This window comes from Phodopus roborovskii, unplaced genomic scaffold (assembly GCF_943737965.1).
Source record: "Phodopus roborovskii unplaced genomic scaffold, PHOROB, whole genome shotgun sequence".
Classification (NCBI taxonomy): domain Eukaryota; kingdom Metazoa; phylum Chordata; class Mammalia; order Rodentia; family Cricetidae; genus Phodopus; species Phodopus roborovskii.
The window spans coordinates 27,429,963-27,667,988 of record NW_026126434.1 but is presented as its reverse complement, the minus strand read 5'-3'; the positions used below and the strand labels follow the sequence as shown (position 1 = coordinate 27,667,988).

At 48.2% G+C, this 238,026-nt stretch overlaps 6 protein-coding genes across 7 annotated transcripts; 3 read left to right on the top strand and 3 right to left on the bottom strand.

The window, feature by feature from the left end:
- Nucleotides 1–3,529: 3,529 nt before the first annotated feature.
- On the top strand, nucleotides 3,530–65,485 carry Ppard (peroxisome proliferator activated receptor delta). Its single transcript, XM_051187118.1, has 8 exons — nucleotides 3,530–3,662; nucleotides 7,760–7,843; nucleotides 52,282–52,488; nucleotides 59,611–59,765; nucleotides 60,500–60,638; nucleotides 62,239–62,441; nucleotides 62,547–62,997; nucleotides 63,625–65,485. The coding sequence occupies exons 3-8, from the start codon at nucleotides 52,362–52,364 to the stop codon at nucleotides 63,870–63,872; spliced, it is 1,323 nt and encodes a 440-aa protein (XP_051043075.1). The 5' UTR covers nucleotides 3,530–3,662; nucleotides 7,760–7,843; nucleotides 52,282–52,361; the 3' UTR covers nucleotides 63,873–65,485.
- Nucleotides 65,486–69,646: 4,161 nt separating this feature from the next.
- Fance (FA complementation group E) lies at nucleotides 69,647–88,037 on the top strand. Its single transcript, XM_051186594.1, has 12 exons — nucleotides 69,647–69,774; nucleotides 75,631–75,692; nucleotides 76,859–77,183; nucleotides 78,673–79,276; nucleotides 80,008–80,052; nucleotides 80,303–80,371; nucleotides 80,589–80,732; nucleotides 80,940–81,063; nucleotides 81,242–81,320; nucleotides 82,305–82,371; nucleotides 85,502–85,627; nucleotides 87,753–88,037. The coding sequence occupies exons 1-12, from the start codon at nucleotides 69,647–69,649 to the stop codon at nucleotides 87,852–87,854; spliced, it is 1,875 nt and encodes a 624-aa protein (XP_051042551.1). The 3' UTR covers nucleotides 87,855–88,037.
- A 2,313-nt stretch (nucleotides 88,038–90,350) lies between these two features.
- Rpl10a (ribosomal protein L10a) lies at nucleotides 90,351–92,858 on the top strand. The gene is made up of 6 exons (XM_051187129.1): nucleotides 90,351–90,441; nucleotides 90,650–90,724; nucleotides 90,818–90,898; nucleotides 91,245–91,393; nucleotides 92,320–92,492; nucleotides 92,656–92,858. Exons 1-6 carry the CDS (start codon nucleotides 90,437–90,439, stop codon nucleotides 92,824–92,826), a joined length of 654 nt encoding a protein of 217 aa, XP_051043086.1. The 5' UTR covers nucleotides 90,351–90,436; the 3' UTR covers nucleotides 92,827–92,858.
- Nucleotides 92,859–93,739: 881 nt separating this feature from the next.
- Tead3 (TEA domain transcription factor 3) lies at nucleotides 93,740–111,201 on the bottom strand. Its single transcript, XM_051186593.1, has 14 exons — nucleotides 111,183–111,201; nucleotides 110,817–111,041; nucleotides 101,762–102,013; nucleotides 100,562–100,626; nucleotides 98,180–98,242; nucleotides 97,255–97,266; nucleotides 96,780–96,917; nucleotides 96,651–96,700; nucleotides 96,206–96,267; nucleotides 95,783–95,925; nucleotides 95,499–95,672; nucleotides 95,171–95,311; nucleotides 94,938–95,090; nucleotides 93,740–94,831 (listed from the first exon to the last, which is right to left on the bottom strand). The coding sequence occupies exons 1-14, from the start codon at nucleotides 111,199–111,201 to the stop codon at nucleotides 94,718–94,720; spliced, it is 1,611 nt and encodes a 536-aa protein (XP_051042550.1). The 3' UTR covers nucleotides 93,740–94,717.
- Nucleotides 111,202–112,018: 817 nt separating this feature from the next.
- Nucleotides 112,019–123,500, bottom strand: Tulp1 (TUB like protein 1). The gene is made up of 15 exons (XM_051187115.1): nucleotides 123,398–123,500; nucleotides 123,233–123,284; nucleotides 122,812–122,893; nucleotides 122,554–122,710; nucleotides 122,113–122,258; nucleotides 121,208–121,303; nucleotides 120,997–121,122; nucleotides 120,633–120,751; nucleotides 117,676–117,681; nucleotides 117,420–117,590; nucleotides 117,165–117,277; nucleotides 115,236–115,347; nucleotides 115,059–115,157; nucleotides 114,145–114,316; nucleotides 112,019–112,153 (listed from the first exon to the last, which is right to left on the bottom strand). Exons 1-15 carry the CDS (start codon nucleotides 123,442–123,444, stop codon nucleotides 112,020–112,022), a joined length of 1,632 nt encoding a protein of 543 aa, XP_051043072.1. The 5' UTR covers nucleotides 123,445–123,500; the 3' UTR covers nucleotide 112,019.
- A 31,011-nt stretch (nucleotides 123,501–154,511) lies between these two features.
- Nucleotides 154,512–234,539, bottom strand: Fkbp5 (FKBP prolyl isomerase 5). 2 transcript variants are annotated; one of them, XM_051187116.1, is made up of 11 exons: nucleotides 234,373–234,538; nucleotides 198,919–199,044; nucleotides 196,033–196,177; nucleotides 185,109–185,251; nucleotides 184,207–184,321; nucleotides 172,265–172,421; nucleotides 167,308–167,398; nucleotides 163,998–164,081; nucleotides 159,458–159,643; nucleotides 155,549–155,788; nucleotides 154,512–154,791 (listed from the first exon to the last, which is right to left on the bottom strand). In XM_051187116.1, exons 2-11 carry the CDS (start codon nucleotides 199,021–199,023, stop codon nucleotides 154,687–154,689), a joined length of 1,371 nt encoding a protein of 456 aa, XP_051043073.1. In that variant the 5' UTR covers nucleotides 199,024–199,044; nucleotides 234,373–234,538; the 3' UTR covers nucleotides 154,512–154,686. The 2 variants fall into 2 exon arrangements, with proteins under 2 accessions (XP_051043073.1, XP_051043074.1); XM_051187117.1 differs by lacking the exon at nucleotides 163,998–164,081 and having other exon boundaries at nucleotides 234,373–234,539.
- Nucleotides 234,540–238,026: the final 3,487 nt, after the last annotated feature.

The following is a 238,026-nucleotide window of genomic DNA, read 5'->3' as shown; positions in this document are numbered from 1 at the left end:
CACACACACGCATGCACACACACGATCTAGCTATTGGAGGGGTAGGATTGATGGGTTAATGTCCTTCTAATTGGAGAAGGGAATCTATAGAGTGGAAAGAGTTGGAAGGAAATCAGTTTGTCAAGTGCTGTCTAATGAAACTGTCTCCCTGTTCTCAATCTCCCTGCCTTCTCTGCTTTCAAAAAGAAGATTGGCCATTACTTCACCCAATAATTCTCTTTCAAGAGTGGACTACCCAGGAGAATCAGGAGTTCAAAGTCCCTGGAAGCTGTCCCCTGACCTCATGCTCTTTATAGTACATGTACATTTGCACGTATGCACACTCACACGTGCATACACACACTAATGATAAATAAACTGGTAGAAGCAAGAGGATCAGAAGTTCAATGTCATCCTTGGCTACATATAGGGGAAGTTTGAGACCATCCTGGAATATGTGAAACCCTGTCAATCCCAAACAATAATGAGACAACAAAGCAAACAAAAACAGAAAAAGTGGGAGGGGGGAGAAAAAGGAAAAGAGATGATAAAAATCAAATAACCTCTGGGCAAGGTGGTGCATACCTTTATTTTTAGCACTTGGGAGGCAGAGGCAGGCAGATCTCTGTGAGTTCCAGGGCAGCCTTGTCTGCAGAGTGAATTCTAGGAAAGCCAGGAACATAGTAAGACACCCCCTACACACACACACACACACACACACACACACACACACACACACACACGCGCGCGCGGCGCGCATGCACATACATGGAGCGGGAAGAAAGGAAAGATGAAGGAAGGCCTGCCTGATTAAGAGTTTCCTGAAAACCAGACAGAGCTAATTGTGAATTGATTGTTTGATTTCCAAATCTTTATTGTGATTTTTTTTTTTTTTTTTTTTTTTGAGACAAGATTGTAACGTGAGGTTTTTGGCTGGTAGGGCCTCACTGTCACTTCAGCCCCAAATGAACATGCAGATGCTGTATTAGTTATAAAGCTGTTGGCCGTTGGCTAAGGTTTCTTATTGGCTAGCTCTGCCTTAATATTTAACCCATTTCTATTAATCCATGTATTTCCACGTGCTCTTATTTTACCGGGGAATGCTGGACATGTAACTTCTTTGCCTGCTACATGACTGCTCAGTGTCTCAAGTGATTTCCTGTTTGTCCCTGCTTATATTCTGATTCTGCCCAGCTTCATCACTCCGTCTGGCCAATCAGCCAATCAGTGTTTTATTCATTAACCAATAAGATAAACATATACAGAACAACATTCCCCATCACAAGATCTATACCCAGGCTTGTTAGGAGCTTGAGATCTCAATCTGCCCCAGCCTTCCCAGAGCTGGGATTACAGGCATGCACCAACCACCATGACTGACAAATCATCAACCGTATGTCAGATACAGTTTGTTGTTTTGGGGTTGTTTATTAAGCCAGGGTCTCATATATTCCAAAATGACCTGGAACTCACTGTGTAGCTGAGGCTGTCCTCGAACTTCTGCTCCTACCTCTCAAGTGTTCCGTTGTAGGTGTGCATACATTATATGTGGCTAAGGCCAGTTTGTATTCTTGCCATGCTGCGATCAAATGGGGCTTTCCTACTTTCCCAGCCCTGTGCAGAATTTAGACTCAAGATCACCAACTATCCCCTGTGCCTTTTTCCTCAGTGGTAAGTGAAGTGTATTCTGGGCTCTCCAGTGTCCTGTGGCAAGGCATAGGGTTTTACTAATGTAGAGAACATCATACTGACATATGACGAGACAAGGATGATCGTATGGGCTCTGGTTTTGAGCAGCATGGGAAGCTGTCTGTCATCTTTGGGAACAGAAATTATTTCCTAGTTTTTTTAGTCCCAAGATTAGAAACTAACTCCTGCTGGGTGACAGTGGTGGTGCACACCTTTAATCCCAGCACTCGGGAGGCAGAGGCAGGTGGATCTCTGTGAGTTCTAGGCCAGCCAGCCTGGTCTACAGAGTGAGTTCCAGAACAGCCAGAGCTACACAGAGAAACCCTGTCTCTTGAAAAAAGGAACAATGTGGAAATCTATCCTTGGAGGACACTCAACACTCTTCTCTGTCTTCCAAGCTAGAACATAAACACACACACACACACACACACACACACACACACACACACACACACACAGAAAGAGAGAGAGAGAGAGATACAGAAACAAAATAAGTGGTGTGGGAATATCTAATCTAGAGCACTGTGCTGCAGATGTGGTATAAGGAGTGCCTGAAGAGGGCAGAGGTAACCTTCAGTGGAGGTGTTGAGGAGGGAGGTACAGCTGACTATTCCTGCCCGTCAAGTCTTGTTTATTCCAAGACAATGAAATCAGTTCCTGCCAGATTCCCTTCTGGCTACACACCCTCTTAGTGTACATGGTAAGGGGCAAATTGGGATGAGAGATCCCACTTCTAGATGTTCAGAATTTCCTCTACCAGGGAAGCCAACTACTGACTTAGATGGACAAAAGGCACCCGACCTTGAGTTTCCAGTGACAGAGATCTTTTTGAACTTGTTTTTCTGTTGGGGCAGGGTTTCACATGACCCAGGCTGGCCTAGAACTGCTTTTTATGCTGAAGATGACCTTTAATCTTTCTTCATCCACCTCCCAAGCGCTGAAGTTACAATGTCATCATACCTCCCAGTTCTTCCTTTTTAATATTATTACATTTTTTATGCACGTGAGTGTATGTGTGTGTGTGTTGTGTACAGGTCAGAGGATAACCTTCAGGAGGTAGTTATCATCTTCCATTATGTGTGTCCCAGCGACTGAACTCGTCATCTTGAAGGCAAAGCATGGCTACCTGCTAAATCATCGAATTAGCCACTAGTTTTCTTGTCAAATTAAAAACAAAAACTGGAGGACTGGAGAGATGTTTTAGTGGTGAAGCGCACTTAACGCTCTTGCAGAGGACTCCTGTTCAATTCCCAGCATCTACATGGATGCACGGAAGCTCTCCATTGGCTGTAACTCCACTTCCAGGGAATCCAACTCCTTCTGGCTTCAGCGGGCACTGCACGCACGTAGCGGGCACAGACACGCAGACAAAACACTCAGACATATATACATAGACACATACTTTAAAAATGCATGTGTCTGTGTATGTATTTTCACCCCCAGGTCTTCCCCCATGTGCTATCCTCGAACTCTTTTGAAAATTACAGTTTGTCCTTGGCCTGCCGCCCTTAGCTTTGCTTCTTCCAAGCCACACAAATCTGTGCCTCGTTTCTTCTCTGGGAGAGCGAGGAGGGTGTACTAGATGACCTCCACCTTCTTGTCTGGCTTTAAATTTCCTTTTGTGATACTTGCTGGACTCGTTTTACTCGCCATAACTTCTCCCCAGCGCCTTCCTCAGGGACTGCTCCCACAACTTACTCCAGAGGGCGCTGCTGACGCGCCAGGGGCAGCAGCTCGGTGGGCGGAGCGATGGCTCCGGCAGCGCGGCGATTGGTTGCTGCTCTAGAGGAAGAGGGCGTGGCGAGTGCCTGGAGGGGGCGGGGCGATCGGCGCGGTGACGTCAGCGAGACGGGGGCGGGGGCGGGGCTCGGAGCGTGTGACGCCACGGCCGCGGCGGAGCCGGGGATTAATGGGAAAAGTTTTGGCAGGAGCTGGGGGATTTTGCGGAGCCTGCGGGACGGCTGCGGCCGCGGTGCGGGAGACGGCCGGGACAGGTCCGAGCGGGTCGGGAGAGGCCAGCGCGGCCCGGGCCGAGGTGGACGGTGGGGTCGGGGCTCCGGAGGCTGCGTTCCGCGCGGCTGCAGCTCTTCCATGCTCGGCCTGTGCGCTGAGGCGCCACCGCCGGGGTCCACTGGATGGAGACCCCTGTGGCTGCTGCAAACCCGCATCCCTGCCTCCTCCCACCCACCCTGCTCCGCTCTGGGGCCCCGTGGCCTCATCTCCTTCCGATTCCACGAGAACCCCGTCTCCACCTCCCTCTGACCTCTTCCTGAGTGCCTCTCTGGTGCTACTCTACCCAGCCGTCTTTGGAGATCTGCCTCTCTCGACAGCTTCCCGTCCTTGCACTGTCGGTCGTTGCTCTCTCTCCCCATCTCTGTCCCCTGCTTTTTCGATTGCTTGATCTCTCCCAATCTTCCCTAGGATATTGTGAGCCGGTCCGGTTTATGGAAGCCTCTTCTATCCTGGCTACAGGCAGAGGCCCTGATTTCCTTGGTAGCAATCTTGTCCTTTTCACCTCTTGTCACCCGACCGCTTCGCTTCTACGTTCTTTGCCTCTGCCTCGGGGAGAACCCAGAGGTACATGATAGGCTTCTGTTTCACCTTCGGTTGAGATGGGAGGGCGGTAGAATGGGGTGTTGACCATTCTTGACCAGGTTTTTTCGGGTGGGAGGGTTCACTGGGTGTTGCACTGGGAGGGATGTCCAGTGTTAGGCCCTTCTAATCTCAGCTTTACAATACTTCCCCTTTATGGGTCTGTTGACTTCCAGGAACCCTTGGGGAGAGTCGACTCCGAGTTGGGTGTGCGCCAGCGGTAGCCGGAGGCCTCATATAACTCCTTCTCCCCTTCCAGGAAACAGGATTCATTTGGGTTATTATGGAACACATTTAAACCATGATACTTTAAGCCATCTGTACCCTCACTCCTTCCTTCCATGCACTGCCCTATCCCAGAAAGCTAAGAGAAGTCTCCGGAAGCCGTGCCCAGGGGTGACTGTGGTCTTTATCTTGGGTTTTCTTTCCCGTACTGGCTCTAGAATGCTGTTGTTGTTGTTTAAAAGTTACATTTATTTATTTATGTGGGGTGTGGATGTGGGGTGTAGGTGTGTTTAGATCAGAGAACAACTTCCCGGTGTTGAGAGTTGGTTGTCTTATTCTCTCCTGTGCTTGTTGGCAAGCACCTTTGCTGAGCCCCTTCACCAGCCCCAGAATACATTTCCCCTCTCCCTGTTTGAGTTTTCAAATGGATAATTGGCCTGCTAGCCCTGGGGCTGTTGGACATTTATACCCTTTAGTCACGATGTCTTGAATAAGGACTACTGAATTTCTGTCCTGTCACTGACGGAATGTGCCTTGAATGTTGGTCACTGGATGTGGTCCCTTGGTGCCTTTTCTCCTTCCCTTTCCTGGACAGCTTCATTTCCTGTGGCTGGGAGAGGCAGCTGAAGTTCCTTTTGCCACCCAGGTGTGGTCTGGGGTGTATTGCTTTGGCATCTGCCTGGGCAGGCTGTGGGATTGCAGCAGGGAGCCCTTGTGGCGGAACTTGAGCTGTCTACTTCCAAGCACATGGATCATTTATTGTCTCAGATGTGTCTGGACCCCTGGGGACATCCTCAGGAAGGAATGTAAATCCTTTTTTACCCCACCTGATCTTGGTGGATTCTAGAAGTGTGCCCTACATTCACATTAGAAGGGGGAGCCCAAGCCCATGGTTACGCTGGTACCCAGTTTTGAGGATCACATTTTCTGTAAGCCAGAATTGGCCACAGAACAGAATTGGCCCTGTAGCCGCAACAGGGAGGCAACTGAACCAGCTCGACCAGACCTTACAGTTTTGTAATCTTGGTGTACACTGACCCTTTTCCATGAAAGCATGGGTTGTGGCTGGCCTGTGGTTGAGCCAGTCTCCTCTCCACAGGTCCCCAACCCTCCTCTATGCAGCACTGGATTTGGGGTAGTGGAGTAGATTAGAAGAAATCTTTTATTCCTATGAAGAAGGAAGGCTTTATTTTTTAAAATACCTTTTACGTTTATTTATTTATTTTTGTGAGTGTGCAAGACAAATTTTGGGAGTCAGTTTTCTCTGTTGTATGGGTCCCAGGTATTGAGCTGAGGTCAGCAGGCTGGGTGGCAAGTGCCTTTACCCACTGAGCCACACACCTCCCCCATTTAAATTTGAGGCAGTATCACTCACTCTATAACCCAGGCTGGCCTTGAGCTCACTTGGTAGGTCAGGTTAGCCTCCTAACTGGCGGCAATCTTCCTGCTTCTGGCAATCTTCCTGCTTCTGTCTTCTGAGTGCTGGTATTCCTGGGATAACCCACCTGGGTCATTTTTGAGGGGTGCAGTTTAGTGCTTGGCCATGGTTAGTCCAGTCTCTGGCTCCACACAGACTCTTGGTGCTTATGTCTGTGTACCACATGTGTACTTGGTGCTGTGTGCCCTCAGAGGTTAGAAGAGGGCATTGGATCTGCTGGACCAGGGATTACAGATGGTTGTGAACCATTGTGTGGGTGCTGGGAATCGACCCTGGGTCTTCTGCAAAAGTAAAAGTGCTCTTAGCCTCTGAGCTGTCTCTCTAGTCCCCTACCTAACACCCTTGAGCAGTCTGCTGCTGTACTGTCAGCAGTGCTCTGTGGCGAGGTACAGAGCTGGCCGGTTAGCCTCCTGGGATGCATCCATTCTGCAGCCTTCAAGGGGATAGTTGCTTTCCTATTTATTTTTATTTTATTTTTCGAGGCAGGGTTTCTCTCTATTGCTTTGGAACCTGTCCTGGAACTCACTCTGTAGACCAGGCTGCTGGACTTGAACTCACAGAGATTCACCTGCCTCTGCTTCTGCCTCTTGAGTTCTGGGATCAAAGGCATGCGCCACCAACACCCAGCTTAGTTGCTTTCCATTTGGTGACTTTTGCAGATTGTGGGCCAATACCTGTTTTCAAGGTGTGGGTGGATAGGCCCTTGCATTGCTGTTACCTATCATCTCCATGGTTTACTGAACTGACAACCCCCCCTGCCCTCGCCCCCTACTCCTGTTCTTTTTGCCCGTTCTCTGCTGCACTTCTGTGTGCTTCAAGCCACCCAGGGAAAGCAGCCCCACCCATGGCCCCTTACTGTCCTCCTCAAAGGCCTAGTAGGATGGTCAGTGTGGAGACTAGCCTGAGAAGCCAGTAGGCCTCTATTTTGGATTGAACACAGCTGCTGGGCTGTTGTGCAAGCTGTCCCCAGGGCTTGAGCCTGGCATGTCCTGGTACAGTGAGGCTCATCTCTTCAGGAGGCTTCCATCAGCTTCTGCTGAGGCCTATCCTGAGGCCCACTTCCACAGGGTGCTGCTGTCTGCATGTTTGGGGGGGCAGTATATACTCTACTGCCTCTGGGGGTCCTGGCAATGCCAGCATTCCTCCCTTCCCAGTGTTCACACAGGCTTGTCTGTCCTGCCAGGCTCTGGCTTGTATTATGTCCAAAGCCCTGTGCCCAGTGCCCTTGTCTGTGCCATGTCGTCCCAGATTGCCCTGAGGCTGTTTCTTGGAGATGATTTGATGATGATTTGATGTCACTGAGCATGTTTGTGTGCCCTTAGAGCCAGGGGAGGAGTGGCTTGCTGTAGCAGCGGGATTCCAGGGTGTCAGAGGAGAGTTGGGTGCTTATCTGGAGCCTGGCAGGGCCTTCAGCATCAGGTTTCAGGCATGCAGGTCTTCTCCCATGGCCTTCATACCTCGGAGCTGGTGACTGGGGTGTGACTCCAGTCTCTCTGTGTGTTCCCCTCAGGAATCTTGTATGACTCAGAGCCTCTCCTTTTATGAGCTAGTGGGGTGGGTATTGGGCACCTCTTCCTTACCTTGCCATCTCCTTCCGCCCCACCCAGGTAAGATCCGCAGAGCTGGTGTCTGCTTGCTTGGAAGTGCAGACTCCTTCCAGGATTGGGAAATATTTGCTGACTCAGCCTGAGCTCAACAGCCTCCCAGGATGTGTGTGTGTGTATGTCTGTGTGTGAGGTCACATGGGACCACTGGGTTTTGAGTACCAGTGTTCAGTGCTTTTTTTGGACCCTGGCACCACTCCATTATGACCCTTGGTTCCTTTCTGTCTTACAGTGCTGCGCAGTGGTGTGGGTATGCACGTGACACTCACTCAGTGGCTCCTGCTCACCGACAGATGAAGATGAACACACAGTAAAGGTAAAGCCCACTTCACTGACTCGGGTGTCTGGGTGACAGCCACGTTCTGCATAGGAGCCTGCCCTTGCTGGATTCTGCAGGCTGAGTCCGTAATCACAGGTGACTGTCATATCGTCTGCGCCCATCACTTAATCCATAGTGGACACTCATTAAGAAACCATCAGATGTGTGTGGTGTATGTAGGTCTTTAGGAGTGTGGAGATTCTCATCTTTGTGCTTCCTCCTGTGTCTGAGGGACTGTGCTGCAGAGGGTAGTCAGTGTTTGTTGAGTGACTAAATGAACACTCTTCTCTACCATGTGTATGCAATGGGTCACCAAGATGCCGTCCATCATTTTCTTCCATTTACGCCGTAAATGTGTTGCTGTTTGGTTTCTTGGAGACAGAACTGAGATAGGTAGCCAGGCTGGTCTGGAACTCCAGATCCTTTTCTTCTCCATCCCAAGTGCTGGAACTGGAGGTGTGTGCCATCACATTTGCTCAGGGACAGGGGTTCTTCCTTCTCTGCTGGGCTTTGGAGCCCTCAGCAGAATTTAACAATGCTTTGGGCTTCTCATGCTGTTTCTCTGTTCTCAGGATGCCTGGCAGGTTCTAGAAACCCTCAGAAGGGGCACACCAGGGAGTTTGATGGTCATTGTCTTGACTGTTTGGCATGCTGGGTTATGGCGCGGGTCCCTGCGGGGGTGGGGGGGGAGACTGGGGAAACCTGGCTCTATTTTAATCTCTGATGTGCAGCGGGTCCAGGAGCTGTTTGTGGCCTCTGCTTCCCTTCCTCTGCCTCTTACACCCGGCGGATTTTCCTGTTACCAAGCAGGGTGACCAGCCTGGGTCTGTCTGTCCTAGGGATGGGGCTGTTTGTGGATCCTTCTGGAAGGTCTGGAGTAAGAGCCCCTGCAGTTCTCAGACCCACATCCAGCCGCTTTCCTCCGAAGGGAGCCTGAGGTTTCTGAAGGTCCCAAATGGAATGAGGAGGAAGTCTTCCAGGCTGGGAGAGCTGCTGGGCTGCACTGATTTCTGTCTTGTGTGCAGCAACAATGTGTGCTGCAGTTGAGCCTGAGCCTTCATCTTCTCCCACAGAGGCTCAGCCCCGCTTCATCTCATTTTTCTGTGCACATCTCAAGAGTCTGCAGCTGTTGTCTCTTAAGACTTCTGGCCACTTCCTTGGGCCAGGTACTGTGAGAGGTGTCTCAGTCCTCGGCTACTACCTCTCTTCCAGGTGTGAGGAGCCTAGCTGTGGGGAGAAGACATGTGTAGTATAAGCTCTCAGATTTGAGGGAGCTGGCAGATGCCCAGAATGTGACAGTCATTGAGTTTATCTTTAGACAGCATCCTGAGGGCCAAACAAGGCTGCAAAGTAGTAGTTTTAAATCTTTCGACCTCAATACCCACCCCCACCACCCACCCCCTGCAACACTTCTTTTTTGACCCTATGTAGTCCTGGCTGGTGCATGGGCACAATGTGTGTGTTATGTGGAAGTCAGAGATAGCAGATGCTCGTAGCATGATGACAGCTGGACTCTGAGCCCAGACATCCTAGAATGAGAACCCTGAGGAGATGGCAGGTCTTCTCATGACCTCCTCTCTGGGCCAAGTCAGACCAAGGTGTATCCTGGAGAGATGTGGAGAGGGAGCTCAACCACTGCTGTGGGGAGGTCACCTGGCCTGCGCCTGAGTCACTTCGAGAAGGAAAAGTCCTTTCTCATCCTTCTGTTCTGGGACAGACCTGTTAGCAATTCACTGGTCAGTCCATTGAGGACACCGAGTCACAAGGGAAGGTGTTTCCCTGGTAGTTTTTGAGAAGGAGTACTAATATTGCAGAAGGTGGCTAAAATGGGGGAAGAATGGAGGTGGAAGATGTGAGGACCAGGACAGGGATCTCGGGGGAGGAGAGAAGTCCCTTCCCTGCTTTCATCTTCATCCCTGTGGGTACACTGACCCGCGATGGCTTTGGTCTGTCCACCAGTCAGATAACTGCCCAGAGTGCCAAGGGATCTCCAGCCTCATTCAGGGTTATTGATGCATGGGAGAAATTAATTGAAGTGTTTAGACATGTTAGAAAGAAGCTAAATTAAGCTTTATTGTCAAGGCAAAAGCACACAAAAAGCTAAGCATTTTATTAAAAACAAATGAAAAACCAGACAAAGTAGTTGTTAACACCAGTGATTGTTTCAAGTGTACTTAAGTTTCAGGACCATCAAGAGGCAAGTATGGGTACTGGAGGTAGCTGACAACTGTTTGTAACTGTCCATAACTCCAGTTCCAGGGGATCCAGTGTCTAACCTTTGAAGGCACCAGGCATAAAAGTGCCAGACAGGCCTAAATGTAAGCAAAACACACATAAAACTCATAATCATAAAATAAATGAATCTTTAAAAAATGTTTTTAAAAAGCAGGGACAGTAGCCAGGCATTGCTAAAATTTCCTTGAGAGACTGGGGTACTCCCGCCATGGTCCTGCTGACAAACCAAAGCGTAACTTCACCAGCTTCTCTCTGAGAAGCAATGAGTTTATTAGGCTTACTTAACTGAGTGTGGGTGACCTTAAAGCAGCCGCAATAGGTCTGGCTACTCAGGAGAGGGTCCCATGACCCTCCCACTCCCTCCTCCCAAGAGGGAACTTGACAGGATCCTGTGATGATCCTTGGCAAGCAGGCCCTGGCTAACTCCTGAAGATGATGGCAGCAGTGTGGGCTGTAGGACAGTCCTGTATAGTGTAGGCATGCAGGCACAGGCCTGTAACCCAAGTACATGGGGAGTGGAGGCAGGAGGATCAGGAGGTCAGGGAGTTTAAGGCTGGCCTGGGCTTCTTGGGACCAAGCCTTAAAAACAAAAGAAGGGGTGAAAAGAGGCAAGAATGAGGCCACGTTGGGGAGTGGCTACAAGGGTCAGGAAGCAGACTGTAGGAGGGACTGAACGAGGACTGGTCCTGGGCTCATCCCGAAGGTCAGCAACCCTGTTCTAAGCCTGTCATTTGTCTGAAGAGGTTCATGTGGGTTTGGTGCAGGCTGATGGGGAGCTACTCTTAGCTGCTGTGTTGACCATGGCTCATGGTTTAGTGTCCCCAGTGTTTGTCAGCGTCTCTGGAAGGATGGGAAGGGACCACAAGCCTCAGTGTGTCCCATTTTGTGAGCTGGGTTCTGAATGTTGAGGGAGGGAATTTCTCTGAGGCAGCTCCTCTCCCCATTCAAGAGCCAACTTTTAAACAGTGTCTTTACTGCCCGTCACATGGCCTTGGGGCCAGCACAGCACACAACAGTGCCCTTTTCTCTCTCCTTGTCCCATCTTCCGTACCTCGTGCCAGCCCAGCCCCGTGGTCTTTCAGCAGCTGTCCTGGGACTGATACTGAGTTCTCTATAGCTCATGTGGGCACAGGCAGCTTCAAGAGCTGCTGTCCTTGGAGGGCCCCTCAGGGGAAAGCTCACGGAATCAGGGGAGCTGCCTGACCCTGAGCTCTCGCCTCTGTCTGTATGAGACTGCTGCAGCTTTCCTGTGTGATTCTTGGCACTGCAGTGTCCCAGGAGTCCATGACCTTCGAGGCTCCTCTCAGGCTGCACAGGCCAGCCCACTCTCCTAGCTGGCAGCATAGCTGACTGGACCTCTCTCACCTCGCAGGCACTATGCTGGAATTTTGTGGAACCCAGAACTTTACTCATCTCCATTTCCAAGCAAGCGAGGTGTGTCCTTCCTCAGTTTCCCTAAATGCCTAATACATTTCTGGACTTGTGACTAATTGTTTTTCCCCTCTGCCTCTGCTTCAACATTTTTTAGTACAGGCTGGCTCCCTAGGCTTCTGAGTGTATTGGAAGATTTAGTGACCCTTTGTCCTGGGGGAAGGGGGCAGCAATACCCAGCTTCTGCCCACTAGTGGCCAGTGGCACTGCCCCTCTCCAGATGTGGAATCCCAAGAAGGTCTCCAGACAGCTAGGTGTGTCCTTAGTGTCACAGTCAGCCTACTAAGTGTCTCTGGCCAACTGGGCACTCTGGACAAGGAGGACAGAGAGTCCTTGCATGGGAAATCAACCCTTCCCATCACCTGGGCAGCTTTGGGAAGGCAGGAAGTGGTTTACAAAGAGCAGCATGCTCCAGTGATGGCCACACAACAGAGGGCAGTATCCAAGACACGTAAGCATCTCTCAGGCCATGCATCTCTGGCTGTGCCTGCTCCAGTGTCTGCAGAGGCCATGATCCTGGGACAGTTGGTGACATTTGCTGTGCTCATTGCTATGCACTGACCCATCTCTGGTGTCTTCATGGCCAAGGATCTGGCACTCTGACCACGGTGGTCACCTCTCTCTGTCCTCTGCCCTAGGCACTGTGTTACTGAGAGAAACAATCCCCATCATCCTGATCCAGAACGGAGTTGATAGGCCTGGAACATCACCATCATCATTATCACTGTTAATTTTGAAACAGGGTTTCTCTGTGTAGCCCTACCTGTTCTGGAACTCGCTCTGTAGACCAGGCTGGCCCCAAACTCACAGAGATCTTCCTGCCTCTGCCTCAAAGGTGTGTACCGCCACCACCCCAGCCTAACTTGAGCTGAGGAGATTGTTCTGTATTCCTGATGGGTTCTCCATGCCACCAGAAGCAGAGAGATTGGACTCAACACAGGTGTGGGACCTCTGTGCAAAGTGCTATACTTCTAGCTTTGAAGGCAGAAGATGAGGCCATAAAATGTGAGGATTGCAGTTCTGTGTCTGGGAAAGGAAATGAAACGGGTTCAGGGAAGTGCGGCGCTGCCAGCACTCTGGTTCCAGTCCAAGGAAACCAGTTCTGACTTCCTGACCTCCGGATCTCCAGAGTTGTATGTCCTCTCTTGCTACTGCCTCCTTTCTTCCATGTAGAATATTTGTTGCTTTGTACCCAGGAGTATCACCAGGTATACATAACTGGGGAAATAGGTAGCAATGAGAGCCGTTCCACCTGCAGTGTTGGTATGGGGCATGTGCCTAAAGTGGGGTCCCAGCTCAAAGCAGGCAGGCCTGGGTTTCTGAGGTCTTTACCTCCTTCGACTAGAAGCCTGTGGGGGAGAGTCAGCACAAAAAAGGCCCTCTCTTTTCTAAGATGCCTCAGCCCCAGGGCCTTCCCTCCTGGCTAAACAGCTGTCTTCCTTGAGCCTGGCAGCCAGGGTGTATGTATGGCTGCTACCCGGACCTCTTTTGATAGCTGTGCATTCCCAGACTCAGCCTCAGTAGTGACCCCACTTGTGTGCCTGGCCATCTTCCCTGTCTCCAGAAGTAAATGGAACCTGGCACCCACACCTGTAGTAGCTTCCTTCCTGCCTCTGGTCCTTGGTCAAAAGTGGCCAAGCTAAAAAGCCACCTCCCCCCCAGTGCTGACCCCCACTTCTACTTTCATGACAACTTTCCAAAATGCTAGTGTGTCAATAGTCTGTAGTAACCTTCACTGTCTTCTGGGGGCCAGGGAGCAATTGTCTGTCTCTGTCATGCCTTTACCCTGATATTGGACATGTATACTGGACACGTAGTATATAGCTGTTGCTCAGTGTTGCTCTTGCTGATAGTAGGTTTTAATTAGTGTATGTTTACCTTTCCTTTTCCTGGAGTATTCTTGACAATTGTTAAGACAATTGTAGGTGGCTGGTCTGTGGACCTGTAGCAGTGGCCACACCTCTTTGAGTGTGGTTTCAGGCAGATGGAAGCTTTCCTCTGCCCTTGCTTTCTGGTGGGTCAGTGGATCCAGTAGGAAGAGCAGGGAAATGCTCCTGTGTTTCTTTGTATTTTTCTGTGTAATTGTTCCCCAATAAACACCCATTTGTCATTTATCTTGGGTCTAGTGATATAATTACATCCTCTCCTTCAATTGTCTAAATGTATTAAACCCTACTGCTTGTCCCTGGCTTCATATTTTCTAGTAGTGATCCCAAGTTGATTCAGAAAATAGAAATCTTCAGTGGCAAGGCTCTCGTTTGGTCTCCCTCTGGGTGGGCACTCTGAGGAAGGAGGGGGAAAGGTGAGATTTATGGTGGAAACCATTGATAATCGATAAATTGATTGATAACAATTTTCTTTTGAGTCAGAGTTTCTCTGTGTAGTCCTGGCTGTCCTGGAATTCACTCTGTAGACCAGACTGTCCTAGAACTCAGAGATCCATCTGCCCCTGCCTCCTAAGTGCAACACCAATAACAATTTTTATTGTTCAAATGAAAGTTGCTAAGTGAATAAATTAGTGAGCTGGAGGAGGCATCATTCCTGTGCTAAGCATGTTTGTAGCATGTAGTATAATTCACCCCGCCTTAGTACTGTGGTCAGCTGTAGAGTTTTCTCTGTTGTCTGGTTAATCGCCTGACCCTGTTGGCATGTTTATACCTGAGCCAGGACTCACCTGTCTCCTACAAGCGTGGAGTAGGGTTGCCCTCCTGACCCCACCACTGTGAGGGCCACTCATTTCTTTCTTTTATATTCTTCAGTTGAAAAAAATTAGTTATTGATTGAGTGACTGATTATGTATGAATGTGTGCCTGTGTGTGTGTTTGTATGGGTATGCACATGCATAACATGTGCATAGAAATCAGAGGATATCTTGTGGGAGTTGTTTTTTCCTCCTACCATGTGGGGCTGGGGGCTCAAACTCAGGCTGTCGAGGTTAGTGGCAAGTGTCTTGTCAGCCAGCACCTTTTCTTTGCTCACTCCTGTGTGGCCCCTGCCACTCCAGGGAGGTGTAGGTAGATCGGGAGTGCTTTTCCTGAGCTGTTTCCCCTGGGACAGCAGCCTGTGCTTGCCCTCTTTTCCACTGTCCCCTTCACCGAGTGACACACTGCCAGCTCTCAGCCCTGGAGGGATTTCACTGATCACTGTTAGTGATGTCTCCCCAGAAACCAGCTCCTTGATGGAGCCCTCCAGGACCTCCCCACAGAGCTGTTGAGCAAGCCCTGGTCAGGTAGAATATGGCTAAGTGTCACCCCTCTCTGGGAGCATTCAAGGGAGTATAACAAGCCTTCTTCTGTTTCACCAGCTAGCTCCCAAATAATGACACGGAGACTTCTTATTAATTATGAAAGCTCAGCCTACAGCTTAGGCTTGTTCCTGACTAGCTGTTAAAACTTATATTAACCCATTTATGTTAATTTGTGTTTAGCATGTGCTGTTATTGCTTCTTCCATCTTGCACCTCTCTTATCTCTGGGTGGCTACTCTGCCCCTCTTCTTCCCAGAGACCTCTCTGTGCCCAGAAGTCCCACTATACCTCTTGCATAGCTATTGGCTGCCTAGCTCTTTATTAAACCAGTCAGAAGGTGCCTTGGCAAAGATACATCTTCACAGTGTACAGAAAGGTTATTCCACAACAGAGCAGTCATTCACAGAAGGCCTGCCCATGTTTGCGCTTAGTGAGAAGACAGACCTCCGCCTCCCGACCTTGGCGCTCACCTTGGCACCTTCCTCCCTTTTGGGTCTGAGTGAAGCTCCCTTCTCCCACCTCTGGCTGGCACCTCCCGTGGTGTATGATGGTGGATTTGGCTGTTAGATGGTGACTTCAGGAGTCCCCTGGTTTTGAGTCCCCAGAGCTGTTGGTGGCTGCTATAGCTGGGTGTTGAGTCCCCCTGTCCATGGTGAGCCAAGCACTCGGTGCCACTTACACACCTCACCTGTTTGTTTGCATTCTGCCTGGGAGTGAGTGTGAGAGTGTGGTGTGTGTGTGTGTGTGTGTGTGTGTGTGTGTGTGGTATGTGTGAACGTGTGAGGGCATTTGTGTGCTTGCGTGAGTGTTTTTGTTGCCTGTGTGCTTGTGTGTGTGTACGTATGTGTGTGCATGTGCCATTCTTTCTCAGATGAGAAGATGTTGGATGTCACTGATTCTGAAGGTACCAGATGATTAAAGCCAGTGAATGTTTCTTAGGAGCCATGAATCTGATTGGTCAGTTGGAAATCACCTGCTTGACTCACTAGACTGGCATTGGTTTCAGAGAACAGTAGTCCCTTGTTGGTCAGTGAGCAGAAGCAGTGTTTTGGCAGGCCTCCTGCAGGGTCTCATTCCAGGTCAGCAGGCAGAGGAGGCCCAGTGAACAGTGGTCAGTGGCTCCATGGACCCACTCCAACACAGTCCCAGAGAAACACAAGTAACTGTCCAGCCAAACTGTGGGCGAGGCGAGCCTTGTGGGGGATGGGGACAAAACTCAGTGTCTGCTCTGGGTGATAAAGGAAGGGGACAGCAAAGATGACCGATCTGTCTACATATGGGGAGAGAACAGGGAGGACATCGCCCATTGTCACCCCACAGACATGTCCTACCCTTCGCATGCACGCACGCATGCACGCGCGCACGTAGTCCTGTTTTATAGATGAGGTCTGAGATCAGGAAGGCGGAGCTGCACTGTGAACCTTTCAACATCTCTGTTCTTAGTTCAGTGACTGACTGTCCTGATGGTGTGCCCTCAGCCAGGCTCCTTGGGTGTGTGGATACATCTACATTTCCTCATGCTTGTAAGCAGAGGCCAGAAACAGTCATGGCCCTGGGGCCTGTCCTGCTGCATGATATGGACCCTCTCTAGAGTTGCAGCCTGACTCTTCACACAAGCCACAGTATCACGATTTCTTCTTCCTTGCCCCCTCATGCCCACCCCAGATTACCGCATGGAGGTCAGAGGACACCTTGTGGGAGTTAGTTCTCAGCATCCGCCTTGTGGAACCTGGGGATTGAATTTGGGATGCCAGGCTTGCTTGGATACAAGTGCCTCTCCCTCCAGTTTGTATTAGGCACCCTTTCCTACTTCTCTAAAACTTTTAAGGTTTTTATTATCTACTGGGGCAGGGGGCTCATGCCACAGCACCCTTGTGGATATCAGAGGGCAGCCTGCAGGGATGATCCTCTCCTACTGTGTGGGTCCTAGGGATTATACTCAGATTGTCAGGTTTGATGGCTTGGCAGCAGGGCGCCTTTACAGGCTGAGCCATCTCACCAGTCCACCTGGCTTATTTTAGAGACCCTTTTCTGTTTTAGTTTCCATTTCTGGTCCAGAGTAGACAGATATTTGTTCCTCTCTCCTCAGGAAAAGGTAATGCATCAGGGAAGGAGATCACAATGAAACCACCCGAAAGCTAGCCAGGCCAAACTGAAGCCATTGCTCTGGGCCCTGAGGTTATGTTTGTAGGCTCATGGGAACAGAGCCTAGTCCCTGGCTCACTCCAAGGCAGAGGGCAGAGGGCACTGGGCAGCGCGTTGAGGCAGTGATGTTGCAGGGACTTCTTGCTGAAAGCGATAAGCAGGCTGACCAGGAAGAGGCCTAGAGAGCAGGGACCCCAGAGACAGGGAGCTGTCTCTGGGAGATATCTCTGGGAGAGATATCCCTGGGCCTCACCTCTGTCATGGTCCTCCATGGAGGTTCCTTCTTCATCCCTCTGTGCTCTCTCCCACCTGGCAGTGCCCGGGCCTGTGGTGTGGTCAAGTCCAGGACAGCAGGTGACACCTGTGTGGTAGCAGCTACCTTGCCCCTCCTTGCTATCTTCCTGGGCAGTGGGCAAGGATCTGAGTGTAGTCAGGTGTAGGGATGGTCAGCTCCTTAGAGCCACCCCATGGTGAACCCCAAGCCAGGCAGAAAGCTGGGGAGCATCCATGCCTCCCGGATGTAAGAGAGTGAACAAAAACTGTGTCAGGTTTCCTGTGTGCCATGGTGGCCTGGGCACAGTTTGGGCCAGGATTCCACTTAGCATAATCTGTGAGTTCCTGTGAGCCTGCATACATCCCCCAGGCCCAGTGCAATGGCTTCCTGTTCGTCCCCTCCAAGCCCAAGCCTCTCCTTTCCTCCACTCCAGAGCTATAATTAAGTTCCCATGTGACCATATCCCTCAGCTGACACATGGTTGTAACCGCAGCCCTAGTCATTGGGCAGCTCGTCTGGGGTGACTTTAGAGGCCAGCTTCTTGGCTTCCAGATGGTCTTTGGCAGGTCTGAGTAGGTGTCATTCTGCCAGGAAAAGGTGGGTCTGGTTTTGCCCAAGGCTGGGCCAAAGGGAAGGAGGAGGGGAGGGTAGATGGGCAGCTAGAAAGGGCAAGGGGACATAGATGGCGGTGACTGGCAGGCACACTTGCAGGGCTTGGGGGCACTGACAGGAGCACATTTCAGGATGACCCATCACAGCCACCACAGGGCACACCGTGAGCTGTTTTATGTTAGAGTCCCAGGTAGCCTTGTAAGTACTGTAATTGACGATGACCTTGAACTCCTGATTCTGCCCATTCCGTCTCCCCAGTGCCTTCATACCCAACCCATTCTGTTTATATTTCTTAGCATTTAGAATTGAGAATTTTAATATCCAGAATAACTTAAAACTCTACCATCTAATTGCGCAGTATCTGTCTCACCCCCCCAAAACAGACCCACCCTTCTGAGCAGTTAGCCCCAGACTCCCTTCCTCCCTCACCCCAGCAGCCACTGCCTTCACTCTCCCTCATAGGTCTCGATTTTGTACATTCATGTGAAAATCATGCAATCTGTGACCACTTGGGTCTGGCTTCTTCGGAAACACTATTTACATGAGTGTGGAAGTCTAGGCCGGCTTTGCAGGACTTGGCTCTGCCCTCTCACTTTGTTTGAGGCAGGTCCTCTCTTTGTTCCCGTCACCACACTATGTGCTCTGAGCTAAATGGCCCATGTGCTTCCAGCCCATTCTCCTATGTCTGCCTCCCATCTCAATGGGGATCTGGGATTATTGGACCCCACCACATCTGGCCTATTACATAGGTTCCAGGATAGAACTCATCAGGCTCACAGTTGCTTTTAGCTACTGAGCTATCTCCCAGCGCCACGTTTTCACCCAGGCTGTCCTACTCTGGATTGGTGCCTCACCCCCACCCCTCTTGGTTCTCAAAACCCCAGGGTGGCTTCAAACTCCTTACAAGGCTAAGGGTGGCCTTGAACTTAGATCTCCTTGCCTCTACCTCCAGGACTGGGTTTCTAGGCCTGCTGTACCAACCTTTATTCTATGTGGTGCTAGAAGCAATCCCAGGGCTTTGTACCACTGGGCCAGGAGTTCTATTAACCGAGCCACACGCCCCAGCCTGACTTCGTTCCTTTCTTATAGTCTGCTAACATTCCCTTGTGTGTTTATCTAGTCATCTGGAGATGGACATTTGGGACCTTTTCCCCTCAGCCCTCCTGTCATTTTCTTCTCCCCATTTACTGCTGTCAGCTTTCCTGTGTGGGCTTTTGTGTGGATATATACACCCAACAATCTACCATCCTAATAATTGTAAGTACCTTTAACTGTACCCGGTTTCTGCCATCATCACCTCCTTCCACCTCCAGAACTCTTTCATAATTCCAAAAGTGAAATCCTACACATGGTGTATTAACTCCCGTTTCCCCCTCCCCAAGCCCCATCTGTTCCACAATCTACTCTTATACCCTGTCTCTGTAATTCAGCCACAGCACCGCACATGAATGGAATCATGAAATATTTTCTTCTCCCTCCTTCTCACCTTTATTATTATTTTTAACTGTGTGTGTGAGAGAGAATGTGTGTGTGAATTCGTACCTGCCTCTGCCTCTCAGTACTGAAGTCACAAGGGTGCATCACCCCAGACATCTTTTTCTGAGTGGCTTGTTTCACTTAACACAACATGGTCAAGGTTCATCTGTGTTGTGTGTAGCCTTTGTCTGAACTTCCTATAGAATTATTTATATTTATTCTGTGTGTATGAACATTGTGCCTACATGTGTGCATGTGTACCACATGTGTCCCTGGTGCACGGGGATGCCAACAGAAGGCACTAGATCCCCCAGAACAAGAATTATTATGTCTGAAAGCCACCATGTGGGTGCTGGAAATTGAACTTGGGTCCTCTGCAAGAGCAACAAGTGCTCTTAATTGCTGAGCTAGATCTTTCCAGCCTTGAGTTTCCCTTTTAAATTTTTACTTATTTATTTTTGGGACAGGGTCTCATTATGTAGCCCCTCCTGGCCAGGACTTACTGTGGAGACCAGGCTGGCCTCACACTCACAGAGATCCACCTGTCTGTCCTTTCCTAGTGCTGGGATTAAAGTGCACACCCTTGTCTAACCCTGCTCTGACGTTGGTGCCTTTGGGATGGCCCTGCTGTCACTTCACTTAGAATGTCTCAGCCATCCTTGCAGACCAGACAGCATCTCTTTATCCTTTTTTCCACAGTGACCTAACCCTCTGTATGTGCTCTGTCCCTGCTTTCCTATGTGGATGTGCAGGGATCTTTCTGTCTATGAGTGTTTTTGCCTGGATGTATGCCTATTGTGCATGCCTGGTATCCATGGAGTGCCGAAGAAGGTGTAAGTCACATGCTCTAGAACTGGAATTACAGAACATGGAGTGAGCCACCATGTGGGTGTTGGGAACCAAACCCAGGTCCTCTGGAAGAGCAGCCAGTGCTGTTCATCACTGAGCCATGCCTCCAACCCTGATTTCTACTCCTTAGACTTTTAAATTATATTTATTTGTATGTGTTTGGTGCACACACACAAACATACTGCAACACCATGAGTGGAGGTCAAAGGACAACTTGTGGAGTCAGTTCTCTCTTCCCATGTGGGTGGTGCCAGGGATCAAAATCAAATTTAGTTTGTCACTTCTTTACCCACTGAGCCACCCTAGCCACCACCACCCTTTCGGATAGGAGGGGCAAAGTCTCACATACTCCAGGCTGGCCTCAAACTCAGTGTGTAGCTGAGGATGGCAATTAACTGATGTTTTTTTGCCTCTAATATCTGAGCATATGGATCACAGACCTGCACCACCATGTCCCCTTCATGTAGTGCTGGGATCCATACATGCCAGGCCATGCATTCTGCCAGATGAGCCGTGTCCCAGCCCGACTGTCACTCTTTTCTCAGCCAGAGCTCTTAACTGCTGAGCCATCTCTAGTCCACACCAGTGATTTTTTTGGAGACTGGCACCATGACCGGGTTTTCGTGTGGATGGCATGGGCCAGAGCTGATCGTGCTGCAGGATGGAACCATTGTCGGAAACTAATGTGATGTCACCTAGGGCTAGAAATTGATGGCTTTGTGCTGGGATATCAACAGCAAAAGACCTAGCTGAGGGAATTCTAGTGGCTGGGCTGATGGGTTTCTGGCTTGTATTGGCTGTTGAGTTCCTCCCAGTCCTGATTTCAACTTCGCTTCCTCTTCTCGACACAGCCACAGTGGTATCACTGACTGCTAGTGTGCAGCCCACAAACAGCCTCACCTGTGTGTGCTAGCACGGCTGTTACAAGGCCTGCCTGGCTTTGAAGCCATCTCTTTTGGTGGCGAGGGGTATGGAAAGGTGGGGAAGTTGGGGGTGACAGGTCCTGGTCCATCTCAATGCTGGAGGGAGATGGGGGAGGCTGACTTAAAGGTACCTACAACAGAGATGACCCTAGTAGTGAAGAGAGACCAGCTGAACTTTGGTGTGATCGGGATGGTGAGTCATCAGGAAGAGGGGGTGCTTGTTTATAGAACCCTCCCCAGCTGCAGTGTAACTAGTCTCTGTACTTTGGATAGAAGAAGCTTAGCTTCCATAGACAAAATCAGCCTGTCAGGTCCCACAGATGCCCATCAAAGTTAGTGTTCCCGCATGATGATAAGGCCAGGTATAAACCTGACTTGGTGTAAACCTGACTTGCTCCAGGAGAACCTGGGCTCTGATACCGATTATAGCTCAGTGGCCAAATACTTTTCGTGCTGTTTATCGTGTCTCCTGACACTGGGGTTTGCCTGGGTCTGGATACTCCTTCTGCCCCCTGAACTTGCCCAGCTGGAGTGTAGTGACCAAGGTGGTCTCTTTGTTTGGTTTTTACTCCTTTCTGGTCTCCACCCTGACAGGTGGATGCCATGTGGGAGGCCTAGGCTCAGTTGTAGAGCCTTTACCTCAGTAGCCTGCTGTGGAGCAGCCATCACCTCGTCCCTGTTCAAGGATGGGACTCTTCCTCTCAGAGAGGAGAGTGGCAAAGGGCACGTCATCTTCAATACCCACACACCAGCAATGGAGAGCTGGGATTTGAACCCATAACCTGGAGACTCTGCCACAATACTCTGTGCCATGCTGTTTCCCTTTCAGATTCTTGGGGAGCTGTAGAAAGTGTTGGCTCCTGTGTTGCCAGTTTTCCCTCTCAGCCTCTCAGGCGGGAATTGTGCCAGTGCCCATTTGCATGTCAGCAGTCAGAACCCTTCCAAAATAGGTTATGCCCTCAGGATCTGCCAGCTGCCCCCCAGGCATCAGATACCGTGGAATTTCCCTGCGGAGATCCCCTCCTGCAGTGCTGGCCGGGTGGGCCCCTCGACACTGTGCTGCATTGCAGGCATATGTGCAGGCGGGCCAGCCTTCAGCTGTGCCAGATGGTGCTGGACGAGTGTTTCTCATACATGGCAGGGCTGGCTTACTTTCCAGGGAGTTGCATGAAAGCTACCTCCCTGAGCCTTTCTTTCCTCAGCCCACAGAATTAGAACTTCCGTGGCTGTGGTATAGTAGTCTATGTTGTAAAGCCCCTCATTGATTTGTGGGTACACTGACTTGTGGTTAGTGACTCTTCCCACAGTCCCAGGCATTTCAAAAAAGAGGCCGACTCCCTTGGGAAGTGACCTAATTCCCTTGGAGGGAAAACACTAAGAAATGTAAAGGAAAATTTTAAATTATCTAGAAACTTCTCAAAGCTCGCCCTGGGTTAATAGTTCAGTGGCTAATAGTGTTGTCTCACTGATACGTCTCTCTGCCCCCATATGAACACACTCACGCACTTTTATCTTTTTGTCATTTTTTGAGAGAAAATATTGCTATGCAGCCCTAGCTAGCCTCTAATTCGCTCTGTAGCTCAGGCTAGCCTCCCAGTCCTGCCTCTGCCTCCCCAGGGCTAGCTTTCCTGCCATGGGCTACCACCCTAGCTACACACACCCAGACCTCCCTCCTCCCCTTTTGAAAAGCATATTGAAACGACATTGTGATGCTGTTTTTCTGTTTTGTTTTTTGAGGCAGTCTTGTTATGTGGCCTTGAAATTGAGACCCTTCTGCTTCAGTACCCCAAGTGTTAGGACTTCAGGTGTGTTTGGCCACACCTGCCTAGCTTTATGAGATGTAATTCACAGAGTTCACAGGGTGCAGGGTGTCGTTTAATGGCTTTGTATTTACACAGCTGGCCATCTACTCTGAGAACACTTTCATTGCTCCAAACACAAGTCTGTCCACACTAGACTGGGTCTTTCCCATCCCAGCCCCAGGCAACTGCTAAGCTGCTTCTGTCTCCTGGGATTTCTGTTCTGGAGATTTCCTGTAAATGGAATTACAGTACATGATCTTTTGTAAAAGTCTGGCTCCTTTCACTGGATATAAATGGGATACTGTTTTTGAAAACTTCATAAAATGGTTACATTACCAGCAATTTGAGCATAGTTATTAAAAATGTTAAAAACTTTTTTCTGAGTGCAGTACCCTAAGAAGCCAGAAGAGGGCTTTTGATCTCATGGAGCTGGAGTTAACAGATGCTTGAGCCATCCGATGTGGTTGCTGAGAACAGTACTTGGGTCCTCTGCAAGAGCTGTACACTGAGCCAGCTCTCTAGCCCAAGAATATTTTAGGTTTTATTGTTTTGTTTTTATATGCTGCTAGGTGTGGTGGTGATGCTTATAATCTCAGCACTGGCAGGCAGAGGCAGGAAAATCATGAGTGGAAGGTCCGCCTAGGCTACATGAGCCCCCTCCCCCCAAAAAATTGTTAAAATGTATGTGTGTGTGTGTGTCCTCAGAGGCCAGAAGAAGGCTCTGGATCCCCTGGGGCTGGAGTTTCAGGTAGTTTGTGAGCTGCCTGAAGTGAGTGCTAGGAACTGAACGGGGGTCCTTGGAAGACGTTTTAACAGCCCCAAGAGTGGTGCCTGTCTTCAGGAGAGTGTTTGTTCTTCCCTGATTGGTCCTGCTAATACATGCTCAAGCTATTTCTCGCCTTCTGCTTTAATATGTTCCTTTATATACGTTTCATTCTCCATTCTACAGAAGAGTGGACTGTCCCAGGAATAAAAGTTATTTTGTTGCATTATTGTGCTAACTTTCCCATTTCATCATTATTACTGTTGTTAATCAGCCTCTGTGCATGATGCATTGTAAATGGAGAAAATAATGAGTTTAATGATGTCTTTATAAGTTCAGGGCAATTTAGTTTGTTTCATTCACCTCCTCCCCACCTTTCCATCCTCCCTGTTGCTGCTCCTCGTCCTCCCCACAGAGTCCTCCTTTCTGCTCTCATCTCCCCCTCCTCCCCTTTAGATCACTTTCTTCCTGGTTTATACTTTCATTGCAGGCAGGCACACGGACACAGATGGACAGGCAGACAGACAAACACACACACACACACACACACACACACACACACATGTACACACAGGACTCTTCACACTAGAGAAAACTTGCAGGTTTTGTCTGTTTATTTACCTGCTTTTGCATTTTTAAGCTTTATTTATTATGTATATAGTATTCGGCCTGCATTCTAGAAGAAGGCACCAGATCTCATTACAGATGGTTGTGAGCCACCTTGTGGTTGCTGGGAATTGAACTCAGGACCTCTGGAAGAGCAGCCAGTGCTCTTAACCTCTGACAGAAGTGCACATGGCCTCACTGCAGTGGAGGATGGCATTGAACTCCTGATCCCCTTGCTTCCATCACATCTGGCTCCTTATTGCCTATCTCAGTCTGGCTGATATATAATGATTTCCAGTTTTGTCCATTTGTCTGCAAATATCATAATTTCGTCATTTTTCTTTCTGACTGCCCAAAATCCATGAAAACCTGCAACCCTTTATGAATTTGCGTGCTGTCCTATGCAGGAGCCATACTCACCTTTGTATTGTTCAGACTTTAGTGTCTGCGCTGCCCAAGAGGGTACCCTGCACCCAGTTTGTAAATTAAACTATATCATGGTTTTTATGTGTTAGGGGAAGTTCTACACTCGTTATTGGGGCAATCCCTCCACTAGCTCTCTGAGAGCCACCAGAGAGCTTGCTGTGGATGTGGGACAGGGTTCCAGTCTTAGCTGCCCCTCTGAGCATGCTCACACCCGTTGTTGACACAGTGTGTGTGGTGTGCACCTGAGAACTGAGCGCTGTGCTGTACTGCTTACATATGGCAGGCCGTCACCTGTGGGCGGGGCTGCCATGGGCCTCATGGTCCCACTCAGGAGTCCTCTTAGAGTAGTGCTGTCACACCCCCTGCCTGCCTAGCTCCTCATAGCCTTCCCACCCCACCCCACCCCACCCCCAGCTTGTCCTCACCTTGCTAGCTTGTTTTTGGCAGGTGTGCAGTGTAGATTTTTTGTGGGGTTCTTGTGTGTCCCAGACTGGCCTCTAGCGTGCTGTGTCTAGCGTGCTGTGTAGCTGAGGGCGACTTTCTGATACTTGGGCTTCACCTCCTGAGAGTTGGGATGACAGATATGTGCCCACATGCCTGGATAGGTCTGCAACTTTGTGGAGGAGGGGGTGGAGGGAAGAGGGAGGGAGGGTAGGAGAGAGAGATTTTAATATTAGTATGTTTTTGTTTATTTGTTTTTGTTTTGAGATAGTGTCTCACTGTGTAGCCCTGGCTGTCCTGGAACTTAATGTGTAGACCAAGCTGGCCTCAAACTCACAGAGATCTGCCTGCCTCTGCCTATTGAGTGCTGGCAATAAAGGTGTGTGTGCAATACCTCCCTTGACTGACACTGACAAGTTTTTTTTTTAATTATGTTTTATTTATTTTGTGTGTGTGTGTGTGTGTGTGTACTTGCACATACATGTCACAGCACACGTGTGAGGGTCAGAGGATAACTTACAGGAATTAGTTCCTCCTTCTACTGTGTGAGTCTTGAGGATCAAACTCAGTTTTATTGGCTTGACAGCAAGCTTCTTTACCCAAGGAACCATCTCGCCAACTCTTGCTTTGGTAAGCTTTACCAGATTCTATCATGTTACACTAACATATGTGATTGCAGCATTAAAAGAGTTCCTAGCTTGCCAGCCCTCTGAGTTTGGATGAGTTTATAAGAAGTCCTTTTGGATTATGACACCGTCTGACCTGACCTGCTATTGTAATTGGTTCATTTAGAAGCTGATGCTTGTATTCTTCCCCACAGACCACATAAGATGTGTCTGGTCTCCTGGGATTACATCACTTCCTGTTGCCTTTAGGAAGCCCTCTTTCCATGTCCAGTGTCACGCATGGACATGCTATGATGAGGGAGTGGCATCAGGTGGGTAATGTGTGCGTAAGAGATGTTGGCTCCGGATGTGTCTGTCGAAACCCTGTGAAGTCATCTGGAGAGGTGTCACTCTGAAGTTGTGTGCCTTCAGAAATAGCAGTGAGGGCCGCTTCCAGGAAGTCTGATGCAATCTGCACTGTTGCCTTTTAGGGAGGTGGGCCCCCAACACAGCTGTGCATGCTGCCTGAGTCACCCCAGTGGGCCCTGCTATTCTCTACACACTTCCTGTCTAGGAAAACTTGACAGGTATCTCAAGAGTCCTAGAGAGCTTGGGTCTCAGCAGCCTCTCCAAACATGCTCACAACATAGGGGTCTTTTACACATGTGTGGGGTGTGCACCAGGGGACTGAGGAGTCCAGGGCTATGGCCGCTCTTGGGACCTGCTCTTCAAGGGTTAGCTAAGGTCCCAGAGCCTCCCTGGGCAGCTGTCAGATCATCTTGTCATCTTCATTTGGCTCCCTTGTTCTCTGCCTCCGTTCCTTGGTGGTTTGCTTTAAGCCTCCTGGACTAGCTCCAGCCCCTCTGAAGATGCTGCCCCCAGAATGTCCCAGATGACTGCATCAGGGATACCCCTAGCTTCCCTCCCTCCCTCCCTCCCTTCCTCCCTCTCTCCCTTCCTTCCTTTCTGCCTGCCTTTCTTCTTCCTTCCTTGTTTTGTTTTGTTTGGAGAGAGGGTCTCTCTATGTAGTTCTGGCTGTCCTGGAACTCACTTTGCAGACCAGGCTAGCCTTGAACTCACAGAGATCTCTTGCATCTGCCTTCCTCTGCTGGGGTTAGCAACTTACAACACCCACCCACACCTGGCTGTCCTAGCTCTTCTTGGCATCTCAGAGTCTCTGATGCATTTGCTATACCTCAAAAGAGCCCTGTCATTCCTGCACCTGCCCAGTGCCTGGAACCTTGTGACTCTAAACTCCCCCTCCTGGAGGGTAAATGGCTCTGGACTCCTGGGCCTGTTCCCCTTATCCTGCTACTGACTGTGACTGTCTTTTACTCTGCCCTCTCTCTGCTGTTCTTACCTCTCTCTTCCTGTTTACCACTGTTCCCCACGGCGGGGACTCCCCTTCTCTCCAGACCAGACTTCTCACCCCAGACTGTCTCTCTCCTGAGCATCATGTCCCTATATCTGCCTGCCTGCCTGCTGTGCTCACCTTCAAGTCTGCACCTCTGCCTCCTGCTCCTGTTTTTCTAAAATCACAGCATTTCTTGATCTTTCTCTAGACTCCCTCCTCCACCTCTGTTTTTTGTATTCAGGGTTTCTCTGTGTAGCCCTGGCTGTCCTGGAACTCACTCTGTAGACCAGGCTGGCCTCAAACTTACAGAGATCCCTCACCATGCCCGGCTTTGTTTTTTTACTTTGACTGTGTTACCCAGACTGGTCTGTGACGTACGATCCTCCTGCCTCCACACTCCCGAGTTTCAGGATTATAGGGATGTGTTGCCTGGCTCTTCTAGCTCTTTTGGAAGAACACCCATTCATAAGGTCTCCGGACCTTGCCACCTCCCAGGGACCATACTTCCTGACGTTGTTGCCTTGGTGAAAGCATTCAGTATGAACAACTCTCAGACCCTGGCAGCATCTTCTAGGATGGTTGGGAGAGTAAAATGAAAGCACATCCATAAAACATTCACCTGTTCCCAGCTGTGTCAAGAGCTGTGTGTGAAGCCTTAGGAACAATCAGCTATAGAGAATGCATGGCTCCCCAGCCTCTAGGCACACAGCTGCAGGGCAGGATGCATGGTGCCCAGAATTGTCCAGGGGAGTCTGGCAAAGTACATTTCTTTCCTCTGTTTCCTTTTCTGTGTTACTATGACCCTATCCCAAATCCTACAAGGACCATTCCGTTCCTTGGACTCTGTAGCCTGTGGTACTTACTCCTGTGGGGCTTGCCTGAGCCTGTTATGTCACCATTGTATTTACTGCTCTGAGGTCCAGGCTATGGTTATTTATATTGGAGCTTGGTTCTGCCGATGAAAATGGGCAGCTGGCAGGTAGAGATATGGAGCCTGGGCCACTGCTGAGTCTGCTCCCCTGTTGACATAGGTGCAAACCCTGCCTCTCCCCAGAACCAGACTGCTATGTCCTAGTTAGTCCTGGGGCTGGGTTTCAGAGTATGCCTGCATTTTGGCTTTGTTTTAAAAGAAACAAAATCTTTGGATTCTTATCTGTGCTGTGATTCTTTTATTTTAAAAAAATGTCAGGCTGGGCATGGTGACCTATTTTGATTTCTGTTGCCATGACTAAAGTGGCTTAAGGGAGGAAGGGCCCATTTGGCTTATAACTCCCAGGCCACAGCCTGTCATCAAAGGGAGTTGGGACTCAGGAACTCAAGGCAGGAACCATAGAGGAACACGGCTTGCCGGCTCTAGGGCTCATAATCAGGTGCTGTCTTACACAGCCCAGGCCCACAGGCCTAGGGATGCTGCTACCCACAGAGGACGGGCCCTCCCACATCAGTTATCAATCAGGATAGTCTCTCTCAGGCCCATCTGATCTAGGCAGTTCCTCCATCAAGTCTCTTTTCTCAGTAACTCTAGGCCGTGTCAGGTGGACAGTTAACACTAACGAGACACGGGTGTGTGTTTGCAAGATTAGAGCACCGGGGAGGTGGAAGGAGCATTAGTTCAGGGCTACCCTCAGCTACATGGTAGGCTTGAGGGCAGCCTGGGCTACCTACATGAGACCCTGTGTCATAAAGCGAAAGAAAGAGATTAGGGGAACCGTGAAAGTGGGCGCGATGACGTCACATCAACCTCTTTACACACAGGATGCTCGTCTACCAGTAGACTTCGGCTAGTAACCACTTGGAAGCCTGTCTCTTTGTTGTGCTCCGGATTCCGTGTGCCGCTTCCCTCTTGGGAAGCTTTTCTTTCCTTTCTGTGGTGGGGATGGAACCTGGGCTTAGGCTTTGGTCATCATGTCCCCATGTCTCTGTGTATCTGTCTGTCTCCTGTCAGTTCTTGCATCATCTGAACTTCCTTCTCCGATCAGAGGTGTGAGTCTCTGCGTGCTGTGCGCGCGCGCATGTGCGCGCGCATGTGTGCGTGTGTGTGTGTGTGTGTGTGTGTGTGTGTGTGTGTGTGTGTGCGCGCGCGCGCGTGTGTTAGCAGTCTGCACCCTGGCTTCTGAGCTCATCTTCAGGAAGGAGTCTTGGGTACTGGGTTGGGAAAGTGTCCCTCAGGAGCAGTTTATTTGCTTTTGGTGGGGTTGTGTTAGTCAGTTAGTCACCGTGACAGAAGGTCTGGAGTCCCCAGTGCTAGAGCAGCACCCTCAGCTGAGGACAAGACAGAGCCCCTCTCTGCAAGGCCCAAGACAGTGCCCCAGTTCAGTTCCCCACACCTGTGTCAGGCAGGTCACACCACCTGTAACCCTAGCTCCAGGCGATCTGACTCCCTCTTCTGGCTTCCGGGGTACACACACTCATGCCATGAATAAAATACATTTATATATCTTTTAGTTTTTGTTTGTTTCAAGACAGGGTTTCTCAGTGTAGCCCTGGCTGTCCTGGAACTCACTATGTAGACCAGGGTGGCTTTGAACTCACAGAGATCTGTCTGCCTCTGCCTCCTACTGCTGGTATAAAAGGTGTGTGCCACCACCCCTGGCAGTATATATATATCCTGCCACACCCATGCCCATCCCTCCATAGCCTGGGGTGAATGGTCCCATTCCCATGCTCTGTGCTGTGCCTGTGGTGTCAGAGCCCCTGGGTTCTGTACGTCAGCTCCAGTCACTTCATGTCTCTGTTCTCCTCATTCGAGTCCCTGGGATGGATGCTCTTTCCAGTTGGGACGTGCAGCTGAGGTGGGGGACGTCTCCCAGTCATTCAGTCCATGGCTGCTGACAGTCTGAGGCCACACCCTCAACATGGTGTGTGAAGCCCGGCGTGCTCCAGCCTGTCTGCCTTTCCTGGCACACCTAGCTGTTTTACACTTCAGCACATTGAACTGCCTGCATGTCAAGTACCCAGGCTAGAATCCTGTGCGCTTCCGAGTGATGCCTTACCCTCCATGACCCTTGTTGTTTGGCATGCAGAGCCTGGTTGGTGCCTTTGCTCCCTTGTTACCCAGTTCCAGTTTCTGCCTCAGTGAAACAAACAACTGCAGAAGGGCATTGTGGACAGGCCTCAGCGGGGCTGAGCAGGCCCATCCGTGCCTTCTTCACTAGCAGCATCTGAATCCCCTGGAGTGTTGTCAGGAGAGAGAGGATTCAGTCATTGAAAGATCCTCAAAGAGGGCCTGTCTGGAAGCATAGCCGTGGAGCGATGGTCGGAAATGGCAGGGTGCTGTCCCAAGGATGGAATTTCAGGGGTCAGATGGCGCACAAAGATGGCGTGGGTAGATGTCCTTATCCTATGTGGAGGCTCATTACTTCCCCCTGATAGCTCTCAGTTTTTGGCCCTGAATTAAGCATCTGTGTGTGCAGTGTTGTGCTAAGTACCATTGCTGCTGATCCTGAAATACTCTCGGCACAGTTCCTCCCTCAGCAGAGCTGGCTGTGTCCCAGGAGAGAACTCAGGGCCCTCAGGAAGCCAGTGCAGGTCGGTCGTTCTGTGGGATGCCTCTGCGTGTACCTTTGCCATGACAGCCCGTGTATCTGTCACCAGCGTTTTCTCTTTGAGGCTGAAGTGCAGGGTGATGTTTCCTTGGGCGACTTGGAAGCACAGTTACAGACTTGTTAACACCCCCGATCTTGTTAGCCTCTCTCTCTGCATCTCTGAGGTAGTGGGAGGTTGAGGGTCACCGTTGGTCCCTGGGCTTCCAAGTCCAGCTTCCCTTTTTGTAGGAGAGGAGCTCAGAGCACTGCCCCTTGGGTCAGGACCCCAGGATGGGCGGGAGGCGCTGGCTCAGAATCTGCTGCTGAAGATACAAAAAGGATCCATGGATGGGGTGGCAGCAAGTGGGGTGCTCTATGGACCTAAGCAGTGGAGTGAGCACCCTTAAGTCATGCACACCCTGCTGTACCATTTCTAGGATGTAGCTGTGTTTCTCATGGTCCAAAATGGTTGCCATGGTTCCAGCTATCACCCCAGAGGCACTTGGAATGATCTCTCATTAAGGGAACTTGAAGAAACCCATCTCCCACCCCTCCCTGCCACAACTGTGGACTAGGTACTTAGTGTCTCTGAGCTATGGCTACTTATTTGTAAAGTAGCCATGTTATCCTGGCAAAGGCCAGAACACACCGAGCATCTGTGTTGTCACTGATGTCTGTGGTGGCTGCATTTCCTGTCCCTGACCCTGGGGTGGGGGTGGGAGCATCTGAGGCCTCTGCTGTCCCTGGCTCTCGCTGTCCTTTGCTCTAGTGTTTCTCTCCTTCTGCCTGCCTTCCAGCCTCCTCTCTTTTTTCCTCCTCAGTTTCCTGCTGCTGCATCTCCTCCCTTCCACTCTTTCTGTCCTTTCCTTCCTGGCCTCAATCTTCCTCAGTTTCCAGGAAGTGGGAAGTGGCCTCGGGGGACCAACAGCAGCCCCATCACAGATGAGAAGCACTGTAGATCAGTGAGGGGTGAGAAAGCCAGGGTCAGTGGATTTGGGGTTGGTTGATTTGTTGAGACAGGGTCTCTCTTTGTAGTCCTGGCTGTCCTGGAACTTGCTGTGTAGACCAGTCTAGCCTCCACTGCAGGGAAATCTACTTGCCTCTGTCTCGCATGTTAGTAAAGGTGTGGGCCAACACTCCAGGCTCAAGTAATTTGTAAATCAGTTGGGAATCAGTTACTTCACCGGAAATGGCAGTGGCTCCAACCAGTGGACATTAATCATGTGGAAAAAAACCCTGAGCACTTCCCAGCATGTCCCTCCTCTAGCCTTAGCATCCTGTCATTGGCTGTTCTTGATTGCAAAGGAGGGTGGGAAGCTCTTCACTGAGGCATGAGGCTACCTGGAATAGACTTGGCAGTCTGTCACTGAGCAGGAAGAAAGTAGCTGCTGGCACAGTCAGCCGTCATTCATGCAGATTTAATTTAGTGTCTCCTGTCTGCTAGGAACAACCAGAGTGTCCTTGTTCCACAGGACAGGCAGGAACAAGCCAGCAGGCAAGATGAGATGCAGAGAGACGGTGCCAGGAGACCCTAGAGCAGCCTCCAGGTTCATTGCCAGCCTTCTCCCGTGCTCTTCTGTGGTCCTCTCCCTTCTTTCTTCCTTGTCCTTGTTGCTGGGTGTAGCTTTTGTCCCTCCAGTTCTGACATCAGCACCGCCACCTGGCACCAGAGGAAGCCACCAGTTTAGTAGGAGCCCCTGGGAATGAGCCACGTGCTTGAAGAGCCGCACTCCAGCCTTAGACACTCAGAGGTCAGCAGCTGGAAACCATCTTATTCTTGGGCATGCTGGGCCACTTGCAGGAGGCCAGCTCCAGGGATGGGGTGTCAAGAGGGGACACTAGTCCTTAGAACTGCGAGTTCCTATTCAAAGCCCATCGACCAGCAAAGTATAAGTTGATGCTTCTTCCTGGATTCAGAAGATATTTTAGGAATCATTTTGGGGTCTCAGATAATACCTCTCTCTCCCTACTTCCTCCCTTTCCCCACCCCACCCTCCATCCCTGTCCCTGTGTGTTGTGTGGGGTGTGTGTGTGTGTGTGTATGTGTGTGTGTGTGTGCGCGCGCGCGCGCGCCTCTCTGTCTGTCTGTCTCTCTTTCTTGTTGTTTTGAGATAGAGTCTGCCAATGTAGCCCAGGCTGTCCTTGAACTCAGGCTCTTCCCCCAATCAACTGCTTTTAGTCCCAAAAGCTGCTGGAGCGGTTCTCCGGCCCTGGTGTCCCTAGTGCTAGGGTTGCAGGCAGTTAGTTATGTTGTGTCAGGAATGGAGCTCAGGGCTTTGTGCACATGAGGTACACTGTCCTGACCAAGCCACACCCCCAGCCCCTCCTGGTGTTGGTTTCTCATCTGCATCCCAGGTACATCCAGTGCTATTCGGAGAAGTCAGGCAGGGGAGCCTGTTGCAATGGATCTGAGCAAAGGGTGCAAAAGGTGAATCAGGGCCTCCCCTGTGCTTGTCCTGCATTCCTCTGAGCTGTGCCCCAGCCCTGCAAGGACTTCCCCTCCTCCTCTCCTCCCCTTTCTCTTCCTCTCCTTCCTCTTGTTATTTTATGCTTTATTTATTTTTATATTATGTGCATTGATGCTTTATCAGCATGTGTGTCTGTGTGAGGGTGTCAGATCCCCTGGAACTGGAGTTACAGATAGTTGTGAGCTGCCATGTGGGTGCTGGGAATTGAACCCAGGTCCTCTGGAAGAGCAGCCAGTGCTCCTAACCACTAAGCCATCTCTCCAGCCGCCTCCTCTTCTTTCTTCTTCTTCCTCCCTCCTCCCTTCCTTTCTTTTTCCCTCTTTCTTCTTCCTTCTCCTCTTGTAAAGACTTCGTTCCTGGCCTCTCTTACTGCAGGATTTGGAATGTTTCTGGGAAACTGTGTGTGGGAAGGGCCGTTAGTTCTGATGCGACCCTCAGGAGCGTGGACTGTGTGTTCGTGACTCTGGGTGCTCTGCTCAGGTTCCTCCTCTGCCAGCTGTTGATCCCGGCAGCCCCTTCCTCTCAGACTTATTTCAAGGACTTGGGAAGTGTGTCGTTAATGTTAGTAGGTAATGGCTGCACCATATGCAGAGGCCTGTGTGGGATGCCATGATAAAACATGGTGTTTTGTGGGCGGGAACGTAGCAGATGTGTGTGTGGAGTGGCTGGACCAGATAGAGGAATGTTGGGAGGCAGCGCCGGGTGGACAGGTCCTGACCTACGACAGGGGGAGTGACTGAGGACATTGCCAGGCCTGTGTGCCTGGGTTTGTGTCCCCTGACTGCAGGAGCTCCCAGAGTAGAACAGAGAAGGACAAGAGAGGAAAGAGGCCTATGGGGCATGAACATCAGATGCCCGCCAGGTACTGTGCTGGCACCTGCGGCTGGCGTGAGACAGCTGCTGGGAACCCTAAGCTCTCTAAGGCCTCTGTGTGGTGTTGAGACAGTTGGGAGGAGATGGTTCTGGACCAGGGTAGAGATGTGGCTGAGGATGGTTTTACCCAGCATAGAAAAGTGGCCAGGCACAGGGTGACAGGAGCAAGGAGGGTCCCCATCTTGTTAGATAAAAGAGCCAGCTCACACACCGGGGCGGGGGGGGGGGGCATTCTGCTGGGTGTTGCAATGTTTTGTATTTGTGTAGTTGATAATGCTTCTGAACCCTCCACCTCAGTTTTAGCCTCACACCAGCCTGGTGGGTAGGAGGAAGACTGCCCCACTTCAGGCCTTAGAAGCTGAAATGGAGCCTGGTTAGCCTACCCAGCCCTGTGTATAGCCTGGCTTCAGGAGGAAGGAGGAGGCTAGCAGGTAGGGCATGGCCACATCTGAGGTCCAGCCCAGAGCCCTGGACTTGACCTGGGTGTCATAGTTAGGGTTTTCTATTGCTGTGAAAAGACACCATGACATGGCATCTCTTATACAGGAAAACATTTAATTGAGGTGACTACAGTTTCAGAGATTCAGCCCATTATCATCATGGCGGGGAGCATGGTGGTGTGCAGGCAACAGGAAATTGATTGACTGTCACACTGAGGGAAGCTTGAGCAAAAAAAGACCTCAAAGCCTGCCCCCACAATGACACACTTCCTCCCCCCAAGGCCACACCTCCAAATAGTGTCGTTCTCTTTGGGGACCATTTTCTTTCAAGTCACTACACTGGGGGACTCAGAGCAAGGCAGATACTAGGGATGAGACCTCCCTGGGTTGGTCCCTCAGTAGTGTGGGATTGTTCTTACAGCAGGAGGGAAGTAAGGAAATAGAACCAAGCCTACATTCTAGAAAGTTCAGTCTGGCTACAGGCTGGGGCAGGGCAGGGGGTGTGGCTTAGGGGTTGTTGCTGGACCCCAGGCAGAAGACAGTCAGGCCACTGTGCTTGGGCTGTGCTTGGTCTGTGTGATCCTGGGATGGTTTGGACCTTGGGAGGAGGGAATTACTTCTCAGAGTCAAGGTCAGATGGAGCCAAGAGTGGATGCAGACACAAACCAAGATGACAGTAAGAACCCTCTTTGTTATCCACCTGTTCATGGGATGGGGGCTTCAGACTGAGGTGCCCTGTGGGTAGCCGCAGCCTTGCAGAAGGGTACTGCTGCCTTTCCTGCCCTCTGAGGGCCAGATGCTCTGCTCAATGGAAGTTCCTGGGGCTCTGCACAGCTCCCAGGTTGAAGACTGGGCCATTCTACCTTCCCCTTGGGGTTTGCATGTCTGTCCAAGACGGAGAAAACTTTTCCAGAAAAGAGATGAGCTGGGCCACACAGGAGGGTGGGCATCATTGGTACAGATGCCACTGGGCTCCTCATTCCCCTTGGTTTTCTGCTCTGAGCACCCAGCTTTTGGCTATGGAACAGAAGATGGGGTTATCAGTTGTTGGTCCTCACTGGGCCCCAGGGAGCACTCTGGGTGTGTCCACAGGACATCCTCGTCTGTACCTTAAAAATAAATTAAGCCAGGTGGTGACGGTGTTGGTGGTGCACACCTTTAGTCCCAGCACTTGGGAGACAGAGGCAGGTAGATCTATGAGTTTCAGGCTAGCCGGTACAGAGTGAGTTCCAGAACAGCTAGGATACAGAGAAATCCTATCTTGAAGGGAAAATTTTACATAACTACATTTTTTAGTCAGGTCTCCTGTTGTCCATGCTGACCTCAGGCTCACTATGTAGCAAGGTTGACTTTGGATTCCCACTTCTGTCTCTTGAGTGCCAAGTGCCGGGATCTCAGGCTTGTCCACACCCTGCTGCCCCTGCAGCTTGCTCAGAGCCAGCGCCTGCCTACAAGCCTGTGGCAGGATCTGCCTGGTGTCTGGGGCCTGAGCCTAGGTTTCCAGGCATACTTCAGTGTGTCCTCACATGACTTCTGGGCAGGTGGGGAGAACTCTTGAGAGTCCAGATTCAGCCTGCTTGCTTGTCTTAAAGTTAACATGTTTATTGATATAAAAATAGTATGTACACAGATCAGAAAGGGTATGGCCAAAAGGGACAGACTGTCTCCGAACTTGCAGCCCCACCCCCAGAACAAAGGGGAGTGTGACACACACACACACACACACACACACACACACATGCATACTCTCACGTCTTACTCTCTTCCTGCTCCCACACCCTGAGGCTGCAGAGCCTAAGTTGACACCTAGATTGTCTCACTGTGGACTCTTTCTGTATCCGCTACTGCATTCCCTTCAGAGCCTTTTGGGTATCTGTGTGCTGTGTGTATGCTTTGACCAGTGATCCTCAAGCAAGCATTTATGGAAACTGAACACTAAAAAGCCCTAAACTTGGGGCTAGAGAGGTGGCTCAGCAATTAGGAGCACCGGTCACTCTTCCAGAGAGTGGGTTCAGTTCCCAGTACCACATGTCAGCTCACAACTGTCAGCTGTAACTTCGGTCTCTCATGTGGCCTCTGTGGTAGTACACACACAAGGTACAAGATACGTTCAGGTAAACATACGTGTAAAAATAAGTAAAATCTCATTAAAAAGGTGTTTAAAGCCATAGATTTGAGTGAACTGGGTCTTATAAATGGCAGCTCTTCCCAGCTCGGTGTAGACAGCCCAGAAGTGAACATTACAGATCAGGATTCTCTAAACCAGTCATGAGCTTCCGGAACATGGAAATAGCCTTCTAGAGACTGCCGAATGTATCATAGTTCAAGAGGCAAGCTGCAGGCACCACAGAGTTTTATGAGGTGAATATCTTCCCAATGGACATAATGTGAGCCACCTCCTTTTGTGGGGGAGGGAAGGGTGCACACGTTCCAGGACGTCAGATGACAGCTTCAGGTGTGTTTCCTCAGGAGCCGAACGCCTTGTGTTTGGGACTTGGAGCCTTGGAGCTTTCTAGGTGGGCTAAGCCTGCTGGCCAGTGAGCCCAGGGACCCGCCTGTCTCTGCCTCCCCATCTCTGGGCTTACTTGCATATACCACACCCAGCTCTTTTATGTGGCCTCTGGGTACATAAGTCAGATAAGAAAGGGCAGGAAGACTTCACAGACAGGGTGTCCATGCTTTGGCTCTCAGTTCCCTCTGTCACTGTCTTGAACTGGTTTTTAAGTCAGCAAATGCTGACTTGCTTGCTCTGTGCCCAGCCCTTTGGGGTCTACTAGAAAGCAAGAGTACCTGGCACCTGTCCTCCGAGGGCCACACGGATGTGCAGCAGCAGGCAAAGCTTGCTGGTGGTGTCTGGTCAGGAAGGCTGTCACCTTTTCCTGGGGCATTGGGATTAGGGTGTGGGGGTGTGAGGGAGGCTCAGGAACTCCCCAGGGTTCTGGAAGAGGCTGTATGTTGACAGCAGACACTACTGTGCCTGTGCTGTAGCTCCAGGCAGCCAGGTGGATGTCTACTGCATTAGCAAGTGTGGGAGCTCTGGCTGGGGAGCCAGGCTTATCTAGGGAAGTGATATTGAAGCTGATGTTTGAAGGATGAGGAGGCATAGGTCAGATTAAGTGGGGGCTGAGGTGTCCTGGGCGGAGGGACCTACTGTGATGAGGCCTCAGGGTAGGGAGAGCCTACCGGTGAGGTAAGATGTCAGGCCCTCACCTTCTCCAGTTGACATTTCAGACCCCTGGTGGTCTTTCTGCCCCTCCCCTCCCCTTCTCTTCCCCTTTCTCTTGATTGAATTAAAATGGGTGTTTTGCCTGCATCGTGTGTATGTAGTGCCCATGGAGGCGAGAAGAGGGCATCAGATCCCTTGGAACTGCACTTAGAGACAGTTGTGAGCTGCCATTCCAGTGCTGGGAATCCAACTCCTCTGCAAGAGGAGTCAGTGCTCTTACCCCCTGGGCCATCTCTCCAGCCCGCTCTCTCAGAGCACCAGGCCCAGCCTCAGTTAGGTTCACTTATTATAGTTGGGACTACAAGGCCATGTCCTGCCCCTTATCTGTCCTTCAGGGGACTGCATGCCTCTGGGAGGTGCAGCTCACCGTTCCCCAGTGTGCTTTGTGCCTGGCTGGCCTTTCCTACCCTACCTTGGCCTTTCCCACCTTGCAAATATTCTTCCCCAGCAGATCCTGCTTCCTGTGTGGCCTCCTCACACAGACATTTGCCGCTCCACCCTCAAGCACAGGCTGTTGCCTGGGTCAGAGCTTTTACACATGCTCATACCCGCTGATTCAGGAAGTGACACCTTACTTGAGGAGGACTCTGTCCACAGCTGGGAGAGTATGCTCAGGAGCACAGCTATGGCTGGAGGAGGCCAAAACTGACTCCAGGTTCCCAGCACTTACAGGAATCCCTCAAATCATAGGCTATTCTGTATCTTTCACAACACTGTGCGTTTTAGAAAAGGAGCCTTTAAACTGACTTTCCCTCCCTCTTTTCTCTCCAACACTTGCTTTCTTTTTTGATATTTGAGACAAGGAGGGTCCCAAGCCCACATCTCCCTGAATCTCCATCCTAATGATGGGATTACAGGCATGTGATACCACACTCAAAATTATTTTTTCTGTGATGAAGTGTGAAGTCCTGAGGTCAGTTTCCAGAACCCACATTGAAAAGCCGGGTGTGTGTCTGAATCCCACTACTGGAAGGTGGAGAGTTGAATCTTTGCATCTTGCTGGCCAGCCTAGTCTACTTGGCAGCCTCTAGCCAGTGAGAAACCCTATCTCAAAAGCAGTAGACTGCATTCCTTAGGAGCCTGTCACCTGCAGTCTCGTGGCCCAGGAAAGAGGATCACGGGTTCCAGACTAGCCAGGACTGCAGGGTGAAAATGCCAAATAAAAATCAAGTGGAGCCAGGTGTGGTAGCCATGCTTTTAAACCCACACAGGCCGGAAAGGACTGCCCTGCATTTGTGAGCCACCGGCAGCCCTTTGGGAAGCAACTGTCACTCCCATGTCATTAGTGACTGACTGCAGTTAATCATTCTGTGTAGTCATATGAGCCTTCGGAACAGATATTCCTGGGCTTGGGACCAAGCGCCCCAACCGCCTCTTCCTATGATTCTCACAGTACTTTCTCCCTGGACCCGAGCTGGGAGAAGTGGAACAGCTTCCCAGGCTGCTCTGTTAGTGAGCCAAACCCATTTGTGTCTGGCTGGGGACAGCCCTGCCTTGTTCTTGCGCCAGTCCTTCCTCCAGGGTCACTCTGGCACAGGGCTCACAGAACACCAACCGTGTAAGGCAGAGGAGCGTGGGTCTTCCCAGTGTCCTGTGCACCTGGCTGGCTCCCATGTAGGAAGCAGCCCCTCCCTCGGGCTAGCTGGAGGGCTTGTGGATGCTCCCAGCCACTCTTAGAAGGGAGGCTGTATCCAAGGTGTCCTGCAGGCACCTTCGAACATCCACCTACCCCTCAGGGGCATGCATGCTTCAAGGCCCATGCTGTGACCCATGGCACAGTCAGTGCCTATGAGTCCCAAGCTGGCCTGTGAATTCCAGGTAAATAAAGGAAAGGCCCTGCCTCGGTCTAGACTACTGGGGGAGAGAGGAGCAGGAAGTGTTAGTGGGGAAAGGTGCACAAGGCCTTGCCCAGCAGGTTATGGTGGGTGGGGAGATACCACCCACTGGTAGCCCGAGGATTTGGGTGGAGATTCTGGAGGAGGTGGCCAGGAAAGGACGGTTGAGTGCTGAGTAGCCCAGGACTGGGCCTCTTCTGGACTCTGCTTTGGGGACCCACTACCAGCCCACAGACCTGTCTCTTTCCAGTTAGCAGCAGCCCCCAAGGAAGTCACTTCTGAGCCCCTGGTGAGTAGAGAGGACTCTGTCCCTAATACTCCTTGGCATTCTTCTCCAGAGTACTTATCCTTAAGTGGTTAGGGCTGAATCAGGATGTGGCCTTCCTGTTGCCACAGCACCGAGAGTCAGCTCTCCAGGCTTCCAGCTGCCTCTCCCTCACTGTCCACCCTCGATGGGAAGAAACTCTTGAATTGGAGGCTAAGGCCAGAGAGTCCTGATGAGGAGCAGGTTGTATTGTGTGGGCTGGGGAAACCTCAGGGATTTCTTTGCCTGGCTCATGGCCACCCTGAACGCTGAGTTTTAGTACTCCTGAGGGAAGCAGTAGTCACAGATTGTCTGTATTACCAGTGTAACATCTGCTGGACAGAGTATAGTTCCCTGGTGTTCTGTGTTATTGGTGGGGTGGGAAGGAGCCGTGACCTAAGGTGTGGGGCATGAGGCCTGCATTCTCTAAATGTGTTGTGCAGGGGTTTTCATTTCTCTATCATTTAATTTCTCTATCATATCCCACAGACATGGTTTGGCAACACCCCATCCCCCCAGTGAAATTGAAGGTTTTCACTGGCTTGAGGGCTGCCATAGGGGGATCTGGGGGCCACCATCAGATGAGGGAGGTTCTGGGCTTGGATCTCCAGCACGCTTTTCCAGGCCACTGAGAGTCCATCTGCTTCAGTGTCCTTTCACTCACTTCTTTCTTCCTTCCCTCGGGGACCAGGAAGCCCGTGGGGACTTCCTGCTTTCTAGGACTATGTTAAGCAGCCCTTATCTTGAAATAGAAAGCTCCAGGTGTGTGCTTGAAAGCAGACAAATAGGGACTGGTGTGTCCCTCGGCTTCCTACCCTGCCAACACCCTCGTATGTGCCTGTGCCCATTTGGAGGTCAGAGGAAGGCTTGTAGGTAGGAGCCTCTGTCTCCCTCTACAGTGTGGATCCACAGGGTCAGTTTCAAGTCATCAGGCTTGGAGGCAAGCACTGTGTCCTTACCCACTGAGCCGTCTTGTAGGCAGAGCTTTGAGTTTCATTTCCTCACCAGATGTCAGCATGCCCCTATGATGCCAGCAAGCCCCTATGATGCCAAAGCTTGGGAGGCAGAGACAGGAGGATCAGGAGTTCAGTGTTGTCCTTGGTGAATTCAGAGCCAGGCTGAGCTACATAAGACTATGAGACTTTCTTTTTGGTGTTTTGAGATAGGCTCTCACCATGTAACTTTGGCTGACCTGCAACTCTGTTTGAGGCTGGCCTCAAACTCACAGAAATCTGCACAGCCTCCCAAGTGCTGGGATTAAATGTGCACTACCATACCCAGCCAACATGAGACTTTCAAAAAATTAAAATAGGAATGGAGAGATGGCTCCATTAAGATCCCTTTTTTGCAGAGAACCCCAGTTCACACCCACATCACATGGTTACAACCACATGTTACTCTAGCTCCTGGGAATCTGATGCCTTCTTCTGGCCTCTGTGGGCCCCTGCACACATGGGCACATACCCACACACATGTACATAGTAAAAATAACAAAAATGCATCTTTAAAATTATTAAATGTCTTTCCCATCTAATACCCATTCCAAGCTAGGTGGATATTAGTCCTGGCCTTCGGATAGGCAGCCTGAGCCACGGAGAGGCTTGATGGTGCACGGGGTGCTTGGTAAGTCAGAGCTGGGGTGAGCCTGCTACAGAGCCTGGTACTAGTGCTTTCTGCTCTGTCCCACTGGCTCTGGAGGGGAATGGGACATGAAGTTATTAAACTGCCTGAGCTCAGGGTTAACGAGCAAGGTAGAGAGCTGTTGCAGGCTTTTGTGGAGCCCCAAATCATGACCCAGAGACTTACTATTAGTTATGAATACTCACCCTTAGCATACGCTTGTTTCTGGCTGGCTCTTATATCTTAACCTGTTTCCTCTTCATCTGCATTTTGCCTCAGGGCTTTTTACCTTACTTTCATTCTATATATCCTACTTCTCTGCTTTCTCCGTGTCAGTCTGTCTGGCAGTTGTCTGGCTGGCTGGCCCCAGGTGTCTCCCTGTCTTTCTCATTCATTGTCTTTTCTCTTATTCTCTTGAACCTAGATTCCCGTTACTCCTTATTCTCTCTACCCGCCAGCTTTTTATTAGGCCAATCAGGTGCCTTAGTGAAACAGCAACACATCTTTTCATAGTTACATAAATTCAACATAAACAAAAGCAACACATCTTTACTTAGTTAAACAAATGTAGCATAAACAAATGTAACTCATCTTTAAATAGTTAAATATTCTGCAACATAAACCAATGTAACACACCTTTACATAGTTAAGTATATTCCACAACATAAGCAAATGTAACACACCTTTACACATTTAAAATAATATTCAGAAGCATAGACAAATTAACACAGTTAAAGTAGTATTCTACAACAGAGATCAGGCTTGGCATACAGCAGACCGAGGGCTCAATACACAGACCAAAATGACCCTTAAGGACCTTTCCCACAGGAATACTGCCTTCCATCATGCAGGCACAGGGCTGGAGAGGGGCTGGCCTCCTGCTCGGGCAGTGCAGTGATGGCTGTCCACCCCACAGTCCTCCTGGGCCACTGTGGGACATGCTTCCACATACAGGTTTTTGTCTCCCTTATTGGGAACTTTGTGTGTGTGTGCGTGTGTGTGTGCGTGTGTGTGTGTGTGTGTGTGTGTGTGTGTGTGTGCACGTGCGCGTGCAGTGCCCTTGGAGGCCAGAGGAGAGCGTCAGAGCTCCTGGATATGGAGTTACAGGGGTTTCTGACCTGCCTGAGTGGGTGCTGAGAACCCAATTCAGGCTGTCTGGAGGAGCCTAATGGTTTTCCATCTACTGAGAGCTTTTAAAGATAAGTAATTTTTCTTAATCCTTTTTTTAAAATCACATTTTAAAATGTATTTTTTTCATAAGCACACAAAGTACAGGCTTCTTTGTAACATACTCATGTACACTTGGTTTTGGTTGCCTCCTATATCTCAGTTTTCTTCCACTGTCCTCTCCTTTCCACTTCCATACCTCAGTGTTGTTACCTTCCCTACCCATCCTCTTCCCCTCCCCCACAGGCCTCTTCTAGTTTCATGGCCTCTGCTTATTCTTACTTCCATGTAAATGCACATACATAAAAACCAGATCCTAGCCAGGCGGTGGTGTCTCATGCCTTTAATCCCAGCACTTGGGAGGCAGAGGCAGGCAGATCTCCATGAGCTGAAGTGAAGGACAGAAGGAAGGAAGGAAGGAAGGAAGGAAGGAAGGAAGGAAGGAAGGAAGGAAGGAAGGAAGGAAGCAAGCCAGGTCCTCACTGGGTAGTGGTGGTGTACACCTTTAATCCTAGCTCTCAGAAGGCAGAGGCAGGTGGATCTCTGAGTTCCAGGCCAGCCAGGACTATACCTGTCTCGAAAAGCCAAACAATAAAATAAAGTAAAATCAGATCCTGAGATTCTGCATTGAGGGAGAAACATACAGGTATTTGTCTGAGCCTGGGTTATACCATGTAATATTTTCTAGTTATATTCATAATGACTGAATCAAATTCCGTTATGTGACCAGGTGCCAAGCAGGACAGGGCCAAGAATGTCAGAGAGTCCATTTGGTCAGGATGGTTTTGTAGTCTCAGAGTTCAGGCATGGAATGGAAGGGGCAGTTATGGTGTGGCTACAAGCTCCTGTCTTCAGGGTAGACTGATTCTTCATCCCTGCCTGACCCAAGGTCTCTCCCCAGGGCTTCCATTTTCTCATCTGTGAGTGAAGTGGTAGTCAATGCTACCTTTCAAAAGACAAGATTGCCATTTAGAGTTCTGTATTGGCTTTATGAGTTTCGAGTTTGGTGCACTCTAAGGGCTGGGATAGGAAAAATGTTCCCAGAAGCTGTTCCTTCCTAGAAAAGAGCTCACAAAGCACAGCACTCCTTCAGAGTTCCTTTGCTCAGCTGGGTAGTGGTGGATCACACCTGTAATCCCAGCAGTCAGGAGGCAGAGGCAGGTGGGTCTCTGTGTGTTTGGGGCCAGCCTGGTCTACAGAGAGTTTTTTGAACCAGCCAGATCTGATCTGATAGGTACTTGCACGGAGAATGCAAGGTCTTGGCATTGGTCCCAAGCACCGTGTAAGAGCGAACATGGTGTACACCAGCAACCCTGGCAGCTTCAGGTTGTGGCAGGAGGCCCAGATCATGTCTGGCTTCATACTGAGTTTAAAGGCAGCCTTAGGTACATGAGACTCATCTCAAAAAAAAGAAACAACGTTTAGCATTGAATTACTTCAGGTTACTCTATTGTAAAGATTAAAGCAGAGAGGGAGCAGTTCTGTAGTAGAGCGTTACTCAGCAGGTACAAGATCCTGAATTCAAATTCCAGTAACACAAAGGATAATAATTAAATAAACAAAACTGTCTTATGAAGCTAGTAGAGGCTGGGTCATTTGGGAAACTGGACTACTGTCTCGCTCCTGATGACTAGAAAGGCCGGATAGCAGCTTGGGTGGTTTGGGGAGGTGGAGCTTTAGTATAAGTGACTCCATTTTGTTGTCTAGTCTTATATTTTGGAGCCGGGTGGGAGAGCCTAGTCCAAAACATCCGTGGTGGTCAGCACATTGATCATCTGTGGCTAACTCTGACAGAGGGGGGGTCTGACTCTGGCAGAGGGGGGGTGGGCTCTGTATAAGACTGTAGAAAGTAGCCCTGTGAACCTGTCTGTCTGTGACCTGTCCCTGCAGTCTTTTCTCCATGTCTCTGGATTTTCCCCTCCACCTCCCTCTTCTAGGCTGGGGTCCTGTATACCTGGACCACCCTCATGTTGTTCTTCACTAAAAACTGTTCATCCGTGGCTTTATTTTCTTCTCTTAACTCTTTTTTTATGACAAGCACATTTACTCACAGGATTATCCTGGATGGCCCAGCTCTCTTTGGCCTTGAACCTTCTCTGAGGCCTCCAGCAGGCCCCAGGGCCTACCCTGCCCTCCTCCCTCACTGTATGAGCAGGTGCTGGCTTTATCTTCTGTCCTGGGAATCCAAAGCTTCAAGGCACCTGAGGACTTGCCACTGCCTCCCCTGTGTGGCTCCCCCCACCCCAAATGGTACCTGGAGTTTTGCTCAGCCAGTGCATTTAGACCCAGAGGAACATTAGCAACAGTATCCTCACCTTCTGGACCCCGTGTCTCCCCGGTTTCTTGTTATCTAGGCAACCAGGAATCCTCAGGATCTAGACTAGTCTACATCAGCAGTTCTCAAACTGGGGGTCGTATATCAGATATATTCATTGAGATTCATCACAGTAGCAAGATTACAGCTGTGAAGTGGTTATGGTCAGAGGTCACCACAGCATGAAGAACCTTGTTAAAGGAAGGGTGAGAAGAAACAATGCCCCAGGGGGAAGAGTCAAGTGGGCTGGAGAAAACAGGCCCAGGGAGAAACGAATGGTCTGTGAACTGTGTTCGTTCTTTATTATTTTGAAGTGTGTGTGTGTGTGAGAGAGAGAGTGTGTACCTACCTGTATGAGTGCAAGAACCCTCAGAGGCCAGGAGAGGGCATCAGATCAATGGCTCTGAAGTTAGAAGAGGTTGGGAGCCACCCAGCATGAGTGCTGGGAACCAAACTGTCCACATGCTGTCGTCTCTCCAGCCCTGACAGCGTCCCTCCTGACTGGCACACTGGCAGGTGCTGCTTTATTCAGTGGTGTTTATTGAGCCATCACTGTGTGTTGGTTACTTCCCATTCTACAAGTGAGTGATTTGCCTACGTGTATGTTTGTGCACCAAATGCGTGTGGTCCCACAGGGGTCAGAAAAAAGCATCAGCTGCTCTGGACCTGGCGTCAGAGACAGCTGTGAGCAGCTGTGTGGATGCTGGGACCCAAACCCAGATCCTCTGCCTGAGCAGCTGGTGCTCCTAAGTGCCGAGCTGTCTGTCTCTCCTGCCCCTGGACTCACAGTCTTTAGGGAAGAGATAAGTGTAGACTGGACAGGTGAGTCGTGGTGAGCAGATTCCAGAAGGCTGAACAACTCTGGCTGAGGTTGAAGCAGGGAAGCAAGGGAAGCAAGTCCTTGTGGGTGGCTCATTGAACTGGTGACCTTTGCAGGAAGGCCTGAAGGAGGTGAGAGGAGAGACAAGGCCCTGGGAGGGAAGGATGGTCTAGACCAGCAAGGAGGCACATGCGTGTGTCACAGCAGTGATGACTCCAGGAGCTGAGTGAAGGGAAAGTGACGAGGGTCCAGCCCTATGTCACATGCTGCACAGGGACAATACTGTGCCCCCTACACAGAATGAAAAAGCACAGTGATAAAAAGCGTTACCTTGCCCTGTCCATGGGAACCTGCATCCTCTAGTCATTTGCTGAGCATCCAGTGCTTGGTGTAGTTTGTATTCTGGTAAGCATCTTCTTTTAAGAATGTTGAGAAAGCATGTTTTCGGGGGATGGATAATATTCCACTTTTCTGGCTCTGCTGATTTCTTGGCATTGTAAAAATGGAGCCAGCACCTGTGCATTTTCCTGCACAGGGAACTAAAGCATCCATCACAGGGGTTAATATTTATAGGCACAGCTAACTCTGGCAGCCATAGATAGTCCCAGGGCAGATGTATGTAGGTGTCCACAGCAGTTCCCTATGCTCGCCTCTCTGTGTCCATCACCCCATCTCTCCTCGGGGCATTTTCCTGTTCACTCCTTGGCCAGGTTGTCATCTCCTACTCTTGACAGAGGCAGGATTTCCCCAGAGAGGTCACAGTAAAATATTGGGTTGTCAGCGCTCAGCACTGAGTCCTGCCTGCCTGGCTTGGTGGGGGTTAGACGAGATGATGGTGAAGGCTCTTCTGGAATGTAAAAGGCTTCCCTAGTCTTCGTGGCTTAGGAAGAAAAGTGATGGTATCTAGACAGTACCTGGTGGCCATCACCCCCTGGCAGGAATGCTGATCCTTAGCTCTGGAGTCCCTTGAACACCTCACATGGAGCGGTCAGACCCAGGCATGTGGCTGTCCATGTCACAGGCATATGTGTGCTGCACATGCTCACCAGAGCATGGGGAGAGAGGGGGTCCTAGAGACTACTAAACTGTCACTTTGCTCAGTTGAGTATTAGAGTGGGCATCAGAAACGTGGGCCTCCTGTCAGCCACCCTTGGATAACCCAGCCTGGATCTTTCTAGGAATGGGCCTGCGGCTGCTTCCCTGACCATGCCAGACTCTGTAGGTTCTTTCTCCTGCTGCCTCCTTGTCTAGTGTCCTTCACAGCCTTGGTGGGGAAGTTTCAAATGCTGCCCTGTTCCTCCAGAGCCCTCCTGGGCTCCCTGCTTTCCCCAGGTTGATGCCCCTCCCACCCCTTTACTTCCCTGAACCTGGAACCATCCCAGCTGCAGCCACAGGACCCTACTCTGTCCCGTTGCCCCCGCCCTCTCCTCTTTGCATCTGCTGCTGTCACTAAGGAGCCCTGTGTCCTGTGTTTCCATCAGAGGCCTGATGGAAACAAGTCTCCCACCTGCCCTAGACTAGTCCGCTCCAAGATGCCCCACAGTGTCTGGCATCGGTCCTTCCATCAGTCACAGTTCAATATTTGTGTCAGCTCCTTGACTAATGTACTTAGCAAATGTTTGTTGAATGAATGAATGACAGCAGATGGCAGGGACCGAGAGGGAGGGCAGAGGTACAGGGAGGGCCTTGGCAAACATAGCTCCAAGGTCCTGGTAAGAAGGGTTCTGGAGAGGTCCTCTGCCTGGCAGCAGAGCCACTTGGTCAGGAGCTCCCTGAATGCTGAAGGCCTTTGCTTAGAACCATTGTTAGAAGGGTCCCTCATCTTTCCAGACCCTGGCAGGCCTTCCAGGTAGCTCAGCGGTGCCCTCCAACAGATTACTCAGCGTTCTTTAGTCAACACAGCTTTAAAGATGTCTTCCCCTTTTCACACAGCATAAAACTACCCTATGCTCCCCCAAGGAAACTTAAACATAAGAATATAATTAAGAAAATAAGACCAGTGTGGTAGCATACACCTTTTAGCCCTAGCACTTAGGAGGAAGAGGCAAATAGGTCCCTGTGAGTTCAAGGCCAGCCTCTCCCTGCTCCCTGCTGCTGGCAGCTGGGCAGCCCACCCGAGGCCCCTCACTTCCTGTTTCCCAACTCAGTCATGAGCTCCCTTCCCTCTGCTCTTTTCTCCAGAACATTCTCTGGTTACCAGAGCCTTTTTTTTTTTTTTTTTTTTTTTTTTTTTCCATCTAAGCTTTTTCTGGAGACCCAGGTAAGAACTAGAAACACAAGGGGCGGTCCCTGCCCACTGTCTTGTCTGCTCCCTGCTCTCGCTGGTGTTTTTAGGGATTGACCTCAGGTACCCACCAGGGTGAGTCCACCCTGGCCTCTGGGTGCCCTGAAGAGATGGGGTGACCTGAATTGGCAAGTGGGGAACAGTGAATTCTGCGGAGTTGCTGGCCCAAAAAACTGGGTCACTGGGTCAGCACACAGATTACTGATTGATTGGAAGGCTCGAGACACAGCCATCCAGGGCACTTTCCTTCCGTTTTCCCTTTGCATTTCTTTGCAGTATTCGGGGCAGAGCACCCTGCAGGTCTCCTATGGCGTATGGGAGGTAAGTGGGGAGACCTGTGGAGGTCCTGGAGTCCCAGTGCTTGCACACATTTAAACCAGTCACCTCGCTCTGCTGAGTGTCCCTCAGCAGTGATGCTCACAGCAGCCACAGTCCCAGTAGGTGGCCTTGGGCTGCACATCTTCCTCAGCTGTCTCCTGCTTCATGGGTTGGGGGGGGCTGACTTCCACAGGGCAGATACGAATGTCAGAGACATAAGGAAACTGATCCCTTGGCAAGCAAGTGCTGCAGGCCAAGGCTGTCAGTGTGCTTACTCATTCACCAAGTGCCTGTTGAACACTCATTGAAAGGCACTGTGCCAGCCCCCGGCACCCCACCTCAGCAGAGCAGAGGACATTCCTGGGGTATGAGGGTGCGGAGAGCCCAGAGCAGCCAGTGAACCTTGCAGATTGGAGTCAGGATTGAGATAAGTGGAGTGGAGTAGAGTGTATAGCCCAGGAGGGCTTCCTGGAAGGAGCTGTGGGTTAGTCTGGAAGGACAGCCAGTGAGAGCCAGAGAGCCAGTGATCCTCCAGGGAGAGCCAATACTTGAGTGCAAGCCTCAGCCTCTGTGGCCTCAGTGTGATGGTGGCACAAGGGGGACACAGGACATGGCAGGAAGATGGGGCTAAGGAGAGATGCAGGGACCAGCTGCAGCCACCTTCAGCTATGATTTGGTAGTTTTGTGGCTGGAGTAGCCAGGAGGGCTGTGCAGGCTCTTCTGACAGAATAAGCCAAGGGGCTTGCAGCCACACAGGGGTCAGTGGGGAGGGTTTCTGACTCAGATCCCGCCCTAGGCCAAGGAGATACTGGCTTCTGGTGCATTCTTGACCCTGCAGTGCATGGAAGGCACATGGTACAGTGACTAATGCGTGAGCTTACCTGCCCAGACACCACCTGTGTCCCTGTAGTCATTGTGTGCCGCTGACATAGTTCCTCCCCCTCCCCCCTCCTCTCTCTCTTCCCCCTTCCCCCTCCCCCTCCCCTCTCTCTCCTCCCCTTCCCCCTCCCCCTCTCTCCCCCTTCCTCTCCCCTCCCTCTCCCCCTCCCCCCCTTTGCCTCTGTGTGTATGCTCTCCCTGTGTCCTCTTCTGTCTTGGGGTAGTTGTGACAGAGTTAATAAGGTTAGGTACGGTCAGTAAGTGTGGGAGCTGGAGCCATGGTGAAGGGCATAGTGAGAAGCCCATCTAAGATAGGGCTTGAGGAAGGGGCCTGGCAGCCCCTGGCATGTGAGTCACCCCCCCCCCAGCCACCACCATCACGGCAGGGGACCGTCTCTCACATTACTATTAGTTTTGTCTTTTTATTTTATCCTGATTCTATTTATAGAAAAGGTAACTGTGTTACTAGCTTTCTGTCTGTATTTATGACCAAACTATTCAAGAGAACATGTGAAAGGGGGGGTTCCTTATTTTGGCTCACAGTTTCACAGGGTTTGTTCCTTGGTGGTGGGGAGGCACAGTTCACATCTTGGTGGCTAGGAAGTGGGGGTGGGAGGTCAGGATGGATAGCTGTTCGGGCTGGCCTTCCCCTCCCCTTAGCCCATTCTGGCCAGGTCTGTCCCGTGAGTTGTGGATTGTTTTTTATAGTGGATGCTTCCGTGTCAGTCCTTAGCCATTCTGTCTGTGGCTATCAGAGCCCTCTTAACCTGCCCCCACTCAATCAGATCATGGAAGGATAACCTTGTACTAGCATTCCATCACTCCACTTATGGTGGAGTATAACCATAGACACAGCTTACAAGTAGGGCCTCTGGGTCAAATGTATGCACTTGTCCTTATATAATGTGAGGGCCAGTGTCCATGGACTTGGCCAACAAATATTTAATAAGACTTACTTCAAATTTGGCTCAAAAATTATGGTAATGATCTTATTCTTGCCCAGTGGAATTAGTAATAGATGGGTCCAGTTGCCCGCCATGGAGGCCATGCCATATCACCTACTCATGCTCAATAACATTGTCTGCAGCATGCCTTCTGGCCTGGGGGGTGTATTTTTGTTGCTTCTCAGCACCTAGGATCAAGCCCAGCACTTCACATGTGCTGTCCAGTGTCCACCATGAGCCCACACCCACTCATGCTTTTTTGAAAGACATCTCAGGGCCGGGTGTGGTGGTGCACGCCTTTAATTATGTAGCTCTCCTTGCCTTAGAACTCCTATGTAGACAAGGCTACCCTCTTGTGTTGTGGTTAGAGGCATGGCCATCATGCCTGGTTTAGATTACTAGTCTTTACTTAGGAATTGAGCACTTGGATAAAAGTTGAAAGTATTTCTATATTTATTGTCTGATTGATTGATTGATTGATTGATTGATTGAGTTTGGTTTTTAAGGCAGTGTCTCATGTTGCCTAAGCTGGCTTCAAACCATGGAACTTTTGATCCTCTGTCCTCTGCCCCAGAGTACAAGCTGGTCTATGCAGTGCTGAGGACCAAACCAGGACCCTTGAGTGCTCAAGAGGCAATCAAGCTACAAACAGAGCCAGGATTTGCCTTTAATTTGTTTTTCCTTAAATTACCTCTAACTATGTAGAACTTTTATACTTTTATACAATGAAATTTGTTAATCTTTAACCTGTAATCTTGTCACCCACAAGGCTTTTATGGGTTTATTATCAGGGCCTAATCTTACTATGAGATGAGTTTTATGTCAGCACGTTGTTTCTTGTACTTTGTGAGGGTTTTTGTTGTTTTGGCAGGATTTCCTGTAGCCCAGGCTGGCCTTAAACTCTGTAGCTGGGGATAACCGTGCGCTTCTGACCCTCCTATTTCTACCTCCTGAGTGCTAGGATTACAGATGTGCACCACCATCTGCTGAGGATCAAACCCAGAGGCTCCCCACTGAGCTACATCCCCTGCTCTGGTTTGCATATCCTTGCTTTAACTTAACTTTGAGTCTCTGGTGCATTTGTACTTGGTCTTAGTGTAGATGTGGGGCCAACTTCCATGTATGTGCCTTCCCAATTGTTCTCACAACTGACCGAAAACTTCAAAGTTTCCTCTTGATTTGATGTGTGTGTGTGTGTGTGTGTGCATGCTCACACATGTGTGTGAACTTGTGCATGCTGTGATGAGATAGTCACATCCTTCCTGTCACTGTCACTTACTGGGAATCTTCCAGAGCCACAGATTTCCAACTTCTAGCTTCCTACCGCTTAGACTTCCTTCCGGGCTGCATATCCGGCTGCCTGTTTAGCCTCTGAGATGCTGCTGTGTAGTCCAGGCAGGGGAAGACCTCGGGATGATTAGATGGGGCTAAGTGTGAGGAAGGAAGAACATGGGGTATTCAGGTGCTTTGCTGGGCAACACTAGTTGTCAGGCAAACTTGCTTGCACTTCACAGCTACAGGGGTGTGGTGAATGCCGTTAATCCCGTGCTTAGGGGGCAGAGGCAGGCAGATCTTTTTAAATTCTAAACCAGCCTAGTCTACAAAGGGACTATTGTAGATCAGCCAGGGCTACATAAAGATACCTATTTCACAAGACAAATGAATAAATAATGCACACACACATACACAAGTCCAAGCTGCTTCCCACAGTGGCCACAGGCAGGACTGGATGCCCCTCAGAACAGTGGCTCTGGGCAGCCACGTTCTTAGCGACAGTGCTGGGTGGTGGGGGCTGTGATGTGTACTGGTACCTCCAGGAGGCATTGGAGAGCTTTGATCATTCTGCAGCTGCTCAGGCAATTTAGGATTGCTCATGGAGCAGATGAAGATGGTGCAGCAGGGTCACCATATCTAGTTAATGAAAACTACTCTATCCTGCCAACCTGCCCTGAGAGCCAGATGAGCACTGATGGGAGGGTGGAGGACTTGGCAATGTGAGAAGTGTAGACCTCTGGAGGCGGTAGCTCACATCTGTATCCCAGCACTCGAGAGGCGGGCGGAGGGTCATGTTTTGGCTGCATCGCCAATTGAGTCCATCCTGGGCTGCATAAAGCCCTGTCTCCAAAAAAATCAGGAGGTTCTTCAGGGACTGAGCTGTGTGACAGTGCCCACCACCCTCTCCCCTGCAGTAACTGCCTCTCCCCTAACCTCTTCTGTCTCCCCCTGCCTAGGAGATCCATCTGTGCTCAGACCCAGATGGTGCCAGAGCTATGACCAGGCCTGCAGGCGCCACGCCGAGTGGGGGACAGCCATGGAGCGGCCACAGGAGGAGGCCCCTGAGGCCAGGGAAGAGGAGAAAGAGGAAGTGGCCACGACTGAAGGATCCCCAGAGCTCAACGGGGGACCAGAGCACTCGCTTCCTTCCAGCAGCTGCACAGGTGTGGAGGAGGATGAGGGGGGCACATAAGGGTCCGGGTTGGGTTTCTGTGAACAGCCTGCGGTGGGATACTTACAAGTGGAGTAATATAACTAATGGCAGAGTCCTGCCATTGTCAATCACCAACTGGTGAGCCAGGGGTCCCTGGGAAGTCACAGCCTTTCTGGAAATAGATAGAAGATAGGAGGGTGCGTATAGGACATGTAATCATCATCTTGTCACTGCTATCCATCGAGTGGCTCTGACCCCTGTGCACAGCCCTCCCCAGAGCTTCGTATGTGCTTGGCAGGCACTCTACTACCGGCTGCACCAGGAATGTGAGGCGTGCTTAACCCAGGAGACCTGGTACTGAGTCTATGCTTCTCCAGGATTGAACATAAACGCCAAGTGGTTTGAATAGGTGACTGTGACTTGGGTCACTTTTGAGCATCAGGTTTCAGCTGGCTCTTTCCACTTGCTGGGTCATTTCACTGACCCTCTGTTGGTGGCAATGATGATATTCTTCTCTGGTGGTCAGCATAGCCGTGACATCTGCCTCGTCCTTATGACAACGTGTCAAGCCTGCACACTGTGCCCTTGGGCCCTAGCTCTCGCTGCTTGCTCAGGCCCCTCTCCTGTTCCCCCCCCCCCAGTCTCTCCTCTGAGGGCCTTGGGCAGTGCACCCTGCTGATCCCAGGTCCTGCTGTCAGACAGAGAGCCTATCAGTCCGGAGGGATGGGCTTCGTAAGACATGGCTTGCTGCTAGTATCAGCTGGACACACCACTCTGGGTTCTGGTGTCTACAAGTGACAGTTATGCCTGGAGTAACACAGGGCTGCTGTGGGGTAGAACCAGCCCTTGCCTGCTTGCGACCACTAAGGGGTCAAACCCATGAGCCTGTCACCTGAAAGAGACAAAGCAAGGCTTTTTGTCTTTAGAGCTCAGAGTGGTGGTGTGGAAGACACTGTAGTCCTGCTCAACTACCCACATCCTCAGAGTGACCCCACCTGTTGTGGTGTGAGGTGGGGGCCCAGAGTAGCCTGTGTTCTTGTGTGTTAGAGGGAATGGCTGTGATGGCCCTGGAGACCCAAGTGTTCTCAGGAGAGAGGAATGGCTTCCAGGAGTCAGAATTTACTCAGTGCTGTCATCGGCTGCTTTTAAATCAGGAAAGAGCCAGAGGAGGCCCAGGGGTGGTGGTGCATGCTATTAATCCCAGGACTCAGGAGGGAGAGATAGGAGGAGCTGTATGAGTTCAAGGCCGGTTTGACCTACATAGTGAGCTCCAGGCCAATCAGAGGAATATAGACAGACCCTGGAGGGGAATTGGAGAAAGAGACAAAGAGAGAGTATATGCTAGATAAGAAAGTGTCAGAGGGCAGGACACACTGGGGACAGTGTGCCAGATGTCAGGAAGGTGCTGGGGACAAGTTTTGAACAGGGAGGACAGGGGCATGAGGTCTGGCCTGGCTGCCTGCCCTGGCAACTTTGCCCCCATATCTGGATCTAGGTAGGAAGAGCCCTGTCCTGGGATTTCCTACCATAAGCATGACTAGGGTTGTAATGTTCACGTGCCAGCCAAAGTGCAGTGGATGGAGCAGAGTCAGGTGAGGACAGGAACAGGGGTGGTGGGAACATCTGGAGTGACATTGATTATGAGGACTCACAAGGCACCATGTCTGGTCCTGTTTTTTGATAAATGGATAAAGTAGAAGCGGCTGGGTAACTGAATTGATGACAGCTGTCAAAACCACTGACCTTAGAGACAAGCCCTAGCAGAGAAGTCAGAGCAAAGGAAACAGAGGCTAGTGTTTCCCAGGGTGAGCAGTGATCAGACAGTAACTCAAAATGCTGTCATATGTCAGCTTTGTGGGTGGGGCTGTTGGCTGGAGGAAGAGACCTCCAGGTGCCAATGGTGACAGAATAGTGCAGTTTTATGTCCCTTTAGCCCTGTAGTTCGGTTCTGGGAATGTATCTCTGTGCCTGCTCGCTCCATGAGCACAATGGTGACCCAGCCATCTGTTTACCACAGCAGAGCTCATAGAAATGGGATGTCACCCATGCAAAACCTCTTAGGCAAGGCCTGCCAGAGCCTGGGGGAACACTGCAGCCCTCAAACGGGATGAAGTAAGCCAGGCGGTGGTGGCGCATGCCTTTAATTCCAGCACTAGGGAGGCAGAGGCAGGCGGATTTCTGAGTTCAAGGTCAGCCTGGTCTACAGAGAGAGTTCCAGGATGGGCAGGGCCGCTCCCCTCTGTATGTGGCACACATCCCCACACAGATCACATACACTAGTAAGAAGTAATGAAGAGAGAGGTTTCTGTTTTGAGGTTTCTGTGTGGGCTTTTTTTTTTTTTTTTTTTTTTTTTGGAGAGACCAGGCCTTCTACATAGACCAGGCTGGTCTCAAACTCACAGAGATCTATCTGCCTGCCTTTTCCTTCAGAGTGCTGGGATTAAAAGTATACATCACAGTGCTAAATTTTTGTTTTGTTTTGGTTTTTGTTTTTCAAGACAAGTTTCTCTATGTAGCCCTGGCTGTTCTGGAACTCACTCGGTAGACCAAGCTGGCCTCAAAACTCACAGAGCTCCACCTACCTCTGCCTTCAGAGTGCTGGGATTAAAGGCATGTGCCACCACTGCTCAGCACCCTCCAAGGGTAAGGCAGAGCCAGGCTTGGTGGCTCACTTCTGTCATCCCAGCACTTAGGAGTAGGAGAATCATAAGTTCCAGGCCACCCTGTCAACACAAAGCCTGAAAACCTTATTATAATAGAAGATGCCAGACAATGCAAACCAAAGGGCTAAAGGAGTTGATTCAGAATCCTGAATGAGGTGAGGAGTATCCATTTTAACACACAGCCTGCCCTGTGTGTCTTTCTCAGCAACCATGTGTGACTTTTATAACTTAAAAAGCTAAAATAGATAAATTGACCAGGCATGGTGGAGCATGCCTTTAATTCTAGCACAGGGAGGCAGAAGCAGACAGAGCTCTGTGAGCCCAGGCCGGCCTGGTCTGCGTAGTAAGAGCCTGTCAGGAAGGCAGAGAGGCCACCTACAGCAGAGCCGGGACCCAGGTGGCCACTGCAGGCTCACACTCAGGTTCCCTGCTCTGAGCCAGCACCTGTGACCCTCCTGTCCCCATGAGGCAGGCAATACAGGCTTCACACTGGCACACACAACAAGGAAGTACATGGCCAGGGTCCTGCTGGCAGGGGAACTGGCCCCGGAAGCTGGTGCTCACCCACCTCTCCTGCCCAGCCCTCGCACAAGAGGCGCAGGTAGATAAAGCAGCGTCCTCTTGCTGTTCTTCCTTTCCTTGGCACGTGTTCGGGGCCAGGCCTCGTGCCAGAGCAAGCCAGGCAGCGGTGGATGGGGCTGAACACCCAGAGGAGCCCAAAGTCCAGGTAAATGAGACAATAATCAACAAATTGTCCAGGTAGCTGGGTGTGGTGGCACACACCTTTAATCCCACAAGAGACAGGCAGACAGACCCCTGAGTTGGAGGCCAGCCTGGTCTACAGAGCAAGTTCCAGGACAGCCAGAGAAACCCTGTCTCAAAAACAAAACAAAACAACAAATATGAGCAAAAAAATGAGTAAATAAAAGAATGGAAGAGCCCAGTACCTCAGCCTCAGGTTCTCTTAAAACTTGCCCTGATGTGAGAGCTATAATGGGCTCTGGCAGCCCATTGGTTACAGTAAGTAACCAAGCTGGCCCATGTGCCACCTCATGGCTGTGACAACAGCATGCTTCCAGCCCCCAAGGCGAGATGTGCAGGAGAGCCTTCAACCGTATAAGAACACAGGGATAAGTCAGTAGTGTGTGTTTGTTGAGCTTGTACTCAAAGTTGGCCAGAGCTAGTGTTTACAGAGTTCAGACATCCGAGGAATGACTGCCTATCATCCTCAGTGGTAATCTTGCTGTGTTGTTTTTCATGATAATGCTATCATTTGACGTAGGGAACATGACCGTGGGTTGCAGGAGAAATGCACAGCTGCAGCAGTTGCATGATCCTATTCTGATCCTCACATTGTGACTGCCTTAGTCAGGGTTCCCAGAGAGACAGAGCCAATAAAGGTGCTGTTATTTTATTTTGTTTTATTTTATTTTCCTCTCTCCCCCTTCCCCCTTCTCCCTCCCTCTCTTCTCTCTCCTCCCCTCTCTCCTCTTCCCATCTCTCTCCTCTCTCCCTCCCTACTCCCCTCCCCTGTCTCTCTCAAGAGTTGGCTCACACAGTCATAGGTCCCCAGTCCTGATTCTGCAGGCCAGGCTATGTCACCCGGAAGCAGCTCAAGTATGGAGAAAGTGGAGGTGGGGTCCTGTCTTCCAGTCATTCTCTTAAAGCCTTCACATGTAGGATGAGACGAGTAATGCTTTACTCAAAGTTCCTGACTTGTTCTTTTGTTTGTTATTTGAGACAGGGTTTCTCTGTGTAGTCCTGGCTACCCTGGAACTCACTCTATAGACCAGGCTGGCCTCAATCTCACAAAGATCTGCCTGCCTCTGCCTCCTGAGTGCTGGTATTAAAATCTAGACTGGTCTCAGCCAGATCTGCACGGAACACGGTCCCAGCAGCTGTCCTTAACAGTGTCCGCCTCAGTTTTCTTACCTGTAGTATAGGGGCACAAAACCTGACTTGAAGTTTATTTTGAGGTTTTACATGAAATGAAGGGTTATGAGGTGCCTGGTAGCATCCTGGAGCACAAAAAGTGTGCAAGCCACACTCTGCAGGCAGGTGGGTGATCTTTCACCTCTACCAGCTTTGTTATCCTAGGCTGTGAAAGCCACCCCTTGTCTACCTCATCAGCAGTGAAAGGAAGCAAGCCAGGCATGGTGACAGAAGCAGCATCACGAGTTCAAGACTAGTTGGGGCTACTCAGTTAGACCCAATCTCAAACACAGAAACAGTGCAAAAGACCCTTGGCTGCTGGGGCGGGGGGATGCTGGAAATGCCGGCTCTTTCCCTGTTCCTCCTGGGAGGAATAGGCCATTGGGAGTCTCTGGATGGTGGGGATTGGGGCGGCAAGCCTCTGGGCCCAGCACTGATATATCATATCAGGTGAGGAGGGGCACCTCCTGAGGGGAGGGGGAGTATTCACTCTCCTTCATGGTATAACTGACTGGTGGTGCACGCCTTTAATCCCAGCACTCAGGAGGCAGAGGCAGGCCGATCTCTGTGAATTCGAGGCCAGCTTGGTCTACAGAGTGAGTTCCAGGACAGCCAGGGCTACACAGAGAAACCCTGTCACCAAAACACCAGAAAGAGAGTGTGTGGAGAGGAAGAAAAAATAGAGAAATAAACAAGACAAAATCCCAGCAGGTAGGCTGTGCCCATACAACAAGCCCAGCTTTTTGTAGCCTTGGCCTGAGAGACTCAGAGCCTGTGTTCCTTGTGAAGAAAGGTCTGAGAATCAATCACTCCACCCATTCCATCGTCACGGCCGATATGCTGCACCTCTGACCAGAAGGACATGAAAAGATGCAGGTGCCTGAAATGGTGTCATACTTTTTGGGTGATAGGGGACAAATCCTTAAGCCAAGTGGTCAGCCAGGACAAATGGAGCCAATGTTTTTGGAAAAGCCGCCCACACACCATTTCCGTTTGCCCAATACACACGCACTCACGTGATCCTGTCCCGTCTTGCTTCTCTAGCCTTGTGTATTCTCTAGCCTGTGGTTCTGCTAAATAGGTCCTCACCCAGGCCAAGGCATCCCATCATTCACCTGCTGAGCTAGGCCTTCTTTTCTCAGGCGGTAATTCCCCCAGCCCCTCACTCACTCTGGGTACCTCAGGATCTGGTGATCTTGGCAACTTACAGGGTTCTGGAGGTCTTGAGACCCCTTGAGCCAGAGACCATAGTAGGCCCCCTCCAGGCCCCATGTGCAGAGAAGGAACTGGTATGGAGAATTCAGCTACCCTGGGAGCTGTGGAGGTTCGATTGAGCCTGGTACCCACAGCTTCTGGGCTTTGGTGTGCCCTGCCCTCCCAGCCATCACACCTGGTGGGTGATGCCCGCATATGAACGCACAGACCTGCCCCCCCATCAGATGGTGACAGGCTTCTAAGAAGCCCAAAGCCTGCCAGAGAAGATGAGGGGTCCACTCTCCTCAGCTGGAGACCAGAGGGCATTTAGACCTTTGGAGTAACAGTCATTGGGAATTAGGGTACTGGGCCATATATACTCATATGTCATCATTCCAACCTCAGCAGCCCCCCCCCATGATGTCTGTTGCCTGAGTTCTGCTGCTGTGGCCAGGGTGGGGTCCTAGGAGCAGGCCTGCAGAGGAGGGACTTAGCCTGTAAAGAGGGAGGTTGAGGGCTGGGAGAGCAGTATGGGTAGGTCATGTGGCTTGGGTCTTTCTTCTGCTTGAGTGTCGGTCACTGGTCTTGGGGTTTGGCATCTGTCTCTGAAGACAGTCTGCAGTCCCAGCAGAGCCGAAATGTAAAGCAAGCATGGGGGAAGGGGAGAGATGACAGCAGGCATCTGTGGAGCCAGGTGACCAAGGCCCAAGGCAGAGCCTATTCTCTTATCCCTAAGTCTCAAAGCAAATTCAGAAGAGATTCTGACTTCTGGCAGCCGTGTGACAGCACGGTCACCCTGAAACCACAGTCACGGCCTCCCACTCTCCTTGCCAGCTTTAAACCCTCAGCCCAAACCTCTGCATTTGATAACAGGGACAGTCAGTATCACACCTGTACTCTCACTCCAGCAGGCCTTAGGGTGTGGTTTTCAGGTCCTGGGAGATTCCTGATGGCACCCCTGGAGTCCAAGAGACAGTTGGGTAGAGGTCTGCACCCCCACAGAGTCCAACAGACACATTCCACCCCACGGTCACCTTAGATTACTGCTTGTTGACCCCAAAGCCCCACCAGGCCACTCCTCGCCCAGGCCAGGAGGCTGTGAGCAACAGCAACATGCTTGACTGCAGTGGGTCACACTTACAGGAAGATGGCCCATCTCCCCAGCAAAGCCACCCTGGACCCTGTGCTCCAAGTGAAGAAACTAGTGTCTCAAAGCCGCTCCCCGGGTCACACAGCCCTTGGCGGGGGCTGGTCTCTAGCTGCAGCTCTTCCTTCTGCCTGCCTCCCTGCCTCCTAGGCCTGGTAGCTGACTATCCTACTGCCCCTCTGTCCTGAATCCACAGACCTCTCCCAGAATTCCTCTCCTTCCTCCCTGCTGGACCAGCTGCAGATAGGCTGTGATGGGGCCTCAGGTGGCAGCCTCAACATGGAGTGCCGTGTGTGCGGGGACAAGGCCTCAGGCTTCCACTACGGGGTCCATGCCTGCGAGGGGTGCAAGGTACGACTGAGGGGCACGGGATTTGCCTGCCTTGGGTGGGGCCCTGAAAATTCACCTAGAAAAACTTTTCGGTTCCTTACAGGCCTAAGCTCCGGGCCATCCATGAGAAAAGACAACAAGTGTCCAAACAGACATCTGCCTGCTGACCCAGCTACATATTCAGTCTCCCTTGGAGATTGGGCTCCAGAAGGCAGGCAGGGCAGAGTGACCTTGGGCTGTGTCTATTTGTACAGTTGAAGTTGGTTTCCAGTGTCCTTTGTCTTTTTCTTTTTCAGAAACAGGGTTTCTCTGTGTAGTAATGGCTGCCCTGAAACTCACTATGTAGACCAGACTAGCCTCAAACTCACAGTGATCCCCCTGCCTCTGCCTCCTGAGTACTGGGATTAAACTTGTATGCCACTATACCCAGCCCTTTAAAAAAATTTTTTAGGGATACTTTTCCTCCCTTAAAAAAAAAAAAAAAAAAGATCCCCTGGGGCTGGAGAGCTATTTTAGTGGTTAGAGTACTATCTGGTTCCTAGCACCCACATGGTATCTGTGACTCTGGTCTCAGGGTCTGACCCACTGCCTTTCCGGCCTCCACAGGTACCAAACACATGTGGTATACAGACACACATGCAGGCAGAACACCCATAGATATAAATAAAAATTAATTATTAAATTCCCAGATTCAGCCTTGCATGCCACTGGGCCCTCCGCAGCAATGCGGGCTCCTTACGCCCTTGGTCCCACAGGGTTTCTTCCGCCGGACAATCCGCATGAAGCTTGAGTATGAGAAGTGTGATCGGAGCTGCAAGATCCAGAAGAAGAACCGTAACAAGTGCCAGTACTGTCGCTTTCAGAAGTGCCTGGCGCTCGGCATGTCCCACAACGGTGAGAGTGCCCACAAGGCACAGCGGTAGCCACACAACCTAACTTCAGAGTTCTCTATGTTGTCAGAGTGCCCAAGCGCCTGTGCCTGGCATGGACGAGTGTGTGGATGTGTCTGCTGTGTGCTGGTGTAGGCACCAGGTCTGGGAACCACACACCGGGAGACCTGGGTGGTCAGCTGCCCTCTGTGCCTGTGGCTCACCTGCCTTCCACATGTCAGACTGACAGAGCATGCAGGGCTGAGGCCAGGGTGCTGAGGGTATGCAGGACCCAGGACTCAGGTGGGAATTTGCTGGTGGTCAGATACTCCAGGAGACTGAGCCATCCTTACCTCAGGCTTCCAAAGAACCGGGAAGCCTCATGCTCATACCCTGTGCTGGTCTAGCCACTGGAACACACACACACGCACACACACGCACACGCGCACACGCGCACACACACACAGACACACACACAGACACACACACACACAGACACACACACACACAGACACACACAGACACACACACACAGACACACACACACACACAGACACACACACACAGACACACACAGAGACACACACACACACACAGACAGACACACACACACACAGACACACACACACACACAGACACACACACACACACACACACACAGACACACACACACAGACACACACACAGACACACACACACACAGACACACACAGACACACACACACAGACACACACACAGACACACACACACAGACACACACACACAGACACACACACACACACACACACACACACACAGAGCATCTCAGGCCACCTGTGGCTTCTCCTAAGTGTGGGTTCTGGTGGGTCTGAGACTCATCTGCACTTGTACTGGTGCTTTTCCATTGCAGGGGTCCCACAGAGCCCTAAGAAGCCTTGGAGTAAATCAAACCCTTCCTTTATGCTCTCTCTAACAGAAGCCAGGGCCTGCTTCATTATTCAGACTACAAGTGTGTGTGTGTACGCACGTGCATGTGTATGTACCTACCAGTGTACATGCATGTCTATGGAGGCCAGAGAACAGCTCAGATACCATCCACCTCTGTTGTTGAGCTGGTCTCTCATTGGCTGGGAGCTGCTGGGATCCATCTGTTGTCCCCCTCACACCCAGCTCTTTTTCCCATGATATCAATGGCCTGGGGTCCTCAGGCTTGCCACAGAAGCACTTTACCAACTGGGCTATCACTGCAGCCTGTGGTTCTAGGTTCTAACTGCTTGTTGTGAATAGCCCTCATTATCCTAGTGAGTTTTAAGGATCTCCACTTTGCCTGACCCACAAAGAAGGTGAAAGAACAAAGAGTTGAGAGGCGATGACCTGGCGGGGGGGGGGGGGGGGGCTTAGATGCCACACTGGTCACCAAAGACTGTCTTCTTAGCTGCCATGCCAGCCCCCAGGCAGGTCAGCAAAGGTTCTTAGGGAGTTGGGCTCCTAGGCTGCCTCAACACTACTCGCCTGCTGACTATGGGGCCTCTGAGAGCCCCTGGCCCCCAAAGAATGACATCTCTTCACCTGAGAGGAGCAGGGAAGGAGGGGTGCTTGCCCCTGCCTGTAGCTCCTCTGTGACAAGCCCTCAACCCCTGTACAGCCATCCGCTTCGGAAGGATGCCAGAAGCCGAGAAGAGAAAGCTGGTGGCAGGGCTGACGGCCAGTGAGGGGTGCCAGCACAACCCGCAGCTGGCCGACCTAAAGGCCTTCTCCAAGCACATCTACAATGCCTACCTGAAAAACTTCAATATGACCAAAAAGAAGGCCCGTAGTATCCTCACCGGCAAGTCCAGCCACAACGCAGTGAGTGTCACTGGCCAGCCTGGGCTCTGAGGTGGGGTTCAGGGGACACAAGGGCGGGGTCCCTCCCCTTCCCCAGGCCTGGCTTCTGATGGGGCTGGTTTTCAGCCCTTTGTCATCCATGACATCGAGACGCTGTGGCAGGCAGAGAAGGGCCTGGTGTGGAAACAGCTGGTGAACGGGCTGCCGCCCTACAAGGAGATCAGTGTGCACGTCTTCTATCGCTGCCAATGCACCACGGTGGAGACTGTACGGGAGCTCACTGAGTTCGCCAAGAGCATCCCCAACTTCAGCAGCCTCTTCCTCAACGACCAGGTGACCCTCCTCAAGTACGGCGTGCACGAGGCCATCTTTGCCATGCTGGCCTCCATCGTCAACAAAGACGGGCTGCTGGTGGCCAATGGCAGTGGCTTCGTCACCCATGAGTTCTTGCGCAGCCTCCGCAAGCCCTTCAGTGACATCATTGAGCCCAAGTTTGAGTTTGCTGTCAAATTCAATGCACTAGAACTCGACGACAGTGACCTGGCACTTTTCATCGCGGCCATCATTCTGTGTGGAGGTGAGGGGCATCTCGCAGTGTAAGGGACCAAGCCTGACCTCAGACAGTTTAGCACAGGCCACGTGTGCAGAACTAGCTACAGCTCATTAAACAGACAGAGACATAAAGAGATAAGTTGGTCCTGCTGGGGATATAGCTCAGTGGTAGAATGCTTGTCTGGCAGGCAGGAGGCCCAGAGTTCAATCCTCAGGACTGTAGGAAAGAAGAAATACACTGTGTGTTAAAGGCTGTTATTTGTGGACAGTGGGAGCAGTTTCTATTTTACTTTTGCATTTTTCCAGTCTAATATAATACACAGGTAACCCTGCTCACCCACTGGGGCACCAAACTCATTTCAGGCCCAAGCCGTCCTAGTTTGTAACTTATTTGGTCCTCACAGCAACCTGGACGCCCAGAGCCACAGAGACAAGAGAGACAGGATCTGAATCTGGGTACTAGTTGTCCGGAAGCCAGGAAACACAGGGCCCTGCCAGATCAGGAAAAGCAATTGGTTAGAAACAGAGCATGGGTGGGGAACGGGGTCATGGAGTACTCCATCCTGGGCAAAGAGATCCCTGAGATCCCTGAGTGGGCTAGGAGGTTCCTGTGCCCTGCCCTGCCCCCCACTCACACCCTGTGTCCCCACAGACCGTCCAGGCCTCATGAGCGTACCACAGGTGGAGGCCATCCAGGACACCATTCTGCGGGCTCTGGAGGTCCACCTGCAAGTCAACCACCCTGACAGCCCGTACCTCTTCCCCAAGCTGCTGCAGAAGATGGCCGACCTGCGACAGCTGGTCACTGAGCATGCTCAGATGATGCAGTGGCTGAAGAAGACTGAGAGTGAGACCTTGCTGCATCCCCTGCTCCAGGAAATCTACAAGGACATGTACTGAGGCCTCGGCCCAGGCCTCCCTACAGGCTCCCAGCCATGGGACTGACTGTTGTGAGGACCAGCCTGCCCACAAGCACTGGGCACAGCCCGAGCAGCTGGAGCCCATTCACAACACTCCAGACACAAGGCCCAGACTCCCACCCTCCCTGCCTTCTGCCCACTTCTCCCCAGCGCTTCCTGTTGTTGCTGTTTCCCGCCCTGCTCTTCCACCTTGTCATCTGCAGCATCCTCTTCCTCCCAGCCTATCCCCATGTCTGCCTGATTCATGTGAGTGAGGCTGTTGGTATGCTTACCATCAGCCCAGAATAAGGCCTCTACCTTTGCCTATCTTCCCGGGAGCAGTGGGGCCTACCCTGGCCTGGTCCTGCACGCACCTGGCCCTGCCTCACCTCCATCTCCCTCTTCAAATACTTGAGACATCCAAAGAAACACTAAGCTCTGGGCCCAGCTTTCCAAGAAGCTTGGCCTGGACTGACTGCTGTTCCAGCCTGTGGTCACCATCACAGGGTTCCTCCTGCAGAGGAGAGTGGGCAAGGAGCCTGGGCTGAGAGCCAGATTTCTCTCCCAGACTGTCTCCTCAACCCAAGGCACCCCACTCCAACTCTGACACCCTCCATTCTTCCTGCCCTCGTGGGTTCCCACACCCCCTTTGAAGAGGGGGAGGAGGGTAGAAGTTGGCCAGAAGGAACAGCACACTAAGTTCTGATGCCAGGACTGGGGTTTGGGTCCCAGGGTTAGAGAGCAGACAGCACGCGGGGCAGGCTCTCCATCGGTACCCACTGGCCCCCACCCTGTAGCAGCATTCAGACTGGCAGAGCCCAGTGGGGGGGGGAAGGGGGAATCCGACTGTAGCTGCTTTTTCCTCTACCCTGCAGGCACTGGCACATCTGCTTCCCGCAACTGCCTGGGTGTAACCATGGCAGTGGCTCACCTCTTGGTCACCACAGGGCCCCTCCCCAAGGTGGCTGGGGGATAGCTCTTCCTAGGGTTGGTGATGTGTGAGTAGGCAGGGGTGTGTCCTGCCTGCGCTTCTCTGCCCAGTCCCCTCTCACATTCACACATCTCAGCGGCTCCATGGCCTTCTCTTCTTTTGCCTGGCTGGTCACCAGCTCTCAGCTGCTGCTTAGAGTGGCACAGAGCTTGCTGGGTGCTCCCTCACCCAGCCATGCTCTCAGAGAAAAACACTGGAAGCTTGGGCCTCAAGCCCTTATGTCCTGGATCCCATCTGCTTTTTGTCCCCAGGGCCTTAACTGTCAGACCACAGCTCTGGAGGGAAGTGGCTTGGAGAGGGGACAGCCCTGTGAGTGCTCCTGCCAATGCAGTGACCTTCTGTTGCCAGATCATCCCTGCTACAAGCTCCCTGCCCCCACCTCCTCTGATCAGGTCTTGGGGTGTTCCCTGTGGGGCCCAGGCTGTGAATGGGGCGATATTCCCTGACCCACCCTGTCCCTGCGCCCGCCTAGGTCTGGAGCAGAGGGTACAGCTCCTCTCAGGGTCTGAAGTCTCCAAAACTGAAACATATATTTTTGCTAGGAGCCCAGCTTCCTGTGTTTTTAATATAAATAGTGTATACAGACTGACAGAACTTTAAATAAATGGGAATTAAGTATTTAAGAGTTGACTTGACGCCAGCTGAGTTCTTCATGCTATTGTAAGGACTAAGGAACATCTCTTCTGCCATGTCCAGGGCTGTCAGCATAGAGGCCAAAGGAGGCCCCTGGTCCTGGCCTGGGATCTGTTCTGGTCCTCCCTACTCTCCCTCAGTACATGGGTAACATTGTTCCTGCCAAGAGTCAGATCTGAGGGGGGAAGAATCCCTGTGTCCTGAAGGAGCAGTACCAGGGGAGCTGCTGGGGCCGAAGGATCATAGAGGCTGTGAGGCCTGGACCATGAGTGGCATGTATGACTAAAATCAGCTGGCCATGTCCCAAGAGACCAAGACTTCTCTTTCCATCATTTCCTATGCAACAAGGAGGCCATCGAGTTCTACAGGGCGAGGTTCTACAGGTGGTCAGGTTATGTGTCACAGGACAATTTGCTGGAGTCATTCTCTCCTCCCACCAAGTGGATCCTAGGGATTGAACTTAAGTTGTCAGACTTAGTAGCAAATGCCCTTACCCACTGAGCGATCTTGCTGGCCCCCTTTTAATCTTTATTTTATGTATGTCTTAGGGTTTTATTGCTATGAAGAAACACCATGACAGTGACAACTCTTATAAAGGAAACATTTAATTGGGGCTGGTTTAGTCCATTATCGGCATGACATCACACAGGCAGACTTGTTGCCGGAGAGGTAGCTGAGAGTTTTTGATCTGTGGGCAGCAGGAAGTGACTACCACACTGGGCGTGGCTTGAGTTTCTGAAACCTCAAAGCCCACCCCTTAGTGACTCTCCAACAAAGCCACATCCACTCCAAAAAAGCCACACCTCCTGTTAGTGCCACTCTCTGTGTCCGAGCATTCAAACACATGACTCTGGGGGGGGTGGTCATACCTATTCAACCACCACTGTGTATGGTTGTTTTATCTGCATGTGAGCCTGCTCACAATTTGTGTGCCTGATACCCTTCCTTGGAGGCCAGAAGGGGGTGTCAGGTCCCCTGGACCTGGAGTTACAAACAGTTATGAGCCTGACTCCTCTGCAAGAGCAGCTAGAGCCAGGTGTAGTAGCATGTTCCTTCAAGGAGGCAGAGGCAGGTGGGTCTCAGAGAGAGTTCCAGGACTGCCCGAGCTACATAGACCCCATCTCAAAAAGAGAGGGAAGGAAAGCAGAGCCTCAGCTCGTAACCACCACCCTGGCTGTAGCCCCTAGAAATGGATGGGCAAGCATGGTGATGGTGTCTGTAACACCAGCACTTGGGAGATAAGAGGCAGGAAAGTCAGTTCAAAGTTCATCAGGGGCTGCACAGTGTGTTAAGGGTCCAGCCTGGATTACATGAGACTCTCAGAACAAAAGTGGGCTGGAGAGATGGCTCAGCAGTTAAGAGAAATGCTTTTGGTGAAGACCTGGGTTCAATTCCCAGCCCACCACATTAAGGCTCACAGTTGCCTATAACTCCAGTTCTAGAGGATCCCATATCCTCTTCTAGCTTGTATAGACTCCTACACACACGATACACATACATGCAGGTAAAACATTGCATAAGTAACGTATATTCAGATCTCTTAAACTCCAATCCTGCTTCAAACGTTGTTTTAATGTTAAAAAAATAATTTTGACCCAATAAAAGTAAAATTCATATTAAAAGTGCCTAGGACTATTAGCTTCTCACTCAAGCATTTTAGATTTTGTTGTTGTTACTGCTGCTGCTGTTGTTTTTTAAGGTTTATTTACTATGTATAGTGTTCTGCCTGCATGTATCCCTGCAGGCCAGAAGAGGGCACCAGATTACATTACGAATAGTGGTGAGTCACCATGTAGTTGCTCGAAATTGGACTCAGGATCTCTGGAAGGACAGCCAATGCCTTTAACCTCTGAGCCACTTCTCCAGCCCCCCAGTCAAGTGTTTTAACTACTGGAGGGAATGGACAGTTGTTAGATTTCACTGTAAAAATCTTCCTGTCGCTGGATGAGGTGGTGCACACCTTTAATCCCAGCACTCAGGAAGCAGTGACTTTAAGGCCAGCCAGGTCTACAACAGAGTTCTAGGCCAGCCAGGACTATACAGTGAGACCTTTTCTCAACACTAATAGCAATTTTAAAGCTTTCATTTTTACGTGATTGAGTGCTCATTGGTTCTGCTCACTTTTGCCTGTGCATCTCCCGGTCAGCTCACTAAAAACTACACGGAGACGTATTAATTATGAAAGCTCGACGTGTAGCTTAGGCTTATCCCACTAGCTCTTATAACTTAAATTAACCCATTTATATTAATCTGTGTATTTGCCTCGCGCCTTTTTACATCTCTTCCATCTCGTCCCTCCTGTGTTTCTCTCCCATTCTTCTCCCAGAGCTCTGTCTGTCTGGAAGACCCACCTGTACCTCCTGCCTAGCTATTGGCCATTTAGCTTTTTATTAAACCAATCACAGTGACATATAGTTACACAGTATAATCAAGTATCTCACAAAGGTCCAGCCCCACCCATCAGAGTGAGTGTGAGTGCTGGCTTTACTCCAGTGGGGATACAGTCTTACAAGTCAGCTTAGAGGCCATGGACCTTCCTTCCCCGTCCATCTTGGCACTAAGGCCAAGGGCCCAGAAGCACCTTGACCTAGGTCACATCAGGTCTCCTGGCCCCAGGCCTTGGTTCTTCCCCCACTGGGAGCTCACATTCAGCTGCCTGTGCCAAGCATCCTCGGTCATGACCTCACTGCATCCTCTCCAGCATCCGAACCCATCACAGGTTCCCAGATGAAAACAACTTACACAACAGGCTGTTTACCTCAGAGGGAAGTCCCTGACCTCCTCCCAGTCTCCAGGGCCCCCATGGAGGAGGTTCATCACTGTCCCTGTACCCAGCTAGGCTGCTTAGCACCTCCCCAGGGAAGGAGCAGACACCTTAGAACCAACATGCCACCAAGCAGGACCTCATCCAGGACACTTGTTTTTAGGACCTGTTATGAGAATGGGCTCTTTGGGACAGGGGGCCAGTCACTCTGTCCTCTTTTGCTTTGCTGGCGCTTACTGGTATGGCTCAAGGGGTGCTTGCCACATTGGAGGAACAGCATCTACCCTGAGGTCCCTCACCATGGCCACAGAGACCCAGGTTCTCAGTAACTGCCATGCCACGGATGTTTCAACAGGTGTGATGGGGGAGAGGGACACTTGTTCAGGGTCACTCCCTGTTCAGCCCAGATCGAGTGACCTTTCGAACTCTACTGACACAAGAGCTTCCCAAACCAAAGTGTGGACCCACCCCCACCCGTCCACCTCTGACTGTGGCCTTGGCACTGTGACACTGATAATATTGTAATTACTCGTGACCTGTATGGGAGGCCAGGTCCCCAGGACTTCCTGGAGTGGCCCAACGTGAACAGCATGCTTAGCACCACCCTGCTTTTTACACCTCCTTCAGTACAGGCTCTCACAGCCCTTGGTTGTGCATGCCCTCAGTCCTGGGTCCCAAGCCCTCATAACCTAGGTCACCTTGCTTTCCAATATCCTTGGAGTCTTCCAGTATTTACCAAAAGACCCCAAAGGCCTCCTGCCACACATCCTGGAGCACCACACAAGTCCTTGAGGCCCGAGATGGGACAGCAGCTGGCTAGGGCTCCTTCCCTTTTCAGGTCCCACATCCTCCCAGGACTGCAGCTGGAATGGACACTCTAGCCTGCGGGCAGCACTATAGCAGGGGGCATGACCCGTGTAGGTGTGGGTCTGGACCTCAGGGAAGCACTGGAAAAGGGTGACATTATTTTGGGTCCAATCTGTCTATTGGAAGCCAAGTCCCTTAAGAACTTGAAGTGTCTGTGGAAGAAGGGACTTCTTGGCACAGAGGAGACTGAGCCCAGAGGGGGCGGGAACAAGCCACTGGTACCCAGCTGGTGAAGAGCTAGCTCAGGTCTGCTGTGCTTGCCTTCTCTCTCCGGTTTTTTACACCAGGGCACTGCGAGTTCACCACGCTTTCTATCAGACATTTCACATTTTAAAAACAAGTTCTCCCAGGAGAACTGAGGTTTGGGCAGAGGACAACGGATGCCCACAGACTGAAATTTGTGGGTTTTCCAAGCTAGAAAGAAAGCAGGCAGGGAATGAGAGGCTGCACTCAGAGGGATGTTTGCTATGAGCGATTCCTGGTGCTTGCCTCCTGCACAGGGTCAGGAAGGCTCAGGACGATGGCGGAGCAGACTCAGTTTGGGTGCTCCTCTGCCGTCCTCCCTGACCCTCCCTTCGTCACTCCTGGTCCTGATGGCTCCCCCAGCTCCTTCTCGATCTTCCCTCACTGCCGCCTTCCCTGGCCCAGGTCACCTGTGACCTGTGATGCCTCAGTTCCCACCTTTAGCTTTAGAATTTGGGGTCGAGCTTAGTGGTAGAGCAGAGTGTTTGCTTAAGTGTTGAGGCCCTGGCTTTGATCTCCAGCTGCCGGGAAGGGTACAGATAGACAGAAGAGCCAATGGACAAACTGACCTAAAAATCCTCCTATCAGCTTCCCACCCCCAACCTCCCCCAGCCAATCTGGTCAGTAAGAGAATTAGTGGGCTGACTGGGGTCACCATTACAGTCCACAGTCTTGTGGGGAGCGTTGACTTGGTGCAGGGGGTGGCGGGGCAGGGGTCAAAGCACCATGACCCTGGACCTCATGAAAGAGCTTGTTGGGGGCTTACAAACCTGGAGGGTTGGAGTCCATGACCATCATGGTGGGGACATGGCCGCATCAGGCAGGCAGGCAGGCATGGTGCTGGAGCAGTAGCTGAGAGCTCACAGCTGGGCCACAAGCAGGAGGCAGACAGAGAGCTAATTGGGTGTGGTATGGGCTTTTGAAACCTCAAAGCCCACCCCCAGTGGTGTACCTCCTCCAATTGGCCACACTTCCTAATCCTCCAGAAATAGTTCCATCAGCTGGGACAAAGCACTCAAATATATAAGCCTCTGGGAGTCGTTCTCATTCAAACCATTACTTTTTTGTTTATTTACTTAGGTATATGGGTGTTTGCCTGCGTGTTTGTCCGTGTACCATTTGCATGCTTGGTGCTTTCAGAGGCCAGAAGGAGACTGGATCCTCTGGAACTGGAGTCATAGATAGTATGAACCTTCATGTGGGTGCTAGGAATCAAACCCCAGTCCTTGAAAGAGCAGCCAGTGCTCTAACCCTTGTTTTGCATTTTTGAGACATGGTCTGTGCTGGACCTCAAACTTAGACTGTCTGCCTCAGCCTCCTGAGGCATGTACCCGCAAAACCTTCGAAAGGTGGGCTTTGGGGATGGAGATTAATGTATTTATATCTATTTATTTGTGTCTGCATGAGTTTATGAATACCACATGCATGCAGTGTCCATGGAACCAGAAAGGGCTATGGATCCCCTGGAACTGGGGCTACAGATGGTTGTAAACTGCTATGTGGGTGCTAGGACTGAACCCAGGCCTTCTGTAAAGCAGCAAGTGCTCCTAACCACTGGGCTGTCTCTCCAGTCCCACTAGATACCTTTCTTAATGCCTAAAAAAATAATTCACTGTAGTTGGGCATGGAGGCTCATATCTGCAACCCCAGGACTCAGGAGATTGCTGTGAGTTTGGTCTGACTGGGCTGTAAAGACCCTGTCTTGACCACCCACAAAAGTATTTTATGAGCCGGGCAGTAGTGAGGCAAACTTTTAATCCCAGCACTTGGGAGGCAGAGGCATGAGGATCTTTTTGAGTTCGAGGCCAGCCTGGTCTACATAGTGAGTTCCAGGACAGCAAGGGCTACACAGAGAAATCCTGTCTCAAAAAAACAAAACACAGTTTTTATGTATATTGCATTATAATATTATCAATTAATTCTATCAATATAAAATGTTTTAGTCTTTATGTTAAATGTATTTTATGCTCAGAACACCTATACATTTGGACCATTACAGGTGCCTGTAGGTAATGGGTACGGTACCAGAGGGTGCATGGTGGTTATATGAGAGATTCCTAAGTCCTCCCAGGGCAGGTCCTGGGCCACAGCAAAGCCTTGTGTGCAGTTGGCCCTCAGTAGAGGCCATGTGAGTGAGCAGACCGCTTCCTGACGACTGCTGACAGGAACCATAGCCTAGCCGCTCCCAGGAGCCTCCGGCTGAGTCAGACCTCACCAGGAGCTCATGGCCCCTCAGCAGAGCCCGGACTTGAGAAGCAGTAGACCATGAAGTCAGGTGATGGGGCAGATGGCACCCTGGCTCCCTGGGATGCTAAGACCTTGAAGAGGACCAGGGAGCTCAGAATCATTAAATGTCACCTGGGGCTGTATTGGGGCTGTGATTGGGAGAATGACTGAGCCAGCCTGTGGCCACAGTTGAAGAAAGACAGCCAAGATTCTGTATTTGGCATCTGTGTGGATAAAATGTGGCCTTTTGGCATCTTGCCCAACCATAGCCACACCCACTACCTGAGGTACTTGTGCGCATGGCAGAAGAATAGTAGTCTTCACATCATCATGGCACCGGGGCTAGCATCCAGCAGGGGAGGAGAGGCCTGCAGGATGCTGGCTTGCAGGCCCCCATGATCATTCCCAAGGGTACATGAGCCTCTGCAGCCCTGGGCTTGCCTGTGAACCCCAATGCATAGTCAGTGACCAAGGAAAACAAGTGGGGATGGGGTGGTGGCGCTGAAGGGAGAGGGGAAGATGAGGGTGCAGTAGGCAGAGGGAGGTTAAAGTGGGCTGGCCACCAGCCACTGGCATCCCAGCTGGAAGTGCTGGAGGATCTGGCAAGCCCAGCAGTGGAGGACTGAGAGCCTGTGGAGAGGAGGGCTCTCTCACATATTATTGCTGTGTGAGGTAAGGATCCTTATTCTTCTCATGCCATGGAGGACGAACTGAGGTATGGTCAGTGTGGCTTAGGGACCAGGTAGGACATGACCTGCAGTATTCAGGTCTGATCTAGCACCAGCAGGGACAGGGAGGAAAAAGCCAGGAAGAGGAGAAGACCTGGGAGGCTAAATGACTTTTTGGTTTTGGGGGTTTTATTTATTTGTTTGTTTGTTTACTTTGGTTTTTCGAGGCAGAGTTTCTCTGTATTGCTTTGGAGCCCGTCCTGGAACTCACTCTGTAGACCATGCACAGTAGGCCTCAAACTCACAGAGATCCACCTGCTTCTGCCTCCTGAGTGCTGGGATTAAAGATGTGTGCCACCAACACCCGGCTTGTGAAGAACACTTAAGTGTTCCTTCTTTAAAAATCTGTGTGGCAGCTGGGCGGTGGCGGCGCACACCTTTAGTCCCAGAGCTTGAGAGGCAGAGGCAGAGGCAGGTGGATCTCTGTGCCAGCCCACAGAGCTAGTTCCAGGAGAGCCAGGGCTCTTACACAGAGAAACCCTGTCTAGGAAAAAAATAAAAAATAATTTTAAAAAAAAGGAAGGAAAAGAAAGAAAAAAAAAACTATATGGTTCAGTGGTTAAGAGCACTGTCTACTCTTCCAGAGGACCTGGGTTCAGTTCCCAAAATCCACATGGTGGCTTACAACCATCTGTAACTCTAGTGACAAGGATTCTAACACCCTCTTCTGGCCTCTGCAGACACCAGGCCAACAAGAGGCACAGAGGCACATAATTACACATGCAGGCAAAACACATAAAATGAAAAAGGAACTTCAAAAAAAAAAAAAAAAAAAAAAAAAAAAAAAAAAAAAAAAACCCCATGTGTTCAGGGCTAGAGATGTGGCTCAGCTGGCAGAATGCCTGACTAGCTTGCATGAGGCTCTGGGTCCCCTCCCCATGACCACACCCAGTGTGACGGCTGGCACATAGCTGTAACCCCAGCATTCAGGTGGAGGCAGGAGGAGCAGAAGTTCAATGTCATCTTTTGTTGTATAGCAAGTTTGAGGCCAGCCTGAGCTACGTGAAATCCGGTCTCACAAGATTAAACCACAACATTGGAAAAAAGAAAGAAAAATGTGGTGGTGGTAGAGGTACACCTTTATTCCCAGCATTTAGGAAGCAGAGGCAGAAGCAGACAGAGTTTGAGGCCAGCCTGATCTACAAAGGAAGTTCTAGCCAGAGTTATATAATATTCCAGCCTGTCTTAAACCCAACAAACAAACAAAAAGTCACAGTAGGTTCAAACACAGGTGTTGACATGGCTGGCGTCATGTAGGGGCCAGGAAAGGGAAGCTGGAGGGGTTCCTGTGGGGCCACCTCATGGAGCCATCCTGGCAGTAGGTTTTGGAAGAAGTAAAGACAGTTTTGAGGAATTTTTGCTGCACCTGGACGCGCTGAGGGTATGTGGTAAGTGGTATGTCCTGGATTTTAGGAGAGAAGGCTTATGTGACAAAGAAACTCCTCCATGCACTCACTACCCTAGCTGGCCTCCCTGAGGCTGACCACAAGTGTCCAAGGCCCCACTGTGGCATGATTGGTCAACAGTTCTTAGCCCTCAGCTCCCCAGCTAAGGCCACCCATAGCCCAATACACTGTTCTAACTTGGTTACAGAGGCACATCTGAAGGTTATCTGTGACCTCCCCTCTTTGTATGTTACTAGTAAAATAAAATAATAATAATAATAAAAAGAAAAAAGGTTCCCCAGGTGGCTGCCTAGAGACCTAATTCTAGAAGGGCATCTCTTAAGGCACATTACTGCCACCTGCTGGAAAATAGTGGCATGACCATCCCATCAACTACATCAGGATGCTAGAGGGTCCTTTTTTGTACTGTGGAGAACACTATGGTCCAGTCTTGAGCGCCCCTTCCTCCTGGAGGAACATGGCTTGAAGGTGATGCACCATCTCTCTTTTACTGCCTTCCAGTCTGGTTTCAGTTCTCCATTTGGGGAACAGGCCACTGATTTCAAGTCTGACTGAATACGTCAGTTCCTGCCCTAGGCTCTGGCCACTAGCCACTGGTCCCCAGTTGGTGTCACTATTTAGTCTTAGGAAATGTTGGGAAGCCTTACTGAAGAAAGTGTGTTACTGGGGACCAGTGTTGAGGGTATCAAAGCCATGTGCCATTCCCAGTTTGCTCTCTGCTTGCGTTTGAAGTTTAAGCTCAGCTGTCCCTACTCCAGCCTCAAGCCTTCTCTCTGCCTTCATGGGCTCCTAACCCTCCGGAACCATAAGCCAAAAGCAAATCTCTCTTATACAAGCTGCCTTAGTCATGGTGTTTTATCACAGCAATAGAAAGTAACTGATACAATACCCATGAAGGCTGGGCTGGGGGTCAGTAGGTCCGTTGAATGCTTGCATCAGGCACAAGACCCTGGGTTTGCTCCCCATGGGAGTATGGGTACACACCTGTAATCCCAGTAATTGGGAGATGAGTCAGGAGGCTTAGGAGTTCCAGAGCATCCTCAGTGACACACCAAGTTGGCAAGTAGCCTGGGTTACTCGAGAACCCGTTTGGTTTTTTTTTTTTTTTTTTTTAAATATCCATGATAAATACAATGTATTACATGAGCAATGTAGATGATTGCAAACCCTAATGTGACAATGTTGTGCTGTGTCCAACCTCTCCAGCCTCACCTGTGAGTCTGTCCCCAAGGCTGCTGTGGTCAAAACCAAAGGCTTCTGGATTTTTTTTTTTCCTATACTTTATGGTGTTGGGGCCAGCATCATTCTTAGAAACCACCAACCTAAAGAAAGATGTGTTCTTCCCAGACTATACCCTGGCCTTGGGGCTGTGTGGGTGGGGGACCTCAGCTCTTACCTTGGCCTTCTGTAGCCAGGAGCTTTTTGAGAGAGCAAGGGGAAAGGGAGGGGCCTGCTGGGTGGGAAATCCTAGTGCTGGTTGACACTCACTATGGGGCTTTGGTGACAAACCCTTCATCTCCATCCGTGAGCTCCAGTTTCCCAGCTGGGGGTCATGGGTATTGGGATGGGGAGAAATCCCCCCCCATGGAGGGTTCTTACCTGCTCTACAGGCCTTTTTTTTTTTTTTTTTTTTTTTTTTGCTTTTTTTTGTTTTTAATTTTACTGTTTTGTAGAAGGATTTTGGAAGAAAATCAATAAAATATGCCTGAGCTGTCCCAGTGCTATGTGAAGATGAGCTGTCCCAGTGCTATGTGAAGATGGTTGTCCATTTCTAGCCCTGCCCTGTCCTGGGGTGGGGGAGGGGTCATCTCTTGTGCTCGGCTATGCTTGGCCTCTGGAAATCTTTCCTGTACACTCCTCACAGGGTGGGAATGTAACATCTTGACTTCTCTCTTTTCCAGGGTCCTGGAACCAAGTTTAGAACTGGGTCCTAGTTCTGCCCAGATGGTTCAAATGCAGAAAGGTAAGGAATGAGGCCATGGTTGAGGCTTGGGGTTGTGACAGATTCTTGGGCACCCATGGCTGTGGCTGTACTTCTCAGGGTCCACATCCTTCACAGGTTCTCTTTGGAACACCACAAATCTACTCCAGTCTCCTTATCAGAGAGTGTAAGAAAGCAGTTCCTGAAACTCATTCCCTTGAGATAAACAGATAGTTTTGGCTCAAAATTAAAATCAGTTCAAAATACTACCATGACTTCCCATGATAGTCACAGCAAAAAGCCAATGTTGTCTGTGTGACCCCAAGCCTGGTGACCTCTCTGATCCCCTCCGCAGCCACACTGCAGTGATGGCTCATCAGTTAAGAGCCCATATGGCTCTCTTACAGAAGACCCAGGTTTGGAAGTCCACATCCAGGGAATCAAATGCACATGCACATGCCCCCCCCACGTGATTAAAAATAAAATTTAAAAGGGATAAGAGTTGGAGAGAGAACTCACGCGTTAAGAGTGTTCTCATAGAAAACTGGGGTTTGTTTGCCAGCACTAGTGTGCCTTCAACAGCATGGCACTCAAGCTCCAAAGAATCTGATTTTCTCTTCTTATCTTGAAGGACTGCTGCACACATATACATATACACAAGCACATACATACACAGAAAAAAAGAAAACAGGAGACGGGGCTGGAGAGATGGCTCAGCATTTAAGAGCACTGGCCGCTCTTGCAGAGGACCTAGGTTCATCCCCAGCACCCACAACCGTTAGTAACTCCAGTTCCAAGGGATCCGATGCCCTCTCCTGGTCTCTGTGGGCACCAGGCACACACGTAGTGCACTGACACACAGGCAAGCAAAACCCCCATACACATAGAATAATAAAATAAATAAAACGGAAACATTAAAAAAAGACGACGTGGAGAAGGAGTAAGATTAGGAAGCAGTCAAGAACCAGCTCTTTAACCAAGCGCCCACAGGACAGGCACAGGTCGCTGGATCTGGCCCCGCCCCTCGGCGGGCTCCTCTGACCATCGCGTCTGTGTGGCAGGCGGTTCGCCGTTTCCTGACGCTATCGCCCCGCCCCTTCATTGGCCACGCCCCTTCCCCCAGAGTCCGTTTGATACTGGTCCCGACCTTTCCTGTCCCTCCTCAAGCGCAAGGCCCCGCCCTATCAGGCCCTGCTCCGCCTTCCCAGGGTCTCCCGCGCGCGCGGGGAGTTCTGCTCGCGTTTCGGATCCCTCAGACCTCGTGTGTTTTGGCCGTCGCCCGTGTCCCCTCGCGCTGGAGTGGTCGGTGTCGGACACCGTGGCTCCGGCCGGGGCGGAGCCCTGGGCGACCCTGGAGGCGCCCGCCCGCCTCCTGTTGCAGGCACTGCAGGCGGGGCCCGAGGGCGCGGGGCGCGGGCTGGGGGTTCTGCGCGCACTGGGCCGCCGCGCGGAGCACTTCCCCTGGGGTGGCTTCCTCGAGGCGCTGGGCCGCGCTGAGCCCGAGGTGCGGGGCCCGGACGGCCGCCTGGAGCTGTGAGTCCCCGCCCGCCCGTGTCCCCCCCCCCCCGCTTATTTGCATAGTCGAAGCAGGGTTCCATCTAGCCCAGGCTAGCCTCGAACTCCTGCGGCCATCTGAGTGCTAGGATTACAAGCGTGCGCCCCAGACATTGGGCTGAGACACGCCTTTCATCAGGCATAATTCTAAGTGCAGGCAAATTGATTTTGTTTTCGTACTTCATCTCTTTAAAAACAAAAAAGTCAAGAGTTGCCGGCCTGGTGTCCAACGCCTTCTCAGACCCAGTCTCAAAAGAAAAATAAAAACTGGCTTGTGATGGTGCATGTTGGTAATCACAGCACTTGGGAGGCAGAGGCAGGAGGATCCCTTCAAGTTCAATGCCAGCCAGGACTACATAGAAGGACAAGGTCAAAACAACAGGAAAAAAACCAAAGCCTCTAATACAGGCGTACTTATGTCAAATGGACACCTATGTTAAAATACAGATCATACAGTGTGGGGTCTGATTTCAGCAATCAGGAAGCTGAGACAGAATTGCTTTAAGTTGGAAGCCCGCACAGCTGGTGAAACCGTATTTTTTTTTTTTTTTTAAATACATGTTACTTAAAACTGATATGCTAGGTCACTGGCAGAATAAGGCTTGCTCATTGTCAGTATTTCAAAACAGTGTTCACCACTTTCCTGAGGGTAGTAAAGGTAACCCACACCCACACATACACCTCCCATTTAAGTGTTTTTGATAAATTCTAAGTGACTTTGAATTTTAACTTCTTTTTTGTGAGTGACAAGGGATTCCTTCTAGGAGCTTAGGTGTCATTCTGCCACTTTGGTTTTTTTTCGGTGTAAATGTTCTTGTTTGTTTGTTTGGAAGTTATGATGTACATGTTATGATGTACACCCTGGAGGTTAGGAGTTTGCTGGAGTAGCTTCTCTTAGACCACAAATTCATCTTTTTCCCCCCTCACTCTGACACTAGTTTTTCCTTCTGACAGTGTCTGTTTCTCACAAATTTAAAAGCCAGGTATGCCAGTTGCTTGCAGGAGCTGGCCCTTAGGATGCTGTAAAGGGTGTGATGAAGGGTTATTATTACCCTGTTCCTTCTCAGTGTCCATTTGCTCTGGGAAACCCATTCTGGATTCTAGCGCCGCCTCTTGTATGTCAGGTGTTCCTGACTCTGCTGTTCCTTTTCCATCCTCAGCACCTCTTTGTCTTTTGTTTTTGAGACAGGGAGGGCCTCACTATATAGCCCTGGCTGTCCTCAGACTCATAAGAGATCTGTCTGTGTCACAAGTGCTGGGATTTAAGGTGTGTACCACCATACCTGGCTTCCTCTCCTCAGCAGCTCTTCAGGCATCACCTCCCCTTCCCTGTCACAGTATATAACACATGTGTGTAATCAGAGCACCTGGGAGCTAAGGCAGGAGGATTGGGAGGCTAAGGCCAGTGTGGATTACATAATGAGACCCCCCCAGCTCAGAAGACAAAAAAAGCTCTGATTGTTTGTAGGCTCCCACTGTTGCTACGGTTGCCTGGGGTGTGCCGGAAGAACCTGATGTCCCTGCTCATGGCTGTTCGACCCTTGCTACCTGAAAGTGGCCTCCATTCTATGCTTCAGCTTGCCCAGCGAGACACAGCATCTACCCCTGATGCCTGGCTCCATGCCCTCTGGGAGCTGCTAAGAAGGGATGTGGGGATTAGAATCTCTGTGGAAGGAGCTTCTCCACTGTCCACAAGCTGTCAGTCACAGCTCCGAGACCTGTGTGGACGGCTGGGCCAGGGGCATAGGGGGTTGAAATTGGCTCAGGCTTCAGCTCCTGAACAGGGGGAACAGCACTCGCAGCTGTGTGGCAAACGCAAGGAACCAGAGGAAGACCCTGCCAGCCCTGAGTCAGAGAGAGCCCCTAAAAGGTTCCAAGGTTTGGCGGCAGAGGAGGGAAAGGACCAGGAAGAGAGACCCAGGCTGGAGTCATTGCAGTCCCCATCAGATGCAGGAGGCCTGTCACCTGATCCAAAGCAGATTGCTACTGAAGCCAAGATCCCTGAGACTGGCCCAGGTGTGGAGGAGGCCAAGGGTCCAGCTCAGAGTGTGGAGTTGCCCAAAGTTGTCCAGGTACTGTGGCTTGGGCTGGTTTCAGAATGGTCCTTCTGGATGATGGTGAAAGCTGGTTGATACACAATCCCAACAGGGACCTCAGTAGTACATGGAGCAGGGATGAGGGGTGAGTTATGGAGGATGGAAGGAGGGGAGCCTCCCCCCCAAAAAAATGATGGAGATGGGGAAGGAGTTACTATGAGCTGGAAACACCTGTCCTAAGGATATAGGATGTGGGGTTGAAGGACTCTGCTCCTGCTGCTCTACCCGATAGCATGGGTCATGCCAACATCCAGCCAGGCTGCCTGCCTGTACTGGGCCTTATCTATCCCGTTGAGGTTGGATGCAGAAAAGACCAAGCAGTGGGCTGGGTTTCACACAAGCCTTCTCTACACATCTTGTAAGATGGAGGTGCCACATCCCTGCTTCTCTTGAATTGCCTTTGCCCATCAGTTCCCATTGCCCGCCCCTTAAAGGTTTTATTTATTATATGTGTGCCTGCTTGTCTGTGTGTGCACCCCATGTGATGCACATGGAAGCCCGAAGAGGTTGTAGGGTTCCCAGACCCAGTTACAGGTGATTGTGAGCAGCCCAGTGTGAGTGCTGGGAGCTGATCCCAGTTCCTCTGGAAGAAAGGGAAGTGTCTAAACATTGAGCCTTTTTTCCAGCTCTTGCCCAGTGTGTTCTGCAACAGGGGGCCGGCAGGTCCTGCTGCACTACAGAAAAAGTGACTGTTCTGTCCTCCACAGGACCGGGTGCCCGGGCTGCAGCAGCTGCTGAAGGCCTTCCAGGAGGTGACTGGCCCTCCCTGTTCACCACAGCCCTCCTTCTGGCTTCTCTCCACCCTAGCTGTACCCAGGGAAGCCCCCATTATGGAGCTTGGTATGGGGCTGAGCAGGAGGGAGATCTGAGTTCAGCCACCACAGGGCCAAGTTTGGATACACCATCATCCCCCAGGAAATCCTCTGGTGGTGCCTTCTAAGAATGGCCTTTGTGACCTATCACAAGTATTCTGCCACCCTTACTCAGGCTTTGCCTCCCCAGGGTCTGGAGGGGTTGGAACCTGAGCCTCCAGTGGACCTGCAGTTTCTCCACGAATGCAGTCCCAGCCAGGTGAGTCAGGCTTGTCCCTGTGCACCTGCCCGTTTCCCCACCTCCCATGGAGCTCAGCGGCGTACCCTCTGCCTCTTTACTAGGGTCACCCTGAATCCTTTCTTAGCTCTCCCTGCTCCACCCTGCTCCCTCTCCCATCATGCCCTTGCTCTCCCCTCTCTCCTGCCCACTGGGCTTGTATCTCACAGAGCCAACTGAATGGCCTGGTTTCCCCCAGATGGAGTTGCTCTGCAGCCAGCTGCAGCTGCCCCAGCTGCCTGATGGAGGCCTCCTGCAGCTCTGCAGCTGCCTGCTGAGTCTCACACCAGCCCTCAGCATCAGCAGTGCCTGTGTGTTGGCCAGGAGCCTCTTTCTTGACCGGGTGGGTACAGGTGGCACTAGGAGGCCAAGGTTAATGGGGACCCTCAGAGTGCTCCGGAAGGGGGTTTGGGAGGGGCTGAGAGGTCGGCCCCAACTGGGGCTTTTGAGTTTAGGGCTTTTCCTTGGTAGCTTGGGTTGCCCTCTGAAACGTGTGAGATAAACACTTCCTGAAGGGAAGAAGTAACTTTGTCCTCTCTCTGGTGACTAGATCCTGTCACTGCAGGCCTCCGCCTCCAGGCTGCTCAGGGTCGCCCTCATCTCCTTCTGTGTGAAGTACACCTACCCAGTCTGCCAAGCAGTCCTTGTTCCCCTTCTCCAGGACCCAGGGATGGGTAACTGCAGACCCGGATCCAGGCCTAGCCTGGTGCCCATCACACTTCACCCCTTGGGGCCCTGCTGAGTTGGGTTCAGTGAATAAAACTAGTAATTTGTTCTCAGACAGCGGGCATCCTGTCCCTGTCAGCTTTCTGCCTTTCCCCAGCACTTTCTCCTCTCCTGTCTTTGGCCCAGGTCCCATGCAGACAGAGGTGCTGTGCTCCCTCATAAAGGATGAGGCCCTAGAGCCAGACATACATGTCCAGATTCTGGGGTGAGTGTGCAGGCCTTGATGCTGACCCTCCCCCAGGCCAAGCCTGCATGAGGCCCTGGACTGGAGGCCCAGTATGCTAGTGCACGTGCACATATGCACAGGCATACACGCACATGCACACACTCACACATGCACCATGGCATAACACACACTGCTGCCCCTGGGGGCTAACCCTGCCCGGTACCCTTTCCACTGGGCCCATGTCCTTGCTGGCCATCTTCCTCAGCTTTACTGGGGACGTATCGGAGTGCACACAGAAGGCTGTGTCCCTCTCAGAAGGGGCTCAGCTGGGACACACCAACATGGTTAAGAGCATTGGCTCCAGAGTCAGACCTGAGCTCCATCTCCACCTTGTTTATTGACTTAGACAGATGGACTCAAGTTCAAGTGTGCTTTTATTTATTTATTTGGTTTTTTGACACAGGGTTTCTCAGTGTATCTTTAGCTGGCCACGAACTCAGAGGTCTGCCTGCCTCTGGAATGTTAGAACTAAAGGTGTGCACCACCACGCCTAGCTTATGAATCTTTTATTTATTTATTTAATTGCTTTTTTGGTTTTTCAAGACAGGGTTTTTCTGTGTGGCTTTGGAGCCTCTCCTGGAACTCACTTTGTAGACAAGGCTGGCCTTAAATTCACTGAGATCTGCCTGCCTCTGCCTCCTAAATGCTGGGTTTAAAGGCGTGCACCACCAAAGTAAATAAACTGGCTGTCATACAGAGAAACCCTGTCTGGGCGGGGGAGGGAAAAAGAAAAAGGGAGCAGCCTCAAATAGCACCAACTACTGCTCACTGACCACTTAGCTTCAGGTCCCACACAGCATCCACTTTCTGCATAGAAAAACTTCACGAATAGTGCGTGGTCAAATCCAGGGAGGTACTGGAGCCTGGGGTCTGCAGCTGCTGCACATGGGGCTGCTGCCCGCTCTACTGCAGGCCCAGTGGTGGAGGGCAGCCCTTAGTCACCATCATGTGCCCTCTGTGCAGGCAGGTCCTGGAGCTGGGCTGGAGGGAGGAGACATTCCTGGTGTTGCAGGCACTCCTGGAACGGCAGGTGAGTGGGCTGCGTAGGACCCAGGCAAGCAGGGGGCTGCCTTCCAGAGGTGTCCAAAGCCCCTGCAGCTGCTGCAGGTGATGACATGTTGCTGACCCCTGGTTCCCCTAGCTCTGTCTCTTAGTAGCACCTGACTTGGGACTGGCGCCTCCCCTTATCTGTCACATGGCCCAGACTAGCCTGGAACCTGTATGTAGTAGAGGGTGACACTGGGTCAGAGTCATAGCTTTAAAAGTTCAACAAGAGGGGAAGGGAATGTTAATAACCTTCTTCCCAGCTCCCCTGCCTGGTGCTTAGCTGTCACCAGTGCAGAGAAACAGTAGAAATGTACAGCGCTCATGTTTGCTGTTTAGACGGCAGCCCTTTAACTGGCCTCCTCTGCTTCTCATTCACGCTCAAGCTTACCATCCCTGGGGCCCCTGTACTTGCTTTCTTGTGTCCAGCTGGGTTTTGAGCTCGGGTCTCAGTGCCGCTGGGCAGGCACTTTGCTTCAGAGCTGTAGTCCTAGCCCTTGGTTTTGGAGACAGGGCCATGGTCTTACCTGAGTCCCCGGAGTCCTGGATTATAGGTCTGGGCCACTATAGGTGGCTGGCTGTACATTGCTTTTTTACTTTTTTTTTTTTTTTTTTTTTTTTTTTTTGAGATAGGATCTCTTGTAGCCCAGAGTAGCCTTGAACTCACTTTGTAGTACAGGGTGACCTTGAATTCCCAATCTTCCTGCCTCTACCTGGGATTACAGGTATGCATCACCATGCCCTATTTTTTATGATGTAAGGGATTGAACCCAAGACTTCATGCATGCCAGGTAAGAACTCCATCAATGGAGCCATTCCCAGTCCTATTCTCTTTTAGTAGTTAGTATATTTTGACATTTATCTAAATTAGCACCTAAAATTCCCCATCCTTATAGTGTTATTATTACTATTTGTCTTAGGGGTTTCTATTGCTGTAAAGAGACACCATAACCACAGCAACTCTTATAAAAGAAAACATGTAATTGGGGCTGGCTTACAGTTCAGAGGTTCAGCACATTATCATCCTGGTGGACCATGGCAGCGTGCAGGCAGACATGGTGCTGCTGGAGAAGGAGCTGAGAGCCCTACCTCTTGTGTAGGCAACAGGAAGTGAACTAAGATACTGGGAGTGGCTCGAGCATATATGAGACCTCTAGAGTGACACACTTCCTTCATCAAGGCCATGTGTACTCTAACAAAGCCATACTTCCTAATAGTGTCACTTCCTATGAGCTTATGGGGGCCAGTTATGTTCAAACTGTCACACTATCATTTTGAGACAGGGTCTCACCAGGCGCACACCTTTAATCCCAGTACTCTGGAGCAGAGGCAGTTGGATCTCTATGAGTTCGAGGCCAGCCTGGTCTACAGAGCTAGTTCCAGGACAGGCTGCAAAAGCAATACAGAGAAACCCCTGTCTCGAAAAACCAAAAAAAAAAAAAAAAAAAAAAGTTCAGCCTGGCCTTGAATTCTATGTAGAAAGACCTTGACTCCTGCCCATCTTGCCCTGAGTCCTTGGATTATTGTTGTACGCCATTCCTGGCTTCTCTTGTTTTCGCGTTTTAGGCAACTGATTACTTTTCTTGCTGTGGTTTTGGCTCACAGTTGAAGGATACAGTCTGTGTCACTGGGAGAGGCTTGGGCTTGAGCCTAGGGCTTTGTCCACATTCAGAAAGCAAAGAGATGAGTCCTGGGTTCGTTCTGCTAGGGGACCCCAGCCCATGGGATAGTGGTGGCTCCTACATTCACAGACGCTCTTTGGTGCTGGGAGACACCCTTATAGACACACCCAGAAGTATGTTTCCATGGTGATTCTAAGCCCATTCAAGTTGGCTGGTGAAGATGGAACATTACAGTGATTAACCCTGGCTGTTTACGCCCAGCCCTCCTTATGTAAGAGAGAACACTGTAGCAGTACTTTTCTCATCGGGACCTCCATCCCACAAATGATGACACAGAGACTTATTATTACTTATGAAAGCTCAGCCGTAGCTTAGGCTTGTTCCTAACTATCTCTTATACCTTAAAATTACCTGTATTTTTTAAGATCTGTGTTCTTCCACATGGTTCGTTACTTCATCTCCATATTACCCATCCTGTCTCCTCCATGTCTGGCTGGCAACTCTGCCTTTCTTCCTCCCAGAATTCCCTCTCTGCCCAGAAGTCCCACCTATACTTTCCTGCCTAGCTATTGACTGTTCAACTTTTTACTACACCAATCACAACAATACATCTTCACACAGTGTACAGATATTGCACTATAGGAGACCATGTGAACTGCAGTGGGATTTCAACACGATGGGTGAAGTGCAGAGTGCCACCCGATGCTAGTGGTCATTTCTTATTATGAAGAGTTGGCAGTGCCCCTCAGGACCTCACCGCGTCCTGTTGTTAAGGGTTAAAACTGAGGCAGGCTAGAGTCACTAGCTACCCCAGAGTACTGATCAGTGCCTTTGCAAGGGCAGTTACATTTTGTGAGACCATGTCTCTGCTATTTCATTTATCTTTTTCATAGTGTTCAGTGACTTTGAGCCTTGTCGTCCAGTTGTGGGGACTGGGGCTTAACTTGGTATGTTAGCTTTCCCTTACTGTGATAAAATACCTGAGGTAAATAGTAGGAGAAAAGGTTGACCTGATTGCTGGGAGTTGGTGGAATATGCCTTTAATCCCAGCACTCAGGAGGCAGAGGCAAACAGATCTCTGTGAGTTTGAGGCCAGCTTGGTCTAGAGAGCGAGTTCCAGGACAGGCTCCAAAACAATAAATAGAAACCCTGTCTTGAATTTTGGCTTGGCCTGGTCTCACAGTTCCCCGGGCTTGGCTCGGTGCTCCTGTGCCCATATGAGGCACGTTATGGTAGAAGGAGTGTGTGTTGGGGGGTAGGCTGCTCAAGTCATGGTTGCTGAGAAGCAGAAAGAATAGGGATCAGGCTAGCACCATCCCCTTTAGACAGTCCCCCAGTCACCTTTATCCTGGGACAGAGCCTTCAACACATGGGTCTGTGGAGGAATTTCTAGACCATTCTAGAGCACTCTGTTCAGCTACCTGCTACGAGATGGAGAGCTTGGGGGCTGAGCCCAGGACTGGCCTTATGATGCTGTCCCATGTCCCCTTGCAGGTGGAGATGACCTCTGAGGTGTTCAGCGTCTTGGTGCAAAGGCTCTGCAAAGAGGGTCCAGCAGCCACCACCTCCATGGCCTACGCCAAGCTGATGCTGACAGTGATGACCAAGTTCCAGGCGAGTGTGAGTGTCGATGGGGCTCATTGGTCGGGCCAGTATTGCCCAATGTGGCCATTGGGAAGTTAGAACAGCATCATGCTGTCCTTCCCCTTGAGCTGACCCCTCCCCTCAGTTGCCATGCTTGTGAGGACCCATGCAGCATTTGGAGAGAGAGGAGGAGGGCAGCTAAGCCTTATTGGGGATTGGGACTGGGGGTAGTGAGTGTGTGGGGCAGACTGAAGCAGGGAGGATTGCTGTAAGTTCAAGGCCAGTCTGGGCTGCATAGTGAGACAAATACAAAATACAAAAATAAAGATGGGCATAGTGGTATGTGTCTTTAGTCCCAGCACTCAGGAGGTAGAGAGAGGCAGGCAGATCTCTCTGAGTTTGCAGCCAGCCTGGTTTACATAGTGAGTTCAAGGGCAGCCAGAGCTATGTAGAGACCCTGTGCCCCCCCCAAATAATAATGTTTAAAAAGTTGGGGAAGTCCAGGGTGTCATTCAGTTGGCAGAGTGCCTGCCCACCATGCTCAAAACCTTAGGGTCAGTTCCTAATACTTTGTAGACTGGGTGTGACAGCACATGTAATCTGGGTGCCTGGGAGGTGAAGGTCAGGAGATTTGAAGCTCAAGGCCAGCCCAAGCTATGTGAGAGGTTCACTCCCATCCCAAAACAAAAAGCAATGGTGGCCAAGGGCTGGAGTTGGTAGGAGGATGTTCCTGGCAAGGGATACCGTGTGAGCCAGGACTGCCCTTCCCAGGGATCTGCAAGTAGCTCATTACAGTCAGAAGCTAACAGTGTGAGAGCCAGCCAGGCAGTGGTGTTGTATACTTGTTTTAATCCTAGCACTTAGGAGGCAGAGGCAGGTGGGTCTCTGAATTGCAGGCCAGCCTGGGCTATGTGTGAGAGGCCGAGGTGGCTGAGACTGTGGACTTGCTAGCCTGTGCTATGCATCAGCCCTCAGACACTGTTAGCTCCTTTCTGTTGGTTTTGCTTTGAGGTGGTTTGTCCCCTTGGGCTTGTCATCTTGTGGCCTTGATCTGCTATTTGGCTGGAGTTTAATTTGTGCCACAGTGTCTGTGTAGCAGCCCCATTTTACAGACGAGGGGTAGAGGCTAAGAGATTAGCTCACATTACCTGGTAGCATGTTCAGAAGGCCCTGCAGGTCATAAGCCAGAGAGCTTTTTGTTTTGATTTCTTTTTAGACAGGATCTCATGTAGCTCAAGATTTGCTCTGCTTCTGAGTGCTAGGATTGATTATAGGGTACACTGCTATGGCCTGGTTTATGTAGTACTGGGATTGGAATACAGGTCTTCCTGCTTGCTGTACTCTGTAGTTCTGGCTAACCTGAACCCTATATGTTGACCAGGCTGGCCTCAAACTCATAGAGACCCTCCTGCCTCTGCCTCTTGAGTAGTGGGATTAAAGGCCTGGGCCCCTGTGCTGGGCTCAGCCTACTTTTTTATACAGGCCAGGGTAGCACTGCCCTCAGTAGGCTGACCCTCCTACGTTATCTAGCTATCTACAGAAACGGTCCACAGGCCCAAGTGATGGGGGCAGTTCCTCAGTGGAGACTCCCTCTTCACCCAGCTGTATCTGGTGACAGCCAAGGTCGGCCATCACACAGGTGCATCTGTTGATTCCATGATCCCAGGAAAGTGGGGCTCTCAGTCTGTGTGTGCTGTGAGGTTTGGGTGCTGGTCCTCCAGAGACTTCCTAGATCACTGGAGAAGAGCCCCCCCCTCTAAAGGAGAATGGAGCCTGCAGAGACCAAAGCTGGGGAGGGGCTTTGCCTCTGTCTGCTGAGGTGTGGGGATTGGAGCGTGGAGATGAGGAGCCTGAACCTCAAGAGAAGATAGAGAATTCATGGTGGAGTATCCCTGAACCTCTCTGTCACCTGGAGCCTGGGAGGGTTGGGAGGCCTATGTGAGACACACCTGAATCTCCACCTAGCACCAGAGCCTGCTGTGAGCTCTACAGCTGCTAGAATCCAGGTCCTCTTGGTGCTTGCCTCATCTCAAGAAGTAGTAAGGTTCTATTGCTCAGGAGCCTGCCCTTGGCTTCCATTCTCCATCAGCAGGGCCGGCCTATGGGGTGGTAAGCAGACAGGAAACTGGCTGCTGCAGTCCTAGCCTGACTCCCTCTCCAGATCTCAGAACAGCAGAGCCTGGACCTGGCTGTGGCCCTTGAGCCCAACACTACTTTCCTGAAGAAGTCCCTTCAGGCAGCGCTGAGACATCTGGCCCACTGACCACCCACAAGGGCATGGTTCCCTGACTCCTTGCCCAGGAATACACACTAAGCCAGCTCTCAAGTCAACTGTCTCTTGCCCAAAACTCCTGGCTGCTCGGAGCCATCTTGACTTCAGAGAGGAAGCTGTAGGCTCCACGATGCCTGCCATTCCTGATCACAATAAAGGGATGGCAGAGGACCAGCTGGGGATGGGTGGGGTCCTGGGAGAGCCTGGGGTGACTCTTTTTGTGCTCAGGTGTTGTGAACCTCCCTTTTTGTTTGTTTCTGAACTGAATAATTTTGTAATAGTTTTTAATAAAGGAAAAAGCTCTTCCAATCCCAGCACTCGGGAGGATTGAGAATTGAAGGTCATCTTCAACCACACAGTGTTAAGGTCAGTTTAAGCTCCATGAGAAGAGTCTGTGGGTGTGGCTGGGAGATGGTTGAATAGGTAAAGAGCTTGCTGACTGCATTAGGACCTTAATTTGAATCTCCAGAGCCCTTGTAAAGCTGTATCTGTCAACCCTGCTGTTACAGCAAGCTGGGAGGTGAAGGCAGGAGGGCCCCCAAAGCTGGGAGGTGAAGGCAGGAGGCCCCCAAACCTGGGAGGTGAAGGCAGGAGGCCCCCAAAGCTGGGAGGTAAAGGCAGGAGACCCCCAAAGCTCAGCCTGAGACAACACGGAAGGCGAGGACTGTCATCCCAGGTTGCCTTGTGCCCTCCACATTTGTGCAGTGTCATGTTTGTATCCCAGAGTACTAATGACTGCACAACACAAATGTACAAGGAATGGCTACAGATAAACAAAGGCATCTACATTCTTAGAAGCAGTACCTGCTTTCCCAATAGCTCTGGACCCCCGAACCTCCTTCATTCCCTCACCCACACCCACCCCTGTTCAGTGAGAAAGGATGAGGGGATGGCTGTTAAGTGAAATTGTGAAGTCAGTCGGGTCATATGTTACACTCCCGCCACAGCAGGCCTGTCAGAACTACCTGTAGAGTGTCCAGGCCTGTGGCCGCCTGGGTGACTACTTACTGTTGAGGGAGGTCTTGTTTTTGTGTTAATGCTGGCATGGAAACCAGGGTCCGGTGCCTGCTAGGCTAATGTTCTACCACTGAGCTACATCTCCAGCCACAGTTAACATTAGAGCTGGGCTCTGAAGGATGCCTGGGCCTCCATGGACTGAGAAGAGTGCAGAAAAGACAACATGGTGCCTGCTGCAGACCTGTTTGACACCTGTATTCCCACAGCACCCGTGCAGGTACCTGGATCACAAAACATTTAGCACACATTTGAGTCTGGTGGCCCACACCTTTAATCCCAGCACTAAGGAGGTCGAGGCAGGCGACCTCTGAGTTTGAGGCTAGTCTGCTGTAAATAGTGACTTTCAGGACAGCCAGGGCTACACAGAGAAGCCCTGTCTGGGGAAGAAAAAAAAAAAAAAAAAAAAAAACCAAGAACTTAGCACACAGATGTTACTGAATTAGGAATAGTTTGAGACAGCACCCTCCCAGCTTAGCCCTGCGGTAGGTGGGGAACTACTTTCTGGGTGCATCTCAGGCCGCAGTTTCCTCCAAAGTCCTGAGTCCCTGTTTCAGGGACGTGGGAAGTCAGCTTAGAGATGAAGCCTGGATTTGAGAACAAGCTGGTGTTAGGAGTAAGGGGCGCAAAGCACCACTGAGGTCCACTCTAATCCTGTGCAAACTTTCCTTATTGTGCCTGATGTGTCCTGACACAAGATGAACCGTTCTCAGACCTATCCCTGTCAATGGTGGGTGCTGACCAGAGAGCTTGCCTGCCTCCTCAAAGATCCCAGTGAGTCACCCCAGATCTGGAGGCTCCCTGTACGGACCCTTGACCCCACACTCCTCTCTTTTAACTGCAAAGACAGAGGAGGGGGTATCAGGCAAGAAGGACAACTTTGTCTGAAATGCCAACTAATTGAGAAAAGACGGGGGCATTTGTCCAAAGTCCATCTTGCCTGGAGGCTGAATCAAGAGTGGTTTATGCAGCAGGCCATGGCAGACTGGTGGGCGCCTTCTCCCAGGTGGTGGCTTGCGCTTAAATGATGCACATCTGATCCTAATCTAGTCACAAGACCTTCTCAGTTCTGCAGATCTCAACAGGGATCGTTTCCTCGAGCTATTCCCATCATCAGTGCCTCTGCCCACAAGTGGGGCTGGACTCTTGCACAAGCACGGGTTAGTGGGGGCAGCTGCACAGCGGCTCTCCAGGGCTCATCACCAAATTTGGCGATGAAGGAAGACGGTTCTTCCGGTGACTGTGTCAGACATAGGTCAGGCAGAAGATAGGGAGTCGGCAGAAATCCGATCCCATTGCCCAGCTCCAGAGCCAAGCCCTGAGCTAGGAGTCAAATAGCAGCCTAGAACCCACACGGTCCCAAAGCCAGCTGGTCCTAGCGCTCTGCTCGCGATGCAGTCGCGTGATGGCGCCCCCCAGTGGCCGCAAACATCAGCGCTCCTCCGGCGGTATGGCTAAGCGCTGAACGAACGAGCAGTTCTCGCGAGAACAGGATCGCTATTTGAGCGCAAGCGTAGACCTCTCTGCTCTCTTTTCCGGTTCCCGCGGCCTCCGCAGCCATGAGGTAGGTGGCTAGTTGTTGGGGTGCTATCCGCGGCCATCCGCGCACCGGCTGTCCCGCGGGCACCCTGACGCTCGGCGCGCAGGCTGTCCCTGGGGCTGTTCGCGTCGCGAGCTCCCCCGGCGGGCTGTGGGCCTGCCGTCCGCGCGGGGCCCCTGGCCCCCGGGGTCCGTCATGGCAGGCCCTGAGCGCCCCTGTCTCCCCCCTGCAGCAGCAAAGTGTCCCGCGACACCCTGTACGAGGCGGTGCGCGAAGTCCTGCACGGGAACCAGCGCAAGCGCCGAAAGTAAGCACGGGCCAGCACCCCGCTGGTCCCCCGGGCGTGGGGCGGGCGGGCGGGCGGGCGAGCATCCCCGCCGACGTCGCCCCTCTCGCTTAGGTTTCTGGAAACGGTGGAGTTGCAGATCAGCCTGAAGAACTACGACCCCCAGAAGGACAAACGTTTCTCGGGCACCGTCAGGTTGGCACACCGCTCTGACCCCACCCAGCCCCTCAGTGTCCCCGTGTGGCCTGGCGCCCCTGCCGCTCTGGCCGAGCAGGACACGAGGGCACTGACGGGCCAGGGTAGTTCGGGCGTCCTGCTCCGGGCAGGCTGGCTGGAAGGACCCCCACCCTGGGTCTTTAAACAAGAGGGGAGGCGTGGGGAGGCCTCGGCCGAGCCCGCCGGCTAGCCTGAGAAGCCAGGCTAGTGTTGACACCTCCGGGTAAGACACGGTCGGGGCTTGCCGGCGTCCCCGCCGCCTTCCGCCTCCCGGGCAGGCCCTCGGGACTGGTTGTGACCCGTTGTGTCCTTCCCACAAACGCAGGCTGAAGTCCACTCCTCGCCCCAAGTTCTCCGTGTGTGTCCTGGGGGACCAGCAGCACTGCGATGAAGCCAAGGCCGTGGAGATCCCCCACATGGACATCGAGGCGCTCAAGAAGCTCAATAAGAACAAGAAGCTGGTCAAAAAGCTGGGTACGTGCGGCCGGCCCGGTGTTAGGGGGCTCACAAGTGCCGCTGTGGAAGGTGGTACCGCCTGCCCAGGAGTGGTGCCATTCCCAGAGGGCCTCACGGGGGGACGGTCAGGGAGCGCCCCCACGGCCCACCTGATGGAAGCCTCACTCAGTTGAGGCCCTTCCCACGTGTGTCGAGTTGCCTCTACCCAGCCATTGGGCTTTTTGTAGTTGATGCTAACCACCTGGGTGTGTGGGTTAGCTGTGGTGTCAGACATAAGCATTTAAGTAAATGAGGTTACTGTGGGGTGCGTTGACCCTGTTGCAGGCTTCCTTCTCCCCACTGTCATGAACACAGTAGACACTAGACCTTTTACAGATGAATGTAAGGATTTAGGCATTACATGCTGGCCTCCCGTCAGCTGGCAGAGTGTACTCGGGCAGTACTCTGGTCATCCCCAGGGTTCCATGAGTACTAGACTGCAGGCAGGTGTAAAGGACCCCTGCTCTTTTGCTCTCCGGCCATGCTCTCCCACGTGGTACCTTACCTTGGGACCACCACTCAACCCCCTTCTCCAGCTTTGATTCTTACAACTGTCTTAACCCCCACGTACTTTTGCCCAAGCCTTGGAAGTGCTAAGGGTTGTATCCGCTACTGAGCTATATTCAGTCTTCACTGAATCGCCTAGGCTGCACACTATACTGGCAGTCCTGCCTCGCGTTTCTCAGATAGCTAGGGTTATAAAGGCCTGCACCACCAAGTTTAGCTTCAACTGGCTTGTGATCTGTGCTGGGATTACAACAGGTGGCAGCCATCACAGCCCCTCAGTCCTGTTGGTTGGTCATGTGTAGTAATGCAGGGTCTGGAAAGGCAGCTTGGTGGCCATAAAAATATTAGTCCTGCTTTTTCTGGCCTGGATTTAAATAGCCCATGGCTTCTTCTTACAGCCAAGAAGTATGATGCCTTTTTGGCCTCTGAGTCCCTCATCAAGCAGATCCCACGTATTCTGGGCCCAGGCCTGAATAAGGCTGGCAAGTTCCCTTCCCTGCTGACACACAATGAAAACATGGTGGCTAAAGTTGATGAGGTGAAATCTACTATCAAGTTCCAGATGAAGAAGGTCGGTCTGGCTTGTGGGTTTGGGGGGGAGGTTAGCTAAGCTCAAGAACTGAGCACAGCATGGTTGACTAAAAGGTCTGAGTAGCCTTGGTCTAACCCTTTGGGGGCAAGAGGGCCAGGGCTTTCCTGCCACATAGATGTTCACTAGCCTGACTTCCATGCAGGTGTTGTGTCTGGCTGTTGCTGTCGGCCATGTGAAGATGACGGATGATGAGCTTGTTTACAACATCCACTTGGCTGTCAATTTCTTGGTGTCCTTGCTCAAGAAGAACTGGCAGAACGTGCGGGCTCTGTACATCAAGAGTACCATGGGCAAGCCCCAGCGTCTGTACTAGGATGCCCCAATCAATAAACCTCAGTGCTACCATCCCTTGGTCTCTGCCTGCTTGGGTGTGTGAGCTCAGTCAGATACAACCTCAGGACAGAGGAGTTATTTCCTTTGTGCCAAGCAGCTGGTGTCCTTGTGGCCCAGGAAGGACAACTCAAAGCTAATTGAGTGCTATTGAAGGTGAGGTGTGCATTTTCTTTTGTCTGGGCTGTTGAAAGGTCTTCAGGTTTTAGGGGTAGTGATGGGCAAAGGTTGGATTCAAGCACTTAGCTGTAGTTAACCCAGGGCCAAAGTAAAATCCTGTCACCCATGGTGAACACAAGTGAGGCTCTGGGCCCTCTATAGGCAACACCAGCCTTAAGGCCTTCAAGTGATTGGGCCAGCCCCTCTTGGGATCAATGCCCACCTCCACAGCTGATGAGGGGAAGGAGTACACAACCCTCACCTGTGAGCCTGAAGGGTGCATCAGAATGATCTAGAACAGGCTTGCCTGGGAAGGGGCAGTCTAAAGGGAAGGTCCATTTTGAATCCGGGTGTAACAGTAGGTATTTGCAGGGGGTATTTAGGGGTCCCCACTCAGAGCTCACTGCATGATGGTGCTGTATGATGCCCTCACCTGTCTTAGGCTTCCTTCTGTCTCCTCCATGAGGGAGGACCTTAGGGATCAGCTGCTGCTATTGTTCCTAGTAAAGCCTGGGCATCTCTAGGAGTGACTGCTAAAGCCCTTCAGTAGATGGTCCAGCCTGGTAATCTACACATTTGGCAGCAGAAGTTCCCAGGCCTCTGAACCCTGCTGGCTTGACTAGCAGCAACTGTCCAGAGACTAAGGTGATGCTGGAGGGCACAAGGGGCCACAGGTGCTGGGTGTGCATGAGTGAGGTGATGTGCCAGAGTGGAAGGTTGCACATGACACAACTGTCCTGACCCAGAAACAGCTTTTAATTTTTTTAGCAGGAGTCAGGCCTAAAGTCGGGCCCCTGCCTTCTTGAGCCATTTATGACATAGCCCATCACAGCTGGATTTAAAAATACACAAAAATATAATACATGTTATAAAACCTAGGTGGGGTTTGGAGGTGGGCCTGAGCAGTTGTGAACGGTGAAAACCTTCAGGAAAGCTCGGGCGGGCGGGATGAGGAGAGGGGCACAGTACTTCATTTGAAACTCATAAATACCAGGTGACCTGGGAACAGGACAGTTGACCCTGGGGCCTGGATAAAGCAGGGGAGGAGACAAGGGCTCCTCAAGTTCCTGCCTCCTGTCTTTAGGACGTTGAAGGGGTGCCTTCTAGCTGATAGGCTGGGGAGAACAGGGCAGCACCCTGTCCAGCCTCCAGCCCAGCTGTACCACTGGTCAGGATGTTTCCTGTAGCCTGTTGTAGGGAGGTAGCTGAACCTAGGCTCTAGCTCTGCCCAGTTCTGTGGACCTCCATCTTGGCACTTTGTCTGATACAGGAGATCCAGGCTTACTGTGCAAGAGGGCTGGGAAAAGGCTGGTACCCAGGAGGTACAAAGTCTGGGCCCTTCTTAGCTCAGCCCCTACCTTGACTCCTTGTACCAGGGCAGCCTAATTAGCTGCCCCTCTGGCTCCCATTCTACTCCCACATTCCCTCGGGGGCAGAGACCATGCCTGCAGGTGCCCTCCGACCCCCAACTCTTACATCACTTGAGGCCAGGTGGAGCCCAGCCAACTGTGGGGTCAATGACCAGGAAGGCCACATCACCATGGAACCCTCTTCTCTCCAATAAAGCGCTGAACAGTGGCGGGGAGCGTGTGTACTAGGGCCTGGGTTCCAGCCTGAAACCCATGGGTGAGTGAGTCCCCCAACCCACACCCCGGGAGGCCAGGCAGGCAGGTGTGTACAAGTCTGCCTTGCACCCTTGTGGAGTCAAAGGTGTGCTAGTCTTTGACAAGCTTGTAGACATGGTGCTGTGCCCCGTGCTCGCTCGTGGAGACTTCGAAGACAAAAGCGATGACGAGCAGGGTCTCCTGCGAGTCCCGACTTGTGACCACCTGTGGGGGCAAGGAGGAAGAAGAGAAAATGGCAGTGCTGTGCGCATGCGCACCTCTCCCAGCTATCCTGGTTCGGACTGAGCCGAACCACCAGACAGCCTCGCACCTGCAGGATAGTAAAGTTCTCTAGCACGCTGTTCATCATGTACTTCTCAGGTAGATGCTTCAGCTTGTGGATGAAGTTGATCATGTACTCGCACATGGGTGAGCGGTGGATGCGGTACACGAAGCGGCCGTTCTCCAGGCGGGCATACTCGGTCTACAGAGTGCAGTAGCAGCGTCACTGCGCATCACAGACCTGTCTGTGCCCGCCACCCACCTCCTCAGGCCGCCACTCACCTCTACTTTCTCCACCACCTGCTTGCCGAAGGAGCACACCTTGGTAGAGACACTGATGGTCATGCTGTCAGCTGAGCTGTACTGTGAGCTGACCCCATAGAAGGCTCCAGGGCCCTCTTGAATTGTGCTGTTGAGGTCAGCCTGGGGGGGGGGGAGGGTACCAAGTGCTGCAGCGACCAGAGGCTAGCCTCCTCCTTCCCTACCTCCATGCCTCCAGTCCCACCTACCCAGAGGCCTGCAGGTCCCGCCCAGGGGCCCGCTGGTCATGGAGGAGAGCAGAGGCAAGGAGCTGGGCGAGCTGCCCATCTTGGGTTGGGAGAAGCCTCACCCAGAACTTGACAAGGAAGAAGGCGTTTGGGGGCCCCTTCTCGTAGAGTTCCTTCAGCCCCCCCTTCTTCTCAGGGAACTTGTCATAGATCTGTCGTACATCCACCGCCTCCAGCGGTGGGTCTGAGAAGGCAGGGTTTGTCTGGCCGATGTGCACAAACAGGTGTTTGCTGTACTGTGGGGAGGGCCGAACCAGGGTCAGCCTGCAGGGGTTGACCTGCAGGCCCACGGACCCTGATCTGGGTGCTCTTTTACAGGCCAGTCTCCCCACCATCCCCACAGTACCGTGTCAGGATCCCGTTGCACCTCCATGAAGGCAGAGTACTCCAGGAGGCGTAGCCGGGAAGAGGCGATGGTGCGGTCCTGCCACGCAGGCGCAGAGGCAGAAGAGGCAGGGGCTGGGGGCAGTGGGGCCAGGGACTCATAACCTAAAAGGGTAAGACGTAGCTCATCTGTCCATGCTTAGTGGACAGCAGGGTTGGGCTTTACTCTGGGGGGGGGGGGTGTGCAGTGCACAGCCTACACACCAAAACAATGCCACAACCTAGAGTGCAATGCTGTTAAGATTTTGGTGTCTTTCTGTACAGGGAATAGAAACCTATCAAACCCCTATAGCTGCCACCCACCCCAGTACAAATACACACAGGTCCCAAACAGAAGGGCAGATGCTAGAGGTATCAGGTGCTAGATGGCCTGGGGGACACTTACTGTTGAGTGTTGGTGGCAGGGGAGGCTGGATGGGGTAGGCAGGCTGGGCAAAGGGCTTGATGCTGTGGACAGGAATATGGTGGGCTAGAGGTTCAGATACCCTTCACCTGCCCAGTCCCTCTCCTGTATCTCCTCAGCAGATACCTCAAAGTGCATACTCACAGGCTAGCCCACCACCTTTGTTTCCTCCATGATTTAACTCTGATAGCATCCAGCTGCATCCCACAGCTGGTGATACATGCCCCTCCTATCCTTAAAAAGCTATTCACTGTGGCTATCAGTATATTTTCAGAACTGAGATCCCTGAGCTTTCTTTTCTTCACTACCTGGTAGTAACCAGGGATTATCTTAGGTTCTCCAAGAAGGAGACAAATACAGGGAAGGTAATGGTGAGAGACAGGGCTCAGGAAGGACGGAAGAATGCATAGACACAGGCAATACTTACTCCTGAGATGGTCCAGGCTGTTGTCCTAGCAGAGGGGGGCCACTCCAGAACTGTGGACAAAACCAGGGCCTCAGTATTCAGGAACCCTAGCCACACCCCAGCTCAGCCCCCAGCCCAGTGCATCCATACCCTTGAGGAGGTGGAGAAGACAGCCTGGGGTAAAGGGGAGGGTGGGCTGAACTTGTTCTGCAGGACGCTGGCAGAGACAATCTGTGCAGATGACATGGATGCCATGCTTTGGAGTGCTTTGTCCTTGGAGACCTGGTCCTGGGGGATAGTGGTCACATGAGGTCTGAGCCAGGCTCTTCAGGTAGGAATTCTATGTCCCGCTCTGCTATGGATTCAGTAGTGTCTACTCTCTGAGCCCCAATGTCCTGGTGCCTGTGTCCTTTCTGGGCACAGCCCACAGAATGAAATACTACTTTATTCTATGCCACAGTAGGTAGTCCCTCGCAGACCCTGAGGGAACTAGTTCTGGGCGCTCCCTCATACTGAATGCAGCGTGCCTGAAGCATCTGCATAGACACTGAACACTCCTCCTGGATACTCAAATTGTGACTTTTCTATGGTTTTGTTTCAGTCCCAGGGGCACAGGGCCACTTACCAGGTTCATGGCCTGTGAAGGAAAAAGGGACAGAGGATTAGATACACCAGGGCTCTGTGAAGAAGGAACATGGGTTTTTTTTGCAATCCACCCCACCCCATGCACTGGCTGTTAGTTCCCAAGGAAGCCAAGAGGCAGGTGGGTGCCCTTCCCACCCCAAGAGGGAGTGCTTGCCAGCTAGGAGGTACCCTGGCAAGGTAAGGATGAAGAAGAAAAAGATAGGACCATGGGGTCTGTTCTGAGCCACAGACTTTGGAGACTTAGAGGCAGGGAAAACAGGGCAGATTTTGAAGTGCTAACTGAGTCTCAGAACTCTTCCCGCCTCTACTGAGCTACCAGCCAACACCCTTCATATCCTCCCTCAAGTCCCCAAGCCATTAGCAAGCGACAGTCAGGAGGAAAGAGCAAGGTGGACAGAGGAGAGGCAGGCTGCAGTAGCTCTCAGACACCGGCCACCTGCTGTCCAGTCACCAGAGCTGTTGCCTGGGACCCTGACAGCCTGTTTTTGGTTTTGTTGAGGCAAGAGTCTCCCTGTGTAGCTCTGGCTGTCCTGGAACTCAGACCTGCCTGCTTCTGCCTGAGTGCTGGGGTTAAAGTGTTGCCACACCAGACACCTCAGAGCTTTCGGACTTACTGCTGTCACTTGTGTGTCTCAGGCCCTCTCAGTTCCTCAGCCCTGTTCTGGGCAGAGCAAGGCCAAGTGGCAGGGGCCATACCTTCAGCCTGGACTGAACCTCCTGAGACTTCCTCGTGGCTAGAACCTGCAAGTGACTAGAGACCTGTAGGGAAAGAGAGCAAAGGACAGAAGAGAAGGGGGCAAGAGAGCTCAGGCCAGAGAAGAGGTATTGTGGGCTGGAGAGCCGGCCAAGGCAGAGGCCCGCAGTGTGCAGAATGGGCGAGGCACCGGAAGAGGCACCCAACATACCTTGATGCCAACCTGGTATTCCCGGACCTTCTTCCGAGCTAGAACCTGTATGTGGCTAGACACCTAGGGGTGTGTGCCCCGCCACAAAGGAAAACGCAGATGGTGAGGAGGCACAACCAGGATGGCCAGGGCAGAGGGAGCACCCCAGACCTCATCTCTTGGGGAACAAGCTCCAATAGGCCTTGAATTAAGAGTCCACGGTGGCCTCACGGACTACTATGCACCATGGTGTAGGCTATTCACAGAATGGGAACACCAGTCCATGCTCAGGCTGGTGAGGGCTGCACTTGACCCAAAGGAAGTGGGTGGGTCTTTCCCTCCCCCACCTCTGAGGACCATGCAGGCTAGCTATGGCTCCTTGGCTCCTCCTAGCACTAGATGTGCATTGAAGCCACTGCTGCTTTTTTTTTTTTTTTAAACTTTTCCCTCTAGACTTGAGAACCCCAGTAACAACCTCCAGCTGGGCACTCCTCTGGCAGATCACTGCTCTGGAGTCCCAGCAGATGCCCACTCTTGCCATGACAATATTGATGGCCGCCAAACATACATGCTAACATTCCCCAAGTTTCACAGGCCCAGCTCATTTGGTCTCTGCAGCAACTCTGACTTACAGATGACCCAATTACAGCCCAGAGAGGCTCAGCTATGCATCCAGGGTCACACAGACGGGTTGTAAAGCTGACATTCAAACCCAGGCTGTGTGGCCCTCTAGGGACCTTTGGCTTCATCAGCATGCTACTCACAGGACTCTTTTAGACCCTTAAGTGGGGACCACCTCCCCAGGCAGCTCTGACAGCTGGAAGTCACAGGGAGCTTACTCCCAACTTGGAATCTAGCTGTTAATATGGAGGCTTTGTGCCGGCCATGGTGGCACACACCTTTGAGCATGTGGCCCAGTTGGGTTTGACTCAGTCTGAACTTAATAGACCCTCGGCTCCTTCCAGAGGTTCCTGAAAATATGGGTGTGGCCTACCACAGTGGCACTAACAGCAGATGCACTCAACTTCTCTAGGTGTCTGTATGTCAATCAGATTAGTTGCCAAGGAGCTAGGGCTGGGAAGCAAACTTAGCCCAGGCAGGGCAGCCTATGGGAACTGAGGGCTTGACCTCAGATGTGTTGTCTGGGGGCGGGGGGTTGAGACAGAGCCTTATGCCAGAGCCCCAAACTCCTCACACTGAGATCATAGGCATGTGGAGGGTGTGCTCTTATCAGCCCTCCAAGTGCAGGAGCTGGAGCTCAGGGATCAGAGTGCCCACCCCAGCTGTAGAGGACCCAGGGAAAGATTCAGGGGCCCAGAGCAAGCATTACTAAATGGCATGATAGGCAGGGAACCTAGGGCTTCCCCCTCTTCCCAGGATGAGGTTAGGGCAGGAGGGGATTGTCTTGCACCCAGCTCTCTAGGGATGTAGATGCAGTTTAAATCCCAACCCCTGGAAGGGCTGAGGTTGACTTGACCTCTCAAGTACCCTAGATCCAACTCACTATCCTCTGTCTCGTCACCCACAGCTGTCGCCACTCCCCCATCCCTACCACCATGGATGCTGGTCTGCCTCCACCTCCAGGCTGGCCTCCCAGATCCAATGCCCTGGCAGCTGTAGGGCCACATCCCCCACAACTGCCCCCCCCCCAGGCAGGGCTTCTTCCCTTTTCCATTGCACTACCCAGTCCTGGTTCATTCTGTTAGCCAATCTTGATTCCACCTCCTCCTAGCTGAGCGACACCCTTCTCCAGTTTCTTAGTGTTATGTCAATTTGACACAAGCTAGTCATTTGAGAAGAGGGAACCTCAATTGAGAATATGCCCCCACAAGATCGGCTTGTGGACAAGCCTGTGCTACACTTCGTTGGTTGACGTGGGAAGGCCCAGGCCACCCTGGACAATGCCATCCCTAGGAAGGTGGCCCTGGGTAGTCTACGAAAGCAGCAAGCAGCATTCCTCCAAGGTCCTGCCCTGCCTTCCCTCAGTGATGGACGGTGATGGGGAAGTATAAAGTGAAACAACCCTCCCTTTCCCAAGTTGCTTTTGGTCAAGGTCTTTATCATAGCAACAGAGCGGGCTCGGAGTGGGTTATGGTCCTAGTCAGGACGCTATCACTTGGTAATTCTGTGGTGTGGGGTATAATGGTTGCTACCATGTCTGATCTGTTGAACCCCAGCTTGGCAGACTCCCTTTCCTGGTTAACTCCCACATAGTCCAAAGGCAGTTCTGGTGTCCTGCTTCCAGGCCTACCTCAGTGAGACTAGACTACCTGTTTCTACTCTACCCCTCCTGGTACACATTCATCTTCCTGACTGGTGAGCAGGCCCTGTGGGCTAATCTGTGGTCCCTAAACACAAGAAGCCCATGGGTGGAGTGGCAGGGGGCCAGGGCCAGCTCTTTACCTGTTTTCTCGTCCTGGTCTTTCCCGTCCTCAGTTTGATGTAGCGGGCAATCAGCTCATTTCGACCTTGTCAGAGAGAGACAGCCAGTGAGGACTGGGTAGAAGGAGGGTCAGAGCTGAGGCTGGCACCTCACACTCGCCACTCTTCACACTGCCTCCAGGACCTGGGGCAGAGGAAGGCCTACACAAAACGGGGGACCTTGACAGGCGTCCCAGACAGCATGGTCATCACTCTTTTTAACGAGGCTCAGAGGCTGGAGTGTAAGTGGGTCTCAGCCCTTGTCCGTTGTCTGTGAGCAGTTCTATATGGCTTCATCCTGGGCATGGGAGACCTTGAACAAACCCTGTCCCTTCTCTGGTGAAGAAAGCAGGAGGCCTCAAACATGTCTCTTATCTGGTAGCTTGGGTCAAGGTGTGTCAAGGGGTACTTATGCCAATGACCCATATGGTGTTACCCAATCGACTCAGTCTTGAGGTAGGGGCTCTGCTCAGCATCAGAGACCCTCTTAGGGAGTAGGCTATGCAAGGTGGGGGCTGTCTATACATACCATAGGCCGTGTGTCAGCTTCCAGGGTGTGCACTCAGCCCCCCAACCTCTTGTCCTCCCCAGAACTGCCACATTCCCCAAATTCCTCTGTGATGACAGAACAGGCCCCACTGCTCCTCCCTGCCCGCCAACCCATCGTCTAAAAATACCCAGTGGGGCTTCCCTGCCATTGGTGAGGGTGCAATGTGGGCAGGCAGCCCTACCCAGTGGAGGCACCCCAGAACACCCTCCTGTCACAAGAGCGGGGGTTCAGGCACGAAGGACCAGCCTGGGCAGAGGGTGGGACCCCTGTCTACTTCTCCCTATGGTATCCCCTCAGTCCTGTCGGATGTGTCTGGTACTGCCTCACTAGGCCATAGGCTCTCAGAGGCTCCCTGGACTGACCCAGTTTTCCTGGCCCCCTGAGTCACCCCGAAACCTCCAGCCGTCAGGGCTGGGGAGAGGCAGGGAGCATGTGGGCTGCGGCCGGCCTGTTTGCGATGCGAGGTACAGCTGGAGGAGGCCCCAGACACAGGCAGCTCGAGCCCGCCCGGACTCGCCCGTCGGGCAGGCGGCCAGGGCTCCCCCAACCAACCGGTCTGGCAGGGGACAGAGAGCAGGGGGCGGGGCCATCGGGCGGGGCCACGCCCACCTCTGCTTGCCCCATGCACTCACCGTACATCTTGCCCTCATCCGACAGGATGATCTTGCGCCGGCCGCAGGGCGGGTAGATTGCCAGGGCCTCCTGGAAGCTCTGCTCGATGTCCGGGCTCCACACTCCCTCGGCATCGTTGTCCAGCCCCTTGTCCAGGCCTTCGGACCCATCCTCCCGGGCCTCCCCGGGGCTGCTGTTGGCGGTCCAGCTGTTGGACGCTATTGTGCTGGTTGCTCTGGGCTCTGGGCCTGAGCCCCCTGGATGGTGTGAGCCTGGAGGAGCAGATGAGAAGGGTTAGGGCAGGGTTTCCCCACCCCAGCAGCCACACTCCTGTGCTCCCTACACCAAGGGCAGATACTCCAGGATCGATGAAGGCTGACAGAGGTTAAGCCTGTTTAGAGCTGTGTGACCTTGAATGAGTTAGTTTCCCTCTCTGAGCATGGGTCCTATAAAAAGTCAAAATGGGGGACTGGTGAGATGGCTCAGTGGTTAAGAGCATCAGTTGCTCTTCCAGAGGTCATCCTGAGTTCAATTCCCAGCAACCACATGGTGGCTCACAGCCATCTATAATGGGATCTGAAACCCTCTTCTGACATGCAGATGTACATGCAAATACAGAAAATAAATAAAACTTAAAAAGTCAAAATGGTCCCTCGGAGGATTGCAGACAAGAGTGGTGGACCCTGCTTCCATCCCCAGCACCCGAGCTAACAACTGCCTGTCATTCCTTGAGTTATAAGGGTTAAAATGCCAGGCTGCAAACACTAAAAACCAATAGTAGTTGGGTATGGTAGTGTAACACCCAGCACTTGCAGCGGGCAGAAGATCCGTTCAGCCTCCTCTACTACACAGCACTTCTGGGACCAGGGTCAGCCGGGGCTACATGATACCTTGGCCCTTCTTGCCCCTCTTCATGACCCCCGTGTCCCCTCAAAAGAGAATGTGCTAAGCCTGACTTGCATGGTGGCAGGATAGATGGACTCCTGGAAGTTGTTCCCTCTCCTCCACAGGCATGTCTCATTCATTCACACTCACACACACACACACACACACACACACACATACACAGGAAAAATAATAAAGGTAGTAGAGAGGTCTCCCCCACCCCACACACAGAGGAAAAATAACTAATAAAGGTAGAGAGAGGGAGGTCTCACACACACACACACAGAGAGAGAGAGAGGAAAACAACTAATAAAGGTAGAGAGAGGTCTTACACATACACACACACACACACACACACACAGGAAAATAACTAATAAAGGTAGAGGTCTCCCCATCACCATCAACAGGTGCTGCACACCTGTAATCACAAGCACTTGGGAGGCCGAGGCAGGAGGATTGCTAGTTTGAGCCAGGCATGGTGTTTGCCTGTAATCCCAGAATTCAGGAGGCTAAGGCAGGCAAACTGCAAATCTCAAAGGTCAGTCTGAACTACACAGAAAGACCCTGACTCAAAACACAAAAACCTGAGCATGGCGGCATAAGCCAGTAACCAGCGCTGGAAGGGTAGGGCAGATACACACAGCAACTGAGTCCAGCCTGGACCGTGAGAGAGCACCTCACACCTGCATGTCTGCCCAGGCTCTACATAGGCAGGCAGAGGGAATGCAGGGAGGAGCATGAAAGTGGGAGGTCCCCCAGGCACAAGACTGCTGGAAGAACTCTGAAGCAGAGTATCCAGCAAGGACTGGTGTGTCTGCAGCCCTTTTGGGGCAGAGAGGTGAGAGCTCTGCCAGGGCCTTCACTACCCACCCTTCCCAACACCAGGGCAGCTTGGGGCCCCTGCTGTGAGAGAAGACTGTCCTCACCTTCCCCACAGGTAACTGAAGAGAATCCCACTGAGGACCTTAGCACTGGCCAGCTGCTGCTCCGCACATAGCCAGCACAGAGCAGCAGAGACCAGCTAGGAGGTGCAGACAGCAGCCTGGCTCTGCCTGGCCTGTCCAGCCTCCTCCATCACTTCCTGTTCCCATAGCCCCTCACCACCCACAGGCAGGCCTGTCCTGGCTCACACAGCACATGGGCACCTGTGCTCCATACACCCTTCCTGTCCCCAAGAACACAACCCCAGACACATGTCTCCTGCAACCCCAGAATACCAGAATCTGACACCACCCCTTGGTGCAATTTGCTGTGGGTAAGCAAGAATGCAGACTGTCTGCCGGTGCACACCTTTAATGCCAGCACTCAGGAGGCAGAGACAGGCAGACCTCTGGATAGACAGACAGACATACACCCAGCAGTGTCTGACCAAATGTTGATCTTGGAGCTCATTTTACTTATCTGTTGGAGACGGGTCTCACTATATAGCCCAAGCTGGCCATCCATCTGCCTCAGCCTCCCAGGTGGTAGGATATCAGGCATATATACACAACCACACACAGCCCTAGAGTCAGGTTTAGACTTAATATTTCTAACAGTGGCACCTGCCATACGCCAGGTACTATAATTATCACATGAGAAAAGCCAAGGAACAGAGACGTTAATTTCCAAGGACACACAGCAAGTCAGCCACAGAGCTGGGGGATGGGGAGAGGGTACATAGGGAGAGAAGAGAGCCCTGGCTGCCCCCCCCGACAGGAAAAAGGCAGTGAAACCCACCACCTGGATAGGAAAGTGAGGTTCAGGCCACTGAGCCCCCTCAGTTCGTGGCTATAACAACTTCAGGGCCCCACAACACTGCACAAGACCAGTCACCCAGGAGTCTCTCTGTGGTCAGTGGGCAGCTGTCCCTGCCCACAAGAACTGTCTAGGTCTGCAGCCCTTCCATCCATTGTATGGTAGGCATGGACCAAGGTGTGGATGGGAAGGGGCACTGGAGCAGCATTTGGTGGTCTTAGCCTCCCCAGGTATCCATCTGCAGCTGCCATGGAGCTGTCAGACCAGCTGGAAAGGTCAGAGGTCCCATCCTGAGATAAGACCCCTGGGCCCTCAGTCTCAGATGGAACAGCCAGGCCTAGTACAAGGGGGTAACCTGGCAGTCCGACTCGTGAAGAAACTTGCAGGCCTCCCCCAAGTCTCTGGCTGTCTCCCCCTCATCCAGGCCATGCCCCCTTCCTGGGTGATGTCAGCCCTGCCCTGCCCCGCCCCCGCAGGAGCATGTGGCCAAATATGGCTAACAGAGCAGCCAGGGAGCTGGGACAGACTGGGGGGGGGGGCGGGGCAGCCCCTGGCTGGGATCTCAGGCAGCTGGAGAGGGGGAAGGGTATTGAGGGTGAGGGGTGTCAAGGAATAGGGACCCTAACATACACACCCTACACAGCTCCCGGGCACCTGCTGGGCTGACACCGTTCTAAGGACACACCCCTGGAGGGCAGAGTACCCACAGGAGTGGCACCCCCAAAACAGCCTCCCACAAAAACAATTTGTGCAAGGCTCCCCACTGCCCAGCATGGGCAGACGCTGGGGGTAGGAGTATTCTCTGTTGACATCATTCAGAGAAGACACCCCTCGGAAGGCAGAGGAGACTACTGGGGTGACCACTGCTGCCCTCCCAGGATCACTATGATGGATGAAGGCAGTGCCTGGAGCATGGATGCTCACCCCCAAACCTTGGGACCACATGGGAGCCAGGAGGCCGAGCCTCAGGGGCAGGTGGGTGGGAGCAGTGCAGCCCCCAACCTCTATAGGCTGCGTTCTGGGTGGAACAGGGGGCAGAAAATGTTGGGCGAGATGAGCCCAGAGAGATGGAAAGGGCAGGAGGGTCCCAGAAGCGTCACCCAGCAGCCAGCAGTCGCAGGCCAGAGTGAACTGTGGAGAGCACAGAGACCAGCTAGTACCAGACAACCCGTCAGGCTGACAGACTCTCATCAGGAGAGGAGGCAGAAGACCCAGGGATGGGTCCACAGCAGGAGGAAGTCAGGGTCCTTAGAGCAGAGGAAGGACAGAAACCCGGGAGATGGGAGGGAGGGGCGGGACCTGGATTGGCGGCTCCTCCCACAGACCCTCTCCTTCAAGCCCGAGTTTTCTGGATGGCTTTAGCCTTCCCCAGGCTTCCGCACCTCACCCTTAGCCTGCAGAACAGTCACACCTGCCTCCTCCCCTCTCCAGACCCTCAGACTTGGGGTCAGAAGGTGCCTCGGGCCAGTGACGAGGAAGGGGCCAGGAGGCTCAAGGAGATAAGGGGCCCTGGGTGCCCACTCCCAGCCCCGGGGCCAGATCTACGGGCAGAACTGGCCAGACAGCTCTGAATGGAGGCCAGAGTTGGGCGGCTGCAAAGTCCCCGTGGCTCCCTCCGCAGGGATAAGGCCAAGCCTGGGGCGCCGGCTCCCCGAGCGCTGATACCGTGGTATCGGCATAGCAGAGACAAGGCACGTGGTCAAACGGCCCTTCGCTGTTTCCCAGGGCTGGAGCTAGCTGCTACCTGTCCTGCAGAGACCCCTTCCCCCAAGTGCTCTCACTTACAAGAGCCATAACCCAATGCGGGCAATCAGTGCATCCCCTGCGCTCCACCCCAGACTGGGCTGACAAGGAGGCAACGCCGGGCAGGGCCCGCTGGGCCTCCCCACCCCCTAGCCTTTCTTCCCTCCACCCCACCCCCACAGCAGCCAGCTGTTCTCCAGCTGCCAGAGGCTCCCACCCTACAAGTGGCCAAGCTCTGGTTGGGACCAGAATGGGCCAGGGGAGGGGATAGAGATGCTCTATACCTCCCCCACCTCCAGTCTAAGAACCCAGAAGGGACCAGCCAAGTAGCCACACCCTGCCAGGCTGGGGAGGGAGGATCGGCTCCCCTTCTCCACAGGAGGGAGTAATTTACAGGCCCCTGGAGGAGGCGGTGCCTCCCCTCTCCCGCTCAACTAATGTGCTTCCAATTTGAGAATCACCGTTCCCGCCCCTCTCCACTACCCCTAGGAGCCCTAGCCAGGAACAGCCCCCTCCTCAACGCCCCAAACCTCCAGCAAACAGCCCAGAATGCCTCCAAACCACTCCCTGCCGCTTTCCAGGGTCTCTTTGTATACGGAACCTGAGAGATCCAGTGGGGGGGGGGCAGGCTGGGGGGGTAACTGGGGAACTGGGGTCCCACAAAACCAGTTAACATGTGGCTATCCACCAGCACCTCAAGTCACCCACTGGGCTGCCAGCAGTGGGCGATGTCATCGGTGTCCTCCGGACCATCGAAGTCTCGGTGTCCTCCATAAGCAGGTTTCCACCTTGCCCTTCCTCCATCGGAGGACAGCAGCCATCGTACTGTGTTAGCCTGCTGTGTTTCAAATATATATTGCCTTCACATATAGTCATAGTGTTATTTATTCCTCTCTGTGTGTGTTGTTAGTGTGAGCATGCTTACGCCACAGTTCACGTGTGGAGGTCAGAGTCTTTCCATCTTACAGGTACTGAATATCAACCTCAGGTCATTCGGTTTGACAGCAAGCACCTTTTCCCGCTGAGCCATCTCACCCAACCCAGCACTCTTTTGAAAATGGGTCTTTACTCCTGTACCCTAGGTTACCCTCAAACTTGTGGTACTCTCAAGTGTTGGGTTTTACAAGTGTGAGGAAAAATTCAAATTAGGGTTTTGTGTATTAGAACATAAAGTTACCATTTTAACTTTTTTTTTTTTCTTGCTGGGTTTTGATACAAGGTCTTTGTAGCTCTGGCTGGCCTTGAACTCACCACCCCTCACACCTCAGCCTTGCATGTGTTGGGAACCACAAATGTGAACGAAAATGAATACATGCATATCATAGTATCTACTGAGTTAGACGTTTCCATTCCTCTCTCAGCCTCACTGGTACTGGGATCCACTAGGCATACATGCCTTCTCTTTCACAGTATTCTTTTCTTTTTTCTTTTTTTGGAGACAGTCTTTCTATGTAGTGCTGGCTGTCCTCAAACTTAAGAGATCGATCTGCCTGCCTCTACCTCAGAAGGTGTGCACCACCACACCCAGCTTCACAGTATCATTTCAAGGTATTCCAGGTAGATGCCACATGCACTGGGGTCACAGGCCCCCACACCCTGTGTGGCATGGCCCTGAGGATGTCACCCACACAAGATGAGACAGTGACCACCCACGGCGTCAGTCTCAGTCACACCCATTTCTCACACAGAGAGCTGCACACTCTGGCTATCTCTCCCAGGCTGTCTCACTTACATACAGGGCACAAATATTGTGCTCAGCTCCTCCTCACACACTGCGCCCTCAAACACATCGATGGCAGTGGACACTGCTCACGTATAGTGTCATAAACAGTCACACAGACAAACCCAAAGCCACCTCACGCATCATTTCACAACTGGAAACAGAAGTGGCCACACCATGGTATGACAGGTCACATGGGATGCCCCTCACATAGAATCATAGCATCACTGTCCCACACACAGCCAGTGTCACCCACAGACATGCTATTTTCTTCATGATTATCAAAATGTGATGCCCAACAACAGAAAGTCACCTGGGCAGATATACAACACACACACACACAGAGAGAGAGAGAGAAATCCCCACTCCCCAGTCAACTTACACACCAGATTCTCATGGGCTCTCTTCCCACCATGTGGGCCCTGGACATGAACACGGGGTCAGCAAGCTTGACTACAAGCTCTCTTTTACGCTCAGAGCCACCTTGGCAGCTCAAGTTCTCAGTTTCTCTCCTTACCACAGGGATGGAGAGCATCATGGTGGCTCTCACACGCGTCGCCACAGACAGCTTTTCTCTGTACCTACTCTTTCCTACACGTACTCACTGCACAGCAGATCCCACACAGATGACCCCTCTCTCCCCTCTCACATGCTCAAACCCAGCCACACACAGCTGTGTTCTCATTTCCCTCTATCACTTCCTGTCCTTTCAGGACTGGCAGGGAGTCCAGGAAGCAATGAGCATTCGAGGAAACCCCAAGGGCTGAGGCTTTGGAGATCTGGGTCTGGATTCAGGGTCTGGGGACAGGTAGCGCCTGCTCAACTGCTTGCCTGATCCTCTGCTCGGAGCAGCAGTGCTCACAGGGACAGCAGCAACCAGGTGATTCCAGCTCTAACCAGAGAGGCTCAGGCTGGGGTCCCAGGGCTGCTGACAGCTCCTGTAACCCACGGGGTACAAGGCTGGGACCTCTGCGAGCCTCAGAACACCATGGCAGTCAGGCCCTCGGAGCCTCTGGTTGCCTGTGACCCGGTTCCTCAAGCAGGAGTTCACCCTCCAACCCTCAGCTCCTCTAAGGACAGGACTGGTGGCTTCTGTCCCAGTAGGCTCCTACACGGGGCCCTAGGGGCACTGAAAGGTTCTGGGTAGCCTCCAGTGGTCTCTAAACCCCACCTACAAGGCCAAGCACCCCCACTACACAGAGCCTCCCTGCCCTTTCACTCCTGCCTCAGGCTACCTCTCATCCATGTCTTAACTATGCGCCCTCCCAAGACTTTACCCCCCCCCACACACACCTCTCCAGACCCCTCCAGGTTCAGCTTCCACGATGAGAGGAGACTGAAGGCAGACAGATGAGCCTCTGCGGGGCTCAGGGATTAGGCACCTGAGAAGTCATCAGTACAGCTGGCCCAACAGGGGACCAGAGGCCTGCCTCCTGACCTCACGGAGCTGTTTCTCCTCTTGACAGCATAACAGGTTAGGATGTAAAAACTGAGTGATGGTGAGTGCAGGGCTCTGGATAGACACTCACCTACGTGTGTGTGCACACACTCAAGAGATCTCCTGTCAACCACTGACCATTCTGTTCCACCATACCCAGCCCCAAAGTGCTAATTAGCATTAATTACAGTTCCCTCCCTGGGGGTGGAAAGCCTGGCTTCCAGCCCCTCCCTGAGGAGGGGGTATCCAGTCATCACGTCTACTCTTGGGCCACACAGTGGGTGAATAGAACCCCATCCTTTCCATGAAAGAATAAAAAAGCGTTAACAGACAAAGGGGGAAGATCTGAGTGGAAAGGGAAAACTAGTCGCCCTCAATTGCTCTAACAAGTGTTCGGGGCTAGGGGAGTCTCCTAGGGAGGTCCGGGGCTAGGAAGGACACAGACACAGTCTCCCTAAACCTCTAAGTTCTATCTGCTTTCCCGCCTGGCCCAGGGCAACAGCAGCCCCTAGCCGGGCAGTGTCCCAGACCCCAGCACTGAGGCGGAACCGTGTGTGCACAATCCAGGCAACGATAGGGTGAATACACGGAGCCACCAAGAACACCAGCCCCTCAGAGCTGTGTCCAGCCCCCCCACCCCCATCCTCCCGGCTGGGCTACAAGTCCAGGCCTGACTAGGTTCTGCCCCTACCTGGAGAGCTCGGGACACAGGCCCTGAGAAGCCCGGGCCTCTTCCCCCTGGCTCTTTAAGAATCTAAGCCCTCGACCAGGGCCCCTATTGGGGGTGGGGGTAGAGTAGGGACTTCGGTGACACTGCCCCAGGGCCTGTTGGGCTAGAAAACAGACCCACATCAGCGCTCCGGCCTCCTTTCCCAAGAAGGAATAAAGACGTGACGGACAATGGAGAGGACCCGAGTGGGAAGGGAAGACTAGGCGCCCGCAATTGCCTTAATTAACAAGTTCTCCGGAGAAGGCCCCAAATGAAGCCACGTCTCGAACGAGGCTCCCGGTGCTCGGACCTGGAACTCTGAAGCCCTCGCCCCCGACGCGGGCCCCAGAACGAGAGGACAGGCGTCCTCCTTGGGTGCGCACACGCTCCGGGCTCGCAGTGTGGCTTCCTGACGCCCGACCGGGTCCCAGTGAAGCCGCGAGCAGCGCTCACACCGACGCGCCCTGACCAAGGCCTGCGTGGAGCCGGGGCCCGCCGGCTCCCGGAGTCCAAAGGGCGCCCCGGATACGAGTCCCGGCGGCAGGCCCTCCGAGCCCGCCGCCCCAGGCTCACACCCCGGCACACGGCAGGGCCAGGCCCGGGCACCCGGGACACTCCGGGCTTCCCAGCCTCCGGGTCGCGGGGGGGTGGGGTGGGTGGGCGGGGCTTCCCGGAGAGCGTCTCCCCCTTCCCTCCAAACTTCCCGACACCAGGTCCTGGGCTCGGGCGCAGGCTGGACAATAGCTCAGAGACCCCAGAGTGTCCCGGGTCTCCGCCATCCAGAAGCCACTCGAGCGGTCACCTCTGCGCGCGAGGCCTCCGAGTTGCGTCTCCCGGGCTTACCTGCTCCGAGCTCCGGGGGGCGCTCCGCCGGGCCGCTCCGCCGGGCCCGAGGGAGTAGCGAGGGGGGCCGGGAAGGGGGGTCGTGGGCAGGGGGATGGCCGGAATGCACGGAATGAGCCGGGCCGGAGCGGGAGGTGCTGTGCGCGGAGGAGGGAGCGAGCGGGACGGAAAGTTTGTGTTGAGGAGCCGGGCGGGGGGGCGGGGGCTGCGGGCTGGAGGGGCGGGCTATGGGCGGGGCCAGAGATGGGCGTGTCCGTGGTGGGCGGTGTCGGTTCGGGGGCGTGGTCTAAGGCGGGTCCCGGCCTGTGGTCTCTGACCACCCAGCCCCAAGAACTCCCGTCAGCGCGGATTCACTCTGCCACGCACCCCAGCTCCCGCTTGCCATCTCAGAGTCCCCACATCCCCTATAATACCCCCTTTTGGGTACCCCGCTGAATCTTGGGGATCAGGCCTGGGGCGGAGCCAAGAGTGGAGCTCTGCCCCCTGGGCCGGACTTCCGAAGATGTCGGGGGTCCCGGGGAGCCGCACCCCGGGACCGAACACGCACCGGGTCCCGGGGCTCCCACCCTTCCACTCGGGTCCGCCTCAGCCGAGGCCTCTGCAGCGCCCCTCCCACTGAGAGCCCGCCCCCCCTACTCCGGGGCCCCAGACTCGGCTCCGCCCTGGCCGGACCCGGTTTGTCTGGTTCTCCCCGAGTTGCTTGTTTCTCGAATTTCTCCCTTTCTCCCTCTTCCTGGACCTCTGGGGCCCCTCCCTATCCGCCCTGCTGCGGGACCCTGAGCTCCCGCCGAGGTTCGATGGGACCCGCGACGGCTGGAGAAGGGGGCAAGGGAGCTCAGAGCGCGCGTGGGCACCTGGGTCTACAGGCACGCATCCAGAAATTACTGCTTCGTTCAGTCCGGGAAGTGACTTTATTGGGAATGTAGGTCCCTGATCTGTTTCTCCGTTTCCCCAGCGCGAGCCCAGAGGGGCCTCAAACTTCTAATTCAGGCTCCCGGGCAGGAAGGACTTGGGGTGGGGTGGGGGGAGTGAGGCAGGCATTGCTATGCCACCAGATGTTCATCTCCATCCCAGCCTTTCAGAGCCTGTGCCAGGCTGGAGATGCGCGGAGTCCCCAAGAAGCAGAGGGGTGAGCCCTTCTGTGGGTGCTGTGGGAGAGGGACCCTGACACCTCCAATTGAGTGCTTTCCCAGAGCTGAGGGGTCACTCGCAGGCCAGCTTCCCGTCGAAGCTGGAGAGGGCGATGGCGAAGGCTTGCAGGGCGCACAGCGGGTACCGGTAGTCCAGAGTGAAGGCGTCCTCAGCCACACGGCCGAACTGCAACACTATATAGTCGGCTGTGAACAGACAGTGGGGTGACCTCGGGGCCCATCTTGGCAGGTAACCCCTTAACACCGGGAGGGGGGTCTTTCTCCTTGATTTGGACTCACAGCCCCCAGGCAGCCTCGTGCTACCTTCCCCTTTCTGTGTCATCCGACGAGCCCCACCTATGTAGGGTCTGTCACACCAAGTCAGCAGAGCAGGAGCCCCACCTTATCAGCTGCTGCCCAGGGCTACAGCAAACCTGTTATCTAGCAGTTCAGGACCCTGACAAACCAGAACCCTTCCCTCACATCTTTCTGTTGTCTTTTGGCCTCATTCCTCTGACCAGTCCCCAGTCCATAAGGCCCACATTTGACACAGGTTCAGGTCCCTCTGTAACTAGGTGTTCCCTCAATCAATCTATCAATCAATCTCTTCCCCCACCCTTCCCTCTCTTTCTCCCTACTCTTTCTTTGTGTAGCCAAGGCTGGGTTTGAATTCCTAATTCTCCTGCTACCTCCCTCCCAAATGCCCTGGCTCTCCTGAATATGTCTGTGAGGACCAGGCTGGTCACCCCGGTTAGGACCCCTAGGCCAGACCACCCAACAGGCTTCTCAGCCTGGATCTCAGCACCTCTCTCCTAGTATGCATAAGTATAGGAAGCTGCTCTAAAACAAAACCCCTCCACCTTGGCCAGGCTCCCACAGGAACTGACCTGGTGAGCAGTCCTAATGCCAGGGGACACTAGGGAGTGGGGACAGCTCTAGGACAGAATGGGGGTGTGGGACTTCATGATAAAGGCCAAACCCTCTAGCCCTGGAGTCCTTTGTGTAGTACTCTAGCCTGAGTTTACAACAGGCACATTTGTGCTTTGGAGAACTCATTTCCCTAAGCCCCCAGGGGCAATCAGTGAGAAGGCTCTGCAGTTAAGAGCACTTAGGACTCTTACAGAGGACCCAGCACCCATATAAGGGCCTGTGACTCTAGTTCCAGGGGAATCAGACACCCTCTGGCCTCTGTGGTCACCTGCACACAGAAGGTGCACATAATTCATGCAGGAGCATACACATGCAAACAGTAAATCTTAAACCAGGAGATGGTTTAAGCACTCAGGAGGCAGAGGCAGGAGGTTCTCTGCAAGTTCGAAGCCATTCGAACTTGTAGACCTACAAAGTGAGTTCTGGGACATCCAGGACTGTTTCACAGAGAACCTGTCTTGGAAAACCAAAATAAATGAATCTTTAAAAAAAAGAAATAATGCAGGCACTTAGAAATGCATGGTCCATATTTCGTACTCTCGGTGCATGGAACCAAGTCTGATGACCTGAATCTGATTCCTAGGGCTCAACTGATGAGGGGAGAGAAGTGACCCTGGCAGGTTGTCCTCTGACTTTATACACAGACATAGAAGGTGGTGTTCACTTCCTCCCAAACCCTAACAATCCTGTTCTTAAAAGATAACCATTGCTGGGTGTGGTGGTACACGCCTTTAATCCCAGCACTCCAGAGGCAGAGGCAGGTGGATCTCTGCAAGCTCCAGGCTAGCCTGGTCTATAAAGATTTCCAAGACATGTTAACAAAGAAACCCTGTCTCAAAAAACCATCCCTATACCACCAAAGAAGACAATCTTCTATTTTAGCCAGTCATGGTTGGGATCGCTGTGAGTCTGAGGCTAACCTGGTCCTCATAGATAGTTTTAGGACAGCCAGGGCTATATAGTGAGACCTTGCCTTAGATAATTATCTTGAGAACAATAAGTTTTAACTCTCTCATCTCTTCTGTGTGGCCTTGAGCCCCACCTCCTCCTCCACATGAAGGGCTTAGATTCTAGGTGTTTTCCAGCTTCCAGCAACTTACCCCTCCCCTCATCACAATACCATTGGGAATGTCCCAGCATCTACCCAGGGGTCCTGGTCCATCAATAAGTTATACTAGTGAACCCCAAGACTTCTGCTTGGACTACCTGAGCCCCCTCCCATCCAGAGTAGAGAGGGAGAGAGAGAGAGGGAGCCCTCAAATACTTACGGTCATCAGCGTGCACAATCTGAAAGTTCTTGACTGAGGCCTGGGTGACCCGGCCCTGGAAGTTGAGGGTGTAGGAGCCACTGTCTTCGTTCCAGATGGGTGGTTTGTTATGTAGTTCGATGAGGCTTTCCAGTGTCTTGTTCTGCCAGCGCACCAATAGCCCATCACTGGACTGGGGTACCCAAGGGGAGGTGACAAAGGACGGTTACAGGCGCTGAAGATGGCTCACCTGCACCCCTGGGGGCAGTTCGCCCTATGTCACTGAGGCCTGATATTGAAACCTGTGTGACAGGCGTGTACCTCAGCTGTCCCACTCTGTCTCTCTTGGCTTCCCCATAGCACTTGCCACCTTCCACCATCTCCCACCCTTTGCTCGTTTGTCCCAATCACTCTCTGCTGTCTACCTTCTTCCATGGGAATTAAAGCTTCATAGGGTTCTTGTTGCTTCACGGTGGCTCACGCCTTTCACCCCAGTGCTCTGGAGGCAGAGCCAGGCAGATCTCTGTGAGTTCAAGGCCAGCCTGGTCTACACAGTGAGATCTGCCTCAGAAACAACAACCTCCCACCCAACCCCTCTAAAACAAACTCAAGTCCTTCAAAAGAGCAGTGTGTGCTACTGAGCCATCTCTCCAGTGTTGTTTACTTCTCTGAGACAGGTCTTCAGGTAGCTCAGGCTGGCCTAGAACCCTCCATGTGTAGCTAGAGATGACCCTCAATTACTGATCTGCCTGCCTTTACCTTCAAAGTTCTGGGATTACAGGAGCGTGCCACCATGTTTGGCATGAATTCAGAGACAGAGAACCTGAGTTCATTCTACAAGTGGCCAGAAGGAAGCTGTGGCAGGAGACCCACTTGGGCAAGCTGAGTTCCTGGCCCTGATCTCCCTGAATGGGTCAGTACAGAACACAGCTCACATTTCGGGGCCGGATAGGAACCCTCTCATTGTCCGAGTTCATTCCAGGAATGATGACAGTCATGCGACGGGGTCCTCGGAACCCTAAAACATTTGTTTCCTGAACGAGAGAAATGGATGTCAGGCTACATCCTAGCTGAGAAGAGCCTCTCATGATGGGGACAGTGGCTTTTCTCACATAGACCACAGCTGCCAGTTCCTGGCGCAGGCTCCCCACGTCCACACCTCCGCCACGCTGTGGGTTCTGCCCGTTGTCAAAGACGGTGAAGCGGTTGCCCAGGAGATTGGACCTGAGGGTGGGAGAAGAGTTGGATCGAGGTAAGAGGGTTCCAAATCCCTTCCCACTACCCCGAAATTCAAGAGCAAGGGACAGAGTGTGTCATGGGAGTAAGCGAGTCATGTGCCCTTATCCAGGCCTCCCTTGAAGGGAGAGCTCTTAAAATTATTGCTATCGTTGTTATTGTGAAACAGTCTGGCTGTGGGACTCCATGGTAGAGCACCTCTCTTGCATGCCTGAGGCTCTAGGTTCAATCCCCAGCAGCAAGAAAAACAGAGCCAGGTGTGGCAGTAACTGCTGTGTTTGGCAGGTGGAGGCAGAAGATTGGGAATCCAAGGTCATCCATCTGCCAACACATCGTGAGGTCCAACCCAGCCTGATTACATGAGACCCTGTCTCAAAAAAAAAAAAAATCTATCTATATATATGTATATGTGTATACATATATACATACATACATACATATCAGGGGTAAGGCTCAGTGCTAAACTCTAGCACAAGGCTGAGGACCCCAGTTTGACCCCCAGAAAAACAGAAAGACAGCTGATCCAACAGAGTTGTCCTCTGACCTCCACACAAACATGCCAACTCAGACTAATAAAATTAAAAAAAAAAAAAAAAAAAGAATAAAAGAAATCATTCAAAGCCATGCAGTGGTGGCACACACCTTTGGTCCCAGCAGCACTCGGGAGGCAGAGGCAGGTGGATCTCTGTGAGTTCAAGGCTAGCCTGGCCTACAATTGAGTTCCTGGACAGCCAGACTAAACAGAGAAACCCTGTCTCAAACAAAACAAAAAAAATCCTTGAAATTTTGGCTTCATCTGTGTGGTCCTAGGAAATAGGAGAGTCTCAACTGTCCCCCTTGAGTTGATTATCACGTCAGTTGACTTACTGAATGTGTAGAGGTCAGAGGACAACGTTCAGGAGTCTGCCCTCTCCTTCTATCATGTGAGTCCCAGGGATTGAACTCAGGTCTTTGGGCTTGGTGGCAAGGACCCTTACTCCCTGAGCCATCTCAATGGCCCTCAGGACATAGCTAGAATCCTCCTCAGTTTGGTTAGTAAGAGGATGAGATGTCTGCTTTATATTTGGAATGCCCTTAGAACTAACTCTGCCTGAGGCACAGACAAGCCCCCTTTAATTAAATGCGCAAATAAACAAGTCATTTCTAACTAGTGGTAGCCAAGTTGCCATACTGGAAGCCTGCCTGTCACAGCGAGTCTCCTTTGTTCATTCACTAAGTAAATATTGCTTTTGAGACGGGCTTGAATCCTCCTGCCTCTGCCTCTGCCTCCTGGTGCTGGTTTTACAGACATGTTCCATTACACCTAGTTTATGTGGTGCTAGGACCAAACCTGATTAAGCAAATACTCTACCAACTGAGCTACATTCCCTTTCTCTCTCTCTCCTCTTTTTCTTTTTTTGGGGGAGTGGGTAATGTAGCCCAGGCTGGCTCCAAATTCCTTATACATCCAAAGATGACCTTGAACTCTTTTCTCTGTTTACTAAGTGCTGGGATTATAAAACCACACCAGTAGCAAACCTCCTTACAGAAGACACTATGCAGGACATGGGCCATGAGCCTGGCCCTGCCCTCATGGAGCTAGCTAGAGTCCATCTCTGTGAGAGGCTTGGTCAGGACCACATAGTCTCCACCCCTTGGGGAGTTGTTGACATGCAATGTCACAAAACCATGTAGATGAGAGATCCATGTATGTCAGAGTGTGAGATGCCCTAGGCTGAGGGACGTCTCTGGAGCATCCCATGTGGAACACTCCACCAGCCACAGTGGGACAGAAGTGACTGACAGTGGCCCAGGAGCATCCTCACCTCAGCTTTCCAACAAAATCCTCCCCTCCTCTGGACAAGTTGGTAGGGTCTCTGGAGATGAGGTAGTTGGCTGTCTTACTGCGCTTGCGTTTTCTGCCAGCTAAGAGGAACACCTTCGGAGAAGGGGACAGAGAGGTGACAGGGTGAGGCAGATGGAGCTGGGGGACCAGGCAGGTCCTAGACACTGTCCCCAGCCTTAAATACCCCCCATCCCTAGATCCCATTCCCCAGTCCTAGCAGCCCATTCCTCAGGACCTTCTTCTCCGTGTCCAGATGCAGGAAGTATGATGGGTACATGCCGCGGTCCATGCCCTTCTTGTCCCGAGTCAGCCGGCAGCGCACTGCCTTGCCCTGGGGCGCTGGCTGAAGCACAAACTCCCGGGGTTCACCCACTTCCACGGGGGGAGATGGGGCCCTCTCCTCCTTCTGCATGGGCAGATGGTGCATCAGCCAGGATACCCCACTCCGTAGGTCCCCTTCTGCACCCCAGGAAGGACAGGCCACCACTCACCACCTTCTGGAGGGAGAAAGAGAGGTCTAGTATCCAGACCTGGAAGCTGAGGTGCCTCCATTACCCACAGCTTCAGCAGCCCAACCTCACAATAGAAGGCTCTGGAATTTTGTGATTTATTGTGACTATTCAGCTTGAGCCCAGACTTATTTTGGTGCATTGGTGTTTTGCCTGCATGCATGTTTGTTGGAGTTGCAGATATTGTGCTGGGAATTGAACCCTGGTCCTCTGGAAGAGCAGCCAGTGCTCTTAACCTGTAAGCTATCTCTGCAACCCCAGTTTCATTTTTAAAGATAGGGTTCAAGGCTTAGGCTGGCCTTGAACTCACTATGTTGTGGAGACTGACCTCAAACTTCTGATCCTCCTGCCTTCACCTCCCGAGTGCTGGGATGACAGCTATGAGCTACCAAGCACAACTGGCCCTGTTGTGATAGTGGTGGTAGTGTTTTTGTTTTGTTTTGTTTTGTTTTGTTTGTACTGTATGTGAGTGTTTTGTCTGTGTGTCTGTCTCTGAACTACATGTGTGCCTGGTATCTTTAGAGGCCAGAAGAAGGTACAGAAGAAGGTACAGGATCCCTTGGAACTGGCATTATAAATTGTTGAAAGCCATCACTTGAGTACTGGGAACTGAACCAGGGTCGTCTGTGAGAGCAGGAAATTCTCTTAACTGCTGAGCCATCTCTTCAGCCCCTATTTTATTTATTTGAAATAGGGGTTTGTTGTTGTTGTTGTTGTTTTGTTTTGTTTTGGTTTGGTTTGGTTTTTCCAGACAGGGTTTCTCTGTATTGCTTTGGAGCCTGTCCTGGAATTAGCTCTATAGACCAGGCTGGCCTCGAACTCACAGAGATCCAACTGCCTCTGCCTCCCTGCCTCCTGAGTGCTGGGACCATAGGTGTGTGACACCACCACCCAGCAAAATAGGGTTTCACTTTAAGGCCAAGGCTGGCTTCAAACTCACTCTGCAACTCCAGTGCTTGGAGTAGAGTTGTGTAACACCATGCCTAACTCTCCAAATATTGACTCTTTGCATTCTCATTAACATACTGGGTAGCTGTTCCTCTTACATAGAAACCGGGGTCAAGCCAATGCTACTGGAGAGATCTATATGGAGAGGAAGAGAGGCCTCCAACCAACAACCATGACTGAACCACTTAAGAAACGAATTGTCCATTCCTAGGCAGTTTTTTTTTTTTTTTCAGGTGACTACAGCCTGGTGTGACACCTTGAGCCCACATAGTTCTACGAAGCTGTCCCTAGATTTATGACCCTTAGAAACTAGGTAGGAAAGCTGGCTCCTTATTTGAAGATACTAAAGCTTGGAGACCATTTGTTACACAGCAAGACACAGCTGACTCATAAACCTGTCAGCTTACTTGGCTCTTGGAGAATTTCCTCCTAATACTTTGGTTACAGAAGGAGGCAGAGACCAGGTGCCCTTTCTCCTGCTGCTCTGTGAGAGGAGCTGGGACTCCAATCCCTCAGGGGAGCAACTGACCTATCAGGGGCTTCAGCACCTTAGGCTTCACAGGCTTTACCCAGGAGCCTTCTGCTGGGGGCAGCTCTACACTGTGTGTGGTAAAGCACAGCCTAGGGCCCTGGGCCAAGGGACAAATGACCATCTTGACTGTACTCCAGCCTTCTCCAGAAGAAACCTGGGAAACACAAGACTATGTCTGGAATGTGAGGTGAGAAAAGTTGACACTTACTCAAACATTTCTACACCTGTGAATTTCAAAGGCCTGCGGTATGGAGTGCTGTTTCCACCTGGGATAAAATACCCTGGACATCAGCAGCAGTGATCTTGGTTAATGCAAATCCATTGCTGAGGACCTGCCTCTCCTACACAAACTATTAAACCCACAAAGCTTGACCAGGGCTGGCTCTTGTACAGAGAGGGGATTGTTGTTTGGGTTTGGTTTTTTGTTTTATGAGACTGGGTTTCTCTGTGTAGTTTTGGAGCTTGTCCTGGAACTTGTTCTGTAGACCACGCTGACCTTGATTGAACTCACTGAGATCATCCTGCCTCTGCCTCCTGAGTGCTGGGATGAAAGGTGTGTGCCACCACCACACCCTCGGGCTTTAGAGGAGAGTGTTAATGCTCTCAGCCAGGCCTCCTTGTCTGCGGAGTGTGTGCACAAGTTGTCATTCAAAGTCCTTAGCAACATGTCTTAACAGTAGAAGATGTCAAATCAGAATGGACTGTGAGCCTCAGGGACATCAGATCCCCTGCAGGTGGAGTTACAAAGGTGAGGAGCCACGTGGGTGCTGGGACTCAAACCTGGGTCCTCTGCAAGAGCACCCAGTGCTCTCTCAACTGCTGAGCCATCTCTCCAGCCCAGTTTTATTTTTGGAGACAGGGTCTCAGGTAGGTCAGGCTGACCTCAACCTCATCATGTAGCTGAGGTCAGCTCTTCTGAACACCTGACCCTACTGCCTCTGCCTGTCATGTGCTGGGGTTGTTTGCACTTGGAGCTAGAGCTGTTTGCTGGCTGGGAGGATAAGCGGTCCTGAGGGGTGAACTCAGAGCAGCAGAGTGGAAATGTTTAACAACTGGTCCTGCTAGCCCACCCCCAGCCACCCTGTGTCCCCAGAGATGTATAAAATAGACGCCTCACAGAAGCCAGACATGGACTCACACCTGTAATCCCAGTACCAGTAGAGAGAGAAAGAGCTGAGGTTCCAGGCTCCCCTGGGCTCCCCTGACCTCCACCCTCCCAAAAAACCAGAGTCCAGCTGCTGTGTGCTCAGCCTCCCTGTTTAACACTTCTCACTGGTGAGTGAGAAGACATTGGGCTGCAGAGGGGAGCCTTGGACAGTAGAGTATATAAAGCCCATGGTGGCCTGAGCCATGACTCTACTGTCCCATGAGCCCAGGGTTCCCGGGCCTTGTGCCCAGACCCGAATGGGGAGCCAATCCTCACCCCAAAGTCTCCCACACCTGCCCTTCGGGTGACAACCTTTCTGCCTTTTCCTTTCGCTTTGCCCTTCTGGTTGCTGTTCCTCATCGCTGCAGGTTCCTCCTCTCCCTCCTCCTCCTCTTCCTCCTTCTTCTTGTCCTCTGAGCCTTTGGGAGGCCCTGAGCATGGAGGGGGAAAAGCTGTAGACCCCTCAACCTGATTGGCCAGGTGTTCCCAACACCCGTGTGGTGTGTCCCTTTCATCCTCTCCACAGCCATAAAAAGGTTCTGGCCACAGAAAGGCCTCCCTCCCGCTTAGGGCCACACAGCTGTCAGAGCAGACCAGGGTGTCAAGGCCCCCATGTGATCCAGTGCTTTCCCTCACGCCTCCACAGTCCCTGTCCCCACACCCTTCAGCCACCCACCTTTCATCTTCACATCCTTCTCAGGCGGGCCACCTTCCCCAACCAGGAACATGGCTGCTGGGACCTTCTTTCTCGGGGCTGCTGGGCTCCTTGAGGGTTCCGGTTCCTTGTCAGCCTCCCCAGCTCCTTCAGAGAGGGTATAAGAAGGGGTCACCATCTCAACACACTCAGCACCTGCTGTCCTCCGCCAGTCTGCCTCTTACCCCGTTACCTTTCTTCTTTGCCTTTTTCAGCTTGGTTCCCTCCCCTGCCTCCTTCTTCTTGGGGCGGGGCAGTTTCCGGGGGGCTTCAGGGCTTCCTGGGTCCCCTGGGAATAGGAGGTTTGGGGGATCAAGAAGAAAAGGAGCTATTGGGGCTGTGGAACTCCTTCTAACCCCCTCATCCAGCTTCCAGTCCCCGGTGCTGAAAGCCAGACAGGTGACTCTGTGGTCTGTGGGTCTGATGTTACTTTCTTCTGAGTCTGAAAAATCATCTGGCGTGGAAGGCGTGAGTGAGTGAGGGGTGCCGGGCCCTCACTTCAGCCTCTCACTGTTCCTCTAGCCTCCCCTCCAGGGACTCTCCCCAGCCCCTGCTCTCTGCCTTTCCACAAAGACCAGGTCCCAGCCTCCTGCACATTTGTGACCAAACCTTCCAGGCCTGCAGCCTGTGTCTTTAGCCACAGTTCCCTCCCTCCCTTTGTTCCTTCATTCCTTCTTCCTTTGTTCCTTCCTTCATTTCTTTCTTTCTTTCTTTTCATCTACTTAATAAAAACCACAATGCTAGCCAGGTGGTGTTAGTGGCACAAGCCTTTACTCCCAGCACCCAGGAGGCAGAGGCAGGCAGATCTCTGAGTTTGAGGCCAGTCTGGTCTACAGAGTGAGTTCCAGGACAGCCTGGGCTACACAGAGAAACCCTGTCTCCAAAAACAAAACAAAACAAATTATAACACTAATCCCCGTTGAGTCAAAAGCCCACAAAGAAAGCAGGGTTCTCCTCAGGGACTATCAATGAAGATAGAGGGCCAGGGGAGGCACAGCCTTTGCACGAGGTGCCAGGGAACTTTGGGTACTCACCCGCACCCCTCCCCAGGGACTCTTTTTGCCCGCCCATGGGTCCCTGGATGCTCCCTGCACCTACCCCGCGGACCTAGGACCTTGGCTTTCTTCTCTCTCTCTTTGGGTGCCTTCCTGGGAGGCAGAGAGCTTTTCTCTTTTTTCCTCTCTTCCTCCTCTTCTTCATCATCGTCATCCGAATCCTCGGAATCTTCTTCTATGGAGAGAAGACTCTTGTAACACAGGCTCCAGAGGTCCTGTACCTGCGGGATGCTGCTGGACCTCCTGCACCTTCCTGCACTGGGTTGCGGTGGCAAGCACCCTGCTCTGCCTCCCTGTCACCTTCCCCCACCTGCCTTCCCACCATCATCATCCCCATCTGGGGTACTCCAGCTACTAGCTGTAGCTCAAGGCCAAAGCTTGGACCTCTGCTGCCTCAGTTTCCTTCTGTGTGCCCAGGTGGTTGACGCCTTGACGCCTGCTTCTCCAGGTCAGCTCCCACCGGCCCTCCCTCTCTCTGCCTCACTCACCGCCTCCCACATCTGGGGCGCGGGCAACCAGGAAGGTTTCCCGGGGGTCCCGCTTCTTGGCCTCGGGGTCCCGAAGGAACTTGGCGTAGACTGTGGGCGCAGTGTGTGCCTCGATGGGGTCTGCCGGTGGCTCTTCGAGCTTCTTGCGCCCAGCTGGGCCAGATGTCAGGCTGAGCAGGGTCCTGGCCCCCAGTGCAGGATTCCCCACTTCAGCCTCCCCGGCCCGCACCCTCCCGCGCATCCCCAGGAGTTACCTCCAGCTCTTCGGGGCTTGGATACTGGAGACTCAGGGGTCTCAGACTTCTTCTTCCTCAACTTCTGTCCCTGGATGGGTCGCTGTGGAATAGGGGTCACGAGGAGAGAAGGGGACTCTAGGGCTCCCATCCCCCTTTAATCCCTTGGAGCCGCCACAAATAGCCTCGGATTATCCCAAGGGATGCTGCAGCCCCTTCTCATTATGGATGACTCAGATATGTACGATAGTCACTTCCAAGACCCAAAGCCCCCAAGTCCTCCTGCGTGCCCCATGTCCTAAACGCACTTTCTTTTTCTAGGCTCTTCAGGTAAAGGGCTGCAGATGGTGGTGGCCTGGACCGGTCCCATACAACCCCTCCCCTGTGCACACCGCAAGGCACCTTTGTGCCTTTTTTCCAAACTCCAAGCCTGGTAACATACCTGCTTGGGGCGCAGCTGGGGCTCCGGGCTCAGCCAGTCCTCTTCATGGCCACTGAGGGTACAAGGAAATCAGATTGTGCCCTTCTTGCTTTTTTCTCCCTCCCACACCACCATGGCCCTGTAACTATGACCTGAGTTTCAGATGGGACGATGCGGGGCTCCCACCTGTCTGAGGCCCACACTTCCCGGAGGGTCTCCTCCTGAAGTGGCATGGTACTCCTGTGTTCCTGTCGCCTGTCACTGGTCACTCCTCTCCAATGCCTTGCAGCTCACAGCCTGTGCTCTTCACTCGCTAATCTCAGCTCAGAGCTTCTCAGCTCAGAGCAGCTCAGACTAGAGGCTCACCTCTAGTGGCTCAGCCTATGAACTCAGGCATCCAGGGGAGGCTCTGGATCCCCAGCTCTCCCCAGCCCAACAACCTGAAGGACAGGGTACCACACTCCTTCCCTATGTAACCTGTTAATGGAGGCCCGTGCTGAAGAACAGAAGGCAAGACGGTGTTCTCCACGTTGTCCCCAACCCCCCAACAGGGTCTCCCTGTGCAGGCTGGCCTGGAAGCAGAGACACCCCAGTCTCCAGAGTGCCAGGGTTTCCAGCATGTGATAACATATTCAGCCTGAGATATGCTTATTTTTAAAATTTTGCATTTATTTATTGGATGTGTACAGAGGTGTGAGGGACAGTCAATTAATTTGTGGTTAATTTGTGGGTATTAGCAAGTGCCATGTATGAGCCGTTTTGGCCATTTTGACAGGTTTTGTTTTGTTTTCTGAGACAGGATTTCTCTATATAGCTTTGGAGCCTGGCCTGGAATTCTGTAGACCAGGCTGGCCTCGAACTCACAGAGATCCAACTGCCTCTGACTCCTGAGTGCTAGGATTAATGGTGTTTACCACCACCACCTGGCTTTAACAGACAATTTTAGATATTTTAGATGATGAGTAATACTGGGCTTGGGAGCATATGCCTATAATTTCAATACATGTTAGGCTGAGGTAGGCGGATCACAAATTCGAGATCACTTCCCCCATCTTAAGAAACAAAACAAAAAACCTGGCTGTGGTGGTTCACACTTCTAATTCTAGCACTCTGGAAGCAAAGGCCTGGCTGGGTGCTGGAAATCAGCCAGGGCTGCTTGCAAAAACCTGCCTCCAAATAAGTTGGCAGGGGAGGGGGTTCAGTGTCCAAGAGCACTTGCTGCTTTTGCCCAGGGCCTAAGTTCCAGTCCCAGCACCCTTGCTGGGCAGCTCACAATGGCCTGTAATCCAGATCCAGGGGATCTGGTACTGCTAGCACCCTTGGCACCTGCACACACACACACACACACACACACACACACACACACACACACGATTTTCAAAAAAGAGTTGTAATGTTTTTAGTTTTTTTGAGAGTGTTTTTGTATTTATTTATTATGCATATGTTTACTTGAATGTATGTTAGAGCTCACAGAGGCCAGAGGAGGGCGTCAAATCCCTAGGGGCTAGAGTTACCGATGGTTGTACGTTACCATGTAGGTGTTAGGAACTGAACCTGGGTCTTTAACCACTGAGCCACCTCTCCTGCCCCTCAAAAAACCTAATAAAAATAAATCTTAACAACAAAACAAAAAACAAGGACTGGCAAGATGGTGTGGTGGGTAAAAGTGCTTCCTGCCAAGCTTGAAGACTTTTGTTCCATCACACAGCAGGAGCCATGACTCCAGCAAGCTTGTCCTCCTGACTCCCACAGGTGCGTGCGTGTGTGTGTGTGTGTGTGTGTACACGCGCACGAACTCTCAATGAACGTGAGTTTAAAAATAAAAGTAATTATTTGCGTCATCTCGAGCAGACTGCATTCAAATTCCCTCCCCTTGACAGCAACCTTTTAATTCCCAGGGGCAGCCCCAGGGTGATACCTGAGGGTTGGTGCCTGAGGCGTGGGAAGGGGACTCAGCTCTGGGTCAGAGGTGACTCTAGGGTTTTGAGAGTCCAGTACAGGGACAAGAAGAAGGTCTGTACACAGATAAGTGCCAGGCACTTTGATCTGCCTGCCTCCTGGACTGTAGGCTTTAGGACAAGCAGGCCTGGGCTCTATAATTACACATTGTTTTGAACTCAAAGGAACATTTCTCAACTAGATCTCTGGCCTTAGTCACCAGACTCAATTCCACGTGAATTTAGCTGCTTTTCTGAAGTTGAATTCACTTTCAGAAGACAAAGATTGCCTAGTTCCCTAAGTTTCTCTTAGTCACACATTCTTATGTCACAGAGAGGTTACCTACTTGTCTAAGGCCACAACAGCTTGCTTTCAGGAGGGCCAGACAATCAACAAAACACATACTATATACCTGGTATTTTTTTTATCTTTACAGTATCATTTCAGAAAGCAATATTTATGCATTTTGTGTGTGTGGATGTTTATCCTCAGGAATGTTTCTGTCCCAAACACCCACCTTCTCAGAGGTGGAACACTGACTTTAGATCAGCCAGAACTGGAAATTACAGATGCTGTGAGCCGCCAAGTGGATGCTGGGAACTGAGCCCCAGCTTCTGCAAGAGAAGCTGAGTGCTCTTAGCTGCTGAGCCATCTCTCCAGCCTGCTCCTGGTACTTTCTTGTTAATTCCAGTCCCTAGCTTTAAGGCCACTAGACCACGCCCTTCCTCCATAATGTCGGAGAATTCTAACAACAGACCACCCTGTGAGGTGCCCACTCCCAGAATCCTCTATTTGACAGATCCTACAATTTTCATGGCACAGATCAGAAAAGTGAAACATGTTCCCCAAGCCCTGGGACTCCACTTGAGGGGCTGAGGGGGAACCCTGCCCACTAGAGTTGTGCCTTCAGCCAGAAACAGGCTGTATATGTGTCCTGTCAGCCTGGTGACCACGGACAGCTGTCCTCCTTTTTTGTGGCTTCTCCATCTATAAAATTCGTTTGCTCATTCAGATTACTTCCTTCTGGTGGGCTTTTCAGACCCCCAGGAGCAGCCTCGGGGAGCATTACACTGATGGGTGTGCTGGTATGCCGAGCCCTGTGCTCTGCAGTGCAGTGTGTGGCTGTCAGCGCTTGCCCCGTAGCCAGGACAGCAGCTCTGCAAAGCTGTCTAAGTGACCCAGGACCTGCTGCTCACAGATCATTGTCTCTCCCTGGCCAGCAGGAAGAGATCAGGTCCCAGGCCAGGCTGTCTGAGTCTAGCCCAATGTGACCCACAGCTGCCTTGTAGCTGGCTGAAGGGACCCTACGAGGCTGCAGTGTAGGACCCATGCTCTGTCTTTGCCCTGGTGGCAAGGGTTGTGAGGTCACAGACTCTCACACACCTCTGGAAAGTTGATAGAGCGCTGGCCTAGCACATCCCCAAAGGCTGTCCTGGGGCACACTGTCTCCAAGCAGTGCGCCCCTTCCCCAAACAGCTCCACCAACTGGGGATCACTCTTGTTCAAAGAACTGAGCCTCTGGGGTATTTCTCATCCTAACCTCCTAAGTTTCTAAGTGCCTTGGTTTTCTCTTCCTCTGGCTTGGCAACAGAGAACAGAGTCCAGAATTTTCAGGGTTTCCAGGGGGGAATCTCTGGTACCAACGGGCCTTTAAGGTCTCTGTTGTCAATGGTGGTTGTGTGCCTGTAAGTCTAGTACTCAGCCGGTGGGGGCAGCAGGACCAGGAGTTTGGGGTCATCTGTGGCTACATGGAGTTTGAGGCCAACCTGGGTTACCTGGGACCTTGACTTTGAAAAATCAGCCAAGCAAAGACAGGAATTCATCCTACACCTGGTGATCTTAGCCCCTGTCTTTGTTTAAAATGCACTGTGGGTCTGTGATCTCAATTGAGCCTGGTAACTTAGATTTTGTTTGTTTTTGCTTTTTACTTGAAAACAATTTTAACATGACATATGGGAACTGTATAATGAGCCGGTACTGTGGAGGCACACGCCTTTAATCCCAGCACTCAGGAGACAGAGGCAGATGGATCTCTGAGTTTGAGGCCAGCCTGTTTACAGAGTGAGCTCTAGGAGAGCCAAGGTTACACCAGGATAGCCTATTTCAACCTCCCTGTCCTCCTCACAAAAGAACCATGGGACATCTTGGTCAAAGATCCCTTCTGGTTTGTGAACCAGGCTGGGATAGGTTATAAATGATGTAGTCTTCAGAAGAAATCTGAGATAAGACCCCCAAAAGATACAGTCTAGGGGTATTGATTGGGTTCATTTTCTCTGTCAGTTAAGGAATTAAAAGGCAGGGAAAATAAATCTGAAGTGCAACAAGTATCCATAGAGAATCTCACGATCCCCAGACAGACTTAGCAAATAAGAAAGGTGGTTGGGGTATGAGGAGACACACACACACACACACACACTCAGAGAACAAGACCCTCTATAAAGCCGGGTGGGGGCGACGACTCAGCCGACGGGGGGGGGGGGGGGAAGGTCTTTATCTGTAGAGTTCTCCTCCCCTACTTTAGGGCTGGCCAGTTTGAAGAAAGTTAGGATGGTTGATTGGTCCAGAACTATAGTGTTTCATGACTTTATACTGGAGCTTGCTGAGCCAGTCCATCAGCAGGCAGCCCTCTACTGATGGCTGGAGACAGAAACACAAGCCCAACTAACATCTGCTTCAGGCAGACCCTCAGCCTGGCTCAACCTGCATGGTCTGTAGCCTGTGAGGCCATGTTACTCCACCTGGCTGGAGTCATTTGTCTACTCTGGGCAGTACTCTTTGGGACAGCACCTCCCTAAGCAGAACTAATCCTGAGCAGGAATAGGGGTTCTTCTCACTGGGGAGCTGCCAGCTGCTGCAGGAAGAGAGATACAGAACTGGGGAGGCAGGAGCTGTGTCGTCCATGGAGACCCTGTGGGCTTCAGGCACCAAGGCTTTGGGCTGCTCCCACACGGAGCTAGGTGGATGAAAGGTGTTCTGGCGCCTGTTTTACAGGGAGGTAGAGTGGCTCACTCACCGAGGCATAGTGGGTTCACAGCAGAACTGGGCGCACCTGTTGTATGCTGGTGTCCTGTCCAAAAGACCAGTAGTGTTCTGTTACCACCAGCCAGAGGGTGGAGTCCTAAGGGCAAGGAAACAGGGGGGCCGTTAAGGACCCCTCAGGAGCCTTATGATGCCGCCACACTGACAGCATCCTTCAAGGCTCTGAAGAGCCTTGAGCTGGGGACCTGACTATGTTATCCCCTAGCTGTGTGACTTTGTGTCAGTCACCTAATTCCTCTAAGCCTTGCATTACTCATTCCTGGAAAAGACACGGCTTCTTCACCTTGGAGGGTGCACCCTCCATTTGGCCATCAGATTTTCAAGACAACAGTCCTTAAAGAATTGGAATGTCCCCAGGATTCTCAAGCTGGGAGAAGGGAAAGCCCAAAGCCTGGCACCAGCTAGAGGGGAACTCTCAGGAAGACATTTTCATATGCTTCTGACAACTGACAGGCCACCTTGCAGGAGACTGGAGCCCGGAGATCACTGGGTCAGTGATGGGCAGGGCCTCCCTTGGACCAGGACTGCTTAGCTGTGGACACCTATAAACCTAAACCTCACATCAGGACCCCAAAGATGGACTCAGGGTCACAGGGCATCTTTCTCATCTCAAAGTGGCCACGATGAGGAAATCTTCTCTACTTTTCATTATGAATATTTGTTTTATTTATTTTGAGACAGGGCTTCACCATGTAGCTCTGGCTGGCCTCAAACTCCCTGAGACCTGCCTCCGACCTGAGCACTAGGATTAAAGGAATGGTGGGCAGGTGGCTGAGCCTGGCTCAAGACTGCCAGGGCCCAGTGTACTGTGTCCCCCCATCCCCTCATCTCCCCCCCATTAGCTCTGCTATCAGTGGGGCTGTCTGTTAGCACACATTCCCACACACCTGTTAAAGTGGGAGAGAGCCCACACCTGTAATCCCAGCACCCGAGGCAGAAGGACTGTTGTGATTACACAACGAGAGTCTGTCTCAATGTCTCCCCATTCCCGTAAAAAAGAGTTAGGAACTGGCCAGGCTAGGTCTCCTGTGGACTCCAGCAGGCACCCAGATGACACAGAACTGAATGGGTTTGTGGGACTAGGGCCCCCAGAATTTACCACCAGGTGGCTTCCACCCTGACTGTGGATGAAGAAGGGTCCAGATGGGGTTGCACCAGCTCAGCGACACCACCAGAGGGCAGAAGAACCCACCCACGGAGACCACAGCTCAAGAGGCAGATGCTGTCCACTTCCTCCCTCCTCTTCCCTCCCCATTCTTTCTTCCTGGGTCTCACCTTTTGGGAGTGAAGATACAGAGACATTGTTAGTCACTGGCAAAGGAAGTAACACAGGCACGTTGGGTCTCCTAACCCGATCTCACAGAAGAGCTGAAGGGCCTTTGGGGAGGCTGGTTCTGCCAGGGGAGAAATGGCAATCCGGGTTCTTTCCTGACAGGATTTCTCTGAGTAGCCCTGGCTGTCCTGGAACTCTCTCTGTACACCAGGCTGGCCACAAACTCAAAGATTTAGGTTCCTAAGAAAAATCCACATTCCTGGTACAGGGACAAGCACTGAATTGTAATGTCTCAGGAGATGGGTCCCCATTTTTTACCCCAGAGAGGGAATGTGACCTGCCAATCTGATCCAAAATCCTAACTCCTCTGAGGCAGAGGCAGAGGCAGAGGCAGCCTGGTTCCAGAGTGGCTGAGGAGACATGGACTCTGAGGGGTGTCTGCAATGCGTTATTGTAGAGCTGGTCTACAGCAGCCAAACTGGGGTGGAGGGTAACCTCATCTGCCGGGATGAATGGGTAAATAAACATGCATACAGTGGGATACTTAGTTTCCACAGGCACAGGTGTGGGGCCTCAGGCAGCACCCAGCATATTCCTGTGCTGTGTTGAACTCAGTGTGTGTGTGTGTGTGAGCACACTTGCACTTTTAAACTCAGCTTTAAACAGAGCTGAGAACCTGGCAGTTGCTTGGTCCTCAATTCTTCCAGCCTGGCTGCAGGAAGCCTGCAGGATGCTGGTCTGTGGGCTATGATGAAAGTAAGGACAGGCTGGTTGTGCATCAGGGAAAGACTGGGCCTCACAACAGGCAAATCAGGTCTGTGGCAAGAGGGAGGCCACGGGCTCAGGGGAGAGGCACTCCTCCTTAGGCTGCGCCTTGTTCACTTGGGCTGTGTGTGGGATGGTGCTGCCGCCCACAGCTGGGGTGGGTCAATCAAGGCAACCTGGACCCTTCCTCAGGTGGGGTCCTACACGGGTCATTCTAATTTATGGCAAGCTGACATTAAAACTAACATTAATACTCACCCATGCTTGGGCTACAGGGGCAAGTGGCCACGCCCAGCTTTTATGTGGGCGCCAGGATCCGAACTCAGGTCCTCATGCTTGACCATCAAGCCCTCTTACCCACTGAGTCAGCTCCCAGCCCTGAACTGGCTTTAATGACCCCAGGCCACTGTGCTGGCTTCTTGAGTCAGACGCTGTTGTGAGTCACGAGGCCCTGGCATCCTCAGGCTTCTCCCTTCTTAAGGAAGTTTTGGCACGTGGCTCTCACACCTCCACTACCTGATGCCACAGCCACACCCTGGTCCTGTCATCACTCGAAACTGTCCCACCTCTGAAACCGCAAGGCACAAGGCAGCCTCCATCCTCCCATCCACCTCGAGCTGTCCTCAGCCACACCTCTTCTCTGACCTCCTTCAGACCTCCTGCCCCTTGGCGCTTCCTGCCCAAACGCCTGTCTCCACCTGCCTCCAGACCAGGACGCAGGGGTGCTGAGTCATTGTGTATTAGGACTCAGGACTTGGTCAAAGGTGAGCGTGCAGCCAGAGCTCAGGAAGCTCTTGAGGACCACTCCCCAGGCTCTGGAGGAGGGGACCTGAGGGTTCTGCCCTGCTGACTGCTGGAAAAGCACATGGCCCACAGGCTGGGAGGGCGGGTCTCAGGTGACCATTTGGAGCATCATGCAGGAAACCTGTTGATTTGGTATCTTTCTCCCACCATGAATTCCCCACCAAAGACTAAACTGAAGGGGGCTACTTCCTGTTAGAAATTCAACCTACAAAACTGAGCCAAACAGCCATACTACCCTGAACGCTCCCGATCTCATCTGATCTCAGAAGCTAATCAGGGTCAGGCCTGGTTAGTACTTGGATGGGAGAAAACTGAGCCAAATAAAACCCTTTTTCTTTATCAAGTTACTCAGCTTTGGGCAATTTGCTATAGCAATAAAAATGGACAAATACACAGTTATCCCTAATTAAAGAAAAATCCCTGGAATTTTCAAATAGGATTTGAGATTCATGTGTCAACCGTTACTTGGAACAGACCTGAGCATTATTGTGGTAGACTCTATTAGAATCACATTGAAAACCTTAAAGAAATACACTTACTTAGTTGTGTGTGTACACCCAGGGAGAGCCTGTGTACAAACATTCCCAAGGATGCACCCCATAGTACAACTTGTCCCCTCCCTCCACCACGAGGGTCTCAGGGTTGGAACTCAGGTCTTTAGGCTTAGTTGGCAAGTGCCTTTACCTGCCCATTTCACTAGCCCAAGTCTTTCTCTCCTTGAAACTTGTGAAGTGTGGCATGTCCACAGAAGGACAAACAAAAACCAATAAGCAGTTCACGCCCAGGAACCCTACTGTCACATTACAAGAGAGTCTCTCTTCCCTTCCAAAGAGACCCACAACTTCACTTCCATTTGTCTACTTCCTTAAACATGTGGCTGTTTGTTTTGTATTATTGTATTTGTGGAATTACAAGCTATTATCTTTCATCTCTGTTTTAGAGATAGTGTGCCCTGTAGCTCAGGCTGGCTTCAGATTCACTATACAGATAAGAATGACTGTGACCCCTGATCCTCCTGCCTCTACCTCTCCAGTTTGGGGGCTACAGGTATACAGCACCACATCCAGTTTTATGGGGTTGCCAGAGATCATGTCCAGGGCTTCATGAACGCTAGACAAGAGTTCAGCCCAGAGCCAGGCATTGGTGGCACATACCTTTAGTCCCAGCATTTGAGAGGCAGAGGCAGGTGGATCTCTATGAGTTTGAGATCAGCCTGGTCTACAAGAGCGAGTTCCAAGACGGGCTCCAAAGTCACAGAGAAACCCTGTCACAAACAAAACAAAACAAAAGTTCAGACCAGACCAGACCATCTTATGTGTTCATCTTTTAATTTTAAAAGTTATTTATTAATTGTACTTGTGTGTGTGTGCCTACACAAGTTTATCTGCAACATGTGTGTGCAGGTAGCCTCGACTCGAGGTCAGAGGGTGTTGGATCCTCTGGAGCTAAAGTTACAGGCAGTTGTGAGCTGCCTGATGTGGGTGCTGGGGTTTGAACCCTGGTTCTCTGCAGGAGCTGCGCTCTTACATGCTGAGGGTCTCCCCGGCATTTAAGCTTGAGTAAGATGCTGTCTTTAAAAGGGGGCGGTGGTGTTGCTGAGTGAGGTTCAGAAGGGATAGGCTCGAGGGAACCTGACCCAGGGCATGACAGGCCTTTGCCTCCATCACTGCCACTCAAAAGGCTGCCTCTGTTCCCCTTCTACTTTCCCCACCATAGGGGCTGGGGAGAGCATGGCTCAGCAGCTATCCAAGAACCTGGCCCCCATGGGTACTGTAGGCATATGATGCATAGACATATGTGCAGGTCTAAACTCATACACATGAAGTAAAAAATGTCTTAAGAAAAACATAAGCCCTTCATGTCAACAGCTTCATCTCTGTTTTCTTGAGACAGGGTCTCTCTCTCTCACTGAGCCTGGAGTTTGCTGTCCTTGGGTTAGCCCTGGCAATTCCCAGGTGCACATAGCCATTCCTGACCTCTTCCGTGGCTGTTGGACTTGAACTCAGGTCCTCACGCTTAGGTGTAAGTGCCTTTACGCACTGGGCTATCTTCTACACCCTTCATGTTGACTTATTTACATATTGGAGACAGGCAGGGTATAGCTCAGACAGGCCTGTAGCAATCTTCCTTCCTTACCATCGTGACTGCTGAGTCCAGGTCAATCTTTTGTTTTTTGGAATAGTGTCTTACTATGTAGCCCTGGTTAGTACCAACTTAACAGTAGTCCTCCTGCCTCAGCTTCCTGAGTGCTGACATCACTGGCATAGGCCACTGTCCCCAACGCTTCAAATTTATTCTGGGTTGTTTTGCTCTTATATTTATCATTTATTCATCTGTTTATCCTAGAACTCACTCTTATAGACCAGGCTGACCTCAAACTCAGAAATCCACCTGCCTCCTGAGTGCTGGGATTAAAAGTGTGCACCACCACCACATGGCTTAGTTCCATTTCTTATTTTTTCTTTGTTTTTTGAGACAGGGTTTCTCTGTGTAGCTTTGTAGACCAGACTGGCCTTGAACTCACAGAGATCTGCCTGCCCCTGCCTCCTGAGTGCCAGGATTAAAGGTGTGGGCCACAATGCCTTGCAAGCCTATTTTCTCATTCTGTCCACATCAACCACTAATCAAGAAGACTCCACAGACTTGCTCATAGACCCATCTAACCCAGGCGTTCCCTCAAATCCCAGATGACACTAGTCTGTCAGGGTAACAACAAGCACAGAAGGTCATAGGTAGCCCAGACTGGCCCTGAACTCACTATGTAGCTAAGAATGACTTCCACCTCCTTGTCCTCCTGTCCCCACCTCCCTAGAGCTGGGGTGACAGGTGTGTGCCTCTGAAAGCACTTATGTGGTTCTGGAGATAGAGTAGGACCTGTGCACACCTAGCCTTGGATTTATTTTCCTATGGTTGTGGTAGCCTCCGTGTCTTCCCCTCCATCCTGTCCCCGCTACACACGCACATGCACACACACACTCACAGGCACGCAAGGACACACGAAGAGGGATCTTACCCCAAATGGAAGCTCCTCCCCCACCCCATCAGGTAACGCTCAGATCAGTGCCAACCCTTTCCCCTCATTTGTCTGAGCATGTCTGGAAAGGGGGTCACAGGAGTCACCATTCTGGAAAAATCTACGTCCTGGGGTATGCTAGGTAGATGGGTGAGCAGGGTGGTTTCCAGGAGTGAGACCCCTAATGTGTGCAGGCTGCTGCACAGCCCTGCAGGCAGACGGGCGGGCCCTGGGGCTCCTGCTCCCCAGAGCCCTGCCCACCCCCTCACTTGCTGTCTCCAGGACTAATCTCATTAGGCTTTGCCGCTGGCGGCCTACCTCCCCCTCCCTGCCCCTAATCCCTGTCTGGCCCCTTCTCTTGTCTCATCTGTCTCCCCGGCCTCTGAACAAGGCCTGGGACAGCCGGGGTGGGTGCCGGGAGGGGTGATATCTCCTCCTTCTAATTCTGCTGAGGACTTGATCCCCATCCCCACCCCCAAGGGTGGTGGCTGCTTCCCCGCCCCATTCCTGTCACCCGGCCAGGAGGGCCCGTGTCCTTTCTTACCTACACATTTGCTCCATTCAGGCCTGTGTCGGTCGACTTGGGTCCCTGGTGGCCCCAGCCTGACCCATGAGCACTTCTGCGGATTCTCTGGGCAGCAGTGCCCACACTTTCTCCCGCCCCTGCTTCTCAGGTCTCTTCTGCTGCGGCTTCATTTGCTTCTGACCCAGCTCCCTCCCAGGGTCAGACCCGGGACTGACCCTATGGGCAGGCACCTCACCCTTTGAGTGGCTCCGCCCACCCTACTGGAGACAGCCACTCTTGGCCCCCAATGCTTTGGTCACCCCTTACCCTTTTGGGTTTAGCATTTCTGCTGTGCCCTAGATTCAGATACAAGGAAGGCTCTTGCCCTGAGACCCCAGGGGTATTGTGTGCTCTATTATCTCTGTGGTAGAACACAAACAGGTTGAAAGCCAGGCACAGAGGCTCACACCTTTGATCCCAACAGAGGCAGGGGGAATTTCTGTGAGACAGCCTGGTCTTCAGGGCAAGTTCCAGGACAGCCAGGGCTACACAGAGAAACAAACAAACCTAGATGGAAGGCTACTAAATTATGACTGACCTGTGCAGCAGACACAAGTTACCAGTTAGTGGCCCTGTCCCAAACCCTTCCTTCATGAAACTGCATTTTGTCAGCAACAAAAATAACTAATAATTTCTCACTCAGTTTGGACCTAAGGCAATTTGCAGACCCAGGGACTTTTGACTGAATTGTGGGGTCCCAGGGTTCCCTTTGGGGCACGATCTGGCAAAATATCATGAGAGTTATTGGCGATCCCCCAAACTCTCCTCAAAGGATCTGCAGCCTTCGGCTAGGCTCCTCAGGAAGATTACAGGGGCAGTGGCTTCAGATTTATTAGCAAGTCCCACACCGGCTGGCTGGGGTCCCTACAGGGCAGGACCCCTGTGGATTCCTCGGTACCAGGGTGGGTGATCAGTGAGCCAGCAGTTGGGTGGGGAAAGGAGCCATCTCAGGCCTGTCCTCTCCTCCTTCCACCTTGCTTTCTTCTCATTTTTGCATGTGATCATTCCATTTTCCCAGCACCATTTTTCGAAAGTGGCAGATACCTGTATAACCGCAGCACTGGGCGGGGGCCGGTGAGAATGAAGAGCTCCAGGCCGAATCTGGAGAGAGAACTCTAGTGAAAGCCTTGTGCTCTCCCAGGGGACCTGAGCTCCCATCCAGCACGGGTGTGGCCCACAACTGCCTGTAACTTTAACTGTAGGAGATCCAATGCTCTCTTCTGGCCTCTGAGGAAATCTGCACACACAAGGTATATACACACAATGTTGCACACATGAATACATACACATTCACTCACAAATAAAAATCAGTATCAAAAGACAAAGTTCACACCATCCTCAGCTACATGGAGAGTTTGAGGTCAGCCTGGCCTACATGATTCTCTGCCTCAAAACAACAATGGGCACTGGAAAGAAAGATGGCTCTGTGGTTAAGGGCACACATGTGGTGGCTCATCATTACCCCTAACTGCGGTTCCAGGGGAGCTGGTGCCCTCTTCTGGCTTCCCTGGGCACTGCATGCACATGGTATACACATACACACATGCAGAGAAACACTTGTAAGAATGCATCTACCACTGCATCAAGCTGCTTAGCTGGAGGAGTAGCAGCTTCAAATCCAAACTGAGTTTTCTGGTCCACAGACACAGGGGTCCCCTCGCTCCCTCAGGCCCTTTCTCTTTGAGATGATGTTTGGAAGCTTTCACAGCAAGCCTGCACATGAGTTTTTCTTTTTAGTTTTCCTTTTTCCCTTGGGGCTGGGTTGAACCTAAGGGCTCACACATGCCAGACAAGTGTTCTATGTACCACAGAGAACTATTCACAGCCCTGTATTATTGCATTTTCTTTTTACTTCTAGTTTTAAGTGTGTGTGTGTGTGTGTGTGTGTGTGTGTGTGTGTGTTTTGGTAACACATGAGTGTGGGCATTTATCTATTCAAATGTGAGAATGTGGAGGCCAGGGGACAACTTTGGATGTCTTCTTCTATTGTCTGTCACCTTCTGACTGCCAGTACTGGAATTACAGGAACATGCAGCCATGGCTGGCTTTCTTTTGGTTTCTGAAGACAGGTTTTCTCTATAGCTGGCCTCAAACTCAGAGATCTACCTGCCTCTGCCTCCTAAGTGCTGGGATTAAAGGTGTGCAGCACCACTGCCCAGCTTCTCATATCTTGTTTTTAAAAAAACAATTTAAAAAATTACTTTGAGGAGAGGTGCCCCATAATGTGGGGTCTTAGGGATTGAATTTGAACTCAGACCGTCTTACTGGCCCATAGCCAGCTTCTGTATTTCATTTTTACTTTTTTGAGAAGGCCTTCATGCAGGCAGGCTGGACTGTCACTCACTCTGTAACGAGGATAGTCTTGAACTCCTCAGCATCCACCTCCCTGTGCTGGGATTGTAGGGTATGATGCATTCCAGATCGCTTTTGTTGTTAACTTCTTTTTATTGTGGATTGCCCATTCCTAGCACATAGAAAACCCACAGTTTGTGTGCATTCATCTAGAATCCTGCTGACTGTGAGTTAGTTTATTAGCTCACTTGCTTAAGAAGAGTCTTATTACATTGCTCAGACTGTGCCCTGGAGTTCTCCATCCCTCTGCCCGGCCTCCTGGTGCTGGGATTGCAGGTGTGCATGCCATCTGGCTGCTAATTGGCTGGAGGAGGATTTATCTCATGGAGCTTACCCAGGCTGGCCTCAGACTCCTTATCCAGCTCAAGCTGGACTTGAATTTCTAAGTCTTTTGCCTCCCAATTGGTGCTGGGATTGCACCATGTTCAGCCCAGAGTTTTCTGATAGGTGCATGGACATCCTGTGTGTGTGTGTGTGTGTGTGTGTGTGTGTATTATTTACTTTTATTTTGCCTTCATGCATGTATGTGTACCACATGTATGTCTGATGTCCTCATCAGATCTCCTGGAACTTGAGTTACAGTTGTGAGCTGCCATGTGGGTGCTGGGAATCAAACCTGGGTCCTCTGCAAGAACAAGTGTTCTTAAACTCTAAGCCACCTCTCCAGTCCCCTTGTAGTATATCATGGTATATCATACTTTACTTAATATATATGTACATACACACACACTACAGTTATATGTATGGGTGTTCTGCCTGTATGTATGTATGTGTACTACTTGCATGCCTGGCATCCTTAGAGGTCAGAAGAGGGCACTGGGTCCTCTGGAACCAGTTACAGATGGTTGCTGAGAATTTAACTCAGGTCCTCTGGAAGAGCAGCCAGTGCTCTTAACCTCTGAGCTATCTCTCCAGCTCCAGAGGTATATTTTTGATAGACACATGATTATTGTGTTTAGGCTACTCTTCCAGACCCCTGTGCAGCTGGACAGAGGCACAGCCTTAAGTCTGGCCATTGAATGTGGGTAAAGGTGACTGCAATTGCAAGCCATGCTGGGCCCTTCCTGGCCGAGAGCTTTGGTGGATGCCCACTAGAGGGCAGCACTGAGTATCTGCAGTGGAAACCCGGGTACCTGAAAGACTGGCTGGCTGGCCCTTAACAACAAAGCATTTGCCTACCTTAGTCCTCTTTGAAGTCAGGGCATGTGAGCCCATCTTTCTGGGGTCCCTGGGGTGTGAAGCATCTCCCTCTTTGGTTCTACAAGTTTTACTTCCCACCCAGGCTGGCAGTGGCTGCCCGCAAGAGCACTTGCTGGCAACAGTAACACAGTTACACCCATGGCAACAGCACCAATGCACATAAAAAGATAAAGTGGTCTTTCCTCCAGTATTCTTGATAGTTATCTGACCATCACCCACAAACAACAAACACGAAGGAATAAAATGTTCCTCGCACACAATGGACAGCCATCCACTTGCCTTCCCATCTTGTGTCCTTTAGCTGCCCCTTCTTCCTCTGCCCCCTGGAGCCACCCACTCTTCGTGTTTCTGTCGCTTTGTCAGCTGAGATTGGCTCACCTGGTCTTGAACACTGCAGTCATATGCTACCCATTCTACAGAATGTACTAGTTTGAGTCTGTTTTTTCAGCCCACATGGATGAATACTGCTGTGCATCTTAGGGTTTGGTTGTTGCACTTGGCGTGTAAGGCATGGAGTAGTGTGTATGCCAGCATGGCTATCCGCTTCCCTGTTGATGGATGCTTAAATTTATCCAGCCTGATTATATTTTTATTATTATTTATTTAGAAACAAGGTCTCACTATGTAGTCCTGGAACTTGCACTACAAACCAGGCTGGCTTTGAACTCAGAGATCCACCTGTCTCTGCTTCTTGAGTGCTGGGATTAAAGGCATGCGTCACCACCTGGCTCATACAGTGCTATATTTAAAAATGCTTTTTTTTTAGGATAGGGAGATGGCTCTGTGGTCAAAGAGCACTGGCTGTTCTTCCAGAGGACCCAGGTTCGATTTCTAGCACCCTAATAATTTCTTCTGGCCTCTGTGGACACTGTAGTAAGCACAAGAAATCCTAGTTGGCAAACACTCACAACTATAAAATAGTAAATAAAACCTCAAATATTTAAGCCAGACAGTGGAGGCGAATGCCTTTAATCCCAGCACTCAGGAGGCAGAGGGGTTGGATCTCTGTGAGTTCAAGGCCAGCCTGGTCTACAGATCGAGTTCCAGGACAGCCAGAGCTGTTACACAGAGAAACCCTGTCTTGAAAAACAACAACAAAAAGCTTTTTAAATGTTGCATTAGAGTGTGTTTGTGTGCATGTAGGCTGGGCAACAACTTGCAGGAGGCCATCAGGCTTGGCTGCAGGCACCTTTACCCACTAAGCCATCCTGCCGCTCTGGGAATCTTAGTAATAGTTATTTAGAGCCCTTTGCAAACACCTGTCTCTTTATGGGAGGAAAAGGGGAAAAAGGAGACTCACAGTTGGTGAGGTGTAACAATGCTAGGCTCCATAGTGCAGTCCTTGTCACCAGGCCGAGGGCTGAGCCTCTTCTGGGTGGTGTCTGAATCCCTGAAGGATCGATGGATGCCCTCTGGTGGAATCTGGGTGTATCCCTCAGTGTGAGCACTCTGGGCTGATTCACTTATTGTGTGGCTCTCTCTGGGAGTTTCCCTTTTTAGTGCCTTTCCCTGTGGTCCGCATGTCTGTTCCTGACCCCAAAGGCACAATCTCCAAGCTGGGACTCCCTTGCTACAGGATAGGCCACCTGCGGTAAATTCTGAAACCAGGTCACTGGGGCAAGGGTTGTAGAGACTAGAATAGCCTAGAGGAAGGGAAGGGGCTGAGGGCCAATTGCTTCTGCAGCCTCCAGCGCTGTCACCTGTTTGTAGCCAGCAGGCAGGTGTCTGCCCAGCTACCTCACCCACCCCAACTTCTCTCTTCCCTCACCTTCCAGGCAGGCCAGCACAGGCAAGGCCAGGCCAGGCAGCAGAGCCCCTTCATCCATAGAAATCCCAATCAATCTCCAGCCCAGAGGGAAGAGACTCCTTTACCTAGATCACCCCCGTCTGTCCCTCCCACCTCTCCCCTACCTCCAGCCCAGCCTTTGGGATGTCTTTTGCCCCTTCCTCACCCCAAGACTACATTGATTCCCCAGTGCTGGGACTAAAGGCATGTGCCACCACACCTGGCTTGGCTTTCTTTTTCTGTTTATTTATTTTTGAGACAAGGGTCTCAAGGAGAGGAGGCTCTAACCAGCTATGACTGAAGATGGCTAGAGCCAGTGATCCCTGTCTCCACCTCTTGAGTGCTAGGATTAAAGATGCACACCTCCAGATCTGTGATGAACTAGGGTTGGGAGCCTGGTTGTACACACCGGTGGCACACGCTGATAACCGAGCCACAGCCTCACTTCTATATCACTGGAGGCTGAGCAGGCTCTTTATACAGCTTGGTTTTTAGTGTGTGCGTGTGTGTGTGTGTGTGTGTGTGTGTGTGTGTGTGTGTGTGTGTGTCTGTGCATGTTTCTGGGCACATGAATGTAGGTGCCCATGGAGGCCCGCTCTCCCTGAGCTGGTATTAGAGGTGCTGTGAGTCACTGGACACAGGTGTGAGGAACTGAATGCCAGGCCTCTAAGAGCAGTTGGCACTCTTACCCGCTGAGCCCTCCCTCCAGCCAGCTAACAAATCTCGTCTGTAGAGACCCAGACAGGCAGATCTCAGGTGCCTGCACTAAGGACTGTATGGCCCCTGAGCAGCTGGCTGCTTTTCCCCCTCTAAAGCCCTTCCTCCCTCATGCACACACTCCATGGAGTCTGAGTCACAGCCGGTAGCAGGGTGAATGTGCAGCTTCTCTGATGTCTCCAACCCCAGCTTGCTGTTCAGGGCAACTCACTGTGCTGAAGCAAGGGTCAAGATTCCTTCCAGACTTCCACCCTCAGTATCAGCCCACACAGCAGGTCTGTACCTGCGGTGGCTTCCTCTGCCAGCACCTACCTCCCCACTGGGTTAGCGAGGATTGAGCTGGAGGTCCAGAAACAAACACATGAGAGTGTGTGAGAAGGTGCTGGATGGAAGGATGCATGCAGCCTGTGAGCTGAGACGGGCTGGAGTGTGAGGCTGGGCTGACTGAGGAGCAGGGAGAGGTGGGGCTTTTCTTTCCTCCAGGTGGACAATGACCAGGACGCATCACTTGCTGTACCCTCGCCAGCTGGATGGGGGCGGGCATCCATGGCTGCTGAAAGCACCTGGGGGCTGGGGCTGGGGGTGGGGAGCAGCAGCTGCCCTTCAGAGATCTGTGTCTATGCCTTTACTTGGTGAGCTTGAGCTAACCCCATGCCTACGGCTGCCCTGGCCCTTTGGTTTCTGGAAGTGCCAGATCCCAGAGCTGAGGAAGGACAGCTGATGACACTTGGGGAAATCAGAGTGAGCAGATGGCTACATGACCAAAGAAACCCTTTCCTGGCACTGAAACAAGGCCAGTCATAAAACCCTCCTCTCCCAGATCTTTTGCTAGGATCTATCTCAATACAAATGATTTGGTCACTGTTGAGATTCAATTGAAAATCCCCAAACTCCATAGCTGACAAAAAAAAAAAAAAAAAGTCTTTAGATGAAATAAAAGAAGGTGGGTACAGTAATCCAAATCCACAAATAGAAACAAAGATGGGGTGGAGAGATGGCTCAGTAGTTAGAACACTGTTTGGACCAAGGTGGTGGCACACACCTTTGATCCCAGCAGATCTGAATTGGAGGACAACCTGGTCTACAGAGAGAATTCTAGGACAGCCAGGGCTACACAGAGAAACCCTATCTGGAAAAACTAAAACCTCAAAACAAAGAATGAAGTGTGCTGGTTCACACCATCAGAAGTGTAATTTGTGTGAGGGTCCTGATGAAAGGGAGCAGGATGGAAAGGTGTGAGAGAGATATTTCTTCCCCCTAAACTAGGGTGTTGTACAGCCCAGGCTGGCCTTGAAATCAATCCTAACTCTCCTGCCTCCAGCTCCCAAGGACTGGAAGTACACTCACTTGCTACTATGATTGGCTACAATTTTTTCTTTTGTTTTCTTTGAGACTATTCTTCTGGAAATCACTCTGTAGACCAGGCTGGCCTCAAACTCACAGAGATCCATCTGCTTCTGTCTCCCAGGTGCTGGGATCAAAGGCGTGTGCCACACTACCTGGCTTGGTTAAATTTTTATGTTATTGAATTTATGTTGGTATTAGCTCAAATTATATTCTATTAAATTAAGAAATTCACTGTTGCCCAGCATTGGTGGCACACACCTTTAATCCCAGCACTCAGGAGGCAGAGGCAGACAGATCTCTGTGAGTTCGAGGCCAGTCTGGTCTACAGAGAGAGTTCCAGGACAGCCTCCAAAGCAATACAGAGAAACCCTATCTGGAAAAACCAAAAAAAAAAAAAAAATCTTAAGAAGAATTTCACAGTCATCCATAGATCAACAAAATCTAGAAACAAAATAATAAAGGCAAGGAAACTGAAATGTCACACTAGAAAATACTTATATTACTTCACCCAAATAAGGGGGTAATGGAGAATGAGAAGGGGAATGCAGTGAGACAGAGAACTTGCCAAATAGGGTTGGGATGTAGCTCAGTTGGCAGTCTGCTTGCCTTGCATGGGTTTGGGTGCTGGGAACTGAACCCAGGTCCATTGGAAGAGCAGCCAATGCTTTTGAGCCAAGAGCTGAAGATCTTGTGATGAAAAGGGTCAAAGTATGAGAAATACATTATTATAATCGTATGTGTGCACCAAAGCCCCCAAGTATACAAAGAGATGCTGCAGGGACCACAGGCAGACTCAGCATAGCTCAACAGTCACAACGGAGACTAAAATACCACATTTCCACCCAGGGATACAACAGTCAGACACAAGAACAAGCTAGAGATGCCCTGGAAACCAACCCCATCAGACCTCACAGCTACTGATCAAAATGCCACCTGGCCCAGCAAGGTGGCCCCTCTTGTTGGGAAAAACAGAACTGAGTCTCCCACGTTGTCTTCTGACAGCCACACATCTGCTGGTATTCACAGCCACACAGGTGCCCCCCCCACACACAGAGTAAAATGTAATAGTAATAATTTTTAAGATGCCATGCAAAAGCATGAACATAATCTTCTTAAAAGTAGGACATTCTCTGGGGCAGACCATATGTGCCTGTGAAAGTCTCAATACATTTAAAAGGATGTGAATCAAACAAAGAATTGTACATGGTATGTGCTCTCACCACGGAGGAATGAGATCAGATTAGTAACAGAAGGAAGACAGCTGGAAAAGTCACAACTATGTGAAAATTAAGTACACTTTTTAGCAAGCTGAGGGTCAAAGAAAAAAATCAGGAAGGAAATTAGAAAATATTTTGGGATGAGTAAAAACAAAAATTTGGCTTGGAAAGATGGCTCATTGGTTACAAGCACTGGCTGCTCTTGCAAAGGACCCAGGTTCAATCTCAGTACCCACATGGCATTTCACAACCATCTGTAACTCCAGCTCCAGGGGATCTGACCCCCCTCTGGCCTCCACAGGCACTGGGCACACATGTGGTGCACAGACACGCATGCAGACAAACATACAATCAAAACAAAAATGCAACATACCAAAGTGTATGGGCTTCAGCAAGCCAGAGGGGAAGGGAGAGCTGTTAGGTCTGTATTAAGGAGGCAAGGCCTTGGGGCCGGGGAGATTGCTCAGTAGTTAAGAGCTGGTACTGCTCTTTCAAATTCATTTCCCAACACCCCCAAAGAGCAGCTCACAACTGCCTGTAACTGCAGCTCCAGGAAATCTCATGCCTGTAGTGAGATCTCACTACACATGCCCTCTTTGCATGTAAATGTACACACACACACACACACACACAGAGTGAATAGGATTTCATGCCCTGTCAGTTATACCAGGGAGTAGCATGTGCAATGAAAATATACAAGCTAGCCAGGTTCACTTGACTCCAAAACTGAAATATTGCATTCAAGAGCAAGGGTAGCCCACCTCATGACCCCAGTGCTTGTGAGGTAGAGACAGGGGACCTCCAAGCAATATGGCCAGCTTGATGAGCTGACATGACAAGCTCTGGGCTCAAGTGAAAGACTCACACTTGATGTCAACTCTTGACCTTCACTCAAAAGCACACTTGTGCAAATGCACCCCCACACCATGCACACAAATGCATGCCAAGAGAGATTATTTCCTAACTTCAAATACATAAGCAAAACAACCAAAATCAAGACCCCACGTCACATTATCAAGTGAAATGTCTGTTCCCTGCCACACAGAGATGGAGAAACTGTAGTCAGTATCCACCTCCTTCCAGTGTTTTCCAACAGCCATGTGCAGTCTGTGTCTTCATTGGCTGGGTGTCTCAGTAATGCTTATCTGGTATATGTGTTGGGAAGATGCACTTCATTTCATTATCAAAATTCCTAGTACTTCAGTATGCCTCCCAAGAGACTGTGTGATGTGGAAAACAAGACAAAATCTGGAGGGTGGAAACTCAGAAGCTGGAAAGATTCTGTCAAAAGTGTATTAGGGAACTGGGGGATGGCCCAGAACCAGGGGGATGGCTCAGAACTGGGGGGATGGCTCAGAACTGGGGGGATGGCTCAGAACTGGGAGGATGGTCCAGAACCAGATGGCTCAGAACTGGGGGGATGGTCCAGAACCAGGGGGATGGCTCAGAAACTGGGGGGGATGGTCCAGAACCAGGGAGATGGTCCAGAACCAGGGGATGGCTCAGAACTGGGGGGATGGCCCAGAACCAGGGAGATGATCTAGAACCGGGGGAATGTTCCAGAACTGGGGGGATGGTCCAGAACAGGGGGATGGCTCAGAACTGGGGGGATGGCCCAGAACCGGGGGATGGTCCAGAACCGGGGAGATGGTCCAGAACCAGGGGGATGGCTCAGAACGGGGGATGGCTCAGAACTGGGGGGATGGTCCAGAACCGGGGGATGGCTCAGAACCGGGGAGATGGTCCAGAACCAGGGGATGGCTCAGAACGGGGGATGGCTCAGAACTGGGGGGATGGTCCAGAACTGGGGGATGGTCCAGAACCAGGGGGATGGTACAGAACCGGGGGGATGGCTCAGAACTGGGGGATGGCTCAGAACTGGGGGATGGTCCAGAACCGGAGGATGGCTCAGAACGGGGGATGGCTCAGAACTGGGGGGATGGTCCAGAACCTGGGGGATGGCCCAGAACCAGGGGATGGCCCAGAACCAGGGGATGGTTCAGAACTGGGGGGGGGAATGGCTCAGAACTGGGGGGATGGTCCAGAACCGGAGGATGGCTCAGAACGGGGGATGGCCCAGAACCAGGGGGATGGCTCAGAATTGGGCTATGGCCCAGAACTTGGGGGATGGCTCAGAACTTGCGGGGGGAGTAGTACAGTTGGAAAAATTCCTGCTTTACGCCGGGGAATGGAGTTCAGATCCCAACACTAACGGTGTAGTGGTAGACCCTAGATGGGTGTAGTGGTCACAATGTTTGAAATTGCAGTACTAGGGACCACATAGACAGGTGGATCCCAGAACCTCATTGACCAGCCAGTCCAGCCAAATGGATGATCTTTGGTTCAATGGGAGAACTTGATTCATTCCCCTATCAAAGAAGACACCAACATCAACCTCCGGCCTCATATACACGCACGGCACATACACACACAGACATGTAATACATATACCACACAGCCCTGAAAATGAACCAGTGACTCTTTTTCAACACAAAATTCTTTGTTTTGTTTTTCTTTCTTCCAAGCATTCCAGATGAGCTTTTAACTCCTGGTCCTGCCTCCACCTTCTATGTGCTGGAATGGTAGGTGTGTAGGTGTGTGCTAAAACACCCACCGGCCCTTGATAGCAGCTTTTCCACAAGTGCAAAAAAAAAAAAAAAAAAAAAAAAAAAAAAAAGGGCGGAACACAGCCTCCACCCACAGATGACTGGATACAATGGGTCATTCAGCTCTGGAACCTAATGCTAAGTGGAATAATGCAGTCATAGCAAGACAAGAAGGTCCTGGGCTGGGGCATACCTCAGCAAGAAAGTCCTTGCCTAGCAGGTGTGCAAAAAAGGAAAGATAAATACTTTGGGAGTCTGCTTATAGTAATTAACCCTAGAGACATGGAGAAGTGGCTGTAGGGACTGAGGGAAGGGTTATGAGGACTTAGGGTCTACTGTCACAGTTGCAGGGTTGAGAGAACAGTTTTGGAGGCCGGTTGCCCAACATTAAGGAGGCACTGAACTATTGACTTATGTATTAAGATGGGACTGGAAGATGGCTGAGTCAGTAAAGGGCTTGATGTGTAAGCAAGAGGATCTAAGTTCAGGTCTCTCAGCATCTACATAAAAAGCCAGCATGGCTGGGCATGGTGGCACACATCTTTAATTTCAGAACTTGGGATAGGTGCATCTCTGTGATTTCAAGGCCAGCTTTGTCAACATAGTGAGTTCCAGGCCAGCCAGGGCTACATAGCAATATCCTCTATCTATCTATCTATCTATCTATCTATCTATCTATCTATCTATCTATCTATCTAATCTATCTATCACATATATATGAATATTGGGCCAGTGAAATGGCTCAGCAGGTAAAGGCACTTGCTGCCAAGCCTGATGACCTGAATTTGATCCCTAGTATCCACATAGCAGAAGGTGAAAACCAACACTGAAAACTGTCCTATGATCATAGGACCATGCATGTGCACTCACAGGTACACCCACACTCACATAATTAAAAACATGAATATAGTCTAAAGAGCACAGCCCCATTTTGCAGTTATGGCAGCTTCAAAGTCAGTTGCTAATTGGTCATCTGGGTACAGGGTGGCTAGAATATGGTGTGCTTCTAGCTTCCACATTCCAAGAAAAGTGAAGGACCAAACCATTCATCGAGTATCTTCCACAGACCAGATTGGGTGGTGTGCCATGTTCTGGCCATGGGGAGCAGGTATTCATTCCCAGACCTCTTAGGGATGTTTGTGAGTCACATTTTACTAACTTCATGTCCAGACCAGTGTTGTCTTTAGAAAAGATACCATTGGCATTTCAGGGGGCAATAGTATATGTATGGGTTTAAGGTTTGTTTACTTGAGACAGGGTTTCTCTGTGTAGCCCTGGGTGTCCCTCTGTAGATCAGACTAGCCTACCTCTGCCACCCAGAATGATGGGATTAAAGGTGTGCACTACCACCTTCCAGGTATTTATTGAGAAAGAATTTCATTCTGTAGACCAGGTTGGCCCTCAATTTGAGAGATCCATCTGCGTGATGAGATTAAACGTGTGTGACACAACGTCTGTCTGGCTTAAGGTTAAGAGTTCTTATTTTGCTGGGCGGTGGTGGTGCATGCCTTTAATCCTAGCACTCGGGAGGCAGAGGCAGGCGGCGGCAGATCTCTGTGAGTTCGAGACCAGCCTGGTCTACAAGAGCTAGTTCCAGGACAGCCTCTAAAACTACAGAGAAAAATCTGAAAAAACCAAAAAAAAAAAAAATTTTTTTTTTCTTTTTTTTTGAGATAGGGTTTCTGTATAACAGCCCTGGAACTCACTCAGTAGTTCAGGCTGCCAGGCTGGCCTCATTGAGCTCCGCCTACCTTGGCCTCCCAAGTGTTGGGATTAAAGGCATGTGCCACCATGTCTGAGTTAAGATTTTATTTTTGAAAGTTATTTGTGTATGTGTATGTGCTCACACACCTGTGTGAATCGATGTGCTCACCTCTGTGTAGGTGTCTGTGTAGGTCAGAAGCAACGTAGCCTCTGGAACTGAACTTACATCTGATTGCGGCTGTGAACCCAACCCGGGTTCCCCAAAAAAGCAGCAAATGCTCTTAACTTCTGAGCCGCCTTTCCAGCCCTCTGTTTTGTTTTTAATTAGTGTATATGGATGATGTTTTAAATAATTATTTATTTTGTGTACGTGTAATATGTGGAGATCAGAGGACAACTTTCCAGTCTGTTTTCTCCTATCATGTTGGGATTTGGGAACTGAACTCAGGTCATCAGCTTTGGAGGTAGGCACTTTTCCTTCTGAGCCATCTTTCCAGCCATGGTTTAGGTTTTTAGATTAAAAAAAAAAGCCAATCAAGGTGTTCCCCTGTATGGAGTAGGTTTTTCCACCTGCCGCTGGTCTTGTCCCGCCGCCGCACCAGCCCCAAATAACACACTGAGACTCTGTATTTGATATGATGCTGTTGGCCAGTTACTTGTTTCTTATCGGCTAGCTCTGTCTTAAGTATTAACCCATTTCTGTTAATCTATGTATTTCCACGTGGTTTCATCTTACCGGGGAGTGGGGCTGGTGTCTGGTCTCCTCAGTCTCTACATGTTGACCCTCCCTACTACTTCCTCTTTCCTCATCTCCTAGCCCCACCTGTCTTGCTTTCCTCTTGGCCAACAGTGCTTTCTTTATTCATTAACCAATAAGAGAAATACATTTACAAAATGATATCTCCCATCATTCCCCCCCTAGATTCCTCTTTGTTACTTAGCCTCTCTGTGTCTATAGATTGTAGTGTGATTATCTTTACTTAACAGTTAATATCTACTTATAAGTGACATACCATGTTTGTCTTTCTGGGTCTGGGTTGCCTTGCTCAGGATGATTTGTTTCTAACTCCATCCATTTGCCTGCAAATTTCATGATGTTATTTTTTTTTTAACGACTACATAAACTCCTTTGTGTAATATACTAAATTTTCTTTACCTATTTTTCAGTTGAGTAAGGGTCCTTGTGATAGGAGGGAGTCTTGGGTATATGCTCAAGAGTGGTATAGCTCAGTTTTGAGGAAGATGGATTCCCAGTTTTCTGAAGAACTGTACATTGATTTTCAGTGGCTGTACATACAAGTTTGTACATCCACCAGCAATGGAGGAGTGTCCCCTTGGGATGCACAGATCTCCCTGGGAAGGGGAAACAGACCTTACAGGCAGACTGGGGGTGGGTGGGGATGGGAGCAGGAGGGACCATGTGGGATAGGGAGGGACAACTAGTACTGGGGATGGGGGATGCATAAATCTAGTAGAAACTTCCTGGAACCCATGAGGGTGACCCTAGCGAGCACTCCTAGTAAAGAAGGCTATGGAGCCTGAACCAGCCATCCTCTGTAACCAGGTAAGGCATCCAGTGGTAGGGACAGGGACACCAACACAGCCACAAAACCTTCGACCCACAACCTGTCCTGCCTGCAAGATGTACTGGGGCAATAGTGGCTCAGAACATGTGGGGTGTGGCCAACCAATGATTTGTCTAACTTGAGGACCATGCCCACAAGAGGGAGCCCATCACTGCCTGACATTGCCCGGATTGACAGGAACTGGAAGCTGTATGACTCAGAGACCTAGTGTAGAACCAAACACTGAAGAGAAGAAGTCAATGGCATGGCTCCTAGTGATATTCTGCTGTACTCAAGATCAGTGCTAGCCCAACTGTCATCAGACAGCAGCTGATGGGAGCAGAGGCAGAGACCCACACTCAAACATTAGGCACAACTCAGGGAACCCTGAGGAAGAAGGGGAGGAAGGATTGTAGGAGCCAGAAAGGTCAAGGACACCAGAACATGCCCCACAGAATTAACTAAGCAGGGCTCATGGGGCCTCACAGGAGTGGTTGCAATCACAGAGCCTGCGTGAGTCTTCCCTTGGTCCTGTACTGTAGTTGTTTAGCTTGGGGTGTTTGTGGGACTCCTAATAGTGGGAGTAGAGGTGTCTCTGACTCTTCTGCCTGCTCTTGTGACCCTTGCCCTTCTTCTTATTGGGTCGCCTCATTCAGCTTTGATATGGGGACTTGTGTCTAGCTTTACTGTGTCTTGTTACGTGTGTTTGGCTGGCATCCCTGGCAGGCCTGCTCTTTTCTGAAGCAATGGATCTGGGGCAAGGGTGTGGTACTGGAAGGAGTGGAGGGAGGGGATGCTGTGGTCGGTTGGGACATATTATATGAAAGAATAATAAATAAAAACAAAACAAATAACCAATCCAGACTCCTCAGTGTGGGAACCTGGTTAGTCATGAGGTTAGCTCCACCCTGCCCCTAAACACTAATAATTACCTATTTGGTTTTATTTCCCTTCTTGTTCAGGAGCTCTAGAGAGATAACCTGAAGCCAAATCATAATGTCCCAAGGCAAGTTACCTTATAAAAATACATTATCCCAAAGCAGGAACACTGAAAACCATAAGAAAGGCCTAGAGACTAGGTGTACCTGGTCAACTGAGACACACTGGTGCTCCACCCACACTGAGTGGCCAGGCTCACACCACCTCCTGGGCTCAGAAGGTGAGTCCCTCAAAGCCACCACATCTTCCTACAGCTAGAATGTTGCCAGAACGAGGCTTGAGGAGGTGGTCATGGTGCCCCATTCCAGCCTGTGGCTTCGGGGTAGCGTTCCCATTACTGCTCTCTGCATGGACCCCTGGGATGGGGAGGGGGATGGCAGTGCAGAACCTTGCCTTGGGCTTACCCTCAGTGAACAACAGTATTCCAACAAGCAGAACTGGCTGCTCAAGATGAGGGAAAAGCAGAATTGTTCTCAAACTAACCAGGTTTCAGGTTGGGTGGGGAAATCCTGCCATTCACAGTGTCCAGAAACACCACATCCATCTGCCATTTCATCCAGAGTGGCTCAGGGAGGGGGTGCCCTCAGGGCCATAGTGCTGGCTCCAGAGTGCAGCCCACTGAATGTCCCATTTCTCTTTTGACAGGAGGACCACAGCTCAACCTAGAAAAGGTCTATTTTGGAACTGGGTCAGGGCATCAGATGACTCCAAACCATGGGGCCGCTGCACATCCAGTCTAGGACGCCCTCCTCTTTCTTGATTCTCCAAGGCTCTTATCCCTATTAGGCAAAGAACCTCTGAATTATGGGCCATCTCAAGCAGTCACAACAGTGGGTGGTGCTTATCAAGGTATTCAGAGCTACAGGGGTTGTCCCCTCCCCCATAGAGCTTCATGCATCCTCGGCTGGCCCCAATTTGCTTTCAGACAATGACAATCTCGGATTCATTTTTTTACTTTTGCAACAGTATATCTCTACATAGTCCTGGCTGTCCTGGAATTCACTCTGTAGATCAGGCTGTCCTGGAACTCAGAAATCTGCCTGCCTCTGCCTCCTGAGTTTAAAGGTGTGTGCCACCATACCCAGCATCCTTGACCCACCTTTTTTGCCCAGGGTTGGCATGATAGGTGTGCACCACCATACCCAGTTTTATGTGGTGCTGGGGATGGAGCCTAGGATTCCACACTTGTTAGGAAAGGATTCTACCAACTGGTCACATCCTCAGCCCTGGAAGATGCCTTCCTCATAACACATTAAGGTCACCTATGTAACCTGGCACTATAGACCGAGTAAGAGTATGCAAACAGCTATCAACTAAGTCTTTTTTTTTTTTTTTTTCTTTTTAATTTTTTAAGTCAGGGTTTTTCTGTGTAGCTTTGTAGACCAGGCTGGCCTTGAACTCAAGAGATCCACCTGCCTCTGCCTCCCAAGTGCTGGGATTAAAGGCGTGTGCCACCATTGCTTGGCCCATCAGTTTTTCAGCATCGACAGCTTCTCTGAATCCCAGGACAGACCAGGCCTGTGGTGGCTAAATGATAACAGTCCCCAGCTGGTGGGACGGCTTAGAAAGGATGGGAAGGTGTGGCCTTGTTAGAGGAGGTGTGTTAGCAGGTTTCAAAACACTCATGCCCTTCCCGGTTAGCACACTCTGCCTGGTACTTGCTGATCGAGACGCTACGCTCGCAGCTATCCCTGTCACTATGTCCTCGTTCTGCCACCATGGACTCTTTGCCATTTTTTTCTTTTTATTGAGCTATATATTTCCCCCCACTTCTCCCTCTTCCCCTCTCCCCTTTGACCCCTACATTTCCAATTTACTCAGATCTTGTCTTTTTCCCCTTCCTAGGCAGATCCATGTATGTCTCAGAGTCCTCTTTGTTACCTAGGTTCTCTGGGGTTGCAGCGTGGACTCTTGAGTGTCTGAAACTGCCTCGGTCATGGTATCTTGTCACAGCAATAGAACAATGACTAACACAAGGCCCAATCTGTTGATCTTCTGAGATCAGTGGAGATCCACTGTCTACAGCATGATGGCTTTAACCAAAACATTTTTCTTTTTAAGTTATTTATCAGGGACTGGAGACATGGCTCAGAAGTTAAGAGCACTGGCAACTCTTGCAGAGGTCTTGGGTTCAGTTTCCAACACCCACATGGTAGCTCACAACCATCTGTAACTCTAGTTCCAGGGGATCTGATGCCCTATTCTACCTTGGCCACTACTACACACAGTGCATGTTGGTGTAGGTTTAGTAGGTCAAGAGCATTTACTGATCAGCAGAGGACTCAGGTTCATGTTCCAGGACCCACATGTAACTCACAACTCCCTGTAACTCCACTTCTAGGGGATCCAAGTCCTCTTCTGATCTCCAAGGGCACCTGGGTACACATACACTCAAGCACATACAGATAAAGTAAGTAAAATTTAACAATCAAAAAATAACGTAAGAACAATGAAAAACCACTTTTTAAAAAAATTTATTTAAGGAACACAAAATGCATCGAAATGATTTTTTTGTACTGTATTTGAGACTGGGTCTTACTATATAGGCCTGGTTGTCATGGAACTCACTATGTAGACCAGGCTGGCTTGGAACTCACAGAGATCCACCTGCCTCTGCCTCCTGAGTGCTGGAATTAAAGGAGTACACCACCACTCCCAGCTTCTAAATGATTTTTTGAAAACCAAAATTTAAGTTTATCATCTCGTCACCTACCATTCTACCCAGTCTAAAGGTACTTTGAAGACATCTTCTGATTTCCATATGGACTATTTGAAATTACTGAGTACAAGTCCAGCGGTGCTGGGCACCTTGCCATTTTTGGCTGGAAACCTTGCACACCTCCTCCCAGCACCAGTCTCCTTGGCCCATGGTGTACACTTGGGAGATAGCAGGTGAAGGTCACCCAATTTTCTGAAAAAAGAGGCCTTCTGTAAAAAGCCAACGGGCTAACTAGCTAGGCTCAAACTCTAGCTATGTCCTCACGGTTTCTGTGCTGTAGTCACTGGAACTACAGACACCAGAGAGTTAGGTAAGAACAGTCAGCTCCTGCTCTTTGTGCTTCCCAAGTGAGACCAGGGTTTAAAACATTCATGACAAGAGACAGAAGCATAAAGTGGAATCTGAGAGGTTTTAGTCACCAGTAAAAGAAATCCCTCAAAGTTTAACTCCATCTGAATCACGTAGAATAAAATTGGAACAGCCAGAAAACAACTTGATTTGTAGGTTTTAAAGTCCTAACTTAACAATGAGACTGTTTTATTAAAACAATCATAAAAATAAAGACCCATCTAAATGCAACTGCCAGTGTTCCTAGGGCTAGGAGAGTGAGGTTTCCAGGCTTAGGTAAATGGCTCCCTGGGCTGCTGGGTGCATCCCCTGCGGGGTTTCGTAGGCTGTGGAGAAGCAAGCACTGCTCAATCATACACATTACCCGTAGGACTAAAATCCAACTATGTGACTACTTAAGACGTGTCCTGATCTAATGCCCAGTACTGGAGATTTTGGCTTAATGTACCTGCACGGGAAGCCAGCAACTTTTAAAGGCCACACCCCAATGAAGAGGCTAAGGTACAGGGGGACAGTGTCTGCACATCCAACCTCCAGGCACCCTCACTCAAGGAGGAGCTGCCTGCTTTTAAACCTCACAGGTTTTGCCTTTTGAAACCAAAGCTAAGAGGTAAAAAGTGAAAAAAAAATTTTTTTTGCACGATAGAGGAGTGTGAAATTTCTTCCATAAAGCAGTGTATATATGCTTACAAGCAATAAAAAAAAAAAAAAAAAAAAAAAAAAAAAAAGGAGTAACTGCAGCAGTCTTAGCTGGATGTGGACATTAGTCCACTCCAGGTCTAGGACAAGAGCAAGCCTCAGGTTCTTCACAGCGAGGCAGGGAATGGAAACAAGGGGCTGAGCAGCAGCACTGAGTGCTAACATTCTTCAAAGGGAGGGACAGTGGGGGAAACAAGCCACTCCAATAGCTCTCCACACCTCGTTCTAATTAGGGAAAGCTAACGAGGCAAACTCCCACCTACCTCCACCTGATGAGGGTGTTGGAGTAATGACAGACTCCCTGGGACAAGCTGGGTATGACGGAAACCACACTCACAAGAGTCTGAGAAGGGAACCTGGGAAGTGGCTGGACAGGCAGGCAAGTGGCCTCTGAGATTCTGCTGTGGACCTGGGGATCCCCTCATTTTGGGCTTGTGTTCTCAGCACTTGAGTCAGTTCCAAACAAAACCTCATCTTCTACCCCCTTTCCTGTCTCCCAAAAGGAAAGCAGAGAAGGTCCCTGCAGGGCTGTAGAAACGCAGATGGAGAGCTCCAAGGCAGCTGGGGCCTTGGTATCATCAAGGGATGCTGTGTAGGGCACTGAAATGAGCTGGACTTGAGCTGCTGGCTTGGTCTCCGAACACGGAACACCAACGGCCTTTTCTGTTCTGTTCCCCGGCGTTTCCCCCCCACTCCCACCCCCCACCCCCGGCAGCAGCAGGGTGGTTGTTTTGGGAAGCTACTGGTTTTGCCATTTGCTTCCAGAATCCCAGAGACTGTAACAAACCTTACACTAAACACCGTTCAGTCCTGAGTTGGGTGTGAGCCCAGCAAGGAGGGCCGAGTTCATTAGGACTCTCTTCCCTCCTTGGCGTGACGTCATACATGGCCTTCAGCCTTTCCTTCTTCCATGGCCTGCCTCTCAGATCTTTTACCCGCCTCTCCTTCTACAGCCTTCTTGCTCATTGCTTTGCTGGCTGCTTCCTGGGGGTTAAAGGAGGAGGTAAAATTAGCCTCTGTCTTCCCAAGATGGGTTTTATCAAGTCTACAACAAATGTGTCTGCTTGTATTTGGGGGAACAGTTGATAAGTGGGGGTGGCCACCTGCAGTAGGAAGAGCTTGCAATTTGAGGTGGCTGTGGGGTCATTAAGTCTTGTGATGGTGGAAGCTGGGGCTCACAAACAGACTTGGGAGCAGAGGACAACTGTGGGCAAGGAGCTGACCTGTTTTCAGACAGACCTATTCCCAGCGTGGCACTCAACACAGATGGTACTGTATAGTACCAAGTGAGGCTGTAGTAACACACCTGTTTTCAAGCCAAGCTGCACATCTCAACCAGGAGGGATTACTTGGCAAAAAAAAATACTGATGGGCTTAGAATTTTTTTGTTTTGTTTTGTTTCTTTCAAGACAGGGTTTCCCTGAGTAACAGCAGTCCTGGCTGTTCTGGAACTCACTCTGTAGACCAGGCTGATCTCCAATCCACAGAGATTTGCCTGCCTCTGCCTTCCAAGTGCTGGGATTAAAGGTGTGCGCTACTACAACCTGGCTAAATTGATTAATATTTTAAATGACAAGCTAACTTGGTTTGGTGACAGATACCTGAAATCCTAGAACTCATGAGGCAGAGGCAGGAGATAAAAGTAGCCTGGTCTAGAGTCTTCTACGACTCAAGGCTTAGCCTCCAGTCTTCCATGGACACGAAGGGCCTCAGTTCCCTCGGGTTGGGTCCCGGCACGCACCTTTGCATCCTGCTCTGCGAACTTGGTGAACATGTTGGCATACACCCTGCGGTCTCGCTCATTGTGCTCCTTGGCCTTCTTCTGGCACATGCAGATCTGCAGTCTTGCGGCCTTATTCTGAGGGTTCACCTCCAACACTTTCTCAAAGTCACCTTTGGCTGACTCAAACTCGTTCATGAGCAGCTGGGCTTCACCCCTTCTGTATAAGCCTTTCTCATTGGCACTGTCCAGTCCAAGGGCCTAGAACAGAGAGGGCCCACAGTTTAGGAGAGGTGGCTGTAAGTCTTCTCACTTGAGGGTACTGAAGAGGATCTTTAGTAAACAGTGTGCAGATCAAGGGAGACAGGCAGAGAGGTGCAATTATACCCTAAGATAAGCACCGGTATATACAGGGATGACATGATAATTAAGTGCACTTTGATTTTCAATGTTCTAATATAGAATGCCTCCTCCAAAGCTCATGTGTTTACGCCTGGACCCTTGGATGGTACTAGGAGGTCTGACTGGACCCAAGGACCCTTCATCAGTGAGTCTGTACTGAACAGGCAGTAAGGGATTAGAGCAGTGGTTCTCAACCTGGGGGACACAACTCCCTTAGGGGTCACATATCAGATATTCTGAATATTGGATAATTACAATTCATAACAGTAGCAAAGTTATAGTTATGAAGTAGCAATAAAATAACTTTATTGATGGGGGTCAGCACAACATGAGGAATGTATTAAAGGGTTGTAGCATCAGGAAGGGTGAAGCACTGGGCTGACCAGAGAGGAAGGTCAAAGGGGTGTGATTTTTTTTTTTTTTTTTTGAGACAGGGTCTCACTATGTAGCTCTGGTTGTCCTGGGACTCAGTAATATAGACCAGGCTAGCCTCAAACTCATGGAGATCCACCTGTCCCTGCCTCCTGAGTGCTGGGATTAAAAGCATGTGCCACGACACCAAGCCCTAGAGGTGTGCTTTTGAAAGTATACTGTCTCTGGGTCCTGTGTCCTGGCTTCTATAAAAGCAAGTGACTTTTCTCTGATATGACTTTCTGCTACCATTCTCTGCCCATAGCAATGGTGCCAGTCAGACATGGATTGAAACCTCTGAATTAAGTGTAAGACAAAGAGCCCTACCCCTGACTTGTATATGTGTATCCATGTGTATGTAGGCCAGATGCCAATCTTCAGGAACTGGGGTTTGCTGAATATGCTGGCCAGCCAGTAAGCCCTGGAGATCTGGCCTACCGACACTGGGATAACAAGCATGGGTGGCCTGGATTATTATTATTGTTGTTGTTGTTATTGTGTGTGTGTGTGGGGGGTGGGTGTTTTGCCTGCATGTTTGTCTGAGCACTGCCTCTACACCTGTGGAAGGCAGAAACGGTATTAGGATCCCCTGGAACTGGAGTTATAGAAGCTGTAAGCCACCATGTGACTGCTGGCAATTGGACCCAAGTTCTCTGGAAGGACAGCAGGTGCCTTACCCACTGAGCCACTCTCTAGCTCCTCATGAACAGCTTTTATGTGGGTGCCAAGGACCAAACTCAGGACCTCACACTTGTGTGACAGGCACTTCCTCCCCACCTAAAATTGTAAGTGTTCCTATCTCTAGCACTTCTAGGAATTTATCCTGTGCAAACACCCAAAACAACATGTGAAGAGAAGCCCCGAATATACAGCATTCTTCCCTAACTTTTAAATTATTATGAACATGAAGATCTTACAGTGAGGACCAGTTAAAGTAAACCACAACAGAGTCACATAATGGATCTTACAACGACAAGGCTTTTAACCCTAAACAAGATGAGGGAGCATTGAGAGAGTGCTCATCTGACAGGGAAGGGAGTCCTGGCCTCATGGAACTGTGTCCAAATCTTTCTCTAGTCAGCTTAAAGTTCATTTTTTTTTTTTTTGGTGTGTGTACATATTATGCATAAGTGTATGAGTGTGCATGCATCTGCGCGCGCGCGCGCGCACACGCACACTCGCACACACACACACCAGAGGTCAATTATCTTCCTCTATTACTCTCTGCCTTACTTTTGAGGCAGGGTCTGCACCTGAACCTAGCTCACAACTTTCATGGAAGTTGGCAGCCCACACACCCTTGTGATCTTGATTTTCCCGTCTACTCAGGGTTCCCTATCTGTGTGGGTTAGGCTAGGCTTACTATGTAGGTGCTGAGATTCAAACTCCAGTCACCCATACTTGCACAGGAAGTGCTCTTATAATCACTGAGCCATCTTTCCAGCCCTAAACCCATGTAATTTAATTTAAATATAGGCACAGACTGGGGCTGTAGCTCAGCTTGCTGAGTATATACAAAATCCTAAATTTTATCTTTAGCTTAAAACAAAACAAAACAAAACAAAACAAAAAAGCCAAACCCCAAAGCATAAACAACAACAAAGTCTAAAAACTGGTGTTGTGGTGTACGCAGGAGGATCAGAAGTTCAAGGTTATTTGTGGCTATACAGCAAGCCTGACGTCAGACTGGAATGAGACCTAGCCTGAAAAAAAAAAAAATTAAACATAGATGCTATTCCATATTTGTAAAAAAGAGGAGGAGTATTTACAGAATGATTTGGGAGGGGACAGAGATGGCTTAGTGGGTAAAGGCACTTGCTGATAAGCTTGACAAACTGAGTTGGATTCTCAGGACCCAGACAGTAGAAGGAGAACTGACTCCCCAGGGCTGTCCATATGTGCATGGCTTGTACGCACCACCCATACACACATAATGAATGTTTATAGAATGTGGAGGGGGGAACTGGGTAGAAGTATAACTCTTGCAGATCTGAAATCAGGTCCCAGCAACCACACGCAATAGCTGACAAATGGTGATTCAAGCTCCAGTGAATCTGATGCTCTTTCCTGGCTCCTGGAGCACCTGTGCGCACATTCCCACACACAGCAGGCAGATACAAGTATTAAAAAAAAAAAAAAAGTGAATCTTAAAAAAAAAAAAAGGCTTTGGGAGAGCAGGTTGATGGGAAGTCTATGGCTGGACTCTCTTGTATGCTTGAATTCTGAGTCGCTTTGTAACAGCTCTGTATTTACTGCTGGGCAGTGGTGGTGCAAAACTCTAGAATAGCACCTGGGAGGCAGGGGCAGGTGGATGGATCTCTGTGAGTTGGAGGCCAGCCTGGTCAACAGAGCAAGTTCCAGGACAGCCAGGGCTACACAGGGAAACCCTGTCTCGAAAACACACACAAAAAACTTTCTTTTGTAAGAGTTGTCTTGGTCATAGTGTCTCTTCACAGCAGTAGAACAGTGACTTAAGACAGTCATGATTAGCTACAGGCCCACCTTTAAGATACACTTAATGGTAACGTTTACTTATATTGTAACATATACTGTTCCTTCTAAAGCTAGGTGTCTGTAAAAAGAGCCCACACTAACTAGAATAGAGAGTTGCCAAGATGGTTCTTATAGCAAAACTCTGCCACTTGTAGTAATGGATCAGAGCACAAATGCAAATCTGTGAGGGCTGCTGAGATGCTCTGGGCCTCTTAGATTAAATCTGTTTTCAGTGTTTGAAGGCCTAAGAAACTCAAACTAAATCTGCTCTATTAAAAGGGAACCCAAGGGCCAGGGAAGTGGGCAGTGGTAAAGTATTTGCCCAGCATGCACAAGGCACAATCCTCAGCAGGGCAAACAAAACAAAACAAAAAGTGGAACTCATACGGTTGGTTCTATACTATGACACTCAAAACCAGTATGAGACCACGGATGAAAACTGTCATCAAGTCTATGAAAAAAATTATGTAAAATGTCTGATAGAAATAGCCCACATCTAGCCCAATCACCTGAGTGTCCCAGCTCATGCTGAGCATAGAGCAAACTGTCTGAGGGAGGCTGAAGCTTCACATGGACTGAGAGTGAAGTGTGGGCCACCCCAGTGCAAGTCACATAACCACCCACCTTGTCGCAGCACTCCACAGCTTTGGTGTACTCTCTAAGTTTCAGGTAGCACATGGCCAGGTTTAGGAAGGCCGCAAGCAGGAACGATTCAGAGGCCTTTGACTCCTTCTCCGATAGGCCATACTCCATCTCCAGCCAGGACACTATCTTCCCGTACTGAATTACAGCCTGCATGTACTTGCCTCCCTAGGAGAAAAAGGCCAGTGATGACTTGTGCTCTAGAAAGGATGTAACAAAGTATGAGCATGGCCTGCCTCGGCTGAGTCCTCCCACGACCCCCATGACCAGGCCTCAGCTCTCCTACCCCTTCCTAGTCCTATGGAAGCTCTGCTGGCCTGTGAGGTAGCCTGTGTAGCAGGCTGACACTACAGTATGCTGTTTCTTGGCATTCTTCCAGCCTGGCAGCAGGTTCCAGCCTGGCAGCAGGTGGTTACACATTTGAAGCCAACCCTCAACAGTCTTTCAAAAGGATGGTGAGCTGTATGGCTTATGGAAGGGGGTGGTGACTTTTCTCTCTTCTCCTGGCAATCAGCATTACATAGTAAACACTACAATATGGTAACGTAGTCCCCAGACAGCAAGCCTGGGCTCTCTGAAGCAGATTGCAAGTCCTGGGCTCTCGTGAGTAGTGTGAGAGCAAAACCAGCCAACACAGGCAAAACTGCAGCAGTGTGGCTGTGTCCTGGCATTATTGTACTTCTTTTTTGTTTTTTTGAGACAGGGTTTCTCTGCTCTGCATTGCTTTGAAGCCTGTCCTGGAACTAGCTCTGTAGACCAGGCTGGCCTTGAACTCACAGAGATCTGCCTGCCTCTGCCTCCCAAGTGCTGGGACTAAAGGCAAGTGCCACTGACACCTGGCACATTACTGTACTTCTAAGAGTAGGCAGTGGGCCAGAGTACTGTGTGCTGATCCATGGGCATACAGTATAAGCAAGCTTGAACAGCAAAACTCAATGTGTGAGAAAATTGGTCTACTCTTATTTGTCCTACAACCCCTCCTCTGCAGTACTAAAAACTGAACCCAAGGCCTCCTGCACACTAAGTAAGCACTGCACCCATTATATCTCCAAGCCCTCATTTTTATTTCAGACAGACAGGACCTTGCTAAGTTGTCAAGGCAAGCCTAAAACTTGTGGTCCTCCTGCCTCAGCTTCCAGAGCAGTGGTTCTTAATCTTCCTAATGCTGTGACCCTTAGGAGTCAACCTGGGCCAGCACACCTGGCCCTGCTGACTAATGTGTCCTGACAGCTGTAAGCTATTGAATGATGCGTGCAGCAGGGCTCTGAATAAGAAACTGCAGTGGAGACCACGTGCTTACTGCTGTAATAATAGTAATCCCACGAGTGGAGTGACAGCTGGGAATCATGCAAATGAGAGGGCTCTTCTCTGCAGAAGGCAAGTACAAGCCTGAGTACAGAGGACACTTCCTATCAGATGGCAAAAGGGCAGACACATTGCAGGACATTAACCCAATGTTTACCTGCTGAACACTGCAGAGACCAGTGCTAGGACTGACTGCACTCATGGCAGCAAGGACATCTCCAGTCCCCCCCCCCAGGCACAACCAGCGAGCCTCAGACACACGTCCTTCCTACAGAGCACTAGGGGGCGCAAGAGACCTACACACAGCAGGGAGTTCCCAGCTTGCACAGGCCACCTGTGCTTAACAATGACTTTCAGAACTAGATGAGGTTAGTCATTTCCTGCTTCTCATGAGTGTTAGAGGTTGAAAGGAAGTTTCAACACCAGTCTAAATAGCACAGCTCAGTCCTGCTTTGCCCACAGCTGTAAACCAAACTTGCAGGTCAATAAAAATGTGCAGATGTCTTGAAATACAAATCAGCAGTGAAGCCCATCTCTGCAGTTGCCCACACAGCTGCATGTTGTGTGTGGCACATGTGAAGTCAAACATCCTGGGAAGATGGACTGCTGAAAGCGGGCACCGCGGAAAGGAAAGCTGCCCTGAGCGCTGGAAAGGGAGGGTGCACAGGAGACAGCCTACCAACACTTCTAAAATCCACAGCTCCAGCTAGCATCCACAACGCAGTCTTCACCTATAATTAGGAAGGTGCCTCTAGGACATCAGCGGTACAAAATGTTCAGAGATGTTCTGGGGTAAGTCTCAGGTCAGTGGTTTTGAACCTTTCATTAATTTTCCCCTAACAGACTAATGTTTTGAAAGATCTTGTCTATCAAATTACATGTTAAAAATAATATGTTCCATATGTGTGACTGATGATCCAGATTTTATCCAGATTGGTAATTTTAGGAATTACCTATCAAAACATGTTGAAATATATGTATCATCACCATAATGCTCCCAAGCAACACGTGTAAGTGATCTCAATCACATGAAAATCAAAGGCTGGATTTTTCAGATTCCCAACTCAGAGCTCATACCTGTATGTGCTCTGATTCATACATTATTTTAGAAACTGTTAGCATAAACAAACATGCGTATATTATTAAAATCCCTGGATTTCGCTTTAAAATGAAGATCCAGTATCACTTACAATAAACGAAACTCATCCCTACCATTGCAGTGGCAGTCACTAAGATGGTCCCGTGACCCCATCACGAGTCTCAGCTCCAAGCGAAGAACAGATGAACTGCCCCCCAAAACAAAGAGCCCAGTGGTCTTTACTTCTCTGCCAGTGTTCTTTTGGGGTGACTATGGCCTCACGGTTGCCCCGCTTGTCTCCACCCACAGGTAAGATTGTAGAGGTGGCAGCAGCACATGTGAGAAAGAAGCTCACGAAGACTTGACTCAGGCCTGGGCTTTACAGGGTTACAGAAACAACCAAAAACATTTTTTTCTTTAACAAGGAAAAAGCCAAATTCTCTCTCCTCTCTCTCTCAAGACTGCAGTTATAAGAAAGAAAATCTAAGCACACGTGTGCGTGAGAGAAAGAGAGAGAGAGGGAGGGAGGGGGAGAGAGAGAGAGAGAGAGAGAGAGATAGGGCTTCACTATGTAGCCCTGGCTGGTTTGAACTTGTTCTACAGACCTGGCCTTGAACTCACATAGATCCACCTGCCTCTGCTTCCAGAGCACTGAGATTAGAGGCGTGTGCCACCACAGCTGACTGCAGACTTCTGGCTTCAATCTCCTTACTACAAGGCAGGGAACTGAATCAGCTGCTTCCAACAGCATCACCTAACCCAGGAGAACATGTCCATTTTGGAATTCTCAACACTTAAGTCTTCACTTGATGTGTATAGACACACATTTGGGAGTGGGCTGGCAAAAATCTGCATAGCACTCTGAAATCTCCTTTCTTGCACCCGGGATCAGGACCTATGGGATAAAGCAATGGCTCCTAGGTCCCACGGAGAGGGCTCTGAGGAAGCAGCGTCATTATAGGGCAGCTATAAGTGGCATCACTGTGGACAGTGCAAGATTCAGTGCGCTCTCCCCATCAGGTTCTTGGGTGGGCTATGCTGAGCATCCCTGGATGCTGAATCACCTATGCAAATCTCCAGAGCTTTCTTGGTACCCAGCCAGCACCATTAGTGGCATCTTTATTTTGTTATTCTGTTATAGCAGCAGTGACATATTTCTAGATAAAACTTATCAAACAAGATGGGCAGTGGTGGTGCATGTCTTGAATCCCAGCATGTTGGAGGCAGAAGATGGTAGATCTCTGAGAGTTAAAGGCTAGCCTGGCCAACAGAGCAAATCCCAGAATAGCCAGTGCTACAGAGAAACCCTGTCTAAAACAATGACAACAACCCCCCTAAACTTATCAATCAAATATTAAAGATTTATTTTGAGGATGCTGGCTGTGAAAACTGCTATTCCAATTTAGAGTGCAAAGGTAATTCATATTTCTTATTAAAGATTTGTTTATTTATTATGTATACAACATTCTGTCTCCATGTATGCTTGTACACCAGAAGAGGTCATCAGACCTCATTTCAGATGGTCATTAGCCACCATGGGGTTGCTGGGAATTGAACTCAGGACCTCTGGAAGAGCAGTCAGTGCTCTTAACCTCTGAGCCATCTCTCCAGCCCCCTGGTAATTCCTATTTCAAGTGGAAATGGTAATGGAAACAGAGCCTTCTTGGTTGTGTTGACATGAAAACAAGTGCAGTGCAGTAATGTGGGGATCACTCATTGTGATTTGAAGACTATCTGTTCTTTCCTGTCACAGGTCCTAGTGACCTGTCAGGAGTGGAAGCGTGAAGCCCACTCCTGTGAACTCTGACCTTAACAACCTCTCTCCATCCTTTCTCTCCACACCCACTGCACGCTGATGACAGACCAACCATGGTGCATGAGGCCTTGAGTGGGATGCAGGTGAGCAGGCCAGGTGCATCTGCTCTGAGGGGAGGTTACCCTGTGCTCCCAGCATACAGAAGAGGTGCCTGTATTTTTGCCTTCACGCTCCTCTCACCGATCCTTACACTGCGAACATGAGGCCTGTGAAAACTGATGATTGTTCTTACCCAAAAGGAGCTGGCAGCATGCAGAGTGGGGATACTGCATGGACACATGAGTAACAGCACAGCAGGGAAAGGGTTACAGGGACTCACACACCTTGAAGTACACAGTGCCCTTCTCTTTGACAATGGCAGCCTGCTCCAGCTTTTCTTTGGTGTCCATCTCCCAGGATTCTTTGGCCTGTGTGTAGATTTGTGGCATCAGTTAGATGAGGAGGGCACACATTAGTTGGTGCCTAGAGAATAAATAGCAGCTACTTCTAGAAGATACCCAAACTGTGTGCCGCCACTGCCAAGCCACTGCCAGGACAGTGCTCTTGGTGCCACTTTAGAAACATGAGCCATAGCTCCCAAGCTGTGGTCTGCCGCAGGCCATCCATGGGGAATGGGCAAAGCACAGCGGGAGCATCAGTGTGAACACCCTGAAGGACTGCACTTTGGAATGACAAAGCAAAGCTCCTGAGGACCTCCTCACTACCCTGCTGCTAGCACTCCTGTTTCTGCCAAGTTTGTTTTCCAACTCCCAAGTGGGATCATTACTTATGGTCCAGGCCAAGCTATACATACATGGAGAATTTCTTAAACTCTACATCAGGCACTGTCGTATCATTCATAACCATATACATGGATTATGGCCTTTAACAGTATCAGCTTGCAGGTGTGTACTTGGGAAAATTCTTTTCTTTTTTTCCAGACAGCACTGCATGCATCTCAGGCTGGCCTCCACTTTACCACGTAGACAAGGATGACTTTGAACTTCTGATCCTCCTGCTGGCACCTTCCAAGTGCTAAGATTACTGGTATATGTCTCGATGCCTGCCTTTACTTGGGGGATTTTCAGCAAAATACGACTGGAAAGATGGCAGCTCATCTGGAGACATCACTGCAGAGCTGTACATAAATGTTCACTATCATCTGCTGCATTATTATGGTTTATATTATATGTATCCTACTCTCCACAACAGTGCATGCAGGTCTGGGGCTATCACTCAGTGAGAACAGTGCTGTCCTGCATACTTACGGCCATGGGTTTAATCCCCAGCACTTAAAAAAAATACCCATATAAACACCTGGATTTAAGATCACAGAACCCAGAAGAATAACCAGAGTCTTTTAGGAAATGTAATAGGAGTGGTTGGTTCTATTTAGTACATATGGATTAGAAAGTTCAAGTGAAGGGCTGGAGAGATGGCTCAGCAGATAAGAGAACTGGCTGCTTTTCCAGAGGACCTGGGTTCAATTTCCAACACCTACATGGCAGCTCCCAACTGCCTGTAACTCCAGTTCCAGGAGAGAAAGCTGACCCTCTCACAGACACACAGGCAGAAGAGACACTAAGGCACATAAAATAAAAATAAATCTTAAATAAATGTAAGAAAGGAAGGTAGGAAGGAAGAAAAGAAAAGAAAGAGAAAGACAGAAAGTTAATTTAGATGGAGTCAGGTGGGCAGTGGTGGCGCACACCTTTAATCCCAGCACGTGGGAGGCAGAGGCAGGAGGATCTCTATAAGTTCGATGCCAGCCTGGTTTACAGAATGAGTTCCAGGACAGGCTCCAAAGTTACAGAGAAACCCTGTCTTGAAAAACAACAACAAATATTATTGTGTGTGTGTGTGTGTGTATGTGTATATATATTTGTGCATACCCGTGTGAACAACAAATATTGCTAGCGTGTGTGAAGTTGTATAAAGATCACAGGTCAGTGTTAGGTGTCTTTATCACTCCTCACCTATTTTAAAAAAAACCTACTTTTACTTATATATATATATTTTTTTTTTTTCAATATATATTTCCTTTGTCTCCTTCCTCCCTCTCTCCCTCCCTTCCTTCCTTATGTTCACATATATCCCTGAAGGCCAGAGGAGGGCACCAGGTCTCATTACAGATGGTTGTGAGCCATGTGTGTAGTGCTGGGAATTGAACTCCTCTGGAAGAGCAGCCAATGCTTTCAACCTCTGAGCCACCTCTCCAGACTCCTTTGTCTCTTTTCCAAAACTTTATTGATTTTATTTATTTGTGTGTGTGTGTGTGTGTGTGTGTGTGTGTGTGTGTGTTGGGGGTGGGGGTGGGGGTGGTCAGAGGACAACCCTGCAGAGTCAAGTTTTCTCCAGTGTGGGTTCTAGATACAAACTCAGGTTGGGTTTTGTGGCTTTTACCCATGCTGCCATCTTGTCAGATCTTCACTTTATTTTTTGAGACAGTTCTCTCACTAAACTTGGAGCAAACTGACTGGCTGGCCAGCAAGCTCTAGGGTCCTCCTGCCTGCTCCAGTCTTGGTTTACTGGCACATGTCTCCATGCCTAGCTTTTCACATGGGTGCTAGAGATCTGAACGTCTTCATGGCAACTTAGTGAGCCATCTTCCCAGTGTCTTCTTCTTACTTTATGTTTTTGCCTGGGGGTGGTAGAGGTGGTTGTTACAGGGTCAATGCTATATAACACAGGCTGGCCTGAGACAGGTGATCCTTCTGCTTTAGCCTTCAGAGCAACAGGACTCTAAGTGTACACCACCATGTCTGGCTTCTGACTTCAATTCCTTTTAATAAGGCAGGGGACTGAAGCAGGTGAGTTCCAAAAACATCACAGGCCTCCCACATGGGTCCACCCAGTGACACACACAGAGACTCGTGGAGTGGTGACAGCATAAGCTTGGTGCAGTGTGACAGTAAGAATCTTCTTCAGAAAGCAAGGACAGGAAAGCTAAAGGCCTTGATAAGCAAAAGATGCTTTTCTTCCTCTTCACTTGGAGACACAGCTGAGGGTTACAGGGATGTGATGTGTCTGCCCAGTAGAGGCAACTGGAGCCTATAGAGGTAGCTATGGGTTGGAAGTCAGTCCAAGGAGGCCATGGCAGATTCCCTGTCTCCTGTTCTTGGACAAATACGAAAACAGCTGGGTAGCAGGTTTGTTTCCTGTCACAAGTCGAAGCCTGCTGGCCCCAAGACTGAGACTGTGGGATTGCAACCTGGAGCCCCAGCAGAGGCATCTGCATGACCCCTGTGAAGTGTACAGTCCGTTCAGCACTGAAAAGCTGCACCCCAACTCCCCCAAGGAGCCACTTGGCAGTATGTGAACTTTTTTGTCCTCAACCCAGGAAAAAAAGTACAAAAAGAACAAGCCTAGGAACAAATAAGGGAACAAGTCTTGGATTCTACCCAAAAGTTAAAAAAAAAAAAAAAAAAAAGGCTGACACAGGAACAAAATAACAGCAGCTCCTCGTATATATCCCGTTATGTCAGCTTTCCCATGCTCTAAGCAGAAGGGCTCGGGGCTCAGAGGAATCACGGTAATGAGAGGTGAGAGGTAAGCACAGAAATAAACACCACTTAGTTAAACACCTAACACATAGCTATGGGAAGGGCACGAGAAAAATTCTATCATGGTTTTAGAGAAGTTCGACTTTCTCACCTTTTCGAAGCTCTTAAGTGTGACTTCATACATAAGCTCAGCATTGGGTTCAATGCCAAATTTAGGCTTCCCTGCCTCTCCAAAACCATATCTGAAATGGAGAGTAAAGAGACAAGACTTTAAAAGAACTGGTGTATTTCCAGATACTTCGTTGGTATTCTGAGGTACAGAATCAGCCTGTTGTGTATCAGAGACCCAGTAGAGGCTGAAGGAGAAACACTCCATGCTTCAGTGCTGTGTTCTCTCAGACCTGGCTGTATCTGTTTTTATCTACACACGCATGCATGCACGCACGCACACACAAATATTCCTGTACTATCTATCTGGGATAGCCTGCTTGGTATGTTTTTCAACATTGATGTCGTTTTCTCTGCTTGACTTTAGACTTAATTCTTTCCTTTTTTGCTACAAGGAATTTCTCCCTTCAAACTTTATGGGCAGAAAGGATATAAGAGTCCACTACTACAATCATTAGAAAGATCAACAGTTTTATTTTCATAACTTTTAACATTTTTGTCATCCATTATTATTGTTTTTTGTTGATCTTTGTCAGCTTCATACTTGTCAACTCCCCACCATTCCCTCCCCTGCACTGGAAACTTTCCCCTCCATGTCCCCTCCTACTCCCATGTCTGAGTTTCCTAAGGACTCTGTTTCTGAATGAGCTTCTTCTCACTTAAGCATTGCTGCCTTCCCACAGTGCTGCCTCCAATCAGATAAACCCGAGGGCAGCACATCAGCAAAGAAAACAACTCCTAAAGACTTAAAAGGTGCAACACAGCCAGCAGCCCAGCACCCCACTTAGAGGCATGCAAACTTTTAAACCTCCTAGTTATCCTATCTAAGATGTAGTAAACTCCCTTTAGTCAAAACTTACAAAAATAAGCTGGGTGATGGTGGCATATTCTTTTAATACCAGCACTCCAGAGGCAGAGGTAGGAGAATCTCTGTGAGTTTGAGGCTAGCCTGGTCTACAAAGCTACACAGAGAAACCCTGTGTCAAAAAGACAAACCAAAACCCCAAAACCCCCAAATAACAATAACAATAGCAACAACAAAAAACCACTGACAAATAAACCCCAAAGGGATGTAAATTTCACTTTGAGGGACAGGGTCTGGCTATGTAGGGTGCTAATGGGGGGCTTGTAAAAGGCTCTAGGGAACCACTTCTGATCTTAACAAATGGATTGTATTTGGGAAGCACGCACCCCCATGGAACTCTATCTGCTTTAGGGTTTCCCATCACCTAGAACACTACCCTAAATCAGGCATGGTGGCTCATGACTTTAATCCCAGCACTTGGGAGGCAGAGGCAGGCAGATCTCTGTGAGTTCCAGGACAGCAAAGGCTATAAATAGACTGTCTCAAAAAACAAAACAAACAAACAGACAACAACAACAAAATTAGAGTAATGTTCAGTCTAATAGCAAGGGGTTCACTGGAACACCATTTTTATTTGCCATGAGCAAAACTACTCTTGAAATATGAAATGGCATAAAAAAATTCAGTCAGCCCAAACTTGCAGGCCATGGTTTGAAAGATATCAAGATTGGGCTAAAGCTAGTAATCTTCCACTGGAGTCTTCTTGGGGGTCAAGGGGCTGGGGGAGAGCGCACACACTGAGTTGTACATGCTACTTCTATTCCTTGTTTGCGTTTTTTTCCAGGAAAACCTGCTTACTCACTCACCTCCCTTGTTACACAAGAAAATAAGAAAATGAGCTGGAGCAGAGGTACACTAGGCCTGCAAAGAACTGGGTGTGGCAGCTCTAACACCAGGCAAAGGGCATCTTCAGTAAAGCAATAAAGGAAAGGATGCAATTGCCAGTGGCCAATTCTAGGAAATGCTGCCTGTTTTTCTGTGTGCCTGCCTGGAGGGAGGGAGGGAGGGAGAGGGGGAAGGGAGGGAGAGAGAGAGAGAGAGAGAGTGCTGTCCCTCACCTGCTGCAAAGGAGGCAGGCAGGTATCAGGTGGGTACTTCTTAAGTCTGCTGCTGCAAGCATATTATGATTGACAGTTTTGCTAAGTAGGGACAAATGCAACAGATGAACTGGCATTCACTTTGGAACAGTGGCACTTAACTGTGCTAATTTTAACCCTTCTTTGTCAGGGGACATTTAGTATTGCCTGGAGATCTTCTGGGTAGGGTTGCTATTGGCTGCCAGATAGAGAGTCCAGGAATACCGTTGTACATCCCCATGACACAGGATAATCCCCCTCTACCACAACCAAGAATTACCTAGCCCCAACATCACTGGAGTTTCCACAACAGGAAGGGGCGGGGCCAGGTGGTGTATGAGGAATATGGGGACTGGTTTGGAGGAGACACAGCCTGGCTATTACCAGTGGGACTAGAGAAGAGTAAAGATGATTATTTGTACCATCTCTCCTGGTTAAAACAATAATTCTGTTAAGACTAGTTGATACATGTTTCTGGAAGCCCAGGTGCACACCTGTTTGTTCCACGGACAGCTAGCCTAACTGTTGTACAGAAGATGCCCAACTTACACTGGCTCAGGCTGGGCAAAGTAGGACCTGACAGGAAGATGAGACACCAGGAATGAAGTCCAGGGTCAGTGCCCAGAGCAACAGTTGCCTTTCGGGCAGACACACAAAGGGGTCAGCAGCCCTGCAGTACACAGCAGCACTTGAATGGACTCTCACCAGCTGCTCCTTCCAAAGACGCTGAAGCCAGAGACTGTGCTTCGAGAGATGTCACAGAGACAGTGGAAAGCCAGGACCAAGTTCAGACCCTACTGTCCTGAGGAAAGTAAGGCTGTGACCCACACAGCTAGCTCATAATCAGAGTGAGCACTCCTATAGCCTGGGTTTGTTTGGGGTTGTTAGAGAACAGGTGCAAAGTAAAAAAGGAAAGAGAAAAAGGTTAAAATACAAAAGAGGGAGCAGTCACAACATTTAATTACTTATCTGAGCAGAGCAAACAAATTTTAGAAAAGTGAGAAAAAACTCCTGGAGTGGGGAGGCCTCCAAGAAACAGTCACCATTGCATAGTATTTTAAAGAACACTGCATAGAAAAGTCACTGTCCCAGTGAGAGAAAACTGGATGCTTTGTTAATTTCTTATAAAAACACCCTGTCAAGGAGTCTATGGATGTCAAGGAAGGGAGATAGAGAGAGAATGTGTGTGTGTGTATGTGTGTGTATAGGAAGGTGAAATACAGAAGCCTACTCAGAGTACAAATTAGATCAGCATTTCATCTGAATAGGCCAAGACAATTCATAGAACTCGATATACCAACAAAATACCCCAAAGATATGCCTCCAGGGGGGCAGGAGAAAAAAAAAAAACCTTTATACACCAAAACTCATGAGAACTTGAAGGTTTTTAAGCCTGAAAAGATCAGAAATCTCTACCATGTGCTCTACAGAGAGTTCTATTTTCTTGTGATCTAAGGGTAAAATGAATGAAAGCCCTTGCAAAAAGCATAAGAGCTAACAAGTGAGGGCTTCCCTGGGCATGGGTTTGCTAAGTGCTTTGCCTAATTATTCCACTCAGACCTCTGGAGGCTTGCAAGGCTCAGAGCAATCAGGTGACCTGCCTAGGTGCCACCACTGGTAGGCTGCAGAGGACAGAGTTCAACCATGAATGACTGATGACGGCTAACACTGTGAGAACTAGCTACACTAATGAACAGAAAGCAGCTTGACTTGCTTTGCTATCTTACCAGCTGGGTTAAGACTTAAAGATCTGGGTCATGTGTCCCTGAATGTGCACACTTTACAGAACTTATTCTTACAGGCTCAACTGTGAGAGCATACCCTAAACACAGATGCCACCTGTGTGTGAAGCTAGTGCAAATTTAGAAGTGATTATTGAACTTTAATCCCAGTACTTGGGAGCCAGAGGCAGGCAGAGTTTGAGGCCAGCCTGGTCTACACAGTTAAGTTTTGGGGCAGCCAGAGCTACAAAGTTAGAAGATATCTCAAAGGGGGGGGGGAGGGAGAGAAGAAGAGAGAGAGAGAAAGCGAGACTGTAGGTTATGAAGAAGCTGCTCTGTAAGGGGAAAAAGCTTTCAGTCTAAAAGTAGAAGTAGAGTGAACTACAGCACACTGCAGACTCAACTACTGAGGGAGGGCTACAACAGTGGGAGAGCACGGCTGAGACAAAGGCAGCAGATAAAGGGGTCTCATAGCGGCTTTAGAATCAGGAGGCAGCATTCTGGAAGAACTTTCAAGGAAGTGTTGGCATGGTTAAAGCTATTGAAAAACAGGATTATAGAGAAGCATTGGCGATTTGCCACTGGACCCCTGTAGAGGTTAGGAGGGCAGGCCAAAGAGTCTCAGAACTCAGATCTGCCAATGGCAGTCTGTGCAGCCTGTGAGGCCACTCTGGCCAAGGAGATGAGATTGCATGCTGGCATCCCTGGATTCTCTCAGGTTCCATTTCTCAAGATAGAAGAGTTGAATTTATGGTATAATTTTAGACCAAAAATAATACAAAACATGTTTTTACAAGAGACTGTCAGTGCCGGATAGTTCTAAGCTTGGAAGTGCTAATGGCTATCCTTATGACGGGAAAAATTTAGGCAAAAATGAGTCATCTCCGCTGTCTTTAGATCCAGGAAGAACAAGCTGGGTTTTTTTCTTCCTTCAGGGACTCCATATAAGAATGTGGCACGCATTCAAGTGGTAGTAAATCATGCACTACTTCAACTCTCAACATCCTCCTGCTGAATCCAGAGGACAGAAAAGAGGGCGAGTCAATCTTTGCTGATGTGGCACCATGGTATAGGAGCAAATCAAAAACAAGGCTTGACTGTTCTTAGACATACTTAAGCCAAGCCAACTGCTCACAAACTTCTACAGTGGCGTGAGGCCCCAAACTTCCCAACTGTCACCTGACTCAATGAAACGACTTCACTGTGATAACAAAAACACTAAGTGAGAGAGTAGGTCTTCAGATAGCTACACTGTATACTGAAATGGGTGTTTCTTACCGTGGTCCAAGATATAAAACACACTGCTCTTCCCTCTGCATTTTCTCCAGGGCTTTGTCAATTCCAATTGGAATGTCGTGGTCTTCTCCTTCACCAACAATGAACACCACATCTCTGCAATCAAACACCCTTCCACCACAGCGGCCTTCCAGGTGGACTGAGGGTGAGGAGACAGGACAGTCACAAGCTGCTCCTCAGCACTACCTGTCAAGTGAATGGCCAACAGTGCAGCAATACCACTTGCCCTCTGTCCACAAGACACACACAGCGTCTTCTAGAAGCTTTGCCCACCCAGTCTGAAAGTTTAAGAACAAGAATATTTTTCTGTTTTATGTTAAATGAATACTTACTAGTTTTCTTACCTGTGTCACAAGGTCAAGACATATTGGCTCATTTAAACACACAACTAGAATGCCACACATCTAGTCTTGAGTATATACAACAATGGCTTAACCATTTCTAACAGTATCTTGGTTTCAGATGCTTGGACAAAATAAATGAACAAATAATGATGCATAGGTCTCAATGTTATTTCTCCAATAATACATTCATGTTAGATTTTTTTTTCCCTTTGAGCACTCTCTTTTTATGTAGTTCAGGCCAGCCTGTAACTCTTATTTTCCTGCCTCTGCATTCCAAGTGCCTTATTATTCTATTGTTATAGGCATGTACCACATCTTGTTCCAATTATTTTGTATGACATGAGGACTGAACCCAGGTACTTGTGCAGACATCAACCATGGAGTTACACCCCAGCGCCAATACCTTTAATGCCAATGCTACACATGCCTTTTCACACAGGTCTTTTACTCAGTAAGAAAAATGAATGGCTTGTGAGACAGTACAATAGTCACCACAATTCCTCTTTGATAATCTAGTAACTTCTTAGGCTGTTTAACTGAATGGGGTAAATAAGTAAGTAACTTGCTTCACAGAGTCTTGAGAACCCACCCTCTCTCACACATAACTCCATGTCCTATGACAATTATCATCTTCCAACTTACCCCACTACTTTTACTATCTGACCTCAACAGTCTCCTAAAAGCCCTGGAAGTCTATGATTCTGTTTCAGATAAAAGCTAGCTTTAAAGTGAATTCCTGTGGTTAATCATTTGATCAACCACCATTAGCCTAGGCCTAAGAAGTGAGAGGAACCCTGGAGGGTAAAGAGCAGCACGCTCTAGACAGCAGGGCCTCAGCCATCAGAGTCATGACATAAACTTTAGGACAAACACCATCCTGGTTGCTCCCACTGCTATCAACCCAAATCCTGAATCAGTTCCTTCAAAACAAGGGCTACAGCCTGGATCTCAGGACATGGCATAAAGCCTCTTGTTTTATTTTCCATATTTGTTAATATCTATGATAATGTCTACATTATGACCACTTTTAGAATGTTCTAGACAAAATAATAGCTAACTTGCAGGACCCCCCCCCCCCCCCGTGCATGGGTAACGTGGAAAAAAAAAAAAAAAAAAAAAAAAAAAAACAGGTTGAGTATAGTGTAAGATGTATCTAGCTGGACAGAGGTGAGTACTGCCAGCAGCCACTTCTATTTTAAAAACAGAATTAACTTTATTTTTAAAATATATGCGTATCAGAGGTTTAGGAGCATAGTTGAGGCCTATGGTGTTTTTGTCTGGAGTAAAAGATGATGTTTCTAAAGGAACTGGGTTTTTAGAAGGTTAGGGATCTAATCTAAGCCTAGCTACTCAAAAGGCTGATAGAATCATACATTGTGGCTTATATCACAATAAACAGTAAAGGGAGGGATAGGGACAGATTGTGGGGATAGAGTACCTGTCCAGTAGTACAAGCCCGAGGTTCAACCCTCAGAACCTCAATAAATAAACAGAATTTAAACCAAGGGATGATCCTTCTCACAAGAGATCTGCTGAGTATGGGAGTTCTTGCCATGCACGAGGTAACCGCATCTCTAGTATTGAGATTTATCATCCCAGTCACTCACAACTTGACAGATTTGGGGGTGGCGGGAATTCTGAAGTTTATTGTTAGATGATTGCCTTCCTCCAAAGTGTAGTGTCTTTAGCTCGGAGGAAGCTATCAGTACATTTGTTATGGCTTTTGGTCGATCAACTCTGAATGTGTTTTCAAAACAGGAAGTCCAGAGACAGATTCTGCAAAGGGTCCATGCTTATCCATCAGTTCCCTAGACATTCTTTGCAATCATGTAATGTGTTTGAAATTACTACATAGTTTCAGAAGTTCCCTTTCAGTGTGCAGGAAAGAAGAACACAGGAAACAAGTAAAAAAAGCAGAAAGTAAAACCGTAACAAAGGCAGAGTTAAGAAAGCAAATGCTGAGGCTGGAGAGATGGGCTCAGTGCTGAAGAGCCCTGGGTTCAATTCCTAGCACCACAGGGAAGCTCATAACTATCTCTACTCTAGTTCCTGGGGATCCAAAGCCCTCTTTTGGCCTCTGTGGGCACTGCATGCATATGGTATGTAAGTATGCGCGCGCGCATGCGCGCGCGCGCACACACACACACACACACACACACACACACCTAAAAAAGGAAAGAAGAGATTTTATTAATGTATGCATGTGTGTGTTTGAGTATAAGCTATATGTGTACAGGTAGCCACAGGGGCCAGAAGGAGGCATGAGATCCCCTAAGCTGGAGTTATAGGCAATTCTGAGATGTCCAACATAGGTGTCTCTGGAAGAGCCAGCACCTAGCACAAAGTAGCTCAGCAGGGAAAGGGCTCCACCTGATGAACCAGGCTCATTACCTGGGCCTCAGGAGGTAGAAGAGAACCAATTCCCACAAGTTGTCCTCTCCTCTCTACCTGAACACCCACACACATAATAATAAATAAATAAAAATGTAACTAAACATCTTCAGTGACATTCCCACACACAAGTCCTTCCCACATTTATGCACTCCCACCTCATCACATGACAGAGAAAAAGGAAGGCTCAAAGCAGGGTGAACACAGCCCACGATTCTCCATCTATAAGAAGGGTCCTCACTGGCTGGACTAGCTGGCTCTGAACACTGCTCTGACAAGTCCTACAAGGACTTGACAAGAAGCCACCATCTGGGCTCTGAGAAGGCTACTGCTACACAATAAGAACTCACTTTGAGGTACCCAGTTTCCATGTAGCCTATTTCCTGTGCTCAGGCTCTGGAAGACCTGTGGGTGCTTTTGACTTTGTATTCCATAGTACAAATACTCACTTAATAAATATTTAATAAAAGCCATCATGACTCACTCGGGAGCTCAGCCTCTAGGGCTCAGGAGGTCTGTTGCTAATCTCATCCAGCATGATTTACAGGAAGTAAATGATCTATGACGTGCTCAAAGTGAACAGAAGAACATACAGGATGCTTCTACTTAGGGCTTTTTTGGTAAAGAGAAGTAAGCAAGTTAAAAAGAGACAATATTTTCTCTTGACTGAAAATCTATGTAACCTGGAAGGGGGTGCTCCAACAAACCCCACAAAGTCAAACCAAACTGAATTACCCAAGTTTAGCTGCGCAATCCAGAATGTAACCACATCAAGTGAGCCGGGTCGCTGCAAAACACCATTTCCACTGGAGCTCTGACTTATTGTTCTCTGACTGCCCTGGAGCAATTTTGTTTTGAAGAGCACAGAACACCCTGTTCTGAATGTGGCTGGCACATGAACTCAATGTGCTGACAGCAATTTGTTCTCTGATTAAAATTGGGGGAGGGGGGGGGAAGAAGAGCACACAGCAGTAACAAAAACTGGAATGCAAAAAACCCCTAACCATACAGCTTGTATTTCAGGAAGCAAAACCGAGGAGGCTGCTGCTTAACTTTAAAAAAGTGCTGTTTAACGCCATAGCCTAAGACGTTAGCTTGGTGAGCGTCTGCTTTCCCTTTTCTAATTATAGTAGCTGGTGTCTGATAGCTCTGCACTCCTTCCCAAAACAATGACTGGGCCATTGGATCTGACAGAATGCTGTAATGGCATTACTACTGCGAAAGACCAGTCATCTGGCTAGTGAGAACCAGGTTCTGACAGGTCATTCCCACTCGGCAAGGCTCTGCTGCCTAACTTATGTGGAAAGCACTTTTCTGGGTCCATTTCCTGACAGAACAGGGTTTCCAAGAGAGTGGATGTTATTAAGGCCCAAGAAGGCAAGCAGAGATGACTTCCTAAACGCACTGAGGTATAGGACATTGTTCCTATCAGGCTTGATGGTCAGGTTCCCCCCATATTGCTTCCCTGTCTGCTCTGAACCAGTCTGCTCTAATCCAGGAGAAGGATTACTGTGAGACAGACACTCGCACCGGGCATGCATGGAGCTTGAATGACTACTGGGATGGCAAACATTTGTAATCTTACTACTCTCCCCTTCACAACAGTGTAGAATGTGAGCCAGGCATTGATACTAATCAGTTCCAGTCTGCCACCTAACAACCCTGGCTACGGGACCCCCAGTTTCTTCAGCCATGGAAGGTGACACTGGCTAACTTGTAACTATAGAGTAAACCAGGCACTCAAAAGCCAAGTGTAGTGGCATTTGGGAAGCAGAAACAAGAGATCACTGCCAGTTTGAGACCAGATGGGGATACACAATAGTTGGAGGGCAATCAGCTACCCAGAGAGACCTGGTCTCAAGTAAAGAACCATCACCACCAAAAGGAAATTAAATTTAAAAAGTTAAGTACTCAGGAGCCTGGTGATGTAATTAATAGTGAAGTGCCTACTCACAAAACACCGGGTATAATACTCCACACTGCACAAAATAATAACTACGTATGTAGAGTGCACACAGTGGCAAATACAATTTTAGGGAAATTTTATCACCACTCAAGAGACAGAGAGGCAAGAGTACCAGACTTAGTGACATGAGATCTTGTCTCTACAAAAAACAAAGGGGCTAGAAAGACGTCTCAGCTATTAGATGCACTTGTTGCTCTTGCAAAGGACCTGGTTTCAGTTCCCAGCACCCACATAGTGGCTCACAAATATCCATAATTCCAGTTCTATGGGATATGATGCCTATTTCTGACCTTTTCAGGCATCAGCTATGCATGTGGTACAGACATGCAGACAAAACACACACATGCATAAAACAAACATTTAAAAAAAATGTAAAAGAAAACAAAGCAGACAAAAAAAAGTTAAGCGCTAAATTAAAGCATTTGACTGATATTCCTTCACACATCAGGGTGTTTACCATAAGCAAACACTATATTAAGCGTGGATATGAAAATGAACTCAGGGAATGAGATGAGGTTATTCGTGCATATTAGCAGTACACCACCTAACATTCCATGTAAGAATGCACCTGATGACTCAAGTACAAGGGCCAGAGATGCACTCTGCTCTGTACACCACAACATTTAGCACATAGTTCAGGACCCCAAAGTAAGTATTTACTTAGTGACTAATCTGAAAATAGGACTTTTAAGGAAAAGCTGGGTATTTTCACTAACTTATAGGAATTTTCCTTTCTGAATCTATTAGTCAGTACTCTGATCTTAATAAGCTCCAGGAGGCTCTCAAATCCATCACTGACCCAGAGCTTTTGTTTTGTATCACTATCCTAAAATGAATGATGCATGGGTGGTTTGTTCTTTTTCTTTTTAAATAATATTATGATTTCACTCAAAATCCTGAAGATATTTCTAGAGGAAGGATCAATATAAATTTAAAATGTAAGGAAAAATACAAACTTTTAGACTAAGAATACACTGATCTATTTTGTGAGAATGTAATGAAATGGCTTCAAGAACCTGTGATTTCTTTCTGTGGTCATTTGCTGGACATTACTAAATACTGGGAAAGCATGTTAACGACAGAACTAGAACACTCAATTCTCTCAGACCTCAACACAAGCATACATGAAACATTCTCTCTATTTTCATTTTCTGGTATGTTTTTGCTGCTTCATTTACAAGGAACAAATAGTTTGATCTTGACATTTCGACATTATGAGTCCTGGTGCCTTTAACCGATATTCTTCATTCATTCATTTGTTCATGCACGCACACATACATTTGCTTATTCATTATTCATGCCACTGAAGGCCCCAGAGGTTGGTGTAGAGTGTTTTCCATCTTTTTTGCTTTTGTTTTTGAGACAGAGTTGCACTGTATAGCCCTGACTGTCCTGGAACTCATTCTGTAGATCAGGCTGACCTCAAACTCACAGAGATCCATCTATCTCTGCCTCTTTTGTTTTTTTCCTTTTTTGAGACAGGGTTCCTTTGTGTAGCTTTGGAGCCTGTCCTGGAACTCATTCTAAAGACCAGGCTGGCCTCAAACTCACAGAAATCCACCTGCCTCTGCCTCCTGAGTACTGGAATTAAAGGCATGCACCACCGTCTGGCTGCCTCTTAAATGCCACCATTAAAGGCATGTGCTCTACCTTATTTTAAAAAAATAAGGTCTCCCACAGAACCTGAAATTTATTGACTTGGCTAGACTGGATGTCTAAAGAGCTCCAAGGGTCTGTCTCCCTGTGTTCTATCACCCCAGACAGCTTAAAAAAACAAGTGTATGTGATGTGTAGTATGTGGTACTTGTGCACGTGCGTACATGCCTACAGATGCTCATGAAGACCAGAACAGGGTATTAGACCCTGCAGCTGGAGTTACAGATGGTTATGATTCATCCAACATGGGTACTGGGTATTGAGCTCCCAGCCTGCTGGATAACAGCAGGATTTGTGTTTCCTGAGTCATAAGTTGTATGTGATACCTTTCTAGCATATTTTATTACATTTTTAAAGAATTCAGGCCGGAGAGTGGTGGTGCACACCTTTAAAGCCAGCACTCAGGAGGCAGAGGCAGGCAGATCTCTGTGTCAGTAGGCAATCCCTGCTGTCAGCACATGTAACCCAGAGTCAGAGGACTAAATGACTGAAGCTACCTGCATTATTATTCAAAGGAAGCAACATGACAGCCTTTTCCCAAAAAGGGTGACTATGAGGAACACAGGTGAAAATTTCTTAAGCAGCTATAGACACAAGGCTGGGGATGCCCCATCTTACTACTGCTGTATGGAAAGAGACCGAGCCCTCCAGCATTGTTCACTGATGTGGAGAGCTGCCATGCCCAGCACGTTTCAGAAGTTCAGGGACACCTTCCTTATATTCCTGTTCTGCAGTCCAAGTCTAGCACCTGGAGTCTCCTGTGGTTTGTCCCTTGCTGCGGTCTGGAGCCAGGCCTTAGCTTCTGAGCAGAAGTGATAACACCGGATCCCCAGGCAGCTAGTTTTCAGTCCTTGGCTGCAAACTAGAGTCACCTGGGAGTTTAAAACAATATTTGCCTCTGTCAGTCTCTTTGAAATTTTTATTTGATGGGTTGGAGGCTTGGGCATGGAGATAATCTTCCTTCAGCCAAGGCTGAGTTACTACAATAGAGGCTGCTGGTGCAGCTGTCCCTCGTTGTTTTATAGCACTCCTGATGATTGCCCCATAGCCTGTTTTGGCTCCTTGCACCAGCTGATCGGGAGCTTGGAGTTCTGCCCAAGCTTGTTGAGAAGAACAGTATGTACCTCTACAGAAGTCTTCTCAACACCTGCTTTGGGTTGGATTTATAGAATCCAGTTTCCATCAGTCTAAATCCATCTACTTTATATATTTCATTTTGTTGCTGTATTTATTTATTTATTTATTGGCAGCGTTTCACTGTGTAGCCTGCCTGTCCTTGAACTCACTATGTAGATCAGGCTGACCTCAAATTCATAGAGAACCGATTGCCTCTACCTTTCTCTGCCTCCCCAGTGCTGGGATTAAAGGCATGTGTCACAACACCTGGCAACTTATATATTTCATAAACTCAAATTTCTGATTCCCCCCACTTCCTTTTTTCTTTTTCTTTCAATTTTTGGGACAGGTTCTCACTCTGTAGCTCTGGCTATCCAGGAACTCACCTGTAGAGCAGGCTGACCTCCAACCCATAGGATCCTCCTATTGGGTTTAAGGTATGTGCTACCAGGAGCTTCTATTTTTAAAAGTAACTCTCTCACTCTTCCACTTATCATTTTATTGGGTTAGGAGGTGAAGGGAAAGGAAAGTGTCCCATAGCAGCAACCTGGAGGTTACAGTGGGAACTGCACACTCGCAAACACTGTCCCCCGTCTGCACATGCATCCCACTGCAGCTGAAAGCAAGGGGAAAGAGGGAGCCCCACACAGCCAGCACTCTAATCACCAACACTAACAACCGGAAACCCCACAGAGAGGGCATCCGGGTAGAGAGATGGGAGTGCCTTAAAGCCCTACTTAAGTACAACTGATTCTTCTAAGAGCACGACAAGGCACTTAGAAGGGGCAGTGTGGCCACACTGGCATCACGTGATGACTAAAGTGCCAGTTATCACAGTCACGACGACCAGAGCACTCAGAACACAGTGACTTTTCTTTATAATTGGAAAAAGGACACATGAATGAAGTGACAAGACAGTGATTTTACTTGGTAAGAAAAGGCACAGAAAAACAGAACCAATGACTGATTTATAAAAATGAGAATTTTGGTAAGAGTAAAAAGCAGGTTCTGAGAAAAAAATAAATTCCCCAAACCTAAAAAGAAGCACAGAAGTTACAATTTAAAACCCTTCCATCCAGTCCATATACTCCTCAAAAGCAAAACCTAAAACTATTAAGAAGATAAAAATTATGTTTTTGGAGACAAACTAACCAAGGACTAGGTGTAGGAAATGAAGGGAGTAAAGGGTTCCTTTCCGTAAGTCCGGTTAAAAGAAGTAAACAAGTTCTGTACCTACAGTACAGAGGGTAAGAAAAGTTCATTACACAGGGCAAACACCTATCCCCACCCCTTTGTCATAACTGTCACAACAACTCAAACAGGAGAAAAAAAGCCCCATTTAACACACGAAAAAAACTGGATACTCAAGGCTGTTAAAGATATCTGACACATAAAATAAGAAGCCAACTCCAAGACTCAAAAGTTCGGTCTGGTGGCCGGGCACTGCGGAGGCAGAGACAGGAGCATCTCTGTGAGTTCGAGGCCAGCCTGGTCTACAGAGCTAGTTCCAGAACAGGCTCCAAAGCAATACAGAGAATCCCTGTCTTGAAAAACAAAAATAAAAACAAACAAACAAACAAAAAGGTCGGTCTTTGACTTCCAAAGCCTGTGTGTACCTTATGTCTGACTACACCACTCTATTCAATCCATGACCTCCAAAGCTTATGTCTGACAGCCCCACTGTACACAGAAACTATTAGTTATTATCATAATGTGTGATAGTTCAGGAGTGATTTGATGTATATTCTGGGACTGCATATGTCAACATACTATAACTATGCTGAAAAAAGTTCCAGACAAGCAAAGGAAGAACAAACCTGTGGTGCTGAATGGAACCGTGTAACTGTATGTACTCACCATCTTTAAGAATGTGTTACATATATGGGTGTTTTGCCTGCATGTATGTCTGTGTGCCGGTTGCCTTCAGAGGCCAGAAAGGGCTTGAGATCCCCTGGGACTGGAGTTACAGACAGGTGTAAGCCTCCATGTGCATGCTGGGAATTAAACCTGGAACCTCTGGAAAAGCAGCCAGAGCTGTTAACTGCTAAACCCTGCACCCACGGTTTTAATACATCCGAGATTGCTACAGAAATCCACTGGGAAGTTTGAGTATTCCTAGCTCCATCTGCTAAGATGCTCTAGGAGCATGAAGCGTACCCACACAAACACACCTGAGCACCTGACTCAGCTTCTAAATACTATTTCCAATGAAAGGGAACAGTGCTCCATGGAAAAAAGGTTGATTCCAGGACTGGGGCAGCAGGTTCTTAAAGTGAGCGTAGAATAAAGTGAGGAAGACAAAACAAAAGGTTAACACTCTTCTTCACAAATGGCAAAAAAAAAAAAAAAAAAACAAAAAAAAACAAAAAAAAACACAGCAGTGTGGTGAGAAAGGCTGGCTGGAAGACCTTCCCAGCACCAAACCTGGGACAATCTGAACCATGAAAACACTCACAGGAGGAAGCAACATCCCTGACAAAAGTAAACAGCCATAGATAGACATGGAGAAGGGGCAGACTTTCCTTACAGTGAATTCCAACTAATAAACCTGAAATGGAAACAAACTATCATAAGTCAAATACTACAGTGTAAGTGCTGTATGCAAACTCACTAGTGTGAACAAGGTGCAAAGGGAGGAGTTAACAAGAGACAGCGCTTACAAAGGGTACCACCACAGAGAAGCCTGGGAGAGGCTACCCTAGCCCAGTGACCACCAGGAACGAAGACACCATGTGCCTCTTGATGATGATGATGATGAACAAAAAGGGCTCAGCTTCTCCCAGTTTTTTTCCAAAACCTCAATCTATTGATTATACACCTAAACTGGAGGATATCCTACCAAATGGTAAATGTGTTCCAAATGTCAGGGTCCTAAGAAAAGAAGATGGAAGACTAATTTATTGCAAGGGAATAAAGCCATGAAAGCTAAGTGCAGGTCCAGATTCTGAATTTGATAATGGACTAGAAAATGAATTAGTGTGGTAATGGGTTGGTATTGACAAATGCCCCGTGGGTGCATAAGATCTCAATACCAGGAGAAAAACAGTCTGGAACAGTTTGCAACTTTTCTCTAAGTCTAATTTTTTTTTCCCAATCAAAGTTAAAAATATGATTTCCACTGAATAACTATCCAAATAAAGGTTGTCTCACCTGCTCTAAGGCCACTTCTACAAGTGGTATAGTTTTGTAGTGATATAATTGGGGACAGCTCTTTCTTTTAATTTAGTTGTCCAAAACCCCCAGTTAAAAGTACATTATGAAGCTGGGTGTGGTGGCACACAGCTTTAATCCTAGCACTTAGGAGGCAGAGGCAGGAATATCTTGAGTTCAAGGCTAGCCTGGTCTACAGAGTGGATTTCAGGACAGCCAGGGCTACACAGAGAAACCCTGTCTTGAAAAACAAAAAAGAAAGAAAAATAATAAACTAAACTATGAGACTTATATAATGAAATATGGTTCTAAATAATATGTACATGCTAAAAATAAAACACTCGATTATTCCAGTTGTTTTAGGTAAATGTTCATAAATGTTCCTGTTTAATGACTTGGTTTTTCCTGGATGCACATCTTTCTCCCAACTTCCTTTTCAGCTCAGGAACTATACAGTGCAGAACGCTTTTGTGGACTGCCCAGTGTGTGTCAGACATACAGCAGACACTAAAAAAAAAAAATAGTGGTGAAGCAAAGCCCTTGTTCTCAGGTAGGTCGGCAAATAATGATGTAAGTAAGGAGGCAACCAGATGCAGAATGCTCAGGGAGGGATTCACTCCATCTCCCAGTCTTCAGATGAATACATGAAAATAGCTTCAGGGTGACTTGGCAACTAGCAAAACAGTACTTGGTCCCAGGCCACCCCATAGAGAATGAATGCAGCTGTTCAACTCTCCACTGTTCTGCTCAGTAGCTCTGCAATTTTGGGCCATTTATATGACATCACTGAACTAATTTTCCTCACTTGGGGATAATAAATCTCACCTCCTCAGGTTACTGTGAGAAAGACAGAAAGAAATGCCTTCCAGGGATCTAGGGACTGAGAATTCTTTTGTAGACAGGATTATTGTATATTTGAGTTTACAGATGTTGCCAGATGCCTGGAACACACTTTAAATGAGTATTTAACAAATGAAGTTATTAAATGAATGCTGAATCTGAAACTGTTTTTGAGATATATATTCAATGCATTTACTTTAAAATTTTAAATATTATGTGTGCATGCACCATGAAGATCAGAAGAGGGTGCTGAACTCTGGAACTAGAGCTATGGGTGAATGTTGAGTCACTTGATGTAGGTCTGGTAACCAAGCACAGTCCTCCAAGAGAGCAGCAAGCTCTTTGTAAGTGCTGAGCCGTGTCTGTAGCCCACAATGTGTCTACTCTGACATCCAGATTTACTGATGACTCTGCACTTTGCTCACACCATGAAAGGACTGGCTCCTGTCAGCAGGACTTACCCGCCACTGTAGCCCCTTCGTTTGGGTTGGAGTAGCCCTCTCCTTTCCGTTTGATTCTACGGATAATGCCCGAGTCTTCAAATAAGTCCTCTCCTTTGAAATCAAGGAGTTCAATCTAGAGTAGAAAAGGCCAGAGCCAGTTTAACACAGTTATTTTATGAGACTCTAAACTCCATCTTCATCATATGGCTTAGATGGAGGAAAGCGGAGGAAGCTAACACTGCACTCCGCAACCCTCGGAAACAGACCTGTGTAATGACAATGTCTAGGACTGCATCCTGTGAGGCTGCAGTGCAGAGACAGACAGGAAGTACTAGGACAACTGCCTTTTGGGCAAAAGGCCAGAGCTACAAGGTGCTGGCACAGAACAATTTTGTCAGACTCCAATGCTACCAGTTTCCACCCCAGATTTATGAAGTTTCCATCTTAAAATTCAAGAATTAAAATCTGGCCTTCAACTGACTAAAGATGTACTTTCACCTTGTTAGATAATAATCAAATTTTACTAAGAAGTGTAATTAATTCAACACAGACTAAACAATGTACTACCACTTACTGTTCCTGATGAAGATTAGAGGACCAGTTGTAAACCTTCACAGCTTACCATTTTAATGCTGGTCACCACCATTTCCGGCCTGTCGGTTTTGAATGTGTCTTACTTCCCCTACTGACCAGAGCTTGTATTTCTAAATGTCTGTCTTTTGTTTGTTTGGATATGCCCATTTTGTGCCAGAGACACATTTCTAAGAAAGCACAGGCACATCCACCGGGTGTGTGGGAAACAATTCAAGAAGCCAGGCTCCAAAATAAATAAGCTGGAGCGGGTTCTCAGCAGCAAACCCAGCTGCTCTCCCACTGCGCAGCACGGCACAAGCCGGCAAGGCGACAACACACATACTTGCCTCAAAAAAGAGAGTTGCATTCGAGGGAATTTTCGGAAGGCTGCCAGCAGAGCCATAAGCATATTCTGGTTTACACAGTAAGTGGCAGATCTCTCCTTTCTTCATGGTAGACACCCCAATGTCCCAGGCTTTGATAACCTGCCCTAAGAAAAAGCAAGAAAACATGTTGTTTCAAACAGAAATAAAATCTGTCAAATCATCAGAACTATAAAATCTGGATGTTTCCTGCTCAACTGTAGGAGTGCAGCAGGCTACCTGTGCACTGTTAGTATAAGTCAGCCTTACAATGTAGCACAGGCTACCCTGGAACTCCCAATTCTGCTGGATTGCCTCAGCCTCTAGGGCACTGGATGACATTCATGTGCACCATGGGTAATACTCATAGCTCTTATGTGCATCATTAACTATGTCTCATTGAGGGCTAGAGAGATGGCTCAGTGATTAAGAGTACTTTATTGACATACCTGCAGGCAGAACATCAATGTATATAACAAAGAAACAAACAAATAATGTCTCATTGTAAGCAGTCTCTCTGGGAAACAACAGAGAATTTAAGCAACAACAAAACATACTGGGGTGTGATTATATCCATCAAAACATTAAATATTTGGGCTACAGCGATGTCTTGCTGGTAAAGCACTTGACAAGCTTGCTGACCTGACTGTGATCCCTGAGACTCAAGTGATAGGAGGAAGGAACTGATTCCTGTAAGACTGTCCTCTGACCACACACACACACACACACACCTGTAATTTAGAAATTAATAAAAACACTTAAGCCTTTAAAGTAGGTGCAGACAAATGGAGCAACAGAAAGCTGGACCTAGTACTTTAAGATCAAGAGGACCCTGTATGTATAAAAGCAAGTAGAGAAAAATCACTTGATATTCTGGACTCCAGCTTAGACTCTAACTTTTGTAACTTTTCAGAACATTAGTTCTGCTTAGTTATAATTTAATATAGTACATGCTCATTATTAAGACATGACATGCCAGGTGGATCTCTGAGTTTGAGGCCAGCCTGGTCTTCAGAGCAAGTTCCAGGACAGCCAAAGCTACAGAGAAACCCTATCTCAAAAAACTGAAGATATGACAGAAATATACAGAAAATGAAAGCTAGAGGCTACCCATACCTTCTGTGTGAAAAAGCCACTGTTAGGTAGAGCTATTGTGTCATTCTAGGATGCACTATCACTTGAATAAGTTAAAAACATAAATGAAGCCAGGCTTGGTGGTGGCTCACACCTTTAGTCCCAGCACTTGGGAAGCAGAAACAAGCACATCTCTGAGTTTGAGGCCAGCCTGGTCTACAGAGTAAGTCCTCGAACAGCCAGGACTACACAGAGAAACCCTGTCTTACTAAACCAAAAACTCCACAGATCCTGAACCCCTTTCCATTTAACAACTTCATCTTCTTTCTTCATTACTAGAAGGAGGATATGCATTTTAGGTGTTAAGAATACTAAATCCTAACCTCAGGTCTGCTTTACTATCTATGAAAACTTGTATAAGTTTAGTCTGTTCCTGACCTGAAAAACTTAAATAACAGCACCCAGAACGTAGCGTTTTATAGTATTGCAAATGCATGGCACAGTGCCTGGCATATAGTACAATCCAATAAAGGCAAGCTTCTACCTCACAATCACCACCACAAACAAACCCCTCTCTTTTGGCTTTTTGAGACGGGGGTCTTTTTACACAGCTCAGGATGGCCTCGAACTTGTAATCCTCTTGCTTCGGCCTCTAAGTGCTAGATCACAGAAATGACCACCTATCTGTTTCATTCTATGGAGTACAATGTGTGCCTGTGCCATAATACACATGTGGAGGTCAGAGGGCAACAACTCTGTAGAGTTGGTTTCTCCTTCCATCTTCTTTTCCCTTTTGGTGCCAGGGGTCATACTTAGGTCATCAAGTTTGCATGGCTAGTGCTTTTACCCACTGAGCCATCTTACCACCTTGTCAGACTTGTTATTGTTTTTAAATGTGCAACTTTACTTATTGTGTGTGTGCATATGAAAATCAGGAAAACTGGTGGAAAATGGTGCTCTTCCTTCACCATGTGGTCTTAGGGATCCAACTCAGATCATCAGGCTCTGAGGCATGTGCCATCTCACAAGTCCTCGTGTATGTATGTATGTACGTATTTGAGACATGATTTCTCTTCGTAGTCCTGGCTGTACAAGAAGAAGTTCTGCAGACCAGGCTGGCCTCAAACTCAAAAACCTGCCTGTCTCTGCCTCCCAAGTGCTGGGACTAAAAGTGTGGGCCACCACCCAGCTCCTACCTCATCCTTAATGGCTATATAGTACTGCCATCTCCTACAGTTTTGTAATGAAGATGTATGTTTAGCTACTTTATGAAGTATATCTAGAGTGTAAATTCCTGGGTGGCGTTCAATCTTAATAACAATTATTACCCATGTGCCTTTATAAAGTGGCTATACCAGGGTATCTGTCATGTTCTGAGAATGGCCTGGAATCACTAGAAGAGATTGAAAGCTTGGTGCTAAAGTTGCTTTCCTGTCACTAACAGTCTTCAAACACTGTGGTTTCAGTTCACACACCGACACCTTTAGAACGACAACAAAACAAATAACTATAACACTAATAATCTGAAGATGAATACCTTTCACACTGAGCCATCTCTCCAGACCCCAGGAAGCGAATTTGCTTGTATGTGTGTGTGTAAGTGTGTGTGTGTGTGTGTGTGTGTGTGTGTTTGGAGGCAGGATTTCTCTGTGTAACAGCCCTAGCTGTCCTGGAACTAGCTCTGTAGATTAGGCTGGCCTCAAACTCACAGAGATCCTCCAGCCTCTGCCTTCAGAGTGCTGGGATTAAAGGCATGCGCCACCATCGCCAACCAGGAATTGAATTTTTAAAACTATTGTCTTGAATTATCAGAGAACTGTCAATCTAAAACTCCTGTATATTGATGGGTGTACTATTAAGTATTTCCTTAAGACATCTGATCAATTAAAACACAAGGGGTCTGCTAGGGACTAACAGTATAAAAGTCCATTCTTCCCTTCTCCCTTCTAGGAATCTGCAATGCAGAAAGTGTTGCTACAGAAAGACAGTTGCATTGTTAGGGTTGTCATTATCGAGACAGGTTCTCATGTGCCCAAGGCTGACCTCCAACCTTAGTTACCAAGGATAGCCCTGAACTCCTCATCATCCTGCTCCCACCTCTCCAGTGCAGGAATTACGGGTGTGCACCACCACACTACTTCCCAGACCTGATTTCTGAAAAGCAAAACCAAGAGAATACTCAAAGACAGAGAACACAATTTTAAAACCTCTGAAATCCTTGCAACCAAGGGAATTGTCAATTTCCTTTAAATTATATGCTTGTTTCTGTATTAAATTTTTACATGCCTATTCTTAAAACTGGGATGGTTCATTTTTGGGCTCTGTAGCCTTCTCAACATAGTTCACATTATAAATGCACATTTCTCCATGACTGAACAAATGACCTTCAGTAATTACAGTATTTCATTTTTTTGTAATGTTTATGTTGCTATTATCTTTTACTAGCATCAAGTTCCAGTAAACAATCTTGATTCCAACTCTGCCTGCCTTTCTTTCAGTGAAAGCTTGTAATTGATAAGTATGATCCAGATCGGTTGGTATTTTAATAAACTGTTAAGTGAAGAATCATGCAACCAACATATACACACCTCATTTTATAAAACATGGACAGCCTATTAATTCATAGTGTGGCAGTGGGCAAGGCTTTGTCTGTGTGTATGACCATTCTAGGTTACAGTGAAGTTCCCTGAATGTGGAACAAGATCTGAACAATACAGGCGTTCAGTGTGCAGGCTCTTCTGATGAAGTGTTCTGAAGGCTACTTACTTTAACTGTTTTACTCACCTCTAAATCAAGGATACTTTTAGCATTTCTCCTAAAAATGTTTTCTAGAGTATCCTACAAGTTTTCTACCCCTTTACACATTCATTTTGTATAACTAGTGAAATAATATATTTGGAAAAAGTATACACAGATAGTTAGGTTTAAGGTAATTGTTAATAAGAGAAATTAAAAATGTAGTCCTTGGCACCTACCAGTGCTTAGACACATGCAATTAGGCCTCAGTGTTGTCAGAGGTTGGCCTGGGGTTCATAGCAAGGCCATGTTGTCCTCCCACTGGACATAAACAAGCTTATGAAACACCAACATCAGACGAGGTCACTGTATAACCACCATAAACCCAGACAAAACAAACACTTAAAAATTTCATCTAAGCTTGGATAAAAAAAATAAGGTCACTGTGCATTCTACAAAATACCAAACAGCCCCCTCTCCTGGCGGATATGGGTGAGACTGTTGCATCTTATCTTGGGTTACTCTTGTCTTACTCTGCTCTAAGCAGAATTCTTTATTCTCAAACACAGATCACCTGACATCCTAACTGTCCAACCCGGAGTAAAGCCCTGCTTGTTCAGAACCCCACCCCCAAATTACACAGTAGCCCAAATCCTACCAATACCCATTCTGACACATCCTAACATATTCCATGGTGCTCACTATGTACATTCTCTCTGGCAAGAACTGAACCCACACTGTTCAGCTGCAATGTGCCCCTGCAGTGTGGCTGGAGAGCACCCATGTCCAGGTCACTCAGGGGCATAGTGTGTGGGTCATTGCTCTGCTCAGTGGGATCCACTTGTATGACTCAGGCTATCTCAAACAACTAGAGCAAAAGCTAGTCTAGAGCTAGTTAAACACAGCCGACCACTCTGGGTCTAGTTCATGGAGCCACTGGGCCAGAAGCATGAATATTTCAAAGACTCTTCATCTTTAGGGTCTTTATCTAGCAGAAAGAATATACCAAAAATATATTCTAGAAAATTTATTCTTTTTTTTCCTAGTTGGATTTTTTTATTTTATTTAATATTATATAACAAAGTCCAATTAAATGAAAACAAACATTTATGCACAATATTTGGGAATTTGGGTATTGTTCTTTCCAAACCACTTCCTGCTGGTAAGTAGAAAATCTATTCTTATATTTGATATGGATCTCAATTTACTACCTCAAACACATTCTTATATTTGACATTCTTATATTTGATATGGATCTCAATTTTACTACCTCAAACACAATGTATCAATTTTAGGAGTTCTAGTCTATATGCAACAATTTCTCAAATAATATACATTTATACCTGGACGGCCAGTGTAGCTGAATGGTTGAACACTAGGTCTAAATGCCCTATCTCAAAAGCAACATGGGCAGCTCCCAAGAATGGAGTCTGATCTCAACACACAAGTACATAAATGTGCACATGACACACATCTGCACAATACACATAAGTAAATAAGTAAATAAAACGTATGGGAAATCCCAAGATGAGAACAATGCATTATATTTTTTTCCTTTCATTCATATTTATATAGACACACACACACACACACACACACACACACACACACACACACACACACAGACCACCCCCATCCCTAGTTAAAAAACCCACATGAGCTGGGAGGCAGTGGAGCACACCTTTGATCCCAGTGCTATGGAGGCAGAGGCAGGTGGATCTCTGAAGTAGAGGTCAGCCTGGTCTACAAAGTGAGTTCCAGGACAGCCAGGGCTATATAGAGAAAACCATGTCTCAAGAAGAAAAACAAAGTGTTATAGTTTAATCACCCGACACTTTTCTTTATAATAAAGGCTGCTTTATTAATAAATGACCACTTTAGTGACTCCTACTGCATAACTCCCTCTCTGACTTCAAACATGTTTAACTGTGGTACTGTGGTAAGCAGGTTACCATCTTAAGCACTTTTCAGTGTGCACTTGCTGTGACTACACCTACATTGCTGTGCAGCTTAGCTCTGGAATGCTCTCTCATTTTGCCCATCTGAAACATTAAACCTGATCACACACCACATTTCCCCCTCTTCCTGGCCACCAGCAATCACTCTTTCTGCTTTTTGAAATGCACCACTCTATAAACACTTAATACAAGTGGAGTCACAAAGCATTCATTTAGCATAATGTCTTTGGGAGCTGACCACTGGTGTAATATGTGCCAGACTTCCCTTCTTTCTTAAGATGGAGACATAACTGACTGTCGGGCTACACAGCACACAGTGTCTATCTGTCACCTGCTGACACTGTAAAGCTGCACCACAGTGTCTGTCTGTCCGTCACCAGCTGATGGGTACTTTGGATGCTTGCACATTTTGATCATGGTGACTAATGTGCCGTGAATATGTGTAAACATGAGGCCCTTCACACAGTTCTTTTGGATACCTATCCAGAAGTAGACTGCTGGATCATAGATGAGTCTTTTGTGTTTCTTTTTTTTTTTTTTTTAATGTTAATGACTTACTTCTAGTTTATATGTATTGGTGTTTTGCCTACATGTATATCTGTGTGAGGGCCCTAGAGCTACAGACAGTTGTGTGCTGCCATGTGGTGCTGGGAATTAAACCCAAGTCCTATGGTAGAGCAGCCAGTGCTCTTCACTGAGCCATCTCTCTAGCCCCTAATTTTTTTTTTTTTGGAGGGGGGAGGTTGAGACAAGGTTTCAGTGTAGCCCTGGCTGTGCAGGAACTCATTATATAGACCAAGCTGGCCTTGAACTCAGATCTACCTGCCTCTGCCTCCTGTGTGCTGGGCTATGTCTTTTATAAAGGTGGCATCATCCTACCTTCCAAGAGAGCAGAAACGTTCCTATGTCTCCACATCCCTGTCAATGCTTCTGTCTCTCCTTCTCTTAAACAGCATCCATCCTGGTGTGTAAGGTATGTCATCACCCTGGGCTTGGCTTGCACTGCTTAGTGACAAATGGTGCTGAGTACCCTTCCATGTCATTTGGCCACCTGTATGTCTGCTCTCCTGAAACTAGACTGGCCTTAAACTCCTAGGCTTGAGCAATCCTCCTATCTCAGCTTCCAGAGTGGACTGCAGGCATGTGTGACCCTGACCTCCCCTTCACTTTTTAAAGACTTTGTTGTATTGAGCATGTACACTGTACACCTAGAGACCAGCTCCTTCCTAGTCATGCTTTAGAGGAGCTCCTTCTCATTCTGAAAATCCTTCAGCTACTGTATCTGTAATGAAGAGGAAATGGTTTAACTTTTGTGTTGAAGTTCTGGTGTTGTTATTTCCCTAAAATTACTGCCAAATCTAATGGCATGAAACATTTCATGTGTTTTCTTCTGGCACTATCAGTTTTTGCTTATAGGTCTTGATCTTTATTCCACACTGAGTTACTAATTCATTATTTCTTAGAAACATTAAAATCTGCTAGCATGGAAGTGGTGACATCTCAGAGGGAAAGTGAACTATGCCAGACCCTAAGCTTTCCTTACACAACTAGTGTACTCCTGAACCACAGGGAAAAGGAAACACATGAGGTATTTACAGAGGAATAAGAGCATCAATGGGAACTAAAGAACCACATGGCTATACCACAGACAGTTCTTGACATTGGGTACATACCCAGTCCTTTCTAGTAAGCATATCTGACTGGTATAAAATGTCTTTCAGGCTTAGTATCATGAGATAAATACAACACTTCTTTTAAAGTACACATTAACTTTACAATATCATCAAGCAAGAGCATACATTCTGCTTCTTATAAACTCTACAAACTACAAACATCACTTCCAGAAGAAAAGCAGCTGCTGTGGAGCAGGCCCAGGGCACACGCTGTGGGCTCTTCTTAAACCTGGATAGGCTATTCACACCTAAGGTCTGACGAAACTTAAGAAACAGTACCCAGGGTTTGAGTCACGGCTGAGTCATTGTGCTCAAGTGAACAAACACCACACATAACTTCTTTGTACTTCCGTCTTGTCATACATAAACAGAGACCCTTTCATGCTATCAGATTCTAAACAAACTTGTACTTTAAATGAAAGGATATATTTCTAACAAGGGAGACGAGAGACACTGTATAAAAAAAAAAAAACTCTTCTGAACGATAACAATGTTAGAAAAACTAGATATTTAATTTTTCTAACCCCCAAAATGTGACATGGATAGACAAGAAACTTTAAGAAAGTACTTGCTTTATTTTACTTAGTACTTCACAATCAAGGAAGAATGCTTCTGAGAAAGAATGGATTTTGATAATACCACCCAAAACAAAAATAACAATAAACCCACAAGGGAAACTATTCCTCCCACCCTATCCTGTAACACACTCCACAGTGGTAACAACCAGTTCATAGACTGATTCAGTTTTTCTTTCCCAATTTCCTGACACAAAGAGGCTGGCAAAGCATTGTTTCAGAAGGTTTATATGCCTCCACGGTAAGAATTACGACATAAGTCATTACAATAGTTTTTATTGTAACTGCAGTAAAAACTTTAAAGCCAGCCAATAACCTTTTGATGTAATAACAATAATAAACACCCAAGTGTGCACTATGTTAGGCTGATCTATGCAATGGTATGCATTCTTTTCATCTCAGCATTATGAAATAGTCTATAGTAATAGCACACAATTATTTCCAGTGAAGATGATGAAAGACAGAGTCTAAAAGATAGTACAGAGAAGGTAATGGGCACACGAGCAGTGTACAAGTGCTTTATGCACATTTTTTCAATGAAGCTTTTATAGTCAGGCTCATAATAGTTCCATTTAAATACTAATGTCCAGCTGGGTGTGATGGCCTACACCTTTAATTCCAGCACTTAGTTGGCAAGGGCAAGTGGTTATGAGTTCGAGGCCAGCCTGGTCTTCAGAGCAAGTTTCAGGACAGCCAGGGCTACACAGAAAAGATAATGCCTCAAAATAAAACAGTAAAGTCAAATTAGAATCCCAAAATTAGCATGGACCTTTTCTTTTTGAAATATTTCTATGCATCCCCTTGGGAGAGGTATACTAGAAGGAATTAGTGAGCTCATAGATAGTATTTTTTTTAAAGGATTTATTTACTAATTATGCATAGTGTTCTGCCTGCAGGCTGGAAGAGGGCACTTGTTCTCATTACAAATGGTTGTGAGCCGCCATGTGGTTGCTGGGAACTGGACTCAGGACTTTTGAAAGAACAGTCAGTGCTCTTACCCTCTGAGCCATCTCTTCGGCCCCATAGACAGTATTTACACTACTTTCCCTTTGTATTATTTTTTATTTTTGATGAAGTAGCTAATGTTATAAAGTATTAATTAAAATCTAAATAGCTCAGCTATTTTTTTTTCTCTTTTTCTGAGACAGGCTTGTTGTAAAGTCCAACTTACAGTCCTATCATGCCTCCTGTGCTAGCTGGTTTGATATCAACATGACCCAAGCTAGAGTCACCTAAGAGGAGGGAACTTCAATTAAGAAAATATGCCTCCTTAAGATCAGGCTGTAGGGAGGCTTATAGGGAATTTTCTTAGTGGGAGGGTCCAGCCTATTGTGGGTGGGGCCATTTCTAGGCTGTTAGTCCTGGGTTCTTTAAGAAAGCTGAGCATAGCATGGGAATAAGCCAGTAAGCAGCACCCTCATGACCTCCGCATAAGCTCCTGCCTCTAGTTCCTGCCCTGTTTGAGTTCCTGTCCTGACTTCCTTCAGTGATGGACTACAATATGGAAGTGTAAACCAAATAAACCCTTTCCTCCCCAGCTTGCTTTGGTCATGGTGTTTATCCAACGATATAGAAACCCTAACTAGGACACCTCTCAACTGTTAGGATGAGTGCCACCACTATGCCTGGCTTGTGTTTCTTTGTTCTGTGCTTCTGATCCTCCTGCCTCCAATCTCCCAAGTGCTGGGATTACAGGCCTGTGCCACTACACCAAAAGATCAAACTCAGGTTCTGTGGATGCTAGGGGAGCATTCTAGCCACTGAACAACAGTCCAGTCCTCAGTTGTCATTTCTAATGACATAAAAAACGATGAAATGTGTTTCATTTAATGTAAGCCAAGATGAACTCATTTGCTTACTTCTGACTGAAGATGTGGAAAAAGTGTGCAAACCCTCAGAGCTAGGGAATGGCAGGAAAGCAGAGTCACGGAATTCTCAGGTGACTATCAGAAGTGAACAAGAGGGTCAAAAGGTCAGCTGCCATGTGGAATCTGAAATCTCATCGAAGGTCTCCTCATATACTGTGCTGAGCCAAAACCACTGGTCCAGTTTACAGTTTGAATGGACTGCTTATCCACACCTGACCTTATATAGATGGCTGAGTTAGGAGGATACTCTAATAGAGACACATTTTACTGCCTAGCAGAAAAAAACCACACTCATTAATACCTACTGCTCTCACAGAATAAAGCCTTATGTTTCAGGAAGCTATAAGCACACAGCAGACACAAATCCTTAAAAACTTTTACCTGAAAATGCAATGGCAACAAACATTGTTAGCTGTCTTCCTCAAAGTGGCAGGTGTACTTCATTCAATTTCAGGAAATATCTGCCAAGTCTGAATAATCATAGCCTGCCCTTTCAAGTCAAATGGTGTTTATGAAAACACTAAGCTATGTCAGTTTCCAGCTACAGTGCGGCAGGCTCCCCAAAGATGAGGGTGCACACAAGGGCTCTGCTTAGTACCGCTCTCCTACACAGCAGCAGCACCATGTGAATCTTGAGACTAGGTTTAGAAAGTGTAATAAATAATGTGCTGACTTATCAAGCCCTGGGGGTGAAACCAGACATCCCGCTTTGTATAAACAGCAAGGGAGAGACAGGGATAATACAGTGATTGCTAGCAGAGATGGCTGTCCGTCTCTGTCCTGACCCACAATGAGGGACCAGCAGCTTGTGCCTCTGCAGGTGTTAGTCTGTCACTGCAAATGTCAGTCAGTCATAAAGACACCCTCTTCCCACTGTTAAGAAAAGAACTGCTATCATGGCTTCCAAAGGATCTTGGAGACACCTAAGGAATCTGTGGGCCACACTTGCCAGGGACAGGCTCCACCCCTTCTACAGAATACAACTACAAATGAGTCTAAGCAACATTGCAAAAATTACCTCTTACCTTTGCCAAGGCTAAAGACAAATGGTTCATTTCTATCGCGACTGGAATCGAACTTCTTCCCATTTGACAATTTTCCTTTGTAGTGGACATAAACTTTGTCACCAATCATGGGGGTTTCCTCACTAGTTCCCACTCTTTTGACAATCTAGAAGAGAAAAACATAAGGGGGGGATGTTGAGCTTTTTACTTACAAAAGAATTAAAGAGCCACCCAGGCTACTCCATAGCACCCAGACAGATTTGCAAATTCATTCTGATTCCTCAAGGCTTCCTTCATTGTTGTCTCAGGAAACTCTTTTCCTAACCCTTCATGTTACATTTAATATTACTACTTACTACAACATTCTCTGAACATAATTAGGCAGCATGATCACTGCAGGAGATAGCCTGGTCTACATGGTTAAGCCTGGGGCCAGCTAGGATGAACTGTGAAACCCTATCTCAGACAAAATAAAACAAAATTAACCAGTAAAGTTCAGCTGGCCGGTTAAATGCCCCATATTCAGATGCTAAAATCTTCTAAAACACAGACATATGAGCAGGCTGAAAGTACATACACAAACTGAATGATGCCAAAGAATGCAGGACGTCTTGAACAGCCACTTAGACGGCCACAGAAAAGCTTCAAAGATGTGGCTTATTTACTTCCCTCCTTTCTAAAGATAGCTTATGACTTTACTTTGCTATTCACCTTAATGTAACAGGTTACACTTCCATTACTTGAATAACATGTAAAATCTAGACTTGGATGATACCAATAACTTGTTTTCTAGAAAAGAAAAAATAAAGACTAACTCCAAAGTGAAAAATATTTAGCCATTGTAAAATCCAGAATATTTCTTTTATTCTTGGTAGAGCAAATTGCTAATACAGTTGGTCAAGTCTTGGAAAATAAATTTCAATCCAGGCACGTGCTGGTGCAATTTAGCCTGTCAATCATCTGTGCCAAAGGGACCATTTTCAGCCATACCTAAGATAACAGTTAACATCTGACAACATCTTCTTTGGGGAGAGTTTGATTTTCACGTGAATAATTACTTGCTTTTAAATTCTTGGAGATGTGTCTTTGAAGCCCCACCGCATATAAACACTATATAAACACCACAGACTTAAGATTCCTCAACTTTCTTGGCTCAACCTCCCCCCCCCCTTTTGAGACAGTTTCTCTGTGTAGCCCTGAATGTCTTGGAACTTTGTAGATCAGGTTGTCCTCGAACTCACAGATATTCTGTCTATGTCTAAGTGGTGGGATTGTAGGCATGCACCAACATTGCCTGGTAGACCCAAATATTTTGTAAAGGAAAAAGGGCAATACTATTCTTCCAGGCTTTTCTCTCTCTCTCTCTCTCTCTTTGGTTTTTCGAGGCAGGGTTTCTCTGTGTAGCCCTGGCTACCCTGGAACTCACTCTATAGTCCAGGCTCACATCTCTGCCTCCCTAGTGCTGGGATTAATGTATGCCCTACCATCACCTGGCTTCCTCCAGGCCTTAAAAGAAAAAAAATTAAAAAAACTTAAAAAAAAAAAAAAAAAAAAAAACATGAAATCCTCAAGGGACTCTGATCCCTAACCTGCTTGTGACACTAGGGCCCGGGTGCAGTCATCAATGGGATTTGTACTTTAATGACACCCAGGCATGTAGGATGGGATTATGGCAGTCAGGTGGCCATCTGCAATAGAAAGAGGCATCATTCTGAAGTGTGGCTGGGGTGTGTGTGTGTGTGTGTATCTGCCTCACCAGCGAGATGAAACTTGTGCTTAAATCTTAAGTTGCCTTAAAGATAAAAATAAAATTAATTAATTTGAAAAATGTAAACCCAACTTTTATTTTTCTTAATTAGTATTATTACAAATTTTGCAAACAGGAAACCACTCAGGGAGGTTGACAAATGCTCCAGGTCACAGCTGCCAAACCCACAGAATCTTCACCCAAAGCCCCATATGGTGACCTGGAGGATCTAGACAGTTAACAGATGTTATACTCATTGTTTTTAGAACAAAGGAGACTCTAGCTTACTGTTTATTTAGGGGCTCTGAGTGGGCAAGGCAGCAATGTGTGCTCCCAACGGGGATGCTGTGGTCTGAAGAAAGTACGAACAGGATCTGTCCTCTCTAAAGCTTACACTGAAATCTGATTGCTACTGGGCCAGTGTTGGGACATGAGGCCTTCAAGAGGGAAGGAGGTAGTTAGGAGGAATCAATGCCTTACTTGTGTGAGCTCCCATTAAAGAGACTGGGTTTATCACACAAGTTGTGAAAAGCTTGCCTGCTCCTTGTTTTTGTCTCCCAGACTGCTTGCTTACCCCTGTGCTTCTACTGTGAACTGAACTATTTATTGCTAGATGCAAGGAGATGCAGGACTGTGTTCTTGGGCTTCTCAGGCTATAGACCTGTAAGCCAAAATAAACATCTCTTTTATGAATCACCCAGGATTCTGTTACAGAATACGCAGAGTCTGAGGGGCCTTCAAGACCAAGTCTCTGAATGCAGCACCCTGAAAAGATGAGGTTGGAGATACTGCGGACAGCCTGAAAAATCTTCAGTGTCTTGAGAAGTTTCCTAGAGTTCCAGGGCTGAGAAGCCTCAGGAAGAAGACATCATGGACTGACAGCACAGAGCAAGACAACAGGAACCCATGTAGTTCAGAAGACCAGCACAGAGGTGAGGCTCCCACATAAGCCACTGAATTTCCACATGGCAGGAACACTGGGAATATGCAAGATAAGCTCATCAGAGAAATATTAACTACACAAAACGTGTGATGACAGTCATTTAACATCTTAGTTTCAGTTTATTCACCTATAAAATGGAAGAATTTGGCCTATTTGGTGGCACAGTCCTGTAATCCCAACTACTTAGGAGAAGACTAAGGCAGGACAATGGCCTTACCTTTAATACTCCTCTATCTTTTTTGATAGTAATATCTTCTCCCTGTTCAACCACGATGGCTGCTGGGTTTTCTCCATCATTACTGGTGCCTTCATCAGTAGTCATTGTCTTTTATAAGTAGGAAATCTGCCAAAAGAAAGGTATTTTCTTCAGTGAAAATATAATTTCTTAATGCACCTGAAAAACCCCTGAGAACGGAGCTTACATAAGACTAATAGAGTTAAAACACCAGAAATAATAACAAAAGTATTTGCTGTGCTCATGTATTGATGTCATCAGATAGGTAAATAAAACATCACCCAGTTCTTCAATTTCCCGTCTAGCCCTGGTCCTAGATTAGAGGGTAGTAGTACAAGTGGGGTCTGCTGGTAATTATATTCCTTAACTACACAGGGAGAGCCTGTCCTCTCAGAACGTTAAAGCATCCTTCGACAGCCATGTTCTTTTGAGAGAACTAAGAGCTTCTCGGGTGCTCTGCTAAAGACAGGGTGTTATCAGTCAGGCACCAATGAGGTAACAGCTAAGAAACAGCAGAGCGCCATAGCTCAAGACCACTAGCACCTGTCACCTATGGATCTTCTGGAAGACTACTTTCTACCACTCACTTCCAACAGCTACAGATTGAGGTTTTAGGGGCTGGGTCTGGTGGCTCATGCTTATAATCTTAGAACTCAGGAGGTAGAGGCAGGAGGGTTGCAAAGTCAAGGTCAGTCTGTATTATATAATGAGTTCCAGGTTAGCCTGGGTATGAGACATCACCTCAAGAAAAATGAAAAAGAAAACCAAATAAAATCATTCCCCATACACAAAAACAGAGAGAACAAAGTACACTTTCCCACAGAACTCAAGGTATCTCTCACAACATGACACTAACCTGTCTTTCAGCTCCTATATCTCTTCACACAGGACACAGGCCAATAAACCAAGTCCTTTCCCGTATCCAGCCCAGGGCTTTTCCACATCCACTCTTGGACAGCTCTTTTTTCTCCCCCCACACGCCAGCTCCACTGTGTGTGTGTGCGCAGGAGTCATTTTGCCCATTCTTTCTGTACCCTTCCTTAGGTCACCTCGGGTGAACACTGACATTTATGAGGCATTCCTGGTAGACTTAAAGAGTCTGTAAGATCACAGGTATGCACTGCTCAGTCTTCAGCAGGTAATATAGACAACACTGAGGCTCTCCCTCTGCTCCTACTTTGCTACCCTCAACCTTTATCCAGAGTAGTGTCATTAGAATAAAAAGTCTGCTTTCACACAGAGATCTGAATTCAGTGGTATATTATGTATTTTTAAATACATGATTCACTTTTTTTTTCTTCTCCATTTCCCTGACACAGGGTTTCTCTGTGTTAACAGTCCTGAACTCCTGGAAATCTACCTGCCTCTGCCTCCAAGTGCTGGGACTACAGGTGTATGCCACCACCACCCCTGACTACATGAATAACTCTTATTGCTAATGTCACCTGACACTTCTTCATCTAAGGCCAAACAATGTTATCAGTAATCAATAGGCTAAACAAAAACACACTATCTACTGCTATGATTAATTTTATACTGTTCTATGACTCAGCAGAGAAAATGAAGAATTACCAATTAATTATTTCCTGAAACAGGTTCTTATGTAGCCCATATTGGCTTCAATGTGGACTTTCTCTTGCCTCAGCCTCCTGAGTGCTGAGGTTAGGGACACCATGAAACCTAGCTGAGAACTGACCACTTCTGAAGCTATTCCATATCAGGGTAAGAACAGACTCCTGCCCCTCTGTTTACAGTCAAAACCAAACAAAACAACTTCTATACTGTGAACACCCACTCTACTCCTAGAACTAATGACTGGACAGCTAAAATATAGCGTTTTAACTCACTTCCAAACAAGCTAGTTAGGTTTTCTTCAGTGTGAGAGACTTCATGTACTGAAAGATCTTCAAAGGGAACACCAAAATCCGAGGGCAAAGCCCCCGTTCTTGGTTTTCTAGCACAGTTTATACCAGAATAAAAGGTCCAAATGTTTGGCTCAGGGTAAGTGAACAGCTAGAACAAACTGTTCTCAAACAAACAACAAAAGTTAAGTACCCAGTCTACATGATGCTGGACTACATAATAAGGAAAATCAGACAAGCTCCTGGAAACCCAATGCTTGTGACATATTTTCTGACGCTTGGGAACTTGTGTGAAGCACCTAAACAGCAGGCAGATGGTCTTTTAAGATATCTGGAGGGACAGGTCATGGACTGTATCCATGGGAAATATGCTTTGTAGGTTCTCAGATACACAGACCTCTATCAACAGAACACATGATCAAAGCATTGAAGAAATTAAAACTACTTAGTGAAAATTTGTTGAAAAAATAATCTCCAGCACCACCCCTGATTATCTATCCAGAAAGGAAAGGAGAAAGGACATTCCCAACAGAGTGATAGAAACCTTTTAACAGGTCATGGCATCATAACCAAAATCTGAGTAGAGAAAAACTTACTGGCTCTAATGGTTTCTGAATGCACAATGGCCCCAATCCATTAAAAAATAAACTCATAAGGAATCCAAGGTGCTCCAGAAGTGCTGGCCATGCCACATAATGGAATTCTACTGAGGTCTTGGTTCTGAGCACACACATGCATTTGACTGTGCATACCATCATACCAAGCAACACCAAACAATACTGTTTGCAACCCCTCTGCTCAAACTAGAGGCTATTGCTCTCTACCAACAGCAGTGTTTTTGCTGCACACACAAAGTTTCCTGCTCTTAAAGAAATGCTGTGGTTTAGGGACATACAACGAGAACCTAGTATTTTCTTACTACCATTTCTCGGCATATAATATCAAATTAGTCTATCTTTGAGTTGGATTGTACTAGACAAACGAGTGGGTCCATCTATCAGTATGCATATTTGCTTTAATGTTTAATAAATAGTACAAGTATGTGTATACCAAAGATTGTTTTCAAATAAACCATTAATAACTTATCAATAAGTGTTCAACTTGTATTTTATACACTCATATGTCTGGGATTGCATAAGAATTTCTTGGGCAAAAAGCGGTCATGAGTGGGAGCAATTTAAGAGACCTGATCTAAGCAATACCCTTTTTAATAGGTGACATTCATCGCAACCACACCCTGTAGCAGGAGCAATGAGACAAACTGCCTCTCAGTGATGTAATGGGAGGTATAGATTACTTACGTACTATTTCTTTTAAAAAATATTTAGCTGGTCTGGTGGTGAATACCTTTAATCCCAACACTCGGGAAGCAGAGGCAGGCAGACCTCAGTGAGTTCGAGGCCCACATGGTCAACAGAGCTACACAGAAACCCTGCCTCAAAAGAAAAAAAAAAAAAAAAAAAAAAGATGAACTGGAAGGCTGGAGAGAAGCTCTGTGGTTGAGAGCTCTTAGGACTGAGATTTGATTCCCAGCACCCACATGGTGCCTCACAACCATCCATAACAGGAGATCTGACACCCTCTTCTGGTCTCTATGGGCTCTGTATGCAGATGGGACCCAGATACACATGCAATACACCAATACACATAAAACTAATTAATTAATTGATGAAAAAGAGAGAAAAATGTTTTCTCTAGCCAGGTGCATGCTAGTGGTGGCAGCATACTCTGCCTGCAATGGCAGCACTTGGGAGATGGAGACAGGAGGATTCAGGGGTTAAGCATTAGCCTCAGCTACACGAGACACTCTCAAAAAGAGGTCAGCCCTAAATACACATAAGCAAAACTATATGACCTCAGCAGGTTGTATTTATAAATTTATACACACACATAACAATAGCAATTAAAGAATAAGGGCACAGATTTGAGAAGAGGGCATGGGAGTAACTAAAAGAGAAATGGCGTAAATACAATATTCATATATGAAATTCTTAAAAGAGAGATAATTAAGTTAAAAATTAAAGAGGAGAAGAAAAATTTGGCTTGCTATTCAAATAAGCATCAAATCCCCACAAGCCAATTTGTTGGCTCTGTAAGGAACTTACTCAACATTTAAGGGAATACAAGTACTATAAATCTCAGGAAACGTCAGGAAACAGTATTGCTGAGTCCATATGAAGAGAACTACCAGTTTCAGATTTCAAAGCCAGATAAATCTTAAAGAATAAAGAAATAAACCAAGCCGGGCAGTGGTGGAACTCACCTTTAATTCCGGCACTCGGGAGACAGAGGCAGGAGGATCTCTGTGAGTTCGAAACTAACCTTGTCTACAAGAGCTAGTTCCAGAATAACCTCCTCAGGCACAGAGAAACCCTGTCTCGAAAAAGAAAAGAAGGAAGGAAGGAAGGAAGGAAGGAAGGAAGGAAGGAAGGAAGGAAGGAAAGAAGGTAGGAAGGAAAGAAACAAGCAATTTTCCAAATTATTTCCCCTGAATTTAAAAAAAAAAAAGGCAGGATAATTCTTAAAATCCTTTAAGGCAAACTGAATAAGTTTCCATGTTTTCCTAATGGAGTCTTGTACCCTTTCCCCATCCTAGTTTTATTCTGGATTTAAAGTCACTCTTAACCTAATGCTATTATTAATTCATGATAAAGCCTATTGTAATGCACCAGTGAAAGGGGGAAATTGCCAGTCAGTGAACACCTGGGATGGACATGACAATGAGCAGACATCAGTGTCTCATTATCAGGGGACTGAAAACTTGAGTTAACTAACCAGATGGCTAGACTTCCCAAATGAGAAGCTATTTCACACTTTCCCCATGGCCCATGCCACAGTGACTATACCAGATCACCACAAATATGACAGGAAAGTTGGCAGAAAGACAAAAAACAAAACAAACAAAACAAAACAAAAAACAAAAAAAGAAGGTAAGAACTGTCTGGCATCCTTATTAGAAGCCCTGAAAACCAGTGAGTGTTTCCAAGCCACCTGAAGCCCCAGTGAGCAGAGTGGTACACAGCTGTACCTTCTTTTGCCAGCCCCTCAGGTTTCATCTCCATCCTCACAGGTGTATTGACTCTATACACCAACTTGCTGACTCTCACCATCTTTGTCCTCTGCTTCTAAGTCTTATTGGAGAGATGTCAGACCTTTTAGTCTTATCCTTCTGGCTTCTTACTAATTCTGCTAGCACTGTCAACCTTAGGATCACCTGCAGAACATCTAAGATGCTGTTGATGTCTGGACTCCAGCCCCAGGGAGCTGGGTTGAGTGACAGGGCACCAGGTATCAGGACACGCTGCATGGTCTCAGCCATTTCTCATTTCCTATTGCTGTCCTTTTTGCTCTATGTTGGGGGGAGACTTACTTTGATGGAATTTTTAAATCATCATTTGGTCAGTAGCTATGACCAAGATTTTGTTTAGTCTGTTCCAGAGACTTCCTTAAAATTAGTAATGTTTTTCATTTTTCCATGTTTTTTATTAGTTGATTGCTCACTTTCCTTAGCACTTTGTGATTTCATGGCTGTAACCTCACATCTTTCTGCAGACACTACTTAGAATAAGAAGACATTTCTTAAGAATAAGTGTCTGAGCTGGGCAGTAGTGGCACATGCCTTTGATCCCAGCACAGACAGGTCGATCTCTCGAAGTTCAAGGCCAGTCCTGTCTATAGAGTGAGTACCAGGACAGGCTTCCCAAGCTACAGAGAAACCCAGTCTCAAAAAACAAAAACAAACAACAGTATCTGACTAAAGGTCTTAACAAGGCAAACACGAAGTGCTGAATTTGTGTATTCCCTAGTGTCTTCAAAGGCACTGGGCAATGGTAAAGATGGGAGAGGGAAGGCAGAGTCTCCTGAGTTTGGAAGTTAAACAGAAGATGGATGAATAAAGACACCAAGATGACAGGTGGAAAGTTTGGTATTTGCAGCAGGGTTTTAAAGGAAAATGAGTGCTTTGGGCAGAGGGATGTGAAGGTTTAGCTGTGTAAAGGACAAGTCATGTTTAAATTCATAAGGGAAAGAGCCAAGAGTGAATGAGAAGTAGTGATTCAAGAATGTGCACAAAGCCAGGTGGTGGTGGCACACGCCTTTGAATCCCAGCACTCAGTAAGCAGAGGCAGGCCGATCTCTGTGTGTTCGAGGCCAGCATGGTCTACTAAGTGAGTTCCAAGACAGCCAGGGCTACACAGAGAAGCCCCATCCTGAAAAAACAAAAGAATGTGCACACATTTCCCCATTAAGTAGCCACAGACTGCATAAGTTATTTTAATTATTAGTTTATTTTATGCTCATGGATATTTTACCTGAATGTATGTGTACCACATACATGCCTGGTAATTAAAGGACCAGAAGGTGTCTGAGATGAGTTACAGACAGTTTGATTGCTGAGAATTGAACCTGGATCCTGTGGAAGAGCAGTCAGTTCTCTTAACTACCAAGCAATCTCTCCAGCCCCAAATCAAAGTGTTCCTTACGAAGGTGTTCATGAAAATGTCTGAATATTTAGAAATTTGAAGTATAGAATGTCCCCAATCTATAAAAGGATGAGCTACATGTCTGTGCAGCTGACAATTATCTTGCTAAGCCTAGAAGCATTAAACATTCAAATCACCAAATTAGGAAAGAAATCTTTCTTAAGTAAATGTTGATTCAAAAAGAACACCAGTGTGTGCTGTAGGTAAAGTACATTAAAGAGAAGATCATTGTGGTAGATAAAGTGCATCACTATGGTGCCTGGTCATGACTTGTATTCTAGGCACTGAGAGTTAGTTACTGATGAGATTGCAGGCAACACAAACTGCTTATATCAGAATGTGCCGATATTCCTGCAGTTAATACAGTTTGCAGATAGATGTCTATAGATTGACCTGATTACAACTACACAGGCATAAGACACCTAAATGTCAAACATTTGTTTCCATCATCATTTCCCCTTAGGGTTAAGATGGCTACAAATACCATCTATATGGAACATGAGAAACCTTACCCATTGCACACAAACAGCCTTGCAATGCAAAAAAAAAAAAAAAAAAAAAACAAAAAACAAAGAAACAAAAATGGGAAAGCAGCCCAACATGGCTTTTTTTTTTTTTTGGTCAGTTTTTGGTTTTGTTGATGTTTTTTTGAGGCAGGGTTTCTCTGTGTGGCTTTAGCTGTCCTGGAACTCACTCTGTAGACCAGGTTGGCCTCGAATTCAGAGATCTGCCTGCCTTTGCTTTCCAGTGCTGGGATTAAAGGCATAGGCTACTTTGGCCCAACCACCTTTTTTTGTTTTGTTTTGTTAACCAAGGGTCTCTGTACATAGCCCTGGGTATTCTGGAACTCAACTCTGTAGACCAGGCTGCCTCTAGCTCACAGAGATCCTCCTGCCTCTGACTCCTAAGTGCTGGAACTAAAGATGTGTGCTGCCACAAACACCCAGCTACTTGGTCTTTCATTTCCACAACATATTAAAACTGCAAGAAAACCTCGCCAATCACTGAAATGTTTTCTCTAAAATGAGACTCAGACCTTCACAGTACTTGAAAGTTAAGTAGCACAGTATAAATACTGACATATGTACTAGCATCGTGTCCCTTTGCAGACGATGTGTGAGTATGTGCACTCTCCCCATCCCCATAAAGCCACTACCACAATCCACACAATGAATAGATCTGCCATCTGCAAAATTTTCCTTGTATCCTTTTCTAGTTCCTTCTTTCCTACCTCAGGTCTCTAGGCAGCCTTTGATCTGCTTGCTGTGTAGCTCAGACTGCACTTGAACTCAAATGATTCTCCTGCTTCATCTTTTAATGCCAGGGTTACAGGAGTGTCACCATAACTAGTTCCTTTGTTTTTTCTTTTACTTATTTTACTTCAGAAAAATTTGATACATCCAAAGCTACAAAGATTTTCTTCCAAAAATGTCATAAAATTGTGCTTTACTTTTAAGTTTATAAACAACTGTGTTTACTTTTTGTAGGGAGCACAGAAGTCTGTGTGCTCACAGACATGTGCTAGGGAAACCCAGAATGTTAAACACAGAGAGTTGTCCCTTCAAGGGAAAGAATGCAAAACCTGTTTTCCACCCAGAAGGCTGGGTGCTTTCTAGCCTGTGTAGCTTGTATGTCTGGAAGTGCTATCTGTATGGCTGAGGACTTCCCAGCATTGGCCACTCTTCATAACTCCTTTTCTGTTAGTCTACAGAGCCTAGCTTATGGGAGGTGTCCCATGTACTTCACAAAAAGTCAATGTAGTTACGCCTGATCTATATTTAGATTATTTTGTTTCTCAGAGGTTTCATGAACAGTTGATACTTTTTCAAATACAGTTGTTTCTGCTCACCAGGGTAAAATCCACTTTGGATGGCATTAATCATCTGTTATAAACCTCCCTTCTAGGGCTCCCATTACAACTAAACACTATAATGGTCCTGCTTACTATAGCAAACACTAAGAAATTTTACAATTTATGAGATATTAATCATGATTCTGGAATCCCTTACAATCCACAGGGTCAAGATATAGGGTTAAGCTACTGTGGAATGATGATGTCAAATACTTAAACAGCAAATTTTAAAAATAAAAAGGTGTTATACATACCCACCTAAACCTCCACATACCAAGGTGTATATAGTATGACAAAGATTGTTTTCTTAAATACAAAGATCAATTTGCTCGAAAACTTGTTTGTGAAAAGACAGACTTTTTTCTTTTTAAATTTTATTTTTATTTCATATGCATTTGTGTTTTGTCTGCATGTATATGTGTGTGAAGGTGTCCGCTCCCCTGGAACCGTTACATTTACGAGCTGCCAAATGGGTGCTGGGAATTTAACTCAGATGCTCTAGAAGAACAGTCAGTGCTCTTAACTGCTGAGACATGTCTCTGGCTCCCCAGCAGTCTTTTCTATTAAACAATTTCTAAGGGCTTTTTATTATTTTATGTATGTGTTTTGACTGCATGTATGTCTGTACATTATGCGCATGCCTAGTGCCTGTCAAGGTCAGAAGGGGCCTTTACATCCCCTCAACTGTTGTACCACCATGTGGGCTATGTTCTTAAGGGTCATTATTTGTCGTCCTCCCCCGCCCCCGCCATCTATTTGTTCAAGTTTGGCATTGTGATAACCTTGGCATCACAGAAGGAGCTAGGAAATACTCTCTTTGTTAATTGTTATCCAGAAGTCTGTGCAAAACTTATGCTATGTTCTTTAAAACACCTGTAGATTCCTCAGCGAAAGCCACATATGGCTTAGTTTTCCTTGAAGTACTTCAACATTTCTCAGGCTATGCATTGCTTCTTCTGAAATAAGCTTTGTCATCTTGAATCACTGTCTACTTATTGTGTAAAACAACTCATACTATTCTTTATCTTGTTTTTAAACTGTGTGCTCTATAATTTTGTTACTTTCACTTCTGACTGGTAATGTATGTCCTCTATCTTCTTGTCAATCAAGCTAGAAGTTCATAGACAATATCTGTGTTTCCCAAGAGATAACTTTTTACTTCATTGACTTTCCCTACTGTTTTCCTATTTTACTGGTTTAAGCTTTTATATTTGACCTGTTTCTTCTGTTTATTTTAGCTTTTGGTTTTCTCTATCTGGTTTCTTAAAAAGTAAACTAAAGATACTTCTTTGTGACTTCACACTTTTGAATTTTCTTTGAAAATTTCCTAACTATAAGTCACAAATTTTAATGACTTATTTCTAAAGTCAAGTATTTTTTCTAACCTTTGAGTTTCTGAGAGATGTATTCCTTTCTAAAGCTTTATGATTTTCCCAGGTATCTTTCATTTAATTTTTTTTTTTTAAAGAGTCTATGTAACTTTGGCTGGTCTAGAACTGGCTATGTAGGCCAGACTGGTTTCAAGCTCACAGAGATGAATTTGCCTCTGTCTCCCAGGTGCTGGGTTTAAAAGTGTGCACCACTACACCCAGCATATTTTTTTCCATTTTATATGTATGAGTGTTTTGCCCATGTGTATGTCTGTGTATCATGTATATGCCTAGTGCTCTCAGAGGCTGGAAGAGCTCTTGGAACTAGAATTACCGTATTTTACGAGCCTACCTTGTATGGTTTAACTAACCCAGGACCTCTGGAAGAGCAGTCAGTAGTACTCTTGATGGATGAGCCATCTCTCCAACCAACAACATTGATTTTATTTTTTTACTTTGTTTGTTTATAAGACAGGCTCTCACTTATGTATCTCTGGCTCTCCTGTAGACCAGGCTGGCTTTGAACTCAGAGATCTGCCTGCCTCTGCCTCCTGAGTGCTGGGATTAAAGATGTGGGCCACCACAGCCTGGTGACACTTTCATAAGAACTAAAATAATGATCTCTTTTAGTCAGTATCTCATGTGAAACTGAAAGTGCATTTGGTTGATAATGGATAAACTATCATAAATGTCAAATCAGGCAGTTGGCTGATAGAGGTGTATTCTAAATCAGTTTCTGATGCCCCCCCCAAGAGGGGTTGTTTGCTGTTCTATCAGTTGATAAGAGAGAGGTCAACTTTGTAGTCTCCAACTATAACTAGTGACCTCTTTTGCAGATTCAGATTCATGTATTTTGAAGTTCCATATATAGGTATGTAATATTTCAAACTATTAAATATTTAGGACTGATGACCCCTTTAAAACAAGAAAGTCTTTATTCTTAGTAATCTTTTTTTGTTTTTAACATTTATGTGTAGGTATATGTGCATGTGAATGTTGGCAGAAGCCAGAAGAGGCCATCATACCCCTTGTAGCTGGAGCTATGGGGGTGGGGGTGAGGCTGCTATATTCGGCTATTCTGTTTATACTAATAAGGCCTCAAGTTTTCTAATTTTTCTCCTGCACTATTTTGTCTGCTACTAATACACTGCAGGTATCACTCTACTGTTCAAATGGTGTCACAGTTTTCCTATCTGTGTTCAACACTTTCAATCTTTCCTGTATTTTCTTGAAAGAAAGAAAAAAAAAAGGGAATACAGTTATAACAACTACCTCGATGTCTACTAATTTCAACATTACAGTCATTTCTGGATCTGTTTCTATTGACTAGTTTTTCTTGCTTCTTTGCAAGCCTGGTGAGGACCAGGTATTTTTGTATTCCTCTAAATGTGGGACTTTGTCCTGGATTCCAGGCCTGTTCAGAAGCTTTGAGAGGATAAAGGAGTCTTCCATTGAGGGCTGTATTCACACACCACTAAGACAACTGCTTCTGATGGTCATTGACCTATAAGGCTTTCCTGGTTTCATTGGTAGTAACTTAAACATTTTTGTATGACACATGTCTTGCTGCTATGTAGCCAAGGCTGGTCTTGAACTCACCATCCTGAACACACCTGTCTCCTGAGAGTATAGGTGTCTGCCACCATGTCTGACTCTGAAAAGAAACAGAAGTTGCTTTTGGGTGGCTCTTTCTCTGAGTGGTTCCTTTTTTTTTTTTTTTTTTTTTTTTCTTCCCTTAAAGACAGTTTCTCTGTGCAAGTCCTAGCTGTCCTGGAACTCGATTTGTAGACCAGGATGACCTCAAACTCAGAGACCCACCTGCCTGTTTCCCAAATGCTGGGATTAAAGGTGTGCACCACCACCACCACCACCACCACCACCACCACCACCACCACCACCTGGCCAACTGAGTGGTTTTTACAACAACCGAGCAGTGCTCATTTTAAGAGCAAATGGGATAGTGCTCATTTTAAGAGCAAATGGGATCCACACATTTCTGGAGCTCCCCTGAGGAGCCCTCTCCTCTTTCAAGGCCACCTACCTATCCTCTCTAGACTCCAGCAGACAAGTGTTAGGAACTAGCAGCCAGCTGACCCCCACCCCAACGATGGGCGGGATGCTCATGGCCGTGTCATCGCTATGTCAGCCTTGCCTGGCTGCCAGAGGACTCAGTTAAGCATGCGCAAGCCCCCTTTTAAAGCAAGCGTGCCAAGTGCTTTGCTCTCTCTGGTTTCTCTCTTGCCCCCTCCCTGCGCTCTCTCTCTCTCTCTTTCTCTCTCTCTCTCTCTCTCCTGCTTTCAGTTGGCCACCAGCTACCCCCTCTTTCTCTCCCTTCTCTCAATAAACTCCACATGGGCGCTGAGTCTCGTGTTTGTGTTTCTTAGGCATTAGCTGCACATCAAAAGAACAACAACAAGAACTCTAGGAATCTAGTGTAACTGCAGGTTTTATCTACCAGTTTGGTACCCCAGAAACCACTTTCCCCTTTGCTGCTGGCTCACTGGTGTTTGAAGCTGCTGTCTCATGTATTTTGTCTGGGGATTTTTGTTTGCTTTGTGACTGTAGCCAGAAGAATAAATCAAATATATCTATATTTTGGTCAGAAGCACAAGTCAACAAACTCTACTTTTCAGTCAGAAAAAGATATGGATGAAACCAAGTGGTATCTCAACAGGTAGAAAGTGTTGTGGAATAGAATATTTGTTCAACTAAGTAAAGATGTTTTAATTTGTTTGTGTTGCAGAATAACTGTTTAATTATGTAAAGATGTGTTACATTTGTTTATGCTGCATTTGTTTAACAATGTACAAATGCACTGCTGTTTCACCTTGCCTAAGGCACCTAACTGGTCTAATATAAAGCTGAATGGCAGGGCTGTCAGGCAGGGAGAAGAAAAGAAGGAATCTAGGCTCAACAGAGAAAAAGAGGGAGACAGAGGCTAAGGAAAACAGGAAAGTAGACCATACATAATGAAAGAAATGAAAAAAGCCTCAAGGCAAAACATAGATGAAAAGAAACAGGTTAATATAACATATAAGAGCTAGCTAAAAAGAAGCATATGCTAGGACAAGCATCCATAACTAATCAGTCTCTGTATCATGATTTCAGTGCTGGGGATCTGAGAAAGCCCACTACCACAGTATTATATATAATAAACATTGCTGAAACAAATATAGTCTCAAATTTGAAAAGTGTAGTTTTTCCATGACACAAAGTCTACTACTTTAACTGATAATAAATAAAACCTTCCAAAATATCAGGCATTTTATTTTGAAATGCTAAACAATAACTCTATAGGAACCTGGATAACTGAAATCATCACATTTTGTTTTTTCTTTTTTTCCTATTGATTGATTGGCTCTTTGAGATAAAGTCTCACTATGTAGCCCTGGCTGGCATCAAATAAGTGATCCTTCTGCCTCTGCTTCTCAGGCGCTAGCATTTCAGGAGTACACCATCACAGCAGCTCTGTTTGTTTGTTTTGAAATGGTTTTTCTGCAGAAGCCCAGGCTGTCCTGGAACTCACTCTGTAGACCAAACTGGTCTTAAACTCAGAGATCTGCCTGCCTCTGCCTCCTGAGCTGGGATCAAAGATGCACACCACCATTATCCGGCTCACACCCAGTTCTTATTTTGATCTTTAAAGTATATAAGAAATGGTTACAGAAAGAACAAACACTGATTTCTATATTCTAAAGGACCATTAATAATTACCATAATTTTAAAACTGAGTTAAACACTGCTTTATTTTTATGCTTTCTGAGATGGGATTTTGCTATGTGGCTCAGGAACTGGAGCTGCTCATCCTCCAGCCTCTGCCTCCTGAGTGCTGGGATCATGATGTATGCACCATCCTAGCAACTGTCCTTCTGGTCATGAATCAACTGAAAAGTGTACAGGGGAAACCAAAGCATGTCAAGTCACGATGTTATAAAAGTGACTTTGGCTCGACAGTGGTGGTGCACACCTTTAATCCCAGGAGGCTGAGACAGGCAGAGCTCTGTGAGTTCAAGTCTACAGAACAAGTTCCAGGACAGCAAGGGATACACAGAGAAACTCTGTCTCAAAAACAAAACAAAAGGAAAAACCAAAACCACAAACAAAAAAATCTGTTTGACAACATAACAACTATAAGAACTTAAGCAAGTCATGTAACTACTTTGAGCGTCAGCTTCCCAACTAACAACATAAGGTTTAACATTACTGGAATTTGGAGCATAGCTCAGGGCTGTCCTCAACACCAAAAGGAAAAAAATAAAATAAAATAAAGAGTTCATATGATTGGGATTCTGGGATGGACCCTAATGCACAGAGAACACCTGTATGAGACAGTGAACTTCCAGCCTCAGCAGGAGCAACTGTTGTAACTGTCCTCATTTACATTACTTTCTTTTTAAAAGATGTATTTATTCATTATATATACAGTATCTTGCCTGCACAACAGAAGAGGTCACCAGATCTCATCACAGATGGTTGTGAGCCACCATGTGGTTGCTGGGAATTGAACTCAGGACCTCTGGAAGAACAGTCAGTGCTCTTAACTGCTGAGCCATCTCTCCAGCCCTACATTACTTTCTTAAGGTTCCCACAAACCACAAACATGAGTCTGGTATGGTAGTTCACACAGGTAACCCCAGCACTCAGGAGTTTGAGGCAGGAGGATTGGCTTCAGGTCATCCTCAGCCATATAGAGAGTAGTATCTATGTTTAAATATATTTCCCCAGGCTGCATCTCAAGAATGGGTATACTAGAGGTTAAAGAGATGGCTTAGCAGCACCCACTCAGACTCACAACCACTAACTCCAGCTCCAGGGCATCCAATGTCCTTTTCTGGATTCCAATGAGGGCCTGCACTCACAGAGCATACATTCACACAGACATACATGTATACACATAAACAAAAACAAATAAGTGGATAACTAAATTTCTGGTGTCAGTTTTATGAAAGAATGGGGGTTACTATGTCATTAACATTCCAGTTCATTTATTTTGTTGATAAAACAGACATTTAATTGTTCATTTTTGCAGCCTGAAAACCAACAACTGTCTAATTATTCTTTGGCCCTACACAACACACATAGGAATTAAGCAGGAAGAGTGCAGAAATCCTACACAAAGAGCCACAGAGGAAATTAAAGCAAGCCATTTGAGGGTTGTCTGTGAGGCAGAGGCTTCCACTTAAGGTCTCCACAATGAAGTAGTAATGAAGGAAAACATTGCTGGCAGCGCTGGAGATGGGAACCAGCAAGGGTGTGGTGAGAGCACAGCACAGCTCAAGACTGTGGCTAGAGCAGAGAGTGACTGCAGAGGGAATGGCCAGGGAACAAGACCAGTGATGACCCTCTAAAACCGAGCCAGTGACCATAGTAGGCAGAGGGAGGGGGCTTCCTGCAGGGCCAGCAGTGTTCAGGAAGAAGCAAAGACATGAATCACCATGACCCATCCAGGAACTGCTTGTGATTCAATTTGGCTAAAGTGAAGGGTACATGTGGGAAAGACGCAGACGATGCTAAATAAATAGCAGAGGCTTGACTGAAGGACCTTGTGTACCAGAATACAGCATTTGAACTTTATTCCAAAGGAAATGGGAACTGAAGCATTTTTAAGGAAAGTGACAATCAGACTGGCTTAAAACAACTTACTCTGGCAACCCTCCAATGGCTTCCCATCACAAAAAAGCACAGACTCCAAATCCCTTCCATGCTCACAGCCTGCCACGCTGATCACAGGCCATCCCTGAGATAATGTTTCATTCCCACCTCACATATTCCACCTGAGCTGCTCTGGCAAACATCCTACTCCCTGTTCCCTCCCCTAGACTCTGCACCTGCTGTCCATCTACCAGGACATCACAGTGCACTCTCATATCTTTCCATCTCCTCTTGAGATGCTTGCTCTGCTGTCACTAGGAAAGAGCAAGAAACTACTGCAATCGGCCCCACCACTTGTCTCTTCATGCACCACAGGGCACATACACTACACAGATCTGTACATAGCTGTCTCACCTTAGAAGAGTGCAGGGTCCAGAGGCGAGCCTCTCAATAACCCCAGATGCTGGAATTGTTCCCCCACGCTGAAGCTGAGGAATAGAGAAGTGACTGAAGAACAGATGGTTAACTAGTGAAGAGCAGAGTCCCTGACTGTTACAAAGTGAAATTTGCATATTCACCAGAAAACAATACATTCCTAGTGAGAATGCAAGCTGGCACCATGCTTTTAAGGACAGATTTACCAATATCTACAAAAAATTTAATATCCTTCAGCCCAGCAATACCATGTCCAGAAAACTGCCTGCAGGTATTCTCAGAAACAAGTATCTGATGGAAGGCTACCTAACACAACACTTCTAATAAAAGAGAGACATTTCTTTGTGCATGTGTATGGGTGTATGCACATGTCTGTGTATCTGGAGGCCAAAGGTGAATGCTGGGCGCCTTTCTCAGAGACATGTCTCACTAAACTTGGATATAGTATGAATTCTGCTAGTCTGGTTGGCCAAAAGCTCCAGGGATCTGTCTTTCTCTATTGTCCCAGGGTTAGAATTACAGACACACATGCACATGGGTTTTTATAAGAATGGTGAGGATCCAAACTCAGGTCCTCATGCTTGCACAGCAAGCATTTTACTGAGTCATCTCCTCAGTCACAGGGAAACAATTTTAATGGACTATTACTATAAATCTCAACAATGGAAAAATTATGCAGCAGTTAAAAATAAGTTAACAGTTATATGGGAATTGATGTGTAAAGATATTTAAGACTGGCATAAATAGAAAAGCAATTTATAGACAGAACCTAACAGAACTGTTCTATGGGTCAAGAATATAGCTTACTGATAAGGTATTTACTCAATACACAAGGACTTTGATTTGGCCTCTATTAGCACAGAATAATATATATTTGCATTAAAATAATATAATATATATATAGTGGGATTCAATGACACATACCACTTGGGAAGCAAAGGATGGCAGATTTCTATGACTGGCCAGCTAGTCTACATTCTAAGCCCCTGGCTAGCTAACATGACACAGTAAAACCCTGCCTCAATGCAAGTGCAATGAAAGCATCTAAAAATATATCAAACCATTCTGAATCACAGGCTTCAACGGGGAAGAAAGAGTTTTCCACCTTTTTTTTTTTTTTTATGTAAGCATTCATATTTTTAAAAAATCAGTCTGTTATAAATTTTTTTAAAAATTAAGGGGCTGGAGATGGCTCAGGGATTAGGAACACTAGTTGCTTTTCCAGAGGACCTGGGTTCAATTCCCCGAACCTACTTGGCAGCTCACAACTGTCTGAAATTCCAGTTCCAGGGGATCTAATATCATCAAATAGACATACACAAAGGCAAAATACCAATGCATATAAAATTAAAAACACATTTTTAAAAAGTACATTCAAAGTTTTAATTCTTATTAATAAAGAAACAGCTTATTGAGGATACAAAATCACTTTAGATGAACATAACAGATCTTGATGACCTACTGATCCACATGCAGGAAATGTGAGTTACTGCAAGTGCTTAATCAGAGAGTCACCATTCATCACAAGGATTTCTGGACACTCACTATGTGTTGTGCAAGATGGCGAACAGGAAGCAACTAGTCCCTGCTCCCAAAGAGCTTGGAGGGCGGGGAGGGTGGGGGCTTTTGGTCCCCATTCTCAGCTTTCCCTTTTAAGAGCCACCGGTCTGTGTTCTCATTCTATCTATTATGCCTATCACTGCTACTAAAATAGGTATTACCCAGCAGAATCAGCACACTAGATAGAGATAAAAGATTTATAAGGTTTTTAAAATGTTTATTTATGTATTTGGGTGCTTTGCCTGCATCTATACCTCTATATCTGAAGAGGGCATCAGATCCCATGGGACTACAGTTATAGATGGCTGTGAGCTACCATGTGGGTGCTGGGAACTGAATTCAGGACCTCTGATAGAACAGCCAGAGCTCTTAATCCCTGAGCCATCTTTCCAGTCCCAAGATTTATAATTTTTCTTTTTTTTTAAAGATTTTTTTCAAGACAGGGTTTCTCTGTGTAGCTTTAGAGCCTGTCCTAGAACTCACAGGGATTCTCCTGTCTCTGCCTCTGCCTCCTGAGTGCTGGATTAAAAGTGTGCGCCACTAACTGCCTGGCTAAGATTTATAAATTTAAATTTGTCTCTTTTGTGACTAATTTTCCACCCTTTGGTGAGCCACATGGTGTCTCTGCCTACTGAGTGTTGGATTAGCAGTGTGTGCTCACAATCACCTGGTTCCCTGTTGTCTTGAAGCCTTCCATTGCAATAGGAAGTCAGCTACACCTAATATCCAACACCTTCCTGCTACACCAGCCCATCAGCCCAGAGCCCACTCCCCTCTCTGCTAGAAAGAACATTCTAGAACCTTCCCTTGGAAGAGCACTGCTCTTCACCTCCTGGACCAATCTTTTCTATCTGCTCAGTGCCTTCTGTCCTCTTGTTCACTACAGTACTTCAAGGACAAGCGTATGAATAACCTTAACAGATCCAAACCAAACTCAGTCCTGACAAACAATAAGCTTCACCTGAGCTGTGAAAACACTGACCATCTAACAGTGGAAGCTCCTCAGAAGAATGTGAGAAGACAAAGTTCACCTCAGGTAACCTGTGACTATTTTATGTGACTGACTTCACAATTTACCACTTTTGTTAAAATGTACAACAGTGAGACAGGTGCGGCAGGCAGTATACACCTATAATTCCAGCACTCTAGAGGCAAAGGTAGGAGGACCAAAAGTTACAGGCCAGCTGAGGCTACTCAGCTATACTTTGCCTTAAAGCAACAGAATTGTGCGTGCATGCATGTGTATAATAATGAACAAGCAAAAATGCAATATTAGAAACTTCCCCTTTAAAACCAGGTGGTGGTGCACACCTTTAATCCCAGTACTCTAGAGGCAGAGGTAGATGGATCTCTATTGAGTTCCAGGCCAGTCTGGTTTACAGAATGAGTTCCAAGACAGCAGGGCTACACAGAGAAACTCTGTCTCAAAAGACAAAACAAAACAGTTACATTCATAAATTACAAGAAAAGTCTATCTAATATACACAGTAACTATTGACTCTAAGCAAAATGTTTTTATAACTTCAAAAATAAAGATGACATCTGATCACGGTGGTACACACCTTTAATTCCAGAACAAAGGAGGTAGAGGCAGGCAAATCTCTGTGAGTTTGTGGCCATCCTGGTCTCTGTAGTGTGTTTCAGGACAGCCAGGGCTATGTAGAAAGACCCTGTCTTAACAAACAAACAAACAAAACTATATTCTTTGTGCATCTCCTACAATGTCACAATATTTAAAAAATATTTGGGGAAACGGCCAACTTTTAAGACAATATTGTTAATAATTTTCTTAACACTAAGAAAATATGTTAATTAATAAGAGAAAAATAAAATTCAACATTAAGAAAATATAACTTAACCATCAGGACTTGCTATGAGTGAAATGGGCTATCTTGTAAGACAGGGTTCTCCCTTTCATTAGAATCAAACTAAACTACTAGTTCAAACTAAGAACAACTAGTTCTTAAAGACAAAATATCCTTGAACAAGTCACTGAGATGCCGGCTGTGCGGCTTCCTGAACCACTGAGTGGAGCACATGTCATCTGCTGCACGTTTCCTCTCATATTGCACAAGGTCTCCTCCACAGGCTGCATCTATTATCCTGTTAAAGCATCCGGGTTTTGATGAGTATCCCCAGTAGCCATCTGTAAATACATCAATGCAAGGTTCAGCCTTGAAATGGTCATAGACTTCAGCAGTTAAGTACTATATATATTTTCTCCATACAATCCAAATACAATCCATTTCCTTAACTTCTAGCTTTCAGTTTCCTGTTCGCCAACGGCTTCAGCTCCAGAAGCAATTCATAAACACACCCCAGCCACAGTATGTCCACTTTTGAAAACAGTGGACATGAATTTAATCTGACCAAATATAACTAACTATAGCAGTGGAGACAGCAACAGCAAAAACTGAATAATTTACAAATGAGGAGAATGTACATTCCTTATGTATGAATTCAGCTTCTTTACAACCCAGGATTTTTCTCAGTTTTTCTCTACTGAAAACTGATAAGCCACTTTATCAGGCGATATAACCACGAAGCCCATCCTGTTTCCTCCTCTTGCTTGCCAGGAAGCTTGGAGCTAAATTTAATGTTCAAATACGGACACTATCTCGCCTTAGACTACTGGTGTAAATTTTTCTTCCTTCCCATTCTCTCATCCTGCTCATTATTTCTGAAGTGATTTATGTTCATTTTCCTCTGTTTCTAATGGTCCTTACCTTTTTTTGTTTTAAACTATCAACTCTTTTTCAATAAATTACAAGTTAAGAGAAAATTCAAGACCTAAAAGTTCTTATCTTCAAATCACTTGTGTATCTATTAACCCATCTTATCTAAAATATAGGTTCTAAATATATCTTAACTTTTCTCTTTAAAAATTTTTACTAAAAAAAAAATCAAAAAAATTATTATTCCATATAATTATGATTGGCTTTGAGGAAAACCAATGACATTTTTTAGAATAAAAGAACTAAATGGCATAAGAATCAAAATCTAAGTTATTAAATTTGGGGCCCTAAGTTAGAATCACAAAACTATTATGTCTTTACTAATACAATTAGTCCAGCAATGCCAAATAATTGTTAAAAAAAAAAAAAAAAGTCACGTCAAATTCTCTAGGCTATCATGAGCATTCTTAAATCAAAACAAATACTGTGTATAAAAATATTAAAACAATTTGAGATCAAGTTAGGGAGTTGGCTCAGCATGGCTGCTCTTCTAAAGGACCTAGGTTTCAATTCCCAGAATCTACATGGCAGCTCACAACTGTCTGTAACTCCAGTTCCAGGACTTCACATCCTCACACAGATGCAGGTAAAGCACCAAAATAAAAATAAATCTTGAAAAAAAAAAAAAAAAGAAAGAAAGAAAGAAAAGAAAAAACAATGTCTTTTAAAAAATGGTTTGAGATCTAAGAAGAAAATACTATTCACACTTTGTTCAGAAACTGTAAGTATACACATACATGAAAATGTCTAGTGTACAATAGTGTTTTAAGTGGAGTTAAAAGTGAAAATATGAAAACACCTCAAACTAAGACATTTGACAAAAAACATATTGTGAATTAAATAAAGAAGTTCTAGAATACAACCACATTAAAAAAATGGCACAAAGCAATAAACAATGTAACACATAATAGTTTGTAAAAATACATAGGAAGCTGGGCAGTGGTGTGCACACCTTTAATCCCATTATTCGGGAGGCAGGGGCAGGTGGAACTCTGTGAGTCTGAGGACAGATGGGTCCACTTAGTGAGTTCCAGGACAGCCAGGGCTATGTAGACAGACTATCTCAGAAGACAGCAAGAAACAAGACACAGGATCCTCAGATACTGGCTCAGTTGTAAAGCACTACCTTAGCATATACAAGCCCTGGGACCAATTCTCCAAATCCAAAAGAAAAAGAATGGCAGTGGGAGGTGGATGCCAGCCTAGTCTTCAGAGCAAGTTTCAGGGCAGCTAGGACTACATAGAGAAACCCTGATGCTAAAAAGCATCTCAAAAAGGAAAAAAAAAAAAAAATCAATTTTCCCAAATAATTTATCTTAATACCCAATAAATCATATTTTTTAAAAATCTAAGAATGAAGCTAACAAAAATTGTTACTATATAAATTTAGAAAGAAAGACAGCAATGTCCTATATATAAATATACATACTTTATCAGACTTCTTTTCAAACAAAATACCTCAGCATAAGAAAACACCTTAGGGAAGGGAGAGTGGGATGCGGCTCAAAGGCCGCATTCGATCTCTAGTACCAAAAAAAAGAAAAAGAAAAGGAAACAGAATTCCCCATTTCACATGAAGGAGCTAAGAGAAACCTATACACACACACACACACACACACACACACACACACACACACACACACACGCTCAAGCACAAAGACACACAGACACAGACACACACACACACACACACACACACACACCATGAATATGCACATACACCCTTCAAAACAACCCAAACCTGCCCTGGTGAGATGACTTACAAGCCTGAAAACTGAGTTCAATCCTCAGGATCCACATGTGGGTCCTCTGCCTCTGTGTACGCCATCACAGTCTCTGCCCCTTCCCAATAATAATAAATTAGAAACATTTTAAAACTGAATTTAGAAGCTTTTTTCTTTTGTGATGGGATTTTTAAAAAGTGTCATAATAGGGACTATAATACAAGTCACAGATCAGAAGAGAAAAACCCTATAATCTCTTTAGAAAAATGAAGTGAAGAAAAAGAAAGCAAAATGGTAAGTAAATAAATAAATGATCTGATGCACACTACTGAAGACATGGGAAAGGTTGTGTAGACATTAGTAGGTCATACAACTCAATCTCAGAGTGCTTAAAAATGATTTAAAAAAAAATTACTATTTCCATAAAACTGAATCTAGTCCAGTAGCTTGCTTCTTTGGAAGGAATGTAAACGTCTGCAGAGGTCTGGGGTATCTCTAGCTCAGACCAGTTTCTCTTTTCTCTTTAATCGTGGGAAAGAATAGAGAACATAAAACAATTGCCAGTTGCAAAATGATTTTATGGTAAAATTATGCTTATAGTGACCAAGAAGTATTGTTTGCTACACACATTTTCAAAATGCAGGGAGAATGTCTCACAGAGGCTGAAACAATACATTTCAAGGGAAAAAGGAACTTCTATGACAGTGAATCAGTTTCTGGAATCTGGCATCATGCTCTGTGAAAGGAAGGGGATTATTTACTGAGTAACTGATGTGGATAGACACGAACCCAGGACCTCATCAGAGAAGAAAGCAAGGTTTACTCGAGGTTCTGGCTCACACTGAAACATATGAGACTGAAAGCAGCCGATGAAGCTCAGAGGTGGTCAATGCTAACACAGTGGTACCCAACTGACTCTTCATGGTAGGACCACCTATCTGTAGCTGTAAGGGTATCTGTGCTATCATGACAAAAAAAAAAGGGGGGGGGAGAATATTGATGCTTAAAGCACTTGAAACTGACAACTTTAAAGATTAAAAAGAAGCTTCCCCCCCCAAATCTGATTTTTGTACCAATTCCCAGAAGTCCTCTGACCCCCAGGAGTGAACCACAACTAAGCACGTACACATGCTCACCCACACACTGAATACATGTGCAATTTTAAATAAAAGAGCAGTCATGCTCGAGAACCCAATCATGACCTTCTCCTAATGGGTGAATTACTATCATCTTATTCCTGATAGAAAATCACTTTTTATCTTGGTTTTAAGAATCAGTGGCAGAATTAGTGCTGGTATAATTCCACCCAGATGGTTGAGAACCACAGCCATGAAAACAACACCAGCCCTTGCACTGTTCTGAGAGCTAGAACCTGCCCAGTAATCAGCTGTGGGTCTTGAACTTCTATCTCGTCCACATCTCAGTTTCCAGATCTATAAACAGTGCAACTAGATAGAGAATGTTTCCTCCCTTCCTCTCTTTCCCCTTCTGTCCAGTCTTTTCTATCCCATGGCTTTGTAAGTTAGAATCTAGGCTGTCTGGAGGGCAGGGAGGAAACCATTCATAAAAACCCACCAAACTCTGACCAGAACAAGTGGGAGCTAGCTCACTGACTCCAGACTGACAGCTAGGGAACTTGCATAGGACCTCAGTATGTGGGTGACAGTTGAGGGGGCTTGGGCAATTTATGGGGTGGCTGGCAATGGAACCAGTATTTATCCCTAGTGCTGGAACTGGCTTTTGGGAGCCCATTCCCTATGGTGGGAAACCTTACTTAGCCTAGGTATAGAGGGGAAGGCCTTGGTCCTGCCCCAATGATAGGACAGATTTGATGATTCCCCATGGAAGGCCTCACCATCTCTGAGGAGTGGATGGGGGGGGGGGGGGGGAGTAGAAGGATGAGAGGGAGAGAGAACTAGGATTGGTATGTAAAATAAGATTTAAAACAAACTAACTAACTCACCAAACTCAAACTCAGCCAAGTAGTGGTAGTGCACACCTTTAATGCCAGTGCTGGGTAGGCAGAGGAGGAGGCAGGTGGATCTCTGTGAGTTCAAGGCCAGCCTGATCTATAGAGCAAGTTCCAAGATGGCCAGGGCTGTTACACAGAGAAACCCTGTCTGGAAAAACCAACCAAACAAAAACCACCACCAACAAAAAATACCAAACTTTTGAGGCAAAGAATAAAGGTTATATAAATAACTAAAAATATAAAGTGAGAAAGCCAAAAGCAAATTAACACATTAAAGAGGCATAATAGTTTACAATAGACAGTCATCAACTTCACTGCTTAAAGTTTCAGGGACAGGTGTGTTTGTTTGTTTTTGAGATTGGATTGGCCTAGAACTTGCTATGTAGACCTCAAATTCAGAGAGATCTGCCTGCTGCTGCCTCTTCAGCACTGGGATCAACGGTGTGGCACACTCCTGGCAAAGATACATTTATATGTATATATGCCTGCATATATCTGAGCATCATGTGAGCTGCTATGTGGCTGCTGGGAATCAAATGGAGCCTGTGCAGGAGCAACAAGTGTTCTAACCACTGACCCATCTCTTCAGCAGATTCAGCCTTTTTTTTTTTTTTTTTAAGGCAGGCAGGGAGAAATGACAGGTGCTAATTCAGGAGTGTGATCTGGAACATCCAAGATCCTCTGACTAAGAATGCAAGCGATCTTCTCCCGTATTAGCCACTGTCACCGCTGTGATAGTGTATCTGACAATGCCAGGGAGAAAGGGCTTATCTTGCTCCAAGTTCAAGTGAGCATTCCATCTTGGTGGGAGAGGCATGGCAGCATCATGTGGCTGCTGGCTCCATTGCATCCAGTCAGGAAACACATACATGATGCTGGTCTTGACACCTTTCTTCTTCCCTCAGTCTGTAGAACAGTGATATCCATATTTAGGGTGAGTCTACCGACCCCAATTAGCCTAATCTGGATGGTTCCTGCTTGCACACCCAGAAGTGTGTCTCTTCAATGACTCTAGATCCTGTCATGTTGATAACCAATGCTAACCACCACATCAGCTCTCCCCAATACCCCAGCAAGTTGTCACTCATTTCAAACAAATCTGGAGCACCTCTCCTTCCTTCTCATTGTTCTATCTGAGGTGCATTCTTCCCTCGTTCTAATGATGCTAGAGACACTGTTCTAAACACCTTAACTGTATGAACTCACCTAATGCTCCATAATCTCAGAGGGAGGTTAGGAAACCTAATAGAACAAGGTCTCAACAGTCTGCCAATTCTGGTCACCTTCTTTAAGTTCCCATCTGCTTGGCAGTCATTCCTACCTCTTCACCTCCTAAGAAATTTACCAGTTACCATGCATGGGATCTGGGTTGCTGTTTATTTTTGTGCATATGTTCTCCTTTCTGAAAGGACAGTGTCTTGTAGCACTGCTTAAAACACAATGGAACTTAAAATATCTGACCACAGCAGTGCTATGAAAACTGTTCAAGTAGTAATAGTTCCTGAAAACACAGACCCCTGACCTCCTTACCCTACATCTGTTGTTTCATTAATCCTAAAGACACCTTCAGCTAGCGATTCATCTTGTCTCTGAAGATTATAGATACAGAAACTGAGCTGAGGGTAACTAACATTTCATCCAATGTCTTGTCTCATTGCAACATGGTAGTGATGAGATTCGGATCCCAGCAGAACAACTAAGAGTCTGTACCAGGACTGGGAGTGGGGTCCAGCTCAGGTTGCTTGTTTAGCATCCAAGAAGCCTTAAGTTTTGTTCCAGCATCACATAAAATTGTAATCCCAACACTTGGGAGGTAGAAGCAAGAGGATCAGCTACATAGTGAGTTCAAGTTCAGCCTTGGTTACATGAGATGTATCTCAAAAAGAAAAAAAATGTGTGTAATAGTATATCTACATATTATACTTTTAATTTCCAGCCAACCATAGAACACTGTGAAAAAAGTCTGTCCCAATCAGTCCCAACAATTCAGCTGTGAAAAGTAGTACTTTTGAATGCTGAAGATTAAAAATCAAGAGTCACAGAGACTGTTTTCAATAAACTCATCTCGGGGCCTGAAGGGCATGGAGATGTTTACCTGTAAAGTGTAATTCAAAGTCCCCATGGCAAAGTCCCTGTGAGTTTAACACAGTTCAGATGCAAAGCTATCTTGGCTTAAATATTACTACTACTTAGACCTTTTGAGTTCTGGGGCTGGAAGTTTAGCTTGGTAGTAGAGTTCTTAACTGGCACACGTGAAAAGTTTAACCTCCTCTAGAGTTAAAGTATGCTCAATGAAGACAGCTTTTCAGAGCAACTGGAGATTCAAGCTGAACTATCAAGAGTTTGAAGACATCTTGGGCTAAACAGGAGATCCCAGCTCCAAAAGTAAGCAAGCAAGGTAAGCAACTACAATTACAACACCACCAGAAAACATCTGCAACAACTACACCGCCAGAACCCAGGAAGTATTCCTTATCACACAAGGCTGACAGAAGCCTTCTCTGGAAAGATGATGTCCTATGTATTTACTCATAAGCAAGTCTTAATTTTTATATGTATGATGTTCATGACAGATAGAGTTGATTTTGCTTTAGCATGTTAATCAAACTAGGACAAGCTCAGTAGAAATCAAAGTGAAAGATTAAAAAGAGGCATTAAAGCCAGGCATGGTGGTGCATCCCTTTAATCCCAGTAGAACTCTGTAAGTTCAAGGCTAGACTGGTCTACAGAGCCAGTTCCAGGACAGCCAGACCCACACAGAAAAACCTTGTTTCAAAAATAAATAAATAAATGAAAAGAAAGAAAAAAGCATTAAGTCAGAAAAAAAGGAATTTAGTGACTAGTAAGAATAATGGAGTCACTAACGGCTAAAGAGGGGAAGAGGAAGAGTGGGGATGCTGTAAGAGCAGCTACAGAGATGGAATTTACACACATTCCATTTCCAAACGACACCATGGACTTGGGCATAGGAAGAGTGGCAGGGCAACACAACACAGCTGTTTAATTTTGTTTTTGAGTGTACACATGTACGGTTTATGACACATGTATATGTCTACATGAGTGTGGGTGCAGCACATGTGTTCATGCATATGGAAGCTTCAAGTTAATGTAGGTGACTTTCTTGATTACTCTCCACCTTAAATAGAGACAGGGTATCTCAAAGGAACCCAGAGCTCACTGATTATTGGTCTCGCTGCCCAGTGTGGTCTCAGGATACTCAAGTACTAGGGTTACAGGTGAACTGCCCTGCCACACAGCTTTTATCTGATGCTGGGGATTAGAACTCTAGTCCTCATGTTTGTATGTCCAATGCTTCAGCCACTGGGCCATCTTCTCAGTGTCTGGGGCTTTAGAGAAAGAGATGTATTCTAGCTACTACAATAAAGATAACCTAACTCTCTTTGTGAGCAGCCCTACATTCGACAGACACTGGTTAGACTCAATTATTCTAATAAGAAGCACACACAAAAAAAATAATCTTTCTTTTTCAGTCCATGAATGAAGAGAAAGAAGCTTAAGACAACAGTTTCACAATTTCCATTTGTCCAAAGTCAGATTCCTGAGCTAAAACACACTGATTTTGTTAATAACAAAAATCTGGTACACCAATACTATTACCGTTTGACCATATTTGTATGAAGCTAAAAAGTTTAAAGATTTTTTAAAGAATATGTATTCATTTACTTCTGACTGGGAATGTACACATGTGTGCAGGTGCCCTTGGAGGCCAGAACTCCTGGAAGCTGGAGTTACAGGTGGTTGCAAGCTGCTGTGAAGTAAACTCAGGTTCTCTGAAAGAGCAGGATGTACTCTTAATTGCTGAGTCATCTCTCCAGCCACAGAATTTAACAGGTTTTAAAGACTTATTTATTTATTTAATGGTTTTGTGTCTGAACCTATGTCTGTGCACCATGTCCCTGCAGTGCCTGTAGAGGCCAGAAGAAGGCATCGTAACCCCTGGAACTGGAGTTACAAGCAGTTGTGAACCACCATGTGGGTACTGGGAACTGAACTCAGGTCTTCTGCAAGAACAACCAGTGCTCTTAACTAAAACCTAAACCATCTCTCCTTTCCAAATTTTATGAAGTTTCAAAAGCACAACAACCATAATGCCATTGCCTAGGAGGCTATCAAAAGATCACAAGTTCAAGGTCAGGCCAGACAAAAGAGCAGAACTTTATCTCAAAAACAACTAAACCAACCAAAATAAAAAAAAAGGCACACTAATCAAAATGTCAGTAAATAATGAATCTGGAGAGTGTGGAGGGCACTGTATTCATCTCTCCAGTCTCTCACTTTGTTTTGTGGACAACATAACAAAAGAAGAGAGGGTCAGTTATTTTAAAAATTCTATCTCTAGTTAAGACTGACAGAACCAGACTCTAGCAGATGGGACTGGATGGGTTAGTACAGTAGTGGAGTACTTGGCTAACATATACAAGACCTTGAGTTCAATCCTCAGCACAGGAAAAATAAAATTCTAACACAATCTAAAACGTAAAGAAATGTACTGTGCATAAACAGGAAAAAAGATCTCATCTGCCATTTCAGAGTATCATGAACATGTTCTTTAAAGAGAAAAATCATTTCTTTATCATTGTTGCATAATGTACCTTTGATTTTGTTGAAAATTACATAAACCATATAAATGCATGTTTTTTATTAATAAAGATGAAATAAATATTTGCCTCTTATATCAATGACTAACCCACTGAAGTCTCTGGTTAGCCCTTAGATACTTTAAATATCTCCCAATCTAGGAAACAACCTAAAACTTTGATACAGAGATGTAACCAAAAAAAATATTTTTTTTTTTTGTTTAAAAAAAATAAACTATTTAAACCAGGACTTAGCAGGGTTAATTTCAATCAGTCAGGCTGAGGCTATGGGAGACTAACCCTGACTGACCTGGTTTGCAAACACCAAGCTCACCTGATCAAAAGTACCAACCAAAGATGAAAACCAGGCTCTCTGGCCTCCTCTTCCTCTGTCTAGGGACACCAAAACTGGTACATGTCTGTGCAGACCCTAGCACAATGCAGATGTGCAACTCTTTCATAAGAATGAATACCACCTTCAATTTCAGGAAAGTTACTGCTAGGGATTAGTCCCTAGTGACATGCATAGGATAACAAAATAAAAGCAGTGAGGGTTTCCTCACTGAAGTTATGCTTTCAATCATCCTCCAGATCCTGTTTCCTCCAATAAAAACATGTGGAACTTCAGTGAAAAGCCACACACACACACACACACACACACACACACACACACACACACACACACACAAAGACACTGTCATTAATTGGTCAGCTAATTTATGATTGTTATTTCACTTTTTCCAGGCAGACCATTTCTAACTTTCAACACATTTTAAAGCTTTCTTCCTTTACTAAAAATGCCATGTACATAGTATACAACACACAGCTTAGTAAGTCTGAACACATGGAGATAATGGGTAAACATGTATAAAGATGTACCTAACAACCTTTGCACTAATCTTGCATTTTTCTGGAAGTTAAAAGTGAAAGAGAGGCTGGGAGGTTACTCAGTGGATAACTCAGTGTTTGCTGTGCAAGCACGAGAACCGGATTCAAATTCCCAGTACCCATGTAACAGCAGAGCATGGGTACAGGCCTGGAACACGTGTTCAAGTGTGCAACTGGAGCTAAAAGCTCCAGTTCGATGAGATACCCTGCTTCAAAACTTAAGGTGGATGAGCAATAGTGAAAGAGAATGTTGACCTCTGGCCTCCACATACACACACATAGACAAGTAAAACTGCACTCACACATACACACATGTATACACACACATATCCCCCAAATAAGAAAAATAACATTATCTAAAAAGTAAATCACTTGATTTTCATCATGCCAGAAAGGTCCCCTGAACCCCTTTCTGTGACCCACAACCCTACCTAGAAGCAGTCGCAGTCCTCATTTCTACCATCATGTCTTGATTTTGCCTGTTGCTATGCTTTGCCCTCTATTCCGCTGAGGGAATCAGCAGTTTGTTTCTATTGCAAAGGAGCTGCTGTGTACACTCTGTACCAGCCCCTTCCTGAACATAGACTTTGTTCGCTTTGGTGCACCCTGTTTCATTAGAAAGGAAAAAAGGGAGAGAAGTTCATCTTTAAATACACTAGAATGGATAACTAAACACACAAATACACATACAGCAATTATGTATGTAAATATTTATGTGTACATAGTCATAACACATACTTACGAAGTTATATGTAACATGGACAACTGATAATCTGATACACACACACGATGTACATTTGTATGCATTATATGTGAAACCAAAACTACTTTGTAAAGATTTATTTCATGTATTTGAGTGTTTTACCTGCATGTATATGTACCATGTACCCAGAGAGTTCATTAGAATGTCCGATTCTCTGGAACTGGAGTTAAAGATGGCTGTGAGCTACCACTGTAGGTGTGGGAATCAACCTGGGTCCTGTACACGAGCAGTAAGTATGCTTAACCAGCCCACAGATAACATTTCTGAAGAGCTTGCTAAGTTCACAGTAAAAATAAATGTGCCACGGAAAGGTAGCCATCTCAGCTTCTCTTAATTTTCATTGCATCCAGGAGTACAAGAAGAGAGATTGCTTTCTTCCACTTATACTACTGTACCTTAGTGAGACAAAAATGTCCTCACAAATCTCTTCAGAAATCGGAACATTGGGATCTTACCATCTACTACACAATAACTTTTTTGTATCAGAGACAAAATCCAAAAATCTGTTTAAGATTTTTTTTTTTTTTTTTTTTTTTGCTTTGTCAAAAGTTACACACATGGAGACAATTTCACCAGTTAATATTTAACACAGGTAAAGATTATTCCATGCCTATTCAGAATATATGCTGATAATGACTAAGTCTCCAGTCCAAAAAGTAGTATACCAGAACATTCAGTCCATGATAGAGACATTGTCCCCATCATATACTACTGTGTAGTTTTCAGCTGACAATAAAGGACTTCATTTCCAGAGACACAAACATTAAGAAACACAAACATATCTAAGTAAAGACTACACTTCATCACTCAAACTACAGCCTATTAAAACCAACCCTCCAAATCTTAAATGATCCTCCGACATTAATTACTATATTAAGGGTGAAAAGTAAGTGCTTTGTTGGCTTCTCTAGATAACCTACTTACCATTACAATTCCTATCATAGTAATTTTTAGTAAAAAAGAAAAAAAATAGTATAACACCACGTCAAGCTTGAAGGATGCTGGAGTAAGAATCACATATCTTATTTCTCCTTTAAAACAAAAGATAAATTTATTTTTAAAAGATAAATTTGAAATTTGCAACCCTGTTCTGACATCCACATGAACATTTTCAGGGATACATTTAATGGTAGCAAAGATAGACACAGAATGCTATGGATAGTTCTAGAAATTTACCGCTGGCCACCAAAGGAAGGCTTACAACCAGAAAAGGGAAAATGCACCTCTTCTAGTCTTTGATCTCTCTCCATCTTGTACTCTACTTTGCAAACATTGAGCAATTTCAAAACTATACAATGCAAACGTACCACACTTAAAAGATGAAGAAACATCCTGAGCCTGTGGATGTTCCCTTTCACAGCTGTAGTATGACTGCTCACTTAGAAACCCATTATTTCACTCCCATAATGTATCATTTTCATTTCTCTAATAACTGAACCTTCTTCTAAAAGAAGAAGAAGAAGAAGAAAAAGTCTGGATGAGGCCTTGAGCTTTGTTACAAAAAAATAGCAATCCCAAATATCTAAAACCTGTAACTTTCACTATGGTTCTCTTGGTGGTTCCAAAGAACTAAAATAAAACTTTTTCTTACTTTTTAAATGTTTTGCTTTCAGACCAAGTGTAAATAAAACAGGCATACCAAATGTGTAGATCCTACACTCCCTCTGGTGGTCCTTCACGCTAATTAATTAAATTTTTCCTAAAAGACTAATAGTAAATACTAATTAAAGCATATGATGTAAGACAATTATCGTTGGTGGATTTTTGTTAGAGGTGTTGTTTTGGGACAGACAGGGGCCCTACTACAGTCTTATACATATGGCCTGGAACTCCATATGAAGTCTGACTACCTCTGCTTCCTGGGTGTTGGGAGTAAAAAGGGGTATATTCCCCACAGCACAAGTCAGATCTCTTAACAAGCTATGAAGAAGCACAAATTATTCTGAATAGTGGAGTTTTAGTGCTCTAAATATTACTATAATATCCTTAATAATCCGTTACGTACAACTGCTAGTAACCTGTCAACAGATCTGGTTTCTAATAAATTATTTTAGCCCATCTCTCTTACAGAACTGTCTTTTATACAAAGTAAATATATTGTATGCAAGTAAACTCACACATAAGTAGTCCTTGTTTTATTTTTTTTTTTATTTTTTTTTAGTAGTCCTTGTTTTAAATCAATAGATACAGGACTTATGTATCATCATCCACCCAGTCTTGAATAATAAACAGCCCCAATCTCTGTCTGTGTGTGTGTGTGTTCGTGTGCCATGTGCAGATGTGAGAATCAACTTGTACTTTATTTGAAAGTGAGGTGGCAAGTATGTCAGAACTTTAAGATGCACTAAAGGGCTGGCATTGTAGCTCAGTGGTAGATCACTTGTCTAGCATCCATAAAGCCCTGGGCTGAATCCCCAGAATAGCAAAGGGAAATAAATTAAAAAGCATTAAAATGTACTTCAGAAAACTTCAGAAATATAAAATAATGGAAAAAAAAACTAATTACTGATTGGATAAGCTGGTAAGCTCAAAAGCTTGAGAATTACAAAATGGAGATATCTGATCAGTATGCATTAATTACAGAACTTAGAGTGTCAAAATATGCACAACAGAATCTTCTTTGGAAATCATGACAATACTAAAGGCCTGTGGAACGTGTTCTTTATGTCAGTTACATTAGTCACTTAAGGGTACAGCACTTGTCTACCCAGCACAAGGCTCTGGGTAGAAAAAAAAAGAAGGGAGGGAGGAAAGGAGGGCAGGGAAAAGGAAAAAAAGAAACTACCAACAATATCCAGACTCAAAAGGAGCTACACTTGAAGGTAACTGCCTAATAAACAGCCCCAAGCTCTGTCTCTCTGTCTGTGTGTGTGTTCCTGTGCCGTGTGCAGACGTGAGAATCAACTTGTACTTTATTTTGAAAGTGAAATGTGGTTGATAATCCTACGATCTGGTCTACCACAAATAGACAAAGTAAACAAAAATCAGTAATTAAAATGCCTGAAACCTGGACATTCGCTTAAAGGTACTTTTCTAGTTCAAGCACACACCACACATGCTTTTGTGTATGAAGATGAAATAAAACTGTGTGCGAAGGGATGGAGAGACAGCTCAGCAGTCAAGTCAAAGGTACTGGCTGCTCTTCACTGTCAGACTTTGATTCCCAGCACCCATACTTCAACTCCTGACCTCCAATGCCCTCTTCTGGCCTCTGATGCTGCCAGCACCATGCATGCAAATGGCACACAGCCACACGAATACAGATAAAATAATAAATAAATTTTAAATACAAAAAAAGTAATGTGACTTATGACATCTGGTACATTTAAGCAGCATGATAGGATAAGATAATAAATCCTCCATTCCAGGCTGAAATCCTTTACAAACTAACAACACAGAACATGCACACTTTTCCAATCCAAGAATAAAGAATCTGAAAATCAACTGACTTGCCTAAACCCAAATTGGAGGTTTTTCATACTGAAGTAATTTAAATTGTGTCTTATAAAGAAATCCAGGCTGGTGAGATTACTCAGCACATAAAGTCACTTGCCACTAAGATGGACCACCTAAATTTGAACTCCAGGACCCACATTATAAAAGGAGAAAACCAACTCCAAAGTTGTCCTCTGATGGTCACACCTGTGCCAACCCTGTCTCACAAACACAGACAATAAATAAATAAATAAATAATTTAAAAAGGATGAAAATAAATCCACACAAATGTCAAGTTACTGAAAAGTAAATATTGAGAAGCATACTTTTAAAAATGTTGGAATGGCAAAAACCTCATTAATGTATAAACTCCCTGTTTTTAAAACATTTTAAAAAGAATACTCCCACATTAACTTAAAAAATAATCTCAAGTGGTCCCAACTAATAGCTAACTCAAATTATCTAGATGAATAAAATGACCATTCAATTAATTAGTGTAATTAAATAAAAATTAACTGTTCTCTGAAGTATAGATTACACCCAATGCAGTTCCCACACAAGACACGTTAGAAGTGAGAAAGGAAGAAAACCAAAACACATTTTTCTAACAATGAATGAATGTTATTAACTTTTGAATTTAAAAATAGTTAAAATATGCCATTTCTGTAGAATCCCCAAAGTGAAAGCTGTTAGAAGAGTGTTCGACACATACCGGACAGCTGGGAGAGAGGCAAACAGAAAACAGTTAAGTGAAGGGTACTACAGAGTAAGAATGTCCCATCAGAATATTTTTTAAGTCATACAATCCATTGATTCAGACACCAAGAGTAGGAGTTACTACAATTCTATAATAATAATAATAATAATAATAATAATAATAATAATAATAATAATAATCAGATAACAAACACTAACAGCAAGAAGCTGGAAAGAAGGGACAAATTCTTAACCCAGACAGATACACCTTAACTTTTCCCTTGTCCTCTACCCTAAGAAAATGGAAATACAATGAAAATAAACACTCTCTCCTACCCCTAGAGAAGGCAAAGAAAGTGCCCATTCAATGCTCAGTCTTAGTCCGCTGAAAAACAGTCTCCTGGAAAAAAAAAAAAAAAACAAAAAAAAAAACCAAAACCACCACCTCCCAACTGCTGCTTGCAGAATTGACTGAATGGCAGCCAAGCACGGTACACAGTGTCCCGAGCCCTGCACGCTCTGCTTACGACCTGTACCTCCCAGAGCTTTCGCCACCGCCACCGCAGAAACCCATTATTTAAAAACCGAGGCTCAAGCGTTCCACCTGGCTCATCCACAGCGATGATGATGATGAAGATGATCATAATGCAGTGTGCTCTTTTTGCTTCACAAACGCACGCGCGCGCGCAAACACACTCACAAAAATATGCTGGGTTCGGAGTCCTGGGCTTTGGCTGGGACAGTAGTTGTGATGTCCCAGGGCTGAAGAGTATGAAGACTCCTAAAACAACTTTTATTTATTACTTAGAGAGAGTGAGCGTCCGTGCGTGTGCGTGTGTGTGTGTGTGTCTGTCTTGTACACGTGGAGGTCAGAGGACGACTCTCCGGAGTCGGTTCCGGGGATCGAACTCAAGTCGTCACACTTGGCGACAAGCGCCTATGCCCGTTCAACCACCTCTGCAACTCCGAAAAGAACTTTTAATTTGCTTTTCCTCCTCCGTCTACCTCCGAGCCCCGCAGGTCACCTGCCTGCCCCGAGCGAGCGGACCCGGGACCGGCAGGTGAGGGCGGCGCCCGTGCGGCACGCCCATCGCGCGGCCCTGCGGACGCAAAGGGGCGCTCCGTTATCCGCGGGCTCGCGGGGGCTCCGGAAGGCCAAGTTTCCTCCGCGCCAGGCGGGCGGCGTGGCGAGGCGACACGGGGCGACTCGGACCTGTGGGCAGCGCGGGAAACAAAAGCCGCGCGCGGGTGGGCGGTCGGGCGGGCGAGCAAGCCGGCGCCGCGCTGAGCCATCGCTGAGGGGAGCACCGGCCGCTCCGCCTACCACGCGGGGCCCGGGTCTCCCGCACGTACCGTCCACGCCGCCCCGGGGAAGCCGCGTGAGGGACGGCGGAGGCGGGATCGCCAGCGCACGGCTGACTCCCGGGTCCACCGCGCGCGCGCGCCCCATCCCCGCGGCCATGGCGCCCGTACCTGTCGCCGTCACCAGCGCCGTCACCGCCGCGTCTCGGGCTCCGCGTCTTTCCGCGGCGCGTACCGCTCAGCCTCTCAGCCCGCCCAGCAGGCCGCCAGTCCGCACCTCCGTCGCTCAGCTGCGCGCCGGACACCGCCGCCGGAGACTGGCAGCGCCCGCGAGCCGGCTAGTGCGCCGGGCAGCGCCCGGCGTCGCCCCGCCCCCACCGGCCGCAGGATCCGACTTCCATAGGGCCGTGGGACTGTCAATCCGCCCCCAAAAGGCGCGCGGGCTGTCGCTCCGCAGGTCCCCATTGGTGGCCGCGCACTGCCTATGCAAATTAGGCCCCGCCCCGTTCGTTTGCATCTCCGCCTCTCCACCGCAGCCCACGTGTCTGGCCCTTGCCCTTTGTGGGGGCCGGAGAGGAGGGATGGAGGAAGCCGACTGACACCTCTTGGCGTCGTCCTTTGCCTCCAGACAAAATGCTGCTAAGCCTCGGCCCTGCCTGTCCGTCCGCCCGGCCCTTCCTTCACGAGCTTGAAGGGGTCAGGCCGTGCTGACCCCAGAAAACAACCTCATGAACTCGAAGATGCTCCTTAGAGACCGGGAAAATCCAAAATAGTACCTAGCTCCTCTCTTGGGACATCCAATGGGCGTGACCACGCTCTCCCTTGGGGCCTCTGCCTGTCCAACACAATAGCCCAGGTGACAAGGACAGAAAGGAGCCCAAAGGATGGGCTGCTGAGCTAGTTCAGCTTCAAGACGACACCCCTCCCCCAGCCACGTGGCCAACCCGGGGTGACTCCCATAGACATTCAGGAGCTGCACCTGGGGACTTTAGCGCAAACTGTCCGGTTTTAAAAGATTTTTTTCTTAAAAAAAAAAAAAAAAAAAAAAAAAAAAAAAAAGAGTGTGTGTTTGAGTGTCTCGCCTGCATGTATACCTGTGCACCGTGTGAGTGCAGTGCCCAGCAGAGGCCAGAAGTGGGTGCTGCGGGTGGCACCCAGGTCCTCTGAGAGAGTGGCCAATGAGTGCTGTTAACGGCTAGGCGATCTCTATAGACAACTCTCTGTCTGTCTCTTTCTCTCCCTTTCTCCCTCCCTTTCCTCCCCTCCCTTTCCCTCCTCTTCCTCTGTCCCCTCCCTCCTCTTTTCTCTCTTCCTCCTCCTCCTCTTACTCTTCCCCTCTTTCTCTCTCTCTCTCTCTCTCTCTCTCTCTTTCTCTCTGTCTCTTTCTCTCAACTAAAAATCCCAATTACCTAGGGAAATCTCTCATAGCCACATGAAAAAATCTATGTTTTCTGGCTCTGTGTCTGCTTTCATCTTATTTATTTTTGTTTCATTGTCATACTTTAGAATACTTGAAGACCTTCTATATGTCACCATGCTGGGGGATGGTCATTCCTTTCCTGTCTTCAAAGACCTCTGCAGAAAAGAGAAAACGGACACAGGAACCTCCTCTTAAGCAGGGGTCCTGTCTCAGTGATGGGAAACTCCCCCTTAACCAGCCTCCCAGGAGAGCAGCAAGCAAGCCATTTACATGAATTCAACAGCATGAAGTGGAGAGCACCTGTCCCACTCACTGATGCCAGTTGGTTTTGCATCTGCTACCCTTACAGAGATCAAGAAGTGTGCTGCTTGTGGAGGAGGGCACACGGAGGTGAGGAGGCACTGTACCAGCCAGTGAAGGCTCCATCCAAGCTAGCAGCCAGGGGCATCCACACTTGAGTAATGCTCCGGTCCTGTGGTACACGTCTACATAGAAGAGTGAAGGGCTCTCCCAGAAGGCTGGCAGGGATAGCTAAGCGCTAACAAAGCATGCAGACCTGAAACTGTTTAGGAACTGAATGAGCAGCTAGGGGCAGTGTGGGCCAATCTGCAGGGTTGTGTGGACTTGTCACATGTTACGAGAGGAGACTCTTCCAGGAGGAAGAAAAGCCCGCGAGGCTGCCAGGCCATGTTGTAACATACCACAGCAAACAACAACAGGCGCTGTAGATACAGCTGCAGGCTTTTTTTTTTTTTTTTTTTTTTCCTTCTGGGCCAGAGTGTGTGGGGAACAGTCAGTTCTACAGTTCCCAGTTCCAAAGACAGCCTGGCTAGCCCCACCCACTCACCCAGAAAAACCACTCTGGCCACCAAACTTAGCCTCCTCGGCATTTTCCCTAAGCCCTGATGTCCTGGATGTGGCTGGAGAAGCCCAAACCTGAAGCATGGAGCAGTTCTTTGCAGGTCTGGTCACTAAGGTTGACTTCATGGATGTTTCCTTTTTTTAGAAAGTCTCCGGTGCTCCATTTAGAATACTGTTGTGGTCATCTTGACATAGTAACTTATCAACCAGGGGCCCTGTGTGTTCTTTATGCACCAATTTCTGCAAATTGCACAGCCAGTGCTATCATCCTTTTATGCCTATGATGGATTTCAAACCACATCTTGATCTTAAAGCACTTGGTTCCACAAAGTATGTTCCCATAGCACGGGTGTCTGGATGCTCACAACTGTAATGTAGCATCCATTTTTTTTTTTTTCTATCTCTAGCTTATTCATTGAGAGAGCTGCAGATTAGGGCCAGTAAAATGGCTCAGCAGGTAAAGGGTCTTGTGGCCAAGTCTGGTGACTTTAATTTGTTCCCTGACTCAAACAAACTCACCCTGTGACACACATATCACCTCCCCCACTTCATACACACAAAGAAATAAATCTAATTTGAGGGGGGGCAGACAGAAACAGAGAGACTGGACATGCTGCAGATTGGAGCCTTCTCCAGGTGGCCTGGCTAGGAAATGGGCAGAGGCTACATTCCAACCTGGCTCACCCAAGCCCTTGTTCTCCCAAGCTCAGTGTCTGAGGCAGAACCCTTGTCTGAGGCAGCTACACACATGGAGGAGGTACTTCTTCCAGCAGACAACACATAGTGAAGTGGATTTCCACCATTGCATGGCTACCCTTTAGAATGGTTTGTTATCCAGACTGAACAGGTCTCTAGATCTCTTTGCTTCGGGGACTTCAATCAAACCACTCCATCCCTTTCTTCTGTGCTTTCCATCTTTTCTCCTCTTGTGTTTTGGCCTAAGTCCTTTCTTTGTTTCGACTCACAAATTATCTTTCCATAGTCTAAGAGTAGAAGTCATTTTTATTATATATTGCTTCCTAGCAAACTAACCCAAAATTTAAAAACACTCCCATGGACTTCTTAAAGGACCAAAGAGAAACATTTTAAGCTTAAAAATTATATTCTTTGTCACACTGACTCAATTGCCATTACAGCCATTGCTATATGTAAATGCTGTGTTTGGATAAAACTTTATTTATAAAATCAGGCCCTACCCTACACCCAAAGGCATCTATGGAAAACCATACCTAACATCACAATAATGAAAGATTAGTTACTTGCCCAGTGAACAAGCACAGGATAAGGATGTACATTCTGGTCACTTCTAACTTTTATTTTATTTTGTGTTTGTTTTTTGAGACAGGTATGCATGCAATACAGGCTGGCCTCAAACTTGCTGTGTAGCTGAAGATGACCTTAAATTCCTAATCCTCTCCTGGGCAGTGGTGGCTCATGCCTTTAGTCCCACACTTGGGAAGCAGAGGCAGTCTGATCTCTCTGAGTTTGAGACTAGCCTGGTCTACAAGAGCTAATTCCAGCACAGGCTTCAAAACTACACAGAG

Coding starts and splice junctions, on each gene's coding strand:
- Tead3 (XM_051186593.1), bottom strand. Junction 95,926..96,205: donor CCTGCCACCAACACTCAACA/GTAAGTGTCCCC, acceptor TTACCCTTTTAG/GTTATGAGTCCCTGGCCCCA. Junction 95,673..95,782: donor TGCAACGGGATCCTGACACG/GTACTGTGGGGA, acceptor CCCTCCCCACAG/TACAGCAAACACCTGTTTGT.
- Rpl10a (XM_051187129.1), top strand. Junction 90,899..91,244: donor CGTTTCTCGGGCACCGTCAG/GTTGGCACACCG, acceptor CCACAAACGCAG/GCTGAAGTCCACTCCTCGCC. Junction 91,394..92,319: donor GAAGCTGGTCAAAAAGCTGG/GTACGTGCGGCC, acceptor TTCTTCTTACAG/CCAAGAAGTATGATGCCTTT.
- Fkbp5 (XM_051187116.1), bottom strand. CDS start 199,023: ATGACTACTGATGAAGGCACCAGTAATGATGGAGAAAACCCAGCAGCC. Junction 159,644..163,997: donor AGGGCACTGTGTACTTCAAG/GTGTGTGAGTCC, acceptor TTTTTCTCCTAG/GGAGGCAAGTACATGCAGGC. Junction 154,792..155,548: donor TCGCAGAGCAGGATGCAAAG/GTGCGTGCCGGG, acceptor TTTAACCCCCAG/GAAGCAGCCAGCAAAGCAAT.
- Ppard (XM_051187118.1), top strand. CDS start 52,362: ATGGAGCGGCCACAGGAGGAGGCCCCTGAGGCCAGGGAAGAGGAGAAA. Junction 59,766..60,499: donor ATGCCTGCGAGGGGTGCAAG/GTACGACTGAGG, acceptor TTGGTCCCACAG/GGTTTCTTCCGCCGGACAAT. Junction 62,442..62,546: donor GCAAGTCCAGCCACAACGCA/GTGAGTGTCACT, acceptor GCTGGTTTTCAG/CCCTTTGTCATCCATGACAT.
- Fance (XM_051186594.1), top strand. CDS start 69,647: ATGGCGGAGCAGACTCAGTTTGGGTGCTCCTCTGCCGTCCTCCCTGAC. Junction 75,693..76,858: donor GATGGTTCAAATGCAGAAAG/GTAAGGAATGAG, acceptor CCGCCTTCCCAG/GGTCTCCCGCGCGCGCGGGG. Junction 80,053..80,302: donor TGCTGAAGGCCTTCCAGGAG/GTGACTGGCCCT, acceptor TTGCCTCCCCAG/GGTCTGGAGGGGTTGGAACC.
- Tulp1 (XM_051187115.1), bottom strand. CDS start 123,444: ATGCCACTTCAGGAGGAGACCCTCCGGGAAGTGTGGGCCTCAGACAG. Junction 121,304..122,112: donor CAAGGTCCTAGGTCCGCGGG/GTAGGTGCAGGG, acceptor TCCTATTCCCAG/GGGACCCAGGAAGCCCTGAA. Junction 115,158..115,235: donor AACTGGCAGCTGTGGTCTAT/GTGAGAAAAGCC, acceptor TCTCTCGTTCAG/GAAACAAATGTTTTAGGGTT.